Here is a 280,664-nt window from a genome sequence, read left to right as displayed (position 1 = left end):
CGAGCAAGAAGGAGTTCTGCCAGCAGACGGCCTTTGGACTCAAACTGCAACTCCTCCCAGGTCTCCAGCCTGCTGGCCTGCCCTGCAGATTTTGGGCTTACCAGTTTCCACAATTGCTTGATCTGATTACTGAAAATGAATCTCTCTCTCTCATCTATATATGTGATCTATACATCTTGTTGGTTCTGTTCCTCGGGAGGACCCTGACTAATAGGTCTCTGCTCCTCTCAGCTCCCGTGTATGATTTTGCAGGTTCTGTTCCACATGCTGACACTTCCCCCAACATGTCTGGCACCAGCATTTGGGAAGCCAGCCCTGGAGTTCCCACCCAATATTCATTCTCCTTCCTCCTACCCAGCAGAGCCTGGGTTTTCTTTGCTGTGATAATGTGCCTGGTCCCACTTTCCCTTTCTTATTCCTTGAACATAAACTTGATGTGTGGAGCTGTGGCAGCCATATTACAGCCATGAGGTGCCAGACCTGAGATGAAGGATCCGCATACTAAGGAGTGTGAAACAGAAAGAGGGGAAGAGATGGTTCCTTGATGACATTTTTGAACCTCTGCCCTAGATCTGGGCTGCCAGCTGCCAGACTCCTTGTCTTTATTCCTTAAGCACTGTTCATGTATTTTCTGTGACTTGCAGTTGAAAGTATTCCAGGTTGATAAGGGTGTTCGCTTTCTCTTTAAAATCAGAGAAATGTCCTGGCTTCAGTCTAAAGAGATGCAGCAGAAATGGCTCAGCCCTCAAGCCTTCTGGTCCTTGATAATATGAACTACCTGCCTTCTATGATAAAAATCTCACTGTATGTTGCAAGGACAGTAGCCATCCCCTGACTCCCTGAGCAGAGGAGCAATGACATCACTGGCTAGAGTCATCAAGGAGCAAGCAGCCCAGGCCACTTGAGGGACTGCCTTCCAGTATCACAGGGACAGAACTGGACCCTGATGGAGACATTCTTGGAATCCCTGGCAAAGGGCTCTGCTGGCAAAGGAGCTAGAACTCGATGGTCAGGCTTCAGTTCAGATGCTGGACCAACTTGCAGAGAGTATGTTGGCCTCTGGTTCTTTCTTTGGCTAAAGAGTGATGGGTTTTGAAAGAGACTTTTGAACTTGAATTTCTAAGCACAAATGCTTGGCAGCACCAAATGCCTTGCATTTAGGAAGAAATTTGGCACCAGCACAATCGTGTAAATACAAAGAGAAGGAGGCCAGTGACCAGAGGAAAATTGTCGGGATTGGAGTAAGGTAGTTTAAAGAAATAAAATGAGAATTATTAGAGATTGCTATCAAACTTCAAATCAGAAGGGAGGTAGAGATGAAGTACTTGTTAGGCGGATAATAAGATGACAAAGCTTCAAAATATGGCACTCACTGATCTTAATTACCGAGCTATCTGCTGGGTGTTTAATCAGTAGCACATGCACTATGCTAATTATTCCGGCTAATTTTGTTATAATGTAATTCTTTATCAACCCCGCTATGTATAAATTAGGAATTGAAATGTAACTAACTCAAATTATATTTAAGGCAACATGAATTTCTCTATTTCAGTGTGAAATCTTCTAATCTCTATTTCTTTATCTTTCCTTTTCTGACTAGCTCATGTGACCCCCCCACTGCCCACCCTGCCTCGGTCCCCAACAGGCTGAACCGTCATTTGAGGACGAAGGAACTCAGCACCAATGTGTCCCCCTTAACCTCTTGGAAATCTTATATTTGATTTTCTCCTTCAGCGATTGCCCTTGAAAGGTGCAGAATATATTTAAGCAATCAATGGCAGACACATCCTGGCTTTCTCTGAGTCAGATAAAGGTCACTCTATTGTTCTATTTCACTTTTTAATAATCATAGGAGGGTGCCATAGTTTACATATTTCCAGTGCTATATTGTATGTGACTTATGTCAAGTTATGTTTACAAATGTGTTTATAGGAGGACTAATAAGACAGATCCTCCTAGGGAAGCATAACATTATCTGGAATTTTTTACGTCATGTGGGTTTGCATTCAATGAGGCCAGGCTGGCACAGAAGTTTGGTGCAGCTGTGCAGAGCCCACGAGCATGCCTTCAGAGACTGCCAGCCTTGGGACCTTTTCTCTAGCAGTACTTTCGGTCTGGAACTATTTTGCAGCGAGATAACAATGCCCGCTGGGTGAATGGATACAGTGTGGATCCAGTTTAGTTTCAGCACCGTGTTAGAATTAGACATCAGTGAGAGTAAGTTGCCAAAGAGGGTCACAGCCTGGAAGAAATGGTCAGTCCCAAGTACTCAGAGCTCATTGTGGCCTCAGGGTAAGGGACAAGCACAGGGCGTATCCAGATTAACTCCAGGTGATGGTGGCATAATTCTGTGAAATGGCTCCATTTCTGGGACCGATCTCTTCTTGGAGCCTGAAATGCCCCTGCTAGTTCCTGAGGTTCTGAAGAGCTGCTCCTTCAACACACAGGTTCCTCGTAAGGAGGCCCCTGGTGACTCTTGGCTCATAGCTCGCCTCCACCTCCAGCTGCAGACCCCACCAGCTCTGGGTGGACCAGGGCTCCCTTCCCAGGCCGTGGTGCTTCCGTCCATCTCTCTCCGTTCTCTCCTCTCTGCTTCCCGCAGTCTTATTCACGGCTCTCCCGCTTCCAGCTCCAGCAACACGGATACTTCTCCCTGTGTCAGAAGCTTTTCAATTTGGCTGAAGATTCCTCTAAATTCCTTTTTAATGAGTCTCTCATAGCTTTTCAGCCTTGACAGTTCCAACCAAGACATTTGTGTGAATGTATTTACGGTGGTGTGGCGGGACTGGCTCGCCCATCAACCCACCGGGCTGTGGGGAGCCACTTTGTAAAGTGGCATTGTTATGTGATCATTACGGGCAGCTCTTTGTGCAAGGAGAAAACAGGGGCCCCTTTCATTTCCTTTGTGTTTTTGAAGACTTGAAACGACGCGACGGGATGTGGGCACCAGTTAGAATGGGATGAAAGCCGTTTACGACTCTTACAAGTTTTTTTCTTTTAGGGACCTGGTTTATGACAGCACCAGGACGGAGTTATACAATAGGAGATGCAGACATTTTCCATTAATGTAGCCGTCAAAGACAAAATAACAAACCAGCGAGTTTCATTCAATAAACACTTTTTGAGCCCTAGACTATGCCAGGCACTTCTCCATGTGTTGGGAGTATAGGGTACCCCACACTACATACTGATCGTATAGTGTGTAATATACAACAGACACTCTTCTAGAGCTGTTGTTTTCTCTCTCAACAATCCTGTGAGGCAGGTGCTATCATTGTCCCCATTTGGCTGATGGGGAAACCAAGAAGTGAAACAATTTGCTCGAGGTCGCACAGCTGCTGAGTGGAAGAGCTAAAATGCAAATGTGGGCAGCCTAATTGTGCTCTTTAGAACTATGTGGTCCTACTTCTCAGTGTCCAGCCCCACGGGGCTCCACTCTGCCCTCCCGTAGTCAAGTTTCTTCCTCTCTCTTCCTTCCTGATCTTTTGGTCTTTTTTGAGATGTGGCATTGTGAGAAAAGATGGGCAAGGAGTTGGAGGGGAGAAAAGAGGTGAGGGGCCAGGAGTAATTGAGGTATTTGGGGGAAAAAAGTCTTGAGTGCTGCTATCACATATGTGGGAACCGGATAAAGAAAGTCAATTACTTTGAAATGCTCTTTGGTTGCTGGATGGTGTTCCCCTAATCAAGACACTGTGTTGAGACTGGACCACCAGGGTCACGGCTTTTTAAGAGCAACACAGTTAATTACAGGTATCACTGCCATTGATTGGCGGTGACAGTGGATCATCCATCAAGCACATGATGTAAGCTGAGAAGTTAGCCTTCTGAGAATTAAACTTAAAATCAACCCGATGGGTCAAAGCAGACTGTGAAGTCACGTCAAGGATGCAGAAGAGCAGCGCAAGACAGTAATCTGCTTTCAAATTTTTAACTCCTCCCATCTCAGATAATCTTGGAAATAAGGGAAAAGGAGAAAAATGGAGAAAATCTATGTCAGTGGTTGAACTTAGGGCAGAGTGCATCACCATGGCAAAAATCTTGAGGAATTTTTTTGGGAAACAGGGAAGGCAAGATTGAGGAAGGGCTGACCAGCTCTGCAAGGGCGTGAGTAGAAGGAAATGCAGAGAGGAGCCTTGGGGTGAGTGAGAAGCAGAGCTTGCCTCATCAGCAGCCTTGGGAAGGGGCCCTGAGTCCCACAGTGCACCCAGAAGATCAGCATCTCATGTGACAGTCTGCTCCTGATGCCCGGCACATGCAGGCAGGGTCAGCAGTGGTCTCCCAGAAGGACAGTCACGTGTGTTTCAGAAAGGGGCATCACATCAGCCATTTTGGATGGGCATATATATTTAAAAACAAAATAAAACAAACAAAAAACTGGAAAGAAACACTCTGCCCCAGTGGTGAAGCTCTCTGGCCATCTCTGCGGTTAATTCTTTTCAATTTCTACACTTCAGTTATAGAAAAGTAAAATGTCTGTAAGGTTAAACTCTGTCCTCTTCTCTTGGTGTGGGTCTGAAGACGTTTGACTGCATACACACATAATCTGTGACCCACCCCTCTGTGTTGGGCAGCCTCTGAGATGGCCCTGATGAACTTTCCCCCGATAGTCACATCCTGTGTGATTTCCTCCCCTTGAGCGTGGGCTTGGTCTTGCTTCTAGCAGATCTGGCACAGCAGAAGTGCTGGGTTGTCACTTTGGAGATTAGGTTATAAAAAGACTGTGGCTTCAGTCTTGGGCGATCTCTTTCCTTTGAATTGCTTACCCTGCCATGTTGTGAGGCAGACCCTTGGAGCGACCCAAGTGAGTGAACTTGAAAATGGTTATTCTAAGACTGCCAACAATCACTGAGGGGGCTTGGCAGTGGGACTGTCAGCCCTGGTCCAGCCTGGGGATGATTGCAACCTCATGAAAGACTTTGAGCCAGACCCACCCACTTAAGCTGTGCTTGGTTCCTGATCCACAGAAACTAAAAAATTATAAATGTTTGTTGTTTTAAACCATCAGGTTGTGGGGATAATTTGTTATAACAACAATACATAATTGATACACCATCTGAACTACCATTTTAAGAAAGCCATAGCCATCATTCTTCCATCTCTCATTCTCTCCTTCTCCACTCAAGGAAAAGCGAACAGTGAACTTTGGTTCAGTACTGTGAAGAATGGATTATTTTGAGTCATCATAGCAAATGTCTCTTTATGAAACAGAGTTGCTACAAGAAACGAGAAAATTTGAGAAAAATCTCTAATTCATATTGCCACTGAAAATCTAGACGAACATTATGTCTGTGGGAAAGGAATGACAGGAGATTGAGAAAGATTGCTCTGAGATGAAAACCATTATTTCAAATTTTAATGTGAAATTGACGCAGTGATTAGAGATTGCAGAAAACCAAATTGGTGATTTAAAAGACCAGACAGAGAAATTTCCTCATACTCATAGTACAAAAGGGACAAAAAGACGCACATAAAGAAAAGTGACATTGACTACAGATTCAGAGAATTCATTATATTTTAGGAGAAATAAAAGGAGAGAGACTATAACAAGTAAACAACGAAATAAGACAAAATAATTTCTGCAATGGACTGAATTGTGTTACCAAAATTCATATGTTGAAGCTCTAACCCCCTGAAGTGACTGTATTAAAGGTGGTTTAGGTTAAATGAGGTCATAAGAGTGGGGCCCTGAGCTGATAAAACTGGTGTCCTCATAAAAGAGGAAGAGACACCAGAGATCTCTCTCCCCAAGTGCACAGAGGAGAGGCCATGTGGGCACACACCAAGATGGCGGCCATCAACAAGCTAAGAGGAGAGGCCTCAGAATGAAACCCACCTTGTTGGCACCTTGATCTTGGACGTCCAGCCTCCAGAACTGTGCGAAATAAATTTCTATTGTTCAAGCCACCCAGTCTATGCCATTTTGTTATGGTGGCCCCAGAAGACCAGAATAAGTTCCCTGAGCTAAAGAATGTCTTCTCTCCAAATTAAAACTCCCTTCAAACATGTTTAAAAATTAAGATTTGTCTTTAAATTTTAAGTATTCTTTGAGAGATTCTTTGAAAAGATAGAAACATACCTGAATATATATTCTGATGATATTTTGGTATTTCAAGGACAAAGGGACAACTCGTAAAGTTTGCAGTAGAAAAACCAGATTACTATATTGGTGGCAGGTTTCTTCCTATCATAAACTGTCACAAAGCAAGAGAGAAATATCTACAAAGTTTTAAGGAGAAAATATTGTAACTCAAGAACCCCATTCTCAGCCAATCTAGTGTTCTTGTGTGGGGACATCAGACAGAGATTCTCAAACATGCAAGGACTCAGAAAATATTTCAAATACATTATCTCCTGAAGAAAATTACTTTAAGAATTATTCCAGTTGATGGAGGAAAAACATTAAAATTAAGAGCTCGAGAATTGAGATGTGGTTTAAAGAAAAGTTGGTAAACCGTGAACAATACAGTGAAGAAGGCAGTGATCTGAGTGCCTCCAAGGTCTAAGCTGAGGGCAAAAGTCCTAAGCACCCCAATTCCAAGTTCAGAGAGCTTCCAGCAGTTGGGAGCCAGTCTTTTCTTGGCAGGGAGGACGGAGGGCTGCCCCACCTGGCCCTATAAGCCTGTCCCTTGAGAGGAGAGAGGAAATCGACGTTTTGTGGAGTTCAGAGTTCAGGGATAAACGTTCTGCCTTTCTCTTCCTACAGAGGAGAGGGTGGATGGGTGGGTAGGGGGTCCCATAGCCAAGGGAGGGGTTTCAAGAGAATCACTCCAAGATTATAGGACCTGGAAGAAGTAGGGACTGATGGTTGCTCTTGGTGAGATATCCGTTTGACCAGACACTTGGTGGTCTGTTCTTGTGTCATTGGAGAAGTAAAGGGAATTTCAGAGAGAGATGGTGGGACTAGAGAGGTGGAGAAGCAGTACCCTGCGCTCCATCATTGACCCGGTCAAGGGAGCAAACATCCTTCAAGGGTGGTGAATGGTTGGGCAGATGGCGAGAAGCTGGGTCTGCACCAGAACCCACTCCAGGGGGCGACTTCTGTGTGAAGCAGCACACGTATTCACGGTATGAAACAGTGGTCAACGTCTTGTGGCAGATATATTTATACACACCACCTGGGCAGGAGTAGATGCGTTGCCCACTGTTACATAATAAATAAACAAATAGCTGTAGTAGATACATACATATTGCACTCTGTAGTATGTAACTCAGCAACACACAGTCTTCTCAAATGCCCATGTGGTGTTTGTTGCTGCATGGACCTTTATTCATAACCTAGTCCGTATAGAAAATATGAATACATTTCCAAAGAAATGTGGTTACGTTCTCTCACCACAAGTAAATAGAATAAAAATATAACAATGTCTTTAGAATAACTAAGAATCATCATTGGATGTTAAAAACAAAAGCAATCTTTATGAATAACTTGCAGGTTATAGGAGAAATCAAATCAGTGACCAGAAACTGTTTTCAGTGAATGACAATGAGGGTGCTGTATGACAAAACTTATGGGAGGTGGCCAAAGCTGCCCTCAGAAGAAGATTCATAGCCTTCAGTGCTTTTACTATGAAATAAGAAAGAAGGGAAACAGAGGACGTAAGCATCCACCTCAACAACTGAGAAAGTAATATAAAAATAAAACCAAGAAAGCAATGTAGCAATGCAGAACTAATAAATTTAGAAAAGCGTGAAATAGAATTAATAGAAAAATAGTCAAGACGATTTAAAAACTCAACATTACTTTGAAAAGAAAATGTGAATAAATCTCTAGCAAGATCGATAAAAAATACCAAGAGAACAAGCACAAATACCTAACCTTGGGGAAAAGAGAGGCTACACCTAGATAGAGAAGAGAATTTTAAATCTTAAAGAAAGTACATTTTTACTCATCTGAAAGTCTCGATGAAATGGGTGATTTTTCAGGAAAATAAAATAAAAAAAATAAGCAAGGGTATAAAACTACAGTGCATCAATTCTGTCAATGAAACTAAAAAAATATGTCAAAGAAATATTCACAGAAAGCTAGGACAAAACACAACAATATATTAGCAATCATAGCAATAACAACAAACAAAGCTTGATCATCAATTACAAATATTATTGCAAACACCCTATGCAAAATATTGACAAATCAAATCCAGCCAGGTGTTGAGAGAGTAACACATATGACCAAGTAGAGTTTATTGTAGGATTGCAAAATTTTGCTGAGCTTTAAAAAAATCTACTACTTTGTTTTATCTCATAATATGTCAAAGGAGAAAACAATGCTATCATCTCAAGAGAAGCTGGAATAAATTTGTAATAGCTAACATCCATTTCTTATTACAGTACATTATACATTATTCTTATTCTAGTAAGCTAGAATAAAAGGATGCTTTCTTATACAATGGAGATTATCTTTCTAAAAGTAAAAACCAACCTCATATTTAATGCTGAAACAGATATTTTTACAACGGTCAAGAACAAAGCAGGCAAACTCACTGTTATCGCTTCTTCCCTGTTTTGGTTTGGAATTAAGAGAGAGGAGGCATCAGACAGATGGGGCTCCGAATGTCAGCTCCATTACTGATAAAGCCAGCTGAAGAAGGTGGCTTTAGATCTGAAGCCAGAGGACTTTGCTGGCAATCCCTGAACTAGGCAGCACACACAGTCTGGGAGCTCTGACCCTCATTTTCCCACCCACACCCAACTAGCCTCGACCCTTCCCAGAAAGCAGAGAGGCCCAAGAGTCTCTCTCTTCAGATAGGCAGACCCCAAAAGAATCCAGAAGGGGCTAAGTCATGAAAACAAATTCCTTCTGCCAGAGACACCAATGAAGTTCTGCCGAGGAGAAAGATACAGGATTAGAGGGAGGCCAGGGGGCATCAGAGAAGTCCAAGTTTTTGCCCATGGGAGCATGAGGCCAAGGAGACCGCCACCAGTATTCCACACTCTTCAAGGAGTTGTAGCCGGTGTGATAAGACAGGATAAGAAATAAGAACAATAAATAGCTTTAAAAAAAAATCAAAACGGTCAACCGTTTTCTCCAGATCATACAGTTATTTGGAAAATCCAAGCGAATCAATGAAAAAAATATTAGTTAGAGCTTGTAGAAATGTTGAGTTAGCTCGCCTATTGCTCTCCCCAAATGACAAAATTAATAGCTTTTCTAAATTCCAGCAAAGTTAGGAAATTAAACAAGGTGTGGGGCAGAGAATCCTGGAAAAATAAATGCACATCAATATTCAGGAAATTCAATATAAGAGAATGTTGAGAGAAAACCTGCCTTACCAGATGGCAAAATATGTGAGAGAGCGACAATAATTCTTAAAATGTGGTAGTGGCAAAAGACTCTATGCAAGACTGGGGCCGGCCCTGTGGTGCAGTGGTTAAGTTCACAAGTTCTGCTTCAGTGGCCTGGGGTTCACCTGTTCAGATCCCGGGTGCGGACATGGCACCACTTGGCACACCATGTTGTGGCAGGCATCCCACATATAAAGTAAAGGAAGTTGGGCATGCATGTTAGCTCAGGGCCAGTCTTCCTCAGCAAAAAGAGGAGGATTGTAGGCAGATGTTAGCTCAGGGCTAATCTTCCTCAAAAAAAAAAAAAAAAAAAAGAATCTATGGAAGATGAATGAAAGAGAATAGAAAAGTCAGAAACAGAACCAGTAAATAGATTTAGAATATGAAATAGAGACATTTAAGTCATTAGGAAAGAAAGGATTTTCAATAAATGGAGCTGGAATAACTGGAAAAATAAGAAGTTAAATCTCATATTATGCACCAAAAGAAATCCCAGATGATTAAAAAATTTAAATCATGAAAATAAAATCATATAACCATTAAAGGGGAATATAGATACGTATTTGTATTACCTAGTGGTGAAGAAGGCCTCCCTAAATATTGAAGCAAGGGCAGAATCTGGAAGAAGATAGATTTGCCTAAAAAAGCAATTTTAAACTTCTAAACATCAAAAAGCTGTAAAAACAAACTGTAAGAGGGCCAGCCCCACGGCTGAGTGGTTAAGTTGGCATCCTCCACTTTGGTGGCCCAGGGTTTCGCTGGTTCAGATCCTGGGTGTGGACCTAGCACGGCTCATCAGGCCATGCTGAGGCGGCATCCCACATAGAAGAACTAGAAGGGTGTACAACTAGGGTATACAGCTATGTACCGGGGCTTTGGGGAGAAGAAGAAAAGAGAAGATTGGCAACAGATGTCAGCTCAGGGTCAATCTTTAAAAAAAAAGTGAAAAAAACAAAAACAAACTGTAAGAGCACTTGTGAGGAATAGGACAGAGGGTCCAACCTTCACATATAAAGAGCTTCTTAGTATTCAATAAGCACAACTCCAAGCCTCCAATGGCAAAAGGGAACAAGGGCATTTATAGCCAATTCACAAAAAAAGAAGTTAAAATGCCAATAAACCTCTTAAAGTAATGTTAAATTTCACTAATATTCAGAGAAATGCAAATTAAAACAAGATATTAAATTGACAAAGCTGTAAAAATGTGCCTGTTTGTGTATTGAGGTGTCTATCAGGAAAGGGACATTTACACACATTTCCGACGGATGTAAAATTTCTGGAGGGCAGACTGTGTAGCATGATTTTATTTTTGGTCAAGCATATATGAAATTATGTTTAGAGAAAGATTGGAAAGGTGGATTCCAAATGTTAACAGTGGTTATCTCTTTTTTCCCCCTTACTTAGAAATTTACTGCTCTGCTCTCACTGTCATTAAATTCTTATTTCTTTTCCAAATAAACGCTGTGTAATTTCGGGATTTCAGGTGTACATTATTATTTGTCGATTCCTGAACACACTTGATTGTGCTCACCCCCAGCAGTCTAATCTTCATCCACCACCATATACATGTGCTCCTTTATCCCTTTCACCCACCCCCCACCCCCTTCCCCTCTGGTAACCTACAGTGGTTATCTCCTAATGAGTATGTTTTTAATCTGTGTTTTCTACAATAAAATTTTTGTAATTATGCTGAAAAAGCACAATTTTTTTTAAAAAAGAATACATATGTGAGAATAGTTTAGAAAACTTTGAGAAATGTATAAAAGATGGGAGCTTCCCTGGAAGATACAGAGCAGCAGGGATGAGAAGCGTGGCACAGACGCGGGAATTAACAGACCAGTGGAGCAGAGAGATGGGTGAGCAATGGTCCTCCGTGGATATTGGGTCTTAAAATTGTTGAAGCTGAAGAACTGTCATTTGGAGGATTTAAGCCATTTCTGTAGTGGGGTTCTTCTTTGGGAGGGGCCATCGATGAACCCCTGCAAATTGGAAACAACTCAAATATCCAACAATAGGGAATTGGCTAAATAAACTATGGTACATTGATTCAGTGGAGTTCTACATAGCCACAGAAATTTGTGATGAGAGAATACTTAATGGCATGGAAGTTTGTTTACAGCTTATTGTTAAATGAAAATCTGGTTTCAAAACTGAATGCATATTTTGAGCCTTATTTGTAAAAAAGCAAACAAACGTATTTATTTAAAGACTTGAAGGATGTATTTTATTTTATTCTGTTCACTTATCTGCATTATGTTTTTTTCTATAGTGAGCATCTATTTCTTTTATAAGAGAACACATAATAATAATTATATGCAGTTTATCTAAAAAGGTGAAAAAGGAGACAATGGTTTTCAGGTCAGCAAGACAGTTCTGCAATGGCCGAATGAATCAATACCTCCAAGAAAGAGTCAGTTAGAAGGAGGTTGGTTAGCAAAAGACAAGAGAGGTGAGATGCTCCCAGGGGCCTCCTAATGCCGTCCAGGACAGAAGACCTCTGGTCTCTGGGCTCTGAACAGTAAAGACCCAAATGCCAAACCATCTATTTCGTGAGATGGAAGCTTGAGGCTACCGTAGCTGAACGATGAGACGTTTGAATCCTCTCACTAGCTCTCTAGATTTATTATAAGGATTTGGCTCATGGGATTATGGAGGCTGAGAAGTTCCATGGATCTGTCGTTGGCAAGCTGGAGCCCCATTAAAGCCAGTGGTGTAGTTCCAGTCTGAGTCCAAAGGCTTGAGAACTGGGAGAACCAATGATGTTGGCTCCAGTCCGAGGGAAGGAGAAGACCGATGTTCCAGCTCAACCAGTCAGGCAGAGAGGACAAATTCTGCCCCCCTCTGCCTTTTTGTTCCCCTTAGGTCCTCCACAGATTGGATGATGCCTCCGCACAATGGGCAAGGCAATCTGGTTTACTCAGTCTTCCGATTCGAACGCCCATCTTATCTGGAAAAACCCTCACAGACACACACAGAAATAACCTTCAACCAGAATACCTGGGAACCCTGTGGCCCAGTCAAGTTGATGTGCGAAACTAACCATCACAGGGATGGACCTGTAATGGTGTGAGATCGTGGAGGTTTGAGTATGTTCATATTCTAAGGGGTAAAATCTTATATAGAGAGAAATAATGAAAGTACTGCAGAAAAGGGAAGTAAATGATGGAGCAGAAGGGCTGGTGATCAGAATGAAGTAGGGGCCCTGGCCTCTGGTGGAAGCAGGAACATACCTGGTGCTGGAGGGAAGGGAAATGAGACTGATGCACCATAGGCAGAGGTAAGTTTGTCTTGGTGTCCAGATTAGTGAGGAAGGAGCTCTAATGGTGTCTTTTCTTTGGGTGAAATAAGAGTCAAAGTCATTTGCTGAGAGATGGTTGGGTAAAGAGCTTGAACACAGCAGCACACATTAGAAATATCTGTTGTGGTTAATGAAAGAGTTAGCAGATTAGGAGCAAAGAGAAAATTGGCAGATGGCATCAGGAGCCCGTGAATTTTAATGGCGCCCACAGTAGGGGAAGCTTTCTGCTTTGAGCCCGTTATGTGTCTTATTCTTCTCTGACCTGTCACAAAGCGTTAAGGACAGACATGACCTATCTTTCAGTTAAGCCAAAAGAATCATCTTGGTGAGCCCCTGTTGAAGGCTACAAAGTCTTGTAGAACAAGATTTCTGGTTCCAGGGTCAAATAGATAAGAATACATGATAAGGAACTTGATCAGCCAGGGTAATAGGTGGTGATGGTGGTGGGGAGAGGCCTTCTTGTTGTGGTAGCCAGAAAATTCATGGGCAGCTGGCTTTTGAATTGGGTCTCAAGCAATGGGCAGAATTTTGGTGGGTAGAAAGGTTTTCTCCCAGATGGAGGGAAAAGGGCGAGCACAGAGCTGTGGAGGACCAGGAGGTATGTAGAACAGCCAGCAGGAGTGGAAGGTGTGGGTGTGGTGTCATGGGAAATGGGGCATGGGTCAGCATGGAGGGTCCTCAATGCCGGGAATTGGCTGTTGATGAGCAACTATTCAATTTTTTAGAGGAAGCTTGAGAAACGACCAGGGTGGCGTTTTAGAAAGATTAATTTGGTGTAATTTATAGAAAAGAGAGGAAGGGGGTCCCTAGGAATAGGGAGACGGCTCCAGTGTCACAGACATCTAAAAAGAGTGGCTAATGAGTGGCAAAACAATGAGATTAAACAATCCATGTGATTATGCATTTAAACTTCTAATTTTAAATCCAGCACCCTAATTAAGCATAAATTATTTTGCCATTCAAATGTATTCTGGCTTGAAGCTCCCTCTCCGCTGGTGGTGAGAGGGGAGGAGGGCGGAGGGGGAAGTAAGCACAAGTCAACAATCGTAATTATCTGTAGTTTCTACCAAAGAGTTCCAAAGGCATGAAGCTGTCCCCTGGAGATGTTACCTTCCAAATGGTGTTCGCCATTTGCCATCCGACTGATTTCTGCCTTCTTTGAGGGGTGGCCACTCCTGGATGTGGATTGTGCTCTTGGGCTGTGACTGGTTCTTAGTTTAGCTCCCTCAGCTCTCCCCGTCTTCAGCCTGCAAGAGACAGCTGGAGTAGAGCAGGTAGGGTCCCCCCAGAGTAGAGTACGGAAGGGTTCAGTGACCTCTGTGTCTAAAGTCAATTAGAAGCCCAGTATGACCAAGAAGAATTTCCAGGCACCAACCAAGGTCACCTAGGACATCTTACACTCAAAGAGGTGGACGTCTGCCCCCAACTGAGCAGGAAATGGGCGGCACCATTGAGCCTCATAGGTGGTTCAGACATATAAGAGCAGCAAGTTTGTTTGAGAACTCATGGTTCTGCAGCTGTGGCTTCCCCTCCGACTGATGGGCCATGGGGCTAATCCATCATGCAGTGGTAATCCCATCGCCTCGCCTGTCCTACCAGCCAGACAACGCCACCTTTGGGGGGAGGAACGTGTGCCCGGGAAGAAGAGGGGACTCATTCTCCTGGTACCTTGGCAGATGGCCTGGGGTTGCAGGGACCTGGGTCATCCATTGCTCAGGATAACTTTCCCTGAGTTGGAGTCCATCACCACTGAGTTGGGACCATCCAAGTCTGGAGGTCAGGGAAAAATAGAATTATCATGTTGAACAAGTCTGTGCTCGATGCCTTCTCTGTTCCTGACACTATAAGGGGGTGGAGAGTAGAGACAGTAAAGCCACATGATCCCTTGATCTAGACACAGTCCAGTCTTTGGAGCACTTTCTTACCTTGAAGCCAGCCAGTGAGCACACCCATCCATGAAAATCACCACTGGAATGAGTTGAAAAGGATGGTGCCAGTTAATTCAAGTTTCCCATGAGGATGTGCACATAACCAGAGAAAAAGTAAATCAGTCAACCTCCACAAAAGAAGAAATTGCCCTCAAGTGGATATTAAAAAAAGACCAACTCAATTTATTGAGGTATAATTTACACACAATAAAATGCCCTCATTTTAAGTGTACAATTAAGTTTTGACAAATAAATTCAGTCGTGTAACCACACCACAAGTGAGGTAGGGACCATCTCATTGCCCAAAAAACTCCAGTGGAAATTAAAAAACTCCTTCCCCAGCCTTGACTGACTGCCACACACTATTTTTGTGAGATGTGTTCACAATTTGCTTGGTGTGGTTAACAGACCACAGAAGCGGAAACCAATGGCTGATTGTAGTCCGAGTGCAATGGTTGGAGTTCATAAAAATTCTGAATCTAAATAATGCAGAAACAAGTGACTTATTTTATCATCTAAATCTTACATGGATTAACTTGCTTCCCAAGTCTTGTTTAGAAAAGCTCTCTTATTGGCAACATATAGAGGTCGACAACTTTTGGGGAAGGACAAGTTTATCTCCTTTGGACTAAGTACATTTCAGACCAATACAGTTAAAGGAAAGTTGGTGTGGGTGGGGCTGTGGATTAGTGGCTGCCTGGGTCCTTGGCTCCATTTTTGACTGGCCTTGGCTCCCACCCCACTAGGAGGCTTGAGATGGAAACCATCCCTTGGGATGAAGGGGAGAGCTCACGTCCAGGGTCCCCTAACCAGCGCTGGCCCAGCAGGGGAGCTGGGTGACGCTGCCTTTGGGATGCTGAGAAATCCACTCACAGCTCCTCCGCCCCTTCCCTGGCAGGACGATGACCAGCAGTGGGGAGAGGAGTGGGAGAGACCACCTTCCACCACTGACCAAAGAGACTCTCTTCCCTGTAGGTCCCCAGGAAATGGCTGCACCCAGGCTGCCCAGCAGGGGGCAGCAATAGCCAAATGTCGGTCCTGCTGATCTGCAGCCATCCAACTGGCTGGCTAATGGCTGCCTGGCCCCCATGCTCAGAACACGAGGAGCTAAGGTCTAGTGGAAGACGCTCTTGAGGTGGTGACAGGCCACACCCATGAGGATGCTGTTTGACCATCTGTGAAGGAGGAGTGGGGTCAGCGGTAAGAGTTGGGACCCACAAGAAGTTGGGATTTCAATTCAGTCAACTTGAGGTTGGGCAAAACCCCTTGCCGCCTTAGTCTTTGGAGCTCATCTGGGTTAGCATCTTACCAGCCAAGTACGCTGAAGATAAAAAAAACCCAGCAAATATCTTCTCTGCCAACAAGACCTGAATTCCCGTTAAATTTCTGCTCCTACGCCAGTTTTTCCTGCAGCTCTGAAGGGCAGAGGGATGTTGCCAGGTTGACCTAATCAAGCTGGGCCCGGCTGCCGGCAAATAGCAGAATAGTCTTTGCTTCATAAGGTAACGAGGGTCGGTGCCAGGTTGTTACATTTCGCTCTTTCCTGGAAGTTTGGGGAATCTAAATGAGGCTGCTCTGAGCAGACCTGAGCAGTAAATGGGAAGACCAGATCAGAGTGTATCTGAAAGTAGAACCCATCTTTTCCTTCTTTCTTTAAAATATACATGACATAAAATTTTCCATTTTAACCATTTCTAAGTGTATAGTCCAGTGGCTTTAAGTACATTCACGTTGTCGTGTAGCCATCACCACCATCCATTCCCAAAACTTTTTCCATCTTCCCAAACTGAAGCTCCGTCCCCATTAAACGCTGACTCCCCATTCGCCCTCCCCCAGCCCCTGGCAAACACCTTTCTACTTTCTGTCTCTGTGAATTTGTCTGCTCCGGGAGCCTCATATAAGCAAGATTGTATGGTATTTGTCCTTTGGTGACTGGCTCATTTCACTTAGCATAATGTCCTCAAGGTTCATCTCTGTTGTAGCATGTGTCAGAATTTGCACCTTTTAAAAAACTGAATAATGTTCCAGGGTATGGATAGACCACATTTTGTTTATCGCTTCATCCGTCGATGGGCACTTGGGCTGCTTCCACCTCTCGGCTACTGTGAGGGATGCTGCCGTGAACACTCGTGTACACATTTAAAGAGCCCGTCCTATGTCTTGCTCTCACTGTGGACCCCTGACCCCTGCTCACAGGGGCTGCAGAAGTTCCTGCTCCCAGAGCAGGGACGGCTCTGAAACAAGACGACTCCAATCTGTTGACTTTCTCAAATACCCAGGTGTCTCCCACAATGCTACAACACAGTGCAGAGAAGAAATGACTGTGGTCTGTGAGACCGTAAGCCAGGAGTTCCTTAATGTCCATTTCTACCCAAATGGCATCTTAATATGCTGCTCACAGCTCGGTGTACGAGAGTCAGCACTGAGCATTAGAATTAGGACTGCATCCTAATGGAGCCTCTAGGACACGTTAGTGACATTAGGAACACACCCACCCCGCTTCTAATCAGTACAGACATTAACCTGTTGAAGAGCATTATATAGAAATATTCTTCTGGAGCCTCAGAAATCTAGCAAACAATTGAGGCTTTGGCTTAAGCGTTTGGATGCTCTTCTTGACAATAATTGTTCAATAAGTTCGGCTGATTCTTATGGCCATTTCTGTAGGTCATTCCGCGAATATTTGAGGATGCTCATCTCCCTGGCACGGGTGCAAACTTTCTGTTCCTCTAAAAGCTGCACTGAGTTTTTTAATGAATTAAATTTAGTTGAAAGGAGAGAAAGCAGGCAAAAGACAAGAACAGACATTTAACCCAAGAGAAGATACAGATGGCAAAGAAGCACATGCAAAGAGTGAAACATCAGTAGCCATCAGGGAAATGCAAATTACGATGACAAGGAGATATCACCGTACACCTATCAGAATGGTTAAAATAAAACACAGCGACAGCAGCGAATGCCAGCAAGGATGCGGACAAGCTGGATCACTCATCCATTGTTGCTGAGAATGTAAAATGGTGCAGCCACTCTGGAAAACGGTTTGGCAATTTCTTATAAAACTAAACATGCAGTATTCATAGACCCAGAGGTTTCGCTCCTGGGCATTTAATGCAGAGAATGAAAACTTAGGTTCACACAAAAACCTGTATAAGAGTATTCATTGTGGCTTTATTTGTAATAACTCCAAACTGAAAATAACCCAAGTGTCCTTTAACAGGTTAGTGGTAAACCAACTGTGGTACATCCATGGGATACTACTCAGCAGTCAAAAGGAGTGAACTGTTGACACATCAATAACTTAGTTGTTGCCAGAGGTTAGGGGTACAGAGGGCTGGCAGGAGGTGGGTGCGGTTCTAAAAGGGCCACCCAAGGGATCCTGGGGATGGCAATGTTCTGTGTCTGGACCATGGTGGCAGACACAAGAACCTCTACATGGTAAGACTGCATAGAACTAAGCACACACACACACACACACAAACACACACACAGATGAATACAAGTAAAACTGAGGAGATCTGAATAAGGTCGGTGGATAGCATCTTTTGTCAATGTTCTTCTTGGGATATTGTACTATAGTTTTGCAAGATGTTACCATTGGGGGAGACTGGGTAAAGGGTACATAGGGTCTCTCTGTATTATTTCTTACAACTGCATGTGAACCCTACAATTGTCTCAACATAAGAAGGTTAATTAATCGGAAAAACTCCAACCAAGTAGGGGCTGAGCTGTCAGACTCCTGTTACTCCGTTTACGATGGAGTTTGCTCCACCAGAGGGCAGCCCCCATCCATCCTGACACTCATGGCGTCCGTAAAGTCACCAAAGAATTGGGACAATCCTGGTCAGTGTCAGCATTTGACTCAGTTGACAAGGAAATGCTCACGGGCTGCTTACACCAAATGGGTAAAACTTACGGGAGCGGAGTCCTTTCTGAGATTTCCAGTCATTTAGAGAAAAGGGGAAAACAACGCCATTTGACAGCTGGCGTGTAGGGTCTTGAATGTATTTTAATTTGAAAATGAGGCGCTGTGACTGTATTTGCAGCCTGAGCTTTAGCGTCCAAGGTTCCTGGCTACCTAAGCAAAAACAGGCATCAGAAGTAGGCCTGATACAGATATATTAAAATGTAGTAGAAAAGAACATGAAGCTGTAGGATGGGGCTTTTCCTTCTGCTGCTCTATGGAAAACATGGAAACGTCCCATAAATGGAGTTGTGACGAGAGCAGGGGTTTGATCAGGTTGTGTATTTACCATTTCTCGAGGGGCCAGAGCCATTTTGTCCACTGACTTAGCCTATTGAAGACCTCAGTTAATACAGAGGGAAATCCTGGAGGACCTTGAGGGTCATTCCATATTCCTATTGAAGTTGTTCGTAACGCTCTAGACTAACGTTTGGGGTTTGCTGTAGACTAACGTTTGTATGCCCCCAAATTCCTATGTTGAGATTTGACCCCCAACATGATGGTGTGAGGAGGTGGGGCCTTTGGGAGGAGATTAGGTCATGAGGGTGGAGCCCTCATGAATGGGAGTAGCTCCCTTGTAAAGAGACCCCACAGAGCTCCCTCGCTCCGTCCTCCAGGTGAGGACACAGCGAGAAGATGGCAGTCTATGAACCAGGAAGCGACTCCCCACCAGACACTGGATAACTGGAGCCTTGATCTTGGACTTCCCGGCCTCTAGAACTGTGAGAGATAAATGTCTGTTGTTTATAAGCCCCCTCGGTCTATGATAATTTTGTTATAGCAGCCTGAAAGGACTAAGACAGGGTTAAAAAAAGAATATAGTCAACAGCAAGCCCCTAGCATGGCTCAAAACAACAACAATGACCCCCTTGCCCCAATACACCATGACCCCTCGTGTGGGTGAGAGTGTGGAGCACATGAGACTCACTCTGCTGGTCAAGTGTGAAGTGGACAACTGACAATATCTGTTAACACTGAAAACATGCAATCCTACTGACCCTGAAATGGTACTCCTAGGTATGTGTTCATCATACGTGTGTACACATTTAACCAAAAGTCTTGTACAAGAAGGGCTGGCCCCGTGGCTGAGTGGTTAAGTTCACGCGCTCCACTTCGGCGAGCCAGGGTTTTGCCAGTTCGGATCCCGGGCGTGGACGTGGCACCGCTCATCAGGCCATGTTGAGGTGGCGTCCCACATGCCACAACTAGAAGCACTCACAACTGAAAATACACAACTATGTGCTGGGGGGCTTTGGGGAGAAGAAGAAAAAAAGAAGATTGGCAACAGATGTTAGCTCAGGTGCCAATCTTTAAAAAAAAAAAGTTTCGTACAAGAACGCTCTCTGTAACACGAAGAAGAAATTGGAAACTACTCAAATACACCTCAATAGTAGAATAAATCGTGGTATGTTCACGCAATGGAGTATTACAGAGCAGTTGAGAATGAACGATTTACGACTGCATGTCAGAAAATGGGTGAATCTTGCAAAAAACTTTGAGTGAAATAAGCTCGACAAAAAAGAACACAGAGTGTGGTTATTTTTTATATAAAGTTTGAAACTAAGCAATAATAAGTGAAGGTGTTGGAACTCATGATAGCAATTACCCTTGGGGGGGAAGCGAATGGAAAGGGGGTGGAGGGGTCTTCTGGGTGCGGGTACGTTGTTTCTTGATCTGGGTGTTTCAGCTGGTGAAAAATCATTGAGCTGTGCATTCACCCTATGAGCTCCTTCCTCCTTATGTTATATGCCAATTCAAAGTTTAAAAAATAAATACAAGGGCTATCATGACATTCTTTCATTTACAGACAATTTCCTTGAGATATAATTCACATACCTTACGATTCACTCATTTAAAGTGTACAAACCAATGTTTTTTACTATATTCACAGGGTTATGTGACCATTGCCACAATCTAATTTTAGAACATTTTCATTCCTCCTAAAAGAAACCCTGTTAGCGGTCAACCTCCCATTTCTTTCCCTGCCCCTGGCAACTGCTAATCTGCTTTCTGTCTCTATAAATTTGCCTATTCTGGACATTTTGCATAAATGGAATCATAATCATACAATATGTGGCCTTTTGTGCCTGACTTCTTTCATTCAGCATAATGTTTTCAAGATTCATCCATGTTGTAGCATGTATCAGTACTTTTTGTTCCCTGGAATCTGTTTTTTTAATTGGAATCTTTTTTTTTTTTTTTTTTTGGCAAGGAAGATTGGCCCTGAGCTAATATCTGTTGCCAATCCTCCCCTTTTTGCTTGAGGAAGATTGTTGCTGAGCTAATATTTGTGCCCATCTTCCTCTATTTTGTATGTGGGACATTACCACAGCATGGCTTGATAAGCGGTGTGTAGGTCTGCACTCAGGATCTGAACCCTGGGCCATGGAAGCAGAGTGCGAAAACTTAACCACTACACCACTGGGCCAGCCCCAGCATGTGTCAATACTTTATTCCTTGTATGATTGAATAATATTCCATTGTAATGGATAGACTACATTTTATTTATTCATCAGTTGATGGACTTTCGTGTTATTTACACTTTTTGGCTGTTATAAATTATTCTGCTATGAATATCTGTGTAAAAGTCTTTGGGTGGATGTATGTTTTCATTTCTCCTGGGTGTGGAATTGCTGGGTCGTATGATAATTCTAGGTTTAACTTTTTGGGGAACTGCCAGATGGTTTTCCAAAGCAGCTGCACCATTTTACGTTCCCACCGGCGGTGTGTGAGGGTTTCAATTTCTCCACCTTCTTGCCAGAACTTACTATTGTCTGACTTTTTCATGACAGCCATGCTGGTGGGTGTGAAGTGGTATCTCATTGTGGCTTTGATTTGCAATTCCCTGGTGACTAATGATGTTGAGCATCCTTTCATGTGCTTATTGGCCACTTGCATATCTTCTTTGGAGAAATGTCTATGGAAATTCTTTGTCTACTTTTAACTTAGGCTATTTGTCTCTTCGTTATTGAGTTGAAGGTGTTTTTTATATATTCTGAATATAAGTCCCCTACCAGATGTGATTTACAAATATTTCCTTCTACTCTGTGGGTTGTCTTTTTACTTCCTATTTTTTTTTTAAAGATTTTATTTTTCCTTTTTCTCCCCCAAGCCCCCTTGTACATAGTTGTGCATTTTTCAGTTGTGGGTCCTTCTAGTTGTGGCATGTGGGACGCCACCTCAGTGTGGCTTGATGAGCGGTGCCATGTTCGCGCCCAGGATCTGAAGCAGCAAAACCCTGGGCCCGCGAAGTAGAGTGAGCGAACTCAACCACTAGGCCACGGGGCCGACCCCTCACTTTCTGTTTTTTAAAAATGATATTCTAAATGCATTTGTTTAAATCTACTTTAAAAGTGACAGAAAAGCAAAATGAAGATTGGGAAAGTCATAAATTTTGAAAATTTAGGTTCTTGGACCTGAGAAATGAGTTTTGGACGTCAGATGCCCAGTTTTAGGGACAAGGAACCTGAGGTTTAGGTGGGTTGAGTTTTGCCAAAGGTCTGTGCACACCTGTCAGCGGCCATGCTGGGCTGAACGGGTCTCCCGCCCTGTTCTGTGTTCTTGACCCTCACTCTTTCTTGCTTTTTCTCTTTGTTTCTTTGAATAAAACATAGGCTAACTTTCATTTCTTACTAGTTTAAGGAATTTCCTTTTGCTGATAGTTTTTAGGTTTTTCTCATACCTGTCAATGGGAAGATTTTAAAAATGTTTTTCTACATCGATTCCTTAGACATATCTCTCCCCTCAATTATGTAAGCAAAGCCTTGCTTTCCGCTGGGCCTAAAATCAAGCCTCCCAATGTATCTCGCCTCTTTTTAGCATCTTCATTGAGTCTTTGCACAAACACAGATGAATTTGACCTGTCAGGACTAGTCCCTGGAACTCTGTGTCACCAGGTTTTGGCCCATCTATGTTTTGACAAAGAACCATCTGGTTTCTTGCCTTTTGCAGATCAGAGAAAATTGTGAGTATTGTTGCCACCAGACAAACGGCCACGTGAACGGACCACACCTAGGAGTACCTGGGCCAAAGTGTATGACCTCATGCCCCGCCCGGTGAAGTGGATGTCCATGGCGGGCGTGGGCACCATCACTCTCGTGGCGTCTGTCTTATGATGGATTCGCTCCCTGCAGTATGGCGGAAACTCCAAGACGATGGCTCCACATGGTCCCCTAGTGCACTCATTTCAAGTGTACACATCGTGAGTGCTCAGGCACAGTTGTCTCCGACTTGCTCCCTTTCCGATTTCCAGTGCCTAAGTGCTGTCTAGAACAGAACTTCTGAAAATAGATGTGCATTTGAGTCACTGGGGATGCAGTAAAGGGTGGATTCTGATTCAGTAGGTCTGGCGTGGATCCCAAGATGCTGCATTTCTAAGAACATTGTCGAGACCAGCTGCATCAGTGTCTTCTGAGACCTTGTCAGACCTGCAGAATCTTGGGCCCCAATCCTGACCCATGATGAAGAATCTGCACATTAACAAGATCCCCGGGAGATTCAAGGGTGTGTCCAAGACCGAGAAGCACCACTCAGGGACGCCCTACAGGGACCCAGAGCTGCAAGTGACCCTCGCAGACAGCGGCTGCATCATCGGGTTCTGCCAGGAGCCTGCACCAGCACCCCGGCAGGTCCCACCAGGAGCCCTCGAGTGCACTGGTGCCTGCGCAGGTTCTCTAAGACCACTCTGGATCATTCATCCTTCTTCCTTTCAGGCGGGGTTGATTATCCATGCTCTGTCCTTCTTCCCTTCCCCTCCCTGGTCTGTTTCCTGATTGCAGAAACACTTCCCAACTATGCTATGGTCCATTATGAACTCTCTTAGTTAATAGGCATCTGTTTTGTGCAGGGGGCCCTCTCCCCACCTTACTAGCTGTGTCTTCTCTGAAATCCCAGGGACCCCAGGCAGAGATGGGCTCTGGTGGGTAGGGTCTGAGGATGTTTTATTGGCCTCCAGCTGCCCTGAGGCATTCTGGAGCTGGCCTCGTGACACCAGCATCATATTTCAGCTGTCAGCATCCCTCACCTTCATGGAAGTCGGGCTCTGGGCTCTGGGGGTAATGTACAGAAAGAGGGGCCATTTGGCTCCCAGCGTCTGAGGAGAGTTTATTGACCTAACAACGCCAGCAGGACACCTAGGTGAAAGCATGGTGGCATCCCCAGCGTGTCTCCAGGAAGTCAACTTTCAAGATTTTATTGGCCCCAATATACTAATATCTCCTCCATTCTCCTGGCTTGGCTCCCCTCTTATCACCAAGACAATCTTCATTCCATGGGGATTCACCAAGGCAACCAGGAGGAAGGCTCTGCAAAATGCTTCCTGTTCAAGGGGCCTTAGCTCTTCCTTCCTCAGTCAATGGAAGTCATCGGGACTCAACATTTCCAAATTACACATGCCAGCTGAGATGTGCGTGTGTGTGCTTGCATGCAGCTGCATCTGAACATGGCTGTGACGGTGGTTTGATAACGTAAGTGTAGCAGACATACTCAAACATGAGTGGCCAAGACAAAAATGAAATCTTGAGCAAACACAGATTTATTCGGCTTTGGGGAAGGTATGGGAGATCCCACGTTCTGATGAGGAGAGAAGGAGAAGAGGCAGATGTTAGGGTTTTTACTCTTTTTCATTTCCTCCAAATCGTCTGGATATTAAGCCTGTCTGGTTAACATTACACCTCTTAAACTGTCTGGTCTTTGCAGCTTTCACTCCTTGATATTATTCTGAGTGTAAATTATCACAGAGCTTAAAACAGGTTGCACCGCCCCCCACCCCCCACTTTATAAGCCCACCAATCCCGTACCCCTTTCTCTCCACCCTTACAACTCACGCCCCGTAATAAAGTGGGGCATCTTTAGGAGGGACAGGAGAGTGAGCTGGCATCAGAGTCTTCACTTGACCATCAGAAGCGTTTGTCCTCAGAGTTGGGTCTTGTCTTCCTCCCGTGATGTGTATGCAGTACCGCCCACACGAAGCGGTCCAGTCTCTCAGGGAGTTCTCGACTCAGGAGGAGACATTTGGATGGATTTGTCTATTCCTGGATTCTCGGTGCTAAGGATTTGCCTCTTCAATGGTCTAGCATGAGAAGAGCCCTGATAGAGCATCCATCTCAAGCATGCCCCCTCTATCCTATGGTGTCCCAGTCACAAGAGCGCGGGAAGGCAGGGCGTGTAAAAAGCTCCATCTGTGGGGTGGGGATGGGGTACAGGCGGAGGCCACTTACTGCAGGTCTCTGCCCTTGAGCTGGCTGCTCTGTATAGGACACTCCAGCTCTATTTGAGGGACCCTCTTTAAAATGTTATTTTAGACCGTATTTTTAAGCCTCACTGTGAATTGTCAAGATGAAGACATCCTAGCTCTGGTAGTTTGAAAATCCTCTCCCCATCACCTCATTTAAAAGAAATTTTATTTTATTGTTGTAAGAACACTTAGCATGAGATCTGCCCTCTTCACATATTTTAAGTGTACAGTACGGTCTTGTTGACTATCGGTACAAAGTTGTGCAGCAAATCTCTAGAGCTTACTCATCTTGCTTCACTGAAAATTTATGCCCATTGATTAACAGCTCCCCGTTTCCCTCTCCCCCACCCATTGCCTCATCTTGATGTAAATTCAGATGTTTGCCAGAAACCCACCTTGGCATCCCACAGCGGCATAGATGCGGGCAGGAGTGTCCTTTGTGAGCATCGCAAACAAGGTTAAGGTGTGCACACATGCTCAGTTCTCTTCAGCAAGCTCCCAGGGAGCTGCCTTCCAGAGATGTTGATCCCACCAGTGAATGTAGGGAATGCAAATCTGATGGAAGCATTTCCCCTGCTCTGAAGCAATTTGGTGTTTATTTCAACTTTTCCCTGACAACGGCTTCCTTGTTCCTTCCCTCTTGTGTCTGGTGTGGTAGGAGGCCCATCGGAAAGTGGCCCCGGAGAGGGTGGAGCCATCGACAGCATTGGGGTCCCTCTGAAGGCATCTACAGACATCGATGTCTCCAACCAGGTCTCACTCTCTGGATGTGGCTTCCACCTACCCTCAGCCAGTTTCTATAATGGCAGAAATGATTGACAGGCGTCCTCTGCTGGGGGTGTCCATGAGGGGACCCCACTCCTAGAGGGCTGGCAGGATCCCACAGCCCTATAGTCTAAGACTTCCACTCTCCACTCTGTGTACATGAAACTTTGACCCAGCTGGGCCACTGTTGGGAATCTATCTAGCAGAAATAGACAAAGCAATGAACAGAGCTATGTACGAGAGGATATTTGTGGTGGCATGATTGGCGGTGGCCCAGATGGTCACCTGGTCAGCTGATGCTATTACTGCTCTGAGATAAAGAAAGCTTTGGCTGCTGTGGAGCCTCCCTTGGGTCTTACTTCGACAAAGACTGTGTCATTCAGTTGCAAGGGAAAGGCCAGCAGCAGCCTCCAGTGGTTGGTGCCTTCACGATCCATCTTTTAAGCCAAAGTCATGCTCTTCCTGGGCAGCCCCTGGCCCATGATAATGATGCAGTCAAAGAAGTTAGTGGCTGATGACCAGATGAAACACACAAGAAGGACTTCAGAATCTTATTCACGTGACTGCATTTCCTGCCAGACAGGTCAGGGCTGGGCTGGGACAACAGCAGCATGCACACATTGGCTGGGACTCCCATTCCATAGCTGCTCCGGGCTCCAGGCTGTCCCCATGGCCATGCCTGGACCATCCATCCAGTACTCAGTCAGCTCACACTTCGGAACTTCATCACAAGGTCAAGAGATGCTTGTGCCTCGCACAAAACAGGTCCAAAGGAATTGCTTGTTTAATGAGCATCTCTTCTTTCCTCCCCTTTCCCCCGTCCTTGCCCATCCCCTCGGTGTTCCACATCCCAAGGAAGAGACGTCTCTGAGATGGACATCTCCTGTGAGCATATGCATACTGGGTGAGAAGGTAGGGACAGGTGAGATGTGAAGGCCCCCAAGCAGGCTAAAAACAAACATTCTTTAAATATTTGCACAACATTTACTTATTGGAGATGGCGAATAAGTTATTTTCTATTAATAAACAAATATTCATAAAGTGACATGCTGCCATCTTTACACTTGGAATAGGAGATTCCTCACATGTCCTGGCCATAACAGAGCACATTCCTAATCTGGAATTGATGGAGAGCAGTGTTTACAAATCTCCACTTGAGGGCACTGGGATCCAAGCCTTGCTGTGGTGTCCCTTTCAATGGAACCCTGGGTAGGTGCTGACTGGTCCACCTCTTCATCAAACTCTCAATGTGCTCTTTGGGGAATGAGAGAAGTTCCCATCCTTATCAAGGATGGAGACCTTGAGCCAAGTGACTGGCTCGACCGTGCTGGCTCAGCACAGAGAGAGCGTCGGAGGTCCTTGGCCCCTGGAGGAACAATGCTAGTGAGAAAAGTTGGTGCCAACCTCTGCAGGCATGGTGAGCTCTCTGGTGCTGTGTATTCATGCATGCCTAGCCTCCATTTGATCTGTCATTGGTGGAACAGAGGCTGGGTCTACCTTCTTCATAGAGCCAAAGGTCTGGGGTGGAGTGCCCCTTGGTGCTGGCCTGTGGTCAGCTTGGCCAGCAGCAAGCTTGCCACCAGCCTAGGAAGCCAGGCCTACAACTTAGCAGTCAAAATCCTGTGTGGTCTGGTTGTCATCTTAGCATTAGTTGACCTTTGAAAGGCGTATCATTCGTCCCTTTCTCAGAGAGAAGAGAAAAAGTAGGAATGTGCTTCACTAAGGCCAAATGTAGCCCAAGTCCAGATTTTGAGCTACTGGCATAGTCCAGTAGGAGCCTGGCAGTCTTGGAGTTCTTCCCCCAGTGGACATGGCACCACACCGCTCCAGGAGCAAACACAAAACCTCACTCATTCCATGTCCCGTCAGCTCATTATCATAAGCATTATTTAATCCTGGTGACACAAGAATCCTTTCCCTGTGTATGCGTGAGTATGTATTATGCAAGATTCAAAGTCACTTGATGCCATGAGGAAAATAAAAAGATTTCTCTGCATAGGGCAGAAATAATTTGCAAGACCAACTTGGGGTAGAGTGTTCTCAAATGAACTCCAGTGGGACCACAGCTTTCAGAGGGCCAGGCAGGCACCCCCTTTGAAGAGCTGCGTAACAAAAGGCCCTGGTTGGGTGCATTATAATTTGCTCCAACCAGTTCCAAAGTACTCATATTTTCAATGATGTGAAGAGAAATACTAATGTCACAGGACGTGGGCATTGTGCTTAATATAAATACACACACAAAAGCTAAGCGAGGGTATTTTGGACGTCTTGTTGGGGAGGACGTAATTAAATTACATCCTTAGAGAACCCTTTGAAGTCTGTGGCTAACTGTTTTATATAAAGGTAACATTCCCCATCAGCTGATGTGTCAGTTGTAGAATTCTCGCAAATTGGCGAAGTCGCTGAGGCAGGATCAATTAGTTTCCACTTGGCTAAAATCTGTCTTTCAAGAGGGAGGATGTCATCCCCGCTCTGCCGTTTGAGTCAAGCACCAAGCTCACCCATGGGGATGAGGTACTGTGCTCCGTGGGCCTTGGGAGCCCCCCGGATCCATGAGGTCTTGGCTGCTGAACACAGGCCCCCGCGTGTGCCGGGGGAGACACGGGTTTCTGGTTGGTGTCAGCTTCTGCTCAGGTCCAGCCCTGCTGGAGTGCCACACAGTGAGGTCTCGCCACCCTCTAAGCCCCAGAAACATTGGAGCGGGGCTGGTGGGTAGAACACCGCGTCTCGCTGGGTGGCTGGCATTGGAAGTGGCCCATGCTGCTCCACATTCAGGGTAGTTGTGTTGCAGGTGGCACCTCTGCAAACTCACTGTGGGTGTAGGTACTCCTGGAGTCTTGGATCCACTGGTTTCTCCCTATCCCAGGTCAGAGGGCTCAGTGTGGGGACCTGCCTTGCACCCCAGCCTCTTGGCTGACCTTTCTTCTGGTCTTCTCGTCAAATGCAGTCTTGTCTTTGAAAGTGCAAGGGTGGTTTAACACCCCCCAAATCCATCAATGACTACACAGCTATCAGAATGACTAAGTTGAAAACTAGTAACAATAGGGACACAAAATAGGACCAAAAAACTGCAACAGAGGATACAAAAGTAAAATAGCTATCGAATAGGACACAAGAAAGCTGTAACCACAAAGCAGAAATTGATAAGCTAAGTTACGTTAATATTATGAACTTCTATTCATCAAAAGATACCACGAACGGGCCGACCCTGTGGCCCAGTGGTTAAGTTCGTGTGCTCTGCTTTGGTGGCCCAGGGTTTCGCCAGTTGGGATCCTGGGCACGGACCTATATACTGCTCATCAAGCCATCCTGAGGTGGCATCCCACATCACAGAGCCAGAAGGACCTACAATTAGAATATACAACTATGTACTGGGGAGCCTTGGGGAGAAGAAGAAAAAAAAAAAAAAAAAGAAGATTGGCAACAGATGTTAGTTCAGGTGCCAATCTTTAAAAAAAAAAAGATACCATGAAGACAGTGAAAAGGCCACGAAGAATGGGAGACAATATTTGCAACTCATGTACCTACAAACAGCTTCTGTTTAGAACATGGGAAGAAATCTAAAGTTGGGAAGAAAAAGATAGACAACCCCATAAAGAAATGGACAGGAATCTTAACAAGCATTTTAAAAAAGAGTAGATCCAAATGGTCCCCAAGCTTATGAAAACATGAGCAACCTTGGCAGTCAGCAGGGAGAAGGAATTTAAAACCACTGTGCAGTGCTGTGACACCCACTCCAGAGTGGTGACCGCCTAAATGGCCGGCCACCCCAGGTTTGAGGAGGGTGTGGGCGGTATGGGGAAATTGGCACTGCCTTCTACACTTGATGATGCTCTGGGACGAGCAGTTGTCCTCCTAGTGTATCCATGACAGCAATGTGTGCACGTGTGCACCGAGAGATGCCCTTCGAGGTATCATGGCAACATCATTCATAAAAGTCCCAAACCAAACAAAAAAGACAGATGTTCATCAACAGCGGAACAGAAGCATCACCATGGCGCATACAGAGAAATACTACATGGCGAGAGAAACGAGTCAACTGTTGCTACGTAGAAGGACATGGAAGTGTCCCACAAGATACTGTTGATCAAAAGAAGCCAAACACAAAAGAATGCATGCTCTCTACTTCCATTTCCATGAAGTTCAAAACCGGGCAGAATTAACGTACGATGAATGTGGTCGGGACAATAGTCCCCTTTGGGAGAGGGGAGGCCAGTAATCGGGTGGAGCATGAGGGGGGCTTCTAAGGGGCCGGCGACATCTCCCCTTCATATCCTGGGTGGTGAGCTCTTTGCTGCACTTGTGCCCTAACTCAATAAAAACTAATGTTTGCCCCTCTCCTGGGTATTTGTTTTGATAAGAGACTATTGGAAAGTTTTCTTTCAAAAAGAGTCCCTAATGGCATATTCAGGCACAGTGAGAGAGCAAATATTAATGTGATTGTCCGAAGGGACGATTTCATTATCTTTAGTGCTTTTGCTGGAAAATATCAAACATCCTTGAATTTGTATGCTTGAATCCACAATCTCAAAATTGGAGATCATTTCCCACGTTTCCACTTGTGTAGAGGCTGGGCACTCAGCTAAAGTACATTTCTCCCTGTCTTTTGCACTTGGGTGTGGAAATGTGACTTCGTGGTGACCAAGGAAATGTAAATATGATATACACGCCATTGCACGCCTAGCCCATACAACCCTTCGATTGATCCTAACTGCTCTCCCCTGCCCCATAAGCTCTCAGGGGCTTAGCACAATCGAAGCTTCTCGGCCATTTGAAGTCCAGTTAGGGTTGAGGGAGGACTTCTCCATGGAGCCATTCAGGGCCTCACCTGCTCTCCTGGAGGATTGTACCTTCCAGTGCAGCTTGAAGGAGGACGGAAAACAGTTCGATATCTATCACGTCGGGTGGCGGTAAATAAAGTGGGGTTAATAAAAAATAAGGCAAGGTAAATGGACAGAGTAGCAGGATGGGAGCTGTCACTGGAGACAGATTTGACTGTCAAAGCAGTGCCAGCAAGATGCTAGGCAGCAAAGAGCCTGCTGCCTCCTGGAGGATGCAGAGCCGGCCGACCTGCCCAGGGGGCCTCCGGAAGCGTACTGACACAGCCTGAGGAAGATGGCATCATCGGCCACTGATCAAAGACACAGATTGCCCCCGCTCTCTGAGATGAGGATGACCTCTGAACAGATGGGGCTCCAGCTCTCATGCTATCACTCTGGGACAAAAAATAAGCCAGGTGCTCAGAGAATCACATGTCTAGTGAGAGCACGCCAGCTCTGACCTCCAGCTGCCTACCTTTTGCGTAAGCATTGGGTTTTGCATCTCTCAGGATAAAACCCTTGGCATTCTGGTGCCATTTTCTGTTTACATGCTGAATATTTGGTGGTGTGTAAAGAACTTTGCCGTGTCATATTTTGGGTGCCTTCTCAAGGGTGTATCCAGAGCCTTGTGATTTGGGAGGCGTGGTGAACTGGCCATGGTCCACTTATCACAATGACCCTGATGATTGTCACGGGTTAAAGGTTAAGGAATATTCCGAACATCTCTCATCTCTGGGATGCTCGTTTCCTAAGGCGATAGGAGCTCAGAGCTAGAAGGACAGGCCCCAGATCACTGGGTTCTGCCTCCATCCTGCTCCTCCGAGCCACGGGGTGGTCCTGTGGGGTTGGGGAGCAGCCCTGTGACTTTGGGAAGATCATTAACCTCTCTGAGCCCTGCTTGTAAAGTGGAGATAGTTTCGGTTTTGGGTGGAGACGCACTCCCAGCATGGTGATTGTCCATGGCGCTCTCCTGGGCTGCAGCCTCGGGCCCTTCCTGTCTGTCCTTGCTCCACCTGCAGGTGGGAGCTGTAGGGGTCTGTGTCAGCCTTTCCTGCCACAGCTGGGGTCTCCTCTGACTCCGGTGAGGAGCAGGAACCGGATGTTTTCACGGTGCATTCGCTCACTGTAGACAGTAAACACACTGCCCCTGCCCCCCCGGGGGCCCTGGAGCACCCGCCTGTGCCTCTCCCCCGTTTGCTGCTCCCAGCGCCTGCCGTGGCCCTGGGTGAGGCCTGAGGCTCAGGGATGTAAGGGCCATGGGCATCTGCCATCAGCCCTACTGAGGAGATGGGGGCTGTGGGAGGAGTGTGTGTGTGTGTGTGTGTGTGATGCGGGTATGCACGTGAATGTATGCATGTGTATTATGTAGGTGTGTGTGGGGTGTATATGCGTTTGTATGCGTACCTGCATTTACATGACTACATGTGTATGCATGTGTTTGTTTGTGAGTCACGTGTGTAGCGTGCTTGTGTGTCCTGTGTACATGTATGTAGATGTGTGGCTGGACTGGCCCGAGGTCACTCAGCTGGTTTGTGAATTTGGACCGAGCCCAGCCCAGCCCAGCCTACCATGCATTCTAAGAAGTACAACCCTCCTCATAGCACACACAGCACACTGGCTGATCTTCCTTATCAGACAGGCCGGGGCAAGGACTGAGGAAGGGTCGAGCAAGGCCAGCCAAGGGCTCCAGAGATGGAGCCAGGGGTATCCCAGAGGCGATCCACAGAGGGCTACCAGCCCCCAAACTTGCCCGCAACAAGGGAAACAGAGCCGAGTGAAAGGGTTGGAGATGGAAGGTGGGGGGGGAGGGCCTGTAGAGGGTCCCCAGCTTCTCACAGGACCTTTTTCCCCCGCCCTCAGGAGGCAGGCACTTCCCACTCCCCTCCCCAGCCCTCCCCCTTCATCACAGCACTGCACCATCATCTTGCAGAGGTAGAGACCTCCCCCAGGGCACCTGCTCCACTGGGCTGGCTCCACTTTGGGCATCAGAAGTACAGTAACTGAACAGCGAGCGGTGCTCACGGAGGAGTCACTTGGTGCTGGGCACTGTGTGGAGCGCACCGGTCAGAGCTGGGTTTCCTCTCCCCAGCAGCCCCATGAGGCGGAGATTAAATGCAGGCCCACAGAAAACGTGGAGTGCAGAGCCAGAAATGTGGGAGCTGGGCCCAGACTGTGCTTGGATCACCAGAACAGACAGCAGAGACTATTCCTAAAATGCCTAATCCCTAGGCCAAGAGAAAGAGTGAGGCCCGGTGCTGGTTTGCCATGGGGAGGAACTGGTTTAGTTGCCTGGGGCAAGGAGACCATCGTCTGACAATGAACCCAGAGTGTGGGGGCCAAACTCCCCAGACTCCTGGGTTCCCAGTTACCTCCCAAAGCCCAAAGTGAAATGTGCACCACTGACCGTCTACAAGCAAGAAAGAGTTACCGAGTGCATCCCATGTGCCAAGGGCCCCTGGACACACTGTCTCAGGCAATTACATGGGTGGTAAGTGCAGCTGTCGCAAAGAGCCAAAGAATCAGACAGATCTGCCACTTCCACGTGGACTCTCAGATTCTCCATCCGAAAAGGGATGAAGCCAGGCAGCCGTCAGCCTCATCCCTGAAGCCAGGCCGGTTCCAGGGCACACAGCCCCATTGCACTGATCCGGCCTCGCACATTCACCGCATGACCATCTTATTAACGTCTCTTCCCCTACTAGGCTGCAGGGCAGCACACGCCTGCCTCCTGGTGCCTGGTACACGGAGGATGCTCAGTGAAAGACTTGGAGCACCAACAAAGAATGGTGGCTATGTTGCAGCCGTCAATTCTCATGAGATGGAATTGTTGAGAGAACCGCGCCTTAACAAACAAGCGATTCTAGTGGTGGAGACTTCGGGTGCTTGGAGACCCGTATTTTGGGCCCAGGGGCCTTTTGGTTTTCCAAATCTCATTGGTTAGGGAGCTGCCAGTGTGGTTTCAAGTCCAAGGTTTTGTTAGCATCATGCCTCTCTTCAATTAAGATCTTCACTTTTGCAGACATCAGAAGCCACTTCTCTCAGAGGCTTAGGTCCCGGAGTGTCGTTAGTGGCTGAAAATAGTGTTACTCTTGTGAAATAGCCCTGTGACACCTACACAATTACTGCCCTTGCATTGCATGTGGACATCTGTTTAGGAAGAGTCACGAAGGTAGATTCTTGAGCCCGAGGGTGCTCTAAACTGGTTAGTTCTGACCGGAGGCGGTCGTTTAAGCCCCGCTGGTCTCAGGAACATCATCTCAGGGGACCGTGTTACCAGCCGATGGTTCTGGACCAGGAACCTGCTCATTCCTCAGGGCAGGCCAAGCACAGAGCCATAGAGAGCTTCAATTCCACTTTATCAGATTCCATTCCACAGAGCGCTCCCTTAATGAGGGTTAATGACATTAATTACTGTCCCCTTCACTTAAGAAAATACTCAAGAGGAGCTAACTGGCACATAATGGTCCAGGAAGAGCTCAGGCCCCAGCAGAACTCCCACAAAGGGTCTGTTTCCCCTTCCCTCTGCCAGTCCCTCCACCTGCCCACCCCACTGCGCACACCCCTCATTTTCCTGTCCTCACCCGGGGGCTGTCATTTCTCCTGTCTCCACGTCAGTTAAACGGGGAGTTGCAGCACATGACTGCACCACCTCTGCAAGGAGCTCTGGACCTTAAATGTGCATCACTGACAGCCTCACCGTTCGATAACCTGCCCTGGGGATGACGACGCAATGGGCATCCTCCCGCATGTCTGACGCGATGAGCAGCTCTTGCAAGGGCAACCTGGCAAGAGCTACCCAAATGCAAGGTGCACAGATAATTTGACCCAATAACTTCTCTTCTGGGAATTTGTCCTACAGACTTTTTTTTTCCCCGTACATACCCACAAAGAAGAATGTATAAAGGTATTCATTGCAGCATTGATGGAATAGCCAAAGGGTGGACGTAATCCAAATGTCTGTCAAACAGTGGACTGGTTAAATAAATGATGCCCTATCCAGAAAGTGGGGTATTATGTAGCTAATATAAAATGAGGCCAATCTATGTGTGCCGATACGAAACAGTATCCAAGATATGTTATTAAGTCTAAAGAGAAGGGGGTATAACTATATAAATATATGATATGTTACCATGCTGTAAAAAAAAGTGGAATATACGTCTGTGTGATTGTATTCACAGGTATCTACACATCCTCTGCCACACACAAAGCAGGAGGCTGTAGTGTAAACGCATATGTGCTGGGCTCCGGTGTGTTGATACTTTGCCCACTTTGCAGTGTCGTACAAGGGGGTCCACTCGGCGTGGAGCGGAGGGCAGCTGTGAGCAGGGCGAAGCCCGCTGGGGTGGGAGGCAACATCATGGTTCTTGGTAAGCAGGAGGAGGGGCTGGCTGATGCAAGCCACACGGAGCTAGAGAGAAAACCCAGCAGTGGGAAGGGCAGGAAGTCATAGTTTGGGAGAAAACAAAGGGACCAGTGGCGATCAGGTCTCAGTGAGAGTGGGCTGCCAGAAAGAGAGTGAGCACATTGGGAGGATATTTAGGCCATCTTTACCTATATATATATATATATATATATTTTTTTTTTTTTTTTTTGGTGAGGAAGATTGTCCCTGAGCTAACAACATCTGTGCCAATCTTCCACTATTTTGTACACGGGATGCTGCCACTGCATGGCTTGATGAGTGGTGTGTAGGTCCACACCTGGGATCCGAATCCGTGAACCCCAGGCCGCCAAAGCCAACCACATGAACTTTACCACTACGCTACCCGGCCGGCCCCCATCTTTGCCAATTTTTAAGACTCAAGTTACTATAAAGCTGCAGCGTTCAATATAGAAGTCACACTAGCCACATGTGGCTATTTAAATTTGAATTAACTTTAAATAAAAAAATCCGGGTTTTTCAGTTGCCGGCCACATTTCAAGTGCGTAACAGCCCCGTGTGACTATTGGCTTCTCCCGTTGGCGAGCACAGACCTGGACCATTTCCATCCCCGCGGGGAGTCCCATTGGATGGGGCTGCTCCAAAGCACATGGGTCGGTTAAATTTCTGTCCTTTCATTGTCAATTGTTTATTTAAGCTTCACCAACACAAATTCGTACGAGTTCTGAAAAAGGATGCTTGTTAAACGGAGACCAAGTTAAACGGCATTGTTTACTTTTCATGTTTTCATCAGGTTCATTTCTTCAGCGTCTAGATCCTCCTACTTTGCAATGAACATCAAATCCTTGAAGTTCTCTTCTTGGGTCAAAACCAAGAGTCTGTTTCCCACGATATGTGAAAGACAGGCTCTCCGGGCCACCATCCTGGAGAGAGGGATGTTACTGCTCTCTGGGGTTAGGGTGAGGAGTCTGCCCATCGCTCCGGCCAATCTGGGCCTCGGCCAGACACAGCCTGAAGTGGGTAAGGCAGCTCAGGCCCCCAGGTCTGCAGAAATTGGGGTTCCTTTGGTATGAGAAGGCAAGTCAATGGCAGGCACTCAGAAAGCGGAGTTTGTCCAAGAGGGCAGACTCAGAGTATTTTTGGTGTGTACAGAATGTGTCCAGAGTATGTGGGCCCATGGCTGCCTCTCTCCGTGCAAATTTGTGTCGGTGTCCCGTACAGACACAGGCTGAGGGGTATGTGTTGGTGGCCAGAAGCCCCCTGGGAACCACTGATGGTCTTGGGCATTGAAGACGCAGCCTCCTGGGGATCCAGGGAGAGGCTGGAGATGTAGTGTGGTCTGTGCAGGAGATTTTACGACTTTCTGTGGTGTAAGCAAAAACTGTCGGATGGGGGATTCCTAAATTCCAAACCAAATTCATCCTACCTCAACCTGTGTTCTCACCACAATTTAGAAACAGGTTATTTACTACTTTCCACCAAATAACCTTTCATATTCTTACAAAATTATTTCTCTCTTTTAAAAAATTATTTATTGAGGTCATTTTGGCTTACAGCATTGTGAAAATTTCATTTGTACTTTATTATCTATCAGTTCCTGCATAGACTGCATCGTGTTCACCACCAATAGTCTAGTTTCCATCCGTCACCATACGTATGTGCCCCTTTACCCCTTTTGCCCTCCCCTCACCCCCTTCCCTTCTGGTAACCACCAATCTGTTCTCCTCACCTATGTGTTTCTTTAATTTATCCTTCACTCTTACTTTTCTGTTCTTTAATCTTTTTCTTATTTAGCATTAACTTTTTTTTTTGAGGAAGACTAGCCCTGAGCTAACTACTGCCAGTCCTCCTCTTTTTGCTGAGGAAGCCTGGCTCTGAGCTAACATCCATGCCCATCTTCCTCTACTTTATATGTGGGATGCCTACCACTGCATGGCGTGCCAAGTGGTGCCATGTCCACACCCGGGATCTGAACCAGTGAACCCTGGGCTGCTGAGAAGCGGAACGTGTGAACTTTTTATGCTGTGCCACTGGGCCGGCCCCTAGCATTAACTTCTTCATTTAGGCTTTCTCTTCTCCACATTTACCCTAATTTTTTATTTTTTTTGGTGAGGAAGATTGGCCCTGAGCTGCCATCTGTTGCCAATCTTCCTCTTTTTTTTCTCTCCCAAAGCCACAGTATGTAGTTGTATATTCCAGTTGTAAATCCTTCTAGTTCTGCTATGTGGGATGCCACCACAGCATGGCTCAATGAGCAGTGCTAGACCTGCTCCCAGGATCCGAACTGGTGAACTCTAGGCTGCCGAAGCAGGGTGTGCAAACCTAACCACTACGCCAGAGGGATGGCCCCCACATTTACTCTATTTTTATGGAGCAGTTTTCATGCAGTCATGGGCCTGCCAAGGGTTCAGTGCTTCTCAAGAGCAGTAGACTGGGAATTAACGGGAATTATTTCAGTGCCAAAGTTTCAAATATTAGCTGTGTGGCCCTGCGCCTTAGTTTCTCCATCTTCAAAGTCAGAAGACTGAAATACAGTCACGCGCAGCATGATGACGTTTCAGTCAACAACGGACCGCATATACCCCGGTGGTCCCGTAGATCAGTACCATGCAGCCAGGTGTGCAGCAGGCTCTACCATCCAGGTGTGTGTAAGTGTGCTCTGTGATGTTCACACAATGACAAAATCGCCTAATGATACATTTCTGGAAACATATCCCTGTTGTTAAGTGATGCTCAACCCTAGTTAATTTTGCAGGTCTTTTTTTAGCTCCAGCAACCAAATTACTGAGTCATTCAACAACAACTTTTATTCCATTATATAAAATATATTAATAGAGCAAAGAGTTAATTTATTAAAATATGTGCAAGATAATATACAGTATATATGGATTAATAATTAAAACTAGTGTATCGATAGACCCAAATTACTTACTGGCTGTCAACTTAGAGTGTTTTCTAACTATCAAATTTTAAACCTGTCCAGTAGGACGGATGAGATGGAGTATCAACCTGAAAAGATTGCGGAGAGTGTGAAGAGTGAATTTTGTTTCTATACAAACTGTACATGGACTAAGGAACAATTACAAATTCTAGAAACAACTGCTACGGACAACTATCTTGGGGGTACAGCCTCCTAAAGATCTCACTGAGCGGATGCAGAGCTGAGGAGCTGGCGGCAGGAGCCGGGTTGGCTTCAGACGGGCAATGGCGAGTCTCCTCCCTGGAGAGTCGGGCCATCTCCATCCCTGAGAGACGCACAAGGACGGCTCCTCAGAAGGGCCTTACTTTTTCTTTTTCTCCTTTCTTCCTTTCTTTTCCTTCTTTTTTCCTTTATCCTTTTCCTTTTCTGTGGTACCTCCCGTTAACGCCAAGGCTCGCTTTCTACCCATAGGGGTTTTGGAATACCAGTTCTGGAAGAAAAGCGACGTTTAGAAAGATATCAGAATGACATCAATTCACCGGAATCCTCCTAAAGACAAAGAAAAGCTTGCTAAGAAGGAAGGGGCAAGCGGCATTAAACTTTGGGCATTTAATGTACGTTTAACACATTCTTTCTTAGGGGATGCTCCAACCTATATTTCTACATGGTTTGAAACTTCTATCTCAAGGAGTTAACACCTGCAGAGAATTATACACCAAATCTAACCAACAGCCCTTCCTGACTAAGTCCCCAAATTTCCTGGGGATCTTAGGCTATCTTTTTGTTTTTTTGAGGAAGATTAGCCCTGAGCTAACTAACGCCAATCCTTCTCTTTTTTGCTGAGGAAGACTGGCCCTGAGCTAACATCCATGCCCATCTTCCTCTACTTTATATGTGGGACGCCTACCACTGCTTGGTGTGCCAAGCGGTGCCATGTCTACACCCGGGATTGGAACCTGAGAACCCCAGGCTGCCAAGAAGCGGCAGGTGCAAACTTAGCCACTGGGCCACTGGGCCGGCCCCAATCTTAGGCTATCTCGAGGGTGCAGGTTTTCTTGGTGATGTGAATTTCCCCCATGGTTCACCCATGGCCACTAGAAGCTGGACTGGTGGCCATGTGTGGATCACAAGAGTCCATACACTCTGAGGGAGACTGTTGGAAACACGGCTGAAACACTGGAGCCAAAATACCAACACAGCACTTATTAATTGCAACTGGCCCTGTGATGGCATCTTCCGCAGCCTTCACATTTTATTTGAAACCTGAGAACCATCTTGGTTTATGCACTTCATCTCAGTAACACTTCACTGAGTGACCATACTATACGTTATTTACCAGTTCTACCATCAATGCACATACAGGTCATTTCCAATTTTTTTATCATGAACAATGTTGAAATTTCACAATTTTGATGTATCTCCTTGCATACACGTGAGAAAACTTGTCTAGGGCATAAGCACAGAAATAGAATTGCTGGGGCTGTGGGTCACGTGCATCCAGAATTTTACTTGATATTTCCAAGTTGCCCTCTCAAGTGGCTGTGAGCGGGAAGCTACCTCAGTCTTTGTTTGTCTTACAACGTCTTTATTTCCTCCTGTCTCTTGGATGCTAGTTTAGCTGGATACAAATGGCACCGTAGACAGCTATTTCTCCTGAATACTTTGCAGATACGATGTTGCCGTCTTTTGGCCTCTATTGTTGTCAAGGAGCCATCTGAGTTCCCAACTGCTGTGTCTTTGCAGGCAATCTGGTATCTTTTAAGACTGACTTGTTATCTCGTTCTCAGGTTCACGATAACGTGTGTAGGTGTGGATTTATTTTTATTCGTTCTGCTGGTCACTCAGAGTTTGCTTTTAACCTGAGAACTCATGTCTTTAATTCAGGAAAATTCTCAGCAAACATTTCTTCACATAGTTGTTCCTCTGATATTTCTTGTGTTCTCTTCTTCTAGAACTTCTATTAGTTGGGCCCTTAGTTGCACTTTACAAATTTTATCTTTTTGTCTCTCTGCGCTGCCTTCCAGGGGAGCTCCCCAGGATCATCTTCCGATCCACTAATTTGCTCTTTGACCATGTCTGGTCTGAAGTTCATATTTCTTCTATTTTTTTTTCCTCATTTTATGTTAGTTACTATATTTTTGTGATTTTTTTTTTTTGATGAGGAAGATTGACCTTGAGCTAACATCTATGCCAATCTTCCTATTTTTGCTTGAGGGAGATTGGTCCTTGAGCTAACACTTGTGCCAATCCTCCTCTATTTTGCATGTGGGATGCTGCCACAGCATGGCTTGATGAGCAGTGTGTAGGTCCTTGCTGGGATCCGAACCTGCAAACCCCAGGCCCCCAAAGTGGAGTGTGCGAACTTAACCACTACACTCCTGGGCTGGCCCCTCTTTTTGTAATTTTAAAAAATAATTCTCTCTTTTTATTCCATTTCTGCCCGTCTTTGTTTCCGAACTGTGTGTACATTTCTGATAGAAATCATGCCTTCATTAATTTTCCTGAACATCTTAATGACACTAATTTAACCATTTTTGTCAGATTGTTGTTAGCACTGGATTTCCTCACATGTTCTGGAATTTTGGTTTCCCGCTCCATTTTGAGTGGGAAGCCCTGTTTTGGCCTCTCTCTCTCATTCTTCCTCCTTCCCCAGCAGGCTTGCAGTTGCTTCTATTGGTCCTCTGAACCCAAATCCACAGCCAGGTTTTCTAACGGTGTTTTGAAGTTGGTTCTCATTGGTGATGTTGGTTATCACAGAAGCGGCAACGGCTGCCATTTCATCTTCCATGACTCCTAATCATGCTCTGTTTCCATCCCTCATTTTTCTCTGTGCCGCATGCCAGGCATATGGCTGCCCCTGAGTTTGAGATTTATCTTTGTTTCTGGCACTTGGGGATTATCTCATCCTTCTCTGAGCTTCGGCTCTGTTTCAGAGGAGAGCGAGATGGCTGAGTCCTTCAGGCAATGAACTCCTCATTCACTGAGACACAGTAGAGACCACGGCTAATAAAAGCGGCTTTGGAGTAAGATTTGAATTTCAGCTCTGCTTCTTTCTAGCTGTGTGACCCGGAACAAGTTACTTCGCCTCTTGTGTTTTCCATTCCTGCAAATTACCACAAACTTAGTGGCTTAAAATAAAACATTTATTATCTGACAGTGTTGCAGGTCAGAAATCCAAAATGGGTCTCACAGGGCTGAAATCAAGGCGCCTGCAGGCTGGGCTCCTTTCTGGATGCTCTGAGGAGAATCTCTTCTCTTGCCTTTTGTGGTTTCCAGGGAGCACTTGCCCTGTCTTTGACTCTCTCTTCCGATTCCCTCTTCCACCTTTTATGATTACATCAGGGTCACCAAGATTATTCAGGAAAATCTCCCTATTTCAAGGGCAGCTTCCTAGCCACATTATTTCCATCTGCAGCCTTAATTCCCCATTGCTGTGTAACCTATTTACAGGATCCAGGGACTAGGGTGTGGACATCACTGGGGGGGGGGGGCACAATTCTGCCCACCACAGCTCTCTAACTCAGTTTCCTCCTTTGTAAAATAGAGGGATTGTGAGGTCTAAATGCGTTAATAGAGGGCCTGGCCCAAAAGTAGTTGATGAATATTAGCTAACAGTATTATGATTATTACCATCATTCTTATTAACTATTTTTCCATCATGTCCGTGGGGCAGGGTGCAATGTATCAGGAGAATCAGCAAGACCATCAGCTGACATGTCATCAGAAGGACAATTAGGTCAAAATTTCTGAAGGCAATAATGTTCTGCCTGATTACAAGCAACTACAGCCACAGCGTCATTCCATCCATCCATCTGCTGGATAAATTTGCCACCAAACAGGTTTATTGAACATCTAGTTGGGGGCCAGGCTCTGTGCCAAGCCCTGGAGATATGGGGGGATGGGGCTAGTGGTCACGGTGGTCAAATGATTCGGTTTCCTTAAAAAATGAATAAAGTGGTCAAATATGCCAAGAGCAGATGTGAGAAGCATATGTGTTCTCATATGCCACTTCAAAATGGCAGCATTTCTTGTCTTAAGAGTATGATTGGTTATTGTCACTGGACCTCCAGCACCTGTAACAGATAGACAAGCTTCTAGAAATCACTTTAGAAAGTTAAAACCCCAGCTTAGAGAAGGCATAGCTTTTAACCCTTAAACCTAGCCCCTGAAAATCAGGAGAAAAATTATTAATCTAGAAAGGAGAAAAAAATTGGAAATTTCAGAAAAGAAAGTGTCACTCGAAGAGGATAAATATTTGCAATTACTACAAAGAAGGATTAAACAGTTAAGAAGCATATTAATTCAAATAGTTGGCAAAAACTCCGGCTTGGAGTGGGAAATATTTTTTTTTTCCGTTTTGCTAGAGCAGGGTTTAGCAAACTGGCTGATGGGCCAAATTGGGCCTGTTGCTTGTTTTTGCAGATAAAGTTTTACTGGAACGGAAAGCAGCCACGCCCATGCATTTACATTGTCTTTGGATGCTTATGTGACATGATGCAGGGTTGAGGAGTTGTGACAGAGCCTGCATAGCTCTGAAAGCCTAAAATATTTACTCTCTGGCCCCCTGTGGAAAAAGTGTGCCAACCCTGGTGCTAGATCATTAGTGCCGGGATCAGTATTGTGACTATTTCTCACCTTCCCCTGAAGCCTTAGTGACAAAGCTGGAGGATAGCACGGTTTTTAGAGTTGGTGGAAAAGTGATACATCATAGATGCAAATGTTCTTAATTTCAAGCAGGCCTCCAGAGACACGAGGCTGAACGAGAATTCTGATTCTCCTTCTGACAGTATGGCCAACATTGGGGTGGGTGTCATTGCATGGACATAATTTTCCTCCTTGTCTTCCCAGCTGGCCAAGGAAACTACCTTCAGGTCCAGAAAGAGAACACAACCGTGTTCATTTTGATTAAAAGGATTTTGAGGAGAGCCCGCTGGCCTGGGCATCAGGGACCAGGGTTCTAAGGTCGATTGTGCTGGAATAACGGACACAACTCTCTGCAACTTCTTTTTCTTTTATAAAAGAAGGATTTGCAAGAGTTGATGCTCAGAGTTTTCTCCAGATCTAAAAAATTCTGTGGACATCTCAGAAAGTATTCACAACTTAGAAAACTCCATTTTGATGAGTTTTCTTGTGACTGACCATTGCAAGTGCACTGAAAAATGAAGTGGACCATGACAAAAACAACATTGGATTGAAATATACTATTTAGGGAATGGTTTTCTCTAATCAAAACTTGTTCCATTATGTGAAATATGAAATAAAAACCAGTGAGAGCCAAGAAAAGGGTGTGTGTGTGTGTGTGTGTGTGTGTGTGTGTGTGTGAATCCAATGGTTTCAAAGCTGCTACTCAATTCTGCAATCTGGATGTTAATTTATAGGGTCATGGACCACAATTTTCCTAAAATTTGGAAGACCCATGCTTTACTGCTGAGGCTAGAAAGATTTTGTGAAGCAAAAATTTCGAATTTCCAAATTTCATTGCATATGGCGGAGTTCAAACTCATGGACCTTAGCAGATTCTCTAGAGGGAGGGGGTAATGTGACAAGTGTTTGCTGCTAAGATCTGGTCATACAATCATTTCATTTACCTTAAAGCTCTCTTCTTCCTCTTGGTATACCGGACTCATGCTGGTTATGGACTCAATAAACTCGATTGCTGTGAGCGGTTTATGAATTTGCTGGCGGATCCTCCGGTCCGTGAGCACACCCTTAACCACCTGGACTATGTGACCTTGGGTGAAGCCATCGGTGACCTTCGCCAGGCAACTTATATTCAAGGCATTAGTAACGACTCCTCCATTGCGTTGAATGATCTCTTTCCACAAAACTGTTGTATCCAACATGGCGGAAAAGACAGAGAGAGCAAGGGTCACCATGGAGAAAGCGATATTGATCTAGTTTCAGCACGAGGTTGGATCTCATCAAGAAAGGAATGCCCAGGAGATCTATGTCAACTTATTAAAACTCAAATGAGCCGAGAGCCACATAACTAAATGCTTTCATCTGAGTGATTTTCAACCATGAGACACACATGTCGATGACCTTCAGGTCTATGGGTCCACAAGTCCTTGTGAACTGACAGAAAAATTAAACCACAGTCAATATCACGTCAGTGCGGTACCTTTAAAGATGTTCAAAATCTTTCAAAATTGGAAATTCACATAGGGTGTAGATGGGATCTCTGCTCATCAGAATATTATATTTTCCAAAGTGTTTGGCTAAGTAGGAGTTTGATTTTTTTTTTTTAGCTATAAAGTTCATTTCTTACATTATTGTTATTATTATTTTGAGGAAGATTAGCCCTGAGCTAACATCTGCTGCTAATCCTCTTTTTTTGCTGAGGAAGACTGGCCCTGAGCTAAACATCTGTCCCCATCTTCCTCTACTTTATACGTGGGATGCCTGCCACAGCATGGCTTGACAAGCAGTGTGTAGGTCTGCACCTGGGATCCGAACCAGTGAACCTCAGGCCGCCAAAGCGGAACATGCGAACTTAACCACTGCACCACTGGGCTGGCCCTCTTACATTATGTTTATATGGAATGATGTAGATTGGAATTAGAATTGGAATGCAGATTCCAATTTCCATTAGTGACTGCCAGGCTCCGTTCCCTTTGGGTGTAAGACACTGTATTATACATTGTATTAGATAGAGCAGTTTGACCCTTATTCTCTTCCCCATCAGCTGCAAACACCCATAGGCTGACTGATCTACTGGATGGGTGCTCGGCTGTTCTCTGGGTTAGTGGGACCTGGGGTAACCGAGAGATTTCACTTAGAACACGGGGATGTTGTGAAAATGAATTATGAAATCATTCTTGATGCTAACTTTGGAGATAGAACGGACTCCTATGCAACATTTGAAATGCTACACTTAGAGAACCACCTCCATTCTTCAAAGAGAGGTTTCAGGAAAGTAAACGAGTGTGGCTGCTACTCGTTCAGTTGCATCCAGACATTGAGGAAAGGTGAGGGCAGTGGCCAGGCTGTGTGTCTCAGAGCCAGTCTCAGCACTGGGAGGATCTGGGCAAACGTCTCCAAAGCATTCTGACCTTCTTTAAGGAATATTTGAAACAGTTTTTAAAAAGATGACCGTTACTCCGTGATCTGAGCACTGTCAGGTGGTTAAATGACCACATCACCCAAACACATGGATCCAAAAATACTGAAATGAAAAGCTGCAATTGCTGTCAAGGACTAGAATGACTTGTAATGGGGGCATCAGGGTTGAGAGCTGCAGGGAGACCAGCGGGGGACACAGGGGACCCCAAATTAGCCTGAAGTGACATCTACCCCGGATCTACTCTGCTACTCCCTTGGTGGGTTTACTTGAGTTTGAGCCAGTCTTGGGTTTACCTGTAAAATGGGAGTAGAAAAGATTTATTTCTGAGGCTGCTGTGAGAAATAAGTAAAAAATATATAGAAAGCCTTTGGGAAAGCGCTGCTCCAGCGTATGGCGGGCACTTTATTTCCAGAAGTTGTATCACTGTTGTCCTTGTGAATGTTATTATTATTATTAGTCATTCCATTTCGTACCGAAGTTTCCTGATGCTCGTTAAAACATCAATTATAAAAGATAACACCAAATAAACTACGAATATTTCAAAGCGTACTTGTGTAAAGAGAGATTGCAGCAGATGAGGATTACCCTCAGTTAAATATAACAACTGTTGTAGAGTTAGAAATCGGAAAATAAACAGCGACACCAACAACCAGACAACATCATCCCTTGGGATCGAGTATGTCTCCAGTCCAAATTTATAACACCTAAAAAAAAGGTGCCGAAAGGTCTGAGTGGTGACTCTGCAGGCTGAGAAGGGAACAGGTTTAATGGGAAAGTCACAGGTGACAGCCCCTAAAGCTAAGGACCCAGTAGATAGCCCAGGCTGGGGACGCAGAATAGCTTCAGCCTTGGGCACCCATGGGCAAAACTCCTACATGGAGCAGATCAGCCCGTGGGCGAGCAGTGAGGGCCAAGGGCTCCTCAGCAACAGACAGTCAGCTTGCTCCCTTGCCCCCCATCCAGCTACAATAGTCAGAGCCTTCCAACCTGCCAATCAGAGGGATCTCTCTAAGCCAAGATTCCTGAGTAACGGAGCAAAAAACTCCCATTGTTCTGGCAGAATGTGACCATGCAAACGCATCACTGATCATCTAAAATGTATGATAGTTGGTATTCACGTAGAGTTTGATCAAGATTCCTTGAAATACGTAAATCATTGATTACTTCCCAAAGCTCGCCATTTTTTAATGGCGGCGCAGTAAGTGAACTCTGTGGAGGTTGTCACAGCGATGGGGGGACTTGTTCACCTGCCATAGTCATCTCTAGATCCAGAGAATGGGAAAGAGAATCAGGCTTGACATCCCTCTCCTGTTTGATGAACTGGACGTACTAGCCTTTCAAAGAATAGCTTCTACCCCTTTTCCAAAGCCACCGGCTCATGGGTTCTTGATCCTTTAATAGTTGCTGTGAGGCTAAGAGGGGGGTCAGGTGCAGAGTGAGTCACGGCCTGTGGGCTCATTGAGGTGGGAGCCCCATAGCCAGTACTGGAGCCAACAGCAGGCTGCTGAGTCTTGGGCCCACAAGTGCAGGTGGAGAACACAAAACTACAACATGCTGGGGGTGGCACTGGGTGTGGTGTTGAGGACCAGAGGCCAGGGACTCGAGAGGGCTGAAGTCAGTGGAGGTGCTCTCCAGGCCGAGGGCTGTATCTTACCTCCCCCTCTTGGATGCAGAAAGTTCCTCACTCCTTCAGACTAATCTACCTTTCTCCTCCTCCTTAGACTGAAAGGAGTCTGGTCCTCGGGCCCCCTTCTCCGCTTTTGGCATTCCAAATGGATTCCATCCTGCCTAGTGCTTGAGATGATGTATGTAGTATCTTAAAATTCACTTTTATTTGGGATTTTTCAAAAGCACGAGAAGTAAATAATATGATTTAGGGGAACTTCTGGTCTCTGAAGCCTAGCATTCCAGAAAAATCAGAAGATGTGGACTGGACTTATCCGACCAGACACTGGGTCTGGGGTGGGGACCTGTGATGAATTGGGTTATTAGCGAACAGACCCCAGGGAAGAGAGGCAAGAGGAGGAAGCATTAGGAATGTGGAGTGAAGGAAGCCCAAAGGGATTTCTGGGCACTAGACAAGGCATTAATCAACCTTGGGGGTGGACATTCTGTGCAGAGACACTGTGAAGGAAGCAGCTAGATTTGGGGAAAGGAGGTGAATGTTGAATTATATTTGGTAAGCCTCAAGGACTGTGTTTCCTCAGGCTGAGCCACTCTTCGCTTCTCAGACCTGTCACTCCCTCACACCGCCTCGGGGAATTTGAGAAGTGGGATGGTGAGTGTGCCTGCGCACCCACGGCACTCTGCCGCCCGTAGATAGATGGCCAAGCAAAGGCCCGAGTTATGGATTTGCAGCTCATGCTTTATGGGCTGGAAGAGACCATTTTTGATCACTGCAAAGACAGGAACAGTCTTTCTTCAAGATGGATGTGCCAGCCACTGTGGCTGTGAAAACTTCAAGGTCACTGGAGGAAATGTTGTACAGCATTTATGATGGCGGCAAGAATGGCGGTCTGAACGAATCACCACGCGAGAAAGAAATATGTGATAAGCATGTGGTTTAGTGGACAGAGCCCCGGGCCCGAGACGACTGCTGTGTGCAGGCCTGTCCTCTGCCCAGAATGGAAGGGAAGCTTTCTCCTTCCTCCCGCGTGATGCTGCCGTGAGGAGATTCAGGCTGGAATCTGCAATGGGATCTGAGTCCCTCGAGGTGCCTAGCATTTTATCAAAAGGACACAATTGTCCCTGTTGGATATCAACAGGGCTATCAACAAGAGCCTCTGGTTCTGTCAAACAACAGAAACTATTCCATCCAAAGTCAAGAAGCATGCTCTGGCCCCTCAAAATTAATAATACTCTAGCTTGCTCCATTAAGATCACTTAAAATAGATATATAATACAAAAAAAAGACAGAGCATGAGAGAGGAAGTCTGACCAAGGAGAATGAGAGCGGGGAAGCTCGGATAGAGCCGGGAGCGGGGAATCCTCTGCAGTGACTCTCAGTGGGCTGTGACTGCTGATGCTCACCCAGCTCTGTGTAGACACCTTCCATCCCTGCCTCCTTGAACCTTAGGGGCGCCATGCGAGCCCTTCTGGCCATGGTATTATGGCAGAAGAACTGTTGGCCCCATCTGGGTCTAGTCCCTAAAATCTCCTGTGAGTTCCTCCAGAATGTCTTTCTCTCTTCCTTTGGTGCTGGCTGGATGCAAAGGATCCAGTGGAGGGCTTAGAGGCCCTAGAAGATGGAGAAGCCACTGGATGGAGGGAGAAGTGACTGGGAGCAAAGTCTTCTGTACTTGGCGCGTAACATTGATTCATGAAGCCAGGATCGCAATACATCGAGACAGAAATGAGTGCACATTGCGAATGGAGTGGTTAATAAGCTAGGAGTTTATCATATGTGGGGAGTAGAGGATTGCTCTTTCAGCAAGTAACATTGACCAGGAACTTAAGACCAACCAGAAAGGACCATATAGTCCCTCTGTTTTGGCAGTGCTATTGTGTCTGGAGAAAGATTAATAGAAACCAAGTCTGACCTAATCATGTTTACTAAGACCATTAATACTAACCACTGATACCACGCCACCACTGCCGCCATCACCTCTACCACCACCACCACCGTGACTACCATCATCTCCATTACTACCATGCCGCCACCACTACACCACCAACCTCCCCAATGTCCCCCTCACAACTGCCAAGGTGACCACCATCATTTCCATCACTGCCATGCTGCCACCACCATCATGACCATTTCCAACACTGACACCACCATCACCACCTCTACACCAAATCTATCACCATCACCACCAACATGGGAGGTAAAGACGACCCCTCAGTGAGCCACACCTACGGTATTCACACCCTTGTATAGTTGCTGCCTTTGAATCTGGGCTGGCCCTGTGACTGGCTCTTGACCAGCAGAGTGTGGCAAAAGTGACTGTGTGACTTCTGAGGCTGGGTCACAAGATCGTTCCAGCTTCTGCCTGAACCTCTTGAAACATTTGCTCTTAGGGACCTAGCCACTGTGCTGTGCAAAGCCACATGGAGAGGCCAGGTGTAGGCTGTCTGGTCGACAGCCCCGGCTGACCTCCCAGCCGACAGCCCCAATCAGCTCTAGTCACAGCAACGAACTACCTTGGATGTCCAGCTCTGTGGAGTCTTCATATGACTGAGTCTAAAGTGACATCTGATCACAACATCTTGAGATATTTCAAGGGAGAGCTCCTCCGTTGAACCCAGGGAACCCTCAGAATAAGTGTTGTTTTAAGCCACTGGGGAGGTTTGTCACACAGCAAGGGATAACAGAAACAACCACCAGCACCACCACGGCCATTCGCCACCCCGCCATGTTCTCCTCCTCTGCAATCACCACCACCATCATCTTCTCTTCCTCTGTCTCCAGCACCGCCACCCATGCTCTCCCAGGAGCTGAGATGGTGCTAGACATTCTGCTAACCTCATACAAGGGTCACGACAGCCCTGTGAAGTGTCAGTTCTCCCACTTAACAGATGAGAAAATGCAGGCTCAGATGGTCAACCAACTTGTCAAGGTCGCCCAGCTATTCAGTGGCAGAGCCCGGATTCAGAACCCGGTCTCATCAGAGCCCAGATCTCGTGGCTCTTTCCAAGGTCATTGCACTGCCTCCCAGGGTCACGTTTTTCTATTGCTGCCATTCAAAAATATGTTTCAAAATAAGTGGATTCTGAATCTGTCTAATCAAGAAGAAAAAAACAAGAAAAAGTAAGTTCTGATGGTAGGTAATATTTATTTTAAGTAAGTCAACCTGCTCCTGCACTCGTACTTTGAGGCTGGAAAAATGAAAAAAAATCAACCTGGCGGAAAGAAGTGGTGCTGTCTGAGAGAGACACCATCACCACAGTACAAGATAAGTGACCCTAATCTACCTGACAGAAGAGAAATCGCACCCACAAGGGCATTTGTCATCTGCAGGGCCAAAAATAATAATCCTTGTCCAGTTTCCTTTAGTCGTGGATAAAAAGGAATAAGTTAACAACAGAACAAAGATGTACATTTTGCTTTTATGACCCAGCTGTTGACATCCCCGGAGCAGAGCATGGCTGACATCCAGGTGCGCACATCCCTCCAGGGCACGTGCTCCCCTAACGTCACCTTGTGACAATCACTGGGTGACAAGGGCCACCCTCCTGGCTTCACATGCTTGCAAGCTGACACTGGACAGCCCAGCCTCAGTTACCTGGCCTGGGAAGGGGCTGGGGGTACTTGCCATATCTAGAAGCATAGTCTGGTCTGGGAATCAAAATAATTTTTTGGTAAACCCTGCAGAAGGACTGAAGTTCAGCATCGAAAGGACGCTTTGTGGTCCCCACAATCAGAATCCTGTCGTCCGGCTTCAAGAGTTTCAGGATTTTGGGGAGCTGTTTTTTCAGGCGTTTTGGTTCCATCTGGGAGAAAGAGAGAGGGAAAAAAAAGCATGAGCCACACATAGAAAAAAGAATTAAGAACTACAGACCATCTGCGGTGAGAATGCCCTGCGGCATATGTTGGTTAGAGCCATTGCACAGCTCTAACAAACACAATTTCTTACACCTGGTCCCCGGCCGGCTCTCGGGATGTGTTTCCTACTTCGGGTGACTTGAATCTCTCACACATCCTGTCCTCAAGCTCTGTATTAAGATTTGGAAAGGAGAAAGGAAGGAAGCACCTGACGGAATGTTCTAGCACCTTAACCCTGAGAATGGAACACAGTGGTGGATTTCCAAGCGGAAGGAAGCCGGCTGGGGTTGAGAATTAGTTTGTGGTGCTCTGCGTCCCTCTGAGCTGTTCTGAGGGTGAACTCAAGATTTCCTTTGCTGACGGCGGTGACAATGAGGGACCGGGGTCCTGGATCTCACATCTGAAAAACACCTGCTTCTGCAAGAGCTGGTTCTGTGAAACTTCTCTCTCTGAAGCAGTTCGGAAATAGTTTGAACCTGAATTATTTTAGTATAATCTCAGCACTAAAGAGGGAAAAGAGTGGGGCCAGCCCGGTGGTGCAGTGGTTAAGTTTGCATGTTCCACTTCTCGGCGGCCTGGGGTTTGCCGGTTTGGGTCCTGGGTGCCGACATGGCACTGTTGGGCATGCCACGCTGTGGTGGGCGTCCCACATATAAAGTAGGGGAAGATGGGCATGGATGTTAGCTCAGGGCCAGTCTTCCTCAAAAAAAAAAAAAAAAAAAGAGGGCTAGGAGCAAGATACAAGGTACCCCAGGGAGGATGATTTCTAGCCTGTGGGGGGCGGGGGTCAGATTTGGTCATGTTGCCATAGCAACACACGGGATTTGAATTAACCTAGTCTGGCACAGCGGAAGCTGGGTAGGAGGAAGGAGAGTTGATGGAGAGGACCTCCAGAGAGATGCCCAGGCACAGTCTTGGCCATTTTTGCTCCCATTTGGCTCAGGGGTAGTTGAGCGAATCAGAGTCTGAATGTTACACCAGAGAGTGAAGGGTCCCACCCGCCTGGCTTTCCTGGAGCAGCGCTGAGCACACTGTGTACACACGGTAGAGCCCAGACACCTGCCGTTTGGGCCACCAGTGGGAGAGAGCCCTGCATGCAGGAAGGGCCCATGACTCTAGGGCAGGGAGTGGGTGCTTGATAAATTCCACCCTCGGGAATAAAAGTGAACAGCAGCGTGTTGGAGCCACAGCGGGCAGGCGGGGGTGACAGAGCTGTGCATGATCTATGGGGCCTTTGGGACAGGGACACTCACGTGCTATGGAACCCTGTTCCACGGGAAGCTCTTTGGTTGACCCAGTCTGTCTTGGAGTCTGGCCCCGCAGAAGTGGGAGTCAGGGCTGGGACCCGCCAAACTGCTCTGCACAGGGGAGGGGAAGTGACAGGTGTCAGAGTACCACCTGGAGGGCTGGGGTGCCTGCAGAGATGGGAGACGGTGAGAGAGGGGTCCCTCCAAGGAAGGGTGAGGGGACGCCCCTGGGGATGAGTGGCTGGACCGGGTTCTGAAGCGTGAGGGTGTCCACTCCGCGCTGTGAGGCTGTTGGCCATGCAGCGCCTGCCGTGGTGGTTTGCATCCTTCCTCTCTTCTTCCTTTGGACCAGTGAAAAGGCCAAGTTCCATGTGTGGATTGACAAGGCGCAGATAGGCGCTAGACGAAGAAGAGCCATGTCCCCGGGGGGGGGGGGGGCGTTGGGAGGAAAGCCTGGTGGGAAGCTGCAGAAGCTTGGGGGAGCTTTGGCTCTGGGGCTTATCTTGATCTCCAAGGAGGGGACAGGCAATTAGCTCTAACGTCTTTGTTGTTGTTAACGCCGTCGAGCTGACTGACTCTTAGTGGCCCCGTGGACAGCAGAGCAGAACCCGGCCCAGCCTTTTTGCTCCATCCTCTCCCCTTCTGGCGATGTATCAGGCAATGCTCTGCTGCCATTCACAGGGTTTTCATGGCCAGTTTTCTGGGAAGTGGGTGGCCAGGTCCTTCTTCCTAGTCTGGAAGCTCCACTGAAGCCTGTCCACCATGGGCGACCCTGCTGGTATTTGAAATCCCAGTGACATCGCTTTCAGCAGCCCAGCAACGTGCAGACACCAAAGGATGAGAACTGACAGATGGGGGGTGTGGTTCCCTGACTGGGACACAAACCCAGAACGCAGTGGTGAGAACGCCGCATCTTAACCACTGGACCACCAGGGCCGGCTCTCTAGCGTCTGCCTTGCACTTATCACTTCTTACACCCAGGCTGGTGGTGAATCTTCAAGCTCAATAATACTAGTTAGTAGCATCTCTTGAGTGCTTACTGTGCTCCAGGTAATTCTCTGAGTGCTCGACAAGGACTTCTTCACTTGGTCCTCATGGCCCCCCTAGCAGGGGGACACTGTCCTCACCCGCACTCGGGAGATGCAGACTTGAGGCACAGAGAGGCTGAGGGATGCCCTGAAGTCCCAGAGTTCACGAACAGGACCCCAAGTGAACACGGAGGCAGTGACTCCAGACTCCTGCTCCTCCCTCCACGCTGGGGTCCCCTGCCTCCAGGGAGGATGTGCCAGGGGGCTTGCTTGTCCCCCCACAGACCCCTTTCCTGGGTAAGGGCCTATCCCAATGGAGGGCTGTAAAGGAGACTTAAAGATATATTATTATTATATTATGTTACATGATGATTACTTATATCATTATTATGGTATACATATCAGCTTTATTGAGCTAGAATTCACATACCATACAATTCACCTATTTAAAGTAAATAATTCAGTGGTTGTTAGTATATTCACAGAGTTGTGCAACCATTACTACAATCAATTTTAGGACATTTTCATCCCCTCCAAAAAAACTATACCCATTAGCCGTCACCGCTCATTTTCCTCCAACCCCCTTCTCCAGACCTAGGCAACTACTAATTTGCTTTCTGTCTCTCTAGATCTGTATATTCTGGATATTTCATATAAATACAATCATACAGTATTCGTTGTGTGTGTGTGTGTATGTGTGTGTGTGTCTTTCCTCTTTCATTTAGCATGATATTTTTGAGGTTCACTTATGTCATGACATATATTAGTACTTCCTTTTAATCACTGAATGATATCCATTGTATGGATATGCCGTATTTCATTTATCCATTTATGAGTTGATGGACGTTTGTGCTGTTTCTGCTTTTTGGCTATTGTGAATAATGCCACTAGGAACATCAGTGTACAAGCTTTGCTGTGGACACGTATTTTCATTTCTCTTGGGTACATACACAGGAATTGAACTGCTAGGTAATTTGGTTGCTCTGTGTTCAACCATTTGCAGGAATGTCAGAGTCTCCCAAAGTGGCCGCACCATTTTACAATCCTAGCAGCAGAGGACGAAGGTTCAAGTTTCTCCATATCTTTGTCAACACTTGTTTTTGTCTATTTTTGTTTTATTTAGCCATTCTGGCGGGTGTGAAGTGGTATCTCATTGTAGTTTTGATTTGTATTTTGTTGATGGCTAACGATGTTCAGCATCTTTCCATGTGCTTATTGGCCATTTGTATATGTTCTCTGGAAAAATGTGTATTCAGATCCTTTGCCCACTTTTTAGTTGGGTTACTTATTTCTTTATTATTGAGTTGTAAGAGGTCTTTGGACTTTCTAGACACAAGTCCCTTATCAGATGATTTGCAAATATTTTCTCCCATTCTGTGGGTTGTCTTTTCACTTTCTTGATTATGGCCTTTATAGCAAAAGTGTTTTTAGTTTTGATGCGATGCAATTTAATTTTTCTTTGTTGCTTGTGCTTTTGGTGTCATATCTAAGACCCCACTGCTTTATCCAAGGTCACAAAGGTTTGTGCCTCTATTTTCTTCTAAGGGTTTTTACAATCTTAGCTCTTACTTTTAGGTCTTTGATGCATTATGGGTTGATTTTTGTATACTGTGTGAGGTAGGGGTCCAACTTCATCTTTTTGCAGGTGGCTATCCAGTTGTCCCAGTACCATTTGTTGAAAAGACTGTTCTCTCTCCATTGAATTGTCTTGGCACTTTGTCACAAAATCAGCTGACTGTCAATGTAAGGGTTTATTTCTGGACTCTCAGTTCTATTCTATAGATCTATACGTCTCTCCTTATGCCAGGACCACACTGTCCTGATTGGTGTAGCTTTGCTTTTCAGTAAGTTTTGAAACTGGAAAGTGAGAGTCCTCCAACTCTGCTCTTCTTTTTCAAGATTTTTTGGGCTATTCTGGGTCCTTTGAATTTCTGTATGAATTTTAGGATCCGCTTGTCAATTTCTGCAAATAAGCCAGCTGGAATTTTGATGGGGATTGCGTTGAACTTGTAGATGAATTTGGGGATTCTTGCCATCTTAACAATATTAAGTTTTTCAATCTGTTAACGTGATGTATCTTTCCATTTATCTGGACTTTCTTTGACTTTTTTCAAGAATGTTTCATAGTTTTCAGAATAGAAGTCTTGCACTTCTTTTGTTAAACTTATTTCTAAATATCTTACTCTTTTTGATGTTATTATATATGGACTTGTTTTCCTAACTTTTGATTTCATTGCAAGTGTATAGAAATAAGTTGCTTTTTGTATATTGATCTTATATCTGGCAACCTTGCTGAACTTGTCTTTTAGTTCTAATACTTTTTTAGTGGCTTCCTTAGGATTTTCTCCATATGAGATTATGTCATCTGCAAATAGAGATCGTTTTACTTCTTCCTTTCCAATATGGATGCCTTTATTTCATTTTCTTCCCTACTTGCCCTGACGAGAACCTTCAATATAACGTTGGATAGAAGAGAAAACCTTAAGGGAAAAGCAGCCAGTCCTTCACCATTGAGTATGACATGAGCTGTGGAATTTCTGTAGTTGCCCTTTACCAGATTGAAGTTCTTTTCTCTTCTTACTTTGTTGAGTCTTTTTTTTTTTTTTTTTATCATGAAGGGTGTTGGACTTTGCCAAATGCTTGTTTTGCAGCTATTGAGGTGATGACATGGTTTTAGTCTCTCATTCTAACCATATAGTGTATCACATTAATTGATTTTTGGACATTAAGCCTGGGATAAATCCCGCTTGGGCATGGTATACAATCCTTTTTCTATATAGTCGGATTCAGCTTAGAGGAGACCTTTTGTAACGGAACTCACAGCAGAGAAAGAGATGGGGTTTTTACAGCAAAATAAATCCTGCAGGCTGGGCCTGAGGCCAGATCACCAGGCGTCTTCCTGCCATTTCCTTCGGTACCCACAGGAGTTCAGAGCCTGCTCCAGCTCCATCAGGAGGAAACAACGGCCCTGATTCCACCCTGGAAACACTCAGTGGTCATTGGGGAGAACAGAGGAACTCAAAAGAGGGCAAAGCACAGGAGGAGGATGATTTGGAATGAGACTTCCTGAAATCCTAGAAGTGGGCAGTTCTGACAATAAGAATGAAAACCTGTTCATGAAGGGGCTGCTCCCCCATCCCCACCCCAGGTCTTTACAGAAACCTGCCATTGCTCAGACTCATGCTTCTGGGCTGGCCTGGGCAGGGAGGGGTGTTTGCTGGGCCTTTACTTTGATTCTGAATTTCCCCTCGGGGGCCAAGCTGTGTGCAAAAAAAAGAAAAAGAAAAAGCCCAAGGAAGGAACTCCGTAATAACGGGCAGATGATGGAGCAAATGCTTAAATGCAGAGACTTCACTTCAGACAGATTAGATTTCAATCTTGGCTCTGCTCTTAACAGCTGTGTGACCTTGGGCAGGTTGCTCAACTTCTCTGAGCCTTAGTCCCTGCATCTGAGAAATGGGGAAAATCATAGAACTTAACTTATAAGGATGCTGAGAGGACTGCATGGCATACCGTGCCTGTCCGACAAAGTGCTTAAAAAGGGAGTAATTATTCTGACATCCAAGTGCTGGTGGGAAATCAACGCCAGGTCTGCTCTAGTGAAGAGTAAAATTTTGAAAGGGGAGAGTCAGAAACACTGGGGGCTTTGTGATTCGGAGGAAACTGGCCAGATTGCCAACAGAGCTCAAAATGACTGTGTGAAAAGCTCCCATCCGTTCCTGTTGTATCAGACCGTGTGTCTTCAACTGCTCAGCTCTGGAAAGCTGCCTCCTGGCCTCTTGGCACTCGAGGAAAGCCCTCTGCTGAGATTCTGGAAGGCGGCTCCTCACAGGAACACTAGCCCTGAGCCAGGAAACAGTCCACTGCACTTAGATGAGGCTCGGAGAGTTTGGCAATGTTCAGGATTCGTTTTGCCACGGTGGAGCCAAAGCCCGCTTATGAAAAGTGGTTATATTTTTTTAAAAAATTAAATAACCCTTTGAAAATGCAGGCGGAGCAGTGGGTAGTGATGGAGGAGGAGTCGGGGCAGGCCCTGCTGGAGTTTGTAGCATTGCTGGGGAGGGGTCCCGTGGGGCATTCTGGGTGACTGCATCTGAGGCTGCGGGGAGAGCTGCGGGCTAGGGATCGAGTGGCGCAGTCATTGGATTAGCGGTGATCTTGGAAGCCAAGAGACGGTGCCCAACGCAGGCAAGGAGAGAGAAGAAGGCCGTGGGCCTGGGATGGAACCTCAGGGAGCAGCAACGTCTTTAAGGGGTGGGTAAAAGTGTGAGAAGGGGACACAGAAGACAGTGTTGGTGGGCTATGAGGAGACCGGGAGAGGGCAGGGCCATGGATGCTAAGGGAGGAGCGAGTTTTACAAAATGGGGCATTTGAACCATGTTGAATATGGCAGAAAGGGAGAGGAAGGGGATCAAAGTGTTCACTGGCAAAACGGATGTCAAAGACGGACTTTGTGAGAGCGGTTTCTGCGGAGTTGGAAGGCAGCAAGTGACAGTGTCGGCTGAGGAGTGGGCGGGGATGGTGGGAACAGACCGGGCTTTTAAGAAGCTTGATGGAGAAGAGTGCAGGCGGTGGGGGCAACTGGGACATGCGGGGTGCACACGGGAGCTGCGCAGAGACTGGTGGAAGGGGGACTGACCGAAGGGCCCTGGTGGAGCTGGCCGCTCTGTGGGGCAGAGACACACTTGCGTGGTCTCCCCAGTGGACTAGTCGCCATGGTGACAGTGATGTGGTCCACTGTCCTGAGGCAGGAGATGATATTGCTACCTGTGCATCCTGAGATGGCAGGGCCACTTGAACTTAATTAGTCTGTTCGGATAACAAATGTTGATCCTGGCTGCAGCATCCAGAGTGACATCCTAACTGAGGGTGAGACGCAGCCCATCAGAAGGGGATGGAAAGGAAGGGTGAGGCCACTCCATCAGCGCTCCCTTGTGCTCGGGCCACCTGTGTTCCAGTTCAGAGCCACATCCATTACGCTGGAGGCCCACACGCTCATCCATCAGGCCAGCCAACATCCCCAGGCCACCTCCACTGCCGCCGCCCCGCACCGCTGGGGCTGCCAGCCCCACGCAACTGTATTATTGTGGGCAATTTCAAATGAGTGCCTAGCATCCATGCAGCCATTTCAGTTTGCTTTTCTGCAGTCCGCTCCACCGAGCCAGTGCCGCGGCCAGCTGCAACAAAGCGAGCCATGCCCTCGCGGAGGCCCTGTTGTGATGTGGGGAAGGCTCCTGTGAGATGAGGTAACGGCGGGTAATGGTGCAGAAAATGCAGCCGCAGACGGTGGCGCCTTATTCTTTACCGCCTTCGCCTCTGCACAAACAACGGACCCACCGCGTTGGAGATGCAGACGGTGGAGAGGACGGCTCTGCTCCCTGGAGGTGGAGAAGGGAAGCGGCACCATCCAGGCATCCGCCCGGGATGGGGGTCTGTTTGTAAGAGTGTTGGGATGGGCTTAGTAGGACCCTGGGTCTTCCTGAGAGTCTAGCCCTGAAAGGGCTTCTTGAGGGTGTTGAGGACGACGGGAGGGGACAGTGTGTGGTCAGGATTGTGGGGACTCCGGAGCTGCGCCTCTTTGGCTCTAAGACCCGCGGGCCCACGGGCAGTCCTCAGGATGTGGTTTAGCGTGGCCTGGGGGGTGGAGAGGGGTGGACGCGGGCGTAGTTGAAGCACGCGGGAGGGCAGACAGGGAAGCCAGTGGCTGGCACTCGGTGTCGTCTACCTGAGAGTGGCATCCAGTTGGAGAGCAGGGCTCAGCCTCTGCATTCGGACGGATGGAATCGTTTCTGAGTTCCAGGGCCACCTCTAACCAGTTGTGCGCCCTCTCGGATGGAGCCTTTGTCCTCTTCTGCAAATCCGTGGGAGGCTGCCCCCCTCCCAGGGTTGCTGGGTGCTTCCCTGACATATGCATGGTACTCCCAGGGCCTCCGCTTCCTGTCCTAGGCGTGGGGACCGGGTCTCTGCTTTGGGGGTGCTGTTGGTGTCGGGGCTGTGGGCAGTGGGCACAGCAGCCTCCCGGTTTTTCTGCAGGTGGAATTTTTCCCTGTGTCTCAATGCCTTTGGGACAGATGCTGGGGCAGGTGGTAGATGCTCTGCTGGGTTCCCAGGTGGCTGAGCGATGCACTGAGAAGCCACTGGTGACGCCTCCCGGATTCCTCTCCTCCGCGACGCAGCTGCTGCCCTTGCTGTTGGCCGGTCACCTTCAGAACACGGATGGCCAGTGCTCGTGGCCGCCCCAGGCCCTGCTGGCTGAGGGACTCGGGTAAGGGAGGAGTCAGAGGCTGGGGGCTGGGAAGGAGAGCAGAGCTGGCCCAGCCCTGGCCCCAGAGGCCCAGGAAGGCACAGGAACCCTGCAGCCCTGCTCTCCGGGGGGGCAGGCCCAGGAGGTGGGGTGAGCAGGGACCCGTGGCCTGTGTGCAGCTGGAGGATGCCCACGCCGTGGTTCCCTGTACTCCGCTCTCCCAAAGTCGGGGTGTTGGAGCTGGGTCCCGGCCTGCTGGTCGGAGGGCGCACGCCTCTTGCAGCTCTGTCTGGACCGGGACGGCTCAGGCCCCCGGCTGGCCTTGCGGATGTTCAGGGACCAGGAAACTCCTCTTCTGTATTCACTAGGTGCTCTGCGGTTTATTCCAGGGCGTGATCCATGGTCTTCAGTGCAGTTAATATCCCGGACACACGATGGACGCTTCCAATGCAAAGGTGGACAGAGTAAGTGTCCCATTTGTCCACAACAAAGACTCTGCCCCCAAAGGCTGTCATTTTCCATAGGAAGAAAACTGGTCAGCACCCATATCTGTGGGAATCAGAGGCTGTGCTGAGAGAACATCTCGGTGTCACCAACAAGAGGGCCGAGTCAGGTGACGGTTCTGGAGACTCGAGTCTGTCATCATCGCCACCTTTGCGGCTGTCTGTCCCCTTCCCATGCGTTCCCTTTAGGGGAGGCACCTACTGGACCCACATGTCATTCCCTGTCGTCAGCTCTCCCTCAAAGGCCCCCGTTAGCCCTGCCCCAGTGCTCCTTTGGCTCCCTTATAAATGAGCGTGTCACATGCCTCATGTTCTCCACCTACTCAGGTGTGCAGATGGGCGGACGGCTGAAGTTGCTGACAGCAAGCCGACAGCTCGAGGGGGTCCTGGGAGAGAATGCAAGGGGGGCTTCATGAACTCGGAGGCTGTTCTCCTTGAAACTCTTAGACAGTAAGGAAGTGGAAGCTCAGAGAGGTTAAGTTACTTGCTCACGGACACACAGCCAGCTAAGGTTAAAGGCAGAGCAGCCTGGAACCCAAGTTGCCCGACTTCCCACTCCCCAGGCGGATGTCCAGTGGGAGAGCCAGTAGCCCTTGTCCGTTAATGAGATAAAGCTTCTGATGACATCAGGTGTGTGTGACACCTTGGACCAAACACCGCGCTGCATCTCTCTTTAGCTTTCTCATCTGCTTCGTAGGAACTGCCTTCAAGTTTCCTCAGCGTGGACTTTTTTATTTTTCCAATGCACCCACTTCGCCAGCAGAGGGAGCTAACTACTACATTCCCGGATTAAATAATAAATGAGTCCTCTTAGTTTCTGAAATGACAGGGCAATCAAGGCTCATTTGGGGAAGGAGAGGTTGAGCTTTCGCTCTTTATCCAAATGATCTCTACCTGCTAAAAATGATGTATAATACATAAGGATCCAAAGTGATTAAAATCCTTATGAATTTAATCAGAAATTCACAGTTAACCACTATTTGCTTTGGTGCAAATTGATGTGGAATAACAATCATGTGTAGCTGCAATTTTTTTTTTTTAAACTTGTGGGAAATTTGCGGGCGATTGGTGGGGGGAAGTGCGGGGGAGGGGGGCCATTGAAAGGAGAGAAAAGAAGGAAGGAAGCAATTCAAAGGCGGTTCCCCCGAGGCCCCCAGTGCACGCACTTAGCAGTTTCATTGACGGCCTTTGTTCATAAATTTCAGGCCTTTTGCTATTTATTATTATGAACAATAGGAAATCCTAATCATAACTCCGATGTGTGCCATCTACTCTGACGGAGCGGAGTTCTCCAGATTGTTTCTTACCTCCGAATCCTACGTTTGGGCTTGAAGCTCCCCCTCCCACCTTCTTCCATGCTTTCTTTCATTTTTTTTTTTTTTTTCACTAAATTGTCTCATAAAATCAGACCACTGGATCCTTTCAAATACAGACAAATACTCAGCACAGAGAGCGACAGCTGCCCCTCTGCTTTGTTCCTCCCTCAAAAAAGCAAGACCTTCTCGAGAAGCAGAGGGGGGTCCCGGATCAGGGGCCCCTCAGAGGAAAGAAAGGGCCAAATGAAGAACGGCTGGAGTAACCCTCACCATCCTTTCGGCGCTGGGGACTTTCTTGTAGAAGGTTTTTTCTGTGTCTCCGATCCACACCACGGAGGGCTGGAGCTGGTGGGCCACCTGCAAGGAGAAGGCAGGGTCTCGGTTGGAAAGGCAACTCCCTCTTGGGCACCGCACTTGAGCCCCAGCCAACAGCATGACTTGACGGCTCCCTGTGATGGCTCTCGCGGGTGGCAGAGCCTGATGGGGCTCCACAGCACGCGCCACCGTACCCCTCCTCCCCTGCAGTGGGGGCACCACCGCGGCCTCCTCTCCCACCTTATGGACAACCTGGAGGGCTGCACATTCTATTCCAGGACCCTGAGCACCTCCACTTGATTTGGTTTGAAATAAACCAATGGTTTTCTGCTGCAAACGAACAGGGAATCGGGCCACGAGTTTTAATTACAGCCTCCTCCTCTGTTGCTCCCAGCTTTATTCAAGTTTGCTCATCGTGAGAAAAACCGTCTCAGCACAAGGGGCCCCCTGACGCCATTTGTTCGTTTCCGTGTGGCTGTGCCTTTGTGGCCAAGGTTTCGCCTGGAAAGTAGCTCTGAGCCGCTCCAGGGCGGGCTGGGCTCGGCGACAGTGCTGGGACTTACCCTGGGCCCGCGAATAATTGCCACACACCTAACGGTCTCTTCAAAGCGCCCCCATGAGAGCGAAGTTCGGGCGTTTTTGCAACAATTTGTGCTTTGTGCGAAATTGAGACAGATCAAAGCCCTCTCCAGCTACAGAGAATCCAGTGTTATGGACTCCTATTTTTATATTTCTTAAAACATCATTAAGGCAGCAGGCGTGATTTTTAAACCAAGACAGGCATTTAACAAACGATGGAAAAATCATCAGGAATGCTGTGGCCGTGCCTGGTCCCCCAGCATTATGTCCCAAGGGAAGCAGATTATGCACGTTCAAAGGCAAAAGTGGATTTAACTGGATCCTGGTGCCAGTCCGACACCTGGGCTGGTGCAGTCACGGCCCCCCCCAACAGGGATGTTCAGAGAGGAATCAGTACCAGCCAACCACGGTTTGGCAGGCGTTATTTTTTAGACCCAGGACCACAGAGTTTAAGAATTCAGAATCGCAAGTTTTAATCCCAGTACTGAGGCGGCGTGGCATGGTGTGACAGTAACAATGAGTGCCAGAAGTTAGCGAGCAGCCGTGTGCCAGACCTGGGCCACACGCATCCACCTGGAGTCCCATGCACGGTCAGGGCCAGCACGGAGCCAGCACATCCTCCCCTCTGAGGACTTCACCTGCAATCACTTGTTCACCCTCACTGCTGTACTGGAAAGCAGGTACCATTATTATTATCCCTGTTTGCAGATGGGGAAACTGAGGCTCAGAGACGCTAAGTGACCTGTCCAGGGTCACACAGCTAGAAAGCGGCAGAAGCAGGCTGCAAGGCCGGGCTGATGGCTGCCGAGTCTGTGCTGGAAGCATGGCCACATCCACAGGTTCCCTCATTTGCTCAAGCCAGACACGTGGGTATCCGCCCTTGCCTCGCCAAGCCGCATCTCACAATCCCAAAGTCAATCCATTTCCTTCCTAATCTCTTTCAACTCCATCAGTTAGCCCATTCTCTCAGCTCCTTACTTTAAGTCCCTCAACTTCTTTCCAACGTGGCCTAAAGTGTCAAGGGGGCCTCCTCCAAGGAACCATTGTTCCACCAAAGCTATTTTGAGTTTAAGTCAATATGACCCAGCTATCCCTCTACTGGGTATTTATCCAAAGAACTTGAAATCAACAATTCAAAGAGACTCATGACCCCTATGTGCATTGCAGCATTAGTCACAATAGCCAGGACGGGGAAGCAACCCAAGTGCCCACCAACGGATGATTGGATAAAGAAGATGCGGCATATATATACCACGGGGTACTCCTCAGCCATAAAAAAGACAAAATTGTGCCATTTGGGACAATATGGATGGACCTTGAGGGTATTATGTTAGGTGAAATAAGCCAGACAAAGACAAGCACTGTGTGATTTCACTCACATGTGGAAGATAAACAAAGACGTGGATGAAGAGAACAGATTAGTGGTTACCAGAGGGGAAGGGGGTTGGTGGTAAAGGGGCACATAAGGATGGTGATGCAGAAAGACTAGACTATTGGTGGTGAGCACGATGCAGCCTATACAGAAACCGATATATAATAATGTACACCTGAAATTTACACAGTGTTATAAGCCAATATGACCTCAATAAAATAATTTTAAAAAAATCTTGCCTACTTCCAGCCCCCCAACAAAAGTAAGAAACGAGATACTGTCTGTAAAAGGTTTCCAGCTTCTTAGGCAAAAGATATTTTGTTTATAATAACAAAGGCAAGATCTTATTCTTTTCAGCCCCTCTTAAAAAAATCTTAGTTTTAGAACTGAAACCAGTGGAAAAACAATTTTCCCAGAAACAATTGTCTCCTGTCTTAGGCTGAACTGTGCTCTTGTCGATGCCACAGACCTCGCCTCTCCCATGGCCATTTGGCAAGCAGAGGATTTTCCATAGTTTTCATTTGTGCGTCTCTCTTCTCCCAATCTGGCTTTTCTTAATGGGAATCGCAGATGTGGGTACCAAGGACTTCAGTGGCACTTCTCCTCTTTCTGCTTTTAACAAAGTCAGCTGCCTGGATGGACTTGAGATACAGGAATCTTCTTAGCTGGGGATCCTTTTCAGACCAACAGTCTTATTTCTGGCACCTTGCTTAAAGTTGTTTTGAAAACCTGGCCCCACCGTTCCATTGAATGTGGAAAGTTAACCATTGTTCCCTGAACTTGATGCTCTTTCAGAGCGCATGGGGAATTCCACACTTCCTGTATTTTTCACATGCACCTGTGCAGGAATTTCTTTCCCAGGCCCCGCCACCTGCTTCGGGGCCCACAGGGCTGTGTGGAGGACTCTGGCGGTGATGTGGTTTGGAAGGGCTCGATTATGATCAAATGAAACAGAAAACATTTCAAAGCAAGTTCTTTCATGGTAACAATACGAGGAACGTTTATTTGCAAAGTGTCTTGGTATCTACGGCACCATTCTGCCCTCCCTCGCCACGTGCCACATACCATGCCAAGCACGTCCCACACCTTCCCCCCTTTTATATGTGAGGTCACTGAGGTAGACAGAGGGGCAAGGACCGGAGAAGTGTCAGACCCCAAATCAGACCTGGGTCTGCCCAACACCCCAGGCCTGTGCTGTGAACCAGGCAGCACGCTGCCATGTTGCGTGGGACATATGAGGCCTCTTCCAGAGCATCTCGTTACCCTTGACCTGTATCTTCCACCATCATCTTTCATTCCAGCAGGACGAACTCTAAAACTATCACTCTCTTGTCCTCCTGAGCCTGAATTTCTGATTTTCCTGACCTTCCTGAGTGGCCAGCTGGTCAGGGGACACCTGGTGACCGTGCTCAGTTCTGGGCAGAGAAGAGAGGCATGGAAAACTGGGCATTCCCAGGAGGAAAACCTCCCACCAGGAAGGACCGAAGGCACTGAGGCTCTTTTCTTTGGGTGAAAGAAGACTCAAGGGGGTAAGTTAACTGTTTTCAAATAGTTGAAAGACAGTCATGGGGAAGAAAGACTGGCTGTATTATTTTTGGCCCAGCATGTAGAATGAGAGCCATTCTCTCATCTCTTCCATCAAGAAATGTTTACAGAGGAGCGTTGACGCGCCAGACACTGAGCTAGGTGCGGGGGCCCCTGCCCTCAAGGAGCCCCCCAGTAGAAGAGGAGGCAGACGTGAGGGTGTGAGGGTGGCCTGGGGCTGCAGCCAACGATAGAGTGGAGCCATGGGAATGGATGGAGGGATTCCCAAGTAAAGGGGGAGAGTGGATGAGGGCACACGAGGGCTGGAGGTGGGACCACCAGGTGAAGACGTTGATGGGGTGGGGGGGATGCTGAGAAGGAAGAGCAGCACCAAAGAGGAAAAAGGGGCACAGAAGACAGAGCCGTCCCCAGAGCCCAGAGAAGACACAGGTGCAGGAAGGGAGTGGGCAGCGGCGGCCAGTGCTGGCCTGAGGGTCTGATGACCAGGAGGTCACTGGTGTTGTCTCAGGGCATGGAGGGGACAGAAGCCACGTGTCAGGGAGCTGAGGTATGAATGCAACAGAGACAGAGACAGAGAAAGGTCTTTCAGAAAGACAGGCAGCGCAGAGTTTGGAGATGGCGTGGGATGGGGAGGGAAGGGGGCAGAGATGACCTTGGAGATAAGAAGGGCTGGTCTTCCTTGCGCCACGGACCTTCTGGCACAGGCAGTGCCGGTGACACAAGGGACATTTGCCGATGCACCAGGGCTGAGCTCTGAAGACATGTCTGCTGGAAATTCGGTCCTTTCTGACTGTTATTGCAAATTCATTAGTAAAGATTTCAGAATACATATGCAGACTGACTTCAACAACACTCTTCACCCCCTCCATTGAGAACTTCCTATCTTTGCAGACTTTTTTCTGTATTTGCAAAATTGAAATTGTTCCACATTCGCTGCTTTATATTCTTGTTCCCTTAGTATGAAATTTCCTTCTCCAACATCATTTTAACATGCTGTCTCATAATTTATTGATCTAGCCCCTGTTTTTGAACATGTGGATGGTTTCCGCACTCTAACTAAACCACAGTGCTCAGAGGAGCACTTTTGGGCACATGACTGGTCATTTCCTTAGAACAACGCCAGCCTCACGAGAAGCTACAGGATCGGCGGGCTGTGTGTTGTTCATGTTTTTATGTGTGTTGTCAACCTGCCTTCCTGGGAGGTCTCAATTTATACTCCCTCCAGTCATAAGAAGTGGATCTGGCTTCTACACTCTTCGCAACAAGTATTAGCAATTAAAAAAACCCTCTTTGCTAATTTGTTAATGAAAAATGGTATCCTTTGCTCTTTTCATTTTCATTTAGCGATGAAAAGCCGTCATTTAAATTACTCACAGATAGTTTGAGGTCATGGGCAATTAAATGTAATTAATTCATAATTGAACTTTTCGGAAGTTACAAAAGGTAGTTTACTTCAGCTGCCAGTAGAGGGCTCTTCAGTCCTAGCAAATATCGCTACAGGTTTTCAGTTTTGTGTCACTTCTGGAATAAAGACGAATTTCCACCCACATGTGCTTTGTCAGATTCTTGGAAGCTCGATCAAACAATTAAGACATCTCCCTTGATGTGAGTTTTATGGATTTGATCTTCTGTATCCTCCAAAGAGACGTTGTCAAACATTCACCATCAGAATTAGATTCTCTTGGGTTAGGATATAATGGCTTAACGATGAAAACCTGTTTGTGTTTGGCATGCTTGAGTTAGTAACAAGATCTGCTCAAATGACTCTTGGAAGCCTTGGAAGTTCTGTTCGAAAGGGTCCTATTTTGCTTGCCAAAGAGAACTCCAGGAAAACACTAGCTATTTTTTTCAGTGGTTGTGTCTCAGTTTACCAAACTGAAAAGGATCATCCATCCATTCTTCCATCCACCCACCCACCCATCCACCCACCCATCCATCCGTCTATCCATTCCATACATATTTGCTGAGCATCTATGACATGTCAGGCTCCACGGTGGGAGGCAGGGGACATCTGGGAACTGAGAGACATGGTCCCTGCCTGCAGAGTGGTAGCTTCCTACATCTGAATGGGAGCTGCCGGACACAGTCATCAGGCAGCCACCAGCGAGGTGCTGCCATATTGGGGAGGAGTTGGAAAGGTATGGGTTATTGGAGAGGTGGGGCTCACTTTCCTGCACTGCAGTCACTTAGATTCTGTTTAAATACTTTAATATACTTAATATGTGAAGACATTTTGTTCTGTATTTCCACTATTTTAAAGTGCTATTTTAAACTTCTATTTCCCTGCATTAGCTTTTACGAGATTGTGGAAGTTACTTCAAGTCCTCACTGGGTATTAGCTGGCATAAACCATAAATGATAATCAGAAGAAGAGCAGAGGTGTATTAAAGAGTCAGGAGCTTGGCTCAGCCTACCCTGGATGGAAAGGAAGGCAAACTGAGGCAGAGGAGAGGACCAGGAGGGAGTGGGGATGCAGGCACAGTTGCTAGACTGTGACAGGTGATGCGGGGGGAGCCAAGTCAGCGTTAGTGACAGGAACACGTGGACGCTATTGCTGATTGTCAGGCTGTACTCCAGAGGAAGGTGTCTGGACGGTGCCAGCCATCAGGCTTACAAGTCATCCGGACTTTCCTCAGAGCCCTCTCCTCCTCCCGGCCCACTCCCGACTACACTAGGGCCAATGGATTCACGCCAGACGCACGGACTCTGGGCCAACTCTGAGAAGCACAGGGGTGGATGCCATGTGCAAGGCCAGACTCAGCCTCCCACGGCACGTTTTACCCACATTTCAGGCACCCTCTGCTCTAAGTGTTTCCAAGTCGGTTAAAAATCTTAATGCCTGTGACATCGCGCCGGGTCCCAGCTCGTCCCTGTTATGCCAGCACAGAACAAGAGCAGATGCCCACTGTATTGACGGTGACTTACAGCCTGCAGAAAGTTGTCACAGAGCCTCCTGAGAGACGGCGCCCGGGGCATCTGCAGTCTGGCGCCCTCTCCCCCTGCGGAGTCCACCCCACCTCAGGGGGTACGTGGGACTGCTCTGGAGTTCCTGCTCAATTTTGCTGTGAACCTAAAACTGCTCTAAAATATAGAGCCTATGTAAGAAAAAATCTTTGATGCCTACGTCCGCTCCCTTCCTCAACCTGAAACTGTCTCCAGGACACAGTGGAAGGGGACCTGGATTTCAGATGGCAGACCCATCAGGTCTTACGGTCACCAGCCCCTGCCTTCCTGCAACAAAGGGCTACGTCCTGTTTCTCTCTCTCTCCCCTCCTCTCCCTTCCCCTCCTCTCTTCTCTACCTTTTTCTTCTCTTCTCTTCTCTCTCTCACTTGAGCAGCTGTTTTTTGGGGTCAAGTGTAGATCTTTGCTTTCTCCTTCTTGCAAAGGTGGGACTAACATATTTATTACACATCTGTGTGCTTAAAACAAAAATCACCCACCAATAGCAACAATGCCCTTGTTTGCGTTATTAACCAGGAGGGAGTCTCCGTAAGCTATACAAACAGAGCTGGCTGGGCTCCCCATCGCCTGACTCCTGGCCCAGCTGTTGACACCAGCACATCTGGGCAGGATCCTCTGGCCTGAGGCCAGAGGCTGTTGGCTGTGAGCCCAACGAGGAGGCACCAGCAGCATCGCAGCCTCCTTTTGTCCGGGCTCGCAGGCCAGTGTGGGCCACGTGGCCTAGACCGGACACTGGCTAGGCGGCCTCCGTAGGCTGCTCTGCCAGCTCTCCCTCCGGTTGTAGCCCTCAGTGGCCGGATCATGTGCAAAGGAAGAGAGGGAGGACGCGAGGACCACGGGGAAGAGAGAACATCTCTCCCAAGACGCAGAGCTCAGGATGAGGAGTTCTCTGCTCCGGCCTGCTTTCCTGGGCTCAGCCCGTCCCCGCTGGCCTTCTCATGAGGGGCTGCACGGTCATGGAAGGGGTAACTCAGGAAGAAGAGCCATCCCGGGCGGGTATGCCAACAGGATGCAACAACTTCCAGTTCCTTCATGGTCTCATGCCGGAATGTCCCCCGCTGATACTTTGGCCCAGGAATGGCCTTGCCCTTGGGTCACCAAGAAGGCACAGGGCCGGGCCTGACGGAGCCTTCACTCCCCCAGAGGCTGGCTGGGGGCCATGTGACGGCTCTGCACTCAGAGCTAGGCTTAAATTCAGATGCCAGCCCTTTAGCTCTTTTGTCTTTTTGCTCAAATTAAGCTCTCTGGGCCTGAGTCTTTTTTGTCTGTAGACTGGGGACATTAATTCCTGCCTCATCAGGGATGGGTGCAATTAAAAAAGACACTGTGTAAAACTCCTCAGCACATGTTGGACTCCTGGCCAGACAACGAGAGTCCTTCCTACTCCTCCACACCCAATTTACTGCTATAAACCCGAGGAGGCTGGTGTCTTGCCTTCGTAACTTCTTTTGTCCACAAAACATATGTTAAATATTAATCATTTACATGTGTTCCTTAATTGTTAGAAACATTTCTGTTTCCTTGTGAAATGGATGTCTATTCTTTTCCACATATAGGTTTTGTAGAGGAGAGAATTTTAAATAACATTTGTTTACTTGTACAGTAATCACATTTCTTTCTTTTTTTTTATATTTTGAGGAAGATTAGCCCTGAGCTAACATCTGTCGCCAACCCTCCTCTTTTTTTGCTGAGGAAGACTGGCTCTGAGCTCACATCCACGCCCATCTTCCTCTACTTTATATGTGGGATGCCTGCCACAGCATGGCTTGACTAGTGGTGCCATGTCCACACCCGGGATCTGAACCAGAGAACCCTGGGCTGCCGAAGCGGAATGTGCACACTTAACTGCTACATCACCAGGCCAGCCCCATGTAATCACATTTCTTAAAGGAACCCCCCCAGCTGTTAATCTATTGAAGTTATTGTGTGTCAAATAAAGGAACCCTCCAAAAGCAATGGTAACAAAATGGATTTGATTTGGTTCTTATGAAATGAATCAGAGACTCTCATCCCCAGGGTGTTTCCACGTGTGCAAGGTGTTGTGGGTGAAGCAAATGCCACCAGTCAGAAGTGAGATTATGAACAGTTTCCTCTTTTTTTTTTTGGTGAGGAAGATTGGCCCTGAGCTAACATCTGTTGCCAATCTTCCTCTTTTTGCTTGAGGAAGTTTGTCACTGAGCTAACATCTGTGCCAGTCTTCCTCTATTTTGTATGTGGGATGCCACCACAGCATGGCTTGATGAGCGGTGTGTAGGTCCACACCTTGGATCTGAACCCGAGAACCCTGGGCCACCAAAGCAGAGCGTGTGAACTCAACCACCATGCTACGGAGACTTAGTTGCATTCTTTACTCTCTGGAGATGAATTCAGTAACAGGAATTCTTTATAAGAAGATGTGATGAGTAACCAGGCCCTTCTGTTATTTCACCTTCTCCAGCAAATGCTACAGATCTTGCTGTACTCAAGCCACGGGCCCCCTTCTACGGCTCACATAACACAGGAACGCACTATGGCTTCCTGCCATTGCTTTACCAGCATGGGCATAATTTCCCGCTTTCCCTCGGTTAATTAAAAGCAAATACCTCTTTGCAAGGCAGATAGCTGCTCTGTCAGTCACACCAGGATGCAGGGGCCTCGCTGTGTGCGATTTTTAATTGAATGACTCCTACTCCTGCGACCTCTGGGTCTTTCATTAATCAGTTATATACACAGGGAAGGTGAAGCTTAATGAGGTGTGTGTCAGGCACTCTGACACGGAGTGGCCTAGGTGGATAAACATCATGATGACATTATGTTAGCTGTGTCCCAGAGTCACACCAGGAGTGACTGAGCCATGTGGTAGGTGGGAGAAGAGAGGTGTAGTTCAGCCCTACTTCAGTGAGAGTCTGAATAATGAAGTTATCAAACCTGGCGGCTCTGGATCCAGACTGTGCATCACATTGCAACCCAGCAAAATTACCTAAATGCTCTGTGCCTCAGTTTTCTTATCAGTAAAATGAGCATAATGATAGTGCCTATCTCATAAGGCTGTTGTGAGGATGGAATGAATTAATACAGAGAAATGTAGAAAAGGATCTGGGATATATAGATGCTTATGAAATGCCAATTTCTATATTTGTGTGCTTCTGTCTGTTACTTGACAATGTCAACAAAATGTGGTGTTTAGAATGAATGAATTTAGGTGTTCTCTTGGGCAAGAGATGGGTTTCTTTTACTTTTCCTCCAAGGAATTTAGTGCTTAGAGTTGGTGGTTAAGAACACAGAGGCCACAAATCAGGCTGCCGGTCTTTAAATTCCAACTTGCCTTGAAATCCTGGGCTAACTTGGGAAGTGTGCACGCAGGAGGGAAGATTCCAAGAAGCTTGGTGGAAAGCAAGAGCTGGAAAACTAAAAGAACTGAGCACAGATCTGAGCTTATGCCAAGTTAGAGGAGCTTGGTAAACACTTCAGGCTTGCTACGGAAGCCTCAAAGTAAAGACTATATTCCAGGATGAAGGGATTTACCCTGGACTATGGGCAAAATCAAAACAGATCCCCACACTGACAAAATGGAAAACAGAGACTCCGTAAGTTCAAGCTGATCAGTCAGCGATTTAACTGGCTTTTAGGACAAAGCTCAATGTGCTTCAGAATGTCAACAACATATCATCCCACAATGTCTAACATACAATAAAATAATTATTAGTCATATGAAGAAACAGGAAAATGTGATGCATAGTCAAGGGAAAATCAGCCAAATAGAAACATTCACCCAAAGATGACCCAGTATTGAAATTAGCAGATAAAGATCATAAGGCAACTGTTAAGTCAAGGACTTAAAGGAAAAGATAGTCATATTGAACGAACAGATGGAGAATTACAGCAGAGAAACGAAGCCTACAAAAAATAAGCAAATTTAAACTCTAGAACTGAAAAGGAAAATATCAGAAGTACAGAATCAGTCCATAAGATAGGTTTAATAGCAGATTGGAAACAGTAGAAGAAAGGGTAGATAAACTTGAATACAGACTAATAGAAATTATCTGATGTGTCAATTGGAGAGAACAGAATCTCAGTGACTTGTGGAACAATATGAAACAGTCAAATATATATGTTATTGGAGCCTTAGAAGGAGAGGAGAGAGAATGGGGCAGAAAAAATATTTGAGGAAATAAGGGCGAAAATTTCCCAAATTTGATTTAAAGCATATATTGACAGATTCAATGAGCACAGTGAGCCACAAGCACTTTAAGGACAAAGAACAAACACAAACATCTAGACACATCAAGTCAAACTGATGAAAACCAGAATAAAAAGGAAATCTTACAACCATTCAAAGAATAATGACACATCACACACAGGAGATCAACAATTTGAATTTTTGGTAACTTTTCATCAGAAACAATGGAGGGAAGAAGACAATGGAAAAACATCTTTAAAGTGTGGAAAGAAAAATGTATCAACTCAGAATTCTATGTCCAGCAAAAATATTCTTCAAAAATGGAGGCAATGCAAGGCATTTAAAAATAAATAAAATGAAAGCTAAGAAAATTTGAGGCCAGCAGACCTGGACTAAAAGAAATGCTAAAGGAAATTCTTCAGCTGAAAGGGAAATGACACCAAGTGGAAACTTGGGTCAAAAGAAAGGAGTGACAAATAACAAAAATGGTAAATTTGTGGGTAAGTGTAAAATACTACATTTTTTCCTCTTAATTTCTTTAAAAGACAAACAACTAATGCAAAAATAATAATACTCTAATGTAGTGTTTAAAACATTTCTAGATGTAAAATGTATGATAAAAGCATAAAGGACAAGGGATAATAAATGGATTATACTATTATAAGGTTCTCACATTTTATGTAAAATAGTACAGTATTAACTCTATGTAGACTATGATAAGTTAAAAATGACAATTGTAATCTGTAGAGCAATCACTAAAAAATAAGAAAGAGGCATTGCTAAGAAGACAATTGAGGGATGCAAATGAAATACTAAAAAGTACTGAGTTAACCCAAAAGAAGGCAGGAAAGGAGAAACAGAAGAATGAAAAAAGAAATGGAACATATGGAGAAGAAACAGCAAAATGGTAGACCTAACTCAACCATAGGAATAACTGCATTGAACGTAAACAGAGCCGATGCTCCAACTCAATGGCATATGTTGTCAGACTGAATAAGAAAGCAACGCTCAACCACGTGCTATGCACAAGAAATGCACTTCCACTATAAAGACATTGAAAATAAAAGAGTATAAAAAAAGCTGATGCGGCTCTATTAAGAGCAGGCTAGACAGACTTTAAGACCAAGAGTATTACTAAGACAAAAAGGGACATTCCATCACGATAAAATAACCAATCAGGAAGACATAACAATCCGGGACGCGGCTGCATCTCATAACTTCAACATCTGGGAGACAAAGACGGAACTGAAGGGGAAATACAGAATCCCACAGCCACGGTTGCGGGTTTAACACTCTCTTTCAGTAATTGATAGGACAAAGAAACAACAACAACAAAACAATTAGAAAATGAAAAAGCTAGTTAGAGAACGAGAGAAAACATTCGCAATACATGTATCTGACAAAGATCTTGTATCCAGAATATGTAAAGAACTCTTACAAATGGCAAGACCAATAGTCCAGTGGAAAGTAGGCAAATGGCTTGAACAGAAATCTCAAAAAAGAAGTTATACAAGGACCGAAAAGCACCTGAAAATGGTGGTTCACAGTTGTACACATTTTTCAAAGCTCATGAAAATATACCCTTAAGATTTGTGCAATAGTGCAGGAGGATAAAGAAGAGAAGGACCTAGGTTTGAATCCCGACTCAGCCGCTTGAACTCGGTAGCCTTGGGCAAGTTACTAAGGTCTCAGAACCCCATCTCTTCATCTGTAATTGGGGATAAGGACGGACTCTTCACTGGGCTGCTGTGAAGGTTCAATCAAACAAGCTGTGAGACACCCAGCCCTGTGAGGCGCTCTATTAAATAGCTTAACAGTCTTTACTCTCTATCGATCTTCTTCCTCTCCCTTCTCCCAGCTCTTCCAAATTCCTTTCCATGGATTCCTTTAGGACCAGCAAGGGAGAAATGGAGAGCGGGGAATGTCCTAACTTGCCACAGGGTTGGGACCATTTGGCTAAGGGAAGAAACGCCATCGCCATCAGTTTCCCACTTATGGCCGTTAGGATGATATGGAAAAGGAACCATTCCTATGAGGAACCGTTTATTATAAACACTCCCCATGCTTTAGAGGCCCCTGGAAAGTGTATGCAGAAGTGACGTCTAGCCCCACATATGGGATGGTCCCTGCTCTGTGTACATTTTGATATAGCAAAAGCTGGCTATCTGGCATTCTAGCAACTAAAAGCGAATTGAACAGCAGAAGGATAACCTTGAGGTACTCAACCAAATAAAAATGAAATCTTGTGAAGTTGTAATATCACATATAAATATTCTGTACCAAAATGCTTTAAAACTTGGTAATCCTTATGTGTGTGTGTGTGTGTGTGTGTATATACATATATGCATATTGCGTCTATATGTAACTGCGATTATCTATCTATCATCTGTCTATCATCTATCATCCATCTATCATCTATCTATCACCATCATCTTCTATATCTGAACTATATAAGAGAATCATTGCTTTTAGGGTCGACAGAGCACCTCAATATCATTCGGTTTGACTCGTTCATTTTGGTGATGACAAAACGGAGATCCAGGAAAGTGAAGAGCTCATCTAAGATAAGAGCTGGGGAGTGCATGGATCTTTTAGGACACCGGGTTCTCTAGCCCTGCCATATAAATGAGCATTTACATTACTGTGGTCAGCTTGGCTTCCTGCAGGCTCCTCTTATTAGCTGTGTCAGGAGCTGATGTGCAGAAGGTACCATACATTGGCAATTGATCATGTGAGAAAGAATACCCCAAAATGCAAATATCTGATGCCATTATTGAGGGGAGATGGGCTAAAAACAGATATCATCGATTTAATTTTCAATGAGACGTGGGAGCATTCCAGGAAGGATTCCTGTGGCAGGAGGAGGCTGATCTGGATGGCACAGCAGGGTGTTTATGCAAAGAAAGAAGCTGTCTCTAACTTTTGGATGCTCAGCCAGATGCAATAAGTAAGTAATTTACAGGAGGATGCAATCGGGAGGTTTAAGAGGGACGTGCCTGTCCGCCAAAGGAAATTAACTGCAAGGGTCCGTGCTAGCTGCTTTAAGGAAACTAATTGCAGGATTTGAAAATGTAGTTTGAAAGACAGAGGAGAACTGGAAACCAAGACATGTAACAAATACCTTGAAGACCATATGCAGCATCATTTGGAGGCCATTTTTGCCGGGGTATTTCCCCGCAATGTTGGCTGCGGACAAGTCGAAGAGGTTGGCTCCCGTTTCGGTACAGATGGCATGGACCAGCATTTTCTTCCCTACCCCCGACGGCCCTGCCAACAGCAGGGATTTCACCAAAGGAGCTTTCTCGTGCACTGCTGCAGAACCTAAAAAAGGCAGAGGAAAGGCTCTAAAGTCCTGCCAAGAAAATATGTGGTTCCTAGACTCAGATTCCTCAAGGCCATGACTCCACGGATCGACCCCCGTTTCTGCAACAGTGATGGATGTGTTGAAAGTATTTCGAAGCAGAGGCACGCCTTCTGTCTCAGCTGGCTCACCTTTAACGTCTATGTTGGGGCTCGAGGTGCAGCCATAGGGTCTCCCTGGGTATTCGGTACATCGCTTCTCTCCTATCCCTCATCCTAGTATTTTCCCCAAACTCATAAATTTAAAGAACATTCCTGCAATAACTTACCTCTGGCATTTTTCGGGGAGGGGGCTGGAGGCTTCTCTGCTTGTCAGCGGCAGCATTACATCCTTTGAGAGCTTTGCAAGAGGAATGTGGAGGCGGGTGGGGAGGTGGACTGGGGAGTGTTCATTAGTGGTTCTTAGGAGGCAAAAGGAAAAACCAAGATCCAGGTGGCAGTAGCCTGGACATTCTTCTGCCCTGGTGTCTAGCCTGTCGGTACAGGCAGAGTCAACCTGACACCTGATAATAAAGTGACTTGAGTTGCTATGCAGTCTCTCTATGCCTCGTGCTCTCAACCACACTGTCCACCTCCTTCGAGCCCAGATTGGGACTCTGGCTTGAGTATCTTCTGTGCTCCTGAACCCAAGTGGAGCACTTGTGGGCACTGAGTAATTATAAAGTGGATGGAACTAAATCCTGGCAAGTGCTTGTGATGGAAACATTGACCATCATGTTAGTTTGCTTTTGGTCAACTACTGGGTACTTTTGTTTTTGGTGAGGAAAATTGGTCCGGACCTAACATCTGTGCCCATCTTCCTCTACTTTGTGAGACAGTGCCACAGCATGGCTTGATGAGCAGTACACAGGTCCACATCTGGGATCCAAACCCGCGAACCCTGGGCCGCCAAAGCAGAGCTTGCCAACTTCTGGGCACTTTTTGATCAGCTGCAAAATACATCAATATTATACTAATTATTGAGCTTTCCTTTTTTTTTTCTTGTGTAGTTGAGAAGATATAAGGAATTTACCTAATAATTAGAAACAATTTTTATGGTTACCTACTATAGTCCACATAAACTTGGAAAATAGTTTTGAGCAAGTTCTGTTTCAAATAAGATTACTAGGCTTGCTTTATTTGTGATTAGTGAGGAATACAGTCAAGTAACGTGATAAAGGAGACACCGTCTTCCAGGACAGGAGAGAGATGCCATTCCTTGGGTCTTCCGTTCAACTCCTAGGTATTGAGGGCTGTTCAGTTCGTGTCCGGGCCGGGGCTGTTGGGGGTTCCAATGTGGAGAAGACTCAGGATTTGCTGTAAAGAGTTTACGGCCAGGAGGGGAGCTAAAACTGAGCAGATGTGACTAGAACGGGAGGCAAATAGTGCTAAGATCCATGAGAGCCACAGAGAGTTCAGAGAGGAAACTAATGCCAGCTTGGCAGATGGGGTGGCTCAGGCCGGACTTCAGGAGAGGGTGGCATCTGATCTGGCCTCTGAAGAAGGGGCAGAATTGGAATGTGTAGTGAAGGGGACGTTTGAGAAGATTCCAAGGGAGCGGGGACACGATGACGGCAGGCCTGGAGCGGGAAGTCAGGTGGGTACTGGGTGAATGGCAGATAATTCTGATTGGCAAGGTAGCAGGGGACAGAAAGGGGTGGGGACACAGACTGCTGCCAGCCATGGGGTCCCTAGAAGGTAGTTGGGGGCTGTAGATTTGCTGAGGGTGCTGGCTGAGGCCCAGGGGCAGGGAGAGGTCCTGAGAGGCGTGGGCGGAGGACAGAATAGTGCTGAGGACAGAATCTGGGGAGGGGGCAGCAGCAGGGACAGGCACAAGGTGGGGGAATACCCAGGAGCATGTGTGCCATTTACTCCATGGAAGTGACTTTCCAGAATGAAGGGAGTGGTCACCAAGGTCATTCAGAGAGGTGAAGAGGCCGGTCCAGGAAGGCCTCTGCCCCTGGGGCGTCGCTGACTTCTGGACAGCGCATCAGATGGGGTTGGGGTGGCTGGGGAGTCAATAGGGGCGCACAGGTCAGTGCCCACAGCTCTTCCTGTCCATTTCACTTTTTAATGGCGGTTTAAAAAAAATCTGTAGACTGACTAAGAGACAGAGGAAATCTGCAGGCTTTTGTGCATTCACCCTTCTCAACGTTGGCAGGGTTAAAGATTCACAGGGAGGCCAGTGTCCTGTGTCCTAACCCTGGACTCTGAAACGCTTACTCATCTGTAAAAGCAGGTCCAATGTCCACCTGGATGGCTTCTGCTGGGAAGTGAGACAACGTATTAAAACTCCCGAGCAGCTGCTTCTGCTCCGTGAGCACCCTTGCCCCTTCCTTCTCTCCCTCCACGCTCTGGGGGGACAGTAATATTTCCTGGACAGAGGGGGAATGCTGCCCAGGTGCTTCCTGGGCATTCCCTTATGTGCCCAGGGGGCTTTCAAAGCTTTAATCTGGTCCTAGGAGCCCAGGCTGAGGCTCCTGAAAGCCTGGAGGCCAGCAGGAGCTTGCGAGGCTTGGCCAGGGCTGGAGAGTGGCCTTGCAGTGGGTCCTCAGTGCCCTGTGCCGAGCGACCCCATTGGTTCGTCCTGGCAAGAGTGACCTGAGCGACTGGGGCCAACAAGCACACTCCTTTTTGTAACAGGATCCTACTTTGCATGTATGAAATTTCAGCGAAGCACTCGAAGGCTGATCAGCGAATGCACTTCTCTGTCATCCTGATCTGGTTGTGCATTACACACACACAGACCGGTCATGAGAACGAGCGCCCGCTGCCTGTGGTCCTGGAGAGGTCGGTAGCCCATAGGGACTTCAGGGTCCTCACTGACAAAAGGAGGGTCTGAACAGGATGCTTCCAGAACAACCTTCTTCTGATGCTTTCTAGCCAGCTTGGACACGACATCCATCACCTGGAATCCGCCAGCCGAGGATGAAATATCCCACATTCTCATTTGTGAGGAATTCCGTTAAAAACCAGTCAGCTCTTCGTGCTCTCTGTTCTACCACCTTCCAGCTGTGATGAAGGTTGAGAGCTAATCTACTTATTTTATTTACAGGAACACCATAAATATTTATACACATTATGTTTTATAAATAATATAAAATTATATCTATAATATATATTATAAATAATAATATAAAAGTATTTATTTTGTTGACCCCAAAAGTATTATATATTTATTATATATACATATATATTATTTATGTTGGCCCCAAATTCCATTTTCTACTTCTGGCATTAAGTTAAAAGAGGAATGAACTATTTCTTGCCAATAGGTTTACATTCTTAGTTAAGTAAAGTGGAACAATATTACGTGTCCAAACTATTTCCATCTCATTTTAAAGCAAATTAAAGAAATGAAATGTGATTTCTATTTCAAAATTGTCACCAGAGCACAGCCTGGCTGGAGTTCCTCTCTCTGCCCCAGGTGAGTCAGGCCATACATGTAGTCATAAAAAATAAACGTGAATGAGGGCAGCAGACATGTCCGTTACGGAGAGCCCACCCTCCTGGCACCTCTGGTGCACTGCAGAGCCTCGGGCCGTCTGTCTGAACAATCATGATGGAATCTCATTTAGCACTTAGACTGGACTTCAGTGAAAACTGGCAGAGCCTTGATCCGTTAGGTCCGTGAAGCACACTGTCACTGACTCCCGAAGTGCCAGTTCTGTAAGGGACCGAGTAACAGAAGCCTGTGTGTAACAGGCAGGCCTAGCCTTAGCCCTTTGCCTAGTTGCTTAATTGTAGTTGCAGGTGCTTGCTTTGTCTGCGATCTCTCCAGAGGACGGCCGACAGGACCTTCGGCCCAGAATGTTAAGCAGGCCTTCAACAATCGTACAGACATGCTCCTGGGTAGGGCCTTTCTGTGGGCTCCAGGATGCACCGTCGCAATGGAACTAGCCTCCCGCAGAATTCTCAAGAGGAAGAGTTAAGCCACACCGCACTTTGACACCAGCCAGGAAGACACCGTCAAAGCCAGCAAGCAGCACACCCCTGCTTCTGGAAAAGGCACAACAGGGCGCGAGGAGTCTTTACCTAGTGGCAAGACCCCGTACAGGGCGATGAGCTGTCTGACATCCAAGAGGGAAGGCATGGGCTCTATAGACACCTGGCGAAGAGTAGTCCCCAGGTAGCTGTACTCACCTGGGGAGAGAAGCAGAGGACACATGAATGGGAAACCATGCTGGTCGGAGCTGCGTAATTTCAGCACTTGCATAATTAACACAGAACACAAATTGAACATTTCTGAGCAAATATAATCTTATTATGGAGAGTCACTATGAAGAACACATTTTTGCTCAGATAAAGCCTTGAAGAAATTTTGAATATTGCTACATGGCTATAGTAAAATGCTTTATTTTGACGACGATACTAACCTTCTAATATTTTTTTAAAATAACCTTTGAATATTGGCTACGTGAAGTGGAACCAAGTTCTAAAATGAGGGACATGCAAAGAAGACTACAATAGAGCAGGTTTTGTTTTATTTCTATTCCAAGAGATTACGTCTAACATTTGTGCAAAGTTTAAAAATAAATTATTTAAGATCGGGGCGTGAAATTTGTACTGGAGCAGTGTAAAATGGGAACCTGAAATATAATCATTTGAAAGGAAAGATATGAGTCTAATTTAGGATAAACAGAAACAGCTCCTTTGGAGGGTAATATTCATTTACATTTTTATCATTTTTAAAGGATTACCCAAGGAATAATACAGAAATAAATCTTTACAGGTTTAATTAGAAAGCATCAAAGGGCTTAATTGCAACCAGTCATAAATCTGAAGTGTTATTTTCTAACTAATTTAGATAAGGTCACCAAGAAAATTAGTTTGGCTGTCGCCATTTGTCATGAGGATGGACCTTTACACACTCGTACGAGTCTCTCTTGATGTACCTGAATCTGAAAGGAAAATATTCAAAGAATGGATCACAGTGTCTCGATCATTTCTTCTGACTTTTCCTTTCTATAACAAGGATGAATCTTACAGAGCTTCAGATGTTTCAAATGCGTGACAAACACATTTACGTGTATAGGAAAATACTGAAAAAATACATTTGTGTGTGTATGAAATACTGAAAATATCAGAAGCTTTAAAGCATCTTCAAATGCTAAGAAAACTGGAGTTGAAAACCAGATGAGGATCACTGTTTTGTTGTGAAGGGCAGCCTTTCAAAGACTCCACACAGAAAATAAAGTCCTTGGCAAGGACAATGGGTTTTGGTGGGGAGAACGAGAGATAATGAAATCTCCCCTTCCAGCTTCGGATCCTCACGCTTTTTAATGAGCAGGTAATAAATAGACGAGCGGTTAATTTCGCCTTCACTAGAGTAGGAAGAGATCCTGAAGTCACCATTAAATCCAGCGTGTAATTGCTGTAAATATGACGTTAGAGGTGAAATGAAAGTGATTGCAATTTTCCTGCTTAAGTAAATCTATATTAATATCCAGATGCACCATATTTTCTAGAACCTAACAGATTTTATTTAGACCAATTAGACTAAGCTGAATTAGTGGGTGTTGGCTCCCACAGAACGGAGGACACGATGAACCCGGGCTGACTGCCCAGTGATGAGAGTCATTCTGAAGGCATATCACTGTGTTTTGCTATTGCCCAGCGTGGAAGCCATCAATGCTTCCTGTTTCTGGACTCCGAACTCAGAAACTTCCGGATTCCCTGCACGGACACCCTCTCTTCCACAAGGGAGGGAAGAAGGAAAGGGAAGATGAAAAGGTATTTGAGGTAGAGGGCATGAGAAATGACAAAGAAACCAGAACAATGGAAAGAAAAGAAACAGGGACTCTATTATGGGTTGGATTCTGTCCCCTTATAAAGCCCTAATCCCCAGCATCTCAGAATGGGACCTTATCTGGAAACAGGGTCATTGCAGATGTAATTAGTTAAGATGAGGCCACGAGGGTGGGTCCTAATCCAGCGACTGGTGTCCTCTGTAAAAGGGGGAAATCTGGACACAGACATGCACACAGGGAGAAGGCCACTCGAAGATGAAGGCAGAGCTCGGGTGATGCAGGAGAAGACAAGGAATGCTGAAGATTGCCAGCAAACCACCAGGGGACAGGACGAGGGATGAAATGACGAGGTCAGTTTGGGCCACGGGAGCCCGAGGGCAGCTGGGCACCCAGGTTCGGGGAGCAGGACAGAGGTGGGGACTGGAAGAGGCCCCAAGGCTGCAACCAACCAACAGCTTCTCCCTTAGTGCCGGCAGAAGGAACCAGCCTTGCAACACCTTGATCTTGGACTTCTGCCCTCCAGGACTGTGAGAGCACAAATTTCTGCTCTTTAAGCCCCTTGGTTTGCGATACTTATCACAGTGGCCCTAGCAAACTAATACAGAATTAGTAAAATAATTGAAGAGAAAAGGGGCATAGAAGCACAGTTAAAAAATAATGAGAAATAAAAAATATTTGAGAAATAAAGGTGGAATCATCCTTTAATATTTCTCTTTTATCCCACCCAGCATTGAAAAGAAAATGAAGAACAGAGTGATTTGCAAAAAAAAAAATACTAGTTTCTTAAATAAATTACTCAAAGAAAATATGTGAGAGAATACACGAGGCCCTAAGAAGACAGACGATGCTCGGTGATCTTTGCGCCTCCCCCCATAGCCAGGACGTCCTTGGCCCTCCTCTGCACTGGAATGACTTAGCATCGTCTTCCAATGACAAAGACGGCAATGGACTATGATGGTTAAAGTCCGGGTGTCTGGACTTGTTTATTAACTTTAAGTTGGATGCAGGCGACCCAGTTTCCAGATGAGGTCAACAGAGACTATACCAGGCTGACTTTTTCTTATGACAGCTCCGCCAAGATTATGCAAGTGGTGGGACATTCACATCTTCTGAAGCTTTGGTCATTTTTTCATATGTAAATACATAGTCATATCCTCCAAGAGGGGACCTCTGGGAACCTGTTGCATCTTCTTGTCCTTAGGGCATGCTCTGAATGCCAAAGAGAATGTGGGAAACACTAACCAGGGGTCAGTGTTCCCACCAAACGCAGAGTTACCGAACCACGGCTGGGTGCGATAATTTAGGGGAATGTTAATTTTTGTTTGTTCTCCTTGTACTTTCCCCTTATGCAGTGGCTAGGCCTCTTGGTGCTTTGTGCTTCTGTGAAGCGGACAGGGAGGGTGGTGCACAGAGGAACTGTCTGTCATCGGCAAACCCCAATTGTGCCGAAGACTGGGAGAGAACACCGCCGCCAGCAACGCAGGGACCATAGCGAGCTCTGTGCCAAGCATGGCCTGGAGGGCCTCAGCGCCTAACTAACGAAATATTCACAGCAATTTAATGAGGCAGTAGTTGTTACTGTCTAACAATTGTGGAAACTGAGGCATAGAAAGATTAAGTAAAGGACCAGCATCCTTCAGAAGGTGGGAGGGAGGAGACCTTCTCCCAGCCTGGGGAGAGAGAGCTGGGGGGTGGGTCCTTGAGCTGCGGGCATCGGGTCTGTGCCCTGGCGGCAGGAGGATGAGGGCGTAGGGGAGAGTGCTCCTTACTGAGGGAGAATCCGGGGCGGACATGAGTGGCCCCTGCAGGCCGGGGCACTGTGGGGTCTTCACGGGCACCAGTGCCCAGAATATCTCCCCAGCACCGTGGCACTGCATGGGAACTGAGGATCTGAGTGATTCCTGGGGGCAGGGGTGGGGCTCGTAAGGAGGATTATTCCTGAACAACCTCGGCAGTTTAGGAGTTGTGAAGCCAAATGAAGATGACTTAAGGAATAAGGAAATGTGCCATTCCTCGCGCCGTTGAGGCTACGGCAGGAGCTTGCTTTTGGGCAGAGGGCCAGCGCTGGGAGCTGGGGGGGGGCGGGGGGTGCAGGAGCAGAGCAAGGAATAGGGGTGGGTAGCGCAGGGGTGAGGGCTGGGCGTGGGGGAATCCGACGTCACAAGCTCGGTGTCTCAGAGCTTCGGTTTCCTGCTCTCCCCAGCCTCTTTCAGCCCTAACCTGCGTGATTCTAACGACTGCTGGGTTTGAGTGGTGTTTAAAGGAGAGTGGAGTTACGAATCATAACCGCCCAAAACAAATTTGTGTCCCTGGGGTGTTGAGTGGGCCTGGATCTGAATACAGAATCCCTGGCCCAGTGGAAAAGGTCCAAACCAAGTGGCTGAGTTCTGTGTCTGAGGCTTGGTGCTCCGTCCCCACCTGCATGAGGAGCTGGGGAAGCGCAGCCAACACCCACCCTCCCCTCCTTGTCTGGGTGCAGGACAACAGAGCTCCGAGTCGTCAGCTTTAGGAGCTGTGGCCCACGGACAAGTCGAGAGGGTGGTGCAGAGAGCAGCTGGGCTGTACGTAAAAGCATTAAGGAGAAACTAAGCAAATAATATTAAAATCAGGGAACCTGAGGGGGAGGGGGCTGCCTGGATCCCTCTCTTGTTAATTCTCTTCTAAGACAAGATGAGGCCCCGCCGACGTGAGGGTTGAGAACAGAGGCTTTTCCAGAGGCAGGCGGGGAGCTTTACAGCTTCCCTGGACTCCCTGGATTAGAGAAGGCCTCCCTCATTCGGGAAGTCTACACTCCAGGCTGGAGAAGGGGACCTGCAGGCTTGGGGTGGTCTGTTCCAGAATCAGAAATGGGTTAGGGGAGCCAGCAGTCAATAATCAAATGACTGCCCAGACATCGAAGCTCCCTTCCAGAGAAAGACGGGTCTTCAGTGCCAAATCCGAGGGCGGGGAGTCAAGGATGGGGTTGTCAAAGGGCCTTGATGTAGCTCAGTTCGGCCAAGATGAACGAACCCAGATTAAGGAAGGATGTGGAAACATATGTGCCAGGAGACAAGTCGAGGGTCAAAAAAATAGTTGGATAAGGCTTTACCTGAGCACGTAAGACTTTCATATAATCTGTATGATAAATTGTTACAGTTAGGAAAGAACTGTTTACCATCCTTAGAGTGATTAAGGAGAACACTGCAGCTATGAATACAATGCAGGTTCAGACGGCCTCTGGCACAGGACAGACAACAGCATCCTTGGGAGAAATAGCGAGGAAAACGATGCTGCAGTGCTGTGATCACACAGGTGTGTGTGTTTGTGTGTGTGTGTGTGTGTGTGGGCGTCCCTTCCACCCAGGACCCCAAGGCAGAGTTCAGTCTGAAGACCCTGGCGGGACACACAAGCAGCCAACACCAGAAGCTGAATGAGGGCATACTGACCACCTATTTGAGAACCCAAGCTAAGGATCTTTTTAAAAATCCCCTTTCACCATAAAATAAAACATTGATACAGAAAACCACGAGATAAATGTGTAGCTTAGTGAATTACTGTAAGATGGACACACTTGTAACCACTGGCCAGGTTATGAAATCACATTTTAAGCCACCCTAGAAACAACTCCCCGCCCCCTGCCCATACCTGGTCTCAGTCACAGCTCTCTCCCTTCTGCCCTCAGTCACAAGAGTCCCACATTTATGGCAATCTCTGCCTTGTATTTCTTCATTGAGCTATCACTGAGGGAGCAGGCTTAGAAACTATAGTCTGCCTTCTGAGTCTATTTTAACCTTCAGGTTCCCTCTCTCTCTCTCTTTTCCAGTACAATCTATCTACGGAAGAACCCAGGTGTTTGACCTCTAGCATCTCCTACAGCCTGGATTTGGTTGCCTGCATTCCTGTGGAGGGGCCCACCATGTTTCTCTGCATATCCTGCAAATTGGCAGCTGGATCCAGAGGCCTGCCCTTTGACAAGACTATAGGACGTACTGAATTTTCACATTGGAAGGCACATAATATCTAGTTTTGACTCTTTTGTGACATTAGCAGCCTTGGATGACCTTTGCCCAGATCCACTGGAGGCAGCAACGTGGCGATGTCCTAATTGTATTTTTTTAATTTTCACTTATTAGAACTCATTTAAAAAAGAAATATGTCCCTCATCTACGCTGTGGTTACCTGGTATAGTTCCCATAGGCAAGGCAGGACAAATTCTTGACTCTTTTTACTTACTGGTTTTCAAGACGATGAACCCATTTCTTGTCATCTTCCAAAGATGACCAGCTAGTGTTTTTCTATCATTATGAACTTGTGAATAAAAACATATTTTGTGGATTTCAATCCATTGCATTTCTCAGCCTTACCAGAGCTCAAAATATTCCATCTCTGGCCAGAGGGAGCTTCGTCTTTTTGGCTCCTGAGTCTTTTTTGCCATGAATCTAGCCATCTTTGAAAGCTTCCTTGCTATCTGATATGATGGGATGTTCATTCCAGGCAGCGCTTGACATTTCCTGTCCCTGTCTCAAACCAGGCATTTCTCCAAGAAACTGATTTCTTTGAGTGGGAAATCATATTTTAACATCATGATCTTGGAGCTAGGAATGCTCATGGCTATTGGGTTGGTCATTATTTGTAGGAATTTTCAATGGACAGAGTTAGGAAACATACGCCGTGGTGTGCACCACAACCACCTTACAAAATTCCTAAGAAAGTTAACAAGCAGCTCTCGGGAGCCGGGATCAGCACACCACCAGTGCATGTGCGTGTGTGTGTGACAAAATACCTCACGAGTTGAAACTGGAATTTCCAGTTCAAATTCAGGATTCTAAGTTTTTACTTAACTCCTTTCCTATTACATCTTTATCTCCATTCTCGCACACAGGAGAATATTCATCTCCAAGGACAAGGGGGATGATAGAGTATCCCATAATTTCCCATTTGCTTTATCTCACATTTTTTTTTCATATTTACTACACTCCATGCACACACACACAACCTCATAATAACAAACCCAACACTATCAATACCACTTAGGATAACTGAAAATGGTGATACTTTGTGTTTGTGCTAATTCTTCTCTCCTTATTTTTGGTGGTTGAACTATATCTACATTGTCCGAGCATGGAGCCATTACCTATTCCATGCTCCCGTGCAGCCCTCAGTTAGTCTTAGCTTTATGAGTAGGTATATATTGAATGCTTACCACCAGTCCTTGTGTTAAGGTCTCTAGTCATTTTTGGTTGTCTGTAGCTCATTCTTAGTAGATTCTTCCGGAAGATGCTTACAGATCTTCTGTAATTTCCTTAACATGTATTAGCTTGGTTTGAAAGAGTAGGTCTGCTTTACGGGCATATCTTTTTGTGATGTTAATTTGTTCTTTATTCTTTCTTTTTTATGGAAACTTTGCATGGCTTTTGATGTTGAACTTTTCCATTGCTTAAATTTACGAGAGTTAATAGTCCTATACTTTTAGAAGAAACTTTGGCTCCGGGGGGCTTTTTAAATTTCAGAGAGCCCCCACTTCTGTTGTTTCATATATGGTAAAGTTTGCTTTCTTAGAGGTCCCGGCTCTGGTCCCCTTTCCCAATGTTTTCTGGACCTCCGCTCTCTTTCATCTCTGTTGTCCCTGCTCTGTTTAGTTGCGCTCCTACTCCCACGAGTTCCTTCCTAGTGGGAGGCCCTGTCTTGGAAAGGAGCGTGGAAGGTCACTTTCAAGAGGGTGCAGAGATGAGCCTGTTCTCGCCCCTTCGTATTTCCTCATTTCATCCCTTTGCATCCATCTGCTACTGACGAGGGGCAAACCCCTCCCAGTTTCAGCTGCTGCTCCCCCTCGGCCTTCCGTACTGTCCAGGGAGTGTTTGCTGGTTATTTTGCGGTTCTTTTGTTCTGTGTCCCCAGTGGCTTGCACTTTGGGGTTTGAGGGGAAGCCCTGTCATTCTGTTTTGGTGAAAATGTTGTCCATGCGTTTGGTTTTTGCTATCTAGTTGCTGTGTCTATTTTTACACGGGGGTTTGGGGAGATCCACTGCCATCTTTCAAGCTAAGGACCTTAACTGGGAAAAAATAAGGAAAACTTGGAAAAGACCAAAGGGAGCCAGCCCTTGTGGCAATTTGACTAGTTTTGTTAGACTGGGTCATTTTCATTGGCGGCCACTCTTAAGTGGCTGACTCAATTCCCTTTGACCTCAGGCATCTTAAAGATGCTGCCTGGAAATGGACAGAGAGATCATTGAAAAAGTCCAAGAAGGATAAGAAATTAATAAGAAGATGAGAAACATGTCCATCAATGTTTCTGAGACTCTACCATGTGCCAGGCACTGTGCTAAACAGTAGGAATTCAGCGATGAGCAAAACAGGTTATGAAAGGAGAATGGAGACAAAGAGTAGAGCACTCACAGACGCCAACCACAAGTAAAGAGACAGCATTCTGTTAAAAACGCCATTTTTTCATATTAACAGAATTAACAGAACATAATCAAGGGGATCCAGAAGAAAACCCTACAGTACTTGAACAAGAAACAACAAAAGATAAACAGAAACCCCATACATATTCCAATACATATTTATATTAATAGGAAATATCAAGGCTCCTCCAAGCCCTCAAGAAGGAAATGTGGTTTTGTTTTAAAGGGATTAAAGTAATTATTTTTTGATCAAGGGTAATGTCAGCCTTCTTGCTCCCAAAGGCCCAAACTGGGTCAATGTAAACAGGATGAATAAGATGGAAATGGATGATAACACAATACAAAAAGGGGAGAATCCTGACTCCATGACAATTTTAAAAGGAGGGTGGGAGGGAAATCTCTTCCTAGAAGTATGGTACCTAATAAATACAGAAGGGATGGGAGAGCATTCCCACTTACAGCCACTGTAGCCATAATTGATGCAGCAAAAACCATCAGTGGATGTTAAAACCTTTAAGACACTTGGGAACAGAATCTCCAGGTCCTGTATCCCCCACAGACTATTCATTAATTACAAAGGGGAAAGTGAGGCTTTACAATGGAGAAGCTCCTTCACCAGTGATTAAACTTAACATCACCAGCGATGGGATTAAGTGGCATCGTGTGTCCCCAGTGTGAAACGCTGAGAAGGACAAATATCACCTATGTAGCTTTCCCGTCAAAAATGTTTAACCTGAATCAAGTTATGAGGAAACCATCAAACCAGTTCAGTTGAAGGACAGTCGTAAAACAGCTCAGACTCTTTAAAAATGTCAATGTTGTGAAAGACTGAAAAAGGCTGGGAATTGTTCTAGATCAAAGGAATGAAAGGAGACTAAAAAATTTGACCATCACATCCACAATCCTTGATTGGATTTTGGGCTGAGAAAGACAAAGCTATAAAGGACATTATTAGGACTATTGGGGAAATCGATTAATGAGATATTAGGTAATAGTATGATATTCATGTTAGATTTTCTGAGGGTGATTACCCTTTTGTGGTAATGTAGGAGAATGTCCTTGCTCCCTGTAGATGCGTGAAAGTGTAAGTGATACCCACATTAGGGTGGTATCAGGAATTTTAAGCTCTAAGTGTGTTTTCAGGTCATCATGTTGTTTTTCAAAAATTAAGAGAAAAACATTAGTTGAAGATGGTGATTGCAAATGTCCCCACCTTCATCCTCCCAACTACTTCTGTGATGGCCCCTTCTGGAAGGAATTGCACCTGTGAGGACCGTGTGTTGTCGAAGGACCAGGTGCTGCCCCCTAGGGCATTTTGTTTAAATATGAAAGCATGTACAAGTCTTCACTTCCTCAGTTAAGCTTATGCCAGAAAGAACGCCCCAAGGAACTTGCTAGTTGGTTCGAAGACTTGATTCTACCCCATTAGGAGAGAGAGTTGGACCCATTAGTTTGCAGCACAGAATGAATTCAAATCAATTCAACCCAACACACATTTACTACAAGCCCCTATGGGCCAGGCTTTGGTTTGGACCAAACCCAAATGAAGCATATTTCCAGCTGTTGGGACTTCAAAACCCAAGGGGTGACATATGTGACGCACACGTGAATGGTTCTTTGTGTACTTTACCAATGTAATCAGAGAGGTTGACTTTCAGGGCCTGGATCAGCAACCCTTCTTCGACCAGTTCCTTATACAGAGACTCAATGGTCCTGGGGACAAAGCAGACCAGCTATTCCATGAGCATGCACATAAGATCAACAGTATTTCTGTGAATCGTCACATACGCGGTGAACTTTAACAAGATCTATTTCAAAGTACATTTGAATATATGCAAATAAATCGACTTTTGAAGTGCTTCTACAATTGGGGGAAAAATTAGGCTTTTTAAAAACAATACTTCCACTCATCCATGTGTGTATCTGATATTTCTCGTTAATAAGAATTATATCTTTGGGCATCTGAGACCCGCTATAGCTCCTCCAGTCTGCCCTTTCATCAGTCTTCATGATGGCGCAAATATGAAGTAGAAATTACCCAATAGCAGTAACGCAGTGGGCCCATAATTATATATTCAGTGAGCATCTGCAAGCCGTAGTAGATCATTAATCCTTTGTGAAATTGATGTTTCCTTTTAACCCAATAGCATAATGATTTAAAAGAAATATCTAGAAAGAACAAAGGCTTATATTGGTATTAATTCTGACATGGAAGATAGAACGTCTAAGGTTGCCAGCATGATGATTTTTAGGAGGATGTTATACTTCTCCATAGTGTTTACAGACGTCAAAACCACTTCTCTAAGAGGGCCTTGGGCATAGAGCCAGCACACTGGTAATTTATACTAACTGAGGGAAAAATGGAGACTGTATCCCATTTAATGAATGAAACCCCCAATGAAACTAACAAGGGCTTGGCTGGCAGGAATTCAGAGAGGTCAAGCTCAAATATTGTTCAGAATAGTCCTTTGAGATGTTTTGTCTTTTTCTTTTCTGTGGGCCTTATTCTTTGCTTCTACCCTCGTCTTTCTTTAGACTGAAGAATTGTAAATATAACTGTATTTAATCACTTCTTTGACTGTTCTATGATCCAGGTTAGTGTGATTAAAAGAGACTCAAGAACAACAGTCAGATTCAAGCCAAAGACCATCGGGACAAATGTTAATCCAATGGCCCCAGTCTTTGATTGACTGGAATTTTATTCTATCAAATATATTTAAAATAGTGTGCCCTCTGCTGAGAACTAAGAATGCTTTCATTGTAATGGAATTTGGGGTAACAGTATCTGACTTACTTCGAGGAAATATCAACTGTAGTGTTTTAACTTGAATACTTATTTAATATAAACATATAATGGATGCATAAAATATTAACATAAAGTTGAAGAGGATCCTCTAAAATGACCAAAACCAAATATACCATGAAGCCCGGAACACAAACCTTATATTTGGATCTTTCCAATGAAATGAACTCTTGTTATGGTATACACCATTTTCAACTTTAAGACTACCTTGAACTATGATAAAAATACTGGTTTACAGTTTATATCAACTTGATGAGAGAAACAGAGGTTGTGTTCCAGTGCTTGGCAGAGAACTAGCTCCAGTCTAGCGACACAGAGTCTTTAGAATTAAAATGAAAATTGGAAGGAGAGGACCAGGTATTTCTATACTTCGGGGCATAAATGTGAACGAAATACTGCTGGTCTCTCTTCATTTCACTAGACTATTGCTTGCAGCCCATTTATGATAGCTCAACTGTAAAGAAACATATGCCAAGAATATACTCAATGTTTAATGGATATTGTCCATGAACCACACGTGTGGGATCTATATTGCTAAAGCAGCATTTTATTCGGTAAAGCGATACTTTAAACGCAAGCAAATGTGAATGAATAATTTTAACTTAGCGGTTAGGTTTTATTGGTAGATTTGATCTTGGCTCTGGGTTCTCATTGGATAAGACACTTAGCATGGTCTTCTTCATCTAAAGGACTGTACTTGGTTTGGGGACTAAAGTGAGAACAAAGAAGAAAAGTGGCATTTAAAAGCTACCCAAAGACGCCCGTGGCGCTGTGTGCATGCGTGAGCTGGACCATCTTCACGGAAGGGACTCTGATGCTCCTTGTATCCCCAGGAGGCGTGAGTGTTGGTGCATGGGCGGGTGGGTGCCTCCCCAGGGACGGGCTCCCGGGCCTCAGAATGCTGCCCCGGCCCCTCTTAGGCAGCGGTCAGCCACAGCATCTTGACCCTGAGCCTTTCCCCAAACAACGGGACCTCAAGTGAGGAGACCCGCTGTCTTCTAGTCATATCCTGTGGTACCCTGTTCTCTCCACAGCCAAAGCCCTCATCCTGTCAGGCTGTCTTTCCAGAGGCTTCTTGCCAGGGCACGCTGCTAGGCACGTGCACTAGTTCTGGGGTGCTCTGGGCGCCTCTCCCCCTGTGGACACTTCCCAGCTGGCTTCCTCTCCCGTGGATCTTCTCTCAACCAGAGTTTGGGAATGTATCACTGGGGCCCAGGGGGGGCTCGGGGACACCCCAAAACAGGGGAGCAACACATGATGTCCATTAACAAACCCACGGGAAGGGAGGCATACATTCCAAATGAGTACTGACATTCTTTATTAGGGATTTTATTTAAATTCCTTGAAAATATCTGAAAACCTAGGTCCTATTTATTTCCAATGTTAAGGCACCGGAGGGCCATCTCAGCTTAAAAAAAATGAGCATTTAAAATTATTCATTAGTATCAAAGTTCAGCCAATTCAGCTCAAGGAAATGGAAATAGCCCTTTTGAGACTCAGCCTTATCTTTCCTCCAATGGGCATTCATGAAGCACCTCAGTGGGCCGAGCTATGGACGAGAAGGTAAATGGGTACTGTCTCTGCCCTCAAGGAACTCAGTCTTAGCCTCCTCAAAAGCTGGATTAAGATGCTACTTCTTAAGCAATTTCATAAGAACCCCATGAATGTTGAAACTTAAAAGGAGTCACATGATCTCAGAAAAGATGGGGCCCAAGCTTGCCTTCTGGGCCCCTCCTCTTGGCGAGCATCTCTCCAGCCTAGGAGGCTGTGCTTTGTACAGGCAGCAGAGTGGTCCAGCACAGCCCCCTTGACACTTCGAGGATGACAGGGCTGTAGTGTACCAGGAAGAGGTGCCTTTCCCAGGCCAAGGCCGAGGACTTAGACCGTGTCCTGTGCTCTGCTCTGGGATGCCCTCCCCTTCTCACGTGCATTCCAGCCAACCAGGTGCCCTCTCACCTGTCAGCCGTCAGATCTTTATCCTTCTTCCCCTTTTTCCCTTTCTTCCCTTTGTTTTTCTGGAAGAAAATGGAAATCACCAACAATTTAGTAAAAACAAGTGAGCAAATTAGCTCTAGAACTTAGAGAAGGAAGCTGATTTTTGGTGGTGGGTGGGGGAGGAATAGGAGATGAGAAGTCAACTGTGGTACACTGATCATGGAGTTGCAACGTTTCCATGAATGTAGGGATTGGCCTGGAAAGTCCCAAGTTGCTTATGTGGACGTGTCCCTGGGTGGATAGAAAATGAGGTCACCACTGTGACACCTGCACAGGACCTAATGTCTATCCAGCCCTGAGCACTCTGGTTCTATTTTTCTGGGCTCTGGCACAGTGTATTACGAAGGATGAGAGAGCCATGTGCATGGGCAATGAAGCTGCGCTGGTCCTTGGTACCCGATCACCTCCCTCTGTTAGCATCTGGCCCCAAATCCGGTTCCCAAAGGTCTTTGCCGTCAGATGTTTGTGACAGCTTGAGGGACAAGCTTGGATGCGATCTTTCAAACGGTGCTGATTGCTTCACTGTTCTGTTTAAAACATACATGAGTAGCTCCCCAGTGCCCGCAGGACAAAGTGAAAATTCCTCCACATGGGTGTAGAAAGTCTTTCCAGCCTGGCCTCTATCTTCCCTTCCCGGCTCATCTTCCATCTCAGGCCTCCACAGACGACGCGTGCTCCCCGTCACACAGGACTGACCCTTTCCTTACGCTCCTCCTCCATGTCCGTCTCCTCATTCATTCATTCATTCATTCTTTTACTGCTGTATAATTTGGGTACAGCAAAGTATACCTGCGTACAGGCTGATTAACGTTTACATTTAATTTTTACATATAACCATGTAACCACACCCAGTTCAAAACAGAGAACACATTTTCAAGACATTTTCATCACCTCTGAACTCTTTCTCATGCTGCTTTCCAGTCTGTAGGTGACCACTATTCTGACTGTAGATTCACAGTGCCTGTTCTTGCACATGGAATCATGCAATTTAAACTCTTTTGTGTCTGGCTTCTTTCACTCAATACTATGATTGCAACACTCACTTATGTGGTTCCACACAGCAGCTATAATTCATGCATGCTTTTCAGTTTTTTAAATATTAAATTTTTTTTTGGTGAGGAAGATTGGCCCTGAGCTAACATCTGTGCCAGTCTTCCTCTATTTTATGTGGGACGCCGCCACAGCATAGCTTGATGGCTAGGTCTGTGCCCGGGATTCGAACCTGTGAACCCTGGGCCGCCGAAGCAGAACACGTGGGAACACTACACCACTGGGCCAGCCCCTAAATTTTGTCCTTTCAAGAATGTTCTATCAACAGAATCACATAGGATGCAACTCTTTTGCTTTTCACTCATCGTAATTCTCAGGAAATTTATCCAGGTCATCGTGTGTATTGAGAGATCCTTTTTTATTGCTGTTTTCAGTTTGGGGCTGAATTGATTAAGGCACTATAAATGCGTGTGTGTGTGTGTGTGTGTGTGTGTGTGCGCGTGCGTGCAAGTCTTGTTTCTCTGGGATAAATGCCCATGTGTGCAATTGCTGTCTCCGCCCTCTACCTTGAGCATCCTGGCCCAAATGGCAGGACTGGCTTGGGATGAAAGTGGAAGGAGGAGTCCTAGGAAACAAACTTTGGATATTGGGAGCCAACCTGCTACTCAAAACCACTGTGACATGGAGTGGTGGCAGCTTAAAGTTCAATTCGCCGGCTTCCTTCCGCTCTGGTTACCCCAGTCACAAAGAACTTGCTCGTTGCTACTGGCCTCCCCTACAGAGCTGCCTACAGGGAGAGAGGACTGGGTATCTGGGGCGCCCTCTCTGGCTCCTCTGAGAGTTGTCATCCACTGGGTGGGGCTCGGGTCATAGGAATCTGCAATGATGAGGGGTGGGGATGGTTAGTTTAGACTGTTGACTTTACCCCATTTATAAGCCCACAACCCTGAGGGCTTCCTTCACCAAAGGAAGACAGGTGTCCCTGTGAAGACATGTGTTCCTGTGAAGACAGGTGTCCCTGTGAAGACATGTGTCCCAGTGAAGACATGTGTCCCTGTGAAGACATGTGTCCCTGTGAAGACAGGTGTCCCTGTGAAGACATGTGTCCCAGTGAAGACATGTGTCCCTGTGAAGCAGCCTGGGGGCAGCCAGGGTCTGCCAGGCAGCATCCCGGACGTGCCACTGGCTTCGTGGGCAGTGGCTCCTTTTCATGATCTCAGTCTGCCCTCTGCCTCATCCCTGAACCCCCAGGCACATTCACTACTCACCTTTTTACCTCCTTTCTTTCCCGTTTTAGCCGGCAATTCCTTTTCTCTGTTCACAGCTAGTTTTAAATTTTTTAGTTCTTGTCTCATCAACTCATCAACCTGGGTGAATACACAATACATCGCTTTTAAGTGACTTTGCATGTTCCGCGTTTTCTTTGTGATGCTTAAAAACAGCTTAAATTCCGGGTAGATCATTAACAGGAAATTGTAAACACGTAAATGACTGTGATTAGTGACTTGTTATCAGCACAACGTAAAGGTGTGTTTACCTGCACCCTGATTTCTGACTCCAGTTCTTTCCGCTTCTCCTCTTTGATCAGCTCCGGGTCATAGTCCTGGGGGAAATTCCATGATTCATCTTTATTCTTCCACAGGTCTATACTCCAGAGGGATAAAGCAAAAGAAAATGGACATGTTCTTCAGCATGAAGGTTCATAAAAGCGGTTATTGCAATATAAAACACAAGCTTAATTTTCTATCTTTTTGCACGGAATAAAAGTTTGAATAAAGTAAGTAAGAGAGTGCTAAAATTCATATGCCCTTTTCTTCCACTTCCCAAATGGAAGCAATTGGCTTGTGTAATGTCTCCGAAGTAAAGAGTAAAACTGCTAATGTGAAAATAAATAAAAAAGTCTGATACAAACAGGATCCTTCTATATGATTATAACCATGTAAAGAGCAATATGTTAATTGTGGGATTATACAAGAATGGATGATTATTTTTGTAATATGTTTTCTATTACTTTTATTATTCAAATAATTCACTAAAATATGAAAGATTTTGTTGATAGTTCAACTCCCCCTGTGGTTTTCCCTGGCCCCCTATTAAAAGACAACACTGAACACACAAGCAGCCAGGACTTTCCTGCAATTCAACAGCTGTATTTTTGAATTACGTCTTGGATGTTTTTGAAATCATACGTAGTTTACATTTCCCTCTTGCTTTATGCTGGCAGTCAGGAATATGGTTATAAAAATGTGGCCCTAGAGAAAATAAGGATCATTTTGTAGCACTGGAATAAATGGAAATACAGTTCATTTCTCAGAAGAGGAATTCCAAATGTGCGCCGAGGTGCCGATCAACTGGATCCTGGCAGTGGGACCGGGGTGTCTCCTAGGGGAGATAAGACTTGTCAGTTTGGGAAGTGAGATCTCTTCCTGGAATCTGTGGACAGAATGGGATGGAAATTTGCTAGAACCAAATCTGCAAGCCTACCCACTCGGCCACTTCACTGGGAACTCATCCTTAGAGCAGTGATGCCCTTGAACTTAGGAAGGCAACTGAGGGCCATGCGGGCCAAGCAGAGGCTTCCCCACCACTGTTGGACAACAGCAATGACGTGGGAAGAAAGGGGGTCATGTGGGGCCTGATGGCAGGTGATGGCATGAATGAATAGGATGGCGGCCTCTCAACCACAGCCTCCACTATGAACACGACACTCAGATCTGGAGACTTGCCAGGAGTGTCACACAGCCAACAGAGGAGGGAGGAAGTCCACTCAGACAGGACATCACAGTCACAGACAGAAACATATGTTTGGATGCTCCACAGAGCCAGAGGTGTCAACCATGAAGACCAAGAGTAGACAAGGTGCTGGAGAGTCATGTAGGCAAACGAGAAAGGAGGGTCGAATCTCTGAATAAATCACAGAGGACCAGGATTAGCAGAAGGGGTGAGAAATGAAAGGAGAAGGGACTAGACATGGCGTGATCCAGGAAAAGCTGCAGATCCTGGAGAGATGGAGAAAAACGGTGACAAGATTCTGAGGCACCACTCAGAACTGGAGAATGGACAGAGAGCCACCCCAAGGGCTCCAGCCATCGGATGCCTACCCAGGCAGCACAGCCCACAATTAGGGGTCTGGTGGAACCGCCATCTTAACACATACCTATTGGTCTCACCGTCTTCGCTCTCCTTATGGACAATCTCTATCTCCCAAGGGGAGAGGAACGAGGAAGGGCAGCTGTGCTCTACAGACACCTGTGCACCCAAGGAGCTGACACATGTCAGCAGAGCGGAAGTGATGGATGACCAAGGGCTAGGGAGCATGTCCTTTGAGGGTGATCAGAGTCAGGACCCTGCAGGATAGGACAACCGTAGGAAGGAAGACGGGACGTGGAAACGCAGTTCCAGTTTTCCAAAAGTGTGAGTCGGGTCCACAAGCCACAGGCTGAAGACGCTGACGCTGCTCCCAGTGGTTGGCATGGAAATTTTGGGAGGTGGAAATGGTCACTGCAAGGTGTTGCCACACACAGGTCAGGCAGGCCCACCTCGCTTCCTGGACAGACCAGGGGACTGTTGGCTCAGCAGAAGCAGAGCCCGTCTGGATTCCAGGTCTAGAACAGACTCGCAGGCTCATGGCCTTACCACCAGTGAACCCAGGGGAGTGTGGCCTGGGCAGGGCCATGCCAGTCGCTGGCTGACCACGGTCTCTGCAGGAAGATATGAAGAAGAAGTCTACCGGTAATGCAAATGTATGGGGGAAGATCTTTTAAGACAATGATGCCAACAGGACCCAGAGTTCTTCTGGAGTGGCTAATGTGGACTTATAAGAAACAGACAAGAAATAAATCACAAAGGCGGTAAAATTTTCATAGAATTGATTCACCCACGTATCCCTCTCCAGCAGGGCAGCCATGTGACAGGTGGCCCAGCCACTGGGGCAGAGACGATGGAATGGGATGGTTGTGGAGAGGGTTTGGGGCGTGACTCCCGGATGCCTGTCTGAGGGCGACCGCCGAGGTGGGGACCGAAGTTCAAGGGGTGTCATCACCCAGATGCGGCAGGTGACCAGCCTGTGACTGAGGTGTGTAGACCAAGGGGGAGGAGCCCAGGAAAGGTTGATGGGGGCCACACGTGGCAGGAACAGGCACATAGGGAATGGCTGGAAAGCTGGGAGCTGAATTTTCATCATTTGAAACAGTCATTCGCACGAGTGAGAGCCAGTCAGAGAGGTCTCCCCTAGTTTTTATAGTCAGGGCGTGAAAAATACGCACTGTGTAAATTGTCCTTATCAGCCCACTATGTGAAAAAGGTCTCAAGTCATAAATATCTGAGAGTTTATCCTTCTCCCTGGACCCCCTGGATGGCGGATTTTGAGGTTAGCTTGTCGGGTGTGTGTACACTGAAGGCTCAGCTAGTTTACGGTTTTTTCCTTTGAAAGTCATGGCTCATTTTCAGTACTTTTTCTGAAATGGACATAGTCTAAACCGTGGAAAACTTTAAAATGTCAGACTATAATCTGATGTTTCTTTTCAGGTGTTTAAAATTGTACACGTCCCGCCTTAAAAATCCTATAAAGGTTTAAATGCGTTAAAATGTGCTGTTTGCTAATGATTCTTTTTTAACAGATTTCCCCCTTGTATGATGACTAAATCTTCAACAGCACACCCACCTGTTTCACCAGGATACGTTAAAGCAGAATAGCTTTGTTATTTAAAGGAAGCTGCTCTGATCTTTCCCTAGATTGACTAAAATTGGCAAGTGATGCGCTTAGAAATGAAAGGAACACGGAAAACACGACACGATTATTTATGCAAAAGCAGCGGCACCTCATCACACATTCTGCGCCTGCAGCCGTAACTATATTTTTCACATAACGCGGTGCAAGCGGCCTTTGCCAATTTCACCTCCCGATCGTTGAAACGGACTTCGTTTTCTGCTGAAACTTTGCTTTTCTCATGACACTTTCGTAGGGGGGCACTTCTCAATCCCTTCAGGAATTCCATGGGCATTTATAAATGCAGGAAGCTATTCAAGGGCCTCAAAGCCCCACAGCCACTTGCTCTCTCCTGCAGCCCAGAATGAGCTTTTATCCCGGAGACAGTGAAAAGCGGGGCCTGCGAGGTTTCACACATTGGGGTGGGGGGGGGTGGGGGCGGAGGAGAGGGGGCTTAATCTCGGTGATTAAAATGCTAATGTTTTACTTGAAAAGGAAAACCTTTGATTTCTAAGAAAAGAATTCTACCACGAAGACATTTAATTTCTTTCAGTTTCCAAAGACCCGGCAGGTGACAACTGCACAGCCTCCTACTAGGAAAATGACACTTCCCACTTCCTGCTCCCGAGCGGCCACTGTTTGCAGTTCTAGCCTTGATGGAAACAGATATGACACAAAAGGTCCTCTCCTGGCTGGGTCAGCAGATCACAGACTGGGCTTCCCACGGGCAACATTAGATTTCCCAAAGAGTAAGTTTCACTTTTATCAAAATAATCCACGCACATCGTTTTAAACGAAGTCAAGAGAGTATGAAAAGGATTATAATAAAAACTGGTCTAACTCTGCCTTCTGGGGACACTGCCCAATGACATTCAGTCCCGTGTTTGCTCATTCATTAAAAAATGCATTGGGGGGCTGGCCCCCTGGAGGAGTGGTTGAGTTCGCGCTCTCCACTGCGGCGGCCCAGGGTTTCGCTGGTTCGGATCCTGGGCGCAGACATGGCACCCCTCGCCAGGCCACGTTGAGGCAGCGTCCCACGTGCCACAACTAGAGCGACCCACAACTAAAACATACAACTACGTACTGGGGGGATTTAGGGAAGAAAAAGCAGAAAAAAAGATTGGCAACAGCTGTTAGCTCAGGCGCCAATCTTTAAGAAAAAAAAAATGCATCGAGTAAATTCAGATTAACTCATAAATCTGATTTATTCATCTATTATTTAATTTGTAAAGAATTTATTCATAAGTCATTTAATTCATGGGCCAGGCACTGCTCTCAGAGCCGGCCGATGGCCGAAGGCCCTACCCTCATGGACCTGGTCCCACTGCAGGGAGGCAGCAAACACTCACACACAGACACACACACACACATGCACACACACACGCACACACAGGCACCCACACATATATCGAAGTCAGATGGAGGGCAGTAAAGTAGGGTCAGGGGTGGGGCACAGGGTGAGGTGGGGAGGCTGTTATCTCATGTGGGTCTCAGGGAAGGCCTGCAGGGACAAGTATTTCAGGCAAAGGGAGCAGAATGTATGAGGGCCTTGAGGCGAGAGTGTGGTTGGCTTGTGGGAGGAAGAGCACAGATCCCACTAGAGCAGAGTGTGAAGGCATCTAGCTTCACATGAGCCCTTAGCTGTTTCTCTCTTCTTCTCCCAATGTCTAAATAATATGCTTACTAATATGCTTGCTAAATAATATGCTACTTCTGGATATACCGGTTCTGGACATGAGCTCCTGACTTCCTGTTACGGTGCATGAGGATCCGGTTTGCTCTCTTTTTTCTTTCTCCGTTATTTTCTCCATGTGGTTACATCAGACAAGAAGGGAGCCAGGCCTTCCAAACCCCGGGGGAATCTGTCACCCAAGCATGAGTGTAGGATGATAATGTAGATGCCCCTGGCTCCTAGAAAGCCCTCTGGGAGCCCCTCGCAGACATCCTGCAGGACGGGCTCCACCGAAGTGAGGGAGGAAGAGGAAAATGAGGGAGTGACTGTCAGGAGAAGTGAAGGCCCAAGGATGTCAACTGACAGCCTCCAAGAGGGAGGTCTTGGGGAGAAAATGAACCAGAAACGATCTGATGTGTTCGAAGGCGTGGAAAATTATCTGGAAGCTTGGTGACACACATGTAGAATACGAAACAAACGAGGGTGGCTGTAAAGACCAAAAGACAATGTCATGCAAAGTAGTGTCTTAACAAATGGCAGCTACTGTTGCAACCACACGCCTGAGTCCTGGTGGCAGCCCACAGCCAGGCCCGTGACCCCACAGTGTGGGTTACTGTGATTCCTCACTGGGCGCACCGGATGTTGTTGCTGCCAGACTAATTTACACAAGCCACCCAACTTAGGCCACTGTCCCCACCCATCCACCACCACAGCGCCTGGTATATTGTGTTTTGATGGCATGTGCCATCTTTGTGTCTCCAGGCTAGCTCTGCACCTGGCACACTGGAGACAATCAAGGTTTGTTGAATGAATATGTAAGTGAATGGGCGTTTTGACAGTGATTGCTCTGTGCCATTGTTCATCGAAGAGTTGATGAATTCTCAAACTTGACTATCGGTACCTGCCCAAAGAGGGCGAGCTATGTTTACCTCTCCTGGTTGTTGTGAAGATTAAGTGAGATGGGCGTGGAACACGCAAAGCCGTGCGTGTCTTGAGCACCTAATAAATATTAATCACGCCTTTGACCTCCTTCCTCCCCAAATAAAGCAGTTGCTGAATCCTGCCGATGTCCTCCTTGCCCCTGGCTCCCACTGCAGTTCAGCCCCCCTTGCAGAGTGGGATTCCTGCCACTAGTGGTATGCGACAGAATTTTAGGTGGCACATGGACTTTCTTACTTTGTATAACTAGCATAGCAAACCTGTGACGACACTGAGATTGTCACTTAGGATGAGCTCAATTTATTGGTGTGAGTCTATTTAAAAAATATATATTAAGGAAAGAATAGTACCGGTGCTGTCCAGATAAGAGCAGAATTCGGGAGGAGGCCCACGCATGACTGATGTTTGAAAATATTCTAATTCACATCCTTATTGCATTTTTCAGGAATTTCCAAATAGCACTAATGACCAGGGTCATCTTGGCGGGCCATTCTGTGTTGGGATTTATCTGGAGGGTGGAGTGGAAGCAAAGGCATTGGAAAATCGTTCTAGCAAATTCTAATGGAATTATCTGAAAGACCGATTCATAAGCTCGCAGATCCAGCCAGATGATAGCTGTGCTAATTATAATAATGCTCAACAATGGACCAAAGCATCCCGCGTTGGTGTTTGGGCGCACGTGATAAAAACATGATGCTGTATACACGGTGTTGATTTTCTGAGCTTAAACAATCCAGGGGAGACCTTTCTCCCCTTTCATTGCCAGCAAGAGAATGTTCGTGGAAGTCTTAGGGGTTCAGAACAGAATGGAGGTTCAGACCATGTTCTCACCCTGTGATCTTGTCCTTTTACCAATTATATGCCTTTAAGGCACCCAAAGGAATCTTAAAACACAGATGGACAGAAGATCTTGGCTCTGAGCTGCAAGTCTGCAGCCTCTCATGATGGGGCACCTAGTTCTGCCCAACAGACGCTGAGTGCCAGGGCCAGGGGCCATGCAGGGTGGACAGAGCGACACCCCGGGGGCCACGCCCTTCCTCCTAAACCCACCTTTGTACACGTTGTTTCCTTCCTCCATCGTAGGAAGAAAAACACTTGGTGACATCTTCCACCCTTCGTCTTCTTCCTGTTGAAGCAGAATAGTACTGTTGTTAATTACAGGCATAGCTTATCTGTCGAGACTGGACAGTAAAAAGTGCATGTGTCGCTACTGCTGTGACCATGGTCAAGCACATGGACTCTTTCCTGGTTTATGGAGCGGAGGTCTAGCCCCTCGCCTGCCCCCCTGGGCAGTTTCCCTGCTGGCCAGTCTGAGCAGCGAGCGCTGCGTCCACCAAGCAGGGCTTGGATGGTGCTGGAGACTTAGTTCCCCCTGCAGGTTCACGGAGGAGTCCCGTGGGACACCGGCTTCCCATCCTGGTGGCCTCCCCTGTGGTACCCCACGCCCTGAGTTTGGTCCTGTCGTCTGATGTTCTGGCTCCTTCCAGGCTCTGAAAGCTGACTCCCAGCCGCAGTCCTGCCGCCTTCCTGCACCATGTTCCCAGCGTTAAGCTGCTTCCTGTCTGTCCTGCTCTGCCACCTGCCAGCTCTCGGCTGCTATGCACACCTGGGCTGCTCGCCCCCTTCTTACCTGTCCCTTCTCAGGGCCATGAAGCCAGTCCTGAGCCCCAGCCTGGAGCTGGAGGTCATGCTTCCTTCCTGGAACCCGAATCCTGCCAGCCTCCCTGCCCTGGGCCCCCACTGCAGAGAGAGCCCAACCACGGCATCCTTGGTCCCTGCTGCCGCCTCTGCGCAGCCAGATCAGAGCCTGCAGGGACACCTGCCACTGCAGGGGGCAGCTCTGCCTTGACCCCCAGAGAAGCCCCCTCTGCCCTACACCGCCAGGGCCCAGCTGCTCCCAATCCAGAGCAGCCAGGCCTTGCAAAGCCTCACCTGTTGTTTCTGTGCAATCATGTTACACCGTACTAAGAGTCAGGTGCCTGATGACCAGCATCATGGTTATTGTCCCCCCACCAAGGGCAAAATGAGCGATGCTTGTCTACATCATGTCCATGAGCAGCTTTCCAAAGCACTCGAAACGCTCTCTGTACAGCTCAGAGGAGGAGAGGCAAGAAGATGACGAGTGTCTCTCCCCAGCTGCTTCCGGAGCAGCCCTTGACTCTGGACACAGGACGTCCCACATGCTGTGGGGGTCATGCAGCGCCCGTGCCCCCGATCCCTACGTATCTCTCCTTCTCCCCCACCCCAACGGCAGTCAGGAAGACGCACGAACGAGCGCTCACAAGGGTGCTAAGAACCACAAGGAGGAAGTCCAGGGGCAGGCAGGAGAGCCCCTGCTTCACGGGGTAGGGGGATCATGGGAGACCTGTCTGGAAGCACAGCTTATAAACCACGCGGGGGCTGCTGCAGCCACGGAGAGGGGCCCCTGGCCTTGAAGAAGCCAGGGGAGAACTTGGGCCCAGACATCCCCGGGGCCTCAAAGCCAGTGGAACAACTAACCCACCTTCCAGGAGCCACAGGAAACCAAGCTCCCTGTGAGGAGGCCCCACCCAGGGCACAACGCCCAGGGCTGGCACTGCCCACTCTTGGGACCAGGAGAGCTGGCGATCTGAGAAAAATCTGCTGGAGAAGCAAGAAAAAGACCCGTATTGGGCAAAGCCTGTCTTTGGAGGAAAGAGAGAATTCATGGACAGAAGGGAAGTTTAATTATTTTAGAGATATTATTGACATCTCTCACTCTCTCTCTCTTCAGGTGTCACGAAGGACTCATGGATCTTTACTATCTGTCAATGTGTTGCTCACCATTAAGGTCATTTTTGCCTTAGATGCTCAGATGGCCCTATATGTGGCTTCTGGGAGCCCCTTACATGGTGAGGCTGTGCCTTCATGGGTAGAGGAGGAAGAGGAGAGGGAGGAAGAGGAAGAAGGGGAGGAGAGGGAGGAGGAGGGAGAGCAGGAGCGGGAAGAGAGGCACAGGAGGAGGGGGAGGGGGGAGGAGGAGGAGGGGGAGGGGGAGGAGGGGGAGGGGGGAGGAGGAGGAGGGGGGAGGAGGAGGAGGGGAGGAAAGAGGAGGGAGAGTAGGAGCGGGAAGAGAGGAACAGGAGGGGGGGAGGAGGGGAGGAGGAGGAGGAGGAGGGGAGGAGAGGGAGGAGGAGGAGGGGAGGAGGAGGAGGGAATGCCAGAGGGGGAGGGGAGGAGGAGAGGGAGAAAGAAGAGGAGGGGAAGAGGCGGCGGCGGGCTGGTGCTCCAGGGCAGGGGTGCATAACGAGGGGAAGTGCTTTCAGCAGAGGGAACAGTATGCGTGAAGTCTGAGCTGGGAAGGCTGTTCGTTTGGACAATTGAAAGTTCAGTACAGCCGGGGTGTACCACACAGGGGTGAGCAGACAGACACGAGGCTGGGGAGAGAGAGAGTGAGGGAGGGAGAGAGGGAGGGAGGGAAAGAGACAGAGAGAGGGAGACAGAGAGAGGGAGCGAGAGGGAGGGAAACAGAGAGACGGGGGGGGGGGGGGGGGGGGGGGGGGGGGGGGGGGGGGGGGAGAGAGAGAGAGGATGGGCCTTGGGCCGTGTTCTTCAGGGAGCTTGAACTTGGTTTGAGAGCAGGCAGCTACCGCAGGAGCCTGGCAGGAATGGATCTGCTTGTCGGGATGTCACTCTGGCTGGAGTGCGGGAAAAAGGCCGGAGGGGAGGTGGGGACGTCCACCGTCTCTCTGATCAGAATTCCCTTTTCCCATCTTCTGCGGGAAATTTCTCTTAAGCCCAAGGCAATGTGCCCTCCTCTGTGAAGCCGTCCTGGATTCTCCCAGGTAGAGAGGACTCTCCCCCCGTTATGAAGGGTTTGCTTCTGCTTCCTGGCGACTGTTTCTCTGTACACATCGCTCGCTATTTGTGAGCGCGTCATAGCTGCTCTCTCAGGCTGTGAGACCACGTGGAGAAGGATTCCATCTTGCTGATGTGTTGTACGCTGTACGGAACCAGGACAGTGCCTTGTCCCGAAATAGGTGTTTAAGGCACATGAGTAAAAATAAGATTTAGAAGTCTATTTGTACAACTTTATTTCTATAATAAATACCAAGTTCTCAAGGGGAACAAAACACCGTAAGGCCAGTCTGGGAAACCTCTGACCCTGACAGTACACAACGACGCGATGCTAGACGCTCAGGTGACTCAACAGGGTACAGCTTTCCATGTGGTAATGACACAGTTGGCAGTTACAGGAGACACCTTTTAACTAGAGGAGCAAGCACAGCGGAAAGTTTCTGCTTTATTTTTCAAAGCTATTTCTTCCTTTGGTGAACAGTCCTTGAAGTTGCCTTAAACACTCTTTGGTGTCGCGTTCAACATTTTATATTTTGCTGATTTGGACAATTATGGGGAGAGGGAAATTCCACAAGGAGGTTTCAATCTCAACTCCACCATCTCAACTCCAAAGTCACTTTTCTTCCTGAATCTTTTACTGCGAAGGAGGTGGTACAGGTACCCTGGGCACCCTATCCTGGTGGCTGCCTGGGTCCACTGTCTTCCTGATGGAAACTTCTCAACCAGTATCCACACCACTGCCAGCTCAGCCAAGTGGCCGGAGAGTGTTGTAAACAGAGGATGCTCTTGTCCAGGAGCAGCCCGACCCCGAGGAGCTGGACTGACCAGCCATGCTCAGTGGCCAGTCATACTGGCTCTCTCTGCACGGGGACAGGAAAACACAGGTGGACTGGCCAGTGGGAGGGAGGTGACAATGTGGATCCCAGCTGCCATATGGACTGTTTTAGAGAAGGAGATGGACACAGGAGCTGGTCCCAGTGGACCTGGGTCCTCAGGACTCCCAGCTCCAGCCCACACTGGCCGCGCTTCTTGGCCATGAGCCCCCCCACGTGGTGCTGCCCCATCTTATCTTCAGCTGACCTCAGTGAGCCCGTGTTGCCACCTTATAAGCCCAATGAGTCCCCATAAGGACCAGGAGCCTAGGGATGTTCCAGCCCTTCCACTCATTCAGAAATGTCATACGTATCACAGAGTGTCTGCTCTGTCCAGACACTAGCCAGGGATGTCTAGAAAGCTGGGGGCTGGCTCACCAGCAGCTCCTCTAAGCCCACCTTTGGCTTCTGCTGGCAGAGCCACGTTGTGTATTTTGCAAAAACGCTTATTTATTGCACAAAGGACATCATCACAACAATGCCATAACAAATTTAAAAATCAGCTGCATCACCATCACCTTTATCCAAGGAACCCTTCATTTTTCTCTCCCCTTATTTAGATGCATATGCGAGGTCTGTTACATGGTAGCATAATGATAATGGTTTAAAAGTTTTGCCGGCTGAATAGGTATAACACAGTATTTATTCTTAATTTATAGTTCTTTATTTGGTGTGGCTAAATTTCATTTTGTCTTGTTTTGTTTGCTTGTTTGCCAGCTTTATGACCTTATCTTGTTTACTCGCAAGCATTTCCCCAGCACCTACTGTGTGTGGGACTTTTTAGGAGCTGGGGCTACAGGATGCATCCTTCAGGCTCTGCCTTTGGGGCCTGCCTGCAGGATCCCCGATTCTCCTACGCTAGGATTCCTGGATTCTCACTGACTATGCCCTGGAAACCCCCGTTACGCCACATCTCAGTTCTTCTTACCGATGTCTGCCGGTGTCGCCTCTTACCGGGGTGTCACCTCTTCCCAGGTCCTGGGCTTCCCCGTGACTGTCAGATCCATGTTTTCCTCCAGGGAAACTGGGGGTCGCCTTCCCAGATCCCCCTCCTCCCCATGCAGCTCAGCTCTCACACTCTGGCCTGCCCACCGAGGTGAAGGGGGCAATGTCCAGCCATGGCCTGTGCTCTCACACTCACTTCTTCAGCTGTCTCCATTATTAGCAAACACTTTCATTTTACTTAACCCTGTGGAGAGCTTAAAAAACATTCCCAAGACCCCAGCCCTACCCCAGACCAATTAAGTGAGAATCTCTTCAAGTGGGACATCTATATTGGGGTTTCTTTTTTCTCAAAACCACCCTGGGCATTCTAATCAGCAGCCAGAGCGAGGACCACAGATTAACTGAGGCCTTCCTTCTGTCAGCCAAGGCCCAGTCCGTTCTCCTGGGGCCTCCGAGAAGCCAAACTCTCTTCATGCCCAAGGTCAGCTCAAGGTGAAACCCTCTTGGCTCCTTCATCCATTGCTCAGCAAGATATTTCCAGATAGTTCAACCATTGGCTATCTCCTATGGACATCATGTAGTCACCCAAGCTCCGGTTAAGGAATGGTGCTGGTTTACTGCTTACAGGTGGAGCCACAGCCAACGTCCTTCATGGCCTACACCGGATGTGAAGGTGGCCCTCAGGCATGCTGCCGTTTTGACATTTCTATCACATCACGCTTTGGAGAGCTGACAAGTCCTCCTGTCTTTTTCATGAATGTCCCATGTACTTAAATTTCTCCTTAAAGTTGTATAAATGGTTTTGTACGTTGATTTCTAATAAATGTCAATTTCTTACTTTTTGTGCCCTAATTGACTTTTCGCTCTTGGAGGACAGTGGCTATTCACGTCTCCTTGATTTTATATCTCTGTTGCCCCCCTTGCCTGTTAACTGACCCAGTAACGAAGACATGAGAGACGGGTGCTCTCACCTCCCACCCTCATGCAGAGAGTCAAGTCCCTGTGCTATCTGTCTTTCTCAGCTTGGCGGCACCTCATGCTGTGATCTGTGGTCTGCAGCATCTGGATTTCTCATCTTTTTGCACACTGGGCCAGCTCCAGGGCTCCAGCCTCCTGGGCCTCCCTTCCTCTTCGACGGTTCAAACATCCCAATCAGCAGCAGTGAGACCTTGCTTCCTGGCCTCTTGGTCCCGCTATGAAGTTCAAGTTCAACCACATAGATTCTTTTATTTATTTACTTATTTAAGGTATAGTTTTTGGTGAGGATGATTGGCCTTGAGCTAACATTTATTGCCAATCTTCCTCTTTTTTTTTTTCTCCTCAAAGCCCCAGTACATAGCTGTATATACTAGTTGTAGGTCCTTCTAGTTCTTCTATGTGGGATGCTGCCACAGCATGGCTTGATGAGTGGTATGTAGGTGCGTGCTCAGGATCCGAACTGGCAAACTCCAGGCTGCCAAAGCAGAGTACATGAACTCAACCACTCGGCCACAGGGCTGGCCCCCCACGGAGATTCTTTTAGAGCAGCCAGTTGCTTTCAGATCAACTCCCCACTTTCCCTTATGGCCCAATGCATCATAAATCGCTAAGGACGAAGCATTTGTTCAGTACCAATAAACTAGTAGAGGGCTCATGATTGGCTTTTTAAATTTATGAAGCCGGTGTACTGAAACTGACCATTTTTATTAAGTTTCCATCTACTGTGCGAAATTGTTCTTATATAACACAGATAAATGCTTCATGCAGAACGTTTCTACGCTTCCTTAATCACAGTCAATGAGATATACTGAGGAATGCAGAGTTGAAAATGCAGAGCAACGGTTCCAAAAGATCTCTCACCATCAAATATTTTATCCTAGGTACTTATCTTAGAGAAATAAGGAGAATATAGAGGGAGAAACAGTGTGTCTGCCCACTCCTCACCCCAAACGTTAACTATTAAGATAATTTCCTGCTGGCTTAAACAGAGATTCAAATGAATGGAGGTTCTGTTGCAAAGTTTCTATCAGCAAACATATGCATCTGAAGTAGGCTGTCGAGGGATGGTTGGCACTTCACATTGGTGTGTATGTGGCAAAATTCAAATAGGGCAGCATCTGTTACACTTTTAAAATGAGAGAATGCATTTTGGCAAATGCCTGTCGATATACAAGTTCCAAAGTCAGATGGATCACTCAGTGGTTTTCATTTGACCTAACATGTTCCCTTAGGCTCTGTGTCCTGGGCATGGGGTGGGCTCAACTGGTATTCGGAGGAAGCCGATTATTTCACACTGAACTGAGAGTGAAATTACAATCTGCTTCTAGAGCCAGAAGTGAAAAAGCAGCCCAGAAGTCTCATCGCTAAAAACTGTATTTAAAAATAAAAATGCACCAAAATAACACGATAGCTCGTAAAACTTGGAAAAAAAATGAAGCATCTCCTAACTATTTTCGAGCTTGCATTTCGAGCGTCGTTCTATTTCCCTGCTCACACATTCCATGGAGACGAGAGGATCAAAGTCACTCAAGCCTTTTCAAGTTTCAGAATGCTATTCCTTCTGACACAAAAGACGGGCAACAGATCTGAGAGATCCTACGGTGAGAAGTCTAAAAGTGTACAGCTATGTCCTAAAGACATCTGCCCCAGTTTTCTCTGATGGTGTCCATGTTTAGTCTCTATCAGAGCTTCCTGGCTATTATTATAGTGGACGGAGCACACCACGTGCTCAAATGGGCCATCCAAACCACCGGCTGGCCTCCTTCCCGAGCCCACCCACCACAATCCAGGCTCCACACCCACCCCTGCAACCCCACAGGCCCTGCTCTCCCAACTGGAGCCCTCTTTGCTGGGAAAGCCCTTCTTATCTCTGTCCACCCGCTGATCTCTTTGCCCTTTAAGAAGACTTAGCTTGAGCTGGATGCTTGGCCTTCTCCTAGGCTCCAGAGGGCTCTCGTCCATGCTCCTCCTCCTAGTCCCTGACCTTCACCTTGACTCCAGCATCCCATTACAGCATATGACAGTTAACGGTTACTGGAACTAATGCACCATAAGAAACAATTTGTATACATATATGCATAAAGAAATTTCTGGAAGGATACACACCCACATGTTAAGGATGGTTAACTTTGGGTCATGCATTCCAGGCGACTTCCATTTATTTTTCTCTTTTTGCTAGCCAATAACCTAATTTTTCCCCCTCTGCATTGAACGTGGTTGAGTGATAAATGTTATATCTTGCTTGATATGGTAATTGGATGAGAGTTTAGGCAAGGGGCCAGGCAATTGAAGTCTTAGACCAGCAAAGGAATCCAGGGATCCCTCTGTCCTTATTTCTTACTCTGCATGGAAGGAAGTCTCTATTGTGTCTGCAGAAATTCACACATTGGGAAATCAGGGTCTAGGGAACACAGTCACCCTGAATCAGTCTGGTTCTGGTCCTGGTTACAGCCAACAGGTGGATCAGGACAGTGGTAACTACCGAATCCTGAAATGGTCGCCATGTAGCTGGCTTCTCCACCAGCACATCAGTCTTCTCATCCATCCACTCGCTGAGAGCTTGGCCTGTTCCCAGCTGCGCAGTGTCACTCCGGTTCTAAACGTGCTTCCTATTACACTGAGAAAATGAGGCCATTTGGATAAAATGGCTTTCCTCCTCCCCATACTTTTCTCACTTCTTAAAACCCCTCTGCTTCTCTACTGCTCTTTGCTGCAGAGAAACCTCGTCTCCCTCTCTTCAGCATGATCTCCTTCCTGCCTGCCTCCCCAGGACCTCCCTCGAGCCCTGACCTCCCTCTGGCTCTCCCATGCCAGTGGCACTCTTCCCTTTGTCACTGCACATTTACAGCTCTTCCTCATCTTAAAGTTCTCGCCTGACTTTATGAATCATTTTGTGACTTCTTGAAAGAGTATCTATGCTAGCTGCCCTCATTTCTCAGCCCAAGCCCATCACCTGCTTTCAGTCTGCCTTCTGGACCTCCTGATGCTCGCCACACTTTACTTGAAACAGCTGTCAGAGTCCCAGAGATGTGCTTGTCGCCATACCTTTTTCTCAAACTCTCTCTCTTTGTTGCAGCATTTGACACTAGTGGCCCCCTCTCTTGAAAGAATCTCCTGACTTTGCCTCCATCATATTCTTGGTTCTCTCTTCTCACGGTGGATGGACTAGGGACAGAAGGAGAACCTTCCTTTCATTCTTCCAGAAATTCACCCAGTTGGAACTTCTTGTGCTGAATTTCTTCCTGCCTCCCAGGCTGTTCCCATCCCCCTCACTGGTTTCATCTCTTCTCCTGCCCTAATATGTGGATGTAATCCAGATTCTCCAACTTGCACCCACACTGGTTTTCCTACAACTCATCCACTCTCCCGCCTTCAATAGGGTTTCCTGCACAGGGCTCTGCATCGACACCACTAGTCTTGATCTTCCAACTAACTGTTTGAACTTCTCCCTAATGTCCTGCCGTCATTGAAATGGCATAGTTCTGAAGCCAGCTCCTGTCCTCCTGTCCCTCTTTCTTCCCATTGCTCCACTCAAGACACTTGGAATCCCCCTGAACTCTGGTCTCCTTCTCCTCCTCAAACACCCAGTCCACCAGGCCAGTCATCCTTCTTGACAGCGTTTCCATCTGTTCTATCTTTTTATATCCATGACTCTCACCCTAGGGTCTTCATCTGAGCATTTCCGCATTCCTTCAGGGATAATGACTGCACAGCTCTTGAGTTCCAGGTGCTGCTACAGGTGCTGATCAGAATCACAATTTAATCGGGTCATCTGGATGCTGTGGGGGAATGGATTTGCAGAATGGTGGGAGAGGAGGCGCTGGGCATTGGCCAGGAGGCTGTTCCCCTGAGATAGGGAGACATGGGCAGAGCAGACTCCTAGGGTCTCCTGACCGACGTGCCATATCCTCCGGGAAGCTCTCCATCCATCATCTCCGACGCTTACAGATGCTCACTCTCTGAGTCTGCAGGGCTTCCCTTGGCTTTCTTCTAGACAACTGAACACGTCCTTTCTGGATGCAGTGGCTTTCGAGCTTTTTAGGGAGAAGGATCCTTTGAAAACACAAAGAAAACTCACACACCTTCTTCCCAGAGGAACGCACTTTCATATCAAAGCTCACGCACAATTTCAAGGAGTCTATCTAGAGAGCCCCTGTTCCTTGGGATGAGAGCCCCTGTCTCCTCTAGCCCAGAGCCTCTCACTTCTGCACATCCTTCTCTCTCACCACACTTCAACGGACACAGAATATGCCCAATATGTACATTTCCATAATGACACCCTTATTCTCACAACAGCCTCTGGGAATACACAACACCCACTTTTCCATCTTTGTGAAGCAGCACAAAATTTGGTTTGAGACAGCCTGAAGTCATATAACACCGTGGTCGGCTCAATGGCTCAACATGGAGCCGCTCCTTGGGCCAAGGTGTTGGAGAGGAGGCTGCAGTCAGAGAAGGCCTGAGAGGCACTACAGACAGACAATAACTTTGAAAGCTACTCGTGCTATACGTGGGTCCAAGGATCTTCCCAGAGGAATTTAGCACTGACTCAAGTCACTCTACGGCTGGAGTAAATTTAGAGAAGACTCTTCAGCATTCGCATGATCATGGGTTATGGAGAGGTCTAAACCATTTAAAATAGTTCCAAATGGTTTCACATATGGCTTGAAAAATAACAAAGAAGAAAGAGTTGTAAGGATGGATTGCATAGTGCTCCTTTTCTGCATTTTTGTTTCTTAAGCCAACGTGAGGTCCCCACAGCTGACTGAGAGGCAAATGAAATTAGGTTGATATTGAAAGCACATTTGCAGAAATTGCAGAAAAATGTCCTTCTGGCACTAGCATTCTCCTCTATTAAAGTATTTTTAACAGGGGAGCTCCCTATCTGCAATCCTCAATACTTTTAGAGATGGATTTAGAGCCAAAGATGCAAAAGAAAGATTAATATTTTTTACCGTTGAAATTTGAGCCCTTTATATATTCTAGACGCAATTCCTTTATCAGATAGACAGTTTGCGAATATTCTCTTCCAGGCTATAGCTTGTCTTTTCGTCCTCTTCACAGAGAAAAAGGTTTTCATTTTCATGAAGTCCAATTTAGCAATCTTTCCTTTCATGAATTGTGCTTTGGGTGTCAGGTCTAAGAGCTCTTTGCCTAGCCCTAAATTCTGAAGATTTTTTCCCTGTGTTTTCTCGAAAGCTTTTATAGTTTTACGTTTGTCTCTGATCCATTTTGAGTTTGCTTTTGTATAAGGTGTGAAAGTTTAGACAGAAGTTCATTTTCTTGCCCATGGATGAAACGTTAATTTTTGGAAGCTCATCTTTGCAGGTGTTTATGGGGCTTTGATATTTTCCCTTCCACTAGCCCCAAAGTGCAGATGAAAATTCCTAGATTGATCTGTTTTCTTTAGTCCTGCAGCATCTCCGTATAGAGGCTCTCCAGATTGATGCAGATAAGGAATCGAAAACTTTCATAGTTTAAAAGTTAAACTGTTTGCAAAGTTTCTTGATGAAATGATGGAATGAATATAAGATTACTAGTCACAGTTGTTCTATTTTAAAAGGCTCTTTCGTACAATGACAGAGGACCACTATGACAGCCCTCTCTTTTCTCATGTCACTAGTCCCACCATAAACTGGAAATCCAAGCAGAGATGCTGAAACTACAAGTTCACGCCCTAAAAATTCCTTCTAGTCATTTCTAGGTTTGAATATCTCAAGACACCACAGGGACATTCATTAATCTTCAGAATCTCAATTAATGGAGTGCCTAAGGGGAGCTCTCTCTGGCTGCTTTGGGATCAGGGAGAGAAGTGTTGGGGGCAGGTCACTCTGTAACACGTTTATGCAGGTGGAGGTGGCCCCAGGAAGGGGCTGAGGTGGAAGAGGAAGCAGTCATAAAAGGGTGGGTGGGTCTTTGTGAGGCGGGGCGGGAGGGCAGGCAGGTTACTGGACCATTGACAATGAGTCCAGCTCTTTCTACCACCAGCTGGACGTGCCCTTCCCCTCTTTCACCTTCTTAGGAAAAATCAACGAGGTAAACAGAACTTGTCTGCTTCTCTCTCAACCTTGTGAGTGATATTTGACTTTAAATACATCCTCCCAAGAGGTTGGATACAAACTTCAGAGGGGCTCAGACCCCCAACCCACACTTGTCCTTAGGTGGGACCTTGCTTTTCAGGGACTCTGCTTCTGGTCTTACCTTCGCTCCCTCCTGACCTAACTAGCCTCTCTGCCTTGGTCACTTCCTCATGCACAGTCCATCCCACGACACAGCCATCCAACACAGATCTTAGGCCACAGCTCGCTGAACTCAGATCTGCTCAAGTCACTCCCCCGAGAGACGACTCTCCCTTTTCTCTCTGGAGAGGGCTCTGCCCAGCCCCCACAGCGTCCACTCACTGCCTGCTCCATCCTTTGCAGGCCCTACACAATGCACACACTGCCCGACGGCCTCGTGTCATCCGGGTGCTGAAGTTGCCCTCGGGTTCTTTGGCTGGGAGATTGCCTGGAATCGGGCCTGGAATCCCTGGTCCCTGCCCAGCCTTCTCATCCACTGACCCTCCAGGCCGCTCTCAACAGCCCCATCCAGATATTTGTGTGATATTTTGAAAAGAACCTCTTTTCTATTTATATAGGCTAGTGGAAATATTCAGATAATCATATCCTTTTTTTTTTTTTTTTAAATATGAGGTCTTTTCCAAGTTTTCTGACTCTATATATGGGGCCAGCAGTTGACAGATGACCAAGTGTTATAAAAATACCCAGAGAACAAGCACACAGCTCTGCCACCGTGAGACAGGGTCAGAGGTATGTCAGAATCTACGCAAGTCACACAAAACTACTTCCCTCTCTCCCCTGTCTGACCCTTGAACCAGAATGAATAATAGGTGTCTTTTTTCTACAGGTCAAAATACCAATTGTCACACAAGGATTTAAATAGCTGGTCCCAGGATTCCTTTTAGATGCTTTAGGACTGATTCTGGAATAAAGCTTCTAAAAGTCAGTGGAAAAGATACCTGATCTTGAAGAAGCAGACCAACGTAATTTAAACATATCAATTCTTATTAGAGATCACCATTTCTTCTTTTAACAAACACATTGTCACTTTGGAGACCTGTACTTTTCATGAATAAATTCATTTCTAAGTAATTCGGGAGGATTTTCCCCTTCATTTGCAACTACTTCATAAATGCTGATGTACTCAAACTTCGCTTTTTGTCCAAAACTGTTCATCACTGAATGACTCTTTAATAGCTAGTTAATAAAATGCCTTCACTCAACAAGGACCAGACTGTGTAGCTAATAATTTCAGATTTTTACGGCACAAGCTTCACTAACAGTGAGTTTTTAATTTGCAAGTGTCAAACTCCCTCATGCATATTTACGGGAAAAGATGCTTAGAATAAAATTGAAATGCTTCCAATTGCCCTTATTCTCAGGCACTGCTTCAAAATTAGCTTGCCAAGTGAGAGAAGGATTTTAAAAATTAACTCTATCGAGTGAGCTGTCTTTTTTTTTTTTTCTGAAACAAGTTAGAACTTCTGGGGTGCAGGCAGATCAGTAGGGCAATAGGTTGTCTCATGGGCTGGGTTCCCCGGAAATGCTCAGATTTAGTGTATTGGGAACACCACCCATAAGGGAGGGAGGGAGAGGCGCAGCACCAGGCAGAGGGAGAAGCTGAATTGTGATGCAATTGCAAGAGAGCGATCAGCTGATCCCACAGGGATTCCAGGAGCTAGGAGAACCCTAACACGACTATCTTCGGATGAGCTGCCCCAGGAGGGCAGGGGGTAACCTCATACGGAGCAGCTCCCTTAGACCTGGAGTAACTCCTGGGGAGCAACTTAACTGTGAGTGACTAGCATGCCACTCTGGGTCACCGGGGATTGAGCGCCTTGGTCCTGAAGGTGGCCTCCGAGGGGCCCATCTCAGCATCTACTACAGTGGAGCGGGTTGTGCCAAAATGAGCAGCAAGGGGTGTCTCTTCTTTTCTTCATGCAGTGAACAACAGTGGACACAATGGAAGAGCAGGACAAAGACAAACGGGGTAGGGGAAACATTTCTGCTTATCACACTGCAGAAGATGAGCATTGCAGAAGGGACCATCACCTGCAGCTGGTCGGCCGCAATCCGGCCAAGGAATTTTAAACAGAAAGTTGGCTTTTATCCCCATCGCTCACTCCTTGCCTTTATGTGGACTTTGGGAATTGCCATTTTAGATTTATCCTCACCCTTTGTCCCTTGCTAACAACTTCCAACTCTGTGGTCCATTGTTCGTCCTCCAGGATTACACAGCCTGTCCCGTTGCTCGCTCAGCGTGACACGGTGCCTGGTTCCCAAACTCAGTCTACCAGACACCACCGAGTTGCTTTTCCCACAGAGAAATTCACACGTCTGAGTGGTGGATGGAACCCATCTCTTGGGACATGAGGAGCATGGCAACAGCCATCGGAGCCGGAGCAGAGTCTCTCTGGCCCTGGACAGAGTCACGGAGGGACCATACCTTTAATGATAATTCTCCTGAGTTGATTCAGACCAGGGTTTTGGTCCTCTGTGAAGCAGTCTGTGCAAAAACACTACTCTAAACATATTCACGTGTTAGGATGACACGAGCTTGCAGCCCGAGCACCAGTGTCCTTAGAAAGAGTTGATACTGGGAGAACAACCTCTCTGGGAGCGCACCTCTTCTCATGTTGGACGTGAACATCCCTCCAATCACCGCCCAGAAAACAGCACCTGCCACGCCCACCTTGCTGCCACACCCACCTCACCACCCAGCCCACTTCACCTGCCATGCCCACCCCACCCCACACCCACTCCCATACCACACCCACCTTGCACCACACCCACCTCACACCACGCCCACCCATACCACCCCACCTCACCAATACGCTCATCCCACACACAGCTCACCCCCACACTATGCCCACCTCACCACCACACCCACCCCCCCAACATGCCCACCCCGACCATTATGCCCACCTTACCTGCCACGCCCATCTCACCTGCTACACCCATCTCACCTGCTACGCCCACCCCACTGCCATGACCACCTCACTGCCACCTCCAGCCCCACTGCACCAGGGGAGGCCTTGCCCAAAGTGACACTGTTTGAGCTATTCTTTCCTTTGGACAGCAAGAAAGAAGAACCTCCATTAGCATATACCCAAGGTGTCCAGGGGAAGTGCTAAATTTGAATGAACTCACTTTGGTTACAGTAGGTACAATCATTTTGGCTTTGCAGCGGCCACAGGGTTTGCCAAGCGTTTTCCCTTCTCTCTCCCCTTGAGGAAAGATGAGCGGGATCATTTACTTTGAGGAATGAAACTTCAAAGCTATCATACATGGGAACAAACGTGGGAAGTATCTGGGTTGTTGAACCCACCCCTTACCCTAACAGGTATTTCTAAGTCATGAAAGGGATGGCAGCCCACTGCTGATCAAAGGGAAAAAAATGGAAAAAGAAGTGATAGCAAGCACGGTCTCCTAGGAAATGAATGACTGTAATTGAAACAGATTGGTGATTATCCCACTGATTCAAGGCAAAAAAGCAAAAAAAAAAAAAACCAAATTTCAAAAATTCCAGATTCCTTACCTTATTTTTTTCCTTTGTTTCTTTCTTTTCCTTATCTTTTTTGGCGTTCTTGGGTTTCTTTTCCTTTTTCGTCTTTTTCTTCTTTTTGGTTTTTTCATCTTCTTCTTGGCTTGCAATAATATCATCAATAACCTGGTAAAAAACAAAATAATCATAGCATTTGAATAGAGCCCTATTAAGAGGAAGACTAGTTTTCCTGTGTGGAAGGAAGGATTTGTGCTGCTCAGTCTCCCTTCTGGGCCCTGCTCTGGGCCCCGGAGGCTGACCCATCCTAGGAACATCACGGGGGGCTCCCCGCCTGCCATTGGCCTTTGCTTGGATTCCTCAGTGGGAGGCAGGAGTCGGATCTTGGACCGCAGATGGAGAGAGATCCTGGGCATTTCTGAACCCAGTTCCTGCAAATTCAGAGCTGCTCTGGCTCTCAGGCGTTCCAGGAACACCAGGGGAGGTCAAGGCTTCCTCAACATCTCAGCGGCAGCCGGAAGCACCAGGCCTGCCCACACCTCTTCCCCAAATCTGAGCCAAGGACACCTGCTGTTTCCTGCCTGGACTCCAGTCACGACACCTTCCCTTGTAATAACTTTGCATTTGCATAAAAGATTGTCCATCTCTTCTCAGCGTTGGTTTCTTCCAGCTGTGATTTAATTTATATTTCCTACAGTGAAAAAAAATCCATCTATGCTCCTGAAAGTTAAAATATTTGTTAAAAAGTACCTGGTTCACATAAAATGAGTATCACTGAAGAATTAGGAAAGGTGTGTAAAAAACCATCTAATTCAGTTCAATACAACAGAGGTTTACTGGGATCTCACTCGCTGTGATAGAGAGCTACGAATTCTAGGAGATACGAAGGGACACTGATAGGACACGTGTCCTGTTTGACCCTCCGGCTCTGCTTGTCACTGGCCACGTGACTGAGACAAGTGGCATGACTCTCTGAGACCCGGTTTGCTCAGCTCTGAAGTGAAGTCAACGCTTCCACCTGCAGCACTGGTGACATGCCAAGCACGGTTCTAAGAGCTTCAGAAAGACTGACGCATTTGCTGCTAAGCACAGCCCCCCGGGTCGGAGCTGTCCTTGACCCATTTGATGGATGAGGAAACTGCAGCAGAGGAGTTCAGGAGCCTGGTGAAGGACTCGCAGCTAGTAAGCGGCTGAGCTGGGACTCAAGCAGCTGTGAACCAGGATAATTTCAGAACGTAGAACAAAAGAGGCCAGATGTGGAAGAAGATATGTAAATTCAACCTATGGTAGGAAATGCGTACAGTTAAATAAAAAAATAATACTCTACAATTTCAGGACGCATACATATGGAGTCAAAGTGTAAAGAACTGTCATTGAATCACAGACACCAAATTCAGTGCAGTGGTTACCTCTGGAGAGCAAGGTATGCAATTTTATTTTATATATATATATATATATATATTTTTTTTTTTGGTGAGGAAGACTGGCCCTGAGCTAACATCTGTTGCCAATCTTCCTCTTTTTGCTTGAAGAATACTGTCCCTGAGCTAACACCTGTGCCAATCTTTCTCTATTTTGTATGTGGGATGCTGCCACAGTGTGGCCTGATGAGCAGTGTGTAGGTCCAAAACCCAGAATCTGAACCTGCAAACCCCGGGCTGCTGAAGTGGAGTGTGTGAACTTAACCACTAGGCCACTGGGCCGGCCCCTCTAATGTTATATTTTTGATGTTTATACCTATGTTCTTGGGAGCTTAGTTCACACCTTTAAAAGTGTAAAAAATAGCTTTATCATGGACAAAGCCATATATCCTGGCACCATCTGGACTTGAAAAAAAATGCTATAGCTATGTGTCTAATGTCACACCATCCAGAGGGCCACCCATCCTCTAGGCTCCAGTGAAGACTTTGGCGGCGTGAGGCTGAAAGAGGGTGTGTTGGGGAGGATGAGAGTTGATGCATGCCTTGTGCACATTATTTGGCAATAAAAAGGCTGTCTTGCAACAGGATTAACAGTCCTTTGTTGCCAAAATAGCAGTGTTTTCCTTACGGAGCAGGATCACCTCGACTCATAGAACCAAATCACGGCTGCCCAGGAGTTTTATGTTCTGGAGCTCTTATGGAACATGGATATTTTTTGGTGCTTGGAAGTCTGGAAACGTTCAGAAATGTGAAGTCTTTTTTTTTTTTTTTTGAAAAATAAATGTGAGCAGCTAAGAAAAGAATGAAATCCTTATTTGTGGAACAACCAATGCAGTGTATCTTTTAAAGCCATATCACTTATGTTATTTCCTCTCTATCCTTGGTTTATTAATTCAATATTTTGAATAAATAATACACTGACATGGTCCACTACTCAAAAATGACAAAAGAGCATGTAGTAAAATGTTTCCTCCCAGTGCTGTGAGCCAGCCAAAAAGATCCACTTGCTAACGCCAACCCAAACAGCCTGGATATGCTGCCAGAAACATTTGATATGGATATATGCAAACATATGCGTGCACGCACACAAGCATATACATAAAGCACGCTGACATTGTTGTGTTATTTTTGCAATCACATTGGTGAAAAATAGTTATGTGATTGTAGTCGTCTATTTTTTAACCAATGATGAATTTATTTTGCTCTTCAACTACGGCAAAATCTTCCAAGGTGCGTGCATATGTCCACATGGATACACACAAATACATCTTATAAGCCTAAATTTGTCAATTGGTACAGATGTTAGCATATTGTGCACAATGTTCTTGTTCCGAATTTTTCTCCTAATAATATACCTCGGCCATCTTTCCTTCGCGGTTCATAAAGAGCATCCTTGTTCGTATTTTTATAGGCATACCATAACTTATTGGACCATTCTCCTATCCATGGAGATTCAGGCTACGTCCAATCTTCTGCCGTTACCAACAATGCCGCTGTGAATAGGTGCACGCAAATATCCTTTGCAAGTGTGTGAGCATATCTACAGGATAGTGTTGCAAAAGTAGAAATGCTGGACCAAGGGTTTGTACATTTGCAACCTTGTCAAACTGCCTCCACTGGGTTGTGCCGATGACACTTCTGCCAGCAATGGAGGTGAGCGCTTGTTTCCCCATGTGCTCTGACACGTGGGTTGTTTGTCAGCTGAACGGGGGAAAAATGGTATGTCACTGTAGTTGTTTTGTTTTGTTGTAGATGCCAATACTGAATTTCTTTTGCTTATGCTCTTCCACTACAGCAAAACCTCCCAAAGTTAGAAGTGCATTTTAACGCCTACTAAGTCAGCCATGGTGTTTTGGGTAAACTATGGAGTCTGAAGGCCAAATCTGGGCTGCCACCTGTTTTCTTGTTTTTTTTTTTTTTTAATATATATAATTTTTTTCTTTTATTTGAGGAAGATTAGCCCTGAGCTAATATCCGCCGCCAATCCTCTGCTTTTTGCCAAGGAAGATTGGCCCTGAGCTAACATCTGTGCCCATCTTCCTCTACTTTTTATGTGGGATGTCACCACAGCATGGCTTGATAAATGGTGCATAGGTCTGCACCTGGGATCTGAACTGGCAACCCTGGGCCACCGAAGCAGAGTGTGCGAACTTAACCACTGCACCACTGGGCCGGCCCCTAATATATATAATTTTATTGAGGCATATTCTACATTTCATACGTTCACCCATTCCAAGTGTACAATTCAATCATTTCATAGTAAATTTACCAAGTTATGCAATTATTACCATAAATCAGTTTTAGAACATTTCCATCCCCCCATAAGATCCCCTCATGTCTATCAATTGTTAATTCCTTTGCCCTCTCCTCCCCTCCTTCCCAGGAAAACACTAATCTACTTTCTGCCTTAGTAGATTTACTTTTCCTGGACATTTCACATAAACGCAATGATATAATAGGCAGTCTCTTGTGTCTGGCTTCTTTTGCTCAACATAATGTTTTTGAGGTTCACCTGTGTTGTAACGTGGATCAACGGTTCCTTTCTTTATTGCTGAATAATATTCCATTGCATGGATATACCACATTTCGCCTACCCACTCACCTGTTGGTGGATATTTAGACTATTTCAAATTTTTGGCTACTATGGGTAATGCTCCTATGAATAGTCATGCACAAATTTTGGGGGTGGACATATGTTTTCAATTCTCTTGGATAGAGTCCTCTAAGAGTGGAACTGCTGGGTCATCTGGGAAATTTATGTTGAATTTTTAAGAAACTGACAAACTGTTTTTCCAAAGTGGCTGCACCATTTTACTTTCTCATCCGCAGTGGGTGAGGGTTCCCTTTTCTCCACATCCTCAACATTTGCTATCATCTGTCGTCTGGATTATAGCCATCCTAGTGGGTCTAAAATGTTATCTCATAGTTTTAATTTTCATCTCCCTACTGACTAATGATGAGCATCTTTCATGTGCTTATTAGCTATTCATCTATCTTCCTTTGTGAAATGTCTATTCAAGTCTTATGCCTATTTTTTGATTGGATTGTCTTATTGAGACGTAAGAGTTTTTTTGTATATTCTGGATACAAATCCTTTATCAGGTACATGTCAAATATCATCTCCCAGTCTGTTCTTGTCTTTGCATTTTCTTAATGGTGTCTTTTGAAGTGCAAAAGTTTTGCATTTTGATGAGGTTCAATTTATCAATTCTGTCTGTCAGTGTAGTTTTAATTTGCATTTCTCTTATATGTGTGAGGTTGATCATCTTTTCATATGTTGAACATCTTTTATTATGTTTCAAATCCATTTAGATTTTCTTTTCTGAGAACTGTCTGTTCATATCCTTTGGCTTTTTAAAATATTGGGTTATTGATCTTTTTTTATAGAGCTGCAGGAGCTCTTTGTATATTAGAAAAACGATCTCCTGTCTGTGATACTCATTACAAATAATTCTCCCAGTGTGTCCTCTGTCATTTGACTTTACATGGAGTCGGTTTTGCCACGCAGGTTAAAAAATGTTTTTGTGTGTTATTTAATTTATCATTTTTTTCTCCTATGACTCCTGGGCTGTGTGACAGAGGTAGTAAGATCGTTTCCACTCTGGGGTTATGACATATCTCTTCCTTGGCTTCTTCTTGTTCTTTTGTGTTTTTGTTTTGTTTGACATTTAAATCTTTGATCCATTTGGAATCATTCTGGGGGAAAGTATAAAGAGATAGAGATTTAATTTTCTTCTTTTTCAGATGACAGCCTGATTAGTCTAATACCATTTATTAGATGATCTTTTGTTTTCTTTCATAAGAAAGTTGAGATGGCACCTTTGTTAAATACTAAATTTCCATATGTATTTGGGTATATTTCTTGATTTTCTGTTCTTTTTCCATTGATGTGTCTTTGTGGTCACTTGCCTGTACCAATGGGCTCTTAAAAACATGTTCTAATACCTGGCAGGTCTGGTTCTTCCTTATTAACTTTCGTTTTCAGAATTTTACTGATTATTCCTGGTTATTCACTTTCTACCTGAAGTTTAGAATCAGGTGTGTCACCCTCCATGTGCCCCGTCCCCCCTAAGCCCCACCCCCGACGCTCCCCACATAATGTTATTGGTATTTTTATTGGGATCATATTACATTTATAGATGACGTTTGGGAGAGTCGAAGTGTTTCCGATGTTGAGTATTCCTATCTAAGAACATGGTATACTTTTCCATGTCTCCATCTGCATCCCTCAGAATGTTTTAAACTTTTCTTTACATAGCAAACACATTTATTAAGCTTACTCCTGGATATTTGATCTTTGTGTTGTTGCTCTTATAAGTGGACTCTTTTATTATAGTTTCTATGTAGCTGCTGTTTGTACATACAAAAGCTACTGCTTTCTGCATACTAATTTTGTTATTCCCCATCTTACTTCCCCTATTGTTTAAAGCAGTTTTCAGTTTATTCTTCTTTACTTTTCTAAGTATAGAACATATCTGCAAAAAGTGATCGTTTTGCCTCTTCCATTCCAATTTCTGTATCTCTATGTTCTTTCCCTTGTCTAACAGTGTTCAGTAGACCCTATGGGACAATGGTGATAATGGCCATCCTTGTATTTTTCTTTTTTTAAAGATTGGCACCTGAGCTAACAACTGTTGCCAATCTTCGTTTTTTTTTTTCCTGCTTTATGTTCCCAACCGCACCCCCCCCCCCATACATAGTTGTATATCTTAGCTGCAGGTCCTTCTAGTTGTGGGATGCGGGATGCCGCCTCAACATAGCCTGATGAACGGTGCCATGTCTGCGCCCAGGATCCAAACCCTGGGCTGCCGCAGCGGAGTGTGCGAACTTAACCACTTGGCCACGGAGCTGGCCCCATCCTTGTATTTTTCATGACATTAGTGGAAATGTTTCTAGTGAATTTCATTAAGCATGATATTAGCTTTCAAACTAGGAAATATTTTGTCATGCTAAAGAAGTATCCATATATTCCATTTTTTTTGTTTTATTTTTTAGTATAAAAAATGGATGTTGGGGTCGGCCCAGAGGCATGGTGATTAAGTTCGTGCACTCTGCTTTGGCAGCCTGAGGTTCACAGGTTTGGATCCGGGGCGTGGACCTATACACTGCTCATCAAGCCACGCTGTGGTGGCATCTGACATACAAAATAGAGGAAGATTGGCACAGATGTTAGCTCAGTGACAATATTCCTCAAGGAAAAATAGGAAGATTGGCAACAGATGTTAGCTCAGGGCCAATCTTCCCCACAAAAAAAAACAAAAAATGGATGGTGAATTTGTAAAATGCCCTTTAAGCATCCATGGTGATGAGCTCATGGTTTTCCCTTTTGGGTCTCTTTATACGATGCAGTGTATTCAGAGCCATCCTCCACTCGAACTATCCTTGCATTCTGGAATAAACACCACTTGATTGCGATGTTTTGCCCATTGAGTGTGCCGTTGTTTTTAGCGTCCAATATTTCAGTCTGCATTTTTGCATTAATGCTCAGGAGGAAGACTGATCCGTGGTTCCATTTGTACTCAATCTTTTTTTGGGGTTTGGTAACAATGTGATCATGCCCACGTCATAAAAAGTATTTGTATTGCTTTTTTTTTTTTTTTTTACAAATATAGATTTGACTATTTACATACATGTTATAATGATTATGCTTGGTCCAGCTCTTCATCTGTTTCCCCCTCTTCCTCCTCTTACGATTAGTAACAACTGCTCAGACTTCTGAAAGATTTCAAAGTGCCAAGCTCTGTTCCAAGTGCATTGCATGTATCACTTCATCGGATTATTACATCAGCTTGGGGAGGCAGGTATTACCAGCATCCCCATTTGCAGAGGAGAAAACTGACCCATGGAGAGGAAGCAGAGGTCACCTAAGTCTGAAGACCTAGTGTGTGCTGGAACTGCCATTCTCACCACGGCGCTCTCCTGCCTCTTGCAGCATCTGCCTTTTAAGGTCATGCTGCTTTGTGGCCCCCTTGGTTTTATTTCAATGTATTAACCAGACATCCTCAGTTTTCTCTGTTTTTAGCTTGACTACACATTAACTTTACTTTTCAATGTTCCTCATGGACAATTTAGACATTCCACCCACATTTTTAATCCTAGAATTATTACCTTTCTCAACTAACATGAAATGTGCTTGGCTGCTTGCCATGGGCTTTCAAGACACAACTTGTGCCTGATGGTTTAGCTGGAGGGGCATGACCTAAACATGTGAAAAAGGGAAATAACACCAAGTCGAAAGAACTGTCACTCAAGGCAGGGCTGGATGAACTGCCAAACAATAGGGTGCAGAGCAGGAGGTGATGGAGTGCAAAGGAGAAGAACAGGAGTCCTCCGGTGGAAGGAGGCTTTGATAGGGACGTGGGGTACAGCACTTCCTGGTGACCCTCAGGCCCTCACACAGGGGAGCAGAGGGCAACAAGGAGGCTGACTCTGGGGTCAGTAGTGCTGACGTTGAGAACCCCTGATCTACAGCATGGTTTTTACCACTATGTAGTACTTCATGTCGCTTAACTAATTTCCTACTAATGAACATTATTCCGTTTTCTTCTTTCTCAAAGCTATGAACAGCACAGACAGGAAGAGCTGTTTCAATCATCTGTGGCAGGGGACTGGAAATCACATCGCATGGGCCAAATCTGGCCTGTGGTCCATGTTTGTAAATAAAGTTTTATTGGAACACAGCCATGACCTTTCATTTACATATCCTCTGTGTCTGCTTTCACATTATAACGGCAGAGCTAAGTAGTTGTGGCAGAGCGTATGTTTCACAGCCACAAATATTTAGTATTTGGCCCTTTATGGAAAAAGTTTGTTATCCCTGATCTATGGCAACTTGTCTTATTTCTTTAGTATAAATTCCTTAAATTGAATTTATGGGTCAAAGGGTATGCACATTAAACATTTTGATATTTACTTGGTCCATGTCTCTCAAAAAATGTCATGCTAATTTATGTCTCCAGCAGCAATGTATGAGAGTGACATTTTTCCACGTTTACCAACTCTAATTCTTAGCATGATGTAAAATTTTTACCAATCCTATAGGTGAAAAGAGATATTACAACATTATTTTATATTTAAATTTCTTCAATAGTGAGTTTATAAATTTTTAAAAATAGTATTTTTTGCCTTCTTTTCTACTGGGTGTTCAGATTTTTCTTATTATTTTTTAAGAACTCTTTATATATGAAAGATACTATCACATATGTTGCAAATACTTTCATCAGTTTATCATATGACTTTAATTTCATTTATGATATTTTTTGCCTTTTGAGTTTTATGTGGTCAAACATATCAGCCTATTTTCTTTATGGTTTCTGCCTATGGTGATCTGCTTATAAAATTATTCCACATTATTATTAAATATTCAAACAATTTCTTCTGGTAATTTGTGGTTTGATATTTTACGTGTTGATACTTAATGCATCTGAAATTTATTTTGTATAATAAGTGAGATAAGAATCTACTTAATTTTGTCAAATGATGATCCAGTTGTCCCAATATTATTTACTGACTGTTTCATCCTTCCTCAATTATTTGAAATGTCATCATTATATTATTGAATTCCAATTCGTACCTGAATCAGTTTCTGAGCACACTATTCTGAAGACAGACTACCTGAGTTTGAATCTCAGCTCCACCACTTATTAAATGTGAATTTGGCCAAATAGCTTGATCTTCATAGGTTGGGAAGATTGACTGAGTTAATTTACATAAAGTGCTTTGCATAGGACCTGACACAGAATGTTTGCCTAAAAAATGCTGCATGCATGCACATGACATGCTATTCTTGTTATTGCTGTTATCTGTCTATTCTTTTCCCAATACCATGATGTTTTAATGACTTTACCTTCATAATTTGATTTGTACCAAGTATGACAAGTTTGCCATGATTACGGTTCTTTTTCAAAAACTTTTTGGATATTTTCATTCTTCCATATAAACTTGAGAATAATTTTGTCAATAAAAATTGTTTTGATTTTATTGGAATTGTATTGACTGCATAGAATAATGGAAAAATAATGTGTATTTGTACTTTATTGAATCTTTCTATCCAGGGAAACAATCCATCTGTCTATTTGTTCAAGTCTTCTTTCATTTTCTTTCAGTAAAGTTTTGTCAATATAATTCTGTACAATTCTGTGTAATATGTCAATATAATTTCTTGTTAAGTTTACTGTGTTTTCTAGGAAGATAATCACATAATCTGAAAACAATGATAAAATCAGCACTTTTTAAATATTTACAACTCCTTTTCTTTTTCTTTTCTTATTGTATTTGTTAGAACTTGCAGGGAAATATTAATAGTTCTGATAACAATATCCTTTTCTTGAGTTTGACGTTTAATGGCAATGTCTCTCGTGCTTCACTGTTGAGTATAATGCAAATCTCCTCTTGGTTTCTATGATAAATCCTCTGAGGTTAAGAAGAATTCTTCTATTTCTAGCTTATTAAGACATTTCTAAAGACAGCTTTAGACGTCAGTTTCATCAAATGCCACTGGTGTTTCTACAGAGATGATCAAATGGTGTTTCTCTGGAAGAATATTAATATAGCAAAGAGCTGAGTCTTGAAAGGTGGGCTGCAATTAAACAGAGGAGGAAGGGCGGGAGGGCACCTGGAGTGAGGGGACATGCACAGAGGCAATGAGGTACAGCAGACGACAAGTGAGTGGACTGCTGGAGTTAATGGGGTGAAGTTGGGGAACAAGGGGGACAGGAGGTGAGACTGTGATGCAAGGAGGGAGCAGAACCTAAAGGGCTCCTGAAATCAAGCAGCTCAGAATTTACTAAGAAGATGAGCATCACGTACTGTCACATCTCTATCAAAGATAAGACAGGAGAAAGGACGAACTCATGTTGAAACAAATTTGAAAGCACACACAACATCAAATGTACGCTCATGTAAACATTTGTAAGAAAATAACCAAGACCTAATAACACGGCGAACCCATTAACTTTAAAGTTTACGGAAATGTGATTCTGATGTATTTGCGTTTTATTTCTCAAGCATATTTGTACCTGTTCTGTGGTCTTGTTAGAAAAAATAACAGCCGAACCTCCTTCTTCTTCTTTAGGGTAGTTGGGAAACGTGCCAGTCAAGTTCCTGAGGAGGAAAAAGAATGCAAATTAAACAGCAACGAATGCAGGCCTCTGTGCTCTATTCCCCATTGGCTGGCTCCCTTCTGTTCACTTATATGAGTGATGGTTATTAGGGTGAGGGTTCTCTGCCAATCTCAGGCCGAACACGATTCCTCTAAGGAGCAGAAGGATCTGACAACATTAGGAGCAAGTTTCCTTCCTCAAGGTAACTGTTACTCTGACACAGACACACCTCTCTTTAAAACAGACTGTACTCTTCTTCCTCTTTTTTTTTTTTCTTAAATTTTTGAGATACTCTGTGCTTGAGTTAAGAATGAAGGCAGAAGCACAAATCATTTCTTCCTGTTTAAAGTTCAGGATAAACACAGGATTTTGAAACTAAACAGAAGGATGGAGCTGTTCGAATTACAAATTTAGTAATAGTGCATGAAACACACACACACGCTTTAGGTTTTAGTAAGTCTAAGGTCCCATATTTTAGGAGTTCCAAATGATTTTTTTTTCTGTAAGCATACAACTTTTATATTTTGAAAAGCAAACTTGAAATCGAATGTTTGGGAATTTCAGAAGGGATATGTACTTAACATTTGTAAAAGAAATTGACTTTGAAAACAAACAGACACATAGATACAGAGAGCAGATTGGTGGTTACCAGAGGGGAAAAGGGTGGGGGCAGGCTGAGAGGGGTAAAGGGGCAAGTATGTACCGTAACGGATGGAAACTAGGCTTTCGGTGGTGAGCATGATGCAGTCTAGAACGACGCTGAAACATAATGATGGACACATGAAATTTACATAATATTATAAACCAATGTGACCTCAATTAAAAAAAACTGACTTTGACACAAGTGTTATATTTGTTCCATTTGTTCCAAATATAGAAAGCAAAGACTACCAAATTAGTACCATTAATCCACCAAAGGATAGAATCTAATGGTTAGAGGAGATGACCGTGCTTAAGATGACTTGGCAACTCGTGGTTCTCAAACCTTGGGCCTTCGGAGCCCTTTGCCCTCTTGATAATTTTTGAGCATCCCAAAGAGCTTTTGTTTAAGTGAGTTATAGCTATTGATACGGTATTAGATATTAAAACTGAGCAATTTCTAAAAGATGCATTTTTAACTCATTTAAAAATAACAATAAAGCCCTTACATTTTCACATAAGTAACATTTAAAAAAAAATTAGAGAGAAGTGTGTTCCTGGTCTGCATCTTTGAAGGCTCTTTCAGGTCTGGAAGTTAGCTGGAGGCTCATTTCTGCTTCTGTACTCAATCTGGTGCAACATGTTGTCTTGGTTGATGTATAGGGAAAAAAATCTGGCCTCAGGCAGATGTGTAATTGGAAAACGGAGGAATATTTAGTAACCTTTTAGATAACTGTGAAGATTCTGCTTTGACCCTACACCACAACACGCCAAGCAGTAGCTTCCTAAAGGCTGGCAGTGACGGTGAATCTGAAACCATATCAGTGAATTTTCCTTTTCTGCCACAATAAAATCCACTGGTCTGTCTCGCGTGTTCCATAGATGTTTCGCCCGTGCATGATTTTGAAACATCAGGTCTTGGTCATTTGGAAAATAATGGTGCACTGAGTTATGTGAATCTTCCCAATGTTGACACATGTCATCATATCAAAAACCACATCCGCTAACAACTCCACCAATCTCATAATCCGAAAGTCTAAGTAATGGGAAGTGCTCAAACTCAAAGAGGTGACTACGAGGTTTCTCAAATTTTAGTTTTCCCTAGAAAGCTTAGGTTTTATCAGCAACAAATACTCCTACTTGTTTTCCTTCATGCTCGTTTGGTTCATTTTTGAGAAAATGTCTCCCTCAAACCCAAGTCTGAATAATGAGAGTTTTAGTCATTTTCTCAATTAAAAATGACGTTCTAGGGGCCAGCCCCATGGCCGAGTGATTAAGTTTGCGTGCTCCACTCCAGCGGCCCAGGGCTTGTCAGTTTGGATCCTGGGCATGGACCCAAACACCACTCATCAAGCCATGCTGTGGCAGCATCCCACATAGAAGAACTGGAATGACCTACAACTAGGATATACAACTATGTACTGGGGCTTTGGGGTGGGAAAAAAAAGAGGAAGATTGGCAACAGATGTTAGCTCAGGGCCAATCTTCCTTGCCAAAAAAAGCAATGAGCAACAGTGGAAAAAACAGAAATACCTAACAGTTCCTTTAAAAAAAAATGACCTTCTATTAAAAAGTGGCCAGTTCAGCTTGAAACTGGACAACTTCACAGGTTCTGGAGGCCAGAAGTCCAAGATCCTAGTGTCAGCAGGGTTGGTTCCTTTTAAGCGCTGTGAGGGACAATCTCACAGCTCTTGCTCCAGGCAGCCAGCACACTTGGTTGTGCAGCTGAAGGCATTTGTGTGCACTTCTCATTTTCTCACATAGGATATTGAAAAGCTCCCATCTGGGCGCTTCCCTGTGGCTCTGAGACATGCTCAGGGCTCTCTCAATTAGAAAACACTCAGCTTCCTTGAAGTTCCATCCTCCTCCGCCACTCACGACGTCTCTGCTCTCCTTCACCATCCAACTTTTCAAAAGAGTGCTTCACGTTCACTGCCTCCATTAAAAGAGCTCTCACAGGCTGAGTGATGAGTTTGATGTTGCTGACGCCAGGGGACGTTTACCAGTCGGCTCCCTCTTGGTCCCTCAGATGACCAAGTCCTTGGTCCTGAATGGTTCTCTGTCCTTGGCTTCCAGGCTCAGCATCCTTCTGGCTCCCTGCTGTGTCTCTCACCACTCTGTCTCTGAAGGCACCTCCTCCTCTGCCTTACATAGAAGGAGCTCCCCTTATGTGACCTATAAGCAGTATTTGAGTTCTCCATCATCTCTTCTCCCTAAAATGATTTGTTTGTGGGATCCCCTCCTCTCCCCCAGTGACCACTTGCTCAACCTTGTCTGCTGGAACCTCCTTGTGTCCCCCACCTGTAATAGCTGGGGGACCCAGGGCTTGGTCCTCAGGCTCTTCTCTTCTCTGCTCACTACCTTATGACCTCATCCAGCTTCCTAGCTTTAAATACCACCGGCATTCTTCATCTCTCCAACGCTGTGTCTCCTGTCGTCATCTCTCCTGAGTTGCAGACTCATACATTCAACTGCCGGCCCAACACCTCCCTTCAGAAGCACAGTAATCATCTCAACCTTACGTGTCCCAAACTCAACTCTTGTTCTCACCTCCTCCCCTAAACTTCCCCCTCCCCTTGCATTTCCCCATTTCAGAAAATGGAAACTCTTCCTCCAGTTGCTCCAAGGGCAAAAACCTAGAATCATCCGGACTCCTCTTTCTTTCACACCTATGTTCAATCCATCAGCAGCCGTGTTGGTTCTACCTTCCAACTATATCTAGAATCGGACCACTTCTCATTGCCTCCACTGGCCTGAGCCACCACCATCTTCAACTTACGTTACTGTGATTAACTGGTCTCCTTGCTGCCCCCCTGCTCCCCTTGGGTCTACGCTCTATGTGGCAGCCAGAACGATCCTTTTAAAATGTAAGTCACATCAAGCCACTTCTCCACTCAAGGTTCTCCAACGCCCTCACTCAAAATGAAACCAAAGCCCATATAATCAGGTTAACCTATGCCCCCATGTACTCGGGACAGGCCCCGTTTATGTGCGATTAATTATAGCACCCCCTTTCATTCTTAAGAGTGTCCTGGTTTGGGCATTGAATTAGATGGTTCCTCCAGTTGAAATATCTCCTTCTGCCTCCCCAGCTCACCCCCCACCTCCTTCCTCTTGGCTCCTCAATCTCCCTTGATGCTCCCTCCTCAGAGAGACGCTCACTCTCAGACATAAAGTAATATACCAAGTGGTGGACTCCTTCACTTGCCTTAAGGTTTTGCTCAAATGTCATCATGTCAGGAAGAGAGGTCTTCCTTGATTGTCTTATAAAAAATAAGTTTTTTGACCAAATAATAGGTTCCCTCTTATCCCACAGCCAAGGTCTTGCTGAGGTCTGTATATTTGGGATAGAGAAGAGGGGGGATGCTAAGTTTATTTTTGGATGATTATCTCCATTTCTCTTTCCATTTTGGAAAATACTTTCACAGATAGAGGGGTCTTTTCTACTTCAAACAAATTTTAACACAAAATCTCTGCAAAATGATTAAGGGTTAAATATGCTGCCTTTGTGCACGATAATGATTTAAATCTTAGCTTCCCCTCGATTATACTTTGCATCTGAATTCCAAAGACATTGGATAATCTCTGAACTTTCATCATTTTGCTGATTTACAAAGTTAACATGCAGTGTGTGCCAGAAGATCATTCCCGAATACACCCCTCCCCCAACTTCCATTTGCCCTCAAATTGGGGCAACAGCCAGGCCAATGCAGTTTCCTCAATTGGACACACAAACCAGCCAATGGGACAAGTGATGCAGGAAATATAGACACACGAAAAATAACCTTAACTATGCATGTGAGGACCCTCTCACGTCCCCCAGACCTGCAGAACAAAACAGAAAAGAGGAACAAGAAAGCTCAGGACCACCCAAGAACAGAAAATTTGAGAAATGGATGTGGAACTTGAGAAGACTATGGATTTATCAGATAGTCTGAGCTCTGAGTCAGCATCTATTCACCTACAAGCAAATGCTGGCACACCTCAGGTGGATTACATTTTTTTAAAGCAAGAATTCAGCTTTTTGGAACAAAATTTAATTCGTATTGTTAAGTATAATTTCCAAAAGATAGACTTTATTCATTAAATCCACTCTCTAAAAGGTATCAAGAAAGATTTGAAGAGGAACACTGTGCAATACATTATCTATCAAACTTTTGAGATCATTTGATATTTTTCAGAAACAAATGACACTTCCCCATCACTAAATTTGGATCATCCTGGACTATCACAAAAGGAAGAAGCTGAGGAGGCACCAGGCTTGACCTTCTAAGTGGTGGCGAGTTCCAGTTGTTCCAGGACAGCACGGGCTCTGCTATTCCACATTTCTCCCAGCTCCTGTCAATCCTAGTCCCTGACTCAGAAAGCAGCTGCTCGCACTGCACTGCTGAAGTTGTTCAGGATAACAGCCGTCAAGCCCTGGGCTCCTAAGTGGGGCCTGCACCCGTCACTTATGCTCTCCCCTAAGTGAGTTTCGAGATGGGCTTCACCTGTGTAAAGCCACGCCTCTGAATCCCCAGCCATCCCACACTCTCATCTCAACCTGGCCTCACTAAGCTCCCCCCCAACACCGCCATCCAAGTCCTTGGTCCGTGACCCCTCCTTTCAGTCGGTCTTTGGCCCCACAGATATGGCATTCGTCCTGCGCATCTCTTAGCCTAAGACTCCCGCCCGAGGCACGTGGAATCCAGCCCCGACTCAGGCACGAGGCCAGCCAGACCTGCCCCATCTCCCTCATCTCCACAAGAGGAAGTGCAAAGTATCCCACATCTTATTTTGTACAAGGAGGGTTTGCCCAGCATCGGGGTGACTCAGGGCATGTTGTTGCCATTTCCTTATTGTGCCTGAAAACTGTCCACCGGAGCTCCACAGTGTGGAGGCCAGGGCCGGGGTGGAGAAACGCCTTCTGCACTCTTAGATGCCGAGGCGCTGGCCTGGCCGGTCAAAAGCTGCCACCGCTGCCACTCACTTCAATTCAGGTCACCTTTGTTCACCCCTCACAGGCGTCTCCTGCTACAGCAGCAACTTGTTCTTGAAAATCAGACGTTCTGCTTAAGAATTGCTTTCCAGGAGCCGAGGTCTCATTGTTTTAAACGGGAAGCACTCAATGCGGTATAACCACAACTCTCCCATCGCGGGACTATTTTGGGAGGAGGCAGGATGACGGAAGTAGACTGGGAAGAGCGCTGTTCACTTCCTGAAAAGAACAGAATTCAAACAACAATGCGCCACGCTGTTCCCATTTCCCTCCGCCGGCCGCGGTCCGCACCAGGAAAAGGAAAAGATCTGTTGTCCGCCCTGGAGTCCTGTTGGCTGAGAAAATGTGATCAATGAGCTATTGTCTCGGCTTCTGTTGCAGGACGTTCCGGTGGGTTTCCCATACCTTAATAATTGCAGATGGGCACTGACACCTGTAACAAAGATTCTTTTGAATATTTCCTTGTGCTAAATTTCCACCAGTGAGTTTACTCCGGGCATGGGCCATGCTCTACTCCTGGACAAATGGGGGTTCTCAGAAGATCTCCAGAACCTACTGTTCACAGAAACTCCTCGGTGAAGAGCTGAGAGAGGAGGGCAGACCATGAACTTCCAGGCCCTCGCTCGTGGGGGAGACAGGCTGTCCCGGGGCCTGCACCTGCCGCGCATGCGTTAGCGCTCCGTCTCTTCTATCCTTCACCCTTTTGCCTTTACGGTTTTGCCCTGATTGGGTGTAAAATGGAAGCCCGATCTGAATTTGCATTTCTTTAGCAGCTAGTGAGGTCTGCACTTTGCTACAGGTGTTTGTTGCATGAAGGTTTATACATAATTTTCACACATGCTTTCCACAAAGTAGCTTCTCATTTCATCCTTACAGAAATTCTGTGAGATAAGCACTTTTCTCCATTTTGCAAAGGTGGAAATTTGAAAATGCGAGAGTTTCAGTGGCGTAGCCAAAGGAGAGCCTGGATTCCCACGTGGGCTTCTGCCTGGACGCCTGGGGCGCCCCCGCTAATCGCCACCGCTTACTCTATTTGCATAAACCCTAGACAGTGGAGTTCTAATACTTAGGGTGTCACGTTTGCTTTAAACACCTTTCACGTGCACACATCGTTTGCCCCAAGAATTCCACTATGAGGAATCCTTACAGAAGTGAAAGCAGAGATATTTTGTGACGCACTGTTTGTACTAGCAAAACCGGAAATAATAAAACCGCAATAAAAAACTGCAAATAATCATTCAGTGGGGGAATGGTTAGGTAATTACGGTAAAGCCCCAGTGTGGAATTCAGCTTCTGGACCTGACTGGACCTGTTCTTCCTTACCTGTTCACCCTGGCACTTCATAAATACTTAGATGGGTGAATAAATTCAGCTAAGACTAATGTGCTCTACAAGAATAGCAGGAATGTTAATGATAGGATGTGAAGGGGAAAGACAAGGCTGGGGAGTGACATGGGTTACTGAAAGAAAAGAGGATGGAAGGGGCGCCCCAGGCCTGTGTGTGTGTCTGCAGGTGCACAGACGCTGCACTGTCCACGTGGATTAGCTCAGAGGTGGGGGATGGGAGGGAGGAAGACCACGAATTTTTTCATTATACATTTCAGTACTGTTTTCCTTGCTACAGCAAAAGGGAATTATATTTGTAATTAAATAAAACAACAAAGTACAAACATTTATAACAAAAAATTTCACATTTGGTTGGTTTCCTTTTACGTCTTATTTTAGGGTTTGATTATTATAAAGACCTTGTCATTTTCACAGCACAATTAGCCCAATTTTCTGTGAAAATATTTTTGTTTCAATAGGTAGAAAATTGTGACCTGTCTCTGGGGGAGTCAAATTCTCCATTCTGCTTTCTACTCCTTGTTGAATTTAACAATTAAAGCAATCTAGTTATCGCAATCATGTTTTTTCCATTCTTAGTACTTTTTTTTTTAACTTAATTTATCAAACACTGTTTATTTCCATCTGTATTTGTCAGTTCCTGGGCTCTCTACTTTGTTGCATTGATCTATGGTTATGCTTTTACATTAGTATAGCGCCCCCTTATTTTTCTTTATAATATACTTGAAAATACAGTGCCATTTGTCCTTCCTTATTTTCTTATTTTAATCCTAATGACTTTAATAATTATGTTTTCAAGTTCAATAAATAATCCTGTTGGGATTTTAATTGAAATTGCATTATCTCTATAAATTACCTAGAGCAGACGCGTCATCTTCCCATTTAACTGGAAACATGGCACCCCTTGCCGCTTACTCAAGTCTTTCTTCCTTTCTTCCTTTTAACATTTGTAGACTTCTTAAATTTTCATGTATTTCTCTTTCATATTTAGTCTGCCATTGACTTAAAAAATGCATTTTGCCACTTTCTTTAAAATATTTATTCTTATTTCCTTTTCATGTCATTATTCTGACAATAATTTATATTATGGCACTAATAATTATTAGGGGAAAAAGCCATCCATATCGTCCTTTCCTTTCATGGGAACGTCTATAGTGTTTTTTCATTAAGTGTACAGCTCTCTTCTGTTTAAAAAAATACTTGTTGTTTCATTCATTCAGAACATATTTATCGAGTGTCTACTATGGGCCAGAGGTTCTAGGCACTGGGAAAAAGCAGTAAACAGAAGATATAAAAATCCTTGTTTTTATTCAGCTTACATTTTATTATGCTAAGAATGAACCCTTGTTTTTCTGTTTTTAAATTTTTAAAATAAGAAGTGGATTTTAATTGTATCAAATGATCTTTCTGCATCAACTGAAACCATCATACTGCTTTTCTTGATGTACATAATCCTGAATTTTCCTACTGCTTCACGATTTATATTTCTGGGAATAAACACTCGTGGTCTAATTTTGAAACACTTGGAAACCTAAAAGTACCATCTGAAATAACAATTGAGTCAGAGAGAAAAATCAAAACACAAACAAATTGGAAATGAATAACCAAAAAAGAAAATCACAACATAGAATTTTTTTTTTCCTGCAGAATAAGGATTCAATATTATAAGTGCAAGATTCTAACCTCCCTTCTCCCAGATGCCACTAGAAGGAACAACAGTTCTGGGGACAGAAACTATTTAAGGACATTTCCCAAATGCTGGAATTCCTGTGGAGGAGGCTCCTGGGCGGGGCCACAGCTCCTGCTCTGAACAGGAAGGTTTCCCTGGGCATCTGAGCATCTGGGAGTGCCAGCTCAGGCAGTGGCCGCAGGACGGGTGGTCAGCCCCGACCCGCCTTCCTGGAGGGAAAAGGGAGCCACTGTAGGGTCATGACCTGCCTTAGGATTTTAAAGGATGATTCTTCCTCTCTGTGGCGGACAGACTCTAAGGCAGTCCCTGTGTTCTCTGCCTCCCGGTGTTCACACCATTGTGTGTTTCCTTCCCCTTGAGTGTGGGCGGGACCCGAGGCTGGTTTGTAACCAAGAGAATACAGTGAGCGTGACAACAGGATGCCACCGCTCTGATTCTTCTATATGGTTGTAATTTCCACCTTCCTCCTGGACTCCTCCTCTGCTGGCTCTGATGAAGCAAGCTGCCACAGGGAGAGGCCCACCTGGCAAGGAGCTGGGGGCCACCTCCAGCCAACAGCCAGCAAGGACCTTCAGCCATCCGTCTGGCAGCCCACAAGGGACTGAGAGCTTGGAAGCAGAGAAGACCTCAGCCCCAGCTGGCACCTTGACTGCAGACTTGTGAGACCCTGAGCAGAGGACGCAGCTCGCCCAGGCTCCTGACCCACAGAAATCATAAGGCATCAGTGGGTGTGGTTTTAGGCCATTAAATTTGTAAGTCTCAGTGATACTGTTCTGCAGCAACAGAGAGCGAATACACTCTCATACTGAAAACAGATTTCGAGGAACAAGAGTAGTTGCAGTGAGATGAGTTAGGGGGTGATTGCAGTCTAGGCTGTGGCTGATGCAGACTGGGGTGACAGCAAAGTGGAGGCCTGAGAAGTGGGTGGGTTTGGGGGTATCTTGTGAAGGTAGAAGCAATGGAATTTTCCGACTGACTGGATGCTGGGCTGAGAGAAGGAGAGGAGTCAGGGATGCTGCTAAGAGACTGGAAGGTGGATTCACCATATGCTGGGATGGGAAGGCTGTGTGGAGCAGGGCTGAGGGAGTAAGATGCCATTTCAGGTGTGGACTTGTGGTGCCTGAGATGTTCCCCCTACGTCTGAGTGGGGATATCGAGTGGACAGCTGGATCGCCATGTCTGGAGTTTAAGAGAACGCTCTGGGCTGGGGATTCACATTTGGGAGTCAACAAAACAAAGATGGAATGGAAAGCCATGCGCCTGGATGAGGTTACCATGGAGACAGAGAAGCGAAGGGAAAGGAGGGAGGCAAAGCCCGGGGCCTGGGCCTCTGCTTGTGAAGAGGTGGGAGAGAAAGAAGAGAGACCAGCAACAGATTTGGGTAGCTTCTATTATATATTTTGTGCCCAAGGATTTTTCTCTTCTCTTCAGATTATTGCATTGCCATCATAGGATGTCACCAAAGTCAGCCTCAAGACAGGGCATTTGTCGGACACAGTTGATCATCTTGCGAAAATAGCAGAGTACTTAAGTCAGATGGCCTTTCCACCTAGAAAGGACGATGTCCTTGGTCCCCCGGCGGGCAGGGTCTGTTCTCTACATCGGCTCTGGTTCTCTCCTGAAAACTGAAGGGCTCAAATGCAACAACCTGCAGTCTTTATTGAAAATGCAACCTGATCTAGTAAATGCATTGAAATGATTTGCAAAGAAACGTCCATAATATTATATTCATTTATTAGGCACTTATGTGCTCAGAACTTGTTATCATCGTCTCATTTCATCCTCCCAACAGCCCTATGAGGTAGGGACTGTTATCCTCAACATTCTTCAGATGAGGAAACTGAGACTTAGTTTAAGCGACTTGCCCAGGCAGAGCCAAGCTTTGAGACATTCTAGAACCTGCAGGCTTGGCTCCACCACCTGGTACTTAACAAGGGCTCATGGGCGGAGCTGAGCTGACGGCCACGGAAAATACACTGGCGGCTTAGGTTCCAGTAATGAAGCCTTAAAATAAGGCTTTAGACACAATAAAAGAGCATTTGGGAGCTAGACGTATAAGGAAAATAGTATTTTACTGGAAATGAAGAAAACTGGTGCCACTAATTAGCTGTGTGATTTGAGCAAACCTCTGCATTGCTGTGGGAACCCGGTTCATTTCTCTCTCTGCCAAATGGTGCAGCTGAACTAGGTTTATTCATTCAGTTGCTAAAAAATAAGTATTGTGTGCCTGGTAGACAATTTCTAAAGTTCTTTCGGCTTTAGAAACTCGATGATTTTGAAATGTGACAAAAGTTGGTGAGGGAAGAGCAATGTTAATCTCTTCCAGAATCTATTCAATGATTAATGTTACTTTCTTCTAAAAATATGTTCAACATAGCTCTCTGCCATTATATTCTTTTATTTGAGGAAGCTTGAGGAGAAAAACACCCATGCCTTATATCTTTCAGTGAGCAAACGCAAGGTACAGACCATTTGGTAAAGTTAGGGCCTATTAAAAATTTATGCATATTGTCAAAAATTCTTACACAAACGTGAAAATGACCAGCTCTAGAGTTTGCAGTGATTTAGAAAGCAGAACTACTCACATGATAAATTTTTCCCCTGAGGTCTGACACCGAGCTTCAACGGGTCCCACATTTCAGACTCCCAGGATGGAGATTTATATGTGTTTCATCAAGTATGAAAACTATATGGATGGAGGGGTTTCCGGCTGGTCCCCCCCAAGTCACCTAGCCACCTCCATTAATGTCAGCAGGCTCATAAATTTCTCCTGCGTTCTAAAGAAAGCAGCTTGTGCCACCGCACAGAAGCCTCCTAAAGTGTCACTTGCTGCCTATAAATTCACTTACACTCAATAAAGGCAATTGGCTGCACATGGAGTTAATTACCCAGGCCCTCCTTGGGAAACTGAGGGTCTCACCATTTCTCAAAGAAGAGGAGGAAAAAGTCGTGTGCAAAGCAAGGTAATTTCTTACTGGCACGTTACAAAATCTGATTTATGCATTGATGTTTCTACTTATTAGCGGGATATTATCAGCAGTTAGCACTCAAGACGGAAGCTGCCTTCTTTTTTATTTTTATTGTTTTGTGAAGAAGATTGGCCCTGCACTAACATCTGTTCCAATCTTCTGGTATTTTATGTGGGATGCTGCCACAGTGTGGCTTGATGAGTGGTGCTAGGTCCGTGCCCCCGATCTGAACCTGCAAACCCCAGGCTGCCGAAGTGGAGTGGGTGAACTTAACCACTACGTCACCTGGCCAGCCCCCGGAAGCTTCCTTCTTGATTTGAAAGTATTATCTTTACTCATGCTTGAATCCTACAGGAACTTCCCTCCCCAGTTCTCTGCCTGCTTTTATTTTATTAAAAGGATTTGTCCATCAACTCCTCTTTATTTAAATGAGTAACTATCCCCCTTCCTGACTCAAGAATCCAGAAAGCTTAGAAAAGTAGTTAGAGGAGGAAAAATGTAAGTTAGCAAAATGCCCAGATATGCATGTTTTAAGCTCATTTCTTATGTGCCACTTTCAAAAATAAATAATCTTTTATAAACAGCAACAGAGTGAATTACAGGAAAGGGCGGCTTTAGGGCAGAAAGGTTAATTCTGAAGATCCTCCAACCTCATTTGATCCAGTGGCAAATGCATGTTTATGAAACACAAAGGCACAATAACTTGTGTCTGAAGTAATACATACATGTTGACGTGTCACCATATGACACAGAAATTAAGAGCTTGCTAAAACAAACCAAAAGGCCATATATCCCGAGAGCTATCTGTCCCCTGTCACAGTGTTAAGTGCCATAAAGGAGATGGCTCCAAAGTCATCTGACTGTGCCAGTGACAGGGGCTTCAGCAGAGAGGCAGGGTATATGGGGGCTTGGCTTCACATTCCCAGCATAATACCAGTTTTAATTTGCAGGTGTTCCGCCACTTCTCGGTGTGACTCCCTCCACTTCCCCACCTCCCTGAAGGGACACAGAGGGGGAGAGTACCTCTAGCCCAAGGTCACTCCAAGGACAGTCCAAGGACCAGGAGCATCAGCATCTCCCGGGAGCTTGTTAGAAATTCAGACTCTGCACCATAGACCCAGGCAACGAAAGCAAACATAGACGAGAGGGATTACACCAAACTCAAAAGCTTCTGCTCAGCGAAGGAAATAACGAAATGAAAAGGCAACCTACAGAACTGGAGAAAATAATGGCAAACCATATATCTGCTAAAGGGTTAACATCCAAAATATAGGAGGAATTCCTACAACTCGATTGCCCGATTAAAAAATGGGCAAAAGAACCGAATAGACATTTCTCAAAAGAGGACATACAAATGGCCACCGGGTATGTGAAAAGGTGCTCAGCATCACTAATCATCAGGGAAATGCAAATGAGAACCACAGTGAGATGTCACCTCCCACTTGTTAGGATGGCTGTTATCAGAGAGATGAAAGATAAGTGTTGGTGAGGACCTGGAGAAAAGGGCACCCAGGTGGGAATGGAAATTGGTGCGATTATTATGGAAGACAGTATGAAGGTTCCTCAAAAAATTAAAAATACTATATGAATCACCACGGGATCCAGCAACCCTCTTTCTGGGTATGTACTTAAAGGCAGTGAAATCAGGATCTTGAAGAGTTAAATGCACTCTGTGAAGTGACAGAAAAGGTATCTATTGGTCTCTGCCCCTGGTTCCTGACACAGAGCTCCTAAAACCCTTGGGATTTCCTGGGTGATAGGAGTGTCTTCTGTTCTAATGAGGAAACACTTGGTGGCCTCCTGGATGGAGGTTGGTCACCAGAAAGACGAAGCATAATTAGAAGCTAGGAAATTTCGACACCACTCTCTATCCTTCAAGAAGGCAAGAAGAGATGGAAAGTGAGTTAATGTCGATCACGCCTACGTGAGGAGGCCTCCACAAAAATCCCAAAAGTATGGGGTTTGGAGAGCTTCTGGGTTGGTGAACACGTGGAGAGAGGATGGAAGCTCTGTGCCCTTCCCCCATACCTTGCCCTACGCATCTCTTCCATCCGGATGTTCATCTGTATCCTTTACCATATCCTTTTATAATAAACCAGTAAATACAAGTGTTTCCCCGAGTTCTGTGAGCCACTTTAGCAAATTACCAAACCCGAGGGGGAAGTCGTGGGAACTCCGATGTATAGCCAGTCAGAAGTATAGGGGACAACGTGGGGTTTGCAATTGGCATCTGAAGTGGGGGGGCAGTCTTGTGGGACTGAGCCCTCAACTTGTGGGATCCGACGCTATCTCTAGGTAGTATCAGAATCGTGTTGACCACAGGACACCCAGCTCGTGTTGCAGAGGATTGCTTGATGCATGGAAAACCCACATTCCAGGTGCCAGAAGGAAGGGAAGTATTGTGAATGTGGTAGCAAGTGCGAGAGTAAAGGAGAAACACGTAGGAAGAGGTGTCTTTTCTTATACACACACCCATGTTCATTGTAGCATTATTCACAACAGCTGAGATACGGAAACAACTTCAATGTCCATCGACGAAAACACAGATAAAGAAAATGAGGTATAGACATACAATGGAATATTATACAGTCATAAAAAAGAAGGAAATCCTGCCTTTTGTGACAACATGGATGAACCTGGAGGACATTATGCTAAGTGAAAGAAGTCAGACACAGAAGGACCAACACTGCAAGAACTCACTTATGTGCGGAATCTGAAATAGTCAACACATAGAAGCAGAGAGTAGAATGGTGGTTGCCAGGGGCTGGTGGGCGGGGGTGGGGGTGGGGGCGGGGGGAGAGTAACCAGGGGTTATTAGTTAAAAGGGACAGAGTTCCAGTCATATAAGATGAGTAAGTCCTAGAGATCCATATAGCTTACAGCCAGGAGTTAACAATACTGTATTGTGTATATAAAGATTTCTTAAGAGGGGAAGTCCTATGTTAAGTGTTCTTATTACACACAAAAACAATAAATCAGTATAAAGAGTGGGAGGTAATTTAAAAAATGCAGACTCAATTCCCACTGGAGACCTACAGAACTTCTGGGGGTGGGGCCCAGAAATCTGCGTTTTCACAGGCTTTCCAGCTGATTCTGATGAGTGCTCCTGCTGGAGAGGCACCGCTGTCTGGCCCAACGTGAATTACAACGTGTCGCTGGAGCTTCAGCTTTCAGAAACTGCCTATTAATTCAGCTCAGCTCAGCACACGTGTTGCCGAATCCCAGGCCCTGTGCCGGGTTCGAGGGAAACCTCAGGAAGACAGCACTGTCCTGCCCCCAAAAGGCTTGCAACCCAGAGGGAAAGACCAAAGAACAATGGAGGGGACAGTGGGAGACAGCAGTATACCCTAGAGTGTCTGTGAGCCCACAGAGAGCGAGTCTGTCCACGGCCTTTACAAGGAGCCTCAGGGCCGGTCTTCCAACACGACTGGGTGCCTGGACGAACCACCAGAGCTTACAGCTGCTGCGTGTTCTTAATTTGATTTACCATGATGACTGACACCAAAATACGCAATTTCACGCGGGCGTGCACCTGTCCCCAAGGCACGTGTGAATAATGCCCGGAACCTTAAATTCTCACCCCACCTCTTCTTGTGTCTCCCACTCAACCTCATATATTTTCCCCCAAAGCAAATGGCAGAAAATGGTTGCTCGCTTTCTCATATGAGTGACCTGCACGTGTCCGCATCTCTGCAGACCACAGCTGTTTCCGTGAATTCACTGAAGGAATCAAAAATACTGGGTCCCCAACCCAACTCCCTGTGTGTGACCATCCCTCCCCACCGTGCTTCTGAAATGTTTTTCCTTCCAAAAGTCATTCTTGCTCCATGTAGACAACTTGGAATATAAAGGAAAAGAACGAATAGAGCCGCGATCCCACTACCCAGAAGATATCAACTGTGACCATTCTGGTGGTTTCTTTTTGATGTCCTTAAAAGCCCTCAAAGGGAAGAATTCTGAGCCTTTTCTTGAGAGCCACTTCCAGTTTTACACAATGCTCACATTTCAGAAAGTCTTCACTCACCCGGGTTTTAGTTCTGACAGTAACCACCCAAGTTTTTAGCCAACTTGTCTGACTTCTCTGAGTCCACTTTGTCATCTCTACAGCGACCGGAGCAAGCCAGCTTTCTCAAATCCCATGACCCCTCTCTCTCTTCTCCCTTTCATTACACGGAACCATCACCACGTTCTGGCTGAAGATGCTTAGAAGGAGGGGAAAGAGAAGGAAGCAGGAAGCAGGAAAGCCCTGGGCTTCCCGCTGGTACCCAACAAGCCACACAGCCTTGGGCAACTGCCATCTTTTCCCACAAAATGACACTGAATGCTTACTGCACATGGAGTCTCAAGGACAAGGCTTCTGCTCCTGGAATGCTTGGAACAAGGAGAAAAGCTTGGTATTTTGGAATCAAGACACCTGAGTGTGGATTCCAGCCCGCCCTCTCTCATGAGTCATGAATCCTGGGAAAGCGGCTCAACCTTTCTCAGCCTGGGGATCCTGGAAGAGCATCCATGGGAAGCCCCGAGTGTGGTCCCTCTTGCAGGAGCCGCGGAGAGATCCAGAAGAAAGGCCCAGCTTCTGAAGGAGTCACTAGCGATGGGAGTTGGTGGAGGCCCGAGGGCCTGGGAGATGCGGGCGGGGGCTGGAGTGGGGAGAGACTCGCGCAGCCTTCTGTGCGTAGGTGACACTCGCTTTTCTCCGAAGTTCTGCCTCGCTCCAAATACACTCCTCACCCTCAGGAAACTCCTGCTTATCGCCAGAAGCTCTACTGGGCACGGAGTACCATCCAGGTGAGTCCTACTGTCCCCTCCAGGGAAAGTTCCCGGAGCCCTAGATTGGCATAAACTTGGGGGGCGAGAGACAAGGAGTCTGGAGGTGTCCCCAGGTCCACACACCTTCGAATCACAAAGCTTAACTGGCAGAACTGTACACAAAAGGGCGGATTTTACTGCATTTAAATTACAGCTTGATTTTAAAAATGAAAACAAATGAACCAAGCATTCCAAGACGTCTTCCTGCGATCTGGAGACAGGCCGCTCCCGCCCCCGCCTGGGGAGACTTAGCACATTCCACCCTGTCTTTTTTGTTTGCCTGCCCTGTGACTGTCCCCTCAGCTTTATCCCCACCCCCAGCCCTTGCGGCCCTCCTTGCCTGCCTCCACGGCGGCCTCTCCTGTAGATTGAAAACGCAGCATTTTGAAAAGATGCTCATGCCTGCGAATATAAAGCTTGCAGATCCAGGAATGCAAACTGCAAATTGTGTGTCTGAGAACGTGTTGGCCTTCCTATATGCTTAAAATAATTCCTATATGGGTGTATCATGCGCCACACCTTGTTCTAAGGGCTTTTAGGTATTAATCTGTTATCCGCCCTATGAGGTAGGTACTATTAATATCTTCATTTTTAGATGAGGAAATGGAGGCACAGAGAGGTTAAGTCACTGGTTCAAGGTCACACAGCCTGTAAGAGCTGGAGCTAGCATCTGAACTCAGGCAGCCTGGCTCTGGGATCTCTACTCCTGTGTGTGTGTGCATGTGTGTGTGTGGCATTTATATTGTATTTGTTTCTTATAGATAATAGATACCATCACATCATAAGATTAAAAGGCAGTGGCATTTTAATTCCCAGCCAAGCTCACCCTGCTCTTTCCTCTTAACCATCAGTTCCAATTGATTGTGTGTTGGTTTATAAAATGGAAAAAAGGTGACCTAATTTACATCACTTTCAGATTCCTTAAGATGACATGGATTAACAGGAGTCTGCTGAGGTCAGGGGAGAGATGCCACTGGGCCACTCCTGGAGCCGTCACCCTATTTGGGGGTCTTCCTTCTCTCTGGATTGAAGGATGAGCTGGACATCAGGCATAGTTTCAACAAAGTAAGGGACAAAATGTAGGTGGGGAGAAATGGCAATGCCCCACAACTGGGCACTTTGCAAAGACCCAAAGGCCTAGGATCAGCCCTGGGTTTCTGAGTTGACAGCCACTCAGTGGCTCTGATGCCGGTGAGGGAAACAAGGAAGGGACTGCTGAATCTTCAGCAAACAGAGCCCACCTTCCTATGGACTGACTGGGGGCAGGCAGCCTACCCGGCCTTCAGGGCTCTCACATACAGCCCCAAGGGGTCGGATGAGGCACTCCCAAGACTCTTTGATGATGCTTTAAACTGAAGCTCATCTACAGATCTGGGAACTTAGATGACCATTTGTGACAGCTCCCAAGCCAAGAGAAATAGCAGTATAGCAAGACATTTTCTGAAAACAAGTGTCCCCACGACTGTGCTGTCCAATATGGTAGCCACCACCAATATGGTAGCACCATTGTGCTGTCCAATATGGTAGCCACCACCAATATGGTAGCACCATTGTGCTGTCCAATATGGTAGCCACCACCAATATGGTAGCACCATTGTGCTGTCCAATATGGTAGCCATGTGGCTATCTAAACTTAAATTAATTAAAACTAAATTAAAGATTCAGATCCTCAGTCACCTTAAGCCCCTTTCAAGTGCTCAATAGCCCCATGTGGCTAGTGGCTACTAGAGTGGACAGTGCAGATCCACCGTTTCCACTACCACAGAAAGTCCTGTTGGACAGCGGTGGTCTAGAGTAACACAAACTCCCCTAGTTTTGTCCCTCATTATGAATGATATCAGTGAATGAAAGGGAGAAGAGCGATTATGTCGTGGGGTTGCTGAGGGTTGTAGTAGGCTGGATAAGGGCCCCCCAAAATATTGGGTCCTAATCCCTGAAGCCTATAAATGTTATCTTATATGGAAAAAGGGCCTTTGTAGATGAGATTAGATTTAGAATCTTCAGATGAGATTATTCTGGATTATCTGGGTGGGCCCTAAATGCAGTCATAAGTATCCTCAGAAGAGAGGAGCAGAGGGAGCTCAGACACACAGAATAGGAGGAGGCCATGTGACCCCAGAGGCAGAGACTGGAGCGACGGGGCCACAAGCCAAGGAATGCTGGCGGTCTCCAGAAGCGGGAAGAGGTGAGGAACAGACTCTCTCCCAGAGCTTTTGGAGGGTGCACAGTCCTGCTGATGCCTTGATTGCAGACTTCTGACTTCCAGAACTGGGAGAAAATAAATTTCTATTGGTCGAAGCCGCCAAGTTTGTGGTAATTTGTTACAGCAGCAATAGCAAATTCACTTGCTGTTCGTGCCCTGTTGAGTGGATTCAGACTCCTAGCCACCCTGGGGACAGCAGAGCGGAACCCTGCCCTGTCTTTCTGCACCATCCTCTCCCCTTCCAGGGCTCTATCAGACAATGCTTCGCTGCTATTCATAGGGTTTTCATGGCCAGTTTTTTCAGAAGTGGGTGGCCAGGTCCTTCTTCCTAGTCTGCCTTAGCCTGGAAGCTCCACTGAAACCTGTCCACCATGGGTGACCCTGCTGGTGTTTGAAATCCCGGTGGCATAGCTTTCAGCATCACAGCAACACTCAGCTGCCACAGTACGACACCTGACAGTCAGGTGGTGTGGTTCCCTGACTGGGAAATGAACCCTGGGCCACAGCAGTGAGAGCACCAAATCGTGACCACTGGACTATCAGGGCTGGCTAGGAAATTAACACAAGCGTTAAATTAATTATGCATAAGGCACTTAGAATTCTTAGTCCAGAAAAAGTGCCCAATAAATGTTAGCCTCTATTATTATCGCTATTACTGAATACACACCTACAGCATCCAATCACCGAAATGGTTCTAACGACAAGGGCGGCCAGTGGTGAGTTATGGGGAATGAGCCCCATGTTTGAGTTAGGACTCGGGGGGTACGAGGAGGGACCGAAAGCTGAGTAGAAGTTGGTGCTGCCTTGATGAGCAATGGGAACGCCCAGCAACTGAAATCATGTTTTCAGGACTGCAATATTTGACAAAAACAGCTATTTCAAATAGTTCAGGCTGTACAAAGGACAATAAACACAACCGCCACGCTATCCAGAAGATTCTAGGCCCCTAGGGCATAATGTGAAGCAAAGGGAAACACACCCGAGGAGGGGGCGTAAGGGTGCATAGCCGAGAGCCTGGCGCCTCCCTCTGCTCCACTGGGCAGGACAGAGATGACAGAGTGTGGCCACTGGGACGGGAGAAAGTATAAGTCACGTTGACACCGTGACTCCACAGCCAAGAAAATCCAAGAGCATCATCTGAAAACCATGAGAACTAATTTGAGAGTTCTGGAACGTGATGGTGCAAATTACATAAAAGTCTACAATGGATAATAACAGAAAATAATAATTGGAGAAAATCTCATTTAAAATAGGAAAGATACCTATAAAATTCATAACTTCAACAAGAACCTCGTGGGACCCAGGGATTTCGTTTGCACCATCTCACTTAATCCCCACCGTCACCGTGGGCAGCAGTACCATCACTGCCTTTCACAGACGGCCAGCATGAGGCTCAGAGCAGCGATGCCCAGGGCACAGGGCCGGCCAGGATGCAGTTAGCAGGAACTGGGCAATGGATTCCTAGCGGCTGTATTATTTCTCTCCTTCTCTCTCTTTCTTTCTCTCTCTTTCTAGCTTTCCTATAGGCCAGTACAAAAATAAAAGGCAAATGATAACTTGGAAGGCATTATTGCAATCATACATCAAAAAAAGCTTTAGCATCAGTAATATACATATAACTACATTTTAGAGATCACTTGAAAAAAAAGACATCACAAAGGGAAGCAGATAAATGACAGGGCAGTTCACAGAAGAAGAAAGGCTATTGACAAAAACCCAAAAGATTTCAACCTCCTTATTAATAAAATAAATGCAAATTAAAAGTTACTGAAATAGCATTTTTTTCTCTTATAGATTTGACAAAAGATTAAAAAGGTAATAATAAATTCATTAACTAGTGCATCCATGCAATAGAATGTTAAGCAATCATTAAAAATATCTTTTGGAAAATATTTTAAGGACATGGGAAAATCCAATGTTAAATCAAAAAATAGAAAAAGAATTAATAAAACTGTCATTAAAATATATATATGAGAGAAAAAGACTAGAAGGAACTTTTCCAAAAATTTTTACAATAGCTATCTCTGTATGCTGAAATTATAGATGATTTCAATTTTCTTCTTTAAACTCTTCTCTATCTTGTGAATTTTCTACAATGAACTTATATTACTTTTAACATTGGGAAAAAATACTTCCTTTAAAATAATTTTAAAATGGACTTAAAAACCAAATTCTAGCATAACCCCTTTTGGCAACTCTTAAGTATTGATTAAATGAGCTTAGAATAGGTATTCTCAGTTGTGGGAACATATATGAATTGTGACGTGTAGGAATTTTTTAAGTTGTCGTGTGTCCTTGTGGAATTTATCCTGAGGATGGACCATGTTTCATGTTTCAAAGACAATATTTACTTTTTATTTGTCTTTGATTTAAAAAAGCAAGGAAAGGGACTTTGTCAAAGTCAATCAGATAAATGTAATCCAATTATGAAAATAAATTTGCCCTCGACTTTCCATTACTTCAAAAAGAGGAATCTTTCCATCTCCGTGCGTTTCACACGGCAGATCCACAGCAGCTGCTCTGATTTGGCCCCCAAACTGCCCGGTCAGAAGCATCAGGATGAAGCGTTCTCGAGGGGCCTGGCCAGCGAGTCCTGGGTCTACTGTCAGAGGAAGCCACACGACCTCTGAAACAGCAGAAGGGGCCGCTCCAGGTGACACCAGGGCCTGAGAAGCCTCTCCTGACCCTCCCAGGCCCTCAGGTCGGGGGAAACAACCCCCATTGACTGCCAGCCTCACGGTTCCCTCTGCCTTTCCCAAGAGACGACTTCCAAGAGCGGGTTATGAAGGAATTGCATTAATCTACTTTTCTAAAACTAGGATGTTTTAAAAATGTAAAATGTTTATTTTGGATTATCCCAGGTTGATTGCTTGTCTTTCTTATAATATAATTTGAACTCGCCTTTTTATTATAAAAATAAGACACTGAAAAAAAAAAGACTTCTAACAGTACAGAAGAACATGACACTCTCTGGTCCCCAGAGGCAGCTGTGCTAACATCTTCCCGTGCAGCCTTCCAGAAATTTCCCATGCGTATACAAACATACTTAATAAATTAAATGTGCATATGAATATATATTCGTATGTCTATGTATGTGTATATGTTATATATTTTAACTTAGGCAGGGTCATAATTGGACACAGCACTTTCAACTTGGTTTTTGTCACCGAACAATAAATTGGATTTTAAAATCATCTATGTAAAAGCAAAGAATCATTTCATTTATGGAAGGTCTCTTTGTGGACACCTATTCTCTGAAGTCCTGAGAAAGGGAGAGAAGTTCCCAATAACGGAGGTTCATGAACCCAGGGCACGTCACCCTCCTCAAGACCAAAATGAAGGTTTGAATTAGAAACCAAGGTGACGGACTGAGAAGACTCAGTTCTTTTGACACAATGCCTCTCTACCTAAATTTCCATGATTGCACCAAATCATCCCCAGTGTATTTCCTCCAGATACAATTACGTAATTGGATCAGAACGAAAAACAGCAATACTGTTAGCTTGCACAATTCACTGCTTATGTGTGAAATTTCGAGACCACTCTTCTCTTCTCAGCAGAAGGCACAGTCCTATGGGGGCTTGCTGTTTCTTTGGGGGAGGGGGCGCACGAATGAGCAGATGGTCACAGTATGGTAGGAAGAACAATGGCCTGCTCACGGAGGTCGAGGTGCTCTGCGAGTCTTAACGATCCCACGAAGTAGGTATGAGTCTTGTCCTCACGTCACAGATGAAGAAACTGACCCAGAGAAGGTAACTGCCTTGTCCAAGGCAACACAGCCAATTCTTGGGGGAGCAAGGCTCCAGTCTGTGCTCTTAATCATCATGCGAACTGCCCGGAGGAGGACTGGGGGCGCCGTCAGAGGTCAAGCAGGAGACAGGCAGGCATCCGGGAGGAAGCACTGAGAATGGGGTTCATAAAGAGTCTCGACTTGTGCAAGAAGCTAGTGAGGTAGAGGGGTGGCGGAAGGGAGGAGAAGGTGGACAAGTGGGGACAGCACCTGAGGCTGTAAGCCCCACCCTCTGAGAGTCTCAGCCAAGGAGGGTGATGGTTGAGACCCTGGCAGAAACCCCAGAGTGGCTGACGAGCATGTGGGAACATCTGTGCGTGTCTTCCTGTGCGTGCAGCATGGTGAGGGGGTTCGATGGCGCCAAGAAGGAGAGGACCTGTGGATGAGGGTCTGAGAGAGCCACCTGTCCCCTGAGACCTGTGCTCCGGGGGACATCAGCATCCTGAGGGAGCCAGTACCTCAGAGGCAGTGGGCTCAGAAACGACAGGCCTGGATTGCAGGTGCCGGACGACTGGGGGCGCATGGCAGAAACCACAGGCTGCCTACCACAGATACAAACATCTTGTAATGTAATTTTTGAGAGGAAGTTTGATTTTCTACTGCCAGCAGATTAAATTCTCTGGTCCTGATGAGCCAACCGAAGTTGGTGTTTGGGCATCTCTGGACCTAACGTGATGCGGCACAGCGGCCATTAAAGAAAATGGATGGCCAGCTCTGGCCTCCATGGCTCTGGGGCTGGTCACACCGTCTGCCCTCTTTCCTTCCTCACTTGAAATAAAACAGAGTTTGAAGCTGCTCTGATCGGGTTACCTACGACGTGTTTGTTCTCCTGTGTGTGCTTCTCTGATAAAGTATACCTTTCAGAAACCATCCCTTGTAAACAAGCTTTAAATCACTTATCATTTCATTTAAGAGCATTACAGAAGACCCTTAATCCAGGAAGGCCCGGGCTTGTTCCCATAACTGCTATGCACCCCTCATTTCAAGGAGGCCTGGGGGCCAGGTGTCAGGTCCTGGAGTCAGCAGCTGCCTCAAAGGATTATGACAGTCAGGGACCATGATTGAAGATCTCCAGCCTCTTATAAGCAGAGAGGCCGGCCAAAGCCCAGAAAGGAAGGGTGGCACGACCTGCTTGTGGCTGCATTCCTTGGCTTTTGGACAGACCTGGCCCGTGAAATCCTCCCATTGTGGGGCTGTATCATCCACCCATGATGCCCAGTTCCATGTGGTCTGAGAAGCATCGTACAGACTGTCGTTTTAAAAAAGATGCCAGTGATTTCACTCAAAAAAAATTAGTCCCTGAATTCTTAGCCTTGACATTTCACTTCTCTAAAATGAAAACAAAAATGCTCAAGACTCTGTATCAACACACTTCTGTGCTTAAAAACATACAAGAATCTCAACCACTACAGAAGACCCCGCCGGGGGCTATCCTCGCGGGGCTCACGCTCACCTGCACTCGATGAACCAGTGCCGGATCTGGTCTTGAAGGTTCTCCTTGATGTCTGTGCCTTCCACTAATTTCAGGCTGTCCTTGATTGTGATCAGAGCCTCTTTGTAGTCCTCTTCATGCCGGCTCTGCACCTCGTTCCGCAGGCTGATCACCTTTTCGGCCTGGATTATTGTAGCGCTGACTTTATTAAACAGAGGAGGTGGATTCTGAAAAGAGAAGCAAAAAGATTTGAGATCATAAAGGTTACAGAGCTGGCAAAAAAATATTAGACACTATTGAAAGACATCTGTATCTTCAATGGTGTCTTACCAAAGGCTCCGGAACAAAGGAATCCGGCCCGGCAGGAAAGTCTGAAGGAGTGATTCACCACCATGGGGCGGAGGGCTGGCCATCACTCTATACCGTTGCCCAGAATCGGGCTGAGGGGGGGAGTTAGCTTGAAAAACGCATATTCAATAGACCTTTTTAAAAAAATCATTCAAACTACAGAAAATTAAGCTTTTCCAAATCTTGGCTGGTGGGAGAGCAAAGAATATAGAGTAAGAAAGTATTTGAAGCAAGAGCTGGTGAAAAGAGTTTGGCTGCTCTGATTTCAAGAAAAACCACCAAAATCAACCCTGAAAATATCTGTTCTATTGTTACAGACCTCCAAAGAAGGAAATTCTCTGTTGACTCTAGATATTCACCCTGATATTACATCTTATTACTAGAATATTCTGGGGCCAGCCCGGTGGCATAGTGGTTAAGTTTGTGCACTCCACTTCCGTGGCCTGGGGTTTACAGATTTGGATCCTGGGTGTGGACCTACACACCACTCATCAAGCCATGCTGTGGTGGCATTCTATATGCAAAATAGAATAGGATTGGCCCAGAAGTTAGCTCAGGGCCAATCTTCCTCACCAAAAAAAGAAGAAGAAGAAGAAAAAGAATGTTCTTTCTCAAAATCTGCTGACCAGCAAGTCAAAAAATATCTGGCTATTGAGGACCAACTATAGATGTTTAGCACTGGGCCAGCATCTGTGGAGGCCTGTGGTAAGAGGAAATACAGAATCACTTGGAGACATAATTCTTGTTCTTTGGAATCCCTAAAGAAATGAAGTTGGCAGCAGATGAGTAATGCACGTCATAATAGGGAACAATGTCAGGTAATCTGTAAGTGTCTATATTGTGGATTTGGATGGAAAGAATAAGAGGAACTTGGAGAAGAAAATCACATATGGAGCTGTGCTGCCTGGAATCATAGGTATGAGAGTTGAAGGATGGTTCTCCTTTACAGATAAAGATACCGAGCCCTAAGGAGTTCAGAGACTCAGTCCAGGTCATGTAGCAAAAGAAGGGCAAATCCAGTGGTGTGCTGGACCAACCCACAATGGCGTGTGAGATCCAACAGATACATTTTCAGAAATTGTGCAAGCTGGTTGCCAAAATGCTAAATTAACAGCCATTTAAAAATGCTAAATTATATAAATTTATACTTAAACAAGTTATATTAAGAACAAAAGTTATCAATGCTCAAAACTCATCACTTCCTAATTATTTTTACTGGATTTTATGATCATCTATGCTCCCGACATTATTTATATCTGTTGTATCTCTACATTGAAGATATTGTATAACGGCGTGCTACAGTGCATATCTTCCCCACTGTGTTCATTCAGGTTAGTAGCTTCAAGTTGGCTGTGGTGAGAATATTTACACCATGGAAATTAGCAAACACTATTAATCAAAACTTCATGTATTGTTGTGATTTCATTGTCTAGACTTAAGAAAATGGTAGAAAAATAATAATGCAGAGAAACATAAAAACGTGCCATGTCTGTATCAGTTATATTGTGACTATCACAAAAAATTGAGGAAATAGTCTTCCAATATTCAAATACTGTAATCTGATTCAGCAAAGGCGTGCCCAATTTTAAAAAGTGATGAATGAGTGAAATTCTGATACACACTTTGTTGTTTCACCTTGCTCATTAAGGCGAATAAAAATATCAATCATCATTCATCTCAGAATGACATTCGTCAATTACAACCACAGGCTGACAACAGATCCAAGAGTTTAGAAAAATCCAGTAAAGCCTTCTGTGAGAATTGATGGCTATGTGGAATTTGCAACAAAGAGCAGTATATATTTTGTTATTTGTAAACTGTGTCCACATCCTTATATCAATGGAATTATAATAAATTAGGTATGAATAGATATCATATATTTTTTCTGAAGAGCCATAGTTAAGTATTACCAGCCCACCACTGCGTGCATCCAAGACTAGAACTCAGTTGTCCTAGAAGGTCCTCTCATCACTCATTGGTCATGTGCATCCTACCCATGGTCCAGCTTCTGTGAGCCTTCCTTCCCAAAGAGGCTATGTGATGTGGAATCGTCAAAGAGTGCTCAGACTCTAGGGCAAAGCTAACCTTGAAGGATGTTTGTTGACTCAGAAGCATAAAAGTAATTTCCTCTTCTTGGAAAAGGGAAAAACATAAGCCAAGGCACTGAAGTGGAAAGAGAAGGCAGGCTGTGGGTAAGAGATGTGTAGAAGAATTAGCAAATCTAGAAATCCTTTATACAGAGCAGTGGCTCTTAACTTTTTTGTGTCTCAGAGACCTTTGTCTGGTGAAGCCTATGGATTACTTCTCAAAATAATGTTTGCAAATGCATAAAAGTAAAATACATAAATTGATAAAGGAAACCAATTACAGTCATGTACCATATAACGACATTTTAGTCAACGACAGACCGTATATACGATGGTGGTCCCATAAGATTAGAACCATGTAGCCTAGGTGTGTAGTAGGCCATGCCATCTAGGTTTGTGTAGCTACACTCTGTAATGTTCACACAATGACGAAATTGCCTAATGACCCATTTCTTAGAATGTGTCCCCATCCTTAAGTGACACATGACTGCGTATTGACACCCAGCTCTATCTGGTGGTGATTAGACTTGGGTCATGGGTTATTGAGAGGAAGCACAGAGGTAAAGTGCCTTTTCATCACCTCATATCAAGGGTACACACTATCAACGTGATTTATGACTGCTGTTAACCTTGATCACCTGGCCGAGGAAATAGCTGTCAGGTTTCCCACTCTCAGGTTTTGTCTCTGCTCCCACATTTATTAATTTATTCAGTCCTTTATTTCTATCAGTATGGACTCAAGGATATTTATTTTATACCTTGGGTTACAAGACAATACTACTTTACTACTTTGTTGTTCAAGCTGTCCCAGGGTTGGCCTCTGGAAGCTCTTTCAGTTGTACTTAGCTCCTGTGTCACTGTGGAATAACCTCCATCGTTGTGTGTAGGTATGTGTCCTTTGTGTGTACTCGTTTTACATGCACATAATTTTAAAACCTCAAATAACTGCCTCCTCAGTTGTCTCACATCCCCCAAGTCTAAGACCACAGCAATAGGGAAAGGTTAGTTTCTTCAATAAATGATGTTGGGAAAGCTGGATGTGCACATGCAGAATGAACTTGGATCCTTACCTCACACCATATACAAACGTCAACTCAAAATGGCTTATAGATTTGAACATAAGACCTGGAAACATAAAACTACTATAAGAAAACAAAGGGAAAAAGCTTCTTGACATTGATCTTGGCATGGAATTTTTGGATAGGACGCTAAAAGCACAGGCAACAAAAGCAAAAACAGACAAGGGGGATTAAACTAAAAACCTTCTGCACAGCAAAGGAAACAATCAATAGAGTGAAAACAACAGAAGAAACTTACAGAATAGGAGAAAATATATGTAAATAATATATCTGATAAAGGGTTGATATCCAAAATATATAAGGAATTTATACGACTCAATAACCTGACTAAAAAATGGACAAAGAATCCGAATAGACATTTTTTGGAAGAAGACCTACAAGTGGCCAACAGGTACATGAAAAAGTGCTCAACGTCACTAATCATCAGAGGAACGCAAATCAAAACCCCAATGAGATATCACATCAGTTGGAATGGCTATTATCAAAAAGGCAAAAGATAAATGTTGGTGAGGACGTGGAGAAGACAGAACCCTGTACACTGTTGGTGGGAATGTAAATTGGTGCAGCCATTATGGAAACAGTATGGAATTTCCTCAACAAATTAAAAATAGAACTACCATATGTTCCAGCAATTCCATTTCTGGGCATATATCCAAAGGAATTGAAAATGGGGTCTTCAAGACATAACTGCACCCTCACACGCATTGCAGCATTATTCACAATAGCCAAGATATGGAAGCAACCAGGGACCACTTTAAATATGAAAACCCAGATCATTATAAGGAATGTTCTTTTATTATTTCTTTACAATATCCTTCCTCTATTTCCTTAGTTCTTTTTTTTTCCTGGAACTCCTGCAATTTTCTTTACACACATCCCTCATCCTTCCCTTTGTCACTTTGCTATTTTCTGAACTTTCTCTTTCAACTTTGTTGTTTTTTTTTATTTTTTAAGTTTCTACTACTATATTTTTACTTTTCAATAGCTCTTTCTTGTTCTTTGATTCTCTTTTTTCAGCATTAGGTTCTAATTGTTGGACTCAATAATCTTCTTTTATTTCTCTAAGGTTATTATTACCTTTAGGATTTTGCTTTTTATTTTTCCCTCATATTGGTTTTTTTCCCAATTTCTTTTCTGTTGGTTGGTTTTGGTCTCTGTCTTTCCTAAGGGTCTGGTGACCTTTGTTGTCCACCCTTATTTAGGAGAGGCGCACCCAAAGCTGTCTGGTAGCTGTGTAAGGGGGTTGCTGACTGGTGGGGACACAGCTGCTTTATGGGAGGAATCTGAATATCAGTATCTGAATGTCTTTCTTTGGAGCTGCTCAGTTTCTGTCGATAGAAATCCTCCAGTCTGTTCCTAAGAGATATAAGCATGACTGCTTGAGAGTTAGGAGCCAAGCAGGGGAAGAGAGCTGGTGGTCCCACTGCTGAGAATACGGACCTTCCGTTAATCCTCCCTTTCAGAACAGGACCTCGCTCACTCCCCACTGTGCAGAAAGAGCAAGATAAACGTGCATATTTCCTCTGCAGAGTTAACCAAAACCCCCTAACACAACTCATGCTTCTTTGTTATGATTTTTTCAGCATCAACATGTTTGAAGTCTCTCTCCAGTCAATAGCGTATAACTGGCTTTTGAAAAACGCAATCTGAGAATTATAGAAAAGAGGAATTTTATTCATTTATGTGGATAAAATATTTGGAGAGAATCCTACCCTCTTATGTTTTCTTGTTGAATACACTTGCTTGTTTTTCCTTTCCTACCTTCTGTTGGGTTTGTGGAATGAGCTTTAATCATTCTTGTCATGGAGTGGTTTACAAATTATGCACCTTATTTTTAATTTTCTGCCAGTATTCTTAAATTTTCAACATGTTAATTAACACCTATATTTCTATCCATGTCTAGAATTCATCAGTATCTACGCAATTTCCTTGAGCAAGGCTGGGACCTCTGCATGTGTTCACTATTCTCCCCCCCCCAAACTTTCATACTATAATCACAGACTGTGATTAACTTTTTTAATCAATAACTATTTAAATTTAAGCATAAGTTGTTCTAGTTTCTTTGTTTAGTCTTATTTTTCTTTCTCATACTCAGTTTTCATTTTGTTGAAGCATATCCTTGAGTGTAACTTTCAGAGTGGATATGGTCTGCATACATATTCTAAGTACTTGCATTTCTAAGATGTCTTCATTTGTCCCCTTCTACTTGAATGGCAGTTTCATAGGAACCATGAAGGATACGTCTTCTGAAACACAGACGCCAGTGAATAGTTTGTTGGAAATTTAAGTGCTGTTCCTTTGTAGATAAGCTGTTCACTCCCAGAATGCTTTACAAGTTTTGAAAGTTCATCCAAATGCATCCAGGTGTGGGCATTTCTTCATTCATCATATTTTCCATTTGGTGGGTCCACTATGTCTTCTCTGCAAATTTTCCTCCCATTATTTTTTTTCCATTTCTGTCTCCACAACAAATATTAGCTAAATGCCAGACCCCCAGATTGAGCTGAAGTTTTCTCATGTTTTCCATCTCCCCTTTACCTATTTGCAATATGTTATAGGAGATTTCTTTATCTTCCAGAACTTATCTGGCTTCCAGTCATGTCCATTGATTAGAATTTTAAGAGGGTCATTATCGCTTTTTTTTTTTTTTTGAGCATGCTTTTATTTTCCTAGAGTCTTTTCTTATTTTATATTTGCTCCTTTCCTGTTTTTCCTGGTCACTTTGAGGGAATTTTTTTAGATGTAACATATCCTCAAATATACTAGTGAGTTATTTTTTTCCAAATTCTCTTTTTTCCTCAAAGTTCTGGGGAGCTTTTAAAAAATACAGATTCCTAGTTCCATCCTGGAGGCGAAGAAGAACCAAGAAACTAGTGGTTTTGGAAAATCTTCAGATGAGTCTGATAATTATCCGGGTTTAAGGAAACACGGACTGCTCCTAAGAAGAGGTGGGTAACCTACAGCCCACAGGTCAAAACTGTCCCATTGCACGTTTTGTAAATAAAGTTTTATTGGAACACAGCCCTGCCCATTCAGGTAATATTGTCTATGGCTGTTTTCACACGACAGTGACAATGTTGAATAGAGACCATACGGCCTGCAAAGCCTAAAATGATGATGACGAAGAGGAAGCAAGAGGACGAGGAGGAGAAAGGGGAGAAGTAGGAGGAATGCGGGGGAGGAGAAGGAGATAGCGAAGAAGATGCTTAAAAAAAGGAATCAAAGAAGAAGATGCAGGTATCACTTCTACTGTGCACACTCACTCTACAGAAATAATCTCTTAACCCTTACAAAAATCTGCCAGGCAAGTACTATTTTCATATAACATGATAAACCAGAGAGGTGAATTAACTTTCCCAAATTCACACAGCTGGCAAATAAATGGAAGAGGTAGGAAACAAGCCATAGTTTATCTGAGCCATGCTCTGGGATTTGGGGCAGGATGCCTGAGTTTAAGTCTTGGCTTGGCCACTTGCTACCTCTGTGATTTTGTACAAGGCATCGACTCCCTCAAGGCTCAGTCTCCTCCTCTCTAAGATGGGAACAGCGTTAGGCTGTGAAGACTGAATGGAACCGTCCACGTAAAGCCCTGTCCAGAGCCTGGCACCGACCGTGCGCTCAGAGCATGCTCACATAGGTGTTACTGCGACTTGTCATTGCACCAGGTGCACTGACATCTAATTGGGGACACCCAGGGATGCTAGGGGGCTACCGTATAAAGAAAGTTCAGGGATAAGAGGAAAACATTCAAGTCCATTTCAAAAGCTGCCAAACAAGTATATGACAAAACTCAAATTTTGCCTTATTTACAAAAGACATTAGTAAGATTGTAAATTTAAATCACCAACTTGGAACAAAAGAGATAATCTTTACAGAGTCAATTCATGTCATCTACTAAAATAAATTCCAAATGGATGAAATAGTTAAATGTAACAAGTATGCATGTGCAAACACACACACACACACACTCTCTCTCTCTTAGAAGTACTTATGAACCTCTGGGGGTGTGATTTCTCAACTTGAAACCACAATCGAGATTCTGTTAGAACACAGCATCTGCTTAATGACATAAAGTCAAGGGAAAAAAGATGAAAAGAAAGTCACACATATAATACTTTACAAAAATATGCATTAGAAAGTCTAAGGAAATAAGCCAATTGTCTAAGTTTAGTATGATGAAAAGGTACAACTTTTACTATAGGAAAAATCTCTATAACTACTTTAAAAGAGAATCCAGAATGAGAATCATAGATGATTTTCAAGAACAATGTTACAAATGATCTAAATGGCCTCACTATACGGGCACCCAAAGGAATGCCTTATATTATGTATCTTGTGTCAAAACAGGTGGGAATTTCCCTTACTTAATCATTTAAAAAAGTATCCAATTCTTACATCTTCCAGGTAATGTGTTTTATTCCTAGTGTTTACATTTTAAATGTATGAAATAATAGTTTATAATTCACATAGAGATTTTTATCTAATCTCTCCAACAATTTTTTTAAAATTGACCGTTTTCATGAAGATGTGAAAATGGATCTCTAGGCCAAATGACCCAAATTCACCTCTGAGGAACGTTTTGACGGCCTGTACTAATGTTACGATTCTCTACCAATGAATCACACGATATTGCTTCCCCTCCCATTACATTGTTCTTATGGTAATTTACAGCTGATTTCTTTCATAGACATACAAACTATATTTCAGAAATCTCTCCGCTCTCAGATTTTCCCAATCACCCCATTGACATGGCTCTCTGTCGTGCACATTCTTTCTCTCCATTTCCTTACTCAGTTCACACCCATCTTTGAGGTAGAAATGAGGACATGACTCCCATTGAACAGATGAGGACACCGAGGTCCCATAACGAAATGACTTTCCCAAATCACTCTGCGTTAATGAAGATGCCAGCAACAAGGTTTCCCGATTTTCGGTTCTGTGTTTTTCCTATTACGCCATGCTGTGCTGTTAATATGTGTGTATTCATGCGTGTTTCTTCATATAGCCTTTTTTTGACAAAAATACATTTGGGGTCATTTATAGCTTCATTCTCTAGTTGCTCTTGAATTTAAAGGTTGTAATATATTTAGGTCCTATGTTAATGAGCAGCTTTTCCTTTGGGCTAAAACATCTTTTCCTCTTTGGCAACTTTGGTCATACGGAATTCAAATTCGTTAACTCACCACATAAACAGCAACTCATTTAAAAATAAATTACGAATATTAAAGGGAAATAGAGAACACCATAATATACCATATATTGAAATACATCAGCTGTAGAATAATGCATCTTAATGAAGGCTTCCCATGTGAACAAACCATTATATTTACAAGCTTTCCACAGTTAATGAGCCAGAACTGGATAACAAAACCGACGTTTATGGCAAGGTCCTCTGTCAGCAAAAATATACATATTAATAATTGATGTTGCTGTAAAAAACAGGACACAAGACGATGCTTCCCGGGGTTTGTGGGGAAATAGGACTCCATGGTCCATTAATTTAAAATGCTTATGTAATGTTCGATGGCCTTTGTCTTTAAAAATCCTGGTTCAAATCAGTAAGATAAAATGGACATTCGTCCAAATGAAAATCTGTTCAATCTATCCGTCACAAACACACTCGCAAATGAGTGATGTAACGCTGGCAGCTTTTGAAGAAGCTCGTCGTCTTGGGGGGTTTGGCTTTTTCAGGGTGGTTTCTTGTCACCAAAGGCGAAGATGGAGGAGCCAGGGGAAGGGAGGGCATCCTTCCCAAGCACATGACCGTCTCGCGAGATCTCTTGCTGTCATCAATGCGGAGATGAATTAGCTCTGGGGCACCTCCTGAACACAGCCTGCGTCCGTGTTCTCAGGAGCACGTGGGGGCCGTCTCCGTGAGGTCTCCGGGCTCGCAGCGCACGCTTCCTGCTCTGATTTTGCATGTGGACCGCCTCATGCTGTGGACTGAACTGCTCTTTGGTTGGTGCATTTCAAGATCGCCTGTGTGCATTTCAAGATCGCGTGTGTGCATTTCAAGATCGCGTGTGTGCATTTCAAGATCGCCTGTGTGCATTTCAAGACTGTGTGTGGGCGTGAGGTGGGAGGGGTGGGGAGGAGGCTGTTGCTTAGTTCATGAAAATAACCCATTTTGTTCCATCATTTCATTTCAGAGCAATGTATCTATATCTATCTATGTGTTTATACAAACATACCTCCTCATAAAGATGAACCCAGCGGGAGAAGTGGAAAACAAGATTGTAGGGAGAGCCGGAGCCGATGGTTTTCTCTTGCCCTCTGCTCGTGGTAGTTCTGGGAGGTCTTTATTTTAGGATGCCACAATTTTAGTGGGTGCAAAACTATTAAAGAACAAAAAAATTTTCTAGCCTGTCAAGCCTAACTTCTAAAAATTTTTCAGTAGCTTTAAAAATTTGCTTAATTAGGAGCTGGGCTGCAACAGAGTCTAGTTGAGCTAATTAATCAATTAATTAGTGGTAGAAGTTTAATCTTTTGTGTTCTACTTTCTTTAAAAATGTTCTTAAGTAGACACTTTCAGGGCACTTGTAGTTTGCACGGCACTATTTTAAGTGGTTTATAAAATATTAACTCATTTATTCCTTATAGTAGCCTGATGGGAAGGTGCTGTTATTATCTTCATTTTATATATGAGGAAATCGAGGCACAGAGAGGTCAAGAAACTTGCCCAGGGTCACACAGTCAGGAAGTGGCAGACTGGGACTTTGACCCGAGGCATTTACTTCCGGAATCTCTGCTCTTACCCCCTATGCTTTGCTGTATCTCTCCACTGATAGGTTTCTTCCGGCTTAAAACATTTTGTCTGAAAATGCTTTTTTTAGGGGTATTACAGATTATATATATTTTTAAACATACATTTGTAATTTTAATAGATATTGTTGATCTGCCTTGCAAAAGAGGTTGCACGATTTATTCTCCCCCCGACAATGTACGACAGAGCCCGTTTGTCTACACCTTGCCAACATTGTGACATTAACCTTTTGGATCTTGGCTAACTTACAAAGGTAAAAAATGGCAATTTAATAAGCATTTTTGAGCATCTAAACCCATGATTATAAGCCATTTGAAGAAAAATAATAGCGAACGCTGACCTGGTGCTTCCTGTGTGCAACGTGTCAGACACTATTTTAAAGGCAGCAATTACAGACAGCAGTTTCTCTGAGACTTCACACAAATCTATGAGCTGGGTGCTGTGACCATCTCCATTTTGCATATGGGGAAACTGAGGCCCCAAGAAGTTGAGTCACCACCCACGTTCACGCAGCTACTAAATGGCAGAAGCAGAATCTGAACACGGGCAGGCTGGCTGCAGAGTTCATGGGCTCACAGCCCTCTCCATGCTGCATTAAATGGCTTTGTAATGGGCCCTAATCTGAAATAAATAAGGGCAAATGTCCTGCCATAGGATGTAGATAAAGAAATCCCGGGACCAGGTGATCAAAGGGAGGGTGAGGAAGACAGTTCTTTACATCATTTAATTTCTGATGACCTAGAGACCCGGAACAAGAATAATGCACAATAATAGTGAATAATACTAAGAACAACGCAAAATCAACTAAAGGTTCCCAAAAAACTAGATTGAAAAATCCCATTTAACAGAAAGGGAAATGGTGAATTTTCTTCTTTTTCAAAGCCTCCGAATCAGACTTTTGAAATCACAGCGATGATTCGGAGCGCCCCCCATCGAGCTCTGATCTTCTCACTCCTCCCAGGAGCCTTCCATGCGTACCTGGACCAGGATCAGAGCTTTTCTTGGTTTGCAGCCCTTTTTCTGGTGCAACACACAGAGTGTGTGTGGGGTGGTGTGAGCGGCCCCTGTTGTCTCAGGGACCTTCGGAATTCTCCCCCGGCAGCTGGATAAAGTAGCTGCAAAGAGATCAGACTTTGTGGGCTGTTCCAACTTCACTGCTTTTTGAGAAACCGATTTCAAGTTCATAAATCTGAGTCGCAAACAACAAAGGCCAAGATGTTTTAGATTTTGAAATTGGTGCATGCGTATTTGATGCCACCACTTATTTTGAAATATTTTGTGTTTTCTTACGTAGAAAAGTTATCATACTTGTTGATAGTTTTCCGTTGTATGAAATCACTCCGGTATCGCGACAACTTACTGTAATTTTCCAAGGTGATTCACATCAGCTACCACGTCTTGAAGGCGTCTCTTATTCCAAGCTCCAGGCTAGCCCCTTGACCTATAATCTCTCTTGAAGCCCTTTAACACCTCTTCAAAATAGGCAGCACTCTCCTGCTCTTACAGAAGAAGAAACTGACGCTCAGAGGGCGGCGAATGTGTCACTCAGAGTCCCCCCACTGGCCCATGTGGTCAAGCTGGGCGTGTGTTCCCAGTTGGCCATCCCTGATGCCTGGTTCTTCATCAACATGGCGCAGCAAACCCTTCAGAGCTGGTGCATGCAGACGTGCACTTGTTTCTAAGATGCCGCCTCCCCCCGGGACACTTGGGCAACAGCTCTTTTGCCTTTAAAAAGTAATGTAAAATGAAAACAAAGCAAAATCAAACTCCACGAATCATAGAAAATCCGTTTTTGGAGAGCTAATTTATTTCTAGAAACAATCAAACATCCTTTCGAACCAAATGTAATGAATGACACATGACCAAGGTGGAGGACACACACGGTTTGGGGTTGAAATGAAATCGTGATCGTAAAGAGCGTTTCATTTTGATTCTGTGCTCATCGTGGCTTTGCCAGCAGTTCCCAAAGAGGAGCCCACGAATTCGGAGGGCACCAGAAGCACAGGACACCGCGTGCACCGCCTCCCCAGATGGAGCCTCGGAAGGGAGACGCCTCTTGGAGTGCGCACAGGGCACCCGAGCTCCTCCCTGGTGTTATTTGCATAAGAAAGAAGTCTGATTTGTTGACCAAAAACAATCTAGAATATAGCTTGTTTCATGTTAGCATTCTCAAGTGAGCACGGTTTTACGGTGTTCTGAGGACTCAGCTGATGCATTTCAAAGTGACGGCTCTCCCTCCTTCATAAGCCTCCCCCAGTGTTATTATAATGCAAACACTGATAGCTTCAGGGGAACATAAAATATACGGTGGTCATGAATGTAGGACAAATTATTTCAAAGGGATCCACAGAGCAAAATGTATTACATTCATTAAGTTTCCTTCTACTTGATCCACTCCATTGGCTCTGCCACTTAAAGTAACTGCACATGAATTTTTAGAGGACTGTTTATTTTCCTTTGTAGATTTTTAGAATATAAATATTTAAAATGGGCAGTATCAAAAAAAATAGTGTCTATGACAATGGTCAAGGAAACATTTGGTCAGAAATTGAAGGTATAAGGATGTCTCTTGTTCTGATTCTGGTTTCAGTTACCAAATCGTCGTTCCTGGAAAGATGCCAGGCTTCCCATAAAGATAGAAATACTATTTTGATCAGATAAGTCAATGGTTTATACATTGGCATGATGTAACAAGATGAAATAATGGAAAAATGAAATTTTAAAATGAGTAGACAATATCTTAGTTAGTGGTAGAGTGGAAAATATATTCAGTTGAAACATTTCACGGATTTGGGGAAATGGATTTTTATGGTTATCAGCCAGAGAACAGAAAATATCATTCTTTTAAAAATTGAATCCATATTTTTCTCAATGGTGTAAAATTTCAATAGAACACATAATACCCAGAAAAGACGTCCTTGGAAAAAAAGCAGACTGGAGAAAGTCACATTTAATACAAAACAGACAAGTTGTTCTCTTTGCACACGCTGTACTGCTGGAAAATTAATTTTACATGAGCTGAGCAGATATAAACTACAAAGTAAAACTAGAAAAATGACAGTAGAAAACATGTAATTCTATCTGTACTATTATCAAGGTAAGCTATTAAGACTTTAGGATGAAAAAATAGCATTTGGCCATACCCTAAGTTTCTGGCATGGACACACAATAGACGTTCAGTAAACGTAGTCTGAGAGATTAAATGGAAATTGTTGAATCAAACTGCTGCATTAGCAGCAAAATTTCACGTTAAACTTCAATTATCCTAGATTGAATCTTCTGCTAGTTTACTTTTTTTTTTTTGAGGAAGATTAGCCCTGAGCTAACATCCACCACCAATCCTCCTCTTTTTGCTGAGGAAGACTGGCCCTGAGCTAAGATCCGTGCCCATCTTCCTCTACTTTATATGTGGGATGCTGCCACAGCATGGCTTCATAAGCAGTGCATAGGTTTGCACCCGGGATCCGAACCAGCGAACCCCAGGCCGCCAAGGCAGAGCGCACGAACTTAACCACTATGCCACAGGCAGGCCCCTAGTTTACTTTTTAAAGTAGAAAATTGGAGAGAACCATTGTTTTTATCATTACATCTCATATCTGTTTGCTTCTTAAGGGTGGCACGGAGAAACCATTTTGTCTCACTCCCTATGTACCTATCTATACACACTAAACAATTTGGAGATCTGAGGAGAAAAAGTTGATAATATTCCATGGCCATTTGCTTTTATTTTAAATGTGTGCTTTTTCCCAATTTAGGAAGTAAAATTTAAACCTTTTGGAAAATACAATTAGAGACCAAAAAAAAAAATCTTCCAAAAGTTCCCACGTTAAAAAAATGAACACTAGGGGCCGGCCCCGTGTGTATCAGCTAACTTTGCATGCTCTGCTTTGGTGGCCTGGGGTTTGCTGGTTCGGATACTCGGCATGGACCTAGCATCACTCATCAAGCCATGCTGCGTCAGCATCCCACATAAAATAGAGGAAGATTGGCACAGATGTCAGCTCAGGGCCAATCTTCCTCACAAACAATAAAGACAAAAAGAACACTATTTAAACTTGGTATGTTTCCTTTCTTTTGTATGTGCATGGATGTGTGTACACATTTAGTTGAAATCATATTATATGTGTAATTCTAAATCCTGAATTTTCACTTTGAGCATTTTTATGTCATCAAAATTTCGTCATCGACATACTTTTCAGTGGTGGCATATTACTACATTAATGTAGGCCCACCATAAATTATATAACTACAAACCTACTCTAGAACTGGTTCTCTCTCATTTTTCATTATTAAGAAGGACGTTCTAGGAAACTTCTACACACATAAATCTCTATTTCTGATGATTTCCTTAAAATAGAAATAGAATTTGGGGGTGGGTGTAGACAAATATTTTAATGATCTTGGTGCATCTTGCTAACGGTCTTTTAGGAAGGCTGACTCGATTTAACTCATCATGTAAGAGAATGAGCATCTCGTTATACTTGTCAATAATTATAACTTGAAAAAACTGTTTTTGCTAATAAGACACAACTTACCCTATTTCACCTATTCTAAGATGCATATCTTTCACAGTTGAACATGTCTGAAATTAGGGATGGATGTGTATTACAATCAAGGATGTTATTTTTGGTCTCTTTGACAGCGTTTTGTTTCTTTAAAGGCAAATACAAACACGATGCATCTTAGAATAGACATTGTAGATTAATGAAATATAGTATCATTTAATTTTTCTTCTTTTGGTGAGGAAGATTGGCCCTGAGCTGTGCCAATATTTCTGTATTTTGTATGTGGGACACCGCCACAGTGTGGCTTGAGGAGCGGTACGAAGGTCTGCACCCAGGATCCGAACCTGTGAACCTGGGCTGCCGAAGCAGAGCGCACAAACTTCACCACCACACCACTGGGCCAGCCCCTCAAGATCTTTCTTAAATCATATATGCTACTCCAGTACGATTTATCATGTTTTTTAAGACAAGAAAGCCTAGATGTCACAGATGAGACTGTAGAAACACACGGGCAGTGATGAGATGCCCCTTCACCAGGAAACTATGCTCTTCCAAGTGTCTAGAGCCCGGAGTTGAATTCCTTCCTCAGGCAAAATAACTCACACTTTCAGTCCTGTGCCGACACCAGAGTTGATGCACAGAGCCCTCACCTGCAGGTGGAGCCGTCCAGGATGAGGGGCCAAAGGAAAACAAAAGCTATTCCAAAACGAAATGTGTTACCATGTCATATGTCATTCAGAACGTGCCATTACAAAACTGATGAAAATTAGATAGCAACACCCTGAATGTGGGACTAAATTATATTTTTCTATATTTAATAATACCAAGATCTTTTAATTTATTTTGAATCCTAAAATCTGAGAAAATAAAATTTAATATTTTTATACAAGAAGACCTGATAAAAATAATGTCCTAAATGGACATGTTTCTGGTTGACGACAGAACAGAGGGATATACTGTGCTCACTGTCGGGTCGTATCAGCTACATACTGGTGACCAACCACTTGATTCCCGTCTCTGAAGGCGGGAAGATGGGGCTGGCCCGGTGGCATAGTGGTTGAGTGTACGTGCTCTGCTTCAGTGGCCTGGGGTTCGCAGGTTCCGGTCCCAGGTGTGGACCAAGCACCGCTTGTCAAGCCACGCTGTGGTGGTGTCCCACGTAAAATAGAGGAAGATGGGCAGAGATGTTAGCTCAGTGACAATCTTCCTCAGCAAAAAGAGGAAGATTGGCAACAGATGTTAGCTCTGGGCCACTCTTCCTCACACACACACACACACACACACACACACAAAGTCAGAAGAGGGAATGTGGTATTAGAAAATAAAACTTGAACAGAAACAGAAAAGAATAATATGAAGAAAACTATACCATAACATTGGTAAAAAAGTATAAATTGCATTTATTTTTTTCATTTCTTACATTATTCTCTGAGTATCTTTACTGTAACGAATAGAAGGAAAAGGAAAAATTGTATCTGATTTTTGTCTTGGTGAGATATACATTTGATAATAAATACGAAGAACTGGGAAAATGCATTATGAATTGACTATTACTTAGTCTCAAAGTTTCAATTTAAAAAGCTACAGACAAATTGTTTAAGCCATGATTCGTATCTTTTTCTTGTCTCCTATAATTTTGAATATGTATTTTATCTATAACTTTTTATAGACATAAAATACCTGTTTATTGTAGAAAGATGTAAGACTAGGCAGAAGAATAAAAATAAGACCGTGGCGTTCACATTTCACATTTTGCAGGATGTAGAGAAATGCTAACACATCACTTCTTAACTGTTTCTGGGCACCACTCTCTGAGAATTACGAAACTACACTGATATGAATATTTATAGATTGTAAACTTTGCTCACATTTGCTTTTTCTTAGCAAGGAAATTCCAAGGGTTGGGATTACAGGGCAGAAAAGCTGTAAGTGTTTTAAATGTTTGTAATGAGACAAACTGGCCTCAGAAAGCGGGGTGGGGAATTCAACCCTCATGAGCTGTCCCTGGGTCCTCATCCAAACTGGGGATCATCATTATTGATTCTCTTCTCCTTTATTAGTATAGACTTCTAGAAACGGCTGTGGTTTCTTTCCTGGACCTGTGCTGCAGTCCTGGACTCATTCTAGCCCACCTTCCTTGCCCGTTCCCTGGCAGTGGTCGCACCTGCATCGTGGTCTCAAGGTTCTCCCTGCCTTCTCAAGCCCCTCCTTTATTCTTCATAGACCTGCTCCTAAGAAATCTCTTGCATGTCTCATTCCATCGTGGCATCTGCTTCTCACAGGACCCGAACAAACACAGGGACCTTGAAAATCTTTGCAGCATTTGCTACAGTGATTGGTTTATTAATTTTTTTAATTTTTGTTTTTTGAGGAAGATCAGCCCTGAGCTAACATCCATGCCCATCTTCCTCTATTTTATACGTGGGACTCTGCCACAGCATGGCTCCTTAAGAGGTGCGTAGGTCCACACCTGGGATCTGAACTGGCAAACCCTGGGCTGCTGAAGTGGAGTGTGTGAAGTTAACCACTATGCCACTGGGCCAGCCCCATGATTGGTTTATTTGGGTATTTTTTTTACCTCTTTGGTCCATTTTGATATTTATACTTCCCTAGATAATCTTCTCCATTCACAATATTTTCTAATTTATTACCATAGTTATTTATGATACTATCTAATAGTGTTTTTTTAATTTATGAGTATATGATGTATTTGTGTTTCTTCTTTTCTTTCTTTCCTTTTTTTTTTTTTTTTGGTGAGGAAGATTGGCCCTGAGCTAACATCTGTTGCCAATCTCTCTCTCTCTTTTTTTTCTCCCCAAAGCCTCAATACATAGTTGTACATCCTAGTTGTAGGTCACTCTAGTTCTTCTGTGTGGGACGCCACCACAGCGTGGCTTGATGAGTGGTGTGTAGGTCCATGCCCAGGATCCAAAGCGGTAAGCCCCGGGCCACTGATGTGGAGCGTGTGAACTTAACCACTCTGCCAAGGGGCCAGCCCCTTCTTCTTTTCTTGATTAGCCTCACCAGAGCTCTGGGTGTGATTAGCATTTTCAAAGACTCAGTCATTGTCTTTATCAGTGTTACTGTTTCCATATTTTTGCCATGCATTAAATATGGGGCCCCAAGCAGTGTAGCTCACTCCAACACACCTTAACTCAACACTGTAACAGATCCTATAGACTTGCTTTTATTTATTTTTTTTAAAAAAATTACAATGTCCTCAATGTCCTCTAATGAAACCTGAGCAAGTCAAAAAACAAGGCCCCCCAAGACATGGCCGCCATCCTTGGCGGTAATTAGCTTTGAAGAGAGATGGTGTAGGGGGAGTCAAGGGCTGCCTTCAGATACCTGAAGGGTTGTCATGTGACAGGGGGACCAGACAGGCTCTGAGCTACCATGGGGGACAGAAGGACAGGGCGTCTGTGGTCATTTGAATGAAAGGAGGAAGCTTCTAACATGAAGCAGAATGGGCGGCCCTGGGACGCAGGGGGTCTGTGTCTGGGGGGCTCAGGCAGAGGACAAACCAGCCTCCTCGGAGGCCTTGGACTTGATCATACAGACGATGCAGCAAACTCCTTTGCCCAGAAAGAGACTTTAACATGGTCCCAAATCATCTCCACCTCCTGGTGCTCACACCCTCATGTGAGCCTCTGCCCGAGTCAGGGTGGACCCTGCGACTTGCTTCTAACCCGTCTGAAAAGGGCAGAGGTGATGGGTCCCCACCTCCACGATCATTTGCGTAAGATTGTAAGCAGCCCCTCTGTCCCTTGGTGGCTTTGTAAAACTTTTACCTCTTAATTATTTTACTATTATATATGCCCTTGAGATGATGATGATTATTATTATATTGCAGTCACATTTGTTTATAACACTGTGTATGGGTATTTATCCAAAGAACATGAAAACGCTAATTTGAAAAGATCTATGCACCCCTATGTTCATTGCAGCATTATTCACAATAGCCAAGACGTGGAAGCAACCCAAGTGCCCATCGATGGATGAGTGGCTAATGAAGATGTGGTATATATACACAATGGAATACTACTCAGCCATAAAAAAGACAAAATCGTGCCATGTGCAATAACATGGATGGACCTTGAGGGTGTTATGCTAAGCAAAATAAGTCAGACAGGGAAAGGCAAATACTGTATGACTTCACTCATATGTGGAAGATAAACAAACATAGAGATATGGAGAACAGATTGGTGGTTACCGAGGGGAAGGGGGTGGGGGGAGGGGGGAAGGGGTAAAGGGCCACATATGTGTGGTCCCATTTATAATTGCAACAAAAAGAACAAAATACCTAGGAATAAATTTAACCAGGGAAGTGAAAGACCTATACACTGAAAACTATAAGACATTACTGAAAGAAATAATGACATAAAGAAATGGAAAGAGATTCCATGCTCATAGATTAGAAAAATAAACACAGCTAAAATGCCCATACTACCTAAAGCAATCTACAGATTCAATGCCATCCCAATCAGAATCCCAATGACATTCTTCACGGAAATAGAACAAAGAATCCTAAAATTTATATGGAACAACAAAAGACCCTGAATAGCCAAAGCAATCCTGAGAAAAAAGAACAAAGCTGGAGGCATCACAATCCCTGACTTCAAAGCATACTACAAAGCTACAGTAATGAAAACAGGATGGTACTGGTACAAAACAGGTGCACAGATTAATGGAACAGAATTGAAAGCCCAGAAATAAAACCACACATCTGTGCACAGCTAATCTTCGACAAAGGAGCCAAGAACGTACAATGGAGAAAGCAAAGTGTCTTCAATAGATGGTGTTGGGAAAACTGGACAGAGACATGCAAAAGGATGAAAGTAGACCATTACACAACACACAAAAGTTAACTCAAAATGGATTAAAGGCTTGAATGTAAGTCCCTTGCTGGCTTTGATGAAGCAAGTTGCAATATGAGAGGCCCACATGGAGCCGGGGGCCAACTCCAGCTAACAACTAGCAAAAACCTTCGGCCTTCAGGCTCACAGCCCACCTGGACTGAATCCTGCCAACAACCACACAAGCTTGGCAGTGGACCCTTCCCCAGGCGAGCCCCAGGGGAGGCCCCAGCCCCAGCCCCAGCCTTGTAGGACCCTGAGCAGAAAGCGTCAGCTAAGCCCAGACTCCTGACTCACAGACACTGAGATAAACTGAGTTTAAAAGGTTGTTTCAGCTGCTGAGTTTGTGGTAATCCTGTTACACAGCGATCAGTCACGAATAGACCCTTTCAACCCTGATTCAGTAATCGGCAGGGCGATCACCCCCAACATGGCAGCCCTATCAGGGCAAACCCATTCTCACGCCCACAGACACTAACACAGGAAAGTGGCCTGCTGACGTCGGCCAGGAAGAGCGTGTTGGGAGCAGCTCCCAGCTTGTTTCCACACTCAGAGCAGCCCGCACATTCTAACAGAGACGTGCAAATGGACACGCCCGTGCTCTCCTGGATCCCCCCCGGGGCAGGCTGCTGTGTAACACAGGTGAGCCATTCTCTTAAATCACTGGTCATTTATTTTCCTTTCCTTTCCTTTCTTTCCTCAAAAACGCTCTAAGGCAGACACAAGTCTTACAGATTCTGTTGTCTTGCATAAGAAAACTAGATGCCTAAGAAAACTGTCTGGAAGAAAACTTACCATACCCAGGAAGACCATCTCCTCTTCTCTCTCTCTCTCGGTTTTCTTATTTTGGTGGAAACCTCGCCACACCTAAAAAACAAACACATAGTTGCTTATTTAACACATTAAAACAATAAAGAATATGTGGTCCTACCGTTTCTCCCATATAAACTGCACATTCTAAATGATACAATGACTATGCAGTCCGGGCGGTGCACACGTGTGTGTGGATGGAGTATTTTTGATTCTGGGATCACAGGCAAAATTTTTGAAGAAAGAATGAATCACGGAAATGGCCTGTGCTGCTGTCTAAGGACCTAGCTGTGGACCTCAAGTGGGGCCTCGTCCTGCACCACTGTGCTGATCACGGGGGACCAGAGGCAGTCCCGTCCACCCAGGGACCATGTAGCATCCACGCTCGCCCAAGACCCTGGCAGGAAACTTGTCAACCCCAGAGCCCACCGCTGACCCGGCAACAGCCTCACACCTGTTAGGAGGCTGTGATCAAAAAGACAAGAGATAAGAGGTGTTGGCGAGGTTGTGGAGGAAAGGGAACCCTTGTGCACTGTTGGCGGGAATGGAAATTGATGCAGCCACCATGGAAAACAGCATGGAGGTTCCTCAAAAAAAAAAATTGAAAATAGAACTGCCACATGACCAGCAATCTCACTTCTGGGTCTATATCCAAAGCAAATGAAATCAGGATCTCAAAGAGATATCTACACCCCCATGTTCACTGCAGCATTATTCACAACAGCCAAGACATGGAAACAACCTAAGTGTCTGTTGATGGATGAATGGGTAAAGAAAATGTGGTACATCCATACAGTGGAATACTATTCAGCCCTGAAAAAGAAAGAAATCCTGCCATTTGCGACAACATGGATGCATTTTGGGGGCATTATGCTAAGTGAAATGAGTCATACAGAGAAAGACAAATACTGCATGATCTCACTTATATGTGGAATCTAAACATGCTGAACCTATAGAAACAGAGAGTAGATTTGTGGTTGCCAGGGGCTGGGGGTTGAGGGAAATGGGGAAATGTGGTCAAAGGTAGAAATCTCCAATTATGAGACGAGTAAGTGCTGGGGACCTAACGTACAGCATGGTGACTACAGTTAACAATACTGTCTTGTATACCTGAAAGTTGCTAAGAGTTAATGATCTTAAATGTTCTCACTGTAAGAAAAATGGTAACTATGTGAGGTGGCGCATGTGTTACTTGACCTTACTGTGGTAATCATTTGGCAATATATCCATATATCAAATGAGGTACGTCTTAAACTTACACAATGTTATCTGCCAAATATGCCTCAATAAAGCTGGGATAAAAAGAAATGACCTAGGGGCTGGCCTGGTGGCACAGCAATTAAGTTCGTACATTCTGCTTTGGCAGCCTGGGGTTTGCCGGTTTGGATCCCTGGTGTGGACCTACACACCGCTTGGCAAGCCATGCTGTGGCAGCATCCCTCATATAAAGTAGAGGAAGATGGGCACAGATGTTAGCTCACGGCCAGTCTTCCTCAGCAAAAAGAGGAGGATTGGTGGCAGATGTTAGCTCAGGGCTAATCTTCCTCAAAAAAAAAAAAAAAAAAGAAATGACCTATAATTCTCATTAGTGGGATTCCCCTACCTGGGTTTCTTTAAGAGAAACTTCTAGATGGCAGCAGTGTGGGGCTAGAGCTAATGGTGGCACTTCATGGTTTTAGAAGGAAAGTTTCTTCTGTAATGTGGGGAAACAGAACACAGTAACATGCAAGAATTTTACAACTAAAACTGTGAACTCAGATGCCTGTATAAAACTTCGCATCCCACAGAGACTTGACCGAAAACACTCTCTTATATGTCTCTCCTCCCCACTCCCCCCACTCCCATTTAAACACAACTAGGAACAAAAGTCCTGATCCTCTGACAATGTTTTATGTCCGCATACTTGCTTTCTCTCTAACCTAATTCTCCTTTGTGTCACGTTGCCATTTTCTGCATTTTCCCATAAGCAACTTAACCTCCATTGAGAAAAGATGGGATACAAGTCAATGGTGCTTCTCTGACAGAGCGAAGGAAACCTCCAGCCCACTGCTAGAAGGAATGTTGGGGTTCTGGTTATTAGTGATGGTTGCTGGGACTTTTGCAAATGGTACACACTTTGCAAGCTAGCAGGTGTTAACTGTTGCTCCCCTTCTATAAATATGTCTGTCTATAAATGTGTTTTTAAAAATTCATCAAGGTATTATATCCTCACTGAATTTCTTCTTCTTTTTTTTTGGTGAGGAAGATTGGCCCTGAGCTAATATCTGTTGCCAATCTTCTTCTTTTTGCTCCAGGAAGATTGTTGCTGAGCTAACATCCGTTCTCATCTTCCTCTATTTTGTATGTGGGATGCTGCCACAGTATGGCTTGATGGTGCATAGGTCTGCACGTGGGATCCAACACCATGAACCCCGGGCTGCCAAAGTGGAGCACGTAAATTTAACGACTAAGCCACCAGGCCAGCCCCCGTGCTTTCCAACAGTTATCAACGATCTTTAAAAATACTTGAATAAAATGCCCTGCGTTTGATACCTATTTATGACAGAATGGAAGAAACACGACCAAGCCTAGTTAACGGTTTCCCCACGGTAGGAGCAGCATCGCTCTGGAATTTAACCCGGTTCTCCTAAAGGTAGGACTTTGGAATTTTCAGTTTCGCAGCGCACTCCCGACCGCGGTACGTAGATTTCTAGCGGCGTCAAGACATCTTGCCCCCCAGCTCTGAGCGCCACACATTCGCACCTTCTGAATACACACTGCGGCAGCCTCCTCGTCTGGGACTCTCTCGCCAAGCAACCTGGCTTGCTTTGCCCTGTACTCTTGAAGGAAGATCTGCTTCATGAACATGGCTCGGAGGCGACCCTGCCGAGCCCTCTCTGCCATCTGGATCACCTTAATTGCCTCTTCTATGGGGATACCCTTGACAGAGTATTTCTGTAAAAAACATTTAAGGTCAATCAGTGTTTAAACACGTCAACGGCATCAGCTGACCCCAGAAATATCACAAACTTATTTCCGGCCCCACCTGAAGAGTCCCCAAATTGTGGATAAAGAGCATCATACGAATCATTTTTCCCATGAATTACGTATATTTTGATGATATACCGTGCTCCTACCGTGGTTCCATATTTAAGGATCTCCTAAGCTTTCTTCCACCATTCCAAACAAAATACTAATTAGCTCCACCCTATTTTAGGTTGGCAGAAAAATTATACTAGGAGTGCCAATAAAATGGACCCAATAAAACTCGGAACTGCTATCAATGTTTCCTTAACTTAACAGTAGAAACATATAAATTAAAAACACATCTCTAATATGAGAATTTAAAATGTAAAATACACATGAAGTGAAATGCTGACTTTAAAGTCAATTGCAGAATGAACTAGTGAATATGACTAACGTTAAAATCATTTTAGAGATATTTAACTTTGCCACGTGTCTTCCAGCACCTACAAATTTGCTTTTTAAAATAGCCAAACGTGATGGGTACTACTAAGACGGAGAAAAATCAGGCTCGTGGAGTAAAATGATGTCTTTGGAGACCTCAGGTGGGGTTTGTGGAGGCAAAGTCAGGCGAGGGGATGCGCCATTTTTGGAGGGAAGAGGGACGAAAGCAAGGTTGCTGGGGTCAGAGGCCGTGAGCTCTGAGTGGGCTCAGGCGTGAGACTCTCTGTTGTCCCCGGAGAGAGGGAGAAGCTGTGCATGTGGCCTGGCTGGGCAGAGCCTCATGCATGGATGGAGGCAGAAGAGAGAGGCCATTTGAATCAGAAAACACCCAAGCACAGGCTGATTCCTTTTCTAGGCCTCAGAGGGTAACGATGGCCACCATCTCAGGATGCACTGAGGTCCCAAGAGGCCATTTGAATCAGAAGACACTCAAGCACAGGCTGAGTCCTTTTCTAGGCCTCAGAGGGTAACGATGGCCACCATCTCAGGATGCACTGAGGTCCCAAGAGGCCATTTGAATCAGAAGACACCCAAGCACAGGCTGAGTCCTTTTCCAGGCCTCACAGGGCAGCGGTGGCCACCATCTCAGGATGCACTGAGGTCCCAAGAGGCCATTTGGATCAGAAGACACCCAAGCACAGGCTGAGTCCTTTTCCAGGCCTCAGAGGGCAGCGGTGGCTACCATCTCAGGATGTACTGAGGCTGCTCCAATTCAACACCTGGGCCACGGCTTCCCAGGATGATCGCCTCTCTGTCTAACGGGAGGCGGGAGGCACAGGAAGGAGCAAGAAGGGACATTTACTGAGAGCTGACAGAGGCCAGCTGCTTTCACATACCTTCCCATCAAATTCACAGAGCAACCTCCATGGCAGGAATTTATTGTGACCACTTAAGAAGCCTGAGGCTCAGGGAAGGGAAATAGCTTCCATAGGCTCCCCGGGTTGGGAAGGGTGGAGCCAACCTGAACAGAGGCAGACCCTCTTTCTCCTGGAGCTTCCACCGCTCCTCAGTGAGGCCCCTGGGCTCCTTGGGAGGAAGTTCTTTCACACAACAACCCCTTGGAGTTTCACTTTCAGTGAGATCTCATCGCTCCAAATTTGCGACAAGCACGCCTGTCCTATGATGCACTTTGCATGTTCGAGTGGAATGACTGCCTTTCTCCTATTAAATCAGACAATGTACCTAAAAGCACCAAAGCATATCATATCGCAGGTGCGCGGCAAACGTTAGTTACTGTTGTACTTATTTCCTTGAGATTCCATGCTGTCATTCTGAAAATAATTACAGCCCTTCCTGACTACTTCCCAGGGGTTTGGGGTAGTCTACTCAATAGGACAAAGATTTCTGGACATCGATGGAGGCCCCAAGAGGAAGTATTAAGCGTCACAAATGTAGGTGTGGATGATAATTTTCCCTATCAAATTCTTCTCGGGGTCTATATTGCATATATCTTCAAGAAATAAGCAGCTTAAGGAGAGAGCAGGGGTCCAGTAAGACATCGAAGGGCATGGGAAAGTCACACGGATGCCCAGGGGTCGTTGACCAGAGCCCCGTGTTTTGCTGAGCATGAGGCATCTGAAATAGAGACGGGGCGGAGAGGAGCAGCTCCACCTGAGGAAGCAAGCAGAGCTGGCCAGGGTGGGACACTGAGTGAGGGAAGCAGGACACATCCCTGTGGCGGACCCCACACAAACAAAGAGGGACCGGGGCAGGGGGAGGGAGGAGAAACAGCAGAGAGGATGTTTTAGGGTTTTCCTGTAGTGTGTACGATGTAATCTCCCTTCTCCACTGCCACTATAAAATCTTCAGCGAATTCTGCACTGTTTGTCAATGCCTTGTGCCAGGGGATGCCTGTGGGGAACTCAGTGAAGTGCTGAGTGAGTGCTGTGTCTGACTGATGCATGGACTGAAGGCACAGACACAGAAGTCCAGTGGTGAAAGGATGGCCAGAGGACCCCCAGGCGAGTCAGCCTGGAAATCTCCTTCACGCATGTCTAACGTAGAAGGGCCAGTCACTCGGGAGAGGTGCAGGAGGGAGAGGTGGCTTGAGTTAGGCGGGTCAGGAAAGGTTTCTTGCGGGATGCTGCGTGAAGTTGGGCTCTGAAGAATGAGTACCATTTCGACAGGCTGGGATGCAGAGAGAAGAGCAAGCCCTCTAGGCAGCATGCAGCATGCCTATGCAAAACGGGAGACAGCACGGGGCTGGCTAAGGCAGTGCGTGCACCTGGCCTGTTTCCCGTGCCAGGCAGACAGGGCACTTCCTGCTCCCTCCTCCCACCATTCTGGATGCCCTTGGAATCTTCCTTAACATTGTGACCCAGACTGGCAGTACCCAACGGGGCCCATCTGTAGGCAGACCACATGCCAGTTTACCCTGTGCATGTGGGGCTGCACGTGCGCCTCAGCAGTTACTCATAGCGCCCTTTCACTCTGACTTGTTCCAGGTGTGACGGTCCACTGCTTCCTTACAGCTTGGGTCACGAGGACCAGCCAGCGGCGTGAGGCACTGATTGCGTAGGCAATGAGGGTCACCGAGATGCATAAGCAGACTTGTCAGAAGATTGATACGGCAGTGCCCTGTGGAAAGGACTGGAAGAAAAAGACTGCCCACTGGGAGGCCCCATGGGAATGACAGCGAGGCTCCAGGAGAAGGTACTGAGCATCAGAACTAAGACAGCTGTGAAGACGGGAAGAAGGTGGAGCTGCACAAATATTGGGGATAAAGGAGATACGGGGCGGGGGAACCCACTGGATTCTGCTCTCGGCTTTCCCAGGCCGGCGGGGGGCGGGGAGGTGGCGGTCTTTAAGGATTTTTTTCCCCTTTTCCCTGCAGACAGTCCATTTGAGGTGATCCACGTGTTACTCAACTTGAAGTTATAAAAGGTCAATAGGGGAAGTAACTTTTGAGTTCCTAGTAAGTTATCTCAGCATTCAATTACTTTATATGAACAACGTTCTGCTTGTGACTTTAGGTGAATTTGAGATGAAAAATTGAACTGACTCATAATCTACCCAATCTTAGAGATAGTGCTTTAATCAACAAAGTATTAAGCTTTGATCTGTATTTCCAAAGTTCTTGAAAAATAATGGTTATGAATCATCAAAAACACATCCCAAAGTTCGGCAACTTCTTACAAACTCAATAATAACGGGGGAAGGGTCCCGCTGTTCTCACGGTGAAAAGACTACTTGTTTCTCACACAATTAAGAGTAGCAGAGAAAGGAGGTTTTATAGATTAGGGAATAATGTTTGTTAAAATGATATACAAACCGTGTCAGTTACATCTAATCCACTGGTGGCTAATATTTGAGCAAGGATTTTCTCTCTCTCTTTTATGACATCCATCTTCTCCTTCAAAAAATACTTGGGTATCGGAATATCTAATTGTTGCTAGAAAAGAGAAAGAACAAACGAAAGGGCATTTTTGTCACAATTGCAGGACTCAGATCTATTTAAAAGACACTGTAAGGATGTGTCCATCAAAGGGACTCCCTTGACTTCTCATCGTCTTTAAGGGATGATGAAGCCAGTGGAGTAAGGAGAATTCGTTATCACTAAGGAGACACAAATACAGTCAAAAGGGAAAATCATAACCATGTTGCTTATTTTAATCATTACTCTAAAACTTCCATAATTCCTATCAGTTAGGCCTCAATTAACCAACTTCCTTAAAGAAATATAATATCATCTCAGCCTCCCTAAAATAATAATGCAGATTAGGATAGCAAAGTCTGGAGCTGTAGAGATCTCTGAACTAAACCTAATAATTTACCATTAAATCATTTATCATCATCTATCATCAACTATTTGTATGTAAATGGTCACAATTTTTTTCTAATTAATTCGGTTTTATTTTTACCTAAATTATGCCATTACAAAAGTTATTTACTAAATTAATTGGCTTCATTAGGAAACTTGCTTTTGACACCAGAAATATAAACTTCTGTTCTTCGCTTGTATATATTACCAAATATTTCAAATTAGTGGAGGTCAAAGGAATATTTACCAGTTCAAGTTAAAAAACCAAGAGTGTAGAAGTGTTATTCAAGGATATGGGTGAACCCTTGGCCAACCCATGGAGACACACAGTCGTAGATACCCCATCAGTCACTTCTAGGCGCCTTCTGGTAGACCAGTTGACCAGGGAAAGCTAAGCGGCTCATCCTCAGGGTCGGCTTCCCTGTTCCCATTCTGGTGTGACTCCCCACACTGTTCTCCCAAACAGGTAATTTTGAACAGGCTTTCCCTTAAACGAGCATTATAGCATAAAGGGGTGTCTTTTCAGGGCTGGGTGGGATGGTGTCCCTGGGAATTCCGGGAGGCGGCAATAGTTGTTTTTGGAACCCAAAACTTTCTCCAGCCAATGGAGTGTTTGGGGTGAACTTCAAGCGAGCCTCCAGGGTCCGGGGGGTGAGTGTGGCCTGGGGATGGAAGACAGTCCGAGGAGGATGATGACACTTTTATTTAACGCTGTCATTTTATTTATTAATAAGCGTGTTCGAGTGTTGTACTTTTCTAACTTTGAAGACGAAACTTCACGGACGTGGCTCCATCTGGTGTGTTTAGGACCATAAAATTATAATTAGGATTTTGAAGGTGAAGAAACAGAGCAATTGAGAATGGAAGAGAGGGGAAGACAGACGTCAGCTGCTCTGGGCTGGCTGCTGGTTCTCCATCCACGATGTATTTTACGTCCACCCCAGACACCTTAGGGTTTCCCATTCTCGATGGGGTGGAATCAAGGAAACTTCCGGTGGCAGAGAAACTGCCCCTACATGTTTCTCTACATCAGGGGATCTGTTAGGGGAGGCTCCTTATCTGGCAGGTTACAGAAACAGTCTTCTGGCTGGTTTTGCCAAGAGGGCACATGGATGGAAGGATTTGGGAGCTCGTGGAACCAGAGCTGGAACACAGCTGAATGTCTGTGAGCAAAGAGTTGTGTCTAGGGATGAAGATGCCCTTCGGGACTCGGCCAGGTATTTCTGCTCCTCTTGGTGCGTCTGCTTTGTTCTCCCTCTCTTTCTCTCTGAAGAGCATTCTTCTAAGCAAACAAAGTCTCCAGCTACTTGCCAGTTTGGGAGACGGCAGTTCAGACCCTGAGATAGAAACTGGTCTCCCTCTCTCTCCTGGCTTCAGAACCTCTCAGGGAAGGGCTGGCTGGTGCAGCCACCAAGATGCCCATCCTTGAGCGCCAATCAGCTGTGGTCAGGGTGTGGGTCATACTGTACAGATAGCTGGGTGCTGGCGCAACCAAATATAGGGGAGCTGCCGGCTGTGTGGGTGACAGCCACCGAGGCCCAGGCACAGAGGATGCTGGTTGGTGGGGCTTCCATCCTGAAATGCAGAAGTGGGCTGCACAGGAGTTCCCAGAGGCTGGTACACTTGTGTCTGCCTGGCCAGAGCACTGTTTACGGAGTCCATGCTGCTGCTGTTGGACACACCCTCTGACCACCCGGACCTCAGTGCCGGCACATGGCTCAATCTGCACCTTCTAGGGCTGGTGGAAAACATGGCTGATGGTCTCCTACCATGAAGGCCTCCTGGAGGACGCTGCTCATTCATCATCCCTCTCAACGCTCAGTGGCCCCATTGCTTCGGGAACAATTGCACGGCCTTCAAGAAGAGGACCCAGCCACAGCAGCGGGGCTGGCTGAAGCAGTATGAAAAACAGGAAAAAAACTGAAAGGGCCCACCATACAAATTTCATCAACTTCTTATTCCCTGCATTTAGGAATATTATTTAATATTCTTGGAATTAAATTAGTAAATTTAATATTACTTTATTGCCTAAATTTAGGAATATGACTTAATGACTATTTATTTCACATTTATCCTAAGTTGTTCTTGCTATTTTCACACGGGTGAATAAAAGCACACTGACCTAAAAAATCTAGCGGTTTAATCCATGCTCTTATAAATGAATGCACAAAACATGGATGTCCTGGAATGATCTTCAACATTTTCACTCATTTCTGTTAGTTTCTTTAATGCCTTCTGATAAAATGCAATAATAATGCCAGGAAAGCTTGTCCCAGAAAGAAACACAGCCTTTATAGATGCTCCAACAGTTTCAACAGGAAGAAACATTAAACACCACGTGGAAAATTAAACACTTTCTCCTTTTTATTTTATTTTGGGGAAACGTTCTTTCCAAAATGGATACGGAGCTCGTAGGACCATGACACTGAAGCAAGGTGTCCACCGGCCCCTGGCAGACCCAGCCAGACAGAGCATCAGAAGAGATCCTGGGTGTCTGGCGGCGAAGGTCAAAGGGCAGCAGTGGGGGCCAGATGCTCACAGGAGGGTGCTGTGGTTACGGGTGCTGGCAGATTGCTCCAGGGTAGCAGAGAGAGAGAATGGCAGGGAGCCCTCCTTTGCCATCCATCCCTCGAGTCACCACTGACCCAGAGCAAAAGACGAGATGCCTCCACCTGGGAATAAGGAACCAACAACCAACAGGCTACTCATCCCAAAGACGATGATGGGCAACAGAAGCCAGAGAGAGATTCCCTTGGGAAACAGAAGTAGGAATATGGCTACTGGAAATTGGGAGGATCTGTGCCACAGAATATTTGTGAAAGGGTCGGCCTACTCGATCGCAGCCGGCCTGGGCAGACTCCACGGTGACAAGGAAGACCACAACAACCGCAGTGTCCAAGAGACCCAAGGACTGTGCAAAGATTTGTCTGAGCCCAAAACTAAGGGAACCCAATCCTTGTCCATGACAGTACCCAGTCCTTGTCCACGGCAGTACCCAATCCTTGTCCATGACAGTACCCAGTCCTTGTCCATGGCAGTACCCAGTCCTTGTCCATGGCAGTACCCAATCCTTTCCATGGCAGTACCCAATCCTTGTCCATGGCAGTACCCAATCCTTAACCATGGCAGTACCCAATCCTTGTCCATGACAGTACCCAGTCCTTGTCCATGGCAGTACCCAATCCTTGTCCATGACAGTACCCAGTCCTTGTCCATGGCAGTACCCAATCCTTGACCATGGCAGTACCCAATCCTTGTCCATGAGAGTACCCAGTCCTTGTCCATGGCAGTACCCAATCCTTGTCCATGACAGTACCCAGTCCTTGTCCATGGCAGTACCCAATCCTTGACCATGGCAGTACCCAATCCTTGTCCATGAGAGTACCCAGTCCTTGTCCATGGCAGTACCCAATCCTTGACCATGGCAGTACCCAATCCTTGTCCATGAGAGTACCCAGTCCTTGTCCATGGCAGTACCCAGTCCTTGTCCCTGGCAGTACCCAATCCTTTCCATGGCAGTACCCAATCCTTGTCTATGACAGTACCCAATCTTTGTCCATGGCATTATGGTCTAATTGACAAGCCATGTTTCAACTTGTAATACAGCAAACAACTAGTAAATATGTCTAGAAAGTCTGTAGAATATTGATTCTAGGTGTCCATATCATATTTAAAGCAAAGAGAAACTGATAAGAAAAAACCCCGAGGACTTACGGGAGCCAACTTGAGGTCCTGTAAGATATCGTCGAAATAATGAAACTCGGTTAATTCCAACTCTACCATCTCATTCTTCAGTTCCAGGATGCGACCCATCACTCCATCTAGTATTTTCCGGATCAGTCTTCGTTTCTGTGGGTGGACGATCTGGTCATAGACATTCTCCAGGTTCCCAAAGACCTGCATGTACTTTATGTAGCAGGTGGCTAACGTCTGGAAGATGAACACTTGATTTCTTTGTGGCTCTAGCAACTGAGACTCTCTATCAAGCAGAGAATTCAGGGCTTCTTGGGTCTGATGCCACATCTTATTATACATTCTGAGGGAAGACAGAGAGTTTAGACAATACAGTAAGTAAAAGTTACTTTGTAAGGCATACACATTGAGCATCTGCTATAACGAAATATAACTCATTGTCAAAGGTGAGCTAAAAATACCGGCCAATTCCCGGGCTGTTTAGACCACCGATGTCCTGTTTTGATGTGCATGTAATTTTTGGATAGGACCACTGCTATTATCATCAAATAAATAGTTTAAAAAGCCTTTTACCTAAATGATATAAAGGGATTCCTCACGATACCCATAAAGCCAGTATTATTATACCCATTTAAAAGATGAAGAAGTTGATGACCAGATTAGTTAACTCATTTGTCCATACATACAACTGGTGGAGTATAAATCAGAACCAACACTTTGGAAAGTCACTCAGCATCACCTTGTAAAGGTGAACATGTGCATACCCTATGAACAAACAACCAGGCGTAGAGAAACTCGTGGAAATCTGCATCAAGAATGACCACAGTAGAGTTTCTGTTTTGTTTTTTCTTTTAAAGATTGGCACCTGCGCTAACATCTGTTGCCAATATTCTCTTTTTTTCTTTTCTTCTTCTTCTTCCCAAAGCCCCCCAGTACACAGTTGTATATTCTAGTTGTGAGAGCCTCTGGTTGTGCTATGTGGGACGCCGCCTTAGCATGGCTTGATGAGCGGTGCTGGGTCCGTGCCCAGGATCCGAACCAGCGAAACCCTGGGCCGCCAAAGTGGAGCATGCAAACTTAACCACTTGGCCATGGGGCTGGCCCCAGTATTTCTTTATAGCAGCAAAAAAACAAACCTAGAGATAACCCAACGTCCATGAACAGGAGAATAGATAAATAAATTGGGGTATTCTCACCAATAGACTATTACACAGCAGTGAAAAATGAAGGAATTACAGCTGTTAGCAACACCCAGGAAACTTAGAACCATAATGTACAGGGTAAAAAGTAAGGTGCAGACTGTGCCCTGGAGGCTGGCCCCTTGGACTGCATCAGCGGGCTCCTGGCCCTCAGGTTGCAGCTGGTCGAGTCAGTGGAAGGAGCAGAGAGGAAGCTGGAGAGCCAGAGCAGAGAGATGGGGGTATGTCCTCTCCCAGTGCCTCCCTCCCTGGCAAGTCAACAAACGGTTGGAAGCTTCCTTCCACTGAAGGCTTACAGTGGGGACAGCTCTGCCCTTGCTAGCCCCAGGACACACACCATCCCTTGTTGGTCTCCCTAGACTCTGGCCACACCTTCATCACTGGTCCCTTTATTAGCCCTTGTGCTGAGTGAGCTATCCTTTGCCTCTGGGACCCTGACCAATACATTCATGGCAGAGACTTTTTTAAAAAAAATTGTGGCTGGCCCCATGGCCAAGTGGTTTAGTTCGAGCGCTCTGCTTCAGCTGCCCAGGGTTTCACGGGTTAGCATCCTGGGTGTGGACATGGCACCACTCATCAGGCCATGCTGAGGCAGGGTCCCACATGCCACAACTAGAAGGACCTGCAACTGGAATATACAACTATGTACTGGGGGTGGGGGGGTTGGGGGAGGAGAAGAAAAAAAAAGAAAAAAGAGATTGGCAACAGATATTAGCTCAGGCGCCAAAAAATAGAAAAAATTGGGGTGATTTTTGGTTCTCTTTTTACATCCATGAGCCAGGAGTGAAAAGCTAACTGGAAGTTCAGTGTGTCTTGGAAGGGCCTTATCAACCAGAGGGCTTCACCGGGGATGGGCAGGACCCTGGCCATTTCCCTGATGAGGGTGAAACCCGCGAATGTCCGGGTCTATCTGCTAGGTCTTTCCTGTGCTGGCGGGCGGGGCTCCAATCTCTGCCGGGAAGCAGGTGGGTCCAGGGGGCCGGGGACTCTCACTTCCTCGACATGGTCAGTCTGGCCTCTCGTTCTCACGCTCGCCTGTGCCTGGCGTCCGGAGTCCCGGCTGCCTGCACCTGCCTCTTCCGCCAGGATGGGAGCGGCTTAGCACCGTCTCTGCGGTCCAAACGCCCCTGATGCTGATCTAATACCGGGCCTCCCACTTTCGGCCCCACCTCAGAAGGACCAGACCTGCCCCTACCGCATCCCCGGGTTCTCCTGGAACCGCTGGCTCTTTACCGCCCCGCCTCTGCAGGGCTGCAGGGCTGCGTTCTCTGCCCCGCCTCCCACCTCTCATCCGCATCCGCAGCTGCTTTCCCCCCCCCCCCCCCCCCCCCCGCCTCCTCCATCTTCCCGATGTCACCTATCAAATGCTCAAATGTTCTCTCGCCTTTTAAATCCTTCATTGCCCTTTGGGAGGCGATTCAGGCGGAATGGAGATAAATATGGAGCGCACTCCACCTTGTGTAACTGGGACTCCCCCCCCTACATTCCCAGGCACCCCCCTGGTCCCAGGCACTCTGCTCTGGTCCCACTCTCTGCCATTCCTCAGACACGCTGCGCTCTTTCTTTCCTGTGAGTAAGATGTGGGGGAACATCACTTACTGAAACTCTGGCCACGTTGTGTGCTACGTGTCCTCCTCGCCACATCCCACGAAAGGGCGCTCCCCTGCCTCCCACTGAGCGGGGTGGGAGGAGACGGCTCGCTCCGAAGTGGCGAGGCCAGAGTCTGGATCCAGATCTGTGTGATTCTGAGCTCAGAACCATCATTAAACGGTACCGCCAGCTCTGCCTCTCCCCCACATTAAAGGCCCACCGCCACCACCGCCGCCACGAAATACACCACCGGAACTTTTGCAACGATGACCGGTGACAAATAGAACCTCATCGTCTTAATGTCCATTCACTTCATTGCTAACAAGACTGAATATATTTCCACCTGCATATCGGGCGTTTGCAAGTTCTCTTCTTTAAATTGTTTATCCATTTAGTTAATGGATAAACCATTATCCATTTTATCCATTTAAATATCCATTTCATATTATCCATTTGGTTTGGCCTCTTTTTACACTGGCTTGTTTTTCTATTAAATTGTGGGGGTTCTTTGTATATTCTGAGGATCTTGCCATTCGGGGGCTCACTGTCCAGCTCAGAAGCTGGTTTCTCCCTACAACCCAGAGCGGGCAGTGGGCATGCTCCCTCTGCCCTTGTCCCCGCTGGGAAGGGCAGTCCCGCCCTGGACTCACACAGGGGTCCCCGCTCCAGCCCTCCTGGCTGAAATCCCAGAGCAGCTGCCAGTGGCCTGCTCACTGCTGTGGGTTTCCACTCTGCTCTCGGTGCAGAGATTTCCAGCTTGGATTAAAAAAGCCAAGTTTTTAATTGTTCAATTTAAAATAGTTTTATTTTATAATTTAATATATACTATTAAATATAATATATAATATGAATATATCACAAATTAGTATAAATTTAAAAGAAAAATTAAAACATTTTTTAAAATAAAATTTGAAAAAAAAAAAAAAATGGGCCAGCCCCAGTGGCCTAGTGATTAAGTTTCATGCACTCCACTTCTGCAGCCTGAGTTCTGTTCCCCGGTTCCAACCTATAGCGCTGGTCGGTGGCCAGGTGGCCATGTTGTGGCAGTGGCCCACATACAAAAAATCGAGGAAGATTTGCAACAGATGTTAGCTCAGGGTGAGTCTTCCTTAAGCAAAAAGAGGAGGATTGGTGACAGATGTTAGCTCAGGGTGCATCTTCCTCAGCAAAAAAAAAAAAAAAAAAATTAAATAAATTTTAAAAATTCTTAAAAAATATCTTTTATCTACCATTTTTACGTGCTTGGAGCAGAGATGGGAGATTTTCATCTTCCTGGCCAAAACTTAAAACCTTCTCTTGATGTGAAAAGTCTTTTAGATTCAGATTTAGATGATGGTAACAGCTCACAGTTACATAATGTCAGTCATTGTGGCTGTTCTAAGTACTCTACATATATTACTTCAGGTACTCCTCAACAACCCTCTGAGTTGGCATTATTATTACTCCAGTTTGCAGGTGAAGAAACTGAGGCACAGAGTTGTGCCATCTGAATGCAGGATCTGCAGCCATGCAGCCTGGCTCCAGAGTTCCTGGTCTGAACCACTCCACCTTACCGCCTCCTGTTCATCAGGGTGAAAGCAAATAAGGGATGACAAGCCATGTGGCAAAGATGTGATGGACACTACAAGAAAAGTGAAGATTTATAGTTAAAAAATAAACTTTTCCTTTCCGCTTCAGCACCCCAGTGAGTTTGGATACTGAATGGCCTCTGGCACTCCACCCATTGGCTTCAAGCACCAGCGTTCTCCAAACTTAGCAATATTTTCAGAATATTGCTAGTGAGCGAGCACTGTGGTAGACAACTTTATTATACAAGAGATGCTTATTAGAAAGTTACAGTTCCATTTAGCACAGGGCATTTCACTCCGTGCCTAATAAATGCCTATAAACAATGCTATTTACCAGGAACAACCCCATAAAAGAGCAATAACAAGACAGGCAGCATCGTCTGCCCGGTCAGAGCATCTCGGAGCGTGCTGGCGATTCTGTGGGCCATGCCTCACAAAGACAAGCCCGCGGGAGAGGGAAGGAGGAAGCACAAACGACCGGGGGAACTGACGGGCTGTGCCTGACAATAAACAGGGGTTTCTCAAATACCTGCCTGGAGAATATGAGACGGTGAAGGGCACAGAGAAGGTGAGAGTGTTCTCGGCGTACCACAGCCTCTGATGGGGGCAGTGGACCCCAAGGCCTCCGCTCACCTGATGGGTGACACAGGCTGCCCATCCCAACGGGCTCAACAAATGTTCCCATAAAACGGAAAAGCCACTCTGTTGGTTTTTGTGGACTAAATAGGGTTTGTGGCCTAAACCTGTGAGGACAATATTACAGAAGAAAATTACAGGCCAATTCTGTTTAGAACTCGGATGGGAAATTCCACTTAGCAAACAGAACACGGCACTAGATCAAAGGAATTGTTCCTTCTGACCAAGGAGAGGTCAACACGGGAATTTTCGAGACTTCAGCAGAAAAGAAAGCCGAGCTAAATACAGTGACAGAACAGTGAGAGCCGTATGTTATTTTCACAGACGCCAAGAAGATACTCAGTAAATTTTAACTTATGGCACATGCCTGATTAAGAATACTGTCTTCATACCCCAAAGAATAGACGATGACGAGCTCTTCAAAATGCCAAAAACCAGAGACCCCAAATATTTTCAAGTTGGTGGGGCCAGCCTGGTGTTATAGTGGTTAAGTTTGCACGCTCCACTTGCGTGGCCCAAGGTTTGCCGTTTGGATCTTGGGTGTGGACCTAGCACTGCTCATCAAGCCATGCCGTGCGGCATCCCACATAAAAGTAGAGGAAGATGGGCACAGATGTTAGCTCAGGGCCAGTCTTCCTCGCCAAATTAAAAAAAAAAAATTTTCAGTAGAGAAACACTGGAAATATACCCTAAAAAATAGGAGTACAAAGGGATGAAGCAGCTACAGAAGGGATTAATATAAATATATTATAAATTATATTTGTTATAAATGTAAAATAAATATCAATTAATATAAAAGGGATTAGTTCAGCAAAGTTACAAGACATAGATAAAACCCACAAAAACTAAATGCAGAGGAAAAAGTAACAAAAGAAACCCCATCCACAGTACTGATAAAGAACATTCAACATTCAAGAATCAACATGATGCCGGGGGCCACACAGGATCTAGCTGAAGAATATTCTAGAATGCTAGCTGCAGAGGACTGAGGAGGCAGAAGCCACAGTGTGCTTCTGTCTGGAGAGACAGGATGGAAAGAAGGCAGACTCCAGAGACTGACGTGCAGATTTAATATTACCAACAATTTGGTAATAAAATACTGGAAACTCTATAAAGAAATCTAGTCATAATTTCTAAATGTGAGGGCGGGGTCGATAATAAAAGAGAAAGGGCATCTTTTCAGACTTCAAAGCGTTTAACTCACCAGGAAGCATTAAGGTTGCAGTACGCCCCACGGAGGCTGCCTCCCTGGGGTGCCTGTGGGGTGAGGCCCACACCCATCGAGAGCAATGGATACTGGGTAGGGGCGGCTTCCAGCAGAGAAGAAAAATTAATGGATGGAGCACACCTAGCAGTTAAGAATGCCTAGACTCTGCTTTGGGGCAGACCCCGGGGTGGGGGAAACCTTGTTGCCCCCGTGCAGTGCACTCATGGGCTTCCATCCAGGCGTGGAGAAGCAGGAAGCCCGCCAAGGCCATGGTGGAGCTGACCCTGCACTGGGACTTCTGGCTGAGGACCATCCTGGTGGCTTGAGCCATCCAAGTCCTGCCATGTGGGCTGTGGCCTCTTTCTTCCTGACCTGCTGTCTTTCCAGTGACCCTCGTTGGAGAGACCAGGCAGAGGCTGTTGGCCGATGGGGAAATACTGAGTAGCTGTGTGAGGCCAGCAACCCCCACATCATGACTCTTGTCCCTGGAGATGGACTTTGGCTTCAGTGCTTGTGTTTCCTTGCTGCCCTGACGCCCTGCCATGTGTGTCCATGGGCCACAACCCCACCACTCCCTGGACTTCCAGGGCCCTGGCCACTGTGCCTCGGCCAGCCTGGGGAGGCCCCCTTTCCCTCGAAGCCCAGGTCTGGCTTGAGCCCTACTCTGCCTTGAGGCCCTGGGATCTCAGCATCCTTCTCAGCGTGCATGAAGATAACATGAGACAAGGGATGTGGCCAGATGATTTTTTAATAAGAGCGTCATTGAGATATAATTCACATACCCTAAGTTCACCTTTTTTTGGTGAGGAAGATTAGCTCTGAGTTAACATCTGTGCCAGTCTTCCTCTGTTTTATATGTGGGATGCCACCACAGCATGGCTGATGAGTGGAGTCTGTCCATGCCTAGGATCCGAACCTGTGAACCCGGGGTGCGGAAGTGGAGTGTGCTGAACTTTAACCACTCAGTCACAGGGCTGGCCTCAAGTTCACTCTTTTAAAGCGTAAAAATCAGCAGTTTTTAGTATATTCACAGAGTTGTGCAATCATCACCTTTATCTAATTTCAGAACCTTCTCACCACTCCAGAAAGAAACCCCATCCCATTAGCATCACTCCCTATTTGCCATTATTTCCCCTCCCCCCAGCCCCTGGTAACCACTGATCTAATTTCTGTCTCTATTTATTTGCCTATTCTGGACATTTTACATAGTGGTATTATATAACAGGTAGCCCTTTGGGCCTGGCTCCTTTCACTCAGCATAATGTCTTCCAAGTTCATCTGGGGCGTAGCACGAATCAGTACTCAATTCTTTGCATTGCTGAGTAATATTCCATTGTACGTATACACCACATTGGTTTGGCCATTCATCAGCTGACAGACACGCGAGGTGTTGCCATCTCTGGCTATGGTGAAAGATGCTGCTAGGAGCATTCCTGTACGAGTTTTTGTGTGGACGTGTGTGTTCATTTCTCCCGGCTACGGCAAGGTGGTTTCTACAGCTCAAAGTGCCGTAAGTTTAAAATCTGAACCTGCCTCCTGAGGAAGTTGGTCTCAGGCAGGTCACTTAACCGTGGCACCTTCGCTTCCTCAAATGGCAAATTTGGATCCTGACGCCTCCCTGGACACCCCAAAGCATTACTGTGGCAGGGGGGCGGATGACAGATGGGAAGTGTTCTCGAAATGTTAAATGTGCCTTGTAAAGAGAGGGCAGGATTTTATCCAGGAGCCTCCTCTGGATTTTTTTAAAGTGCATGATTGATTTCAGACTTGAGCCTATGACCTAGAAATGTTACAGATAGTGAAGTCAGGAGGCTTGAGGGTGAATACGACAGTTGATAAAGACCAGATGTTATTTCTAGAGCTTGGCAGGGTTTCCTAGGACGGGGGGCGGGGGTAGGGAAAGACCTGAATGTTGAGACACACCATGTACTGGGATGGAAAATCTAAATACGCAAAACCGGGAGTCCTCCCTAAGTTATTTTATCCATAAGAAACCTTCACATTCTTCCAATATTATCTAGTTGGTCATCCTCCTTCCAGAATATTCCTTTGACCTTCTTGCTCTAAGGGAGGCCAGGCTGTCCCTTAAGGACACAGCTTCCCCCGCAGCCCTGCTCCCTTTCTGCCAGACTTTTCCGACCACTGGTGTGGAGCGGGGTCACAGGGCCTCCCTGCTGCTCACTGCCACTTCCAGACCATTCTTCCCCGCTCCCCCCGACACTCCCTAGCTTTGAACCTCGTTTCATCAGATGTTATCGCCCACTGCCCCTCAGTGTCGCTGTCGTCTACCATCTGTATCATCTTTCCAGGTCTCACCAGGACATCTACCCACCAAATAGCATCGTTACCAACATCCTTATCAGTGCTGCCTTCTCACTGTTGCTGTAATAAACAGCCGGAACTCCTCTCTCTGACACCGATACCGATACCTCGAGCTGTTTGCTGGGGCCCGTGCCCGCACCAGCAAGGACATCACTCCACTTCACCCTTTCCTCCCCATCATCCTGTCTCCTTTCCCACTGGCCCGGCCATTCTCTTCAGTAAACAAAAACGCTACTGTTTTCCTATCTTAAAAACAATCTGTCTCCGGACCCCACTTCCCCAGCTACTAGCTTACAACACAACTCCTTTAAAAAGTCAGCTATGCCCACTGTCTACAATTTCTCTCCTATTCTTTCCTCCACACACCCTAGTCAACCTTTCTAGTCCATCACTCCGCTGAAGGTCGGGTCACCACTGGACTCCACATTGCTAAGTCCACGGTCAGTTCTCAGTCCTCCTCTGACTTGTCTCAGTGTCCCTCGACAGAGTGTTACTCCCTCCTCCGGGAAACATTATTTTTTTTTCACCGGGCTCTGGGGCACCACAACCTTGCTTCCTCCTCACTGACCATGCCTTTAGTCCCTTTGCTGGCTTCTCCCCTCCTCCCCCGTCTCTTACGCTGGAGGACCCACGGCTGAGTCCTTGGGCCCCTTCTCTCTCTGCCTACACTGACTCCATGACCCATAATGACCATCCACAGGCCAACAGTTAGCAGGTGTCTGTTTCATACATAGACCTCTCTCCTGAACAAGACTTGAATATTCACCTGACTACCGGATCGATCTCCACTTGATGTCCCACAGGCACTTCAAACCCAACCCGCCCAACACTGAACCCCTGATTGCCCCACCCGCAAAACCTCGCAAGCCCTTAGCCTCTGCTCTTATTTCCTCCCCTAGAAAACAGGGTTAGTAAGAGCAGCAGTGTGGGCTGGAGCCACGAAGCCTGGGGTGGCACCATCTACTTGCTATATATGAACTACTTAACCTCTTTGTGCCTAAGTTTTCTCATCTGTAAAATAGAAATAATCATATTAACAGCTCCTACACTATAGGGGTATTGTGAAGATTAAAAGAGGTATTATATTTCAAGTACTTAGAACAGCACCCACAGAGTCAGCACTCTACTCCATGTTTGAAACGATTATTATGAAGACCCCAGGCACTGACTGCTGAGCAAGGGCTGCGGACAGGGCTGGGAGAACAGCCTTTCCAGCGCCACCACCCCCTGACTGGTGTTCCCTGGTGAAAAGCAAAGGTACAATAAAGCTTCCTCAAGATCTTTCTCGACTTAATATCGGGACCTGAGTGTTTTCACAAAGTGACCCATATATCACACTGAAAGATTAACAGGCAACGTACGGGACCCACTGGAGAGACTGCTTCCTCAAAAATACACCAACAGGGCTTGGCGGGCGTAAGCAATGGGCCCGGAGGAAATCATCGTCATGGGGACAGGGGGTCGTGCAAGGAGGGGAGGAAGATATAAGTGTATGGCATTCCTTGTCCACAAGAAGGTGATACACCATCCTGAGTATTTGCCAAATGTAAAAAGAAAGAGGGGAGAGGGCGACAAGAAAAGAAAAGAAAAAAGCAAAGAAGCAGAGCAAGCCATGTTTTGGTTTGGAGAAGGCCCTCCATGGCTATGGCCCCGCAGCCCATCACTTACGCGTTCGACATGGCTGGCTTCTTTCCCTCTTTCCCTCGCCCGCAGGGAAACTCTTCTGCTCCCCTCCAAAGGGCGGCGGGTTGCAGGGGTCGGGACACCACCTGAGGCGCTCAGGGGGAGGTCCTTCTGCAGGGAGAGACGGGAACCGGGGATATCCTCTCACTTCGGGCAGGGACAGGTGACAGCCACGGGGCTGCAAGCACAGAGGCGGGGATTCGGTTCCCGTCGCGATCCCGAGGCTCCGGAACCTGACCGCGGCCACTTAGCGGGACGCAAGGCGGCACCTAGCAACCGAGACGCTACGCCTGCGCAATGCAGTTCCGCTCCGGCCCGGCGCGGTCCCCGCCCCCTGCCCTCTATGCGCCTGCGCCGCCGCCTGCTGTTTCCATGGCAACCGTGCCCGACGCCAAGGCGGGCGGGTGGATGCTCTGGTGGAAGCCGCCGCCTCCAAGCAGCCAGGTGCAGCGCCAGTTTCCGGAAGACTCTCCGGCCAGCTTTCTCCGGGCCGGCCCCAGGTCCCACCGGCGGGCTCGTCGTCCTCCAGGCTGTCTTCCCCCTCTTCCGTTTGCCCCATTTCATCTACATCTAGCTATGTAGCCTTGGACCAGGTCCTGAATGATTGTAGCCTCAGTCTTCCCGTCTGTAAAGCAGGGTAACAGTCACTCGTTCGTTCGAAAACCTTCCTGGGCATTTACTCTGGGCCAGGCGCAGGCTTTGCTGCTGGAGGTACAAGACAGGTGCAGACGCTGCCCTTCTGGGGCTTAATGAAAATGAAATAAGTCTCTGGTGTGTTGTAAATGTAAACTGCTACATGGCTATTAGCTGTTGGCGAGTCCCTATGAGTGTTTGTTCTCGTTGTTCTTCTTTCTTCATGTTTAGTAACTGTTCAGATTTTTTTTTTTTTTTTGGCAAATTTTATAATCTGCAGTTCCTAGAGGAACATATTCAGAACTAATGCAGTCGAAAGGGCATGGAGAGGGCGTCTGTATAAAAATGACAGAGTGAATCTGGATCACAGAACCTCTCTCCCGCGATTAGTAATGAGATGAACAAAAGAATAGTCAAGACCAGCAAAAAAAAAAAAAAAAAAAAAAAGCAACCGAACAAAAGATACAACTTTGTGCCATAAACTTCAGAAACTGTACCCAATGAAATAGCAGCCTGCAGTGGAGAATGACAGCTAATCTCATCCACACTCCCAAAAAACCCTACTGGGGAAAGAACTCAAGCAGACAAAATACGGAGAATTCTTGCTAATACTTTTTGGTACGAAGAAGACACGAATCTAAGAAGTGAGATGAAAGGGTGAGTAGAGTAAGCAAGCCAGCTGGGGAAGTCCAGGTGAGAGAAAACCATCATGAGTGGAAACCAATCCCCACCACCCACAGGACCTGACCAGAGCCTGGAAAATCGCTAGGACTTGCTGTTTTCTAGGGCCTTGCACTGAGTTGAGGCAAAGATTCAAAGTCGAAGGGCATTTTGTCACAGGAATGGGGTACATTCCTAACAAGGGTGGGAGTTTACCAAAATCTCAGAAGAGAAGACAGAGCCCGGACCTCGCAAGTGGACCAGTCCTTATCCTCAGTGTGTCTACAGGCTATAGAAAAGTAGATAAAAACACCATCTCCCGTCCCTCAATCTCGGTCCGATACAGTGAGAAGGAATCAAGGAGAACTTGCCCACATTACATTGGAACAAATAGATGATTTGCAAAGAGCAAACCATGTTAAATATTAATAAGAGAGAAGCAGCATGTCCACTATGCAAGTCCAGGACTTCAATAAAAGTGGAAGGAAAAAAAAGGAAAAAAAAAGAATTATAGCATGGGTGAGACAGGTGAAGAACCTAGTCTGGAAGAAGACATAACCAGATAGAAGAAAATTCTTTACACAGGTTCCCTGTAACAGAGTAAGTTAGTAAGAACATTAATAGACTAAAAGCTGGGAGAGAATCTAAAATAACATAATGAGAAGGAAAGGAAGATCATGTAATTAAGGAAACCAAGTGAAAATAGGAAATGATCCCATAGAGAAACTAAATTAGAAAAAGCAAGAAATAAACTGGGAGCATTCATCTGAATTACTGACTTAGAGGAAAAGCCTGAATCAGTTACAGTGAATATAAAGGAAAAAGACTGAGACATTTAAACAATTAGAAAAAAGTTAGTTGGTATTCCTGAAAAAGAGACCTCCAATATTAATTTTTGTCAAAGATGTAAGGAAACATTTGTGAAATAAAGGAAGTAAGTCTGCAGGTCCAAAGTTCTATCCTCCAGGAAAACGTGATAGAGAACAGCCAACACCAAAGATATCCTGGATGTGTCATGGAACCTGGAGGAGAGTGGTGGGGGAAGCTGACTGGCCTCAGTTTTCTTCACGGTAGCTTTCAACGTCAGATGAAAAGGTGGCAATATTTACAAAGTTCTCGGGCAAAAATGTGGCCCAAGGTATTTCTACTCACTGAAGTTAATATTCCCAAATATGAAAGCCCTCGGGAAATATAACACTCATGAATAAATTGGCATGTTTTCAAATGCAAGTAATAAAAAACTCCAAGGTCCAATGGCTTAGACAATAGAGGGACTTATAATCTCCGTTAACAACAAGAATAGAGGTGAGGCAGCTTTGGACCTGACTGTTTCAGTGGCTCTGTGGCATCATCAGCCTTTGATGGTCTTTCCATCTTTTGGAGCTGTCATCCTTAGGGTGTTGGATGACTTTCCTCGAGGTCATCAAATGTCTGCAGCAGCTCTAGACATTACATCCTCACTCTGTAACATCTCCAGATAGGAAAAAGGACCAGCTAGGGAATGTGACCACCGTTGTTATCTCAGAGTAGTCAGGATTTACCTGCCTTGAGAAAGAGTGGGATAAATAAAAGAACCAAATCAGGACTCTGCCAGCGTGGGAGAAGGCAGTACGGGTTGTCGTGGAGGCAGTGGTCAATGTGAGACACAGCCTATAAGCTCTTCTAGAAAATAAATTACTTGATGATGAAATTCAGCAATCACAAGATACAAGTCATGTTAAAAAGACCAGCCCATAAGAAGACAATGAAACAGCCTCCCAAATTCCGCATAGCAGGAGAACAAATACAGCTGTACTCTGATGATATCCCATGGGCTTTGCCAGTTGATACACTTATTGACCATTTATGCTGTGCCAGGGACTGTTTAGGACCCGACAAATACTCATTCGTTAAATCTTCCCATTGACTTCATGAGGTAGGTAATATTTTCATCCCTATATTACACACGTGGAAACTGAGACCCAGAAAAGTTAAGCAACTGTATGTCCAAGGCTGTCGTCCAGTTGGTGGTGGAGTTGTTATTCAATCCACCTGACAATCTCTTCTCAAAGACTACACCTCTAACCAGTATCTTTTTGTTGGTAGCCACACCTACCTTAATTAATATTTATTAAAAAATTGGTTTTCTTTGAGACAAATGTTACTAAAAACAGTCGTTCTCAAACCGCTTATCCTTTACTAAAAAAATGATTGCACCTAATTATGTAGATATAGTAGCAAAGGTTACTTTGGTTTCAGTGTTTTATAGTTTATGCAGCTTCACAATCAGACTGCCCGGTTTCTGGGAAAATTCATCTTCTCAGTCCTCTTCGTACATATGGAGTCATTTGGGCAAATCTTCACTGATGCTCCTTGTATGCAAAGCTCAATGGTCACTGTTGTGCAATAGGAAAAGATGACTCCGATATGAAAGAACTCTGCCTTCATGATCACAGGTACGTGTCCTGGAGGAACGACAGGCCCGGAAGAGCCCTCGGAGGTTGTCTGAACTACCTCTTGTCAGATGCATCAAGCCCTAGGGACATCTCATTCTCTTCAGCATCTCTTCTCTGCCTGGCCCCTCTAGAGCGTCCATTCTGCTTTCGGATGACTTTCACTATTATTGTTTGTTTTTACCCCAAGGCTCCAAAGAAAACAGAACAGTCCTCTTAAACAGGAGCAGTCTTTTAGACATTTAAGCCCATGTATCCCCCACACCCCCAAGTATTGATTACAAAGCAAGCACCCTCAAGGTCCTCCGCACGAGATTTGCAGTGCCCTTGCGGTCATTCTCTCTGTCATGCTGTTCTCATTCAGTGTCCTTCAGACATAAATCAAGGACACAATGCCTTCTAGCTGCGCCTGGTAGGCGTTCCATCAGATAGCAACAGGGCCCTACCTTGGGTCCCCACCCGTTACATCTGGCGTTGCACAGCCACATCACATTGGGGATTCACGTGGTGTATGCAATAGACCAAACCTCTTACTCTTTCTACAATTTCTCCTTCTGAGCCATCTCTGTCATTCAGTGTGTTCACCATCCCATCCAGTTGCATGGCCTCCCTCATATCTAACCCATTGATGGAAATGTCCTCTATGAGAAAGCCAGGGAGCCCAATGGCACAGCACTAGAAATGTGTCCAACTTACCATCAGTTGACAAGCTATAAACCTGCCCAGCCACCCTGTCATCTGGCTCACATTTCTCCCTGTCTTCAACACTTCCATGAGATAAGGATGTTGTCAAGGGCATCGCTAATATCCAGCCCTATTATATCTAGAGCATTATCCTTATCTACTAGGCTAGTAACTATGGACAGCTGAAATTAGGATCATCTGCTGTGCCTTGTTTTTAGAGAAGCCAAGATGCTAACACTCGTTATCTCTGCTTCCTTTTCTAGGAACTCACAAATCACTTTCACGATCCGCCCTGCATCCACATGAAGGTCACTAGACCAGAACCTGACCTTCTTTTCTTTTAGGAGTCACCAGTCACTCAGAACCTCTCCACAGAAACTGCTGTAGTTATTTTCAGTGCGCCACGATAATTCAGCCAGACCTGGGGACGTGGGTCCCACCACTCCCACCAGAGGTGAATGCCCCGAAGCAGCTCATCTGTCTAGACCTCCGCCTCCGTCCACTCAAGCGGCAATGGCGAGGAGAGCCTTTTCGTACCACAAGGTGGCGTGCAAGCCAGGAACCAATCAAAATGGGGCCCCTCTTAATGCTCGCAGGGCCACCTCCTCACTCAAGGACCCAGCCTCCTCACCCTCCTCCTTCAGTAACAAACCCCCTCCCATCCTTCCTGGTAACAGCAAGGCTAAGGCATAACAAGACAGGAATACCCTCTACTCTAAGACCAAGTTGTACGAACCAAACACAGCTGGACCCAGCACTCTGCCCAGGGAAGGCTCACAGCCCCCAGCCAGGTTGCACTGACGGGGGACTGACATATCAGCAACGTTGCCAGGAGTTAGCTTCCTGAAGGACCCAGAGCAGTCCCCTGCTTCCAGGGAGGCCCTGGGCTCTGCTCCACCCTCCCTGATCTCTCTCTGTCTTGCCCGGTCCCATTCCAGAGTCCCATCCTGCCATGCCTAAGCCATTTTAGGTTATCTGTCTTCTGGCATGAAAATCCTAAGTTTGTTTTGTTTAGGAACAATACTCTTTGCTTTGCCAGACATCTGAGGCCCAAATGGTTATTCTGACTCATCTTTCCAGTAATTTCCTCTAAATCAGTCAGTATCTTTTCCACAGTTACTCTGTTTTGTCCTAATAATTGATGTATCATTTCATTTAAAATGTCAATGTGTTTTTACACCACCTCGTAATCCAGCTGCCATGTCTTTGGGAAAATTCATCTTCCCAGCCCTCTGGAGATGTATGAAGTCAGCTGGGCAAATCTTTATGGATGCTTGTTCTATACAAAGCACCGTACTCAAAACCGTGCAGCAGAAGAGCTGACTGCGATATGAGCTCTCCTTCGAGGAGGCGCGTGGAGGAGCTGTAGGTCTGAGGTGGTGACGGGCCGCCGTGCCAAGTCCTCTGGGAGTTTAGAAGAGATGGCTGGGAAAGTAGATGCTGTTACTCAGCTGGTGGGATCCGAGCTGACTATGTAAGGGGTGCGTGGGGCTTTGGCCTGAGGAAATAGAAGGAGAACTTTCCAGGCAAAGGAATAAACCTGAGCAAAGGCATCAAAGCAGAAGTATGGGGATATACTCATTCGATAGGCGATATTTCCGTTTGATCTGGGAATAGATCTGGGGTCATACACTGGGGTCACACGGTACCTGTGCTCACGGCAGGCAGAGAAGTTTGGACTGAGCTGTAGGGCTGCTCCAGAGCTATTGAGGTCCATTTGAGCAGGAGAATTGACGTGACCATGAGGCAAGGAGACCACGAAAGATGAGAAGTACAGATGTGTGGATAAACAAAATGTGCTAAGTACATGGGATGACATTCAGCCCTAAAAAAGAATGAAATTCACATATATGCTACAGCGTGGATGACACCTGAAAATGTTATACGAAGTGAAATAAGCCAGACTCAAAAGGACAAATATTGTATGATTTCATTTAATATGAAATATCTAGAATAAGCAAATTCATAGAGACAGAAAGTAAATTAGAGTTTACCAGGGGCTGGGAGCAAGGGAGAACGGAGTCGTATTGCTTAATCGGTACAGAGTTTCTGTTCAGGGTGATGAAAACTTTTGGAAATAGTGCTGGCGGTTGCACAACTTTGTGAGTGTAGTTAATGCCGCTGAATTATACACTTAAGATGGTTTAAATGGCAAACGTGATGTCACATGGAATTTGGTCTTTAACAGATCACGTGGGGTCAGCGGCAGAGCACAGTTTTGTTAACTGTTGGCAAGTTTTCTGCAACACCCCAGATATACGCCCGGAAGACAGATAGCACATCCATCTCTTTATTGACCGGCACCTGTGTATGCCTCTCAGCAGGGAGCTACGCCGTGTCGTGTTGCATCTCTTTCGTCCTTGGCCCAATTACAGATTTCCTGAGTGGAATAGCGGACAATAGGAACTGTCAGACAACCCATCCCAATTCTTCCATTTTCTAACAGTGTGACTTGAAGAAGCTTGGGTAACGTTTCTGAACCTCAGTCCATCTCTAAACAATGAGAATACTTTCCCCCCCGACGCCCGCCACCCACCCCATAGCATCACTCAAAGTGTGTGGTATGACCCCTTGAATGGTTTTCAGTTGCCATGTGCCGGGACACCAGATAGTATGACCCTGGGTACTCAGTATTTGGGTGACTTCGTTTATGAGATGTCTTGCTGAATGCTCAGTGCTTGAGCGTCGTTGGGCGGTTTTCCTCGCATGTCTCGCTGAATGCGTGGTAAAGAGAGGGAGTTCTCCTGACACGAGTTTGCTCAGCCCGGGACAAGGCTGCGGCGTGGGTTGTCTCGTGAGTCTGAGAGCTGGAGTTGGAGAAGTGGCTGCTGTGATCCCACAGTGGTTTGATGGGACTTCAAGGCACAGTGAAAAGGAAGTGGAATGGACTTTGATTCAGTTCCAGCACGTTCCTCACGTGGGCCTGCAGTACTGCAGGTAGCGAAGGCAGGAGAGATAAAAGCGAAAAGCGTGAAGTTCAAATCGAATTTGAAGGCCTTCTCCTCCAAACTTAGATGTCAGGAACATTTTCTATGCTTCTAAGTAGAAAATGTCATTGTACAGAAGAGGTGCATTGTTTTAAAATGTCAGAGATGAAACTCTCTGCTGTAACACGCCACCTTTATGTCTGATGTGATGTCTGTACAAAGGCAAATCGAGGAAATGCTAAGCTTCTTACATTTGCATACATAACTGGGAACGAATAAAGCATTCGTTTCATTAATTCATAATTATTAAAGTCAATGTGGGTAGATCTTCGGTGCTCCGAGATCTAACATTCACAGTTCTGACTCTTCCTGACCCAGCCCCCATGTCTGTGACACGTTATAATTTGTAATCAGGATGATTCCACTTACCTCAAGGGATTATTAAAGGATTAAGAGAATTACGTATGTAGAGCACTTGGCACCACCTAGAAGCCACGTGCTGTCGTGTGGCAGCTCGTCCCTGAAGCTACTGGGGTTGCCTACGTGTCTGCTCAAAATCCACATCTCAATTAGCAGTACGTCTTCCTAATTTGAGGGGTCACAGTATCATCTTGGGAGATAGCCCAGATGTCAAAGATCTGCTCTGTAGAAATTGTTCAGTGGAGTACTCATAGCCTAGAGATTGGCTCCACAGCAATGAACATTATACTTTTCCAACAGCTGAAATCCACATTCCCCGATAGCAAAAAGTTTCGGTTGTGAATCTTGGCTTCTCTCCAGTCCGTTACAACGATACATCAAAGGATATTTTGTACTGGAAGTGAGTCTTATTGGATAGATTTTTGTTGAGAAGATGCTAGTAAACTGATTTAAAGGGGATATGAGCAATCTGACGTTACATTCTGGATAGAATTCCAAAGATAACAGATTATACAAACACCAAAGCTATTTTACGTCAAACAAACATCACTTCCACTGGGAAATGAGTGTAAGTGTGTCTGTGTGTGTTTCTTATCAGCTGCCTTTATTATCTATAAATAAAACTGCCCAGTGTGAGAAAAAATAAAAAGGAACTAGCCAGAGGCAGGATGTTTTTAAAATTATTATTATCCTGTTTTTTCGCAAACATTCAGGCAGCTTTTGCAGCCCAGGTGCGAAGGGGGTCACTTCTCATTGTTTTAACACCTGCTGTCTTTTAAAATGGACACAGTTTCCACCAGCCATTGATAAATTCAGTCTTAAACCTGCCTCCGACAGGAATGTCTCCTGTATCTGATAACACGTCTGAATAACCAGCATGTGTCTGTCCAATTTCTGTTTTGTCTTATTTCCCTCTGACTCTCATACCCCTCCCCTCCCCTTGTGCTGTTTTCTTTTCACAATGCTTAAAACAATGGTTCTTGGTACCCCGGATAGAAAGCTAGTCACAAATCACAGCTGTGCTGTTCATAAAACAAAAGTGACACATTCATGAGACTTATTTAGAGACCTGAATGGCCAGTGGCCCTGGTTACATCAGTAAGATGCAGCTTAATGGCAGAGAAAATATCTACTTAATCTATTAGTTGACCATAGCACACTGCCAGACTTCAGAGAAATATTATCTTGGTTTTAAAAAGTCAAGCGGAAGGCTAGTAAGAATTTTTGTATGCACACTTTGTCCTGCATCTGTCTTCCAGCTGTGTCTGTTTGTCCTTCCCTGTTTATTCTTTCCCCCTGGAAGTGCATTGCTCCTGAGAAATGCCATTGCCCTGTTCCGGGCTAGGGTACCAGAGGCCTCACAGCACCTGGGAGGGTGCCATCTGGCAGACTTCCCCAAGGCATCTTCCCGCCTGTTGATGCTCTGAGGAGCTTAAATATGAAAGCCATGTTGGGATGTGCCTGCCTCATGCATTCCTCGGGGAGCTGTACTCATCATGCTTTTTATGCTAAGAAAATGGTTTCAGACTTTTTAGCTGTCTTAACACATGAAATGCAGATAACACTAATAATAGCTACAACTTTTTAAGTACTTTTTATTAAAATATAAGTGCAGAGAAATGTGCAACTCTTACGCATACAGTTCACTGAATCTTCTCAACGTGCAAACACCTGTATAATAAGCACATAGATCAAGACGCAGAAGCACAGTCGAGTCGCAGAAGCTCCCCTGTGTCCTTGCTCATCTCATCCTGTCACTCCTTCCCCAAGGCAACCACTGCCTGCCTAACAACAAACATTTTTCCCTTATAAAGGAAGACCTTATATATAAATGTTATGTGAGTGGAATGAGACGATGTGCACCCTTTCAGGTCTAGCTTTGACCTACTTATGAGTATGAGATTCATCCATGTAGTTGTGTGCAGATGCAGTTTGTTTTCGCTGCTGTGTAGTATTCCGCTGCATGAATAGACTGCAGTTTATTTGTCCATCCTGCTGTTGACGGTCAGTTACTATGAATAATGCTGCTGTGATCGATCTCATACATGTCTTTAGTACACATGCAGGATCACAGAGTATGTGGGTGTTCGGCTTCAGCAGAGCTCCAAAAATATTCCAGTGTGTTGTCCCAATATTTTCTTCAATTTTCCCATTAAGAGTTCTATTGCTCTGCATGCTTGCCAACACTTGGTATTTTCTGTCTTTTCTTTTCTTTGAAATTGTGCTATTATTACCTCATTGTGGTTTTAATCTGCGTTTCCCTGATAGGTAATAATACTGAGAAACTTTTCATGTGCCTCTGGCCATTTGAATAGCCTTTTTTTTTTTTTTTTTAAATGAAGTACCTATGGAAATCTTCGACCAACTTTTATTGGATTTTCTATCTTTTTCTTATTAATTTGTTAAAGATATATAGATATTCTTTTTTTTCCCTCCCCAAAGCCCCAGTGCATAGTTGTATATCCTAGTTCCTAGTTGTAGTCTTTCTAGTTCTTCTATGTGGGACGCCACCACAGCATGTGGCTTGATAAGCAGTGTGCACGTCCACACCCAGGATCTGAACCCGTGAACCCTGGGCCACTGAAGCAGAGTACAAACTCAACAGCTACACCACCAGGCTGGCCTCTATGTATATTCTGCCAGAAGTCTGTGTTGAATGAACTCATTGGAAATATCTCCTCCCATTCTATGGTTTGCCTTTCCTCTCTCTCTTTGACGTCTTCTGATTAACAGAGTTTCCTAATTTTAATGAAATCTAACATATCCATCTGTTTCTTTATGATTAGTGTTTTTCTATGTCCTGTTTATGAAATTTTTTTGTCTACTTCAAGGTAATGAAAATATTCTTATATGTTATCTTCTAGAAGGTGTATTGTTTTACTTTTCACATTTAGATCTATAATCAGGCTAGAATTAATTTTTCTATAAAGTGGGAAGTAGAGATTAAATCTCTTTTTTTTATATGAACATCCAAAGCTACCAGCAGTGTTTATGAAAAGACCATCTTTCCCCCACCGCTCTGTGGTGGTACCCTTCTCGTAAATTAGGTGTCCGTATGTGTGTGGGTCTCTTTCTGAATGGGTGTTGAATTTTGTTGGATGCTTTTCTGAGTCTTTGGGATAATCATGTGATTTTTTCCTTTTATTCTGTTAATGTAGTGAAATGCATTGATTGAATTTTGAATGTATATCTGTGATAAACCCCACTTGATGGGTGATCTTTATTACACACTGCTAAATTGTATATGAAAGATATTGTTGAGAATTTTTGCATCTATGCTCATGAAGGATATTAGTCTGTAATTTTCTTTTTTTCTTTAGAATTAGCTTTTTTTTTTTTTTTTGGTGAGAAGGATTGGCCCTGAGCTAACATCTGTTGCCAATCTTCCTCTTTTTGCTTGAGGAAGATTGTCACTGGGCTGACATCTGTACCAATGTTCCTCTGTTTTATATGTGGGATACTGCCACATCATGGCTTGATGAGCAGTGTGTAGGTCCATGCCTGGGATCTGAACTAGCGCACCTCAGGCCACTGAGGCAGAACATGTGAAATTAACCACTATGCCACTGGGTTGGCCCTTGTAATTTTCTTTTAATATCTGAGTCAGGTTTTGTTATCAGTGTTACATTGGCCTCATAAAATAAGTGTGGAAGTGTCCCTTTTCTCTGTATTTTCTAAGAGTTTGTATAAGATTGGTATAATTTCTTCATGAAATGTTTGCTAGAAGCCATCTGGGCCTCAAATTTTCTTTGTGGGAAGGATTTTATTAAGATTCAATGTCTCTAACAGATATGGCACTATTTGGATTTTCTGTTTCTTCTGGGTCAGTTTTGGTAAGTTGTGTATTTCAGGCCATTTGATCATTTCATGTAAGTTGTAGAACTTCTATATTAAATTGTTTGTAATGGTCCTATAATTTTTTAAAATATCTATAGGATCTGTGGTGATATCTTTTTTGTCATTCCTGATAGTTGTAATTTGTGTTTTCTTTTTTTCCTTGATGGGTCTCGCTAGGGGTTTATCACTTTTATTAATACATTCAGAGAGGCAACCTTTGGTTTTAATAATTTTCTTGATAGTTTGTTTCCTATATTAGTTATCTGTTGCTGCATAATAAATTATCCCAAATCTTAGTGGCTTGCAACAACACGTATCTATTATCTCAGAGTCCCTGTGGATCAGAAATCTGAGCACAGCTTGGTGGGCACCTCTGCCTAATGGGTCCCCAGAGACTGCAGTCAGGGCATTGGCTGTGCTATGGTCTCGTCTGAAGGCTCGACTGAGGGAGAGCTGGCTGCCAGCTTCCTTGCATGGCTGTTGGAAGGATTAAGTTCCTCTTGAGCAATTAGACTGAGGATTTCAGTTCTGTGTTGGCTGTTAGCTAGAGCCATCCCTTAGTTCTTTTTCATATGGGCCTCTCCAAAAGGCAGCTCACAAAGTGGTAGCCGGACTCCATCACAGTGAGCAAGCAAGAGAGGGTAAGCAAGACAGAAGCCAGAGTCCTTCTTTAAACTAACCTTGGAAGTCAGTCCCATCACTCACTTTTCTCGTCTCTCGGATTCTGCAGTACCTGTTGTCGGGAAACACCTGAAAAATAGTTCATTAACAACTTTTATCCAGTCGTATAGCTGTTTGTGGCAAGAAGGCTGGCCTGGTACCAGTTAACTCATCAGGGCTGGACAGAATTATTGTTTTTATTTTAATAAATAATTGCCTTTGGCTGCTAGGTTCCCTCTTCCACAACACTGATAGCTTGTTTCCTTGCCAAATGTTCTTTCTTTATACTTCCTGGTTCAGAACTATTTTCTTAACATCTGTTCTTTTTATGCTTTAGTGACATCTAGATTTAAGGACACAGGCCACAACTGTAACATAAAGTCAATATGAAACGGTGGCACCTCCGTTTGTAGGGCTGACAACCTTCCTGTGCTTGTAACTGATTGAATTAAAAAATATAATAATCTAGAATCGAAATGAATGCTATGTAGTCACAATGATTTTCAGTTATTCACTTCACTTCTTAACGTTTCATCCATTTATTGCTGTTTCAAATCTATAAGTGAGTTGAAAGGTATGTCCATCGCTCATTTCTTTGTGCAGAAACCTCTCACACTAGAATGTCTAAACTTTTAACCTTTGGCTCCTCACAGAAATGACTTCCCTGTCTGAGACTCTTGGGTATGGAGCCGTCATCCATCTTCCTCTAAAAAGGCATCGGGATGCACAAGAAAAAGCGAAAGTGCCCCAGAGGCCTGAAGACATGACTTGGAGGACAGGGGGTGAGGTGAGCCAGGCGGGGCCCGGTCTACTGACGCATTTGTTATTCTCTCTGTGTGGCTGATATAAATCGAGAGGACGCGTTTCCCCAGCTGCTTGATGGGATGTTGAATGTCTTCAGACTCTGAAAGAAGTTCTGGTTTCCTTACAATCAGAGCTCAGCACAAAGGCTCTGTCCCGTCCTCGTGCACCGGCCAGTGAGCCAGGCTGGAACAGTCCTTTGCCGGATCACGTCCTTGAAGTTTGTCTGTTGGAAAATGCACGGATCTCTGGTGAGGATAGCACTGCTTTCCACAGACCGGAAGTCAGAGCAGGATTACCGTTATTTCCACTTGTTTTCAGGTCTGGATGAATTAGATATGGAGCTGAGCTAGGTCACCAGTCCTTTTTTTGTGTGATTTGGAGCTTGTCTTACTATTAAACAGTAGAATGGATGCAGAATTCATGCAGAGGCAGATGGAGAAAATAAATGGTCAGATGTGAAGAAAAGGCAAAAAAAAAAAAAAAGGAGAAATGGATTAAAATCATAGACGTGCTCTGTATTCATTTTCTGGTGTCCTGTAATGGGTTATCACAAACTCGTTGGCTTTAAACGGGGCCTGTTCAGGGTCTCACACTTTCTGTTGGTCTGAAGTCCGCATGTGGCTCAGCTGGGTCCTCTGCTCAGGCTGTGCAAGGCTGAAACAGCGTTGGCTGGGCTGTGTTCCTTTCTGGAGCTCTGGGTCTTCTTGCAAGCTCATGCAGGTGTGGACCGAATTCAGTTCTCTGCAGTTGCGGGACTGAGGCCCCCAGGACTCAGCTCCTAGAAGCTGCCTTGAGGTCCCAGCAGTGTGGGCCTCTCACAGCATACAGCAGCTCACTTCTGCAAAGCCAGACGGAGAACCTCTCTAGTGGGCCACAGAGGATGGCGTCTTGTAGATTGGAACCTGATCAAGAGAGCCGCAGTCCCATCCCAGGCGAGGTCCTGCCCACACTCAAGGGGAGGGGTTATATAGGGCATATCTGCTAGGAGGCGGACATCTTGGAGGCCGCCTTAGAATCCTACCTGCTACAAGCTATAAAATTAAGTGGTTTGAAAAAACCACTTTGAGGGGCCACTCCGGTGGCATAGTGGTTAAGTTCCTGCACTCCGCTTCAGCGGCCCAGGGTTCGCAGGTTCAGATCCCAGGCAAAGACTTACACACCACTTGTCAAGCCACGCTGCGTTAACATCCCACATATGAAACATAGAGGAAGACTGGCATAGCTGTTAGCTCAGGGCCAATCTTCCTCAAGCAAAAAGACGAAGACTGGCAACAGATGTTAGCTCAGGGCCAATCTTCCTCACCAAAAAAAAAAAAAACCCCCCACAAAAAACACTTTGACTATATAAAGAAAATAATTAATAGACGTTATTTGGGAGATAGATCCCTTCATGTCCAGCCTCTATAAAATGGAGATGAGATACCAAACCTCTGTCTTAGGTGGGGTTGTTACAAGACTGAACAGAGTCATGCATGTGGAAAGCATTCCGTAAAACGGACACTAACCTGCAAGTATAAGAGAATTAGAGTATGTGTGTGTGTGTCGGTATGTGTCGGTGTGTGTCTGTGTGTGTGTGTCTACAGTGCATGTCTCCCTGTTCCCCATCCAGAAGTGAACCCATCACCTTTTCCACTCCCATCCACCTTTGTTTCTTTTAAGAACTTAACACATTCCACCTCTTTTTGTAATTTCTTTTGTACTTTATATATCTGTATATGGTTACATCTATATCTATATGTACCTACACCCATCGATTTAGAACATCGCCAACTGTGGAGTTGGCACCTTCATCATTTTGTGTCCACTTTCATGTCATCGGAAAATACAGTGAAAATAACCCACCATCAAGGCCACAACAGACTGTTAAGGGGAGGGCCGCCGTCCTGCACGGGGCGGGGGCTGCTGCGGTCCTGGAGGGTCCTCGTAGGTAGATTTCACGCGGCTCCTTTATCAAGCATTTACTGAGTGCCCACCGTCCCGGGGAAAAATGTCATCAAAGTGGGGTTGCTCTCCAGGGCTTCTGCCTTTGTCGAGATGCTTCTGTGTTAAAACAAAACAAAACAATATCCTCTGAGTAGCAGTATGTGAGGCTTTCATAACAGCACAAAACGCCATTTTGAACTACTTTTGAGTTACTGTAAGAAAAAAAAGATACTGAACACAGGCGTACTTTGAAAGTTCACGGTAGTAACCAGTGGCCTTTAGGGTGACCCGCACAAGCTCGGAGTTGCTTTGCAGGTGGAAGTCAATCCACTTTGCAGACAAGCCTACCGGTGCAGGGGTCCTTTGACAGAATCAAGTGGCCTGGCGTAAAGATACCATCAGCATACCAAAGGCTGCCCAAATTGTCTCACTGAGGGTTGGCAAGAAGGCTTATTGCTCATGGTGTAAAATAAATACGAGTGAGGGAGCAGCATCCATCTCCTGGGTGAAGGAATTATTAGTGGCACGTTGACCTGGTACGAACTTGTAACAAGTTAGGAGGCATTATTGATAGCGCCCCCCGTTCTCCAGGCTCGGAGGGGGTTACCTCTCCCCCTAAATGTAAACACACAAGTCTGCTTTCAATAACAATTGTCAACCGTGTCTCAGCTTCCACTAAGAGTCCCGCTTCGCTGGGGATTTTTGGATGCTAGGGCTTCAGACCAAACTTATACGGTGAATTCTTACAAGGTTGAACGGTTGGAATCTCAAGCCATTTATCAGACGAGGACTGTTTCTTATCTCCTGGGTGAGAGGTTAGCCAAAACGTGCACCAGAACGACCACGTTTTCTTTCTCAATATTGAAGCCTTCTTCCTTCTGAACTAAATTTTAATTCTGTTTCTTCTTCCCCAAGCTGAGACCTTTTACTAAACGACGCCTTACGGACTCGGGTTATAAATGAGCTCCTCTAGTTTTGCAGCTGAGAGCAACTCCCCGCCCTCCTTTCCCCTCCCCCTTTCTTCACCTACCTCATTCTTCTGTGACCTTCAAAGACCAGATGAATCCCACATTTGCCACAGACCTCTCCTACCAGCCCAGTCATAGCACTTTCTCCCCCATCTAAACGCCTGCAGCGCTGTTGTTTATTTTTCGAGATTGTAAATGGCAGAGAAACCAACTCGAATTGGCTTAGCGAGAAGGCATGTTTATTGGCTTGCAAACCTGAAAAGCTGAGGGCTTAGTGCCACCTTCCAGACAAGCTGAGTTTGCTCTCCTTTTTGCATACTAGTGTCTCATTCTCTGTGACGAGTTTCTCCGTCCCTGCCATGTGGTACACGGTAGAACATTTCTCTAGCTGATCTCAAGTGAACCCTGTTTCTGCCAAAATCAAAGAGTTTAAAGAGCTATAGGATGTATATTTTCCTTTGGGTCACTTTCTTCTTCTCTCCTTTTTTTTTTGTGAGTGTAGGAATTAACAGGTCTGGTTCCACGGGCGACGAGAAAGTCTACATACTGTCGTATCTTTTCTGTTTTTCTGGGCCTTGGGAAGTGCACCAGTGACTTATGTTAATAATAATATATGAAAGTCACATTAATTGATAGGCAACTAGGGCTTTTTTTTAAACTAAGGCAAATGAAAATGTTTAACCTCAAAGTTATTGTTCCATCTTTGGGGAAACTCGAATCTCTTATTGAATTGACTTGCTACCAGGAGAGGATGCTTCATGCTTCTCATCTCTGAATTGTCCCAGGGCTGCATCTCCTGTTCACACATGCGTAGTGTTCTTAAAAATGTTAGTGTGATGACTGCACAGCAACAAACTGGGGGAAAGCACCAACAGTCTAAAATACACCAACACCACCAGTGCTTGAGTCTTAAAATCCTCGGTGTCAGGTCCATTCAAAGCTTAAGATCTGCGATATTTTCACGTATACGCAAGACAGCCTCTGATTTGTGGTCATGATTGCCTGTCTTTTCCAAGTGTGCAGGGAGGAAAAAATTCACTTTGCTGAATTTTTATAAATATTTAGTTTGATGTAATGAGTTCAAAGCATTTGCCAAAATAACATTTTTTTCCCATGCAACCGGAAAAATAGAACTGACAGTCACAATCAGAAAAAGTAAAACCATTCCTTTTACTAAAGTGAAAAATATCTCTTTAACTTCATCAGATCAACTTAGTTTGAGTGGCAAAGGGCAGAACGTTGGTTTTCTGTGTTTTCGTTGAGTCCTACAAATCTGAGGGTCGTCAACTCTCACGTCCTCCCTTCTTGAGATGGGCCTCCTTCATGGGGCACCTCCATATTGCAGCCTGTTCTGCTCTTGGCCTTTGGACTTCTCCAAGAAGAGAGGAAAGAGGAAGAAAGAGAAAGGAGAGAAAATAGAAACAAAGAACAAGATGGCAGACTCAAACTCGACCGTGTGGAAATTGCGCTAAATGCATGTAGCCTAATACCCTGGCCGAGGAGTAGGGTTAGAGGTTCCTCGAAATGCCTTGGGTCTCTGCCTGGAAGGATCTGATGGGGGAATCTGGGCAATGCCTACAACCCACTCTTTAGACTTGTTTTTTCTTCAGAAAGAAAACCTCCAAATTACTTCAGACATACTCATTGTCTACATTGCCCTTCTGACCCCATCAGTGTGGATTTGTAGAAATAGCCTGGACCCAGGCCTCGCCAAGATTTCAGTCCTGATTCTGCCGCCAAGCAGTGGGCCAAGCTCTAGGCTGGGCCTCCTCTCTCTGCCTCCCCGTATGACTCAATAGAATCTTCTCAATATAGGATTCTAGTACATAAAATAATTACTGATCCTCAACATTGCATACTAAATGAGGTGGGTTCACCCACTCATCAAAAATGGGTGGCTCATGTATTTATTCGTAAGAGGAAATATAATCAGTAAATAAAAACCAGGCTATAAAACAGAAATGATATTGTTTAGAAAGTTCCGAAATGGGCATCTGAGAAGGTGTTAGAACAGACAGTAGTACCAGGAGCCTCCATCTCCCAAATTCCTCTATTATATGGATGAGAACATTTGAACTCAGTTGAGAAAGGATAAATTTGACCGGTGTCTGGCTGTCATAGGTGGCTCTCAGGAATGCTCACCATAGAGATGGATCCATAAATAGCTCTCAAACTCAAAATCAGGCAAGTCTTGCAATCATAGTTTAAATAAGGGAAAGGATTACATTAAAAATATCAGTAAATATCTGTTATATCAACGTCCACCCAACTGATAAGAAACACATCAAGTAGTCAGTGAATAAATGGGCAGAATGATGAGTAAACATTTTCACAAGAATAAATACAGTTACTAAATAAGATGGAAAAATGTTCATTCCCACAAGTCATCAAAGGACATAATTACATTCCCCGGCCCCCCATGGGAAATGATTGAGAATATTATGTTCTGTTTACTTACTCCTGGGAATTTCTCCTAAGAGCGGAGACAATCTGTACAAATTTCTTTTCAGTAAAGAAGCAGGTGGAAAGACCCAAGGCCCTGGGATGGGGGCTTAGGAACAGTGCTTTTGTCCCCCATTGTTGGATTGGCTGTGACCGAGGAAGCAGGCCTTGGCTGGGGGTTCCAGGAGAAGGGAGAGCTGACAGCGCCATCCCAGGCCACCAGGCGTGCAAACTTGACACTGGAATCCAGTCCCTTGGGACAGCGATCTTCTAAGTCCTGAGTGGCGGTGGCTTTTATGAAAGCAGGTTTTGCTCACTGGATGGTGGGTTCCCCCAGCTGGGGAGATGGGGGCAGATGGGAGAATGGGCTCCTTTCTTAGCCTGGGTTCTCCCTGGAAAGCAGAGCCTCATGGGAGTTTATTTTGGGAGGTGATCTCAGGGACGGGAGTGAGGCCTGGAGAGAGTGAACTGGGGAGGGAGGGCAAAGCCATATAAGGTGCTTCTTCACTCTGGCCACCAAGTGGGTTGTAGGGTCCCACCCACTGGGACCCTCTGAGGAGCCACGTGGAGTCTGTGTCTCAGAATGGTCTGCCTGAGGATGGAAGAGGGAGCAGTTCCTCGGGGGCTCCTGCTCCCCACTGTCAGGGGTCACTGCACAAACGTCACTCCAACACTCCCTTGCACTTCCAGGCTGTGCGTGTGTGTCAGGCAGCTGTCACAGGTGAGGGCAGCCCTGGGGCAGCAAAGGCGAGGTGCCGACAGGTGGCACCTGCAGGAAGCTGGTTGCTGGGGCTGCGGCACAAGGTGAGAAGAGAGGGTGTGAGGCAGGGTTCAATGAGGGGCCTCCGAGGCTGCTCCAGGGCCCGGTCCCAAGCCAGGGTCAGGACCGAGTAGCCTCCTGGGCTATCATGGACTTTGCTGGTAGCATGTGGGTGACCTGTGTCTTTTTATCTGGGGGAGGGACCACTGGTGACCTGCAGTCCCGGGTTTCTGCCCGGTGGTCTGGTTCTGGAAGAATGTACTAGGCTTGGGAATCCAGAAAAGCAACTCACTTAACCTGAGACATGGTTTTTTCACCTGTAAAATGGGAGCACTCATCTGGAAGTTTCCTATCTCATGGATGTTGTGAGGTAGTAATGAATTACCTATAATGAATTTCAGCAGAGATGCTTTGCAATTTGTCCAAGCGGGAAGTGACACTGATAGTAAGAGGCCAACATCGATGTCTCTGGACTGTTGGACAACTGGAATAGATGGCCTCTAACTTGCTGGAGTGCCTGCTGCATGTCAGGCACTTTGGTAGCATCTGTCATTTAATCCTCATTGCAGCCCCTATGGTGGTCACGATTATGATCCCCACTTACAGATGAAGACACAGAAAACTTGGTATGGTCATGCTTGGAGTGGCCCAGCGGGGCTCCCCACTGCCTCTCTTCTCTGCATCTGAGGAGCTTGGCAATCCTGCCCCAGTCTCTCACCACGGTGTGCATAAAGGTGGTGTCAACTGGCAGTGTAACACCGTGGCAGGCATTCTAGGGTTCGTGATCAAATTCTAGGAACACTAGAAATGGGATACCCAAAGGCTAGCTGCTGAAAGGGAAGACAGAGGAGGCGAGGTCAGCCCTGCCTTAGTTCTAAGATCAAGGCCACATTGGGATCAGCCCTAAGGAGCCGGGAATGTCAAAGACGTGGGCTTTGCTTAGCACAAGGGTTCTTAACCTGGGCTCCGTGAATAGATTTGGGGACAGTGTCTGAACCTCTTGGAATGGTCTGTAAAGTTGTGCGCACAAGGGTGGACGTGCACTTTCCCAGGAAGCAGGTTCATGATTTTTATTAGGATCTTAACGATCTGCGACCCCAAATTTTTAAAACCACTCCAGTTGGGCCATCCCAGTGTAAACACAAAAGTTACAAGGCCCCCAGAACACCCCTGGACACAATGAGACCTGTACAACCTGTTCTGCCAAGTGGCTTAAATTCCACCCGTTTTGTTTTCTTAACATGAGCCTGCCTTTAATTTTACATTTTAATCTTTTGTGCTACTATTATTTACGAGCCAGCGTGAGTGATTTTCCACAGAGAACTATAGGGAGGTAAAAGCACTATAATTTAATGATCAAAGCCCTCCTTTCCACCACCTTTGTTATTTTTTTGCACTTTCCCCAAAAGGTGTAATTTCCTTATCAAATTTAGTTTCTTCCAGTGACACGTATTCATGCTCTTTCAAGCAAGTGAAAAGCTTCTTTTAGAGAATCAGCACTTGCAAATTATCCCTCTTTTAGTTGCCAGGCTAGGAAAAAAAAATAACCTATTAAGAAAGTGTTTATGTTCAAAGGAGGTATTCTAAAAAAATGGTTCTTTTAAAAATAATTCCCCAAACAACTCTTAACAGGTTTTGATTCGAAGGGCTCTTTTTGTGACTAGTGTGAAAAACAGCAGAAACAGATCCGACCCCCTTTCCTTGTGTGGTACTGTTAATATCGGGGCTGTCACACTTGGTGTTTGACTCCTGGAAACTTGCTAAAAATCTTGGGCTCTGTAATCCCTAACTTGGTTAACTGTGCTGGAGAGTGTTATGCAAAGTAGCAGGAGCTTTGGATGTCTCCCGAAAAGTAAAGCAGAACAGACACAAATGACGCAAAATGAAACAGCCATGAGATAATGACATATTTCCACAGTTTGAAATCATGAACACATGGTCAACGGATCTATTCAAGGCAGAAATTGGGCTCTGTCTGCAGCCGTAGGAGAAGCCATGTGCCCCTCCCTGCGTGTGGGCTGCCGCCCTGACCTTTGAGGGGAGACCAAGACTTGGCCCCCTCCAGGCTTTGAGAAATGAAGGGAAAAACTGTCACCGGGTATGCACGGCGGTCTGCGTACTGGAAGGAGACTGGGGCAGGCTCGTTTTTGCTCTCCTTCTCTGAGAATTGGCCAGAGAGTAAGACCAGGCCTGGTGAACCTCTCGGTGAGTAGACGCTTTTCCCTAGAGAGGCGATGGGAAGCCACAGAGCCCAGTTACCATATTAGAAGCAGGATGTCCAGTTCAATTTGAATTTCAGGTGAACAATGAATACTTTTTTAGTATAAGTATACTGCATGCACGTGTGTGCCATGCATTCCCAAATGTTGCACGAGACATACTAAAAAATGATATGTGGTTTATCTGAAGCTGAAAGCTAACTGAGTGGCCGGTATATTTATTTGCTGAGCCTGCAACCACAGCTCAGGGTGAAGGCGGCCCAGACAGGCTGTGCCAGCATGCCTGTCTTATCAAGTCTAGATGAATCTTTACTGTTTTTTTTGTGTGTGTGTGTGTGAGGAAGACTGGCCCTAAGCTAACATCTGTTGCCAACCTTCCTCTTTTTGCTTGAAGAAGACTGTCACTTAGCTAAAATCTGTGCCAGCCTTCCTCTGTTTTATGTGGGATGCTGCCACAGCATGACCTAATGAGCGGTGCTAGGTCCGTGCCTGGGATCTGAACCTGTGAACCCCAGGCCACTGAAGCAGAGTGTGCAGACTTAACCACTATGCCACCAGGCCAGCCCCATAGACAAATCTTTACTGGGCTCTCAGGTTCTAGGGCTTCATGTAGATGGAATCACGCAGGGTGTCTTCCTTTCTGCCCCGCTTCTCTCTCTCTGATTTTGAGATTCATCCCTCTGTCAGTAGATTGTTCCTTTTTATTAGCGAGTAGGTTTCTGCTGAATCAAAGTTCGACACTTTGTTTTTCCATCCACCTCTGGCTGGACCTTTGGGTTGCTTCCAATTGTCATCTATTATGAATAAAGATGGATGTGTTTCCGTGTACAGGTGTTTTTTTTGTGGACACCTATTTTCACTTCTCCTGGGTAAAACTGCAAGAGTGGAGTTGCTGGATCTGATGGTAAGTTTCTTCTAAGAAGCTGCTCGAGAGTTTTCCAAAATGCTTGCGCTATGTAACACTCTGACCAGCTGCCTTAATCTGTCTGGGCTGCTACCATGAAATATCATAGATTGACTGGCTTATAAATGATGGATATTTATTTCTCTTGAGCTGGGGGCTGGGAAGTCCAAGGTCAAGACACCAGGATGGTTGAGTTCTTGTGAGGGCCTGCTTCCTGGTTCATAGCCAAACCTTCTCAGTGTGTCCTCACATGATGGAGAGGGCTAGGGGGCTCTGTGGGGTCTCTTTTACTTGGGAACTAATCCTATTCATGAGAGCTTCACCCTCCTGACCTGATCACCTCCTAAAGGCTCCGTCTCTTAACTCCATCACGTTGGTCATTAGGATTTCAACACGAATTTTGTGGAGGACACAAAGATTCACGCCATCGCACTGGCAATGTGCGAGAATTTCACCCATTCCACCTCCTTATCAACACTTGCTATCGTCTATTTTCTAAATTTTAGTTATTCTAGTAGCTGTAAAATGGTAACTTATTGTGGTTCTGATTTGCAATTAATTGAGCTGTCCGCGTGCACCTATTTCTGGGCACATTCTCCTCCTTGGATTCCTGTCTGTCTGTCTAGCAATACCACACTATCTTGATTACTGTGGTTTTATAGTAAACCCCGATATTACTTGTGCCCAAGGACCTGTCACAGATGACTCCACTTTCTTAGAATCCAAGCTAGGAGAACCTGATGGCACAGTTCCTCAGTGGCACCTAACTCTGTCTAATATCCAGATCTTTACTGATACCTGGATCTCTCCTGAATACATCTCTGGACCTACACGTCAACAGCGATAACTTTGGCGATCTTTCAGAGAGTCACTCTAGAACACTTTTATTTTTCCCCCTTCCTCTCTGCAATAACTCTTTTTCTCTTCACATGATATAAAAGTAAAAGTTGTTGAAAGTTCTTAAGAGTAAAATTCACTTTGCCTTTTTAACTTCTGAACTCCCAGTCTTGTACTTTTGCTGCAGAAATGTCACCACAACAGACAGATGCCTGTGTAATGTGTCAATCTCAGCAGTTTTCAGCCTTTTTTTTTGCTGCCACAAAACACACAGTAAGTGAAACGGGTGGCACCCTTGTCTGACACACTTCCGTAGTCCCGTTCATCTTCTGAGCGACTCCCTGTGTACCAGCTGCGAGGCCACCCCTTTTTTTCCTGCTCAGAAATGTGCATCTATTTATTTTTGCAGTGGCGAATACTTCTAAACCTGGGCACTTTATTGTGAGTCACAGCTCGCCTGTGTCCCAGCACGCGGTGGACACCTGCTGCATTGTCTTCTGTGTGACTCAGCACACCGCCATGTACACAGCAGGGGCTTAATGGTTGCAACGTAGATACACTGATAAGCTATAGGTTAATCCTTGGTACCTCTTGGTGGTGAAAATTTAGGGCCCAATCAGTGTTGTGCTGGAGCCAGCTCACAAGGGCTTGTGCTTCTCTTCCCAATTCCACATTCAGGGACCTCGAGGTGGTAGCTGGCAATCAGCCATGATGGGAGATTTACACTACAGAATTGGCAAGAGTTACAAGGAACTTAAGTGTCCTTTGATGGACGAATGGATAAAGAAGATGTAGTGTATATATATCTTATATATCTTGTGTGTATATATATTGCATATATATATATACACACGCACACACAATGAAATACTACTCAGCCATAAAAAAAGTGAAATCATCCCATTTGCAACAACATGGATAGACCTTGAGGGTATTATGCTCAGAGAAATAAGTCAGACAGAGAAAGACAAATACTGCATGATTTCACTCATGTAGAAGATGAAGCCAACACACACCTAGACACAGAGAACAGAGGAGAAGGGGGTGCAGGAAGGGGAAAGGGGGTGAAGGGGCACGTATGTATGGTGACAGATGGAAACTAGACTTTTGGTGGTGAACACGATGCAGTCTATATAGAAGCAGAAATATAATGAGGTACACCTGAAACTTACATGATGTTGTAAACGAATGCGATCTCAGTTAAATAAAATTTAAAAAAAGGGTTACACATGAGGACGTTTTTCCCCAAGGAGCATGTTGTTAAACATTTCCCAGCACATCGCGAGGTACAACTCTCCTTCTGGTGGGGAGATAAGGTAGAGTTGGGGTTTTCATAATGTGCTGTCGTATGCAATGAGGACGAGCTCGCACTATCTCAGGCCACTGCGTTTTAGGGATAGACGTCCGACTGCTTTAGACAGATCTGCAAGGACACTGGATTAATTTGCGGTGTCAGGCGGAGCATTGTGATAGAACCCAGGCCCAGGCCCTCAGAGCCAGTCTCCGGAGAGGGTTCCTTGGAGAGGCCTCTAATTAGTGGGCGTGGCCAGGGGTGGGACCCTCTGGGGCTGTGCCTCCTCCTCCCTCTCTGCCTTCATGCCACTCATTTCCTCCAGCGATTGCAAAAGATAAGGATCCTGTTTTCAAAATTGCTACACCTGTTGATGCAGAGGCACATGGCCTTAAAAAGGGTTGGAAAATTTCCCAACTAGCTGTAGTTCAATAATTACCCTACAGCATTTGGACCATCTCTCGGGTCTTTGACGCCATCCCAGCAAATTGGCAGCAAGAAACTTATAATCGTATTTACACGTGTTTTGGGTTAGGAAGGAGTGGTACAGATTTTGTTTGGAGTGGCATTGTGGTATTTCAAGAGGAGTTGCGTTTCAGGTTGAATTAAGCTTACATGTAAGTGAAAAAGTAGATGACATTTCTTACACACAGGGTAAGCCTTAAAGGAAAGCCCTATTGATCTGGGATACCACTCATGGATGGAAATCCAACACGGAGTTTCTCCCCGCGTCTTGAGAGTGTCTTATAGAAACTCAGAGCCTGCTGTGACTCTTAGAACTCCCGGTCATAGTTTCTGTGGCCTCTGGGGGCCGTTTAATGATCTAATAGGAATCTTCGTCTAATACCTACTGTATGCAGCCCCTGTGATAAACCTGAAGGTTCCAAGGAATATGGTTCTCTCCCTCCAGGAGGACAAGTCCCTTGTGGGAGACAGAGAAATAAAACAATTACAGTATGATAGTGTGATAAATGCTTTACTGAACCTAAAAAGAAATCAAGGAGTCTTTCCTGGGTGCTGTTTGGGGTGCAAAGTGATGAGAGGGAATCATCCCAGGACAGAGAGGCTGCCACAGGCAGAGGGAAGAGAAGGTGCAGAGGAACAGCCTCACACGTCTGGGGGTCTCCCCGGGGCTCAAAGATGCTGGAGCAGTGGCAGGTGCCAAGGATGGGGTTCATGTGTTGTGGGCCCTTGGAAATAGAGTGGAACAGGGTATTAACACGGAGCCACAATGTTTCAATTTCAGCTGAGACCCCAAGAAATGGAAGCCACATTGCAAAGTGGAGTCCGAGGCCACCTTGCAGGTGGGGAAGAAGAGAGCCGTCTTATTACTCTTGTCTCTTCACTCACATCAAGTTTACAGAAGAGGGGACTCGGAGATGAAGGGAAATTTTGGAGGGTAATTGACGTGTTGTGTATCCCAATCCTGACCCAGTCGTTCAAATATACACCACGGGGGAAGAGAGATGAAGCCCCCATCCTCTCAAGTGGGTGCCTCGTAGGTGCAGGCTGGCAAGGAGGAGTAGCTTCAAGCGAAATCACACATTTTGATTAAGTCACTACGCTTACTGTACCCTACACTGGACATCTTAATTCCTGACGGGTATAGGCACTTTTATTGGTTGAAAGTGTCCAGAATAGTGATGGGATGTGGCCTAGATTCCATCCAGGGGCAGAAGACTCAGCCTCCCAGAGCAAATTGGAAGAGACAGCGGGACCCAAAATAAAATGAATGTATTATTATATCCATGGAGTGCGTTTCTTCAACGTAGTGGTTACAGATTTGTGCAATTTGTTCCCCTGGGAAAAGGGTCTATAGCTTTATATAGACACAAAGGGGCCCAGGATTCGGAGAGGTTTGAACTGCCACTGTAGACCATGCAAGGCCATTCAGTGTGATGGGTCACCACAGGAGCAGCTTTGTCATTTCAATGGCTTCCTTCGGCGGCAAGGTGGCCTGTCTGATGGGGGTTCTCAAGTCTGGAGGCAAGGAGACTCATGGGGAGGCTCCTGCAGGAGCACAGGGCTCTGCAGTGGTGAGGGCTTGTAGCTGGGAACGTAGAGCTGAGGGCAGATTCAGGAGAGATCCAGAAGACTGGATTGGTGGGAACAGGGACGGCGCAGACGTTGACTGTGACGGAGACAGAGGAGGGAGGAAGACTTGCAGTGTTCCGGATTGAGCAGCTGGATGGGGCACCGTCTTCTGACTGAGCTGGGGGAAGGGAAGAGGAGGAGGTTGTGGGGGGCAGAGGATTGGCTCAGTCTAGGAAGTCGAGGTGCACTGAGGAAGGAGTAGATAGAGGTTGGATGCTTGGAAAAGAGAGCTGGTGCAGATTTGGAAGAAAGTAGAGGTGCAAAGTGTAGGCAATTATTTAAAGAAACGTGGAAAGCACGGCAGCAACCTAGAAGACACAATATAGGTTTAATTTTTCTTTAATTGAAGACACTTGCACATCTTTATAGGGGAACAGGGCCACTGGTTTTCACCCCAAAGAAGAGGAATCTGATCTACAGAAGGTGCTGGGCAATTACAGTAGAGGTCGGGGAGCCATGTGACCCTCAAAAAACCTACCATCTCTGGGGGCTGGCGTTCTTCTTCAGTGCAATCCCTCAGGACAGCGGTGTGTGCTTCTTTCGGGTTCCCTGAGATGCCCTAGGTCCTTGCTGTACATTCTTCGTTTATAGAAGCTTAAGTGAGGTTGAGGGGGCTGGTGTTTCTAGCAACTGAAGGATGTAAGACAAACACCGTGACCTTCAGGGCCTCTGTCACTCAACCAAGTTTGGGAATTTGTGCCTGATGGTGTTATTCATGGCTCTGAAATGCCCACTCTGCTGAGTACTCACAGCCCCTCCTTTTGTCACCCTGCCTAAGAACACAGCTTCCAAGCTTTCCGCTCCATTCACCACCTCAAAGTCAGAGCCACACTCGGTGCTTCTATTTGATATTTCTTTAGCATTTATGTCCACGTCTGTAGGTCCTTGAACCCTCCACCCGTGCTTTCTTTAAACAGGGAAGATGGCTGCTTAATATAATTTATGTCCCATGATCATGGGACAAGAGTGCCATAGGCATACAACAAATATTTAGATGATGATGTTCAAGATATGGCAGTAAGGATGGACAAAATATTAGGATTCCAAGGAGGACTTTGTAGGAAAACGGTCAGTAAGAGACCCTGTGACAAGTCCACACAATCGATTTCTCTTTGACTGTAGTTCAAACCCACACAAGTCAGGAAGTTCAGCCGGGCCTGTCTCACTCCTTCCCTTCCCCCATTGACACTTTTGTCTTCAACCTTGAGCAGAGGACAGGGGAATTCTCTATAGACTTGAGTCTCAGGACTATGACTTTTTAATGGTGTGCTTTACCCCTTGGTTATAAAACAGGAAGATTTCATGGTGTGTAATGAGGGATCTCTTTTCTCTGGGGATGTAAAATAAAACCCCTGGGAGTATACTTTATAGTCATGATGGGGAGAGTTCTTTGTGTTTTCCAAGCCAAATACTTTTGTATTACTAGAAAGAGAAGTCATGTTTATTTATCAAATTATTTGCATGGTTTAGACTATCATTGTGGAACTTCACATGCCTAAAACACACAGCACGATGAGAACTGAAAAGCCCCGCGTTTACAACATGTGAGGAAGGAAATGAAGCTATGGAACAGCTGTTTTCTGGGTTATTTTTCAGCCTGACTACAAAGGAGGGAGCCATATTTTGACCACAAGAGTTTTGCTTCCTTTTCAGCGATTCATTACAGGAGCGACTGAAGAAAGCACACCGCAGTGCTCTGTGAATTGCAAAGCACCAAAAAGCAGGATCGTTTGTCACGCCAGATTTTTTTTCTTGTCTTACGAGAAACTTGATAACTGGTTAAGATTGTTGAATTTGTGATATGAAGATTGTTTCTTACTTATTTGGAGGTAAAATGCATACTCTCATGACTGGCATGCTCATGAGGGAAATGGGCCTCTTTCACGGCTCGTTCTGGAAGGATGGCTTCTCAATGCCCCCAGCCGAGGCCTCTTGGCTTTAGTGGCTGGTGAAGTCTCCTCTCTGTCTCTCTCGGTGAGTCTCTTTCTGTGTAAGGGTGGGGGCTATTCCATGTTATTATTTTAATACACAGCTTCTTTTCCACTACAGATTTAATAAAACGTGTTGTCAGCTCTTGGTGGTTATGCTGAGAAATTAGATTTAAGAGAGCAGGAGTGTCCTCTGAGATTTAAGCTGAGGTTTATCTGCCAGCTTGGCCACCCTCCTGAGTGAAGTTGGATGTCTCTTTTCATTAATTCAGACCTCAGCAATGATGATTCTAGAAAACGCAGAAAACACATGAAAGTATAAAGAAGGAAATAAAGATTCCCAGAGCCTCTCCACATAGATAATGACTGTTTAAAAATATTATACTTAGGTGTTTTGTTTTTCTTCTTTTTAACATATTTCAAATCATACACTATAAAAACGTAAGCACAATTACTGAAGTTTAGGTCCTGAATAAGAGAGGCTCTGAAGAAAGGCAGCTTGGCCCTAGCTTTATCTGCAAAAGAATATATATTCCTTATCCAAAAAGAATAAACTCCAGGGGCCACCCCGTGGCAGAGTGGTTAAGTTCACACGCTCTGCTTCAGTGGCCCAGGGTTTCGCCAGTTCGGATCCTGGGTGCGGACCCCCCCACCACTTGTTAAGCCGCGCTGTCATGGCATCCCACATACAGGAACCAGAAGGACCTACAACTAGGATACACAACTATGTAGTGGGGTTTGGGGAGGAAAAAAAAGGAAGATTGGCAAGATGTTAGCTCAGGGCCAATCTTAAAAAAAAAAAAAAAGAAGAAGAAACTCCACAAATATGTGATCAAAATTTTTTTAGCTTTACCCACAAGTTTATTATTTTCTTTCTTCATTCTTTTTGTATATCAGATCGTTTTTTCCCTGAGATCATTTTATTTCTTCCAGAAGTAGAAGCTTTAAAGAAGCTCCTTTTAGGAAGGTTTGTTGGTAAAAAACTCAATTTTTGATAGTCCAAAAGACTTAGTTTTGATTGAATAAATATGTCAAAATATTCTTTGGAAATGAACACTTGAAATTACTTCTTAAAATTAAATGTTGGGGTGATGAAAATGTTCTGAAATCAGATTTTGGTGATGGTTGCACAACTCTAAATTTTCTAGAAACCACTGAACTGAACATGTAAACCAGTGAACTTTACAGTATGCAATTACAAAAGGTTTTTATTTTGCACTCATTCTTAATGGCTAATTATCCTGGGTTTACAGTTCTAGCTTGACAGCTATTTTCTTTCATCATGTTAAAGGTATTATTCCACTGACTCTTGGCTTCCATTGTTGTGTTGGGGCTGAAAAGTCAGTTTTCAGTCTAATCGCCATTCCTTTGTCTGCCTTTTCTCTTTAAGATCTTCTCTTTTGACTTCAGCGCTTTGAAATTTCTTTGTAATGTACCTGAGCATTGAGTTCTTTGTACATATGCTGCTTGAGGGTAGTTGTGCTTCCTGAATCTGAGGATTTGTGTCTTTCATCAATTCTGGAAAATTCTGAATCTTTTCCCCCAAGTATTGCGTCATCCGCATGTTCTTAATTCTCTCCTGGAATTTCCATTAGACACTTCTTAGGCATTCCCGTTGGCCTTTCACATCTTCTCAATTCTCATTCCCATTTTCCACGTCCACATTTTTCTACATTCTCATTTTCTAGTCTGTATCCAACAGTTCCAATATCTGTGTCTTTGAGGTTTGAATCTGCTGCTTTTTTGTTCTGCTCATTCCATGCTCCTGGTGCCCTTTTCCTAACGGGTTTTGTGATTTTTCTAAAGCCATTTTGATTGTGAACCCATGATCAGTGGTCTTCATCCCCGGGAACTCTTGGAGGCCTGGGTTGAGAGTGCTTCCTCCCAGAGAGCATTGGTGTTTGCTTCAGTCTGCCTTCTGCATGAAGCTTTGCTTTAGACAAAACTCTTGCCAAGATGTTTTCTGGACCACAAAGATGAGACAGAATCAGGCCCCAAACCCACATTAGTTCTGGCCTGTTATTATGAATTCCTGGGGAATATTTTTTCTCTCTCTAACCAAGGTCAAGGCCAAGAGGGTCAGATTCTCCATCATTTCCTTAATTAACCTTCCTGTGGAGGATGTGGCAGTATGGGAGGAGGTCCCTGATCTGACCCCTTGGCTGTCCCATCCTTTATGAACAAACCGATCCAGCCAGAGGACAGCTGAGAGGACATTGCAAACCTCATGGGCAGGGGTCATTGCTGAACTTGGGAAGGGAGCAGAGAGGCCAAGTAGCGTAGTCTGAGGAGAATTGCAGATGTCAACTTTACCTGACATAACAACAAATAAGAACTCACATCAGCGCCGTTCAGTATTTATTCAATTTTGATTTATGCTTACTGGATGAATTTCTTGCCAATGAGCTTATTAAAAGCTCATTTACGTGCATCTAAAGAGGCCATATTTATCATTTGGGAATGCATTTCCTAAAGGCAAACAGCAAGGGCACACATATGTATGCTGCTCTTAACACTTGAATTTGGGCATCTTTTGGTCAAAAATAAGTCATTTAAAGAAATATAGAACCTTGATTATCTTAGTTCAACTTTCGAAGAAAAGCTGAGGTTGCCTTAGTGAGTTTCTAAGAAGCCACGGAAAACTTTGATAAACTCTATCTACAATGAGATATGCTCTTCTCTTTTCTAATAAAACTGAGCTGAGATGCTTTTTAAAGGTTGAGCTTTTCCTGTCCCTACTCTCTCCCTATCTGACCGAGGTTGGTCTGAGCCCACAACTTCCATGGAGACACCTTCTCCTCCAGTCCTGCCTCTGGCAGGCTCCAGGCTCCACTCTCATTCTTGGCCCTGACCCTTCAGGACCAAGTGGGTTGCAGAAAGGGGGTGCGCCCACCTTCGCTGGTCCCAGTGTGCTTCACAATCTCTGCTTGGTGTCTGTAAGTGTGCCCAGAGTCCTGTACAGGTCCCTGCTCAGTCACCCTTCTGAGTACAGCATCCACTCCTGCCCCTGCCAGGAGGTGACCCCAGGTAGCCTGTGTTCCCCCTCAATGAGCAGAAGGCTCTCATCCTTGGGGTCCCCACACATGGCACACTGGCGTGTCCATCTCTTCCAAGAGCTCTTCTCCGTGAGGTATCTTGACCAACTGTTGCATCTGGATCCCTTGGGAGGCACGCTGCCAGTAAGTTTTCCAGTGATTCAATTTTTAACTAAATTACAGTGAAGTGAAGACATTCATCATGGCCGCATCCTCCTCCCTTGGCTGCATTTCTGGGTGAGTATAGGAGCGGGTCATAGCTGGTGCTGGGAGATTGCTGCATGGTCCGTGGTGCCCCCATCCATCCACAGCGGGAAGGGAGCGAGCCGCCGCTAATGTGCCCTTACAGCTGTGGCAGGTACAAATTATTGTAGTGCCTAGTACATCCTTGGGGAGTGCATTTTGAACACAGACATTATCTGTCTTGTGTTTGGTAGCAGAAAATTGCCTGTGAACCACGTCTCAAGGTACTTATTTCTCAAGGACCAACAGGTAGATAGCGTTTGCAAATTGCCAATTTCTTTAACGTGACTGAGGAAGTTCCCACCTCTCTGGCACTCTTGACGTCATCTTTTGTGCAGTGCGACTATGCTGGCAAGGACTGCTGCAGAGCACTGTCTACTGGGGATGCCCACTGGCTTTTTGACAAGTGCACCTTGCAAGCAGATAATCAACGCACCATCTTTACAGCAGGCAGCCAAGCCATAGAAATGTGGATTCCTGCTTCACACCCAGTCCTTTCCCGTCCCCATGGTCAGGAGAGGGGCTGGCTCTCCCTGGCCAGTCTGTGCAGTGACGGTGGGGCATGGGGAAGAAATCCGTGACGTCCTTCTTCGTGCCTACACCTGGGTCAAGCGGCCCTGGAATGCCAGAGCACTGCTTTGCCAGATGAGGTCCCAGCAGGAGATGGTGGGGGAGGCATGGGCACCCTGCTGCCCACACATCTGCCAGGCCCGTGTGCTGACCCGCCGAGCCGGATTAAAGGCAAGGTCTCAATTTCCAGCAGTGCAGTTATGACTGGTGAGTCAACATTCTTCATGTCATCGGGCAGTAAAACACGCGTTGATTGATGGCATTACCTTTCCAGGAAATCTGTGCCTGTGCAACTGCTTTGTCTGGTTTCAGGCAAGCTCCACACGCCAAGGGTGACCCTGCGGCCCCAGACGAGCTCCAGGCAAGGCAGCTTCTCCGAGGGCAAGTGACTCAGTCTGCTTAACCCAGGCCGGAGACGAAATGGCGCCTAATAGCTGAGCAAGCCCTTGGGCAAGGCATGAAACCTCTCTGAGCCTCAGTTTCGTCGTCTGTAAAATGGGTATATTCATACTTTCTGCAGGGCTGTTACCAGGGATCAAAGATAAAAGCAGTCTCTGTCAAACAGTAGATGCTCAGCAAGTATTTACTTCTTGTTGCCGTCATTACTATTATTGTTAATACAACCAATTTGATGTGTCATGTGCATCCGGACCCAGCTGCCTCCCGTGCCCTAGGCTCCTGGTGTCTTATTGCTAAACCTCCACCTTGTACTGAAGTCCTCACTTTGGAGACAGTCTCTTCTTCCCCCTGGGGGTTCCTACCTTGGTTTCCCTCTCTGCCGCAGCACTGTAGTTGCACCTCCTCTCTGGGCCTCCTTCTGCAGGGCCCGCCCACCCCTGCATCTCGCATCCCACCTCAGGGTGGTCTCAGAGGGGCCTGGGTAACAGGACGAGGGGCTGCGTGCCTGGCACCCCGCTTCTTCTTCATCCTCACAGCATTCAGGCTTCCACCCGGCCCCACCCCAGATGCTGACCTTTCATGCCCCAGAGCCCTAAGTGCGCCTCCTGGCCAGGTGAAGTCCCCTGCTTAGGCGTCCAGGCGTCCCACCAGTGACTTTGTGCTGAAGGTGGCTGCCCCCAAGAGCAGCCATGGGGCTGCAGGAAGGAAAGGGGGCTCCTGATCCCCCAGGAAGAATGCAGAGATCATCACCCCTTGAAACTCAGAGGCACACAGAGCCCGGACAGGCACAGCGGTGACGCCACACAGCCGCGAGCTGACACGAGGGGGCCATCCGGCCCGCTACCTCCCAAAGCGCCCTGTCTCCGTGGGAGAAGGGGATCAGGCACCCGCAGATTCAGGGACTAATTGACCCCGAAGTCAAAACAGGTTCTGTCGGACTGTCCACCTGTTCTCCGCCCCCACCGCCTTAATCCACAGAACGCTGGCTTCTCAACGCAAAGCGGAATAGTCCCAAACAACAAAGGTGCCTTGGGCTCTTTGAAACAACCCTTCTCGTTTTCAGTGTCAACCAGCGATGATTTATGTTTCAGCCCAGACCTCCAAGACCTCCATCTGTGTGGGTCTGTATGTGTGGTTCTCTTGGTCTTACAGCTGGGACCTCCAGGGAGGCTGGGCCCCACCCCACCTCTGAGCCAGCTGGCCCAATCCGGGCAGATGGCGGATCCCAGGGCCGTGGCTCAGAGGCCCATCTTCTGGTCTGGCTGTCAGTCGCACCCTGCCTTGGGATTCAGGTACCAATGTTTGGATTCTGGCCTTGCTCCATATTATCAGACTCCCTTCCTTCTATCCCCATTTTAGCAACTGAAACAGAGTCTCTTCCTCTGGCGGAACTTTGTGCTGCGTTTCCTGCCCAAAATACCCTGACTCAGAGTATTTACATTTCTGTAGGGGAGACCCAGGGGATTTCTGAGACCAAAATGGTGACTATCATCTAAGATGGAAACGTGCATAGTGAAACCCTGAATGAGATGTGAAAGGCAAGGAGAGCTTCCTGGAAGGGGCATCTGGCCGAGGACTCGTGAAGGTGTCCTCGCGAGTGTGTGCAAAGCAGGCAGGAGGGGACAAATGCTGGGGAGAGAGAAAGGATGTTTCCACCTGCCTGTCGTTGATCTCTAGGTCATTTAACTTGTTTCTATGTTATCTGGTGAAAAACGGAGGAAAATCGTAAAATCAGAATTAAGGGACATGTCAACAGAGGCCCCACCATGGAAAGAAACCCACCTGTGGCATTTTGGTGGATTTCCTCCCACTCTTTTCCTCTTCTGTTTTATTCTCTGCCTAATGGCCATCCCTATGGGCTGCAGGGACCCAAAACAGCTTCTCTTTTTTTGCAGGGAAATAATTTTATTTGGAAAAAATCGTAAATGTCTGCTATTGCTGAAAAATTAAAAAATGTAAACTGCGATGACGCCATCAGAAAAAGTAATTGGAGGAGTGTTTGTCCACAAAGGGTATATGTACAAAGATATGTGTATCGGGGACCTGACAGCAGGGTAGCACCGAGCACACAGCTGCTGAGTGGTCCCCAGAGGCGTAAGGAGAGGGGTCACCATAAAGTCAATGGGACTTCAAGCCGGCCACTTGCACAGGCACCCCCCACCCCCCACCCCCCCCAGGCCCCGGGAGAGGCCCTCTCCATGCGGTCACGGTATCAAATCGTTGGGAACACGTGTAGAAGTAACACATTTGAACCACCACCCGTAAACACATTTCTCTTCCCATTCTGATTTCAGGTTCCCCTTTGGCACGTTTCCCCACGCTGGGGGTTTGGAGGGGCACAGGTGTTTTCGATTCATAATTTTGTCTTCTTTTTCTTAAAGAGGACCACTGAAACTGTGTCAGCTCCAGGCTCCACAACTCCAGGATCCGCCTTTACGGAGAAGGAGATAGAGTTGCCTGGAGTTGCGTGGCTCTGCAAGGCACCCCGCGGTGAGGGTGGGAGAGCAGGGTAACATTCTCCTCCTCTTGTCTGCTGCCGAATCCCACAGAAGCCAGAGTGCCCAGGAGCCCGTGGGTGCATCTACCAGGTCACCATCCCGAGCAGAGTGCAGGTGGAGGAGGGTGGAGCGTGGATCTGAGTGAGGGAGTGGAAGATCTCGACATCCCAAATACCAACACCTAAAGATATTCACTGGTGACATCTGGGCATATTTATACTTGCAGTCCTTTAAAGGGACCTCTGCTTGAGGCGGAGAAGACCAAGACATGGAGAAGCCAATAAAGAGGAGCCAGAACAGTGAGGAAATACATCCCTGAGGTCTGAGTCAGGGAGATGACTAGCTGAGCTGGACAATGACCTGGTTGCTCAGAACAGAAATGCAAGTTCAATAAATTAAGGCACACAGAGAGAGGCACCTGGTTAAAACCTGAGATGGGAAAGGAAACGCCTCATCCCTCAGACATGGTCGAGGGTACTCAGGTGGGCCAGCCCTCGAAACACAGGTCAGAGGCCCAAGGGACCGGCTGTGCACCGTGGGGAAGCCTGCGTTCAGAGCAGCTTTGAAAGGGCCAACACTGGGCTAGTGGAGTGAGGCGGTTTGGTTTGTAAGCATCTGATACCGTAAAGAGCGGGGAATTGTCTCAAAAAAATACAGGCCTCAGAAAAACAACGTGTTTGCTTTGGTGATGTTTTAAGCATTTCATCTCAACTTACTCCAGTCATTCTGGGAAATATGTCCTGTAGTGTTATTCCATCTGTGTGGGGCTTCGTTCCCACCTGCTGTCTGCGCCCTCGCTAGCTAGGGTCCAGGACAGAGGCTCACAAGAGTGTCTTCCCATCTGAGAGGCAGGACACAGCGCCCTGAGGAGCAAGGCTGAGCCGCGGCTGGGAGTCTGAGTTGGATTTAAGCTTCGGTGGAACTTAATCTCAAGGAGGACCGTGTCGTTTGGAAAAGTTCCCGGGTGATGCTGATATCTACCCGTCTCCCTTCCTCCATTCTGCGAAGACAGGTGATTAAGACGCATTCCCTTACCCTCGAGAGGTTATTAAGACTTTGTACATTTTACACAAATAACATGAAGGATGAGTACAGCCTACGCTCACAGAGCTACAGAAAATGGCTCTGGATCCGTCGGGGGGAGAGATGAATTCCGAATGGGAGGGAGAGAGAAGGCATCATGGGGAGCAAGGTGTGTGTATCTGTCAGGGCCGAGATGGCAGAAAGAAACCACGCAGTAACGGGAACAGCGAAGGGTGAATGTAAAGACTTGTTAACCATAACAGAGGACCGGAGTAAGGAAGAAGTAAAGAGACCTCTAAAGAAGATGGGTGTGGCACACATAAGGAGCAGCCATGACCCCCAGGCTGACACCCAGACTTCCCTGAAGAGGGCACGGCCAGGGCTCCGGGGTGGCAGAGATGTTGCTATGGTGACGCACCATCAGGGCTTACCAGAACTCTGTCCTCTAGGGTACCGGGGAAAGCGGTTCACGGGGAAATGTCCCCTCAGAGGTTACTCAGGTTTAGTACAAAAAACCACCCAGGTTTCTGCTACAAAACCACCCAAGGGTGCTTGGGGAAGCTGCTGACAGCTGCTGGCTGTCAGGCACTGGGGGATTAGCACACACAAACCAGGAGGCAAAATACTTCTTCCTGCCACGGTCCGCTGGGCTCTCCCCTGGCACAGCCGAGCATCACGCCAACTGGCAAAGTAAACAGACTTCAAGGACTCATGTCCATTTTCATAGAACAAGCAAGAAGGTTATATTTGTAGCTGAGAGGCGATAAATGGATAAACATCACAGAAGGATTTCATTGAATGTCAAGATTGGACGGGACTTTAAAAGTCCTATTGAATCCCAAATCCTCACGTCCCCATCGAGTGGGTGCCAAGCTTATGAGGCATCCACGGCAGGGCAGCTTACAACCACAGTAAGCTCACTGCTACGGCAGTCTCTCCTCATCTGTGGTTTCAGTTACCCACAGTCAGCTGCGGTCTGAAAATATTAAATGGAAAGTTCCAGAAATAAACAATGCACACGTTTCAAATTGCTGCCGTTCTGAGTAGTGTGACGCAATCTCCAGCAATCCTGCTCCATCCCACCCGGAAGGTGAATCAGCCCTTAGTCCAGGGGATCCACGCTGTAGGTGCCACCTCCCATTAGTCACCTAGCAGCCGCCTCGGTGACCAGATCAAATGGACTGTCGCGATATCGCAGTGCTTGTGTTTTAGTCACCCTTACTTTACCTCATAATGGCCCCAGAGTGCAAGAGTAGTGATGCTGGCCATTTGGATATGCCAAAGAGAGGCCTAAAGTGCTTCCTTTAAGTGAAGAAGTGAAAGTTCTCGACTCAGTAAGGAAAGAGACAAAATCACATGCTGAGGTTGCTAAGATCTACGATAACTTTTATTACAGTATATGGTTATAATCGTTCTATTTTGTTATTAGTTATTGTTGTTCGTCTCTTACTGTGCCTAATTTATAAGTTAAACTTTATCATAGTTATGTATGTATAGGAAAGAATGTAGTCTACATAGGGTTCAGTACTAGCTGTGGTTTCAGGCATCCACTGGGGGGCTTGGAGTGCATCCTCCGTGGATAAGGGGTGACCGCCTATCTGAGATGGTTAGACAGTCCCTCTGCACACTGAGCCAATTTCCATCACCAGCTCTGGTTCTGCAGATACCTATCCCGAGTCTGCCACCTGCCAGCTCTTCAAATACGTGAACCCTGTCCTTTTGCTTTGCCTTTTCCCCAACTCTTCTCTCTCTTGTAAACTATAGATCCCATAAGCTCTCTGACAATTCAGAATCATTTCACTCTATCAAGCATGGATTCCAGTGCACTTCCATATGTCCAGGTCTCTTTTTAAGACCCCAAACCTGTTCTGGTGTGCTCTGATAGTGCAAAATGGAGCAGTACCATGTCATCCAGAACTGACCCTGTCTTGGCCACAGGGATTGATCTAAGGAGTGACTCTTGATCTGTGTCAGAAGTGGGACTTTCCAAACTGGTGCTAGGAAAGAGAAGTGTCTCTTTACGCCTGATGATGAAGCTAAGAAGACGGGAGCTCCAAAAGCTGCCTTCCACCCTGATTCCAGCCTGGGAGAATGCATCCAAGACGAGAGAGAAGCAGAGACTGGAAACCAAGAGAAGGCATCCGATGCCGTTGGAGTCCCTGGTTCCTGCCATCCTCGAGGCCAGCTCCAGCCCCTCTTTTGCCTTGGTTTGGTTACATGAACCAATAAATCCTTCTTTTTTGCTTTAACTACTTCAAGTTGGGTCTCCAGCCATCACCAAAGAATACCAACTGCAGCCTTCCTAACTTTAAAGAAAAAAAGAGACAAGAGTACCATCGGCTCGCTTCTGTGATACGAGGCTCCTGTAGAAGCAAATATAACTTTAGAAACTCTGGGAATTTGTTCTTCATGACTTTTAGGGAAAATGTATTTAGAAAACAAGATCTTGCTCCACCTCATTTCTTCCTGAACAATTCAGTCCTAAAGCGACTAGGTGGGGCCTGCGGTGGGACCCACGGAGCCTCAGAATGGGGTAAGGAGGGCATTCTCACAGAGGGACAGTGGGGATGGTGTCAGGGCTCAGGTGGGGTGAGAAGGACATCCACACAAGGAGAAGAGGGGACGACAAGGCCCCCAAAGAAGCCCACATCCCCAAAACCTGTGAATGTTACCTCTGTAGCAAATGGGACTTTGCAATGTGATTAAATTAAGGATCTTGAGATGGGGAGAGGATCCTGGATTATCTGTGTGGGCCCAATATAATTCCGAGGTCCTTATAAGATGGAGGCAGGAGATCAGTCAGGAGAGCGAAATTGACGATGGAAGCAGAGGTTGGAGTGATGCGAGGAAGGAACATGAGCCAAGGCATGTGGGCGTCCTCAGGAAGCTGGAAAAGGCAAGAACACGTCTCCAGAAGGAAAGCAGCCCCCCCGGCACATTGATTCTAGACTTATGATATCCAGAATTGTAAGAAAGTACGTTTGTGTTTTTTTAAGCCATCAAGTTTATGGTGATTTGTTATAGTGGCAATAGGAAATGAATACAAAGGGAATGATCAAATAAATAACTATAATGAGGATTATGGAGACCAGGACAGTCACTGCGGAGAAGGGAGTTACAAATATGGAAAGAGAGAACACTTGAATGAAACCTGTCCATTGGATCAGTGGGTTGGAATTAGAGGTGTTGGTTTATATATGTATATTAATGTGCATGTGTGTGTGTGTATGTGTGTATATGCAAACATATAGATGTCTTGGCTCTGACCACTGAGAGAGCCTGGGTGTTGCAATATCACTTTAGCCGTAAGCACATTTTGCACCCAAATCTTGGCTTCTAAATACCAGTATCCACTAAGGCTCCTTGGAAGGCTGATTCCAGGCCAGGCTAGAGAAAGTGCAAGACGAGCCTGGACTATCTTCTTGTGCCAGGAAACAAGGAAGCGTTCAAAGAATGATGGGGATACATTACAAGGACACAGAAGCCAGCTCCCACTGGCCATATCAGGGCCAATTTGAGCTGCAAAATAAATAGTAAGAGTAATGCACTAGAACTCGCTAAATAAGACAGGAAACCACAAGTTCATACAGCTATAAATAAGTAAGCGAGTAAACAAAGTTTGAGGGAGAATGAGCTATTCGCATAGATTCAAGGTATCTCCCCTCAAAATTACGTAGGAGAAAAGAGTGACTACAGTGGAGAAGACAGACAGCTCTTAATCAAGGGATCAACGGGAACACTGTCAGTAATGGGACAGATGGATATGGTTTACCACCTGATGAGTTGCAATGAGAACACAACCTCACTTTTGTGAGATTCCTACCCAAAACGCATAACCTGAATGTAATCATAAGGAACCATCAGACAAACCCAAATGGAAGGACAGTCTACAAAATATCCAACCTGTTATTTTCAAACATGTCAAGGTTATGAAAGTCAAGGAAAGACTGAGAAATCCTGCCAGACTGAAGGAAACGAAAGAGACAGAACAACTCAATGCAACACATGGTCCCGGGGATCCTTTCTCTATAAAAGACATTATTTGGATAATTGGAAAAACTTGAATGGGGTCTGTGGATTTGGGGGTAGGAACAGAACCACGTTAACTGTCTGACTTTGGTGGCTGCCTTGGGATAAGAAGGAGAATATTCTCGTTTGTGAAAAATGCACACTTAAGTACAGTCACGTGTGTAAGTTTATAATCATTTAACGATAAAAAGGAAGGAAGAGAGAGTCTCCCTCACTAATTTGACCTCAAATGGTGTTTTAAGTTCCTTAGAGGTATTTTCAGACATAAGTGGAAATGAAAATATATAACTCTATTAGTATATATAAAATCTGTGATCTTAAAACCCATAGCAGCTGAAATAATTTTATTAGATGAACTCAGACATTTCTTCTTTGTCTTCAGGTTTAGATCTTTTTGAGCTGAATCATTTTCAGGCTTCGAAGCTAAAATCTATACATTGAAGTTTGAAGAGTGAAATGACAAAACTTTAGAATGTTGCCAAAGTTTCAGAAAAACGAGACATAGGTTTGACCTGACGTGCTTGGTACTTCATCAGGCCCTCTAGGCTTTGATATATTCTGCGGTAGAAGTTTCCTGGAACCACTCAGAGATCAGAAAACATTCTTTTCTGTGTCAAACTTCACAATGAAGTGAAAGTAGAGAAAGCAATGCTTCACTCAGAACTTTCAAGTTTTTTTTTCTTTTCTTAACATGTGAAAGCTAAGAATGAAAAATTTCAGAAATAGAGAACAGCAAGTAATATAAAGTATACCCATGTGCTCACCAATAAGATCTAACAAATGTGAATATTTTGCTTAAAGAAATAAAAACATTATAGAGACTATGTAGACACTCCCATGCAAACAACTGCAGCCCATTTCTCTCTCTCCCTCCGCAGAGGTAACCACTGTCCTGAAGTTGGTGAATATTCTTCCATCTTTGTAAGCTTTCTCTATAGTTGCATAAACCATACATACTTTTTCTTGAGGACTTTAAAATTTTACATAAATGGTGTCTTTTTATATGGACGTTCTGCAACTTGCTTTTTTTACTGAGGTAAAATTTAATGAAAAGCACATATCTTAAGTATAGTTTGGTAAGAATTGATAAATTATACACCCATGTAACCACCAGCACAATCAAGATATGGAACATGGTGACGACTCCAGAAAATTCCCTTCAGTCAATCCTCACCACTCTAGACAACAAATATTTGATTTCCACCATGACACAGCAATATAATTTTTCTGAAACTTTGGTAATTGCCGTGGTGCCTTTGTTGAATATCAATTGGCTGTATAGGTGTGAATCTATCTTTGGACTCTCTATTTTGTTCCCTTTCTCTATTTGTCTATCATGCCAATACCACACTAGATAGATTACATAGCTTTACAAGTTATGAAATCACAAACAGTGAGTCCTACATGCTTCCATTTCAAGACAGTTTTATCTATTTTTAGGTCTTTTGAATTTCCATAAAAATTTAAAAATCAACTTGCCAATTTCTACAAAAACATCTTCTGGGCTTTTTTATTAGGACTACTTGAATCTATAGATCAATTTGGGAAGAATGGATATATTAACAATCCATAAATACGGTACACCTCTCCATTTATTTTGGTCTTCTTTAATTTCTCTCAGGGCTGTTTTTATTGTGTTCAGTGTAGAGGTCTCACATGGCTTTTGTTAAATTTACTCCTATGTATTTGATGTTTTTGTTGCTATTGTAAAGAAATTTTAAAATTTTATTTTCTAATTATTTGCGGCTGATATAAAGAAATATAATTGACTTTTGTAAACTGACTTTATATTCTTCAGCCTTTCTAAATTCACCTGTTAGTTCTTAAAGTTGTTTTGTAGATCTATTAAGATTTTCTATGTAAATGGTCATGTCAACTGCTAATTAAAGTGGTTTTACATATTTCTTTCCAAGCCATATACCTTTCTTTCTTTCTTTTTTTTTCCGTATTAGCACTAGCTAGGACCACCAGTACGATGTTGAAAGGAACTGGTAAAAATAGATATCTTTGCCTTGTTCCCAATTTTAGAAGTAAAGCATTCAATTTTTCACCATTAAGCATAACGTTAGCTCTAAGTATTTACACAGGTCCTATATCAAACAAAGGAATTAAATCGAAATCATTTTATTTTTAGATTGCTGAAAGTTGTTATCACAAATTAATTTTGAATTTTTTAAAATGCTTTGTTAATTTAGTGAATTATATTGATTTTCCAATGTTAAACTAGCCTTGCATCTCAAAGATAAACCTCATTTCGTCATGATGCATATTCTTGTATTTGATGTGCTTTTTTAAAGGATTTTTATGTCCACCTTCATGAGGCATGTTGGTCTGTAATATTCTTTTCTGCCAATGTTGGGTTACTTCTAGTTTGGGGTTCTTTAAATAGTCCTGTAAAAAACATTCTTGCATATTTTTTGGGTGCAATATTACACCTTTAAGTTGGGTATATACCTTACAACGGAATTGCTGGGTCCTAGGTATGCGTGTAGGCAGTTCAAATGCCACACTTGCATGACGAGGCACAAGTTGCAGGAGCTCCACGCTAGTCATGCACAGTGGGACCAGTTTTGGTCTGCAATGCACTGGAAATTCAAAGAGAAAAAAGAACACTGGTCCTTCACCATACATAGTCTGAGTAGCACTGCTGTGTCAGGATTCTGGGGGTTCCACCTCCTTGCTAACATTCAGTAATTTTTCATTTTATCCTTTCCAGTAGGTGTTCAGTTGTACAGCATTGTGATTTTAATTCGCATTTTTCCAATGACTAAGAAAGCTGCACACTTTTCATATGTTTCTCCATCATCTGGAGCTCCCTTTGTGTGAAGTCTCTAGTCAAGTCTTTTGCTCATTTTCAAGGTTCACGTTTTAAGTTTTCCTAGAATATTTAACCTGGGCCCTTTCCTAACAGCCCCTGCCCCCTCCATTTCTACGAGGCCGAAAGTGAGTGAAATATAGGGGGGCAAAAACCTGATTCAAAAGTGAGAGTCATCCGAGTTTATTCATTCAGTTAGTGTTATGAGTACCTACCGTGTGACAATGGGAATACGGTACTGAACACAATAGCAGCGTAACTGCCCTCAAGAAATTTATATTGTAGTGGGGAGAAGACAGACACTAACCCGATACCTATGGATGGTGAAAGTGCCCTGAAGAAAACAGGACAAGAGAGTAACCTGGATAGGAGGATGCTTCGGCTGGACTGTTAGGGAACATTTTTCTAAAGAAATTGTATTGAAGCCTGCATCAGAATGAGGAGATGGCCATTTAACAATCACTGAGAAGAGCATTGCAGGAGGAGAAAATGGCAGGTGCCAAGGTCCTGAGGTAGAAATAAGTTAGTCTGGGTATTAATGAGAGAGTATTCTCTTATCTGGGTCAAAATTGATATACTAGATGCCATAGATGCCTCGTGCAGTGGACACGGGTGGTGCCGCTCCCAGACCCCCTGAGCCCCTTTCTATTCCTAGGTGTCCCTCCGTCAACTTTAATGTGGGTTTACTGCCCAGGCTTGTGGCTGGAACAGATCTCGGAAAGACTGATCTTTGGATACTCGAGCTGCTCTGCTCACACGGGTTAGGAACAGGAAGTACCTGGACAGTCGCATTCCCCACCCATAACCCAGCAGCCCTGATCCAGCGGATGACGGATGCAGGAGTAAGAAAGCCAGCTCCCTTGCTTGTAGTTGGGGCAAACTCAGGGTGGAATTTGGGCTTCAGAGAGCCACGAGGGGTCAGGCCGCAGTGAGGACTCAGCCAGAAATTGTACCTTTGGTTGATTTCGTCCCTCACCGGTTTCTTCTGGGAGCTCTTCCTTAATAAATCGATTGCCCCTGAATTCTCATTCAAGGGTCTGCTTTTAGGAACTCAACTTCAGATACCCCGATATATGTGTGACAGTGGCTTTTCCTTTTTAAGAGCATGTCTTTCTGTGCTACCAGATAACAGCGTGTGCTGTGAAGTGGGGCAAAGCTGGGTTGCGATCCACTTGTACTCCCTGGCAGTCACCTTTGGGCTGGTTACCCACTCCCGTCGGGCCTCAGTTTCCTCAGTTACAAACCAGGACAAAAAGAGTGCCAGTGTTCATGGTTCCTGGGAAGATTAAATGCAGGAATGTAGGCAAAACACTTCGCAGAGAGATGGGCCAAGAGAAAGTGCTCAGATTTGTTGTTATTATGAAACCTTTCCAAACTTCGGCAAAGAGTTCAGAAGATGTTGCAAGCCTTGGGTTAGACAGCTGTTGCATTCCTTAAAAAATGCTCTGTGGCCTTGGAATTTGGCTGGGCCCACAGTGGCAGGAGGAAGAGAGCCAGCCGTTCTGGGACCTGCGAGATGCCTTTAACACGTACCTTCTCATATAATCCCGAGGGGCACCCAGCAAGAACAGAAGGTTCTATTATCATTAATGTAAAGATAGGAGACTTAGATGCAAAAAGGCTAAGATGCCCAACGAGACGTGGGGTATAAGTTGGGGCTCCGAATCAGATCTGTCTGGACAGAGCCCAGGCTGGGGAACCCCATCTCCTTGAGGGCAGGGCTCCATTTTACTTCTAGGTCCTTCCCCCACAGAAGGGGATTGGCATCTGTTATTCAGGAGGATGTCCAGTCCTGAGATGACTCAGGCCAGGACAGGCCACTAGCAGATGCAGCTTCTTCTGGGGTCACGACTCCAAGCATCCACAAAGCCCTGTGTGATGTTCTTGAGGTCGGATGGAAGGCCTGCTCTTGGGGAAAGTCAGTCTTCAGGCTAACGTGGGGTTGAGAGTCTCTGGGGCTGCATTTGCAGTGGCTAGAAACCAGGCTGTCTCCATCCTAACGGTATCACTAGGAGCCCAGACGCTGCCTGCCGCAGAGCTGGAGCTCCAGGATCCCAGCACGTTTAAAGCGATGTGGGGTTTCAGACAGGAGACTGATGGCCACTCTGCAGGCACATCAGATCCCGGAGGGGAGAGCCTCCTGTGGAGCCTAAAATCCCAGCGCGGATTATAGACGTGGATGCAGCGGGGAGCTTGGCTGAAAACACCGTCCGGTGCCCTCACACTAAATGCTCAGGGCTAGCAAAACGCACAGAACTGAGTTCTGGCTCAGCTGGGCCAACTCAGGACAGCGGCCCATCCCTGCCTTCTCACAGTTCCCTACTGGGAGTAACCAAACTCATTCCTACCCAGCTAACCGCTATGGATGACCCCTCCCTTACCAACGCAATCCTTCCAAAAGCCGAGGCAGACTTCCAAACTTTCCAAGAGACATTTTAGGTCCCGGGGCGCCGGAATCTTGTTTCCTTACAAAGCATTGCTTACTTACCCTCTCATCTCCCCCAGGACCAGGCTCTGGGACAGGGGTGGGGGTGGGGAGTCCCAGGCCGAGCGCAGACGCCGGGGGCTTGGGCATCTTCCTGGGGCGCACGCAGCCCGGAGCGCCCAGCTCCTCCCGCTGGGTGGGCCCCCCGGGCGGGGTCAGGGGTGGGCGCGCAGCTCCTCCGCCCGCCACCGGCTGCTGCGATGCAGCCCGGCCCCATCTGCCCTGCCTTTCCCAGACCCGGGCGGGCCCCACGGCGTCTGAACCCAAGTGGGTTCTTTTTTTTTTTTTTTACAACTACTTTGCATTTTCCTTCCGCCGCTTTAGCAACTGCATCCTGTCGCAGGTTGCTCGTCAACGCGTGCTTTCTTTGAAAGAGAGCACGCTTAATTCAGAGCGGATCCAAACCCATCTTGGGTTTCGGTCTTGCCCCCAAACCTGCCCAAGGACAAATGCATCCTCTAAAAGAGCAGATTGTCAAATTCATAGAAAGAGAAAGTCCAGCCTGTGCGTCAGTGTCACAGAGAGCTGCGCCGGGCCGACCGGCCTGCGGAGACATTTCCCTCAAGCTCAGACACAGGGTCACCCACAAGAAGGCAACAGGACCAAAAAAAGTGTTGAAAGGGTATTCTTACAGCCTCCCCTAAACCCTGGGTGTGTGCAGAGGGAGCTGTCTGCAGTTTACTTTTGCAGCCGCGTCTGCTCTGGGAGCTTGGAGATGGAGCTTCGGGTGGCCAGGTGACACGAAGAATCGTGCCAGTTTTAAGGACAGCGACGGGGTGCTTCAGGGACAGGGTTGGCAAGGCTGACGGCAGCCAGTGGACTCCTGTGGGTCCCCCACCCCCAGCCTTGCGAGAGCAGGTGTGCTCCCACTGGGCAGTGATTTCCACGGTGTGCTGGTGTTCCATGAAGCTTTGATCTGAATAAAATATTTCTTTTGTTAAGGGCTTGCTCCACACCGAGGCCTGCTGGCCACTGGAGAGTTTGACCTCCCAGCCATCCAGACTCAGCATTTGGCTGTCTGCTGTTGTTTTTAGTAGACGTATAAAAAGAATCTCCAAAAGTTTTAGCTGGGAGAAAGTGGGAAGAGCCGATGCCCCCACACATGGGACTGGAGCTGGCCTGGCAGAACCGCAGAGGAGCAGAGAGCAAAACAAAAGCCCAAACACAGCACTTGACTCTGGGGAAAAGCTCCTAAGCACGGTTTAAAAGCAAGATTTAGGTCGTTGGTTTATGGCTGATTTTTCTAAATAGGGCATTAGAGGTGAATATAGCATGGAACACATTTTTAGGTTAAATTCCTCCATGGACAGAACTTCACGCTTCTAGAGGAGAATGTGGATTTCAATAATAATAATTAGAAAGTGTTTACTAAACTCATCTTGGAAAGAGACGTTATCAAACGCCATTTATGATACCTTTCATGTACGCCTGGCCCAGGGTAGGCACTTCAGAACACCATTCTGAGTAGATTTTCAAGGACCTTCCCAAATAAAAGTATTCACATAAAATCTATTATAAAGGCTCTTTCCCTCACTTTTGGGGTATATAATATGGTACCCATCAATTGCTCATACCACAACTGTTACTTCTGTTGGGGAGGAATTAACAAGGAAAACTCAGGCTTAATAAATCCACATTGAGGTTCAGAAGTTCAGGGCAATTTGTCTTGGGAAGAAAGTCTTCCCCAGAGCGAAGAGGCATTCAAAGGAACTCTTAGTGTTCATGGAATTATTAAAGATATACCTGAGACCAGATAAATATCTGATGATTTCTCAAAGCACTAGGGTTTCTTTGCAGTTTTTCTTCTGCTGACACATGTTTCCCCCTGGGGTCTGGACCTTCTGGCTTCATTGGACTTTGCAAATGAAGGAAAGCTGGGATTTCCCAAGAGGATGCTTGTGAAGGGGAGCTTTGCTGGAAATGACAGACCGGGGTTTACAAGAGGGGTGTGTGCGCGTGTGTGTGCGTGCGTGCATGCATGTGTGTGCGTGCCCCTGTGATGAGCGGGGTGGTGCAGGGGAGGGAGGGAGGGAGGAAGGGAGGGAGGGAGAAGTGGGTTACAAAGCTGCCACCTAGAGGCGCCTTCCTGCAGTGTATATAATGCAAGTCTGCAGCTGGAGAGCTCACAGTTCTCGGAACTGCTCAGCCCTGAGGCAGCGAGTGCACGAGCCAGGAAGGCGAGCAAGCCCCAAGCCGGAGCCCAGCCGGGAGGTAAGGAGAGTGGGCTCCCTCAGCAGCCCTGCTTAGAAAGGAGAGGAGGACGGAAGGCAGGTTTTCTGCTCTTAAACTAGGTGATCTTTTTGAGAAGACTTCTTTTTCAGCGCTGTGATGGGTGCTGGAGAGCATATGGATCCTGAGAGCATAGGCTGCCTGCTGCATGGCTGCATTGCAGAGTGGGTTTGCTAACTTGGGGGCTCCGCTTCTCCCTGCAGAAAGCAAAGGGCACTTTCCTTAAGTCCGTTGTGGAGGGAACTCTCCGAGTGTCCAGTACTTGTTGGATTTAGAAAGCTGGTGTTCATTTGCTGCTGTGGGTATTTAAGCTTGAGTAAGCAGAGAACTTGCAAGAATGCAGACTGCTGATCCTGTCTGCTCAGAGCTGGCATAGCGAGCAGCCTGGCACCACTGCTTACCTGCCTCACTTCTGGTCTCTCGGTTGGGAAATAGAAATAATGGGCAGCAAATCTGTATTTCCGGAAAGATGAACACTTTATTAAGACACATCTCTAAGGGAAGCAGAAAGCTGTGCTAAGAAGCTTTGTGGATCCAGAATGTATTTGAATGCAATGCTTCTGGGATTACCAGATCCTGTAAATCCGGAAGCTATAAGGATGAATGTTAAATGCTGCTCAGTCTTCTTGTCTCTTGATTGCATCCTTGATAATCTAATTTGAATATTTATTGTTCTCTCAGAAGGTATTAAGTCCAGGTTCAATTGGGAAAAAAGGGCACACACATAAGTCTAGGATTTTGTCATTTAAATATACCCTTCATATAAAACATGAATTTTGTTAGCATGCAAAAACCTTCAAGGGGTGGCTGAGAGTAACAACTTTGCAGTGAGGTCAGGGGTGGGGGTTGGCCAAGACTTGTAACTTGCAGAGAGAATGAGAAGTTGTAAAAGTCAGACTGGCTGTCTCCCTTTTTTCTCTCTCTCTTTCTTTTTTCTTTTTCTTTCTTTCTCTCAATTCATTTGCTCACAACAGGATAATTACGTTTTTCAGAAGTGGGAGAGGGCCCCCTGAAATGGTTTACAGCTCTTTGAAGGTATTGGGCCCGCTGACATCCCCTGAAACTTCATTCTGCAAAGCCTCACTGTGGTAACTTTTTCTTTTCTTTTAAACGCAGATGCTGCTTTTGTGCCCCTTTATTTATTCCAGGAAAACGCAGAGATCAAATAGGCTTGCTTAGAAAAGAGAGTGAAGGCTGCCGGTGTCTGTGCTTAACTTTCTATAGATTTTAAATGGATAAACTGCTGGCCCCTCTTTCATCAGCACGGGAGCTTCCACAGATGCAAAGCCTTTCTGGAAAGCCAAGTTGCACAGGGGAGCTCCAGTTTGGAAACAATTTGCTCTTCTCCCCCGCCCCCGGACTCTGCCACAACCCTGGACTGTGCAGGCAGCTCCTGAGCCTCCTGTGCAAGCTCCAGGAGAGGGAGTGGGGGAGCTGCAGGGCTGGGGCAGGGCTGGGGGTGGCAAAGCAAAAGAAAATGGGGAAATGCCTGTGTTTTGCTGGCCATCTGATTTTGTAAAGGGGCATGCATTGCAATGATACTTTTAAAAAAGTTCTAGAAAGTACAGCTAAGGCAGCAGACCTGTGTTTACCTGAGTCAGGACTTTGCAGGTGAGCTGATCCCCTATTAACAGTGAGTCCTGAGAGAGTTGAGTTGGTATTATGGTTTCTAATCAGGCCCAGAACAGGCAAAGTATAGGCTTGCTGGATAGGAAAAAAAAAAAAAAAAACCCAAACAGAAAAACCTACTTAATCAGGAACATCAGGAACAGTGGCTTTTTGTGCGATCATTCTAGGCAGAGAGGCTCCTGTGTTCGAGGAGACAGGAGGAAAGTTGGTTGAAGTTACTCCATCTGAGACTGAAGGACAGTCACTCAATAAACCTTAAGACTAACCGAGGAGAAGGAAAAGATGTTGACGATCTTAGGACTTGAGATTTTTCTCAGTGATTTTGCAGAACACCAATGGAATTTGGGGCTGGGAATTATTTGCTCTTTTAAACTGAACAATCAAGGAACTTAGTTTTCCTTTTAACAAAAATAGTATTAGAATGCCTTCCAGTGGAATTGTGTACCTGTAGGGGCAATTTAGAAAGAAACCAAAGGCTGTGTCATGTCAGGTGTTTTTAAAGTCCAGAAAATTCTAGCTCTGGGACACATTTTCTATTAAGCTAAAAAATAAAACCAAAAAAAAAGGGGAGGGAAGGAAAGGAAGGGGGAGTGTTCTCTGATTTTGAATATTTGATGGTTTTCTGCAGGGGATATTTGATGCTTTTGTTACATAAGAATCTACTAATTTAGAATTGCGGAAAAAAGCCATTACTACTTCGTTATAAAGCGATGAGGGAATTGCATATTTTAGGGTGAAAATTTTCCCGAGCCACATGTCTTTGGAAGCTGGCCCCGTGTTTTTTTTCCCAGCGCTCAGAGGGTGGAGGGGCTGAGCCTGTCTCAGGTGGCCTTGAACTGCTGTCAGCTAAGGGACAGATAAAGGAGCAGTGGGCAGCATGGGGACTGTGCACATGGACGGCTGTCAGCCAGCTAGCTAGCTAGCATCCTGGAATTTTCTCATTGTAACAGATACCTTTGGGGGATCTTGCCTGAATTTTATGAGAAGGGTCTGAGATTGAAAGCGTTCTCCTGGGAACCCCATTGTGTCTAGCCTAGAGCCTGACTGACCTCCTGCTGCCTCGTCCTGTTCCTAAGCTGGGTGGGAATTGGGGCTCCGATTACACCAGCCAGCCTTTGTGACGTGGGCGTCTCTGGATCTGCCCTTCTGGGTCCAGCACTGCTTTGCTCTTGGGCTATTGAGCACAATAGACCAGATCGGGTTTCTGGATGTGGGGTCCATTTTCTCCCCTAAATGCTTAGAGTGGATGAAGATGCTCCGTGTGTTTATAGGGAAGTGTGTCTGAGGACCCCGAGAATAGGTGGCCTCTATCTGAAGCAGAGTAGGGGTTTTTCCTTCTGTTTCTCTCTCTCTCTCTTTCTCTCTTAGTTGTTGACTTCTCAAATGATTCAGAGCAGTTCCTTGTGTGAAATAAGATCATTCAGGGCTGCTACTGAATGTGCCGTCAAGACAGCATTGTTCTCTGTTTGCTCGGCTCTGGGCGACAGGCCGCTCCCCATTCTGCTGTCAGCCCTCGCAGACGGCCACAGGGAGCCTGCCTGGGCCGAAGCTGTCCTGCCCTTCCCCACTGATTTCATGCAGGATTGGTAAAAACAAAAAACAAAAAGCAAACAAATAAAAACCAAACCCCAATGATGTGCCGTTGCCTACTGAGTCTTTAGAAGTCGTGTGGATTCTCTTATCTAAACTGCGTGCCTGCCAAGGAGAGGGGTGGGGCTTTCATAAGGAGACCAGAGCATGATTCTCCCAGATGAAGTCTCTGGAAAAGTTAGGAGAACAGAGAGAACTGTTATTAGCCACAAACCCCAGATCAGCCTGTCTCTTCACCTGTCCTGGCCTCAGTTTCCAGGTTGTGCAGCATTGAGAGAGGCTGAACAAGATGGACTTGTCTGGGGACAATCCTGAATTCTTCCATGAAATTCCATCCTAGGGGGACATGGGTCCCAGTAGCAGAAAGCCAATAAAGAAGGTCCCCTGTTGCACCAGCCAGTGGCATAGTGGTTGAGTTCCCACGCTCCGCTTTGGCAGCTCAGGGTTCATGGGTTTGGATCCTGGGCACAGATTTACATACCACTCATCAAGCCATGCTGTGGAGGTGTCCCACATAGAAAATAGAGGAAAATTGGCACAGATGTTAGCTCAGGGCCAATCTTCCTCACCAAAAATGGTCCCCTGTAGGAAGAGGTCCCGAAGAGCCCAGAGGGCCCCTCAGTGTCAGAGCTGGAGCCTGGGGCCCCAGCCTGGCCTGCCTTATCTTATCTACACCACTGGAGACTGGGAGGGCCTTCCTCCCTCCAGGGGGCCTCCAGCCTGCTCTGCACGCGGCACCTCATTGCAAGCCTCCTATGTGGTTTTTGTCACCTTAACCCTCAAAAGCCTTTTCTGCCCCAAAGCCACCCTCTTGTTCAAGACCTGTGTGGCTCCTGCATGGACAGGCCCAGCCTGACTCCCCACTGCCCCCACCTTTAAGGCCCAACTCTTGCATCCCGCTCTCCTTTGTGGGGACCTTGGCCTCAGCCAGATTCAATAAGTCCAGACTCTCTGTGGCACATCACTGGTCACCTCCCTCCCACCCCCTTTCTCCTTGAAGGCCCCATAAGCCACTTGAGTGGAAATCCCTCACCCGTCTACTCTCTGGGCATCCACCGCCCACCTCCTGCCTTCCTGACCTTGTGTGTTAGTTGTCGAGTTCTTGGGGAGGGACGTGATGATTCTGGTCTGTTAGGCCCCAGAGCAGCGCCCCTCCCAGAAGAGGCTTCACAAACACTTGGGGCGTGGAGAGGAGTGATGTTCATCTCAGCTCAGTGAGGACTTCAGAAGAATCTCTTCCGGACTCCCATTCTGGTGATGGCCTCGGATCCTTGGTCTCAGTGGAGCTCGATTAACTGTTGACTCATTGATTATTGATTCATTGAACACCTGCTTTGTGGTTTTGCTGGCTGGGGCATATAGAGATGAATAGGACATGGTGGGGTTGGGAGCCTGAGGAAGACGGAGAAATGTTAACGACGCAATGATGCAGAATGGAGGTGCGCGGCCTGGGTCCCGGGAGAAGCGGGAGAAGAAGAGGGGATATGTTGTTAGGGATGATGGGAGGGGCTAAGGGGTTTGTCCAGAAGGGTCTTCCTGATCTGTGCTCAGAAACTGTGAACGCATTGAAGGCAGTTTGGGTGAACGCTGGCCAGGTACCTGAGCGCTTGGCAGTCTCTGTCATGGAGGAAGGGACTTCTGGCCAGTGAAGGGACATGTTTATTGCAGGCCAAACCACCACCCCAAGGAGACTCTAAACTTGGAGACTTCTGATTCTGGCTCTACCCCCAGCTCACTGGACGAGCTCGGGGAAGCTATTTGAAGACAGCTAAACACCCTAAATACCTTGGGCCGCTTGCTGCCGCTCAATCATTGTCAAGGATACTTGGTTGATGACTAATAAGCCTGAGAAATGAGCAGTGCTTCTCCCAGAAGAGTCCTCGATTGACAAAGAGGAGCCCTTCCACCACTGGGGAGTGGGAGATGTGTCCCTTTACAGACCCCGGGCCAGCGGGGAGGGCCGGACTGACCCTGGGTCCTCCGAAGGCTGTCGCAAGATTCACTTCCTGTCATGGCGGTCACGTGATGCTCTCCTGGTGCAGGTGTCAGACGAGGCATCTGTAGAAAGTGGTCCCTAAGGGAGGACTCAGTGAGATAAAACACAGCAACTGCTGGGGAAAAGGGACTGAAAAGTGGCGATTACTGCTTTTTGTTCTCAGTTGGGTCTCTGTGGTCGAGAAAAATGGACTGTGAACATTTATTAGTTTGTGGAACATTCCTCCCTCTATTAAAATTTACGTAATTCTTGATGCCAAATTTCAAATAATACAGAAGTTTATAGTGTTAAAACGACAATTCACCCTTTGTCGCCTCCTCCCACTCTCTCGGCCCAGAGTTTTATACCGATTGCAGAACTTTTCCATACCTTTGTGCGCATATATTTACATAGAGAGGCACACGTACTTTTTGTTCTTTTTTACATAAATGAGATCATGCCGTGTGTGTGTATCTGCACATTGCCTTTCGCTGCACAGTATGTTATACCTTTCCATGTTCATAAGAGTAGGTCTCCGTCCTTCGTTTTACAGCTGTATCATGTTCAGAACAGTGGATCCGCCATACTTGATCGAACCATTTCCCCGTTACTGGACATTTATGTTGTCTTTGACTTTTTGCTAGTATATAAATAGCGCTCCAGTAAACATTCCTATATGTACATTTGGGGACAAGTGAATCTTTCGAGAGAAGTGTGTAAACTCATAAAATCACAGAACTGGAAAAATCTTTTATTGCAAGCCCCATTTTTTCTTTCCATCAAGAATCCTTTATGCAGATGCCTTACAACCTAAGAGTCCAAGTGCGTCTCTCATTCTTGTGCCTGCCTGGTGTGGGCTCTGAGCCCGCAGCGTGGCAGGCAATCGGCAGGTTTGACTAACTTCCAGAAGTTTCTCTGAAGCTCTGGCCCCAAGCTGGCGGGAACAGAATTGCTGGTTCGTTCCAGCAGAGGGTGACTGGTCTGAGTGGGATGAGGGACTCTCCTCCAGGTCCTGGTGGTCGTCAGCCTCCCAGCACGGACAGACCAGCCACCCCAGCGGAGGGGCCTCACCGTGTATGCAGGAGTGTGCAGGAGCACGCAGGTGTGGGTCACTCCTTCCCGATTTGCACAGAATGCACTCAGCTCTCTGTACTGGATCCACTGCCTTTGCTGGAGGGGAGCTGAAATTCCAGTGCAGGGCGCTCAAGGAGTTTAAGTGGCCCCAGGGAGTTCGTGAGAAGCCTCCCTCACTCCCTCCACCCTCAGATGTTGCTCGGAGCTTTGTGGCCAGGCCTTTGGAAACCAGGGGCCAGGGCAGACATTTCTTAGGATGTGTCTGTTCACATCAGGGGCTCTGAGCGTGTCACTTGTGACAATCCAAGCAGGTGATTTAGGAAAACTCTTCTCTCCAGCGGTGGCCACGCACTGTCTGTGTGGTGGTCTGAAATGGGCCTGCCCTGCCCATCCTGGACCTGCTGGACACGCACGGGCGGCTGGGCCTTCATCGCCGACCGCCTTCCACCTAATGTGGCAGACTGTGTTTGTCAAATAATATTCTCTTTTCTGGAAACAGCCCTTGTTTGTTTCCAAAATCTAATGCATGACAAATACCGACATTGACAAAAACTTAAGCTCCTGTGTGCCACGTTTTTTCCTCTTTAGTTCTCCGTTTCAGTTTGCAGAGGGTTTGATCACTGCCCTGTTGGTTGAAGCTTTTCTCTGTGCTTCTCTTCCTTCTCTGGACCACCAGAGTCTTCAGCAGTGGGAGGGGAGGGGCTGCCGTGGTCCCCCAGAGGAAGGCGGGTGGTCAAGGTGTGGGCCTCTGGCTTCGTCTCTTGGGCTAATTGGTGATCGGAGATCGATGGTCAGTGGGCCAGCTGACTTCCATGCTCCATTGAGCAGCCTCGCAGCCTTTGCCCTCCCGTTCAGCTCCTGCTGGAAGATTCCCACTGTGCTGCCGGGGTCGTGGGGTGGGGAGAGGCAGCCGAAGAGGGAGGTGTGCCTGGCTCATAAATGATCTTTCTGCCCCAGAGACCAGTGATCTGTAAATCAGGTTTTCATCACCTGGACGGCAGAGACAGATGCCAAAGGACTGGAGTGGGGTCCCTCAGCGCTTCCCCACCGGGCTCGGGCTCTGGGAAAACCGAAGGCCGGCAGCCGCCCAGAGGTGCGAGTACAGTCAGTCTGTTGTGCAGAAGTGGAGGGGCCTTGAAGGGCACATTCACCTGGTGATTTCCCAGAGGGCTAGGGCATGAGAGGCGGGTGTCCTCTCACAGTGTACTCCTGCTCCCCGCATGGGCCCGTCTGTCCACGATGAACAGCACCCCGCCCCCTGTACACTTGAGGGCACGGAGGCCTGAGCTAGGGGAATGTCGCCTTGGGGTGAAGAAAGAAGTGGGGCACTTGGGATCCAAGTCAGGTCAACGAAGGCTAGGGGTGGTTCCATCTTTACGGGCCACGTGAACGGCCCAAACCCCAGGATTTACGGTGGTTTCTGTCAAGACCTTGTAGGGCTGTGCCATTGCGGGCTGAAGAGGGGTCCCAGCCAGGCGCCAGCCAAGCAGTTCTCTGGTCCCCGGCTCTGGCCCACCTCTGCCCAGCTGTGGAGCTGTGGCTTGTCCTCCAGCCGAGCTTCTCCAAGCCACAGGGACTCTGGGGTCACATGAGGTCATGGGGCAAACGCTTTATAAACTAAGGCACACTGAAACACCTGCCAATGTGTTTCATTTTAAGGAAATGGGAAAAAAGAGTCACCGCCTTAGAACCTTGCAGGAGAGCAAAGCCAAAATCTTTGCTTTGCTCCCTTCTGGGATGGGGGATGCAGAGTGGGGGGTCAGCTCCAGGCAAGTTAGCGGCCCAGGGGGAGGCGGCAATAGTAGTTTCAAGGCCAGGCCAGTGGGTCGGGGTCTCTGGCTCCTCAAAGTGTCCTCTGCTGCACAGTGTGTTGATGTCCTTTTCGGGGTCCTAGAGCTGCATCTTAGGAGAGGGCGTTCCAAAGTCTCTCAACGTGAGGAGTTTGTTTGTCCTAAACTTGATCTTGCTGAGCGCCCCCCGGACGCCCTCCTGTGCTTGGGTGTGGGGTCTTGCAACAAGTCAGTGGGCATGGGGCATGAGCATCCTCCTGGTGGAATGCCAGGCCCCCTGGCTGTGAGGCCAAAGACTCCCACCTCCTCGTGGGAGGTCCAGCCCTCTCCATCAGCAGCAGGGGACACTGAGGCCCAGTGAAGTCACCGGGATGGTAACCAACAGCCACTTACAACCCACAGGGAGCCGCCCGGAGGCCTGCAGGGGGTCTCCCTTAACTGGGAGTCCAGAGTCAGTCGTCTTTGTGTTAGCTCCTGCATCTGCCTCCACGGCGGGGACATTGATTACTTCGTCAGTAAGAGTCGGTTTCAAATGTGGAGCAGAATTAAGTGAGGGCAGGCTTTTTGCTAAAGGGAGGGGATGGAGGGGAGGAGTGTACTGAGCATCTGCTTTGTGTAAGACTCTGTACGAGGCCCTTTAATACTTAGATAGCTCTGTGAGATAGGAGCTGGTGTCCCGCGACAGCAGCGGCAGACGGGTTAACTAGTCTCGGGTTAAACGCTAATGAGTACGAGTCGGGATTCCAGCCCAGGAGGGTCTGATCTTGGGATGGGGGTTCTCCCAGCTTTGTTTGTTCATACCGTTAACGTAGCCACCTGGGCACTGACCCAGGGGCCGCTGCCCTCCATCCTCCAGGGGCTTCTCATCTTGGACCTGGAGTCCACTTTAAATGAACTTGGCAAATTAGCTTGACTCGGATCAGTCATTACCGGAGACAGGTGAGACGAAGAACAAACATCTTACTATATGAGGTAACTCTCAGCCGGGCACCCTGGGCCCACCGTTTCCACTTTACATACCCCCCTTCCCGTTGTCACGCAGCAGGGCTGCCGACCCAGGGCCACATCGTGGAGCGGTTTCAGGGCCCTCACGTGGACATGTCAACCAAGAAAGGCAGCCGCCGGCAGCTCTCCCGGCTGGTGTGTTTGTGGAGAAATCATTGCCAGGCCCAGGGGTACCTTGGGGCTGGATTCTCCCCAGGTGTTAAGATAGTGACAATTCAGAGTGTTGACCTGCTCACGTCAGGTGAGCAGGGAAGATGGTTGAGAAGATGGCAAGCCCCTCCAGAAAAGCAGCAGGTGGTGATCTGTGTTTGGGTCTTTGCACAAGTTGCTCTGAAAGCGGTTGGACAAATAAAGGATGGAAAAGAGGCGATGGCCCACAGCGTCAGACGGCCAGTCGGTCGCCCTTAGTTGAAAATCGCATGGCAAACGCTGAGTCTGCGGGTTTGGGATGCAGTCAAGCTGCAGGGCATTCCGCATGCTGACCACGTTTCCCGTGGTGTTCATGACTGCAAACTGGGGGCGGCCTGAGACCCAGATTTACATGCAGATTTTGCAGAAAGATGAAAAGCACGGCGTCCCATTTCTGATGCAAATTTGGAAGAGAATCTGAGACAGTCATTAAGGAACCAGAGCAGGACGCTTGTCATACAGCAGTGCCAGGAACAGAGCCAGTCCGCCCGTCTTCGGGGATGTAGGTAAAATGGCTCTGTGGTCCCCACTGAGAAGCAGCCAGCCATCTGTGTCCCTGTGGCCGCAGCTCAGCTGCCTGACACTTCTCTGGCAAACCCTGTTTCTCTATTTGAGCACCACATGGATTTGGACGCTTGATGTGTTTTATTTGGTTTTGCAGAGTTCTCATATGGTGGTTTTTGTTTCTCCCTTCTTTGCAAAGACACTGCAGAGCTAAAGCGAAACAGCTGAGCATCTTCGGGGGGCTGGAAAAGCACTTTGACCGAAACTCCAATGTTTTCTAACGAAACCGTTTTCCTCTTCCATCTTTTTTGTTTGATTTTCCTGTAGGTCGTTTGATCACCGTCCTCAACACCATGGATTTGCATCTGTTTGACTACCCGGAACCAGCGAACTTCTCCGACATGAGCTGGCCATGCAACAGCAGCGACTGCATCGGCGTCGACATGGTGCTGTGTCCCAACATGCCCAACAAAAGCATTCTGCTGTACACGCTGTCCTTTATCTACATTTTCATTTTTGTGATTGGCATGATCGCCAACTCCGTGGTGGTCTGGGTGAACATCCAGGCCAAAACCACAGGCTACGACACACACTGTTACATCTTAAACCTGGCCATCGCCGACCTGTGGGTGGTGGTCACCATCCCGGTCTGGGTGGTCAGCCTCGTGCAGCATAACCAGTGGCCCATGGGAGAGCTCACGTGCAAGGTCACTCACCTCATCTTCTCCATCAACCTCTTCGGCAGCATCTTCTTCCTCACGTGCATGAGCGTGGACCGCTACCTCTCTATCACCTACTTCAACAACACCTCGAGCCGCAAGAAGAAGATAGCTCGCCGAGCGGTCTGCGTCCTGGTGTGGCTGCTGGCCTTCTGCGTGTCGCTGCCTGACACCTACTACCTGAAGACCGTCACGTCGGCCTCCAACAACGAGACCTACTGCCGGTCCTTCTACCCCGAGCACAGCGTCAAGGAGTGGCTGATCAGCATGGAGCTGGTCTCTGTCGTCTTGGGCTTCGCCATTCCTTTCTCCGTCATCGCCGTCTTCTACTTCCTGCTCGCCCGGGCCATCTCCGCGTCCAGCGACCAGGAGAAACACAGCAGCCGGAAAATCATCTTCTCCTACGTGGTGGTCTTCCTCGTTTGCTGGCTCCCTTACCACATCGTGGTGCTCCTGGACATCTTCTCCATCCTCCACTATATCCCCTTCACCTGCCAGCTGGAGAACTTCCTCTTCACGGCCCTGCACGTCACTCAGTGCCTGTCTCTCGTGCACTGCTGCGTCAACCCCGTGCTTTATAGCTTCATCAACCGTAACTACAGGTACGAGCTGATGAAGGCCTTCATTTTCAAGTACTCGGCCAAGACAGGTCTCACCAAGCTCATCGATGCCTCCAGAGTGTCGGAAACAGAGTACTCCGCTTTGGAGCAGAGCACCAAATGATACGCTCTGCAGAGTCTCCAGGACACGTGGGCCTGTTTTCAACAGAGCGCTGGGCTGCATCCTTTTCAAGAGTAAAGCCGAGTGGGTTTGGGGCTTGATGCCTGAGTAGCCTGGAGAGGGGAACGGGCGTCACTGTGCATCCTTTCTCTCTCGTGCCAATGTGGCTGTCGCGTGGCTGTGCCTTCTAATGCGTTTGCATCACCACAGGACTGTTTGTCAAAGCCAGCTGTGGGATAGGATTGCCTGTACTTCTGTAAAATAGGACTTTCTGTGTTTCCTGAAGGTTTTATATGGTGATTTGTATTTAAATTTTAAGACTTTATTTTCTCACTCTTGGTGTACCTTATAAATGTATTTGAAAGTTTAAATATATTTTAAATATCGTATGGGAGGTATAATGCTGACATATATTCAGAGTGTTGTAGTTTTAAGATTAGTTGGACGTCAGTGTTGACTAAGGATGACATTAATTGTTAGCTGTTTTGAAATTATATATATATATATATATAAATATATAAATATATAAATATATGCCAGTCTTGGCCGAAATGTTTTATTGACGATAGTTTTATATCTGCGTGGTGCTTTGTGCCAGCCTGAGGGATGGACCGAAACTGCTCTGTCATGCAGTTGGTGACATTAGTAGTGTCGTAAAGTTGCATTTAAAAAAACGAAACAAAGCAAAACTGTTCCAGGCTGCAAGGCCAGGCAACACGAACAGTTGTATTTCAGAGAGTCCTCTCGATTTGTAAGTTATTTTTTTTAATAAAGATCTTTCTTTTCCTAAAAAGGCATTTGATTCTCAGTTTTTTTTCTGTTTTATTTTGTTTGTTCTGAGGAAGAGTAGCCTTGAGCTAACATCTGCCGCCAATCCCCCTCTTTTTGCTGAGGAAGACTGGCCCTGAGGTAACATCCGTGCCCATCTTCCTCTGCTTTATATGTGGGATGCCTGCCACAGCATGGCTTGGTAAGTGGTGCATATGTCTGCACCCGGGATCCGAACCTGTGAACCCCGGGCCATTGAAGCAGAACGTGCGAACTTAACCACTGTGCCACCAGCCTGGCCTCTTTAGTCTTGGTTTTAATTTCATGTCTGGCATTTTGTGGCATGGATGACAATAATGTACAAATATATACAGGTCAACCTAATAAACATGTTCAAAGAGAGAGATTACTGTCATCAACGCAAAACCAAAGGGGTTAACCTGGACGAAGTGATATGAAAGGAAATACATTTGGGTGCATTGAGTATTTCGGTTTTTTTAAAAAAAAGTTTCACACGATATATTTGAGCGGGGAGAAGATGGTTGGTAGGGTAGCTGTCAAGACCAGGTTGGTGCAGGAAGTTTCCTTTCCGCCTGCTGGCAACCCGGAGGGCTCAGGGCCTGGGGCTCATGTCATCGTTCGTGCTCCCCATGTGCCCCCAGGACCACACGTCCCAGCTTAAGCGTCCCCTGCTAAGGTTCTGGGATTGAAGTCCTACTTTCCCTTTCTCTGTACAGGACAAACTCTTCATTTAGAAGGTAACCCACCAATGACCCTTTTCCTGAGGCCACGCAATGAGTGAGTTCCGGGCCCGTGCGTTGCCAAACAAACATCCTTTACGGGTGGTTTGATAGACCACGCTCAGGATGGCCAACGCCCCATGCCCTCACCAGCTCTACGTGGAGTCACAAGGATGGCGGAGACGTCCACAGGCAGGTCCCTCCGGGAAGGAGCTCAGAGAAGGGCCTGGCTTCCGTCATCGCTGTTTCTGAAGGGACCAATGTGCACATAGGGCTGTTTGCCAACACAAACGTGGACCCAGGCCAAGAGCGCCAGACTCACTTGTGAGTTTGGGGGCTGCTATCGTATAGGGAAGCACCCAGTACATGTCGGCTCACCCATCAATTCACAGAGAGCAGCCCCCAGCGGCTCCCAGTGGCCATAGACTGAGCCTGCTGCAGGAGCGCTCCTACAACCTGCAAAGGACTTTAGGGCCAAGAGCTTTGAAACCGGAGTTATAAATTGTTCTAAATATCTACATATACATTCTCAGGTGCACAGTTGCCTTGCCTTGTTCCAAATAGGACTCAGGTTGGATAACAAGAGTGTCGATAGTGGCATGACAGCATAACCATAGTCGAAGATGCCAAGGTCAAGGGCAAATAAGAGTAGAATGGCAAAGTGAAGGCGGGAAATTATGACCCAAATATGCGTTCCTGAAAGTGGGAAAGGACTGCCAGTTTGCTCTGAGCTTTCCAGTGGTCTAAGTTAAGACAGAAGCACGCTCGCCAAGCAGTCAATTCAGGGTTGGGGCATACCGTCCATCCACAAGCTCAGCCGCCAATAGGTGTAGCATAAAAAATACTTCAACTTACTTTCTATTTTGAGGCCCCATCTCAATCAATTGAGAGACTCCCCCCCTGCCGCTGGCCTCTGCTGAGATGTCCACTGCCTGTCCTCCTGGTCCTCGTCAGGTCTTCTTCCGTCACGCCTATTCAAGGGTCTCTTTCTGCTGTTCCGTACCACGGTGGACTGTGAGTACTCGGGTACTGGGTGGGCTGCTCTGGTCCTTTGCTGCAGCCCGTGAGAATCACTCAGTTGCTTCCTCCTGCACTGAGGTGTGGAGAAGGGAGGGTGGACGCTGAACTGGATCCAGACTCACCATTCAGATTTCCTATGTCCCTGCAGGGCCCAGGACACAGTGCCCTCAGACCTTTGTGGGGTGTCCGGGGTGCAGGCTCCATCTTGGGGGCGCTCCAGTGACTAAGCTCTCTCTGCTCCGTCTAGAAATCCCCTTCTTTGCCCTGCCCAGGACTTGCTTTGATTCATGCCTGGTTATCCAGACTCAAAAGCCTTTCCTTTGATCTCTGGCTGTAACAGCCTTCCTGGGAACGATGGTGCTGGACCGTGGAGCTACAGGTGGGATGACAGAGGCACAGGTCAAGGGTACAGCACATCCATGGGGCGGCCATCAGTTAATATTAAAAAAAAAAATCTATCCCACCCCTGCGGATTTGGACATGGAGCGGGCAGAAGGAGCTGGGTTTGGGATACGAGGTGGGCATTGCGGGGGAGAAGGGCTGGGCAGAAATCCCCATCCCTCCTCCAATGCAGAGGCCAGAGGGCCTGAAATTCTGCCATTCGAAGCTCATTCTTTGGTCATCCTTTTTGGTGGAAAGATCTTTGAAAATGCCAGCCTCGTGAGATGGTGATAAGGCTGTTAGTGATCCAGCAAACTATGCCATTTGGGCCCCAGGGAGGATGTCGGGAGCTCCAGCAAAGGGTGGGACCTGGAATGGGGAGAAAAGCGGCCATCTCTTCTTTGATGGCCTTGTCTGGAGCCCCCAGCCCACCCCAGGGAGAGGGGAAAGCTTTTCTGCTCTACTCCGTCCCCTCTAACACTGCTCCAAAGGCGCGGTGGGCAGTGGCAGGCCACCACCAGAGGTCCCAGTGGCAGCCTGTTGTCAGTCAGTGAGTCAGTATGAAATGCTTCCCATTTGGTTCAACGTGTAAATAACTTACATTGTTCATACCCCTACAAGTGAAGAAGAAAGATAATGCCGCTGAAAATGCCAGATGGAAAATTCTTTGGGCATCTGCAAAGGAGCAATCTATCCTCCGGATAATGGACATTTGTGTTCACATCTCTGACCGAGCAGCGAGAAATTTTAAATCACCCACAGCTGCTTGTTTCTCGGGGTCTCCCCAGGAGGCTGCTGCCCAGAGGGGATGTGGCCCCTTTTATCGGGAACGTGGAAATTCTGCCTTTGTTGGGCTTCTCCTCCGGGGACACTGACTATGAATCATGGGTCCAGGAGATGCCCCGTCTAAGTTGAGCCGGGTATCTCAGAACTAGGGCACCATGGGGAGCTCTGAATCTGCACCAAATGGGAGGAGTGCGATGACTGATAAGCGTGGGAAGTTCTGCAAAGTTCCCTCCTGGAGGTACAGGCTTCGCTTCTGAAGCCCAGAGGTGCCTCTGCATACGGACATGCTGCCCAATTACCAGTCCTTCCAGGGTGATGGTTTCGGTGGGCTGAATGCTTAAAAAGATCAACCCAGTGTTACAAGACACTTCACTCCCCTTTCCCCCTCGTCCTGGACCTCCGAGGAAAGCTCTTTACATCCTTTGGTGCTCATACGTGAAGTGCCTGCTAGGATCCCAAAATCTTGATACCATGACATTTAATATGGAATGATGCTAGTTTGGATAAGGTAAGATAGGAAACTCAATTATTCATTACTGGCAGTTTGTATTTGTGGCAATGTTTTTTTTTGCTTTCCAGGTGGCTGATGATGGCCTGACTCTTCTGTCAAATTCTAGCAGTGTGCACTTACCCAGTGCAGGTTCTTCTGCACTCACAGACACACGCACACGTGGATTCATTACCGTCCGTGGTAACTAACATATGTGTCATGGACACAGTTTCCCTGGTCACGTCTAGGATGGTGTTAGCCAGTGTGTGGGCCACAGTGCTGAGGTCCACCTTCTAGAATGCGGAGGCCTCTGCCAGAGGGGGGCAACCCAGTGTACGGCCCAAAGAGCCGTCACTATTAATGTCCTGGGGAAGCTTCGAGAAACTTTAGTCTCCTCCTTTATAAAGTTGGATGGTAATAGTATCTGTTACCCAGGGTTCCTGTGCTCATCCAGTTCCACAGTCCCGGCAAAGTGCTCCTCAGGGTGCCTGGGGCACACACAGTGTGTATCAGGTACAGCAGCCCCTGGGCACGGTCTGCATTTTTCTTTGCAAGAAACAATGCATTCCAGAGAAATATGGTGAAACAATATCTGTTTGTGGGCAGTGACTAACGAGTGAGGCGCAGCTGCCTCAGACAGCGCTTCTCAACTGTGGGGGCGGTTTTGTCCTCCAGGGGACCTTTGGCAATGTCTGGAGACATTTTTGGGTGCCTCAAGTGTGAGTAACGGGGCTACTGGCAGCTGGTGGTAGAGGCAGGGATGCTGTTGAACATCCTGCAGGGCACAGGACAGCCCCACGACAAAGAATTACTTGGCCCCAAATGTCAACAGAGCTGGGGTTGAGACACCCCAAGTCTAGGAGAAGCCGACCATTTAGACGCCAGAATTCTGGATACTGTTCACTGCCTTCCTGTGATCTGCTCTGAGCAGGGGTCTTCCACAATCCCAGCACTGGGGTACATCTTAGGGGGTCCGTAGAGCCCTTGGTTTCCCCTTTCTTGTCCTTCAACTCTACAGAAGGACTTGAGCTGACCGACAAGGTGAGACCTACCATCGGTGCTCGTGCAAGATTTCACTCGTATTCTCATCGTGCCTGAATATATTCCATTTACAGGAATTTGTTTCGTTAACAGTTTACATAAAAGAAGTGCTCGTGAAAAAGGTAGACACACAAATTAAACTTCCATCAGCATTTTAAGTACACTTGGGAGGTTTTAACTTTCAACTTAGTGTTTACAATATTGAGTTTAAAAGGCCCCAGAAAGAACGTGATTCGTGGCCAGGACTGCAGATCAGACCAGGGCGACAGGTTCCATTCTGCTTCTCAATAGCTCGATGACGTGAGCAGTATTTTTTCTGTAAACTTCAGTTCTCCTGTCCTTCCAATTTCTTCTCCACCTCCACTGCAGGGTTATTGCAGAGGTCAAAAGGAGCATGTATGCCAATAAATACTGTTGAATGAATGGATAAAGGGATGAGCGAGCTTCGAAACCTGCGGAGGGTCACACAAATGTCCCTAAAAATTTTCCAATCTTTTTGCATGATTCATTTCGTGCTGCCCAATGCTTAACTAATATCCTGTTTGGTAGGTCATCCGTATCAAAATATATCACACGTCTGGTGCACACTCATCCTCTTCAATTTGTTTGAAATCTACAAATGGGTTGATGTTCACCTGAACATTGCTGAGGTCACCATGCTTGTGAGCTCTGTCTAGATTTCCCAGGATTGAGATAAATGGCCATTGGGGGACGACTCTTAATGAAGGAGGGCACGGTTATCTGTATGGTATGTGAAGAATGATGGGCAATTTTTGCGTTTTTCTTATTTTCAAAAGCTTCATTTTTGTTGGCTTTTCATATGCTTATGCCCGGAGACCTTTCCATGTGGGATTCAGAATGACTGCCAATCATGTCATTTCTCCCGACGGGTCGGGGCGGGGGGGGGGGGGTGGGGAAATACAAGCAGTGGCTTCATCAGCCATTTGTCACAATATAACGTTCAGAAGCAACAGAATGGAAAAATCTGAATTTCCATAGTTATTTCCGGAACTAAACTGATTAAAATCATTTCCTAGGTAGGTCGGCATCTTCCCTTTCACAATTTTTTTAGAAGAAAAGGCAAAGAGAGAGTCATTGTGGGGATGGCATTAAATCTGCTTGGGTGACTCAGAATGTATGTTGGCACGGCAACATGTCGTGGGGCGAGCCGCGAGCATGTCACGTCAGTGACGGTGGTATGTCTGAAAGAGCCCTGGGCTTCACTACCCCATGCTGCATTTGCTTCCTTTTAGCCTTTCACATGAAAGTGTTTGAAGCTAATCTTTTCATTCCACTTTGCAGAGCCGTAATCAATAGGAGGAACACATTAAAGCTTTCCCCACCGTTGAATTTCTCAGGGTCGTTGTTAAAAGTGTGGATTGTGTTTTATGCCATACTGTAATGAGAATTTGAATTTCGTGCGGAGCCTGAAGTGTAAATGAAAAATCGTCGGTTGCCCAGCTGTGCAACCAACGAATGTCTTTCTCTGCGATTTATTCCGCACTTGTTCCCGTTAATTTATTCAGCCGTCCCCGCGTTTGTTCATTCAATCACCGATCTGACAAGCTTTATGGAGCACCCACAGTGTGCCGAGAACTGTGCTTGTCGTTAAAATGACAGAGACGGCTGGGGCTTCGACTTTTCTTTTGATTTGCTCCCAGCTGGAAGGCGAGATGGACAACGAGATGTAGAGAAATTGTTACGGGGCAGCGTGGGGAGAAGGATCCTGGTGTCCTGTTCTAGAAATGCTCAGAGTCCGGAGGAGGAAGTGGTCCTTCTGAGGAGACATCAGGAAGGCTTACAAAGAAGGGTCTTCCCATCTCAGCCTGGGGAGAGCCAGGACTCCGGTGAGCAGGTGAGCAGGCCCAGGGAGCCAGGTGCAGGGTGGCAGGCCTCAGCACAGTTTCTCAATGCTGTTGTTGTTAAAAATAGACACTTTGAGGAAGAGCAAAAGCATCCAGAAGTTAATAAATACTGATGCCATTAATCATTGTGTGATAGGAGCACATTTCTAGATGGGAACAAAGGTCATAATGGCCACCCCCACCCTGAGGACAGAAAATAAGGCTTCAGGACAAGGAAGCTGGGGGGGGAGCGGACAGAGAGGCTGCAGGGAATTGGCACCCAGCTCTCACCCCAGCTGTAGAATGTGTTACTGGACTCGTGTTCCCAAAAGGAATGGGCAGTGCTGCCCAAGTCTGAACTCCCCTCCTGGTCCTGCTCGGCGGCCCGTGCTGCAGGTTGACCGTGGCCTGGCGGGTTGCCGTGGTGGTTCAAGGAGCAGGTGGAAGAGACCACCCTTTAAGTGCTGGGCTCTCCTGGTCTCACCTAGCCCGCTGAGATCAGTGTTTCCACCGCATTCTCTCCTCCCTCCACACACGGCGTCTTCACGCTAAGGAGTTTCTCATCATCTACTACATGCAAATCACAATCCTGGTCCTGGCAGAGGACCACAGCACTGGGGCTCCCAGCTGCCCGCACCTGCCCTCTGCCCCCTGATCAACTTCTCTGCAGGATACACTTAGCCTTCTGTCTGCAGAGGGGAGGTGGCCTCCTGACTGTTACATAGGGGTGGGATATGGGGGCCTAAGATCATAATGTGTTTAGTTTCATCCAGCAGTCACTTGATAAACGTTTAACAGCTGGCTTTCTGGAGAGAAACAAAAGGCTCTGATCTGAAGTGTCTGTTGATCCCTGTGATGTAAATATCCCCACCATGGCCGATGCCGGGCTACCCAGGTGATGTCACTGACCGCAGAGCCCAGAAGAGCTGCCCAGCAGCACATCGTTACGTGGCATTTCCACCAGACAGACACCGGAGACGTGAGTCACCTCGGGACATAGATAACAGTGAAACGTAATGGAAGATTTGGGAACGGTGTGTTCTGAGTATTTATTACCTTCATTTCTAATATCATGCATTTAATTCTAAGTTTATATAGTTTAAGGTTTGATAATGGCCATGTTCAGTAACTGGCTTTCAAAAATCCTGAAAACGTAACATTTGGCTCTTTAGACCCGACGTGAGCTGGCTCTAGCACACCTCCCCACTGGGCCACGCCCGCCCTCTCAGGGGTACCCAGGAGCTGAAATTTCTAAGGCTTTTTGGGGTTTGGGGCGTAAATAGGTTTGTGTCTTATTGGTTTCTCCCTCTACGGGCCTTCTGATTTCATTACAGTTTTAGAAGATGGAAAGTGAAAGAGGAATCGTAAAGGTGAATATATATATATTCACGTATACACACACACACATGCATACATATATACACATGCATGCATATGTGCACACATATATATGTAGTTATATTTATTTCTTTCTGTTTTCTCTACTGCCATTATAGTCGGGTTCTGGGAAGGTGTGTCAGCTATTCCTCGTTAGAGTTTTTGATTCTTTCTCTTCACCTTTCCCTGTTCAGATTTCCTCTCCTGGTTGGACCCTGACAGATATGGGGGAGTCAGTGCAGTTGGCCTGCTGTGCCGCACGGGAGGTTCCGGCGGGCTGGCATATGGATTTGTCTTCCAACCTAGTCTGCAGCTACCACTGTCCTTCTCCCACCAGGGCCGTCACCTTCGTTTAACCCCTTTCTAGGTTTCATTTGTCAGTTGGTCCCCTACCTCGCTGTGTCCCTCCAACTCATCCTTCACACAAGGTCAGAGTCGTTCCCCCGAATGCCCTGCTCTGGAGGGGAGACTCCTGCAGACTGCACTTGGAGGACCCCGGGTCATTGGCTTCTGGCCGCTCTGGGTTGGAGGATGGCCCCAGTGGGAGAGTGGGCAGAAGGGAGAAGCCGGGGTATTCCTTCCTCCCTGTCTCTGCTTCGGCCAGTGTCTCTGGCAGGGGCCACATCTTCTCTAGGATCCCGCTGGTTCCCACTGCGGGTGCCTGGCCATGCGGCCTCTGCTGCCAGGTAGGCTTAGCCTCTGGCCTCAAACCACAAACCTCCTCCTGAGTCCCACAGATGCTGGAGGTGGCTGCTCCCTCCCCGATGCTGATCCCTGGGTTGCCTCATTGTCCTCGAATGCCTTTTTAGCACCTTTCGCCAAGGTCCCCATACTGCATCCTCTCCACTGAACGACTGGCAAGGCTTCTTGCTTCTGGCTGGACTCTGAGTGAATCAATGAATCCTTTCCTCGAACTTGACAAGGTCTCTCACCGAGGGTTGAGCCGACATGTGGGCATTCTCGATTCCCACCTGTCACTCCCACTCCTCCACACTTGATACTTTTTTCTTTTTAGTAAATGCCACTCCTTGTCACTGGCATGGTTAAAAATCTATATTATTTCTAATACTGCCCATGTAGAATCCTGAGACCCAAAATATCTCCTCTTTAGCTCTCAGGGGATAATGTCCTGCTTGATGGTGACCAAAGTCAGTGGCATTAACAGGAGGCAGTCTGGAGAAGGCTAACAGGCTCCAGAAGGAACCACACCCCAGAATTGTAAGGAGGGTGAGTAACTCACAGATGTGGAATTCAACCGATCAGGCCAGGAGCAGTCAGTGAGTAATTAGGTGCGGTCACTGGTATCCTGCCTTGAGACTGACTTGATCAAGTCATCATCGCTGGATGCTTGGTCTCAGCTTACTGTGCGGACACTGCACATTTGTCTCCCAGGTTCCATCTGCATTGGATAAAACAAATCCTGAGCAAGACCAGCCTCGTCATCGCCCTCCTTTATGACCAAACCCCAAAGCCCAGGGCTCGTCGCTTGCACGTTGCAGCCTCTGCCTTCTCAAATGTTCGACTCTGGTGTTCAAGCCAGCACTTGTTTTACAGGGAAGAAACAGACACAAGGAGGGTAAGCATCTTGATTGAAGTCAGCCAGCAAGAGTGCTGGGAGGGTTCTTGAGGTGACGGATTTCAGCCAAGTTAAGCTCTGAGCAGCAATGGCTGGCTCCAGAACACAGATACCAGTGCTGAGGATGAAGGGGACGCCCACCCTCTGTGTCCTGGCAGCATTTCTGCAGGGGTGCCCGGCCCAGCCGTAGTCCCAGGAGTGTTTCTTGAGAAAGGGAATTCTGTGGTCCCACAGGTTTAAGATGCGCTGCCTTGCATCGTGGGAACTTCACACGCATCCCGGGCGTCTGCGAGGCTTGAGAAGTCCTGGAGTAAAGAAATCCTCTTCGCTTGGTGGGCTCTGGAGCCCATTCCTTACAGAACATGCTTTTCTGCCCCGCAGAGCTGGCGTAGCCTGCAGTGCTAATATTGAACATGGCAAGGTTTCCACACTTGGCAAGAAGGAGACTCACTGGGAAGATTTTAAAACAAAAGCAGTTCCTGGGGTCCATCCATGGATGTTTTGGTTTAGGATCTCCAGGATGGATCCCCAAATCCACACTTCTCAAAACTTCCCAGGTGATTCTGACTCTCCCTCAGGTTGGAATGTGGACTCACGTGCCCAGGGAAGCATGTTTAGTGGCCACAGAACCCAATAGTTGAGTTTTTTTGGTGGTTGTTCGTTTTGTTTTGTTTTGTTTTGAGTCTGAGCATCCCAGAGGCAAACAGAATATGGAGGTTAGTGGGGGGCACAAATCCCACTTCCGCCCTCCCTGTGAGTGAGCATCTTGGAAAACACTCTCTCAGGAGAGACCCAGAGAGAGTCGTCGTGTCTTTCCAGGGCCGGAAAAGATGGCTGGAGGGAGTCACATTACATTAGTGGCTTGCACTGAGATCTTGAATGGGAAGGAAAATGGGTCCCCCAGAGGCCCTTACCTGTCTGCTAAATAAGTAATTCTCTCTTTGGGAAGCAGGGGGCGAAATGGTTTCCTCATAACTGTCTATTCTTCGCTGGCTTGCATGCTCTCCGGGCAAATGCTTATAGCACATTTCCACCCATCCTGGGAAATGTCTTCAACAGCACATGGAAAGATCAAGTCATGGGAGACATCTGAGAGTTTGTGGACCCATTTACTTATTTATTTTTATTTATGTTTTTAAGGAAGATTAGCCCTGAGCTAACATATGCTAACCTCCTCTTTTTTGCTGAGGAAGACTGGCCCTGAGCTAACATCCGTGCCCATCTTCCTCTACTTTGTATGTGGGACGCCTGCCACAGCATGGCCTGACAAATGATGTGTAGGTCAGCGGCTGGGATCTGAACCGCCAACGCCAGGATTTCAAAGCGGAACGTGCGAACTTAACCGCTGCGCCACCATGCTGGTGCCTGTGGGCCCATTTAAAAGTGCTTTAGGAAGAGCTCAAGGTCATGGATTAGAAGTGATCCACAATGCACCTCTTAGTAACTGGAGGGGCAATTAGACCTGGGCAGATGCTTCGGGGGCAGCTTGAGCAGACGGGAACATGTGGGGAGCGAGGGAGCCTGACCGATAAATCTGATCTCATGTGATGAAACCATCGTGTAGGACAGTGGGACCCCCAAAAGTGGGGCTGTTGGGATCTCACGGAACCGACGCCCGACCAGTGGTGATTACAGTAGAACCAGAGAGCCATCGCCGACAGTGTCCTTGGAGAAGGTTCCATGACAAGCCCCCTGGCCTGGGTGGACCCCGCAGAGAGTGGGAGACATTTGCCAGGGCTCTTTGTGCTCTTACAAGCCTCACGTGGGTGCGCTTGGCTCCCCAAAAGACTCCGAAAATCAGTTGACTAAGTTATGTTTAAGTGACCCTATCTTATCCTCAGATTAAGTGAGAGGGTGGTTAAAATGCATCAGAATCTTGCTTAGCTCCCTGAGTACTTCCTCGTCTAGAAAACGCAGGAGTGTACTAATACTGCTTTGCGTATGTATTATTTTTACTCCACCCCCAGTATCACGGTGCCTGAGGGATTTTAAGCAGCAGACAACCGAGATGGGGGTGTGGGTAGCAACTCTGAGGTTGCCGGTGAAACAAACAACATGCAAAAGGATTGTCAAGAACTCGAGCTTTGGGTTCTGGCAGATCTGGGTTTTATCCCCACTCACCTCTGCGTCACTTTGGGAAAGTTACACAATGTCTCAGAGCTTCAGTTTTCATGACTATAGTATAGGGAGACTGATGGACTCTTCTTCACGGGCTCGTTTTGAGGACTAGAACAGCGAGTGTACAAACCGTGCAGCATAATGCCCGATGAATGCAAGCACTCACCATAGGGTAGGGATGGCCAGCAGAAGCTGTCTGTCCTTCTGGGCTCCTGTAGCTCTCTGACCTGCCTCCCTTCACCTCCTGTCTCTCCGTCTAGAGCCTGAACACCCTGAACCAGGAGCCCAATCGTCTCTGCACACCCACCCAGCACTGAGCCTGGCTCTGCGCCAGTCGCATTCGTTTTGAATAAACAAAAGAACGAATGGATCAACAAGAGTGAGAGCTTTTAGCTCTAAGCTCCAAGCTCTTTGCACTACATTCCGTCGCCTTTCAAGGGGATGTAGTGATAACAAACGCAGTGAAAACAAGAACACGATTGGCTTAAAGTGATTAAGCCATGGTCTCATGGGCGATGGCTTGTAGATCCATTCCGAAACGCTAACAGATGCGGCACGGGAGCCTACGGATGCTCGTCTTAGCAGGAGGCATCCTTGGACTCGATCTCCCCACAAGGTCAAGTGGTTTCCTGCTCCGAGACCTGCAAACTAAGATTCTGAAGAGTATACGGGTTTTATCTTCTTTGTGCAAAAGAAAAAGAACCATCTCTGCGTGCTTTGACTTATAAAGTAATATCAGGCTCACACGATTAAAAGAAAAAACGGAAAAGCCCCTGTGTTCTTGGTGCAGGAAAGCAGGCGCTCCTGGCAGTTTTGTTCAAGTTTTGGGTGTTTTCGCAGCTCCAGCAAGGAATGCCACGGGAGCAGCCCACCGCAGATGGTGGACCGGGTGGAGACCGGAACCCCCAAGCGGAGCCCAGCTGCAGCCTGAGGTTTGAGCTCCTGGCAGAGAGTGGGAGGGAGAAGACTCCAGTCCAGGTGCTCAGTGTGGGCCAAGCCCATCACGAAGATCATCTCATTTAATCCTGCGCTGGGCTTTTGAGGGATGTGTTATATATCACTCCCGCTTCTTGCATAAAGGAACCCGCACTGCAGTGTAAGGAGAGGAGGGCCGAATTTGAACCTAAGGCCGTCGGTTTTGAGGCCACTCTCCTAGGCTGCCCCAGAAAAGGAATCAGTCCAGGCAGACTACATCAGAGAGCCAGTGGGCGTTCTGAGACAGTCAGCCCAGCTGCCCAGGGCGGGGCCCAGCACTCCCGGAAAGCCAAATCCACTTTGCAAAACAATTTTCTTTTTTCTTCTCTGTTGGCTGAGCCATGGGTTTGGGCATAAGTCCTTGAGTCTTTGGTTTCAAGAGCAGATACACTTGATGAAACATAGATTTATTTTACAGAATTTGCCAAAGTCAGGAGTTATCCAAAGGCCAAACAGGATTGCAGGCCAGGAGTATTATCTGGAATTAGAATATTGGACCTCTGGGGTTCCACGCAAAAGGAAGGAAAGATGAAAGGTACGTTAAAATTGGGCAAAGTACACCAGTCTTTACTTCAATGTTCGTTTTCCCCCTGCTTTCTTCTTGATAGCTAGATTTGATCTTCTAAGATTACTTTAAGATTGTTAAACTGAGGATTCATTCTTTTTCCTGACAGTGCATAAAAATAATATTGATCAGGGTCCAGCCCCGTGGCGTAGTGGTTAAGTTTGCACACTCTGCTTCAGTGGCCTGGGGTTCACAGGTTTGGATCCCAGGTGTGGACCTACACACTACTCATCAAGCCATGCTGTGGAGGCGTCCCACATACAAAAAATAGAGGAAGATGGGCACAGGTGTTAGCTCAGGGTGAATATTCCTCAAGTGAAAAGAGCAAGATTGGGAACAGATGTTAGCTTAGGGCCGATCTTCCTCACCAAAAAATAACAAAAAAAAAATATTGATCACCATATGGGCAGAAAACTTATTCCTAGATGCTGGATCCCTGCTGTAAAGATATAGTAGCCTATGAGTGCTGGAACCCCAAACCATGTGGCTTATTTTGGGTGTAAAATCCTGAAATGTCTAAATGTCTGAAACTGGATTTTGTTTTCAGAGGAGGCCCATTGGAGGCTGTGTTACTTTGTGAAGATCCTTTCTTGAGAGAGGCCACGCTTTTTGCTGTCTTTCTGATCACGGAACATGGCTCCACTTTAACAAACGATCGTTTTTGTAAAGAGCTATTCACTCATGTGTGGTGCCTACTTCTGGATCTATGATCTAGAAAATGCCCATGGATTTGAATGCTCAGCATTCAGAGTGTTTCTCTTGTTTGTTGCTGTGTGGTTAGCTTCCCATTCCATCATATTCCAAGAGAAGGGCTCCTGGGGGAGGTGCCTTCTGCATCCCTGTATCCCCAGGGTCTCGCACGATGCTGGCAACATAGTCAGCCAAACAGAGGCTCATAGATGCTAAGAAGCAATTGGATGAATACAGGACATGATTGCTCTTTTTGACAACACTTCCCTCAGTTAGGGAACATGCAGACAGAATGGATCCATTTGGATTCTAATTCAGCGCCAAGAAATTGGCCAAGGCTGAGAAGATAGTGACCGCTGGGGTCCGTGTGGCTTTGGGCTGGACAAAGTGTTCTTCATTCCACCTTGGGCTGTTTTTCTCCAAACATCCCTGGCTTCAGGGTGGGCCCAATGGCACCAATGGACCCGTCCTCACTGGATCCTGCCAACTCCAATCAGTGAGCCAGACTTTCATCCTGGATTTCCCTGGGATGGACCACGAAGCTCAGAGCCTGGACCTGGAAGCGAGTACGGCTGTCTCCCAAAGCTGGCTTCCTCTGCCAGCCCACCATCTGCTTCTCTCTGTGGCACATTCTGGTGCAGAGACGGCAACAGGGCTTCATCTAGATTTCTAATCCTCACTGTGGACAAGCAACTTAGCCTCTCTGACCCTTGATTCTTCTCTAGAATATGGACTTCACACTAGTGTCCAGCTCCAAGTGTGTGGTGAGAGTTAATTAAGACAGTTCCATGACAGCCCCACCACACAGCCGAGCACGGGACGCTTGCCCATCAGTGCTGGCTCTCTTTTCCCTCGCCTGTCTGCCTTCTTTTTCCAACCTTCCTCCGATGTTTGACATGATTGTGAAACGACAGATGTGTGCTCCAGCCTGTGGTACCCAGGCTTGGACAATGTTGGGAGCCCACCCGCAGGAGGGGCTCGGAGGATGGTTATCAAAATGAATCACCGACTAGCTCAATTTCACCATCAGCAAACTTGGCAGATTTAACTTGGTCTGGATGCAGCCGATTGCACTGTAGTTTTCTTGTTCTTCTTGAAGAAAAATTCTTTCCACATCATCACTCCTTTTATACGGATTTACCAGAAGTCATTTACTCTTACTTTTCTAATGTGAAGTTCTTTTCCATTTTAATAGTCCTCCCTGATTAGTGTCTAAACCCCACCCTGCGGTTATGTACATAATATCTGAGGAATTTGCATGTTTTGAAAAATTGGTGACAGTGGGGAAAATAAAAAACAAATTCTCGGCCCCACCTATGGTGACTCAACTCACGTAACCCTTTGTCTTAGCCAGGGTCTGAGTAAGCAAGGAGCAGGCAGCATTTCCCAAAGTCAGTTAACTCCATTTGTTGGAGCAATACCTAGGCCAAGGAATGGAGCTCCAGCTTGCCTTATGGGCCCCTGAGGGCTTCCTGGAGGAGGTGGAATTCCTCAAGGGACCTAATCAGAATCTATTCCACATGCTCCACTGGGGCAACTGTCCACTCTATTTGTCCCTGAGTGTCCACACTGAGTTGGTCCCAGCCCTCTGGATGTTCCCCTGCTGGTTGGGCAATCTCAGGTGTGGCAGAAAAGGGACAGCAAAAATTCGGAATGAAGCCCACCTGTGAGCACCTTGACATATACGAGAACAGGTCTGAGTTTTATTTCCCATGTATGTTCTCCAACTTCCACTACAGTTTTCACCTAAAAGGAGTTGGGAGGAGGGCAGCAAAACCATTAAACAGAAGACGGTCCTGCTCATCTCAGTGTCTCCAGGTCCTCATACGTGCCCAGAACACAGGAGGAGCCACACACACTTGCTGAATGAAGGAATGAATGAATGAGACCCGTGGCCTTTGAGGGAACAAAGAAACTTCACTCGTTCAGACCGAGCTGATTGATTTGTGCCCTTTCACGAAACTCTCATAAATCGGGCCAAGATTTACCACATCTACCCTCAGGGCAGCCTGGGGTTTTGAAAGCAACTATCTGCGGGCTCCTTAATGAAAACCAAACAAGGTAAATCGTGCCAAGACTCGCCAGCGACAGCCCCGGGGAGCAGGCTCCTCTCTCGTTTCCTGTAGCGTTTCTGTGGGGAGCTGCCCTGGCTGGTGGGGAGCTGAGTATTGCATGGATCTGTAAATAGCATCCGTCATCACAACAAAACCCGGATTGTCGATTCCGTGCCTTCCCACATCCTGGGAGCGTGGCACGATGGGGACATTTCTCCAGATGCACAATGCGGAGGCTCCCAATCCAACCTCGGGCTGGTCTCCCCACTCCCACCTGCACCCCGGCACCTGGCATGTAGCTTTCAGAAGAAGAGATAAACATGAAATATTATTTTGAATGGTTTCTTTGTCCTACTGAGTACAAAACTCGCGAGCCAGAGTTACTTACCTTTGTCTAGCTCCATAGCTCATGAAAGACTTGGGCTCTCCTACCAAATACTCTCTATAGAACGACTCCATTAATCATGAAACTCTGCTCTCTCCACGCTGGTCCTAGAATTGATTCTTACCAGCAGGAGCCAAAGGCGAGCCTGCGATGTTGCTTTAGTAAGAGAAACCTCACAGGCTGTTTGCCTAGAGAGAAATATTGCTGTTTCTGTCGCCGGCGTCCGGGTTGACCAGCCGGTCCCCCCTGAAACCTCGCTTGGGGATATTCATTTTACTGAGATAACACCCAGACTTCAAGAGGTAAGGCCAGCTTTGCAGATTTTGAAAAAAAGTTGTTTTTCAAAATCCCCAAATGACATCATAACCATTACATTAATATAAACACTCTTACTTCTGAAATGACAGTATTTAATAAGGTGTTCTGAATGACGTTTTCGCCAATGAGATTTGAATAAATGGAAAAAAAAAAAAAGCCAGAGCACTAAGGGACTATGTATGAAATAGCCACAGACCACAAAGGGGTCCTTTTCTCCCAAGCCACAGCTGCCCGGGCTGGGCTGGGAAGGGCGCAGGACCATGTGGCCCCGAGGTGGGTAACACAGAGCCAGCACTGGCAGAGACCACAAAAGGCTTAAACAAAGGATTAGCATGTATTTTTTTTTTTTTTATCAATCTAGGAAAAATACTGTATAAGGTAAATTTTCATTAATCCTGTAAATTTCATCATTCGGACACACATGGCAGGCTCCCTGGCCTCCTTATAATCGGAGATTTATATCGACCAGTTGTCAGCATCTGGGAAGCAGAGCATCCCAGAGCACGCACACGTGTGTGTGTGTGTGTGTGTGTGTGTGTGTGTGAGCGGCGGTGCCCAGGCCCTGTGGCCACATTTCCTACTCTCTTAAAGGGACCATTTGTCAGTCTTTGTAATTGGTTTCTGTGTGCGTATCTTTCCATTGCTGGCTTGAGTACCAGTTTCTCAACATTCCTTGTTCTTCTAGACTTAGAATCCTTTTGTGTGGCTGTTTACAAGACAATTTTTTTTCTTGCACCTAAACATACGCCATGGTGGAAATTTTACAGAACTTTGAGAAGAGAGGTGAATTTTAAACATTTTTGCTTTATTCTGGGTCGACGGTATCTAAGAGGTGTCGTGACGTGGTGGGAGCAGACTGAATTAAAGAGTTTGGAGTTCTGGGTGGGGCCCCTCTCTGCCCAGAGACCACGTCCCAGCTTGCCCTCTGTCACATGCTTGGGAGCATGACTCCCCCATTTAAGGGTCTCAAGAATTTACTTGGGGGAGGTATGGACATGGAGGGAAAGTGCCAAGTTTCCGAAAATGCATTTTATTGTCAAGAAGCCCAGCAAGAAATTTAGTGGGTAACCCAAGGGTGATTAAATATTTTTCTCTAGACACTGCAGTTCCTTCGGGGGCTCCTTTATGGAGTATCTGTAGCTTACTGAGCCCCAGGAGAGGGCAAATGGCTGGTTTCTGAGTTTAATTAATCAACAGGCATCTTATCCCCCCTAAGGGACTTCTTTAAGACCTTGGAAGAAGGATCCAATGAACGATAAAGCGCCATGAAAATACCATGCCTGCAACTTCTCTAGGACACATCTCTTCAGCACATCTGGGAAGCTTTTAAAAATTTCAGAAAGCTGTTCACTTATAATAGTCACACAAGATACTTGGAGGGCACGGTGACCTCTGTCAATTGAGAAAAGAGCGACAATGTTAGAGAATAACCATAATTTCCAGGGTTCACACCTCGACACAACTTTCACTCCCAAAGACGCCCAGAGCATTACCCAGTGACTCCTAGGAGAATGGCCAATTTCCCTTTTGCGTAGTTTAGTAAAGAGAGAATCTAACGATTCCAGACTGTTCCTTTGCCCAGATGAGCCTCCAACGTGGGCCCCCGGCCTTGTGGTCCCAGCTGCCCGAGTGCCCTCCACGGCTCAAACTGCCCCTGCCTTCCCTCACCATCTCTATTGCACGCCATGGCCAATATGGCAGCCGAGAGCTACCTATGTCATTAAAATTTAAATTAAAATGAGACAAATTCAGTTCATCAGTTGCACCAGTCTCTTTTAAAGTGCTCGGTGGCCCCGTGCCGATTCAGAGAACACTTCCTCCATCCCAGAAAGTCCTATCGGGCAGTGCTGTTCCGCGGCATCTACACTGCAAGTCCCAAGCCCGGGATCGATACAAACAGCCTGCATCCTATCCTGGACAGGGTAGTTGCCACTGGAGAAAAATCACAGGGCTGTGTAAACTGGTGCCAATCAAATAGGATGGCTTTTAATCTAGGTGGGGCCCCTGGGCACTGGCAGCTGACCTTCTTCAGAAACCTCCCTCTCCCTTTCCTGCCAGATATCCTCGGCTCTCCCTGGCTCCTCGAACTCCTGTTCCAGCCCCTCTCTCCTCACTCACCAGACGACCTTCTCTGTTATACCCTGGAGAAAGCCCTAGTGGAAGGAAGGGCACACTCTTAATTTCCTTCCCAGTATCCACAACCACACCCCCACACACACTTTCTTCTTCCCCGGAAGACTCACTTCTTGCCTCTTGCTCCTGACGCTTTAGCCTAATCTGAGATTTTGTCCATTGCTGTTCTTTCTAAATGCGCCCATGAGCCTGTTTATCCTCTCTGTTAGTTTCCTCAGGCTGCTGTAACAAAGTGCCACAAACTGGTACTTGAAAACAACAGAAATTTATTGTCTCAAAGGCCTGGAGGCTAGAAGTCCGAAATCAAGGTGCCAGCAGGGCCATGCTCTCCCTGGAGGCTCCAGGGGAGAACCTGTCCCATGTCTTTCTCTTAGCTTCCATCCTTGGCATTCCTTGGCTTGTAGGTGCATCAATCTGATCCTTTGTCCTGACCCAGTGTCCTCCCTGCATGTCTGGCTTCACACACCTGTCTTCTTATAAGGACACCTGTCATTCAGCCTGCTGCACTCCAGAATGACCTCATCTTAATTAATTACATCTGCAGTGACCCCATTTCTAGAAAATGTCACATTCTGAGGTTCTAGGGGTTAGGACTTCAACATATCTTTTTTGGGAAGACATAATTCACCCAAAACATCCCCCGAATCCATGATCCCTCTGCTCTGTACCCCAGGACATGACCCCTACGGCCTGGCCCCGCCTTGGTGTGCTCTTGCCCTCAGTCCTTGGTTGACTACTCTGTCCCCAGGAGCCTCCAGGAGGAGAGCAGGTGGTGAAAGGAGAAAGGAGGCTTCAGGCCTTTCCTCCCGTCCCTCCCTGTGTCGATGCTATGGTTCTGGCAGCATCACATCTCTTAACACACAACTTCTGTTGGGCGTTTTCACATCCGTGGTTCCCATTCTTACCTGGGGTGGGTATCACTGTTTCTTTCCATCTCCATTCAGGTCTGGGTGTTTAATGACTTTTTCCTTGGGTGTCTCTGCCTCCGTTTTGTTTCTCTTAATGCTGCCCACAGTTCTTTCAATAAATTCCCTCCACAATCCCGGGGGGAGCATGCGTGTGGTTTTGGTTGGATCTCGTATGTGCATCCTACTCCAGCCATGTGCCATTTCCCCTCTTCCACAAAAGCAGTCCCAGGTCCCTCATATACCACACATGCTCTTCACTGAAAAGAAAAGAAAACAAAACTTGACAATCTTCCCTGGATGCTTGGCTCCCCCACACCACCACTCCTGTTGTTTCTGCCCTTCGCCCCAAACCTCTTGAAGGGCTGTTGACTCTTGCTGCGTCCAAGATCTGCGTTCCCATTGGCTCCTTTCAGCCAGCCGCACGGCCTACTTTGTCCTATTGCTTTCCACTCCAGAAGGGCCACACCAAGACGGCCTCCCCAGGAAGCGGGACCTCGATGTGGTGCTTCACGCGAGGTCGCCCAGGGCCCCTGTGCTTCTCCACACTTCGGTCTCTCCACCGCCTTTGTTTGCTCTTCTTGTCCTCTCCGCCTCACGTGCCTCTTGTTTCCCTGGAGAGTTCCTTGGTCATCCTTGGGTGACATTCTACTCTGCTAGGGCTGCCATAACAAAGTACCACAGACTAGGGGCTTAAACAACAGACATGTATTTCCCCACAGTTCTGGAGGCTGGAAGGCCAGATCAAAAGGCTGGCAGGGTTGGCTTCTGCTGACGTCTCTCTTTGACTTCTCGCTGCGTTCTCATGTGGTCTTTCCTCTGTGCACGTGCATCCCTGGTGTCCCTCTGTGTGTCTACGTTCCCTCTTCTTATAAGGACGCCAGGCACATTGGATTAGGATCCACTCTAATGGCCTTATTTTAACTTGATCACATCTTTGAATGTCCCATCTCTGAATACAGTTACATTCTGATGTACTTGGGGTTAGGGCTTTCAACACATGAATTTGGGGGGCACAATTTACCTGTAACAGATGATCTTCTCATATGTGGGCTCCAAATGCTGTCTGTGGGTCAATGGACTCCTCCATCCATGCGTCCAGTCTAGACTTCTCACAGAGACCCAGATCTGTGTTCCCACCCGCTCTCTGGGCAGCACTGAGGTGACTTCTCAGGGACTCAAGCAAGTCAGCCTGCCCATGCTGACCTCCTCTCCCGCACCGTCCCCACTTGTCCTCCTATGCACCCACTTTACTAACGGCTGCATCACGCTCCAGTTGCCCAAGCCAGGAACCTGGCGTTCTGGAAGTCCTCTCCTCATCTCGCACGTCTGGTCCTCACCAGATCCTCAAAGACAGCTGTTTCTCTATCTCCACAGTCTCCACCTTGGTTCAAGGGACCGCTTTTTGGACCATTGTAGCAACCTTCCCACTGGCCTTGTTCCCTCCAGGCTTTCTCTTTTTCAGAGTGTCACCAGAGTGACCTTTCTGAAACGCAGGTTTGAGCATTTCAAGCTTCATTTAAAATCCTCAAGGCCGCCCTTTCACTTCCTTGTTTAGTTCCTTCTGCATCGTCTTTAGCAGATACCACATGCTTTCTTATTGCTCTCTGCTAAGGTGCCCACATTTCAGCTGTGTGGTTGGCTGGCACCTCCAAGTGAGCCCCTGAGCCCCTAGGAGACCCCACCACAAGCTTGAACCTGTTCCCTCAGTGTTTCCAGCAGTCCCATGGTCCTTGCACACAGTCAGTCCTCAGCAGACATGTCATAATCACACCAGCTTGCTTTGCCCTCACAGATAGGACGTTCCATCCTCATCCTAGGTCCACTGGTCCTCAGCCTCACTGTGGACCACCAGTGCTGTCCCCACCTGCCTCCAGCCCTCAGAGTTGAGATGCTCCTCCTGGGCTCCCTCCGGGCACTGCTTGGCAGAAGAGGGACAACAACTCTGCTACCGAGGGCACCTTTTCTGGGCCTGACTGTCCAAGGAAGGCCCCAGGGCATGAGCTCTGCCCTTGTCTCTGGGGGTCCCTTCTAGGATTGCCTCTGACCTAGCAGGGCTGGCCAGGCTCAGCAGTGTGTCCCCGCGTAACCCCCAGAGCTGTAGCTCGCCCCTTCCTTGGGCAGGAGTGGGGCCCATTGCCTCCCACCTTGGCTGGGCCTCCTTAAAAGTATCCTGGGGTCTTTCAATGGACTCGGCCCCCAGATTGGGATGCCAAGCTCAGGTTTCGCTTATTCATCTGCTTTCAGGCCCCATAGCAGGCACCTCCACAGAGCGGTGGACGTCACAGACTGTCCCTGCCTCTGGTGCTCATGGCACGGACTTCTTGTCTAGAAAAAGGCCCCACGCCCTGGCCTCCTGCACTCTTTCCTTTGGCCCTCTAAGATCTTAAACTCAGACGCCCTGGCTTTGGGTTACAGTGCTGTCTGAGCTTGAGCTGCTGTAAGAAAGTATGTGGACCAGGTGGCTGAAACAGCAGACAATTATTTTCTCACAGTGCTGGAGGCCAGGAGTCCAAGATCAAGGTGATGGCAAATTTGGTTTCTGGTGAGGACCTGCTTCCTGGCTTGTAGACAGCCACCTTTCTCTGTGGCCTCAGGTGGCCTTTCTCTCATGCACATGGGGAGAGAGAGAAAGAAAGAGAGAGAGAGAGCTCTCTGGTATATCTTCTTCTTCTTACGAGGCAATAGTTCTGTCAGAATAGGGCCCCAGCCTTACGACCTCATTTAACCTTAATTACCTCCCTAAAGACCCTGTCTCCCAATAGAGTCACATTGGGGTTAGGGCTTCAACATGCAAAATCTACGAGGACACAATTCAGGCCATAGCAGAAGCATCCAGGCACTCAGGGATGTGGAGGGGGTACCCAGGATGGAGCACTGGGCTGGGAGCCCAAGGAATTGCTCTCTAGAACGAGCTCTGCCACCTCTCCGTTGGGTGACCTCAGCCAAATCCATCGACCTGTCTGACCTGCTGAAATGCGCCCTCTTTACCCCACGGGGCTGGGTTAATGACAAAGGAGACAGGGCTTATGGTGAGAGGTAAAGTGCTCGACCCACGGGAAAAATTGCTACACTTCCCACATCATTTTTGACAGTGAAGTTTGGTGACAACAATGTGGAAACAGGGTGAAATCACCAGGAAAACAGACTTGTTGCTGCAATAACATTTCTTTCAAGAAAACTTCGTCCCCAGAGGTAGGGCTTGGTTGCTGACATTTGAATACCTTTCATTTCCAGTGAAAACGGTTCTTTTTTTCCATCTGACTAGAAGCTTAATAATATTACCATCTAATGAATTCCAGATGAGAGATCTGAAATACCAGGGCTGCGAGCCTGTTCTGGACGTTCCTTGGGCTTGCAAGTCTCACATGGTACATGTCCTGACATTTCTGAAAGCTAAACAAGAGATAAAAACCCAGGTTTTAGCCATTTTTTTTTTTTAAATCGTAAGTTCCAGGAACAGATGTCACTGACATTTTTGGTTCTTAACATTACTTAGCGAGTCTTCCAGGAGAAATGAAAGGCCTCTGAACATCTATCCTACCCCCAGGGCTAGGCTCTATCCTTAAGCTTGTTTTGCATTTTGCTTTCTGGAATAATCTCAAATGATGTAATATCTCCATTTCTCATCAAGTCCTATGAGAAAAATGCCAGGTTGGCCTGCATGGTGTGATTCTGCCATGTCACAATACAATTTTATATTTTGTTATAATAAAAGCACCCGGTCACCCAGGGGTATGATGACGGCTGAGCATAGGCGGATCCAGTCTATATTGGTTACAGAAGCGCAGTTCTGATGCATGGTGGCTGCCCACGTTTGAGCGAGGATCCCAGGGAAGGGTGTGGAGTCTGAGTCTTGGCTGGCCTTGGCATGGGTCTCCAGGCAGGTCCCATGGGGTCCAGCCTCAGTTTCCTTTCCTGTAAGCAAGGTCGATTGCGTTAACTCAATGCTGCTGCCACATTTTTAAGGTACATAAACTTTTGCTCAGGTGAAATGAAACACAGACAAATATAGAAAAATCCAAGCTGCTCTGGTTAAAGTGGAAGCCAGGAGAATGAGGCTTCCCTTTTCCCCATGCCTACCAGGGAACCCCGGGCACTGCTATAGAACACGGTGCCAAAACCACCAAAGCAGCTCACGTCTAAGACCCAGGCAGGCTATCAGCTTCTACACTGTGCTTTTGAATGTTCAGTGATGCTACGTTTCATCATGAAAAATCACCCAGTGACTACCCATTAATTTTATTTCAACGAATGATAAATGATTACATCTCCCTATCACTTATTTGTGCTAGCTCATTAATTGACATAACAATGCAGGCCATGGTAAAATAATCAATAGTATGATGGCAGATTGCATTTTCCATAGATATCTGCAATAACGTATTGCGACCTGTGCTCGTTTGCAGTGTGACTTTGTCTCTCCCCCATGACAAGTGGAGCCCACGTCCCGTCAGTGACACATCTATGGCAAGTCCTTGTTATTTATTACCAATGGTGACACCAACATTCTTTTCCAGCTCAGCTATGGAATTTCTCTCCTATTTTGAAAGAGAATCCAGTGGGCCTTTTTAAGAGTGGAGGAGGACGAAGTTCATGGACTGAAATGGACATTTTTAAATGCAAGACTCCGAACCAAGTTTTCACCAATCCCAGCGACTTTCTTAGCTCACTTGACTTATTTACTTTCTCACTTTTGCTTGGTATTTGAAAAAAATCAAGTTACTGTGTATATTTGTAACCTACTTGGAGTTTATTGTAGAAAGAAATGGGGAAATAAGCAAAATAATGAGTAACTCAATCAACATTGTCCCTCCTTTGTTTGTGTTGGATTTTCAAAATAAAACGAAACTTTTAGACCATAGCTCCTTAAAGAGATCTCACTAAACAAGAGACAAGCCTGGGACATGGGTGGGCAAGACCTACGCTTCCAGGCCATGGAGATAGAACTTTGAGACGTGGGAGAAGGTGCTGTTCCTTTGTGCCACCAGGTCCTCTGTGACTCTTCAGACTCCTACAGTGTGACAAGGCTTGTCACTCATCACTCATGCTTTAAAGGTCACCTTGTAAACCGGCATCCTTGTGATCTCTCACACCGACACGCCTGGGGAGATACCACTGGCGTTGGAGCATGATCTGCTTAATGCCAAGGCCTTCTTTTCCGTAGGGTACAGCAGGATGCGTTTTCTTTTTGATGTGATCTGGAATGAATGAGAACGAGATGGCTTGTGGCTGGCTCATGGAGGTAAAGACACACAGAGACCTTATTCATAGCCAGGTACTCTTCTCTGCACTTTGTGTACTAACACAAGCAATATCACAAAAGAACGGGAAACTAGGATGGTGCCCCAAGCACCCATGGCTTAAATGAGAGGCACAGAGTGACGCGTGTCCACGGCTGCTCAGGAATTTGGAGGTTAGCTCTATAACTTATACACTTACTTTAGAAATTAGTGCCCTGCGCCAGGTTTCACCTTCTTGCAGACAGAACATGGCCAAAGGGTACAGAAGTCGAATCCACCGACCACCCATGGTATTACAGGGGGCAGATTTAGGAAGACCAGGTCCACGGGCTTTCTTCAGGTCCCCGTGATAAAAGCTACCGGCAGCTGTAACAGCACACGAAAAGTAAAGCTCCACTGTGTGTCAGTCACGACAGTAAAGAAATGAGGAGGAAAGCCATGCTTTGGGCAGAGAGCGACAGTGACGGCTGCAACCAGAGCACCTCCCTGGGAGAGAGGACGGGGGCAGCCAGCCAGGGCTGATGTGCCACCCAAGGGCCAGCGCTCTGGGCCCTGGAGTGGCCACTGGGGTTTTTCAACAAAGAAATCCTCCTGTGTTTTGGCTCCACCAGTGTTTTATTAAAACAACGTCAAATTGATAGTGAGCTTTGGCTCTGGACTTGGTTCAAAGGCAAGTGGAGAGAACGTGGAAGCTTAGTCATACCTACGAGCCCTTTGAAATAATCCCTGCTAATGCCTCAGGCTTGTGATGTCAGCTCAGTGGAATTATAGCTCGACTGCTCAGAATTATATAACTAATCACCTTCGGCTTCAGTAACAATTCTTCATCCACCCAAACCTCCTAGCTCCTTCTTGGTGGTAGGCCGTCTGAGGGAACCAATTGGATCCAAATTTATTTTGCTAACCATCTCAGGGCAGCTGCACCCTGGGGCGAGGCAGGCCTCCTATGGCACACTCAGGCCCAGCGGTGAGTGGGGACAGATGGAAGCTGCACTGGGAAGCTATGACGGTCACCGGGAGACTGAGTTAGAGGAACTCTTAAGAAGGTAGGTCGTTCACTTGGCTCAAGCTGGGGGAATGAGGCCAGTTGAGCAGAAGTATTGTCAGGTCAGGAATGGATGTGTGGCATCACTATTACCTTTGATGTCGGTGGCTGGCATGGTTTATCCATCCTGGTTCTCTCTCCCACTGAATCTAGCAAGCCTGGCTCAAAATCCTTTTAACACACGGCTCACGGAAGCCACTGCCAATCAGCTGAGGTTGACCCCAAAGGGGAAACTTATTGGCCATCTTGGCTCTAGGGGACCAGCACTAAGGAAGCCTGAGGTTGGGGGGTCTCCCATTGCGTCAAATGTGGGGTGGGGGCTGGGGACCAGACATCGTGGCCATTGCCTGCTAAGCATGTTTGAGTTTGGTCTCAGGGTACATGGGGTTGAAGCTTATTGCTACTCAAGCACGTGTCTGACCATGAAGACCACGTGCCTGGTCCTCCTGATTTAGACTGCAAGTTCCCCAAGGGTAGGGGTGGTGCCCTATTCACCTCTCCACCAGCCTCGGCACCTACCCATGGCGCGGGGTTCTCAGGACACGTGAACTGAGGGAACTGGAACGGGATGCCCGGAAGAGATGACGTGAGCAGTTTACTCAGTGGAAAGCAGCAAATGACTGATCTTTACTTACTCAAGTTCAAATTTTCTTTTATATCCTTTGGAAAGATAGTTTGGGGATAATGGTAGGTTTCCGCTGAGTGGTATTATGCACAGAACCTGAGGTACTGCTCCCCTGCCCCCTTTCTGAAGCCACCTTCCTGCAAAGGGCCTAACCCAGCACGGGGAAAGCCTGCAGCTAAGCTTTGTGTGAGTCCTGGAAACATCCAGATCTCCTACAGCGTCTCCAGAGGCCTCCAGGCACTTGGATCAGTTACACAGCCTGACGAGCACCCTAACGGCTTCCTCTCTGGTCCTCCACTTCTCCCCAAGAGAGGTTTTGGGCTGAGTCCACATTGCGGCTCACCCAGGAGGTCCTAGGATGGCTTGAGTCCTTGGGTCCTGCCCCCTCGTCTCCTACTTGACCTTCAGGTGGGGTTTGTGAGCACGACTTAAGAAGCTCAGCTGCCTAGGTTTGCCCTCCTCCCTGCTCTCGGCTCCCCCGGCACCTGGCTCTGAAGACCGGGCCTCATGACGCACAGCTGCTCCACACCCCAGGCTACCGAACAACCAGGCCGACTCTCCAGGCTTACCCTCCCCTCTGTGTTGCAGGGCAGGAAGCAGCCCATTTTGCCTGATGGACTTCTGTTCTGGCTCTCTGAGGGGGCAGCTCTTCTTGGCATTGTGGTCCACATGGGAAGGCCACAGGACATTGAACCTGGGGTTGCTTGTCCACGCTGACGGAGCACCAGGCAGCGTCGCCTCACTTGGAAGCAGACCTGCCCAGTCCTTGCTCATTGGTGTCCTTTGGCGGCTCCAGTGGGTGAGCTCACTCTCCACCATCTTTGCTGGCACCCATGGAGCAACGGGCTTTAAGGAAAGACAGCCAGACCTATAGTCATGCTTTCCAGCCAGTCAAGGCTCCCCCCTAGTCTTCACTTGAGCTCTAGTGATGAAGACCCAGAGGGCTGCGGCACCTCCCCATGGGTTCCTGTGCAGGAGTCAGATGACCCTGAGCTGAGATGTCCCCACGAACAGCTTTTATTGCCACGTTGCCTTCTCCCAAGGGACCCAAACCTCCTCTGTATTGAGGGGTGTGTGCAGGTGCGTGTGTAGGGGGCGGGAGAGTTGAGCTGTGTGGAGGAGGGCAGTGATGTCTTAGAGGACATGTTTCCAGCACTGGGCTGGGTCCTTGGTGTTTACTCACTGAGCTCTTCTCACCGTTATGGTTCCCGTGTACAGATGCTGAGGCTGGGCACGCTCGCAGGTGCACAGCTGGTCCGGGTGGGCTGGGAGGCAGCCTAGACTGTCTGGCTGCGGGTGCCGGCTGCCCTTGCCCTGCGTCTCGCTCAGCCCACCTGGAGCTCTTCAAGCCATTCAGGAGCCACTCGATGTGCGACAGGGACAGGTCTCCTGTTCCTGACGGTGGCGGCTCCTCCACTTCTCCACGCTCGACTGCAAGATCTGAGTCCATTGCACCATCTGCCGGGTTTGTTTTTTCCAACAATCCTCGGCGTTTGCCAAGGCCGCCAAAGGAACATCTCCCTGCCAAGGGCACATTTTACATGGCCGAAACAAGCAACTCTGTTAGAAACCTACTTTTATCTCAACTAAAACAAAAACATCATCCTTTTAAAGAAGAGAATATTATTTTGACTACATTAAAACCATTAATTTTACTTAAAGTAATTTTTTTGTGTACGGGGGTAGTGCGTGTGTCCAGGCGTCTATTCAGACTTTGGGAACAGTGACGGGGAGGGGCATTCATTGTCTACAGGTGGTGTCCCTGAGCGCCCGCCAATTCCTTTCACACTTACACAATGGTCACTTGTGCGTCTAGATCTCGTCTCCACCAACAGAGTGGAATATCGGGGGCCAGTGGGGCCAGTGACTCCCATGAAAGTCCTTCCAAAAGTCCCCCTAGGTCCTCAAGGCTTAGGATGTAAGCACTGGGTCCGGTCGAAACGCATCACCACCTTTTGTGCTAAACCACTCATCCTCCATCCCACAGTCACCTTTTACATGATGCCCTCAATTTTCACACAAAGCAGCATTTTATGAAACAGCCTGATGTGGAGCATCTGTCCGTTTTTTGTAAAACTGCTAACCCCATATTCTAGAAGAATACTCCGTCATGCCGTCCTGTGTCCATCCCTTGAAGACGCAGGCAGCACATTCTTTCCACAGCCCTGCCTTAGGAAAAACCTTCTTTCTCTTGGAGCTCTTCCTGTTTTTTAGAGAACAAGGTCTGAGTAATTATCACTTGTTCTCTTTGTCACAGCTGCCAGAAAGCTGGCGCTAAGTTTTGTGCTGCAATGGAGGTCGTTTATCTCAGCTCAGGTTTTCTGGTGAGGATATTTGCCTCCTTCACCATATTCTTTGACTCCTGTCTTTTCATTCTTGCTTCAGTGGTTTGTGGATTGATTGCATCCTTCTTAGTGTAAATTGCCCCAAACCTGCTCTGGAAATAGGCCACTTTCCTCTCCATCAGGGATGTGGGCCAGGTGGTGGCTGCGACTTGACTGTCAGAGGGAGCTGAATGTTCTCGGAAAGACGATGCCAGTGTTCCGAGGTAAGAGC

General features: G+C 46.2%; 2 protein-coding genes across 4 annotated transcripts; one reads left to right on the top strand and one right to left on the bottom strand.

Annotated features, from left to right (window-relative positions):
* Positions 1 to 37,460: 37,460 nt before the first annotated feature.
* On the bottom strand, positions 37,461 to 192,340 carry IQCA1 (IQ motif containing with AAA domain 1). Of its 2 annotated transcripts, none has more exons than XM_014862589.3 (19): positions 192,071 to 192,340; positions 181,902 to 182,223; positions 177,699 to 177,818; positions 173,723 to 173,914; positions 170,966 to 171,037; positions 150,554 to 150,759; positions 126,595 to 126,679; positions 116,193 to 116,324; positions 101,035 to 101,110; positions 94,203 to 94,309; positions 93,934 to 94,032; positions 91,637 to 91,695; positions 88,508 to 88,590; positions 78,781 to 78,888; positions 74,528 to 74,727; positions 60,744 to 60,830; positions 49,906 to 50,083; positions 43,179 to 43,417; positions 37,461 to 38,080 (listed from the first exon to the last, which is right to left on the bottom strand). In XM_014862589.3, the coding sequence occupies exons 1-19, from the start codon at positions 192,079 to 192,081 to the stop codon at positions 37,952 to 37,954; spliced, it is 2,505 nt and encodes an 834-aa protein (XP_014718075.1). In that variant the 5' UTR covers positions 192,082 to 192,340; the 3' UTR covers positions 37,461 to 37,951. The 2 variants fall into 2 exon arrangements, with proteins under 2 accessions (XP_014718075.1, XP_070345435.1); XM_070489334.1 differs by lacking the exon at positions 192,071 to 192,340 and adding an exon at positions 184,679 to 184,801.
* Positions 192,341 to 239,676: 47,336 nt separating this feature from the next.
* ACKR3 (atypical chemokine receptor 3) lies at positions 239,677 to 251,822 on the top strand. Of its 2 annotated transcripts, none has more exons than XM_014862590.3 (2): positions 239,677 to 239,816; positions 249,918 to 251,822. In XM_014862590.3, the coding sequence occupies exon 2, from the start codon at positions 249,944 to 249,946 to the stop codon at positions 251,030 to 251,032; it is 1,089 nt and encodes a 362-aa protein (XP_014718076.1). In that variant the 5' UTR covers positions 239,677 to 239,816; positions 249,918 to 249,943; the 3' UTR covers positions 251,033 to 251,822. The 2 variants fall into 2 exon arrangements, with proteins under 2 accessions (XP_014718076.1, XP_070345434.1); XM_070489333.1 differs by lacking the exon at positions 239,677 to 239,816 and adding an exon at positions 240,278 to 240,412.
* The last annotated feature ends 28,842 nt before the right edge of the window (positions 251,823 to 280,664 follow it).

Source organism: Equus asinus, chromosome 19 (genome assembly GCF_041296235.1).
Source record: "Equus asinus isolate D_3611 breed Donkey chromosome 19, EquAss-T2T_v2, whole genome shotgun sequence".
In the NCBI taxonomy this organism is placed as follows: domain Eukaryota; kingdom Metazoa; phylum Chordata; class Mammalia; order Perissodactyla; family Equidae; genus Equus; species Equus asinus.
Note: the sequence above shows the minus strand (reverse complement) of the source record. Positions and strands in the feature narration are given on the sequence as shown.

What these genes read in the sequence shown, in the direction of transcription:
- IQCA1 (XM_014862589.3), bottom strand. An exon ending in AAAGATCTGACGGCTGACAG is followed by an intron (nt 88,591 to 91,636) that starts GTGAGAGGGCAC and finishes CTTTGTCCCCAG; the next exon opens with GACCATTGAGTCTCTGTATA. An exon ending in TCCCCAGCGCCGAAAGGATG is followed by an intron (nt 50,084 to 60,743) that starts GTGAGGGTTACT and finishes TCTTTCTCCCAG; the next exon opens with ATGGAACCAAAACGCCTGAA.
- ACKR3 (XM_014862590.3), top strand. Translation starts at nt 249,944, where the DNA reads ATGGATTTGCATCTGTTTGACTACCCGGAACCAGCGAACTTCTCCGAC.